This window comes from Rhinolophus ferrumequinum, chromosome 11, assembly GCF_004115265.2.
Source record: "Rhinolophus ferrumequinum isolate MPI-CBG mRhiFer1 chromosome 11, mRhiFer1_v1.p, whole genome shotgun sequence".
NCBI lineage: Eukaryota > Metazoa > Chordata > Mammalia > Chiroptera > Rhinolophidae > Rhinolophus > Rhinolophus ferrumequinum.
The window spans coordinates 59,992,256-60,280,613 of NC_046294.1; the positions used below are offsets into that span (position 1 = coordinate 59,992,256).

Genomic DNA, 288,358 nt, shown 5'->3' on the forward strand with positions numbered 1-288,358 from the left:
TGTTCTTGTGATTTGTAATTATTTGTTACATAAAATTTCTTGTACCATAACATGTTAAAAAAATAAGTGCTAAAATTCCTTTATAATACAAAAAGTACCTAAATGTAAACAAATAAAAATTTGAATTAAAAAATTAAAACAAATAATTTTTTCCCCCTGAAAGTTTGGGCCAAAAATGTGGGTATGCATTATACATAGGAGCGCATTATACACAGTAAAATACGGTACTTTTTAATACTGTTGGGTCTTCAGGTACAACATCTCTAAGTATGGCAACAGACTTGCAATGACATATCCCTCCCCCGCCCCTGTTTCCAGGATTCCAATGGGAACATCTAATAAAACAACAAATTGCTGCTCAGGTAGGATCAGTGGTAATTCCAAGTCTACACAGTTCTCAAGGGACAGAGTTGGAATTCCAACCCATTGTGGTCTGACATAAGTCTAAGCTCTTTTTACCACTCAGGGATGTATGGCATTGCTTTGCATTTCATATTCATCATCAATCAAATATGTGTGTTTGACTCTATTAACGTCTACATTTTCTGCCAAATCTGAAATTGATATTTGCTGAGCTGTCTTCCCTGAGAGCAGCAAGGCAGCGATTAAGGCAATGGGGTCTAAGAATTAGAGCTTCTGGGTTCCAATCTCAGATTTGCTACTTACTTCTTGTGTGGCCTGGGGCAGTCTCTTAACTGCTCTTTGTCTCCCTTTCCTCATCTGGAGAATGGGGGCTGGTAACAATACTCACTTCCAGGGGCCTTCAGGAGCAAGCCTGACACCCTGGTAGCACCGGTCCTGGCACACAGTGAAGCACTCAGTATGGGAGAGCTTTTACTTGTTGGCAGGGACAGTACTGAGCATTCTCCTGGGCCTTTACTTACCTCAGCAGACTATGGTTATTTATTTATTGAACACATGTTCCTTGAAAACTTCCCAGGCTGTTGCTGTGGTGCATTCATTGGTGATACAGAGAAGCACCTGACACAACACACATAGGAATGCCAGAACCAACATTTGGGTAGCTCTTCACGGTTTACAAACATGGGTCACATTTACCGTGCCAACTCAAGTCAAGGGGCTGCATGCTGCTTTAGACCTATCAGCGGGCTTGAAATGGTTAAATATCAAACCCTAAGGTGAGGATGTTGAGAAATTATGTAACACGAGGCAAACGAAATGGGTTGTTTGCTTTTTTGAGGAACTAGCTGCTGTGGAAGTTGCCCTCTGCCTCCCGGGGTGCTGTGATGTGCAACCCCATGGACTGGCATAGCAGAACACGGGGTCAGGGCAAAGAGAAGCAACAGAGAGAGGAAGAGGGAAGGCACACCGTAGCTGCCCAGGCATTTGACAGAAGGCATGTCGGGGCCAGGCCGTCTTCTGCTCTTCTCACAGGCACCCCTGATGCCGTAGGGCAGAGGGGCGCAGACTCTGGAATGTGTGCACACTGCACTATGAGCACATGTCCAGAACCACGTGTTTTGGGAGACTGTGTTTTGTGTATCATCACATCACAACGTGACCTACCTTTTCAGCTTTAAATAACTGATTTCTCTCTAATCTGAAGGACTTTTCCACATAGGAACATTTAATCACTTTCCAAGAGTTACTAGAGAAGACAGAGAAGAGCACATCAAAGTGTGTTGTCAATAAGTAACAAATAAATCACAACCAGGACATGATCTTAAAGAGTGCAATTTGGCTTTCAAATCTTCGCAAATGCCTACGCTCCTACTCTTGGGACCAAGTTCAGCCTGTGGTACAATTTCAGAGGGAACCTTTAGCAACAGTAACCATTAACACTAGCTAGCTATCATTTCTTGACGCCTGCGTGTCCTTCCTAATCCCTTATCTCATTCTGCACAATAGTAACGTTTTCATTCTCCTACATGAAGCATTGGAGGCTCATAGAATGAAATAACGACATACAGTCCCCAAACTCTTAAGGACACATTTCGGAGTCAGGCAGATCTCTGAGTCCAGCCTTGCTACATACTAGCAAAGTCATTTAAGCTTTCTGTACCTCAATTTCCTCCTCTGTAAAATGGGAATAACAGTGCTTGCTTAATGGGGCTATTGTAAAGATTCAAAGAAATGGTAGGTGTCAGTGGCTTGGCACACAGTGGGGCTCTGGACGTGGAAGCAAGCGAGGCCCTGCGAGCCTTACAGCGATACCTCACTTGCTCCTTTTCTAAGCAGATGCTGCGGCTCTGCTTTTGGGTGTGTGCACCAAACACACTTGTCTTTTTGGTCACACCCCTGCTGAGGTGATTGCTGTCAGTCAGAAAGGCAAGAGCGGTCCTCCTTTATTCCGTGCACCTGGATGAGCTGATTTGCCAGCTGCCTGCAGTTTGGGGAGTTTCCCCTTTTACAGCCAATTACTCTCGTAATTGTTCACTTCTCCATTACTGTGGGCCAGGAAACTGTGGTGGTGGAACCTCCTCCTGTCTGGTTATCTGTTCAGCTGAAGAGGCGCTTCTGCTTTCAGGTGTTTGGACATTCTCAGTACTGGCTACTTATCAGCACTAATGGAAAGGGTGAGTGACCAATATATGTCTGCGTTTCACAGCTCCGACTCAGTCGGGCCCAGAATTTGTGTTTTGAAAATCCTTTGTTCATTGATTTGGATGCACAGTCTGATTGAGAACCCCTGGGGTGAGGAATCCGGTCTAAGGGGAACTGAGTGTGTCTACCAGATATCCTCTTTCGTGGGACTATCAGATGGCCTTTTTTATTCCCACATGTCATTGCTGGAAAAAGTGGTCTGAACGGTGATTGAACCCCATGCCAGCCATGAGGTGATGCGCTTTCATCTATGTTAGACCACCGAATCGTCTCTACCACCTGTAAATTAGGCAATATTGTCTGCATTTGACAGGTGCAGAGGCCGCGAGAGCTACTGTAATTTGCACAACTATTCAGCAGAATAGGATTCTTCCACAGTTTCTCTAGCTTCACATCCAGGGCTCGCTCTTTTACGGTTCAGGGAGATGAATGAGGAGAATCCATTCATTTCACTGAGGTCCATGAATTAGGTTAAATTACTCCCAAAGTCATGCTTTAAAGCATCACAGTGAGGATGTTCTGATAGGTCCAGACAAATACTGGGTAAGTCTGGGCAGGCTTTATGGAGGAGGTGATTTCTGGAATGAGCTTTCAAGGGAGGACACCATTTCAATTGGAGTGAATGTATGCTGTACGAGAGGTGAGGAGAAATAGCATGAAAAAAGCCCTCAGCCCCCAAGACTCCTGCTTTTGAAAAGGGGAATGAAAGAATGCAGAGAACTCTTCAGAAGGTATCAGGGAACTAGCTTGCCTTTGGAAATCACTTAAAAACCCCTCTTGAAACAGGAAACCCTTAAAAGGTACTCAAGTAACTGCTCAGCATTCTCTAGTTGACAAGCTTGTGGAAATGACATCTCCCATAGCTGTTTGACTATTAGAGCACAAAAATGCTTAATTGAAAAGAATTATTGAATTGAATTACCTCTGTTGGTATGCAGAAGTTTTCTTCCCTAATATTCATTAAAATACTAGTTGAACGGCAGGCTATAATTAAAAGCTAATATTAAACTCTTTAAAGAATCAGCTCAATCACAAGAAAATTTAACCTATGATTTGAATATGTATATATTACAGTCTTTAGTGAAATGGGTGGGGGGAGGACAAGTTAGGAGATTTTCTAAAGCAAACGGGTACAATATAATTTCCAAGATGTCCAAATTGAAGTATCTCAGTGTATTCGTTCATTTATTCATTCAGCAAACATTTCTGATTACCTGCTGTGTTCCAGGGACTATGTGTTGGAAGAGGTCATCCAGAGGACATGACTGCTGGTTGACTCAGCAGCTGAACCCAGGTAATTGGAGGTTCCTCACGACCTCTGCACCCCAACCCCCGGTTTTGAAATACTATACATTTCACCCACCATTCCCACAGCTGGAGCCTTTTTAAGGGTACAGCCTTGAGAAAAAATAATGTGTTATGGGGACCATCTGGAGTGAACACATGACTGAACCCAGTTAAGGCCTCTATATAAACTCTTAAGGTGCTGGCCGGTGGTGTGGAGAGTTGTTTGTCTCTCAGCCACCAGGACAAGCCTTCCAGGTAAGTTCCCTGCTTATTAAATCTGCCACCTACTGATCTGGGGTGGCCAGTTACTCTTAAGACTATCCTTGTTCTCAGTGTCCTGGGACCAGTTTATGAACCAATAATGGTTGAGCCATTTGTTCCAGGAGACCAGAGAAATGGGCCTTGGGAAAGAGGCATTCTTGGGGGAAATCCTGGGCTGGCCATTGACTTCTGTGTGAAGAGGAGTGGCCCGTACGTTAGAGGCCTGTGGACCAGTGCCTGAGGGTGGCAATGCCCTGAAAGTGCCAGCAGGTGTATTGCACTTCTTTGAGAAAATGTGCATGGAGCACCATGGCAAAGAATGGAAGCCATGGCTGCCACACTAGGCTGGCCTCTTCTGTGGGCATTTTGGCGGGGCCACCGATGCCCAACTAGAGGCAAAAGCTTGAGTTAGAAAGTTGAAAGAAGAGCTGAGGTTAGAGAAGGACGTGTGGGTGTCCACTGTTCTGCTGGCTTCAGGCCTTGCTAGTGAGCGGGGAGAACAGGATAATAAATTGGAGACCTTAAAGTGCTATTTTGCAAAGCTGGGAGGGCAAAAACTGCTGTAGGTTCAAGTCCGAGAGCTCGTGACAGAGCCCTGTTGGGACACTAAGAGATGGAATCCCTGGGAAAGTGAGGAGAAAAAGAAGGCTGTCACCATTAGGAGATTAGGGAAACCAGTACTATGTATGGATATCCTTGAGTGAGTAAGGTGTTGTTGAGATGATCTGGACAGTGTATGAGACTGAATCCAGTTACGGCCTCGATGAACGTTTGAGATTCTGGCGGAGACGTGTGGAGATTTCACCTTGCAGTTGCGAAGGAAAAGCCTCCTAGGTAGGTTTCCTTGCTTATTAAAACTGCCACCTACCAGTCTGGTGTAATTTGCCTTTTTCTTCAGTCTCTCCTTGCCCTCCGTGTATGAAAGCCAGTTTATGAGCCAACACTGTTAGTTATGGAGAAGAAACAGTCCTTCCCTGCTTTTATTGAACATGAGAAGGCAAAATAAAGAGATTTACAAAGCAGTGTGTTTATTTTGCTGCAGTAGAGTGTGTTTAGAGGCTAAGGGTGTATAGAGAAGGGGCTTTGGTCAGGTAGGAGCTTTTTTAAGGACTGATACAATTGAGCTCAGCAGAAAAAGATGGCTGTGTGCAGCTCAGGGGTGTAGCGCCAAAGTGAAGGCATGCATCAGCAATGATGCAGTCTCTGCAGGAGCAACTGCAACAACAACAAAACACGGCCCAGTGTGAAGGCAGCTTTGAGCTTGGAGTGTGGAAAGGGGGCATGGTGAGATAAAACTGGAGATGGGAGACAGAAGTCATGCTGTAAAGGGCTGTTTGCCAGGTTTACAAACTTGAACGTCCCCCCCAAAGTAATGGGGGTTTAGTGAAGATCCAGGGATGGACACGGTTAGCCTTGTTGGTTTTTTTGTTTGTTTGTTTTTAAGCAGAAAAGTAATTTACCATGTTCTGTAGTTTATAAAAATATCAGATGTCTGTAAAGAATCAGATTAGGGTGAGAACCAAGGATTTGACGTTGCCAGTTCTCTCCATTGTGTAGCTGCTTGTCTCTCCTTTTTTTGGAATGTTGACCTTAGTCTCGCCTATTGCACACAGTCTTCCCCACAGGGCAGAGGACACGGGAAGGAATTTAATTTTTCAGCATATATGTCACAGTTCTAGGGAAGGACTCTGGTTAGCCTTGGGTGGATGAGTCACGCTTGCCAGCGATATGGGATACTTGATAGCATTGGGTATGAAAAAGCTCACTCCAGAGGACGGCTAGGAGGGCAGCAAGACAAAAGGTAGGGCGGAAGGAAGCTCTGAATCCTGAATTGAGAGAGCGACAGAGGGAATGGTGAGGAAGGGTGAGGGCAAAAATATGAAGGAGGCAGAATTCAGAAAGCATGGGGATTGCACGAAGGGAAAGGGAGAGAGAATGAGGAGTCAGGAATGTACGACATGGCCTCAGTTTCCCACTTGACTACTCGGGTGAAAGGTGGTGCTACTTAACTGGGGTATAGAAAATTCGTTTTTCACAGGAAAGAGGACATTTTACTTCCTAGGGTTATTTAAACCTTTACTCTAATTGTTTTCAAAGGCAATCATTGTCACCTTTGATTTAAAAACTCATTTAGTGAAAATTAAACTTCATTTATATTATCTGAAATGGGTGATATCTTATGTAGGTCTTCATTAACAGATTAACAGATGTAGTAACCTTTGAATAATTAGGCTGGGAAAGGTGATTCAAAGAATTCAAAGAAAGAAAGGGTGTGTAATCCCAATAAGAGCTTCCGGAAAGGTTGGGGTCTGTCCACTATTGTCAATAGGGTCAAAAATAGATTGCATTAAAACTCAACAGGTAGTTCTCTCAACACTTTGTGCGTGCGTGTGTGTGTGTGTGTGTGTGTGTGTGTGTGAGAGAGAGAGAGAGAGAGAGAGAGAGAGAGAGAGAGAGAGAGAGAGAGAGAGAGAGAGAATTTTGTGTTTGTAAGAATACTAAATGTAATACAACTGCATATAATTTTGTTTATAAATGAATATGGTTGAGACCTTTCACTCATTCAAACTGTCCCCTCCAGTGGTTTGTCAGTAGGATTCATTGGACTTTAACTTGAAAACTTGAACTACAGCATTTGTCACGCTTATCATCTTGGCACACATCTTTCCTCTGCCACAAGTGCCCTGTCCCATATTCCTTGCTGGGCAAATTCGAACTTATCCTTGAAGATTTCTCCTGGACAAAATTAATCACTGTTTTCCTGTGCTCTTCTACTCAGTGTAGCCTAGTGGTTAAGAGCCTGGCATTTGGCTGGACCTGTGTTCAAGTCTATTTCTGTGAATTATTAGGCAAGTCACTTAACCTCTTTGAGCCTCACTCTTCTTGCTGTGCAATGGAATTAATAATAGTGTTATAACAAGGTTATTGTGAAGACAAATATAATGCACATGAAGTGCTTAGCACCCTATAAGTTAGATATTCTTCTTCTTTTTAGATGTAAAAACCAGGCCCAGAGAGGTTACCTGTACAAGGATACACAACTATTAAGTAGTAAAGGTAGATTTCAAATTCAGGTCTGCCCAATTCTGAAACCCTTACTGTCTCGAGGGCTCTGTTGACACGTGGCTCTGATACCTGCTCATGGCCTTGATCTTCCTAAATGCCAGTCTTTGCTGATGCGGAGGTGCCGTCATTTTCCTGGGTGCCTTGTTACCTTGTCCTCACAGTATCAAGGATACTCCTCGATGCGCAGTGTTAAGATTGTTCCTTTGTAGATTCAGCTCCCACTTTGGTCTCATTCAAATTTGTAGACGTTTCTGTTTAAATTCTTTTTTACTCCCTTTAAAAGTAATTCAGGGACCGTGAAGAGCCTCCTCACCAGGCTGCCTCTGACCTATGCTGTGATGGGTCCATTAATCTCCCAGACTCTGAGGGAGGATGTGACAACCCAGATGGAACTTCTTAAAGAGACAGTACAGACAACCAGAAAGACACGACTGGAATCTAAGTGGCAGCAGCTGCCCAGGACAGGCAGGTTAGGTCTAGGAGGAAAAGCAAGGTAGAAGCTTGATTTAATTAGCTTGCTTGTTCATTATATCAAGAGCAAATATGGCCTTTAGTTTGATAATTGATGAGATAAGAGTGTCCATTGCCACCCATAAGAGAAATTCTAGGGGCAGAGAGGAAGGGATTGGAGGTATAGTGTGTAGATCTGCCTACATGTATGTTTTATATTACTGATGCTTCAAATTACTCTTAACTATGTTAGTACATTAATAACTGTACTCTTACTTACTATAACTATCTACTCTTTTCCATATTAAATACGATGAAATTATAGCATCCTTTAGGATTTTAACTGTTAGTTTTATTCATAAGATAGCTTTTCAAATTATTAAAAATGAGCTAGAATTCTATCCTCAATCTATGTCTTCAGGGATCCTGCATCTCTTTATACGTCCGCATTTTAAGGAGAGTATGAATTATCATTTTGAGTGAGGTCTCTGAACTAACTCCTACTCCACCTTGGTCTCATGTCCTTCAGGAAGTTTTCACTTCTCGGCACCAATATCTCTTACTGATGCTCAGCACACTTCACTTGCAATTTTTTGTTCAGTGTTGTCTTCCTGGCTAGGTTGCAAGCACTGCACACTGCCTAAAACAGGACCTTGCACATTAGTGTTTAACAAACCTTTGTTGAAAGAAGCAATGGGCTGTAATGTGTATCATGTCATCAGAATTACGTGGGTAGTTTTGGTTGCTTGGAAAGTGGGAAATGGGACGAAGGGGGACCTCCCATTTTGTCCATCCTGGTAAGCATCTCCCATGCCAGTTCTGCAGTGAGCCACTGCTTCTGTGGAAATTGATCTTATTCCTTAGGACTTTGGGGAAAGAAAGAAGATTGTGACCACTGGCTATCTGGACTTCTAGTACTCACGCTATTGTGTTAGGATTATGTATTTTAATATCTGCTTTCTCCATTGAGCTGTGAGCTACTAAAAGTCGGGGATAAAGTTGTATTCATTGCCTAGCACATGTATTAGCACTCTGTCATAACAGAAATGGCTAATAGTTGAGTGTGGACTATGCAGCACATATTGCACTAAGCATTTTACATACATTATTCCTCACAACATCCTATGTGGGGTAGACACTATTTTTCTATTTTAAAGATAAAAACATCGAGGGTAACAAAGATTTTAAGCAACTGCTAACCATACACACGACACTATAAATAACAAGGCAGGAATTCAAACGCAGGCCATACAGCTCCAAAGACCACACTCTTAACCAATACTATCTCTCAATATGTTTCAATTAAATTCAGTTTGAGATTTAACAAATAAGCCCTGTTTCAGGTCTTAGAAGAAAGACATCAGCCATTTTAGACAAGGTAAGGGCAATGGTTTAGTCACACCCCAGAGGCAGGTTAAGTCGGCATATATCATTATGTCTTAGAATGTGGGTATCTGGAAGGGAGGAGAGGAGGTACCGACTTCCTCCCTGAAGCAGGAGTTTAAACTCAATTGAGTGCTCTCATCTTGCAGAAGTGATGAGCACTGAATAGGGGGTAGTAATAGTGGGGTGACAGTCCTAGGTTGTGTGGGTCACTTTATCATTGTGGTTAAGAGCAAGCGTTGTACAGGCAGAAGACAGATTGGTGTAGCACAATACCTGACATACGGTAAATGCTCAATCCATGACAGCTCTCTGTTACCACTGTGTAAGAGTATTTCAAGTATTTAGAGCAAATGTCCACAAAGATCAGGACACTAGAGCTTATGTATTCTCTTGGAGCTGAAGTTCTGCAGAAGCAGGAACCCAAACAGAAGTGTCTGGTTCTGTCTCAGAGCTAACTGTTCCCTTCTTCTCGTAACCTGGGATGGAGAGCTGTTACACCTGTGGGAATATCTGGCCCCCCAGAGAAGCATAAGCTTTATCTGGCAGAGTGCTGAATCCCCCTACGTGGCTTGTGGCTATTTCTGTGAAGAAGTTATGTCTCTTTCCATTTCTCTTATCCATTAACCCACACAAGGCTCTCTCTGGCTAATTGAATTCTCTAGAAGGCTGCCTTCTGTTATTAGGCATGCTGCAGCCTGAGCTGAGAGGAAGAAGGGAACAGGCAGAGAGGCAAATGTCTTGGTGAGCGCAATTCACTTTGCTGCTAAATTTAATCAGTATGTTTCTGGTTTCTGTTCTCATTCAACCACCTGCAGTGATATGTTTAAAATGCTCCCAACACATCAGCAAGGTGGGCAGTGTGCCAAGACCACGGCTGCCGGTTTTTGCTTCATTTTTACACTAACCCTGGTGACTCTAAGGTAGTATTTTTCCTTTTCTCTCCATGTCTGCGATTCCAAATTGCTGAAGAAGAAAGGACTGCAGTGTCTGTTTCAAATGTGGTCTCCAAAATAGGTTTGAACAACATCAGCTCCCTGCCCCCGCCAGTTTCCAAATTTTCCTCTGTCCAGAAGAATTTGGTAGGCCCTGACACTCTTAATTTTGGAGCCCTCACATTATATCAAACACATTAATCCCTCTAAATCTTGCATGATATAAAATTTATTTAAAATTTCATGTAATACGTTGTAGGTAACTCTAAGATATGTTGACATACAATTTAGAGTGTATAAGGTTGAATTTTTGGTTTTATTTTTTATATCTTGCAGCCAATACATTTTCTTTTTATAAAATGTATTGGGGTGACATTGGTTAATGAAATTATATAGGTTTCCAGTGTACAATTCTATAATAAATCACCTATGTATTGCATTGTGTGTTCACCACCCAAAGAAAAATCTCCTTCCGTCACCATATATTTGACACAATTTTCCCTCTTCTACCTCCCTTCTACCTCCCCCGCTTACCCTCTTGAAATCACAAAACTGTTGTTGGTGTCTATGAGGTTTTGTTTGACTTGTTCATTTGTTGCTTTCAGTTGTACATCCCACATATGAGTGAAATCATATGGCTCTACTTTTTCTGTCTGACTCATTTCACTTAGCATGATAGTCTCAAGATCCATCCTTGTTGATACAAATGGCAGTATTTCATCATTTCTTATGGCCGAATAATATTCCATTGTTCATATGTACCACACCTTTTTTGTCAGGCACCTGAAAAGCTCATAGGTCCCAGGTCCTGTGCCCACGTGTGACAAAACTGGTGGCTAAAGAGATTGAGGTGTTTTATTGTCTGTCTACCTTTTTAAACTTTCCTGAAGCAGAAGCGAAGAATGCTGTGTGTGATGGCTCAAAGCACAGGTTTTGGCATCAAGTAGGTCCGGGACTGACTGCTCCGAGGATAATTTTCCGAGAACAGAGTCTCAGTTTCTGCCTTTGTTAAGTTTGGGATGATGATAGTGCCTACTCACTACTGTTGTTTGAATAGTATCTGTGGTGACTGAACGACACTTCCCAGAATTCCCTATCCTGTATGTTTCTGGTTAGAGTGGGCCTTGACAGAGATTCCAGTGGGAGATTTGCAAAATTGCGAGTAAAGCTGCAGAGTTTTGTAGTTCACACAAATTGTCGCTTATCTGCTGGCTCACCTGGTTGGCGGGAGGTAGTGACGGGGCGTGTACCAGCTCTACCCTCTTAAAGATCCTCCTCTGGCTTCTCTGACCCCTGGGCCAGGAGTGTCTGTTTAACTCTAGGACAAGGTCCTGCCTACTGTAGGAGACTCACCACCAAGATCAGAAACAAAATCCTGACGCGATTTCAGTCCATCCTCATGGGTTCCAGCTCATTCTTGCTCTCCCCCACTTTACACCCGTCTTCCCTTCCTGACCGCCTCCCCTAAGGATGTCCCACCCCATGTCTTCAGACATGAAGACAACCAGCTGCCACGATTGTGTGAGGTTAAATTCCTGTACAAAGCCCTTTGCAGAGGTTCCATTTTTCTGATTGAGTCCCACCTGAAACAGGACCTATTGTTGTTTAAATGGGCATGTACTATGCCTTGTATAGTGCGTAGTACAGAGCCAGGCCTAGCCTATCTTAAGTGCTTGATCAATATCTGCATTACAATCTCAAAGATGGACACTGCTTGACTAACACAAATCTAAGTCCAGCACCTAACAGAGCCTGGCACATGGCAGGTGCTGCATAGAAAGTTGTTGAATGCTTTCCATCACAAGAGAAAGAAACGGGAGCATATGTGGCAATACATGGTTGTTGAGGTGGAGGTGGTAGAATCAATTGAGTGATAGGACAGCTATATACAAAAACCCGATGTTCGAGAAATGAAATGTATCATTTCACATTGATGAAGTGATCACCTAGGGCAACATCGTGCATTCTAAATTGACACAGTTACTGGGTATGTTTCTTGGGACTAGCTTGCATGAACAGTTAGATTGGTACCTAATACGTATGTTCATATAAAAACAGATTTTTTCTATGGTACTTGACAATAAAACCATTCTTTTGTGGAGTTTACACACGCTGGTATTTCTCCTCTTCCCTTCTCTCTGAGCCGGTTTCTTGTGACCCAGCCTGGGAAGCCCCGATCGTCACTTCTACTACCTTCTACTGGTCAAGGTCATTACTATGCCCCGCCCAGAGTCAAGTGGAGGGAAATTAGACCCCCCCTCTCAGTGGGAGAACTAGCCAAGAATTTGTGGTCCTCTTCAATCTAGTACACCCTTTTTTGACTCCTTTGGCCCCCAGCTCCTTTCCTCTTATATGTCACTCTCTTCAATGTGCCTACTTGTTGACAACTCAGTTCCTTTGAATCCTTCATTTTCTTTCTCTCCTAGCTTCACAACCTCTACCTTCCAATTATCATTTCACCACTGTCAATGTCCTTGTCCCATTAGCTTTCTGTCACAGTCTCTTACGAAAGTCTCAACCATGGAGCTGTCCAACCCAGGGTCATCTCCACTCCTCCGCAGGCTGTTGAGAGCACCAAGAAAATTCACGTCAGTGCTCTGGGATCTAAGACTCTACCCACCTGCCCAGAACCACTCCTTAGCCGTGTACTCTCCACAGGAGCACCAGCAGACCTTCCACTCGCTCTTCTGTCACCAACCCTATGCGCGTCTCACCCTCTCACATCTTCATTGTCAGCAGATAACCTTGTTCTATACTTCGCAGAAAAATCTAGAGGCACTCTCACCTTTCCGTACCCTGCTTCCTTAAGACAAACACATCCAAAGCGGAACCCTCTTGTTGCTTTCCTCTGACTCTGTCAGTAGAAGTGAAGAGGGTGGTCCCTTCTCCTTTGGTGCTCTGTTCCATCTCTTTCTGCCTCCTCAGGAACTTTGTTCTGTTACTAATTCCTTATCTTTCCTGCATCTTCACTGTCCCATTATAATGGCTCTTTGCTATTGTCAAACATGAACACCAATAACAGAAGCAGCTAATATTCATTAGCTAATATTCATTAGCACCATGTGCCTTTTACTTGGTGCTTTTAAAATCCTAAGAAGTGGTGTTATTATCTACACTTACAGAAGAGGATGCCAAGACTTGAAAATGTTGGTTAACTAGCTCAAGATCCCATAGCTACCATGTTTCCCCAAAACTAAGACCTATCTGGACCATCAGCTCTAATGTGTCTTTTGGAGCAAAAATTGATATAAGACCTGGTATTATATTATATTATATTATATTATATTATATTATAATATTATATTAGACCTGGTCTTATATTATAGTAAAATAAGACCTGGTCTTGTATTAATTTTTGCTCCAAAAGACACATTAGAGCTGATTGTCCGGCTAGGTCTTATTTTCAGGGAAACACAGTAGTTAGGGGGGATGCTAGGATTTGAACCTGCAGCCACCTGACTCCAGGCCCTATGCTCCTAAGGAATGATAAGTCGTACTCTGAGAATGTGACAAGGGACCTGGCTTGATTGGAGTGAATATGGATGCAAGGCTTCCCAGAGGAGGTGACGTATGAGCTGAGAGTTGAAAGACAAGCTGAGGGACAAGAGTTTCAGGCAAAGAGAACACATTCTTTGGTTTACATGTATGTCCCTCCTCCTAGACTAGAACTGTGGTTCACTCATTTTTGTATCACCAGTATGATGTGCTGTGTGTGCATACAGAGGCACAGTACTGTGCGTGTCTATATGTATGTGTTGTGTGCATCTCCAGTACTATGGTAGTTAGCACATGAGAGATGCTCAAACAATGCTTGAAAATTACAAAAATACATTTGTGGCTTCAAAAAGCATATCTCATTTGATTCTGTACATGTACAACTGTAAAGTAGGTAGAATAAAGGTAATGAATTACTTTGAAAAGGTCAACAACAAAACAGAAGAAGTGATTTACTTCATATCCCCAGGCCACCAAGAGGTAGAACCTAAAATCAGGTCTCTGTGTTCAGTCCAACTCTGTGACACCTTTGTATAACAGTGGCTCACCTTCTGGTTACTTCCATTGTTCCTCTAGGATTCCAGAAACCACTGTGGTTACAAGAAGCTGAATCTGCATGTGGCCATGGAACCTCAAAGACATATGACATCTCACTAGCAAAGAACCTAGTCCATTAGGGAGACATTTGCACCACTAACAACAGGCAACTTTTTCCAAAATCTTGACATCTGGGTTTTCTCCACTGTAAACCAGCAGGTGTCACAATTTACCCAAAAGAGCACAATCAGGGCTGTACGGCAGCTGCTGACACACCCCAGGAATTCTACAGGAAGGACAATGTAGTCCATCTTGTCATCTTTCATTGTTCATCTGGTTAACCACCTGGTAATCCACCACCCTTTCTGTGCTGAGGGGTTGTCGCGGGAGATGAATTCTTCCAAAGGTTTGTCAGTTGTTTCCTCCTTTCTTTGGGACCTTGTGGAGCTTCTGGGCCCCCACCTGCGTTGTGCTTCTTCTCTTTTTATCCTGCATTCCTTAGGAGCCTCTTCTTGCCACCTCACTGGAAGCCCCTGGGTCACCTTGGCTCGATAGCTCTTTCATTTTCATGACTACCACAACCAAAGTCAAGCCCTGATGTCTCTTCTGCAGAGCTTTGTGTTTTGTTACTGATTATGAAAACTCTGTTTTCCTCCTTTCTAACGGCTTCCTTGAGGAGCCATATTTTCCTGCCCATTGCCCAATGTGGCAACCAGGTTTGTAGGACATGACTCACTTTTTTTTTTTTTTCCACATCATGAGAAATCTGGGATTCGATGGCTTCAGCATTGGTTCGATGTCTTGATGATGTCAGGGCTGAGGCCTATGAGATTCTCGTGGTCACAAAATGGCTCCTGCAGCTCCAGACGTCTTATTTTTGTTCAAGGCAGGAAGAAGGAAAGGGGAAAGAGTCAGCTTCATCTATCCCTTTTCTTAGTAAAGCAGAAACATTTCCAGAATATCCATCAGATTTCTGCTTATAGCCCACTCTCCAGAACTGTTACCTGGCCACCCTTCGCTGAAAGGGAGACTGGGCAAGTCAGTGTTAAGTTCTAGCCTCTAACACGGAAAGTGCCCAGCAATAAAAAAAAAAGGAGCATGACAGTCTATAGTGTCTGCCCAAATTACTGTATTTACTTTTTGCACTAATACTGGACAGATGTTGACGTCGTTTCCACATTACAAATGAGAAAGTTGAGGTTTCATAAGGAAAATGTATTGATCAAGGTGACACAGATAGTATCTGACAGAGTTAGAATTTACATACTGGTCATTCGGATTCCAAAGCTCTTGCCCTTCATGTGAGCTCTGGCAGGCTCAGTCTTGCTCTCAAATGTGTATATCTCTTGGCAGTCTGTGCAAAACTATCTCTGTTGGCCCTAAAAGCAGACTCCTAAAAAAATCCTATAAGCTGGAAGTGAGAGAGAGAAAATGTTGGGACCCCAGAAAATTACTTGACTCTCTTATGAGAGTGGGGTTTCTGTGGTGATGCTGGGTAGAGGCTGTACATAGAGGACATGTGACCAAGGAAAAGCAGGAGATTAAGCCCTTACTCTTTGTTCTAACTGGTACCTAAACACGGTTTGACATGCAGCTCCAGGAGGGGTATCTTTTTTGTGACTAGAATAAAGAGACCTGGGAATTTGATCTGTTAGGATGGAGGAATTGCTCTATGCAAAATACTGCAAGATACTCAGGCTCTCTGCTGTTTCAGGAATGGGCAGCCTATAGGCCCCAGTTCCTGGGGGAGCAAATATGGGAAACAAGGCTTAGTTAAGTTGGACTGAATGACATTTCCTGTGGAGCCATAAATAACAAGTAATGATTTCCTATCAGTCACACTTTGGGGTGACAATTTTAAAAGCATATCGTTCCTATTGACATTAAAAGAAAACAAAAAAAACAAAAACATTTCTGGGTGTGGGATTTTTCCAGTAATCTAACTGCAGGGGGCTTTTTGGAAGTCTTTAGAAGTGGAAATGTCAGGTCCTGGGCGGGATGTGGGCGGGGAGTCGGGGAGTTTGGCTCAAGTTCAGTTGGTGTTCCTGGGCTGGGGAGAGAAGTACGTGGATAATGGCAGTGACACAGAGCAGCTCTTGGACTTGGCTGGCACCCGAGCAATGACTCTGGACAAAGCAATCCCAGTCTGCTCAGGTGTTCAAGAGAAGGTTAAGGAATGATTCCTTTTGCCTGGAGCTGACAGATCTTGGGAAGCATTCAATTCTCCTTCCTGTCCGTGGCATTAGATGTTACCAGCTCAGGCCATCTGTGCCTATATTGTTTCAATAGTAGTGTGGAATGAGCACTTTTGTGCCAGGGCAATGGCAGGAAAAGTGAATTTTGGAGAAATGATGTTGAAGGGGAGCAGAATTTGCCTCCCCAAAATGTGCCTCTTTGGCATAAGGATTATTTTAGGCTGATTATTTTTTAAGAAACAGCAGACATAGGAGAAACTCTGAAAGCTGAGTAGAAGTTACCCTTCCATAAGAGACATTCACCTTTATAAGGGAAATCTCTATCTGTTAGGATGTTTTTCTGTACCAGGAAGAGAAGGATGACTAAATTTCTAGAAACTTATCAATGGAGAAGGCAGGAACTTAAATCTGCAAAACCACTACCCGTTTACTGAGCTTTGCCTGATCACCACCTCAAACTGCTGCCCCCCAACCAATCTTTGTTTTGTCATTTGCTGGAGATGTTATTGAGGTGGTGGTTTAGACCATTTTGGACAGTGACTCCGTTTTCCTGGGTATCTCCCATGTATAAAGAGGTATGCATGTTACTTATTATTTTTTTATTGGTTTCACGTGTACAAAGCAACATAATAGTTAGACATTTACACCCCTCACAAAGTGATAATCCCCAACCCCCAAGCTGCCACCCCTCTGACATCTTGTATAACTGTTACGATACCACTAACTATCTTCCTTATGTTGTACTCCGCCTCCCGTGACTAGAAAGAGCAAATTTGTAGACACAATATAGTCATGGGGATATGAAATACAGAGTGGGGAATATAATGAACAATGTTGTAAAGATCGTGTAAGGTGCCAGTTGGCCCTGGACTTATCAGGGGATCACCTCATAGACTGTGCAGAGGTATACATGTTTTTCTCCTGTGAATCTGTCTTTAATTACAGAGGAGGTATCAGCCAAGGACCTAGAAGGGGAGAGGGAAAAGGATTTTTCCTCCCCTATAATATAATATTAAAAGAAAATGCAAGTCAGAGAAAGACCCCTTGAGCCTTTTAGAGTTTTAAGTCTTGCATTCTTGGCCCGTTCCAGTCAGCTCCAGTCTCATAGCCTGCCATTGTTTCTACAAATGTTCAATGTTTCAATTAGATGGGTGTATTCTTTTTGGCCTCAGAGGCTGCCATGATTTTCATGCTTCTGGGCTTTTGCTTTTCCCTCTGCCTGGAGTCCTCCAATCCTCATTCTCTTTCTGGCAAACGCATTTGGGACTCAACTCAAATATTGCCCCTTTGAAGAATCCTTCTCCAACTCCTTTATGCAGGGAGTCACAGCATGGCCTCAAACGTGACACTTCTCATGAGGTGGAACAGTGGTTCTCCAACATTGCACTCATAGTATTGCTTGTTTAAAATACGGATTCCTGGGCTCCAACCCCATTGCTTCTGACTCAATATATCTAGAGTGAGGCCTAGGAATTTGCATTTTAAGGAAGAACCCATCCTATGGAGAATCATCTGATCATACATTGGAAAACCCTTGTGATAGCATAATTATTTGTTTTGACTAGTCTATTTCCCTTGCAATTATTCGTATGCTAGCTTCTCAGGGTACCTACAGTGTCTCCAGTGCTGAGCACAATGCCTGCCTCATACCCTGTTTCCCCGAAAATAAGTCCTAGCTGGACCATCAACTCTAATGCGTCTTTTGGAGCAACAATCAGCTCTAAGGCATCTTTTGGAGCAAAAATTAATCTACTTTGCTCCAAAAGATGCATTAGAGCTGATGGTCCGGTTAGGTCTTATTTTCGGAGAAACACAATAGCAGGCCGTCACTATTTTAGGGAGTCAGAGAAAAAGACTTTCTTTTTGTTATGTTGACTCACATTTTACTGATAAAGAAATGGAGGCCCATGGAACACACAGCTGGCACTCAAACCTTTGAGTCTAAGAGTTGTGGAATGAGACCTACATTTCACATACAAAGATAGTTTGTATAAAAGAGGAGAGAAGTCATAAAATAGAAACACTTGAGGGAGTACCGAAATCTTATTTTTTCTGTTCTGTGGATGCTTCTTTTGGATTTTAGGCTCAATTCTATCTAGGCTCTTTCCACCCCCATCCCCTCGTGTATGTGGTTGATATGTTTTGGGAGTCTGCTAAGGTCGTTCTCCTCTCTTTGGAAGTGCCTCCTCAAAACTCTGCAGCCACCCTGGAGTCCAGAAAGGATAGAACGATGTTTGTATGAGGGGACTTCATTTCTCAGTCATAACTGAGCCTGAACTGAGTAAGCGGATTCTCTCTTTGGAACTTGATGTATTGAGGTCCAGATGTCTTCAGATGGTAATGGACAGGGGAACTGTCAGGTCATGTTGGGACTCCAGTCAGACCAAGGCAAGCAGAACTCATGAGCAATGAGTGGCAGGGGAGAAAGGGAACACTGAAGGGAGGGGTACTATTTCCATATACATTAGTTAATTTCTCACAAAAATTCAATTAGAAGTTGTTTTATCACTACTTTATAGATCCAAAACAGGCTCAGCAAGTAGTTTGCTAACTTCACTTAAGGGATGGAGGTGGAATTTAAAATGCAGGCCTGTTTGACTTTAAACACTATGCCACACTGTTTGTCCCAGTTATTCTTGCTGCTAACAAACCAGTACAAAACTTAGTAGCTTAAAACATTCCTCATTCTCAGCTCTGATGAACCAATTGGTGGCTTATCAACCATTGTTGTCAATGGTGCTAATATAACCTATGTATTATCTTTCATCTGAAACCTAATTCATTTAATATAAAGAAAGATCAGCTGAAGGGAAGGCCTTTCCCAAAAGAGAACTAATTTTAAAAAAAGAATAAAGTTTTTCCTCATCCTGGCTGACTGCCAGGAGGGACTTTGGACAGTGTTGAAATCTGTATCATTCTTCTAATTAGAAGTCAGCTAAAGCCACTTTCCCATAGTCTCTACGAGACTCTAGTGCTTCTTAAATTTCAGTCTACATACGACTCACCTAGGGATCTTGTTAAAATGTAGATTTTGATTCAGTGGGTCTTGGGTTAAATCTGAGATCTTGCATTTCTGTTGAGTTTCCACGTGAGGTCTGTCTGCTGGTTCATCAACAGCACTTTATTATCCCCATGGATTCTGTGAGTCAGGAATTCCAGAAAGGCACAGTGGGAATGCCTTGTCTCACCCCCTTAACGGGTAGGGGTGACTTTATGGCTGAGGCTGGACTCCTGTGACGGCACCTCCATTTCCATGTCTGACAGCTGATACTGGCCTTCAGCTTGGCCCTTAGCTGATAGCGTTGATCAGAACACCTACAAGTGTCCTCTCCATGTGGCCTGGACGTTCCAACAGCCTGATAATCTCAAGGAAACTTGAGATTTTACATTATGTCTTGGGGCTCCAAAAGTGAGAATCCCAGTGAACGAGGCAGAGCTGTATCACCTTTACTGAATGAGCCACGGACTTCTCAAAGCCTCCACTGTACCACCTTCTATTGGTTGTAGGTAAGTCACAAACCTGCCCAGTTTCAAGGGGAGGGGACAAAGGTCTCACCTCTGATGACAGGATTATCAAAGGACCTGTAGCCATGAAAAAAAAATTCCCTATAGTTTGATGGGATACCCGTGGGATGTACTTTGATGGAAGATGGTAGGTTATTTGCATCAAGTTTTTTGCTTCCCACTGTTGACCAAGACCAATTTTGTTTAGTAGTAAAGAGGCAGGTGGGACCACAGGACAGACCACATCTGAAGGCGGACTTGTTGACCAAGTGGCTTGTCAACATCTTCCAGTTGTCTTTGTATGAATTGCCAAAGTATGTAATTCTTCTGAGCTCTGGTATGCCGCAGCAGGAGCTCACTGGAACCAAAGCCAAGCAAGGAGATCAGGCTAAGGAGTGAGCTGACCCATGAATGTGGAAGGTGAAAGGAGAATGGCACTCAAAGTCTGTGTCTGCCATGCAATTTTAACCTGAGTGAGCATTTTCCGAATTACAAAGGGTCTGAAATATTCTGACACAGCAGCCACGAGGAATCGTAGCTGAAGGACAATGATCTTCTGTCTGAAACAGCCTTGACTCGGACCCTAGGCTCTGGCAGGCTGCCTATCTCCCTCGGTGTTGGTGGAGATGATTTCCCTGCATACATTTGCTCTAGTCATCCAAGAAGCAGTGAGAAGGTACTGGGAACTTTGAAATGAGTGTGGAGCACGTGCTTGCTGAGATGATGAATCACAGCCTTAGATTTCAGGTTCATGACGATCCCGGCACAGATACAGGCAGCAGTGCTGTCCACAGTCTTAACTCAGGATGAAACTGGATGAGGTCCCAGACTCTATCCTGGATCCTTTTTATCACACCTTCTCTCTTCAGGATGTGAGGTATTGATTGGCCTGTTCTCTTCAAAACAAACACCACATTCATCCACATAATTGTTCTCAGAAACTTTTTTTTTTGGCATGGGGAAAGCAGGTTGAAAATCTGATGTGTTTCCAATTCTAATGTGTGTTTCTGTGGGTAAGACATTATAAGAGGCTCAGTGCTTCTCCTTCCTTGGACTCAGGTGCCCTCTTCTACTTTAGCTGGGACATATTAGAGGCCCTGGACTTTCTGACTGAGACTAGTGGACCCAGTGGGTTATTATAACAGGCTGAGAGAACGAGATGGTGTGGCATCCTTCGTCACAGCGTGCTGCCAGCCTCCTTGCCACAAGGGTATAAGGGAGAATGTGGATGGATGAACATAGATTCCTGCCCACTCACTACGGATTTTATTTCATTTCATTCAATTCAAGGTCATCAGATCTCTTCCTGTGCTTTTCCATCCCATCCCAACTCAGCCCATCTCCTTCCATTCCATCTGTCTTATTCTGTTCTGCAAGTTCCATTTCATTTATGTGAATATAAAATTTTATTCTGCTTACTGAGCTCCTATGTCCCCTATGGACAAAAGACCATGTTACTCAGTCCAGGGCACACAAATATTAGCGAGTCCCAAGCTGCCCCTTACAGAAGTGACAGGAGGTCTATGAAGCTATTCTCAATTTTACCAGCTCCAGATTCCTTCTATTGCTCCTGCTGATCTTCTTGGAAACATCCCTCTACTTCTCTTCCTCTGAGGCACTGAAGAGGAAGGGGCCCTGGGAGGAAGGCTGGCATCTTGGGCTTTGACTAGTTCTTATTTCTCTGAAGCTCCAGAGTGTTTCCAATACAACACATATCGTCACCACTCTACACATCTTTGTTAATTGACATCTGTGGTAATTGAACAACCATCTGTGTTGTTAAACATGACACTTTGCCTCTCTGGGTCTCAATTTCCTATTCCTGCAGAATAGGTGGTTTGATTAGGTGAGTGGTTTTCAGACTTTGATAGGGATTCCAGTTCAGGAGGGCAGTTCCAGTGGGATCAAACTCTGAGAGGCAGGATTGCACAGTGGTTGGCGGGCTTATGATGAGCCCTTGAGAGGAGAGCAAAATGGGGCAGGTAACTGACTATTTGGGGAGATTTTCTTGGAGAATATTGTTTATGAATAAATGCATTGTGTAAGAAGTAGAGGCCATATCAAATATTGGCTTTATAGTGCATTATTTTGAATAAATAAATAAAAAATTTTCTTGGTCAATGAGAATTACATACAAAAAAGTTTCATTTCCCAAGTATTATTGAATATTGTTAAGTAAGTAAGCGAAGGTTGTTGAGACTAAAATTGTTAGTTTTTTTTTTTTTTTTTAAATTTTCCCCATAGGCCTTAGGATGAATTAGATCTGCTGCTTTTGCTGCACAGGACGGGGGAGGCTTCTGGTGGGTGTGCTCATTAGGGCTGTTGTCAAGGAACTTCCATCTGCAGGGAGAGTGCCAGGACTAGAAAAAGATCATTTTCTAGCCCAAGGGTTACAGAAGAGACATAGGTAGTTTATGCATCTCCCTTCTTTGTTTTCTAGATCCAGAAGACCTCTTTCCCTTTGATTGCCAACCAGTAAATTCAATTGGGAATCTATGGTCCACGAAGTGCTGGTGAATAAGAAAGAGGGAGACTCTGTCTTCATTCATAATTAATATTTGTTACATGAGGGGCACTAAGTCCTTTGCATGTATCAACACACATACACCTCACAACCTTGGAAGGAAGCTATGATCATCAACTCCGTTTTAGAGATGTAAAAATGAAAACATTGAGAAATCATGTACTTGCCCAAACTTTCACAGCTATTAAACGGGTGGGTGCTGGGATTTGAATCTAGGATTTGTGGCTCCAGAGCCCAAGCTCTAAACACTTATGCTACACCACACCACACACACATAGTCTAGTGAGCCTCCTGAGAGCCTCTTGTTGAGTGTACAATTCAGTTAAAACACGTGGGTAGGTTAGAGAGAATTAAATAGGCTATGAAGCATCCAAATGGTAATTCATAAACCTCTTTGCAGTACTAATTTTTTTATCCCCTTCTGAGCTTTTGTAAAAGTTGTCTCATGGCCTGAAAAACCCTTCTATCTTCCCAAGATTGGAACTCTTAAAAAATACTTTTGAGGTATAATTTACATAAGATAATATGACTTCATCTGATGTGTACAGTTAAATGAATTGTGTGAAATGAATACATTGGTGTAGCCACCACCCCAATAAAAACCATGTTTATTATTTAGGAAAGTCCTCTGTGCACTCCACCACCCCACGTTGTACTCTCTGCCCTGCTGGTCATCTGATTTCTATTAACATAGCTTAGTTTTGCCTGTTCTAGAATTTCATATATCTGAAACCATACAGTATGTACTCTTTTGTGTCTGCCTTCTTTCACTCACCATAATGTTTTTAAGATTCATTCTTGATGATGTGAGTATTTTTTATTTTTGTTTTATTACCAAGTCCGTTGAATGAATTTACCATTCTTTAAAAGTTAATTTACTTGTCAGTGGCTATTTGGGGTATTTCTAATTTTGGACTATTTCGAGTTAAAGTTTCTTTTAACATTTTTGTACTCTTTGTGAACATATTTTCACTTTTGAGCAAATTTTTAGGAGTAGAATTGCTGGGTCGTATGGCAAGTATATGATTAACCAAACTATTTTCAAAAGTGGTTGCATCTTTTTGCATTTCCACCAGCAAGCAGTCATGAGAGTTCCAGTGACGCCATATCCTTACCAACATCTTGCATTTCTGGTCTTTTAAATTTAACTATTCTAGTGGCTGTGAAGTGGTATCTCACTGTGGTTTTAATTTGCAATTCCCTGATGACTAATGATGTTAAATATTTTTCGAATGTGCCTCTTGTACATTTATTTATCCTCTTTTCAGAAATTCCTGCTTGAGTCTTTTGCTTGCTATTTAATTTGAGTTAAAAAAAAAAAGCAACAAAAGAATAAGACAAACAAAAACTCGTAGGCACAGACAACAGTCTGGTGGTTGCCAGAGGGTAAGGCTGGAGGGGACGAGGTAGTAGAGGGGTTAGGGGGTCAAATACATGGTGACAGAAGGAGATTTGACCTTGGGTGGTGAACACACAATGCAATATATAGATGATATATTATAGAATTGTACACTTGAAACCTATATAATTTTATTAATCAATGTCTACCAATAAATTTAATAAAAAAGATATAAAAAATAAATAAATTATAGGACTTTACATATTCTGAATTCAAGTTTTTGTTAAATCTGTTAGGAATTTTTTCCTCCCTCAATCCGGCTTATCTTTCATTTTCTTAATAGAATATTTTGAAGAACAGAAGTTTTAATTAGGATGAAATCCAATTTATCAATCTTTCTTTTTATAGATGATGTTTTTTGTGTCCTAAGTAATCTTATCTATACTAATGTTATGGAGATATTTTTCTCTAGCAATTTTATAGCTTTAGCTTTTATGCTTAGGTCTGTAATCCATCTTGAATAAATTTGTGTATTGTGTGAGGTAGGAATCAAGGATAACTTTGTATTATATTGATATCAGGGTTTTCCAGTAGTATTTGTGAATAAGAATATAATTTCCCTATGACATTACCTTGGAAGCTTTCTTGAAAATAAATTAATTGTATATATGTAACTCTATCTTTGGTCTATCTTCTTTGATCTATCTGTGTGTTCTTTACATATACCGTACTGACTAGACTACTGTAGCTTTAAATCTTGAAATCAGGTAGTATAATTCCTCCAACTTTGTTCTTATTCAAGATTGTTTTGGCTATTCAAAGTCCTTTACATTTCCAAATACATCTTAGAATAAGCTTGCCATACCTACTGAGATTTTGACTAGATAAATTGGGCAGACTTTATAATATTGAATCTTCAATTCATGAATACGTTTTATTCTTTTGGAAGTTTGTCTTTTTAGTTTCTCTGTAATGTTTTATACTTTACAGTGTAGAGATCTTGCATATTTTTTGTTAAATACATTTCAAAATATTTTATGTTTTTGAATGCTATTGTAAGCATTACTGCTTTTTAATTTTTATTTTCCAATTATTTTTCTTATACATGAACACAATTAATTTTTGGACATTGAACTTATGTCCTGTATCTTTGCTAAATTTTATTATCAATAGTAGTAGTCTTTTTGGGTAGATTTCTTAGGAGTTTCTGTGTAAGCAATCATATTGTCTGTTATAAAGATAGTTTCTAACTCTAGTCTAATCTTTATGCCTTTTACTTTTTTTTATCTTGTACTGGCTAGAACCTCTGGTACAGTGTTGAATAGAAATGCTGCAAATAGATCAACATATCCTATTACCATTGGTAGAGGAACAGCATTTTTTATTTCATCATTAAGTATGGTTACTGTAGGATTTTTGTAGATACACTTCATCAGATTAAAAAAAAATATTCCTCTATTTTTTATTTGCTGAGAAATATCGTTTTTAAACATGAATGAGTGTTAAATTCTGACAAATGCTTTTTTTGCATCTATTATGTGATCATATTTTTTCCTTTTTTCTGTTTATGTAGTGTATTAAATTAATTGATTTATAAATGTTACACTAATCTTGCGTATCCAGGGTAAGCCTCACTTGGACATGATATATTATCCTTTTTATATGTTGATAGATTTAGTTTGTCTTTATGTTGCCTGTAATTTTTGTGCTATATTAATGAGGGATATTTGTCCGTAATTTTTTTTTTATCCTCTTAAGGATTTGTTATCAGGATTATGCTAATTTTATAAAATGAGTTGGGAAAGGCTATTTTCTGAAAGTGTTTGTATATTGTTAATAATGTAGTTATTAAGACAGTATTTCTTGTTTTAGTTTGGTAAGTTGTGTTTTTAAAGGAATTTGTCAATTTTATCTAAGCAGTCAAATTAGTTTCCATAAAGTTGTTCATAATATATTCTCATTATCTTAAAATTGTAGGATCTATAATAATTTATATAATTTGTCTTTTCTCTTTCCTCTGTCTTGATTAATCTAGCCCTGGACTTATTTATTTTATTAATCTTTCAAAAAGTGATTTTCTTTGTTGATTTCTTTAATTGTTATCAATTATATTGATGTCTCCTGTTATCTGTATTATTTCCATTATTTTAGTTATCATTTTTTCCTAGTGTCTTAAGATTAAAGTACATATCATTTATTTTGTGCCTTATCTACTACAAGCATTAAAGCTGTACATTTTCCTTTGAGGACTGGTTTAGTTGAATCTCATAAATTTTGATATGTTGTAATCATTCAGTTAAAAATGTTTTCTAATTTTCCTCATGATTTTCTCTTTGACCCCTGGGTATTAGATGTGTGTTGCTTTGTTTTCAAATATTTGTATATTTTGCTATATATATGTTATTATTACTGACTTCTTATTTAATGTTACGGTCAGAGACTATAATCTATGCTATTTCAATCCTTGAATTTATTGAAATCTTTTTTACGGTAGAACATATGGTCCATCTTTGTGAGTGTTTTACATGTACTTGAAAAGAAAATGCATTGTCTAGTTGTTGACAGTACAGTTCTATAAATGCTGATTTTGTCAAATTGATTGGTAGTGTTGTTCTAATCTTCTCTATTCTTACTTTTTTCTATTTATTTCATCAGTTACTAAGAGAGGAATGTTGTAATCTCTAACTATAATTATTGATTTGTCTCTTTCAATTCTGTCAGGTATTACTTCATGTAATTTAAAGCTATATTATTAATTGAATAAATCATTTGGAATTGTTATGTCTTCCAGGTGAATTGACCTTTTTATCATTATGAAATGTCCCTCTTTCCTTCTGGTAATACTTTTGAAGCAAACATTGTTTGATTTAATATCCTAGCTTTTAAAATTTTTAAACACCAGCTTTTTTATACTTAGTGTTTGCATTTTTCAAATCTTTTAGTTTCAATCTGATTGGATTTTTCTACTTAAAGTACAGTTCTTATAAATAGCGTGTAGTTGGGTCTCGCTTTTTTTGCTCAGTCAGTCTGATCATCACTGGATGTTTATAGTGATTTCATGTTGTTCGACAGAAGTGAAGGTCTTTCATATTTCGGCAGAGGCAGGACTCAGACTGGCTAGCTCTTAGTTTCTAAATGAAAAGTTAAATAAAAATTATCTTTATATGACACCATCCATGATCCTCTCAGATACGGTTAAGTCTCCCCCCTTCATGTTCCAATAGCATCCTGCATCTCTCCCAACAGAGCATTGTATATCATGTGCTCTGCATTATGTTAATAATAATCTGTTACATACTAGATTGTAAACATTTTGAGAAGCAACTGAATTTTGCTTATTGTTGTACCCTTGATACCTAACAAATGCCCTGGCCCAGAGTATGAGCTCAATTTATAATAGTTGAATAAATGGATGAATAAATGAATAATGAATGCCTTAAGAAAAGTAAACTACCGATGGGCATTTTGGTTGTTTCCATGTCTTAGCTATTGTGTATAATGCTGCAATAAACATAGGAGTGCATAGAGATTTTTGAATTGAAGTTCTGGATTTCTCCGGATAGATACCTAGGAGAGGAAAAACTGAGGGTTGCTAGATGGGCGGGGGGGGGGTGGGGGTTGGGGGGGAGGGTGAGGGGATTGGAGGGCAGCCGGTGACCACAGGATGGCCACGGGGTTTGAAAATTAATCTGGGGAACGTAATTTGGTGGTTACCAGAGCGTAAGGGTGTTGGGGGGTGGGGGATGAGGGTGAGGGGGATCAAATGTATGGTGATGGAAGGGGAGCTGACTCTGGGTGGTGAACACACAGTGTGATTTATGGATGATGTGATACAGAATTGCACAACTGAAATCTATGTAATTCTACTAACAATTGTCACCCCAATAAATTAAAAATAAATTTTAAAAAAAAAAAAAAAAAGAAAAGTAAACTAAACATGTAACATTGAGCATATATGCATGTATTTACAAGCATAAGTGTGTGTGTGTGTGTGTATGTGTGTGTGCATGCCAGTGCACGCATGTGTATGCACGTGTGTAATTTTTTGAGATTGGACCTAAGAGGAAGTATTAGGTAAGACATCAAAGAAGAAATATGATTTGAGCCATGCAACATGAATAAAATATTCAGTCACAGATGGAATAAGATGCTTTAAAGCATTCAAAAATTTTCCTTAGAATGCAGTAGTTTCTCTAAAACTATTCTAGATTCCATGAGGGCAGAAACCAAGCCTGTGTTGTTTATTGCCAAACAACAGAGGACACAGCCTGGCACAATGAGGGTTTTTTCTTTTTCGAAGTATATCTATCTCCTTAACACATGCATATGTGTACATATAAATATGAATATATATATATATATATATATATAATTTTTAACTGTATAAACGTTAGAGATAGGAGATCTGCAATCATATTATTCAGGAACAAACTGAAATTCATAGAGGTGAAGTCACCTGTCCAAGGCTAGACAGCTGGTCAGTAGCAGGAACAAGATTTGCAGTTTTCTAAGTCGGTACTTTATCTCACTTCACCATGACATGTCTCTTGTCATCAGTTTCACAGATGGAATTGAATTTTATTTCTGATGTCGACAGAGTATTAAGAGCTGGATTTGGCTTTCATGGTGCTGGGCATCCAAGAACCGTAATCCCTGAGAGATGAGAAACAAGTGAGATGAGCCCTACAAATGCCTCAGCTTACTTGAAAGGGCTTCTAGGTGATGGTGCAGAGAGGGAGAAATCAGGTGGAGGTACATGCAAGGACACACCAAGAGCTGAGGAGATGGAGTTGGTGATTATTGGGTGACCAAGGTGTCCAGAGTTCATAGGACAGAGCACTGACTAATGAGGAGAGAAATGCACGGAGAGAACTCCAAAGATCTGCAGAGGGCTGCATTTGACTCTTCAGCAGAGTTCTGATCATCATGTTTCTAATGAAACTACCTGAGGCAAGGAAAAACACTATTCAAAAGGATTAGAGGGAAAATCACAAAGTATGCACATAAGTACCAGGAAAAGTGTTTGTTCCCAGCAGACTGAAAAACATTGCAATCCATGGCCATTGGGTGGAGTACACAGAAGGGTCATGCCTCAGTAATGAGGAATAAGTAGCTCCAGACTGAGCGCTGCTATAGTCTTGCCAAATAAACCTTGAATGCAGACCCAAAAGGATCAAATTGACTCCAAGTAACTGAAGTGTATCCTAGATAAAGCTAATGAAAATTGATATCAATACGAAAATATCCAGTACTCAATGAGATAAAATTTATATCTAGGGTCGAGTGAAAAATTATCATGCTGTCAAAGAAGCAGGAGAATACAACCCATAAAAGAAAAAAATATCAATTAATTGAAAGTGACCCATAACTGATACAGATATTAGAATTGGCAAACAAGGATTTCAAAAGTTATTATAACTGTGTTCCATATATTCAAAAATTCAAAAGACATGGAAGATATGAAAAGTAATCAAATTCAACTTCTAGAGATGAAAACCGCAATGTGTATAATGAAAAGTACATAATATGGAAGCAATGGCAGATTAGATATTGAAAAATAAAAGTAAACTTGACATAGTGATAGAAATCATCCGTAAAGAAGTAGGACAAAGTATAAAAATATGGATAACACATCAATGAGCTGTGAAAAAAATACTTTTAAATTGCCTATTTATGTATAATTGCAGTACCTGAAGAAAAGAAGTGAGGGAAAGTAAGGAAAAGTTTGAAGAAATAATAGCTCCCCCCGCCCCAAACACCCAAATTGATGAAAACTATGAACTGGTCAACCTAGGAAGCTCAGAAAACTCTTAAGCATGAGAAGCATGATGATAACTGTGCAAAGGCAATTCATGATCAAATTGCTCAAAACCAGTGATAAAGAGAAAATCTTAAAAAAGCAGTCAAAGAAAAAAGAGAAATTACCAAGGGACAATGATAAGAAATACAGCAAATTTCTCATCAGAAACAATGCAAATGAGAAGATAGTAGTGTAAAATGTTCCTAGCAATGAAAGGGAAAAAAAACACAAGACTGTCAAACTAGAATTCTGCACTCAGAGAAAATATCTATTTTTTTATATGACATTTTTACTTGCTACTCAAGTATTATTTGGTCATATCCTCATTGTAAAAATGTTAATAAGGCAGAATTATACAAGAAATATAAAAGTTCCATTCCTTTGGCACCCACTGCTATCTCCATTGATCTCATTCTCGTCTCTTGAGTTCTCTAGAAAGAGCTTCTGTATATTAATTTACACATACATGTGTAGATACGTAAACATATACTTCTATTTTTTAATATTAATATTACTCTATAATATGATTTAGACTTCAATGTTTTTTCGTTTTGTTTTATTTATTTAATGTGTAAAAGTAACACATTTTTTAAAAATTATATTTTTCAGTTACAGTTGACATTTAATATTATTTTATGTTAGTTTGTGTACAGCAGACATATAATTCATGCAGTGTTCTCTCCGATTAGTCTAGTACCCACCTGGCACTATACATAGTTCTTGCAACATTATTGACTGTATTCTCTATGCTCTACTTTACATCTCCGTGACTATTTTGTAACTACCAATTTGTATATCTTAATCATTTCACCTTTTTATGCCATGCTCCCCAACCCCTCTCCTCTCTGGCAACCATCAGTTTGTTCTGTGTATCTATGAGTCTGTTCCTGTTTTGTTATTCATTAATTTAGTTCTTTAGATTCCACATATAAGTGAGATAATATGGTATTTTTCTTTATCAGTCTGACTTATTTCACTTAGCAGAGAAATTATCCATTAAAAAGAATGTGAGAGGACTTTTTCAGACACAAAAAACTGAAAGAATTTATCACCATCAGACTTGTACTATAAGAAACATTAAAGGAAGCATTTCAGGCAGAAAGTAAATGATTGATATTGGATGAAACTATACACAAAAGAATGAAGACTATCAAACATGAACATGATAACTACAGAGATAAATATAGATTGTTTTCTTTGAATCCCTTTAAAAGATAAATAATAGTTTGAACAAAAACGAAAACAACAGAGTATAGGGTTTATAACATGTCTAAACAAAATGTATGCCAACAATAGCACAAAAACCTGGAAGGGAGAAATGGAGTATACTATGGATGAAGTTGTGTAATATTACTTGAATGTAGATTGATAAATAAAAGATAGTAATTGTTTTAGTTTTAATATTTAAAAGAACTCCAAAAACAAAAAAAACAAGTAATCAAAATTATAGCTAATAAAAAGTAAAAAAAAAAATCCATTAAATGTAAACATTATCAGTTATTTTAGAACAGAAAGAAAGTAGACAGAAAGGAAGTAGAAAAGTATAGATGGAACAAATAGGAAGACAGTAAAATCATACTTAACCCTATTAATAATTACATTAAATATCAGTGATCTAAAATAACCAATTAAGAGGCAGAGATTGTCATATTGGATACAAAAAGCAAGACCAAACTCTATGTTGTCTACAAGAAATGTGCTTGAAATATCAAGAGACACAATTTGATTAAAAGTAAATGGCTGGGAAAAGATAATGCACAGAATAAAAAGCATAGAAAGACAGATAATAGGTCAACGGAATAGAAATAGGTTCACTGATATGAGCAACTGATTTTTGAAATGTGAGCAAAAGCAGTCCAGTGGAGAAAGGATAGTCTTTTCAATTAATAGTCCTGGAACAATTGCATATGAAGATGCAAAAGATGCAAAAGAACACATTTCAATTCATATATCATGCCATAAACAAAAATTAACTCAAAATGCATTATCGACATAAATGTAAAACTTAGAACGATAAAACTTTAAGATGAAAATTTTTATAACTTTGGAATGGGTGAAAATTTCTTAGGTATCATAGCAAAGGCACTATCCATAAAAGGAAAAATATTGATAAATTTTACTTCATTAATTTAAAAACTTATGCTTTTTGAAAGACACTGTTGAGAGAATACAAAAACAAGTCACAGACTGGGGAAATATATTTTCAAATCATATATCTGATAAAGAATTTGTATCCAGATTATGTAAAATACATTCAAAAGTCAATAATGAGAAACAAGTATCCCAACAACAACAAAAAAACAGGTAAAGGTTTTGAACTCTTTATCAAAGAAGATATACACATGGCAAATAAACACGTGAAAAGACCATCAATGCTATTGGTATTTAGAGAAAGGCAAATTAAAACTACAATGAGTTGATACTATGTATCCATTAGAATGGTTCAAATTAAAAAGGGGGGCCATATCAAGTATTGGCAAAGATGTGAAGGACTTGGAAATCTCATACATTGCTGGTGATGACGTAAAATGTTTAACTGGTTTGGAAAACAGGCTGGGACTTTCTAAAGAGTTATACATAAACCTATCAAATGATTCAGTCATTCTCCTCATGAGAAATGGAAGCATACATCCATATATAGATTTGTACATAAATATTAAAAGTACCTTTATTTGTATTTTTATGTGTATTACAATATGGATGAATCTCAAAAGTAATTATGTTGAGTGAAAGAAGTCAGATCATAAAGTATAATTTCATTTATGTAAAATTCTAGATAATGCAAATGAATCTAGAGCGACAGAAAGCAGATCAGGGGTAGCCTGAAATGGGGGATGGCGGGAGGTGAGATTACAGTGGTGCGTAATGAGTCCACCGTGGGTAATGCGTATGTTGTTTTGAGTGTAGTGATGATTTCACAGGTATGTTTCTAACAAAATATATCAAAGTCTAAATACGTGTTGTTTATGTTAGTTATGTCTGAATATAATTGTTAAAGAAGCTATTGATATTGTGCAACTTTCATGAGAAATTCATTATATCTCTGCTTAAGATGAGAGATATATGCTAGGCAAAACAGAAATTTAACCATGCCTAGAAATATTTTTATCATTTACATATCTAGATGGAAACAAAGCTAAGTTATACAGTGTGATTCCAGGCCCAAAGATGGAAAACAGAAAAATGTAGGTTCAAGAAGCTGAAAGCGTGGCTCCCACTGGCACTTAGCATGTATAGTTGGAACTGTGTATTTTCATAATGTTAGTGACAAACACAATTGCTGAGTTGAATTTTAAGTCTTGAGACTAAAATAGCTATCACTGGGTTCTATGGGGAGCTTTGTGGAGCCCAATTATAAATGAATTCTAATTGTAAATTGCTGAATATAGTAATTATTGTGACAGATGAGTAGTAGTTTGTAGCACCAAACCTTTTAATTTGTGACTTTTGTAATGCCTTCTAAAAGAGGAGAGGGAGCTGTGGACAGGCAGAATTGGGTTTGGAATCTGAAATGTTTTAGGATTTATTTTTCTGCAGCAAATATGGGCTTATATGTTGGCTAGCAATGCTGGTGACAGAAGATTTTGGCTCAGGAATCACGAAATAGCGTGTGTAGTGAACGAGCTAGATGATATAATAGGATAATGAAATGTATGATTTTTGAATGGGATGTCAATATGTAATGGAACACTACTACTGATTTTCCGGTAATAGCTGACTGGCAAGTTATTAGGACAATTAAGCAAAATTTTAAATCAAGTTCTCTCATGGTATTTATAGTCTCAAGATATAGAATATGAAATAGTACCAAGAAGAGGGATTTGGGAGTTAGGCAAACTTGGGTTGGAATCTCAGTTTCACCACATACCAGATACATAATCATTAGCAAGGTTTCCTTATCTATAAAATTGAAATACTACATACTTTTGTAAGGTTATAGCAATAGCAGTGATAACATATTTGACCTAGTACTCTAGGCCACTTACCCTAACATGGGAATTTCCTTAATGCTATGAACAGGTCCTGAAAGGTGAATGACAAATAACATTTTCACCCCAGTGTTCTTGTAAGAATTGGAGCTACTCTCTGTAAAGTGCAGAGTATAATGCCTAACACATAGCACAAAGGGGGCGCTCAATAAATGGTAGCTTCGAGGCATATGATTAAAGAAACTGGACTAAGAATCTGAAGTAGGAGTGAAAGGATCTGGTCCTAGGTTGTAGTTCTACCACCAAATAGCTGTGTGCCCTCAAGTAACTCACTTGTCACTTCTCTTTTTGAGCTAATTACCACTAATTTTCCTTCTGCCTTCGCAATTCTATAACTTTTTTTCCTGTTCTTTTCAATTATGGTAGAGAAAATAATACAAAGAATAAAAATGCAAACAAGGAGTGGAGAATGAAATGATATCTTTCATCCAGATTCTTAACTACTATCAACTATGTTTTGTGTATTCTTTTAAGAAAATTCTCTGCTATTTGTGTGTGTTTACTTTTGTACAATAAGTTACACCGTGTTCTAAACATGCTGTTCTATATCTTCATAGATTTTCCTCCAAGTACCAATTTACCTTGAAGATCTTTCCATGTCAGCACATACACCTTTACTATATTTTGGTCCATGATATAGTAACAGCTGCATTATATCACTAATAAATGTAGGTAATATCATTTATTTAATTGCTCCCCTATTAATGGACATATAAGTTATTTTTCCTTTGCTTTTAAGAACAATGCAGCAAACATTTTTCTGTGCACATTCTTTTTTTATGCATATGCATAAATTTATTTGTATGATAAAATTTCAGAAGTTGAATTGCTGGGTCAAGGGTATGTATAGTAAAACTGTGATAATATTCTCAAATTGTTCTCCAAAGAGGATGACCAAATTTATATGGCCACTAATTATGTATTTGTAGTTATTTCTTCACATACTTACCAACACTCTGATAACTTGTATTTTGTAGAGAGTAATTTTTTCATTGACAGAATTCAGTTCATCTCGTATTGGTCACATTTTTTTTTCCTGTAGAAATGCCTTGAATCAACAAATATTTAATCCTGTAAAACTTTATTGTGTGTGAAGTATGGGATTAGATGTTTGGAGAAATGAAAATTCATTAGATACAGTCTTTGCCTCTGTCCAGATGCTAACACTATTGAAAGAAGCAAACACTCTGGCCTTAGGTTACCTTTCGCACCCTTTGTATTTGTAATAATTTTTGTGACCACCATGGGACTGAAAAGGAGCAAGTTTCATGAATATTTTAAATGAGTACTAGAAGTTTCATGAATATGTTAAGTAGATGTGAGAATTTCTATGAATGTATTAAGCAGGAGAATGATTAGCATGAATAGTGCAGCCACAGCTCATCAACCTCTATCTCCTACCTGCTCATTTGCTACCTTCTGCATTTTTTCACTGTTGCGAACTAGTGCAGGAAATGTGATTGAGGATTTATGACTTACCATGTCTCTTTCATGGCTCTTGCAGGTTAGCTGACTCACTTAGCTATCCCATCTGTCTAGGACTAGGTTACATATAAGGGTTCCGCATCTCAATGGAAAAGAAATCCCTTCTGGAAAACAATGATGTTTTAATGAGCAGTAATACACATAATCAGGACAACAAGCAAAATAGATGACAATAAGCAAAACATACGAGTAGATGAGGCTTCTAGAAGAAATAGATGACAGGAGTAAAGAAGGGTGATGGGAGTTTGGGGAGATGAAACTACTCACAGGAGATATCCATGAGGGTAAGACAACAAAAATAGCAAAATGAAGACAAATAATGGACAAATAATGGCCACATTTAGGTTCTCTGTTAGGTTTTTAATACTCATTTTTGATGGAGGAATATTTTTCCTGTGAGTCCCCAAATGATGTAGATGATGTTGGATCTGCCGGCAGTTTCTGGGTGTAGGCCGGGATCGTGTCTCGTGAGACCGAAGAATGGAAACACAGATCCAGGAGAGGCAAAGAGTTTTAAAAAGAGTATAGTTTATTGAAAGCAAAGAGTCAGAGCTCCGAGTGGGAGGGAGTCCCGAATGGGGGTGGCCCTGTGACTGAGGCAAAAGCTCTTACTTTTATACCTTCCCTTGCCTGCTTGGGGAAGGGGAGCTGTTTGAAGAAGGGAACTTGTTTGAAGAAGGGAACTGGCGCCTTCTAATGAAATTCGTCTACCAGGTTTGTTCTGCTTGCCCATCCTAAAGGAATCAGCAAAGTAACCCACTCTTACCTATCAGATCTGTTCCATTTGTCAGGCCAAAAGGAATTTTATGATTAATCTCAAGTTCTTGTTACATTATGTCCTGGAGCAAAGGAATGATTTCAAAACCTGGAGTTTTAGGATATGGCTGTCTTTGTTTATTCCACCAGGGACCTCCCTGTCTACCTGGGGACGTGCTAACTCTCTTGTATCATCTTTATTAATTTTAAACTGAATGTGCACTGCTCTGTATCAAAGACACACTTGATATTAAATATCTCAGAGTAAATAAGTACTCTGGCCCCCTCTTTACCCCAGTTCTTGCCGTTGAGATGATGTGGTAAGAGCCCCGTCAACTGTCTTATGCCAGTAGCTGGGTTCCCCATAGGTGAGGAATGAGGGCAATGATTTTTGTCTGCATACAAAGGGGAAGGAGGCTGTGGTCTTCCATCTCTCCTAAAAAGGTTTCCTCCTGACTCTAGCCCTTTGGCATGCAAATAAACATCTCTGGAGGAGCTTGACAGTCTGGGAAGTTTTATTTCCCCACTCTTTGGTAAGGCTATCCTGGTATACAATGGCCTCTGAACAATCATGTCAATTCGAGTTGTCTCTGGTCTTTACTGAGATGCATTGTTTCGTGGACAGGCAGGGATTGGGAGATGACAAGCCCACCTGTACCTAGCACTAGTTATAATAGTCATTATATGCACTGGGAGTAAAGGAAGGGAGGTTTTGTTTGTTTGTTGTTGTTTTTTATAAACGGGAGGGATTTTGGACTGTTGTGTAGAGGAGCTGGCTCTTAATAATAGGCAGGAATTGTCACCCAGAAAGGGTTGGAAAACTTTCCACCTAGAGCAGTGCTTCTCGAAAATTTCCAGTATAGAACTCCAGAATACAAAAGGGAGTGACCACAAACCTCTGGGCCGTTGCTGCTGCTAATAGTGGTGGTGGAGAAAGTAGTTAGAAATAGGCTTATCATTTCCTTGAAGTTTCATTTGAATTTTGCATTCAAATTCAAATAATGTTTTACTCCCATATCTATCTTTGTGACCAAAGTTAAGCTGTGCTGTGGTTTCTCTGTCTTTCTCACTTCCTCAGGGAAAAATAGTAAACTGCAGTGTAGATGTATCATCACAAACAGAGCCAAGGACGTAGGACTTTGAGAAAAAGTTTAGAGAAATGTAAGTTGGTTGTTGCATTGGGATGGTTGAGGGGTGGTGCATCTAGTTGACAGTGATGTTGGAAAGATGGTGGATAAGGCAGCGCATTGTGTAGGTCCTTGAATGCTATCCTAAGGAATAGAATTTTCCACTGCAGTCCATGTAAATCTATTGATAGTCTCGGCAAGGGAAATGGGGAATCCCTTTAATTGCAAGAGGCAGAGGGTGACTTAAAAGCAAAAGATTCCTTAGAAAGTTACTGAATGTAAGAAAAATGTGGGCATGAATTAGGACCTTGAGTGTGGGGAGAGGAAAAGCAGGTGCAGATCTGAGTTGAGCTGAGAGATATAACCTGTGTTGCATATGAGAGATCAGGGTGAAATGAATAAAAGATAGTGGCAAGGCTTGTACAAGAGTAATTGAGAGGATAGTAACAGTTGGGGAGGGAGAAATTCCTCCCTCTACCCTTCTTGAATTCTTATGGCTGCAATAAAATAGACAGAAGATTAACAGGAGAAAAAAATACGTGGACATGATCATAAATGATGCTTACAGAAATGATGAGCCAGCCTGCTGTTTATACTTTGTAGACAAAGAAACAATAAATTTGTAAAGAATTGACAGGACAAAGAAACAGGTTTGAGTGCCCATTAGGAGGAATCTAAGCAAAGTTTGGGCTTTGGTAGTAAATTAGTAACAAGTAGCAAGGTTTGCATGTACAGGTTTTTCAGCCCTGGATTTCTTAACTCTAGCTGAAAGGGTGTCTCTCTCTCTCTCTCTCTCTCTCTCTCAGCTCTCCTGGAGCAAGGATTTCACCTTTCACAGGGGTAATTTATGTTCTGCATTCAAGGAGACAAGGGCAAGTCAACATGCCTTTCTTGTGCCACCTGTGTGTTAAGTAACTTTAATTCAAAGTAATCAATATGCTATTGGGTGATATTTTGGAGTGGCCTGCCCTGGGTCCTGACATAAGTGTTCATCAGAAGCGGGCAGTAGAGTAGGTTTAGAGAGATAAGGAGTTCTCTTCCGTATGTGTTAGGAGTAGGAGGGCAATAGAATATTATTCTCACTAGGGCATAATTGCAAAGGAATGTATGCACCTTGTAATAAAATCCAACTTGAAGTTTCCATCTTAAGAATTCCCCTCACTCTCCATCAACAAGTGCACTCTTTCTAGATTAAGACTGGTCATAGTAGTCTGGTGTTGATCTCTTCAGAACTTTCATATTTCTATGAATACTTAATTATATATATGATTAAAGGATTACAATATATTACGTTGTATATATATACAGGTATAGTACTACATATGTATAGTATTATATATCGCGGGGTGCCAAAAAAAATGTATACACATTTAAAGGGATTTTATCTATGCTCAAGCAGTAATTCACTGTAATCCGAAATGTCTAGACACTGATGGTAACTACTTTGAGTACCTCTTGTAATCGCAGAAGTCAAACATTACTTGTATTTGTCTTTTGTTATCGGTATATATTGAGTATTACAATTAATACAGTTTTTTCCTTTCTTAAAATGTGTACACATTTTTAGGCACACTCTGTATATATGTTTTATGTATATAGTAATACATATAGTTCAAAAAAAAGTATGTCCTTCAATCTTTTTATTGCTTATGTATTATCCTATAGTATAGAGGTACCATAATTTAGCTGTCTTCTTTTTGATAAACATTTAGGTTGTTGATAAGAAAGTCTGTATTTAAAATAAGCATCAGCTACTGGGATGCTAGTCATTGTGCATTGAAGTCAGCTGGTGAGTGAAAAATAAATCCATTTCAAATTTCTATTTTGAAAATGTTGCTTAAATTTGTTTAAAATATTTGTTCCCATGATCATACTAGCATTGACGGCAAAGATGAGAGTAAATGCTCTCAGATTCTGATAGTAAAAGTGGAAATTGAAACATCTTTGTTTAGAAGAAATTTGTTAATGTGTATCAAGAGTTGTTAAATGATTTATCTCCGTTGATCCAGTATTCCATTGCTAAAGATTAATTTCAAAGAAATACTCAACATTGTGGAAAAAGATTATGGATATGAATATTTAATAGTCTTATTTATAATGGGGAAAACATGGAAACAAATACTAACTAGTGATTAAATAAATTATGTCACATTAATATGACTGAATTGTGGTTTGCAACCAATTTAACCATTTTCAAAGATTTAGGTAAATGAAAAATGCTTACAATATAATGTTAGATGAAAAATGCTGGTTTTTCCTCTTGAAATGTTTTTTCTTTTTTTTTTTTGTATTTTTCAGTTTTTCATAAGAAACATATTTTTACATAAAGAATAAACATTACTATGATAATTTGTGCTGGAAGAGACGATGGGTGTTTATGAAAGAAGGGTATGTGTTTAGCTCCTTCTTGTTGACGTAGCTTATGGAAATTGACAAGGTATCTAGGGTGTCTAGATTGGGGAGCATCATTTTGTTTCAATTTTTGTGGTGAAAAACAGAATCTACTGGATGTACTCCCGGGGGGGAGGGAAGTCTCACTCTGGATAAGAGGATGAAGGACTCATTAGAGGACTGTAGTGCATAGATGAGGTTCGCAGAGTTGGGGTTTCTCATGCCGTTTCAAATACAAAGCATATCTTCCTTTTATCCCCTGACAGCATCCTTCCTAAAAGGGAGACAGATAGATCTACCAATCTGAAAACATTTTATAGATTTGTACTCTAGGTGAAAGCACATTTTGGAAAATTGCTGTTTAAACCACAGTGTTTTGAAACTTAAAGGCAAGTAGGAGAGAAGCTGTTTTACTCTTTGAAGTTGTAAAGTAAAAGTGGGCAGAAATGTCAGAATTCTAACAGTTAAGAAACAGTGAGGGAGCACAAAATTTTATGTAGGGGTTACTGTATTTGAAATATAAATTCTATCAGTTATCTATATCATAATTCTTGGTATTTAATTTTTGTTTTCAACTTAAAAAAGCTTAGAGAGAAAAGACTAATTCAAATGAAACTGCCCATAGGTTTACTCTATTCCTTTGGATGATGCAAGTAAGATCCCTACCATTACCTGATGGAAGCATTATCAGGGTTACCTTTGATGGCAATTAAAAAGGTCAAAATTGAATAAGAAAACCTCAAGTGTAAGATGGCTGACTGTAGCATTCTGCTTTCCCAATTTCCAACTATTTATCTCTGGTATTATGTGACCTAACCTCCTCTTCTCCCACCCCCTACATCTTTCTCTTCCTCTTCTCCTTTTCCTCTTCCCCCTCCTTCTTCTTTCTCTTCTTCTTCTTCTTCTTTTTTTTAATGTTGCTCCTTCCTCACCCAAACTATGTGATTTTAATGGAGGCTGAAAATCATAACATCTCAGTCTTGGGCTATAAGAATCAGAACCCTTTCCAAACATCTCTTGAATTGGAGGTGGACAGGAAGTGTTTTTGCTTTCTGGCCGTTAGCAGGAAGGGTATAAGTTTGGAGTTTCTTCTGACTATATATTCACAGTCTCATAGAAAAAAACAACCTATATGTAATAGGGAAGAATAGGCCCAAACACAGAGAAAAGCAGAGATGAGTAACCCAAACACACACACACACACACACACACACACACACACACACACACACACACACACAGGGGTTGGGGGGGAAGAAGGAGGAGCAGGAGGAGAAGGGAAAAGCTTGCCACTCCTTTCCTTTCTGCAGTTGTGTTCCTTTTCCCTTTCTACATAAGCTAATTTGGGTTGGATTGTTATCACTTGCAAAGAGTTCTGACTATTTCAATGACCATATTGAATCAGTAGTCAGAATTAGACACAGTGATAGGTATATGGAGTTTTTCTTGGACGTACTAACTTTACTATCTTTTTATTTAACCCCAAAGTAAATATGAGTATTTAAGGAGTAAACAGTAGGCATTTTGCAAAAGAAATGCCAAACTTCAATTTCTTTGAAACTTTTTAGCTTTGGGGGGAAGAGCTGGAGATTATTAGGACAGGGAGTTTGACTTATAAATAAGAAATGAGAAGGGAACGGCGGTACCTTTCTACAACACAGAGGCTGTGTCTTGAAAAGGAATAAAAGGAATTAATTTAGAATCCCAGGCATCCCACTTTTCGTCTGCTCTCAGAAATGGAAATGTGATTGAATACATTACCTAGTGATAATACAGAATTTGCCCTTTTCAGATTTCAAGAAAGATGAGCCTGTGAATAGATTTCTTGCTAATCAATTCAGATAAAGAAAATCCTCTTTCTGTCATAGTCCTCCTATCAGGGAGAGTCCATTGATGCTGTGGGATACCACTTTGTTTCTCTCTACAAAAATCTGTCAAGTTGTTTTGTTTTTAATCTTTCCCTCCACCACGTCACTATCCAAACAGACTATCATCATCTTGGTATCACTTAGGTAGAGTTCTGTATTTTAAAAACACATTGAACATATTTGAGATTACTATGTCCCACATCAAAATCTAAGTGCTGTCAGATTTAAAATTCAGTAATTTGTCTTTGGACAATCAAGGCAAAGGGGTGGTGCCGTGGGTACTCAATGGAATTCTGAATTCCTGCAATGATCAGCTTCTCAGTTTCTATTTTGAGAGCATGCCTCGTCTTCCTTTGACTGACATTGGGGGGAGGGGGTGCCAAAAAAATGTATACACATGACTTGTATTCATCTTTTGGTATCGGTATATATTGAATATTACAATTGTAATACATTTTTTATTCCTTTTTAAAATGTGTATACATTTTTTGCCACCCTCTGTATTCAGGTGATATTTTGACAACTGACTCATCACCTGGAGGTGCACCAAATATTGCCTCCTATGTGTGCCTGGTATAGAATGTGGGCAGTGAAATATTTATTGACTGAATGAATTTGTCAGATTTTACATAGAGGGAAGCACAGATATTATTTAAGAGCAAAGACATCTATAATCTTACCCTAATTCTTTAATTTATGCACGGTTCCTCTTCTTGTGTGAACATAGATGGGTGAAAAATGAATATGATGGGTTATATTTTGTTAAGATTTTTTTCTTTTAATTTTTGGCCAGTATGGATACTTCCTAAATGATCACATAGAGAAGAAGACTTTAAATAATCTAACAGTGTCAATTAGGCACTGGCAACCTTTCAAAGCCATGGGTAGATTTCCTTCACTCGGTGTCTGTCCATGTTTGGTGTTGGCAGAGAGAGTTGCCCTGAAAAGACGGTGGTGGGTCAGGATTTCTTTGTCCTACCACATTCCTGACATGCGGAGAACAGCAGCTGTAGGTGACATCACAGGAGGCAGAATGGTGTTCAGAACAAATACTCTCTCAGGCTCTGGGTCAGTGCGCGGGATCCCGAGTGCTGTGGGGCCACTGGGTCTGTGCCTCTCTGCAGACAAAGCACTTTTGGGGCCTCTCAAGCTGCCTTTGTCTGACCTTGACATAGACTGGTGATTCCCTCTTTGCATTTTTTAGACAGTGTTATTGAAGTATAATTGATATACGGTAAGCTACATGTAAAGTGTACCATTTGGTGAGCAATACTCCTGATGCCATCGCCACAGTCAAGATAATAAAAACATAACACCTACAAGTATCTTCATGCAGCTTTGAAGTTCCTTTCACTAGCTCCTCCCTGCTTTCCTCCACTTCCACCTCTAGCCAACCATTAATCTACTGTTTCTATAAGATTAGTTTTCATTTAATAAACTTTAATATAAATGGAATCATAGCATTTTTTGATCTTTCTTTCATTTAGCATAATTATTTTGAGATTCATCCATATTTTAGCATATATCAGTAGTTCATTCATTTTCAGTGCTGACTAGTATTCCACTGCATGTATATACCATAGTTTGTGTATTTATTCACCTATTGATGGACATTTAGGTTGTTTTCAATTTGGGGCTATTACAGCTACAGCTGCTGTGAATATTTGTGTACAAGACCTTGTATGGACATATACTTTCATTTTTCTTGGGTAAATACCTAGGCATGAAATGTTGGGTCAGATGGTAGGTCATGTTTAACTTTCTGAAAAACTGCCAAACTGCTTTTTAAAGTGGTTGTACCACTTTGCATTCCCACCAGCAGTGTATGAGAGTTCTAGTTTCTTTACATCCAGCTATTAGGATACTTTTCTTTATAATTTAAGCATTCTAATAGGTGTGAAGCAATATCTCATTGTAGTTTTAATTGCATTTCCTTAAATCTCTGACTATAATTGTTGATTTATTTCTCCTTTCAGTTCTATTAGTTTTTGCTTCATATATTTTGAAGCTCTGTTTTTGCATGCATAAATGTGTAGGATTGTTAGGTCCTCTTCATGAATTAACATGTTTATCATTATCAAATGTCCTTCTTTATCCTTGATAATATTCTTTATTGTGAAATCTCTTTTGTCTGATATAATACAGCCACTCCAGCTTTCCTTTAAATAGTGGTAGCATGATATATTTTCCCTTCTATGTATTTAGCCTATTATATTGTTGTTATATTTAAATTATGTTCCTTTTGGCAGCATATAGTTGGACTTTGCTTTTTTTTTAATCCAATCTAATCATATATGCCTTTTTAACTGAGGTATTCAGAGCATTTACATTTAATATATTAATATGTTATTAGTTGGTGCAAAGATAATTGAGGTTTTTGCAATTTTTAACCTTTTAAACCGCAATTACTTTTGCAGCAAACTAACAGCTATAAACCATCTTCTTCTTTGCTGTCTCATATATTTCCCTTTATCTTCTTTTTATGTCTTCCTTTGGGTTAAGTGAATATGATTCTACTTCATATCTTTTGTTGGCTTGTTAGTTATAACTCTTTGATTTATGAATTTAGTGGTTGCTTTTAGATTTATAGCATACATATTTAATTTATTACATCCTTCAAGTAATATTATACCATTTTGTATATAGCTAAGAATCTTTACAATAGTATCCTCCCATTTTTTTCCTCCTGACTTCTGTGCCATTTTACCGTACACTTTACTTTTGTATATATTATAAACACTATATTACATTGTTACTATTTTTGTTTAAGCCAGGGGTTGGCAAACTTTTTATATAAATACTCATAGTCAATATTTTAGGATTTGTGTGCCACATGGTCTCTGTTGCAACAATTCATCTCTACTGTTATAGCTCAAACCAGCTATGGAAAATACATAAATGAATGAACTTGGCTGTGTTCCAGTAGTACTTTATTTAAAAAAAACAAAGTCATCAGTAAAGATTTGGTCTGTCTTAGTTCATCTGAGCTCCTATAACAATTACCACAGACTAGGTAGCTTATAAACAACAGAAATTTATTTCTCACAGTTTTGGAGGCTGGAAGTCTGGGATCAGGGTGACAGCATGGTCAAATGAAAGGCCCTCTTCCAGGTCACAGACTTCTTGTTGTGTCCTCACATGGCAGAAGGGACAAGGGATCTTTCTGGAGCCTCCTTTCTAAGGCACTAATGCCATTCATAAAGGTTCCACCCTCATGTCCTAAGTACCTCCAAAAAACCTTCTAATACCATCACTTTTGGGCATTAGGATGTCAACATGTGAATTTGGGAGGGTATAAAAATTCAGACCTTCGCATGGTCTGTGGTCTGTAGTTTGCTGCTACTTGGTTTAAATAGTCAATTATCTTTTTAAAGATATTGCCACGTCTGGTGTTCTTCATTCCTTACATAGATTCATATTTTCCTCTGGTATTACTTCCCTTCTGTCTGAAAGACTTCCTTTAACATTTCTTGCAGTGCAGATCTGCTGGTGTTGAATATTTTTGGCTATTGTATGTCTGACATATTTTTTAAATTTCACCTTAATTTGTAAAATACATTTTTCTGGGTGTAGAAATCTAGGTTGACAATTATTTCCCTTTGCCTTTTAAAAATGTTGCTTCACTTTTTCTCACTTGTGTTGGCTTCCAGCAAAAAGATCTGTCATTCTTTTTTTTATTCCACTTTACATATAACTTGTATTTTGTCTGGCTGCTTTTAATATTTTTCTCTTTATCGCTGGTTTGGAACAATTTGATTATGATATACCTTGGTATAATTTTCTTCATGTTTCTTGTACCTAGGATCCATTGAACTTCTTGGCTCTATAGACTTATAGTTTTCATCAAATATAGGAAAACTGTGGTCATTATTCTTCAAATATCCCCCCCCCCCCATATTTCAGGGATCCACTTATTTGTATGTTAGGACTTTTGATGTTCTCCTCCTCTTCCTCCTTCTCCCCTTTCTTTTCCTCATCCTATCTCCTTCTCCTCTTGTTCTCCTCCTTCTCCTGCTACATATTTTCTTTCTGTGATTAATTTTGAAGAATTTCAATCACAATTTCTTCAAGTTCACTAGTCTTCTGCAATGTCTAATGGCATTTTTTCCTCAACCAGTACGTTTTTCGTTTTATCCATTTTAGTTTTTAATTCTAGGACAATTTGGGCTTCTACAATATCTTCCATGTCTCTACTTAACTTTAAACATCTGCAATACAGGTATAATGTCTATTTTAATTTTCTTTTCTGATAACTGACATTTATATCAGTTCTAGGTGTGTGTTGATTGAGTAACTTCTCATTATGGGTTGTATTTTCCTGCTTCATTGTACATGTGACTGAATGCCCAATATGTATTTTCACCTTGTTGGGTGCTGGATATCTTTGTATTGCTATAAATTTTCTTGAGATTTGTTCTGAATGTATGTTATTTGGAACTAATTTGATTCTTTTGAGTTTTGCCTTTAAAATTTTTTAGGTGGGTCTGAAGTAATGCTCAGTCTAGAACACTACCAAAGTGAGATTTTTGGGGTGTTCTACTCATCCCCCATTATTAATGAAGTTTTCCAATCTGACTACGTGCTGTCAGGCACTATTCCTTCTAATCCTTTTGGGTAGTAGTTTCCCCAATCTCAGGTGGTTTCCTCACAGGTATGTGTTGATCAGTACTTAGCTAAATAATCTAGAAAATTATTTTTAGAGCTCCACAGTGCTCTGTACTATTCTTTCTTTTCTGGTAGTCTGTTCTACAATCACCTTGGTCCCTCTGGACCAATCACCTTGGTCCTCTACTTTATTTCCTCAACTTTGGGAGTCCAGTGGGCTTTGCCTTGTTTCTTTCTCTGTGAATTGAACTCTCTCAATAGAGTGGGGACAATGTTAGCCCTTACCTTTATTTCCCTTCTTTCCGGGACTACTGTTCTTCTTTGCCTGATTACCACTATCTGGAAAACCATTGTTTCATGTAATTTGGCCATTTTTTGGTTGTTTCAGGAGGAGAGTAAATTAGTCCCTCTCTAGACATTTTCTGGAGGAGTGTCAGTCATCCAAGGTCATGAGTATCAGACAGGGTGGTAGTTAAAATTTTAAGTGTCTTATGGTTACCTAGTAAATAAATTTATTTTTTAATTTTTTTGCTCATATATAGAATGAATTAGAAGATAGTAGTTGAGTCGGAGAGATGAAAATTATTAGGTCAGCTCCTTTTGAGTAAAATAAAATTGTAGAAAGTAGCTAAGGTTTGCAATCAGCTCACTAACATTTCACCTTTATTTAGACAGACTTACCCAGTCACAGGTAGCCTGAACAAGTACAAGCCAACCCAAGGCCCAACCCAAATAATCCTGCAGCCTGAAAAGGTGATGAAAGGCTCCCCAAAGCAAGTGGAAACATGTCTTAAGTAAACGGTAGAAGGGGCTGGGTGGGGCTCCACCTTCCAAATTCTACAGATAAGCAACCCTTCCTCTCCTGCAGAAACCTAGTGTAGACTTTGAAAGAGGCTTTGAATGTCACTGTAGAGAAGGCCCTACCTGTGGAAAGCGGAGGATGGTGATGAATGGTCTCACAAATAGAGTGGATTCAACAGTAAATGGCGCCTGGCTCTCCCAAGTGAACTTGGACAAGTTAACCCCTAACCTTATTTCTTCCTCTTTGAAGCTGTCCCACAACCTGCAGTGAATTTGTGTTGTAATGCTACCCCTGCCCCTAGTTTTTCTTCCTGTCTTTCGCTCTGTCTTTCTGTTAGGCTAACACAAGCTTATAAGGCGTATGAGATTGTGGGTAGCCGCATTACTTCCCACTTCTTATGGAATCATAACCAGCCTTGTAGTTGTATGAATGAGAATTGCAATGATGGTAAATTTGCTTCTCCTCCCTGGAGAAGCAGTCCTATCCTATCTCAACATTTAGGTTCCCAAAGCTATTAAGTTCAGAGGCACATACAGAGATGTCACCAATGTGCGGTTTGAACTCAGGGCTCTCGTAATGCCTTTTCCTGGAGCTTTCCCCCCTAGGTCAGTGCAGTGGTTAGTAAGGCATTTGGAAAACACCCTGCCAGGCTGGGGTTCTACAGCCCTTGCTGTCTGTCTTCTAGCCATTGTTGATTCCAGATCCTAGGAGGATGAAATACACATTCCTCCTGCCAAATGCTTGTAATTCAATCCAAGCAGAAGATTTTAAAATGCTCAATAACAATAAAACCCCATTCATTTCATCTCTGTTAATTAGGAATCAGCCAGCAGGCTGACAAGGGCTAGGCTGAAATTTACCTTTGCTTTGAAAAGGCTTTTTTCATACACAGTGAAAATTAATTGGGTAAATAAAATCTCAGGTGAATGGTGAGGAAAAAAATAGCAGAAGGAGAAAGAGGCATTTAATTGCACTTCTGATAAAAACAGCCTTTTACAAACAAATCAGAAAAGTCTCATAGCTGTGTAAAGAGTGGAAAGAGCTGGATGTTTGAAGCCCTGAGTGCTTGTCCTGGCTCTTTCTTAACAACCGTGTCATGTCATCACACCGCTTTCCATCTCTGGGACTAAGTTGGTTTCTCCCTAAAAATCAGCAGTTGCTTTCCATGGCCTTTTATGACCTAATATAATAATAGCAAATTAATGTGCTCAATTTAAGATAAACCCTAGGTCTTCATTAAGCCAGGCAACCCACCTCATCACTGTGATAGAAAGGAATATTCCCTGCTAAGCTGTCTAAGTAAATCACTGTACCCCCAGAACGCTAGTCTTTCCCTGCTTGGTTCAGTCTGTTCTCACCGTTGCAAGTGATCTTTCCAAGAGTCAGTTCTGACCTTGTCCCTTTCATTTGGGTGGCTCTCAGGCCCACAGGATAGAGTTCAAACTCTGTTGCAAGGCACATAAGAGCTTCCACAGAATCTCCTGCCGTGGTTTTGCTCATCCTCCACATAGGGCTTGGATGCCAGCCTGCTGTCTTATGTACACTTCCCAGATTTCTCTCCAATCCTTCAGAATCAGTGTATTTGCATATTCTGTTCCTGGTTTGCTAGAGATCAGTTATAGATCCTCTAAATCTTAGCTTAAGCAACTGCTCCTTGGCAAATTCTCCTACAAGCTCCCAGACAGAGTTGGTGACATCCTAGTCAGTGTTTTCCTTGGCTGCAGTCACCAGGTGGCCTGTTTACCAACTATGACGTACTGTGGGTTCCTTAAGCACAGGATTTTTGTCCTATCCCATTTTTGTATTTCTGTAGGGCAGCATAGGAATACAAAGGGTTTATTGCATGGATGAATGAAAACAATATTTAAAAGTAATAAAGAGGCAATTTTATAGCGATGTCATAATTTTGAAATTTCCTTTTCGTGATTGCCTCTCCCCTGATAATCTGAATTAGCGAAACGTACTGACATTTCTGAGGATTCTCTAAGAACCATTAGTCAGGAATATTCTGCTTTCAAAATTGCATTTAAGATGAAGAAAAGGTTTAGTTAGTGAACTGAGACTGGATATTAAAGAAAAGTCATTTGAAAAATGTAACGGACAATTTTTTTTTAATAGTACTTTTATCAGCCCACAATAGTAGAGCCTAGTTTATTTCATGTTATGTTAAGTAGCATCATAGCCACAATCTGCATGCCCATTAGGCATTGTAATTGATGGTTCTAGAAATGGATAGGCTTCCCCAGAGTCTATACATTTTTGGTCCCTAGGGGTGAGGTGTTCAGGTACAGGCTTAAGACCGTCTGATGTGGTTGCTGAAAAGATAATTCATACATTGGATGGGGATACTATCAACACAAAGTTTTTTTTTGGGGGGGATACTATCAATTTCTACTTTTATAGATGAGAAGGGAGGCTCAGAGAGATGTTCCATATTTATTGAATGAATTCATGGTTTCTCAATCTTGGCACTACTGGTATTTGGACTGGAAAATTGTTTGTTACCAGAGGCTAGCCTGTGCATTGTAGTTGTGTAGCAGCTTCCTTGGCTTTGCCCGACTAGGTGCTAGTAGCATTTCCACCCATAGATGTAAAATAGGTCTCCATACATCAACAAATGTCCCCTGAGAGGAAAGTTGCCCCATTGAGAACCACAAAATTAATGAACCAATTAATAAACATTACCTGAGGAAACTGAAAGGTTGCATTAAGTCCATGGTTAAGATTTTATGTTTGATTTTGGTATTAACATTAATTAGATTTAATGAACATATATTGCATATCTGCCTCTGAACCAATAAACAAGACACTGAGCTAGGCACTGAAGAAGAAATCTACTGTGTCTTTAAAAACCTACAAATAACACTTACAGATATCTTTGGAAAGAAAAGCAGATTGGATAGAACTGATGTAGCATAGCAACAAAGAGTATAGCATTAAAAAATGGAATGTAGTAACTATGCTCACAGAGTCCAGAACGAGAATGCCTGGATTTCAAATACTAAACCCAAGGTGCTCCAACTGTTTAACTGGGGAGGGGAGGACAAGCTACTTAACAGTCTATGCCTCAGTCTTTTTATCTGTAGGATGAAAATGATAATACTAGACTACTTGTAGTCTACAATTGAGTTCACGAACTCATCCTAGATAAAGTGCTACATCCCTCATTGCTGAATATCACTACGGTCATCTTTGAAGTACTCCCCTTGGGAAGCTATGCACCAATGCCAGCACCTAGTCCACCATTCAAAGCAATTTTGGAACTCTTGTTCTGGCATGGCCATCAGAGCTGTCGTACTATCCTTGATGTCCTGAATGTCATCAAGATGTCTTCCTTTCAATATTTCCTTTATCTTTGGGTAAAGAAAGAAGTCATTGGGGGCCAGATCAGGTGAGTAGGGAGGGTGTTTCAATACAGTTATGTGTTTACTGGCTAAAAACTCCCTCACAGACAGTGCCGTGTGAGCTGGTGCATTGTTATGATGTAAGAACCACGAATTGTTGACGAAAAGTTCAGGTTGTCTAACTTTTTCATGCAGCCTTTTCAGCACTTCCAAATAGTAAACTCAGTTCACAATTTGTCCAGTTGGTACAAATTCATAATGAATAATCCCTCTGATATCAAAAAAAGGTTAGCAATAGCGTTGCAACAAGTTCGCAAACTTAATTGTCAGACCTCGTGTATCATGAGGTTGTGATGATTAAATGTGTTAACGGATTTAAGATGTTTGGAATATCACTGCTTAAAAAGTTATATTATTTTATTGAATCAAAGATATCCTTCACTGAGAAATGTATCATATTTTATGAACCACTAAGGAAAACAATGCTAATGTAATTTAATAAAAACTATCAATTATAAGACTCATCCTGATTTCAGAGATGTAAAAACATGAAAAAAGTACATCTTAGATTTGATGTAATATGGCTGTTTAATATTATCATGGCTTTGTAGTCAGACCTGTATTTGAATTTTTGAGCCACTATTTTCTGGTTTACCTTGAAGGAATTATTTATCTTCTTTGAGGTTGTATTCTCATCTGTGAAATGGAAATAATAATTGCCATCTTACAGGGTGGTAGGAGATATTAAAGAAGGTCATTTATGTAAACTGCCTTAGCAAAAATTAGGCGCTCAATACATAGTAGCTATTATGGATGTGAATGTGTGGAAAACTGGAAACCTTGAGCTTGGCACATAACATTTTGCCACGGGAAGGGGTTTAACAGAAGGTGCTATTAGATAAGACAATGGTGTCATCAAGGCAGGACATGAATGTCCTCTGTCAGTTCTAGATAATAGAATCGATTTTTCTTCCCTTGCCCCCTTATTTCTTGAGTTCCTAATATGTGTTTAGCCTTGAGTATGTGGGGTTAGGGCTATAGGGCCCATGTCAGCCACAATCCGCCGAGTCAGAGGCCCTACCCATTAGATGGGAAGATAAGGCGTATGTGAGTGAGGAAGAGGAGAGACCAACATTTATTCACTGCTTTTACATATCAGCATCATGCTATGTACAGTGTTTATTTCCCACAGTAAAACTGTGGTGTAAATCCTAGTATTCCCATTTGCCAATAAGAAAACTGAAGCTCATAGACGTTAAAAAATTTGTTTCAGGCCATCTACTTAAGAAGAGACAGAGCTGGATTTTCCACTAAAGTGTTTTTCTGGCCACTAATGGCAATAATTTGTTTATAGTGTGGGTAAAATATTTTCATAATAATAGAAGGCAGCAGCTGACTAAATGCTATGACATAGGAAGTTAGAAGGAAAGAGCACCCTGAGTTGAATTGTCAGAGAAAGCTTCACGGAAGAGGACACCTCTAAGGAAGGATAAGATTTGGTTAGGCAGAGGGAACAGTCCTAACTTTTACTCAAGTATTCCCGGTAGGAGAATGTTTTGAATGAAGGTCAAGGTAAACCTGACATTTGAAGGGGTAGTGGGGAGACTGGACTGACTGAGTTGTGAGAGTCTAAGGAAAGTCGATACGTGTTCTCCTCTCACTATACCTAATACAGCACTTAGCACATAGTAAGAGCTCAGTAGTGATTGGATAGAAAATACTAGTTTTATGGTAGTGGGAAATAAAACTCAAGATGCAGTTTAGGATCTCAGAAGGCCTGAGTGTTAAGCTGAGGGGTTTGGACCTAACCTATTGTTATTGAGAAGTGTGTTTTGTTAGCAAGGGTTTAGCAATAATAATTGTACTTATAAAGTGATTACTGTTTATCAGGCACTCTTCCAAGTACCTTAAGTACAATGCTTGACTTACTCTTCACAGAAAATCGATGAGCTAGATACTATTCCATCCCATTTTTTAGATGGTAAACTGAGGCATATGGAAGTTAGGAAACTTTTCCATAGCCATATAGCTATTAGGCAACAGAGCTGGGATTTGGTATCTGGAAGTGGCCTACTTCCATATTCAGACTCATTATACTACATTGCCTCTTAGTAAAAGTGGTTTAAAGATGTTTCTTACCAGGGGATGATTTTTCATGTCCCCTCCACAGCCTGTGAATCTATAAATCAGGGGCATGAATAAGCACTTAAGTAAAGACCTGGGGTTAAAAGTTGAAAGTTCTTATCTCTGATGCATTTTTCCCACTCCCACCCCTGCCCAAGTCCTTCTCTTAGCACCCGGCAAAAGCAAGAAGGGCAAAGAAGTAACTACCACGTTCTTCAACACAGTGGTGCCATTGGTCGCTACATAGTGATCACAGAGATGATTTAAACATAAGAAGAATCCACAAATGTGAAATTTGTTATCTCCTTTTATGGCTTTTAAATTTGCTAACTTTCTGGGTCCCAATGGAAACTGATTTCTGAGGCCACCTTGAAAGTAGAGGAGCTGGGCATTGAGTCTTCATCTGCATAAAATGATGCTGTCATGAAAATGAAAGCCCAGAGCTCCCAGAGCACATGTGGAAAGGAGAGCTGTGCCTGGCCCCTGGCAGGTCCTCTATATTTAATTGTTAGGTGAACAGGTAGGATCATAAAGGGAACAGAAACTCACACTCAGAAGATGTGCATTTAAAAGCTATCCCCTACATCCACAGGTCACGTGACCTTGGGCAAATCTCTTGATCCCTCTGAGTCTCGGTTTCCTCATCTGATTAATGGGGATAAGTATAACTACCTTACAGGGTGGTGGGGAAGATACAATGAGATCATTGTCTACAAGTCACTCAGTAAACTGGTATAGAAGCATCAGAACCATTTTTTTTTCCTTCACCCTCTGTCAGAGAAAACCTCAATACCTCTCTTTGCTTGTATAGCCAGTGCCCAAACAGTAGTTGTCAAACTATTATTGCACCTTAATAATCTAACGTTTGATATTCTATCTGCCATAGTAAACTTTGACTAGGTGTATAAGGGACATACACATAGTTATTACTACTTTTAGTTATTTTTTTTTTGAAAATATTTTGTTATATCAACAAATGAGAGAGGCATGAGAGAAGTGTTATTTTCATTGGTGCATAAAGAAAAGGAAGATTAAATTTCCAATCTGTGAAAAGTTTGATAAATCCTATTTTGATAAGACAAAGAGAAGAAGCCGAGTAGGAAAATGGGAATTGAACAGTGTTAGGGAGCAGATTCTGTCACTTCACCTTTCACTGGTAGAACTGAGGCAATCAGAAGGGACCTTCAGGTGTCACGTGAGTCAGGGGTTCACTTCCCAGCTCTGCTGCCCAATCACGAGGCCCAAGCTCAACCTCTCGCAGGGTGATTGTGAAAATTAAACAACTAATACATAGTATGTGGCACGTGGTACGCAATTCTAAGTGTTAGTTTATTTCCCTCTTAAACATTTAGTAACTAACTCATTCACTCAAAATGGAGATCATATAGACACTTGTCAATAGAGAGCCAACATGCTGTATTAGAAAGTGGGCTAAAAATGCAGGCAGAAGCCCGATTGTGGCGCTCTTTGCAGAACATGCTTTTTTTTTGTAGATGGGGGAGCCAATTGAAGGAGTTTTAGGAAGAGAGTGGTAGGAAGTAATCCATTTTCAACTCATTTACACAAAATAACTACCACTATTCCTCTTTTCCTTTCTCTCATAATCCTCTCTCTCCTTACTCTCTTCTTCTGGCATTTCTATAATCTATACTTTTTAGTAAGCTTTTGTTCCCATTAGGTAATTTAATCCCCCAAACAATATACTGGCATGTGCCTCATTACTGTCTGCATTTTACCAGTGATGAAATGGAGACTCAAAATTTGACTAAGATTACGCAGCTGTAAGAGGCAGAGCTTACACTTCAACCCAAATCTTAGTATTCCAACCCTTGTCCTGTTTCTTCTGTACTTCACTACCGTGATAGGAAAATAAAAGCCAACATGGGGCTTGTGTGTCATCTACCCACCTGGTGAAAATATGGAACAACCCTAAACACCTTGCTTTCAGGCTCTGAAAATAACCACTAGACTTGGAATGACCTTATCTTTGTATTCTAAGTCAGTACTACGTATTTATTTAGCGATTGTTCTCTAAGTGTCTTTCTGATGGCTGTCATTTCATTTACAGACCTGCTGAGAAAAGAAGTAATTTCAAACAGTTATTATTTCACAATTGGGTTTTATCTGTACCAGTTTTGTCCCTGGCCCAGTACTTGAAGAATGTGTTTTTCTGGACCCATATCTATTGCAGATAGCATTCAGAACACTTTAGTATCACAACTAAATCCTAGTGTAGTTGAGTCTTGCTACTAAATCCTGGTTAGTTTTTTATAGGATTCACGGCACGGAAATGGGTTGTATCTTGTTAACTATCGTTAATAGATTTCCGTTCCCCATCCATGCTTTTAGAACTCGATAAAAACCTCAGGACTTGTAGGGTCTAGTTGTCATATTTTACACATAAAGACACGGAGGACCAAACAGGGAAATGGAGTAATTCAGGATCTTAAGGGAGGTAGTGACCTAAGTGTAACTCTCACTTAGATGACCAAGTTCCTGATTACCACTGAGAGTGGCCCGGCATCAATGAAACCTGCCAGTTGCTAGAAATGCAGAATCTGGGACCTCCCACCCCAGACTTACTGAATTGTAGCAAGATACCCAGGTGATTTATATGCACATTAAGGTTTAAGAAGCACTGTTTTTACTGAGCGTTTGTTTTTGTAGGTATTTGTAGGTATGTGTGTATGCATGCATAGGCTATCCAGAAAGGAAGAGAAAAGGGGGACGGAGTGAGGGAGAAAGAAAGGGAGAGAGAGAAAATGACTGATTGAGTCTGGGGAAGTATGCGCTGGAGGTTATGAAGTGTCCACTGATGTCCTTTAAACACTTGACAATTCAGGAATGAGATCTGGGGAGGGATACTACCATGCAGGGCATCTCCAAATAGGTGGCAGATAAAGCATGGAGGGAACGAGATCATCCAGAGAGAGTAGGAAGAAAACACAAATATTTAGAAGCTGGCAGACCCAATTAAAAGAGCTGTCAAGGAGAGGCCAGGAGTTAGCATGAGGACCTCTGTGTCCTAGAAGCCAATGAGAAGTTTTTTTTTTTTTAATTCTTTGGGTGATATTGTCAGATAACAAAGAAATATTAAAAAGAAGAAAACTAAAATTATCCTTTAAGTATGATAGCTAGAAGGCCCCTGGTTATTTGGCCAGAGGCCCCAGCTAATAACCATGTCCTCTCAATTCCAGGACCTTTAGTTGGGCAGATGTTTCAAATGCTATCCTCAGGCCATTCCTGTCTTTGATGGTAGAACCCTGTGCCGGCAAATGCTTCATCTGCCACATTCTGCTGCTGTTGCTCCTGGTCTGTGTCCTGCCTCTCTGTCTCTGACTTCTTAGCTCACTCCTTACCTGTTGGTTGCTGGACTCAACTTCCCATCGGACCCTTTTCCTGATCTTTTATATGTGTCTTTTTTCAGACCACCAGTGCTTCCCTCCTAAGTTACGTGTGCGTGGACTGATCTCTACTACCAAATTATTTCTAGTCCCCTCAACCCCCAACATACATTCCTCAAGTTGAAATTTCCTGAGCTAAATCCCCACACAAAATAACTGGGGTACTAAACTCTGTTTAGGACACGTCAGTTTAATGTGATAGGAACATCTCTCCTCTTAGAGTAAGTAGATTATGTTGGGTTTTTTTTAAAAAAATTATTGGGGTAACATTGGTTAACAGCGTTATATAAGCTCCAAGTGTACAATTCTATAATACATCATCTATATATTGCATTGTGTGCTCACCACCCAGAGTCTAGTCTCCTTCCGTCACTATATATTTGACCCCCTTTGCCCTCTTCATCCTCTTCCCACCTCCATCCTGTCTGGTAATCACCATACTGTTGTCTGTGTCTATGAGCTTGTTTTATTGGTTTATTTGTTGCTTTCTGTTTTGTTTTTTTTTGTCCCTCATATGTATGAAATCATATGGTTCTTGTCCTTTTCTGTCTGACTTATTTCACTTACCGTGATACTCTTGAGATCCATCCATGTTGTTCCAAATGGCAGTATTTCATTCCCTCTTACGGCTGAGTGACACTCCATTGTAATGTACATGTACTATATCTTCTTCATCCAGTCATCTGTTGAAGGACAGTTTTTTCAATGTCTTGGCCACAGTGAACAGTGTGGTGATCATACGGGTACACATATCTTTACGAATGTTTTCAAATGTTTTGGGTAGATACCCGAAGAGGGATTGCTGGGTCATGTGGTAACTCTATTCTTAATTTTTTGAGACATCTTCATATTGTCCTCCATAGTGTCTATACCAGTATACATTCTCACCAGTAGTGTGTAAGTGTTCCCTTTTCTATATATCCTCTCCAACACTTGTTATTTTTTGACTTATTGATAATAGCCATTGTAGCAGGTATGAGGTGATATCTTACTGTGGTTTTGATTTGCATTTCCCTTACTGCTAGTGAAGTTGAGCACCTTTTCATATATCTGTTGACTACGAATATGACTTTTTGGGAAAAGTGTCTGTTCAGTGTCCTCTGCCCTTTTCTTTTAAATTGAACTTTTATTTTTTGTGGGTGGTTGAGTTGTATAAGTTCTTTATATGTTTGGGATATTAGCCCCTTATTGGAGGTGTCGTTTGCAAATATCTTCTCCCATTTGGTTGGTGGCCTTTTTTTTGTTGGTTTCTTTTGCTGTGCCTAAGCTTTTTAGTTTGATGTAATCTCATTCACTTATTTTTGCTTTTACTTCCCTTGCCTTTGGGATCAAGTTCACAAAAGGCTCTCCAAGACCAAGGTACATAAGTTTACTACCTATGTTTTCTTCTATGCATTTTATTGTTTCAGGTCTTATATTTAACTCTTTAATCCATTTTGAGTTAATGTTTGTGTATGGTGTCAAATAGCACTCTAGTTTCATTCTTTTACATGTGGCTTTCAAATTTTCCCAACACAATTTATTGAAGAGGCTTTCCTTTTTCCATTGTATGTTTTTGGCTTTGTCAAAAATTAGTAGTCCAGATACATGTGGATTTATTTAGCTTTGAGTATAATTTGAAGTCAGAGAATATGATACCTCTGGCTTATTTATTAATTAATTGTTTTTCAGGATTGCTTTGGCTATTCAGGGTCTTTTGTGGTTCCATATATATTTGATGATTTTGATGTTGTTCTATTTCTTTGAAAAATGCCGTTGGGATTTTGATGGGCATTGCATTAAGTCTGTATATTGTTTTAGGTAATATGAACATTTTAACTATGTTGATTCTTACAATCCATGAAATTGAATATTTTCCATTTCTTTGTGTCTTTTTCAATTTCTTTCAAAAATGTCTTGTAGTTTTCATTGTATTGGTCTTTCACATCTTTGTTAAGTTTATTCCTCAGTATTTTATGCTTTTTGTTGCAATTGCAGATGGAATTTTCCTTTCTTCTTTCTTTCTTTCTTTCTTTCTTTCTTTCTTTCTTTCTTTCTTTCTTTCTTTCTTTCTGATATTTTACTGTTACTATATAGGAATGCAAACGTTTTGTACATTGATTTTGTATCCTGCAACTTTACTATATTTGTTTATTGTTTCTACTAGTATTTTGGTGGAGTTTTCAGGGTTTTCTGTATATAGAACCATGTCATCTGATCATTTGACTTCTTCAGTCCCAATTTGAAAACATTTTATATCTTTTATATCTTTCTCTTGCCAGATTGCTCTGGCTAGGACTTTCTGTATTATGTTGAATAACAGTAGTGAGAGGGGGCATCCTTGTCTCATTCCTGATCTTAGAGGAAAAGCTTTCAGTTTTTTGCCATTGAGTATGATATTAGCTGAGGTTTTGTCATGTATGGCTTTTATTATTTTAAGGTATTCTTATTCTGTACTTATTTTATTGAGTGTTTTTTTATCATAAAGGGATATTGTATATTGCCAAATGCTTTTCCTGCATCTATTAATATGATCATATGGTTTTTATCTTTTTTTTTTTTTTTTTTTTTGCTGTATCTCATTGATCAATTTGTGTATGCTAAACCATCCTTTCACTCCTGGAATGAATCCCACTTGATCCTGATGTATTAACTTTTTAATGTATTGTTGTATTCTATTTGCTAGTATTTTGTTTAGGATTTCTGCATCTATTAATATATTCATCAGAGATATTGGTCTGTAATTTTCTTTTTTTGTGTTGGCCTTTCCAGGTTTAGGTATCAGGGTAATGTTGGCCTTATAAAATGAGTTAGGGAGTATTATTTCTTCTTCAATTTTTTGGAAGAGTTTGAGAAGGGTAGGTATTAAGTCTTTCAATGTTTGGTAGAATTCACTATTTCAGTCACCTGGTCCTGGACTTTTACTTCTGGGGAGGTGTTTGAAAACTATTTCAATTTTCTTACTGTTGATTGGTATTTAGATTTTTCAATTCTTCATAATTCATCCTAGGAGGGTTATATATTTCTAAGAACTCATGCATTTCTTCTAGGTTATTGAATTTGGTGGAGTATAGCCTCTCATAGTATACTTGTATAGCCTTTTGTATTTCTGTGGTGTCTGTTATAACTTCTCCTTCACTTCTGTTTCTTTCTTTTTATCCTTTTTTCTTTTTGTCGTTAGTGAGTCAAACCAGAGGTTTGCCAATTTTATTACTCTTTTCAAAGAACCATCTCTTGCATTAATTTTTTTCTATTGCCTTTTTGTCCTCTATTTAAATTAATTATGTTCTAATTTTTAGTATTTCCTTCCTTCTACTGACTCTCAGCTTCGTTTATTGTTCTTTTACTAGTTCTTTAAGCTGAAATATTAGGTTGTTTATTTAAGATTTTTCTTTCTTTTTTTTTGAGATTTTTTTTTTTTCAAATTAAGGTAGGCCTGTAATACTATAAAATTCCTTGTTACTGCTTTTGCTATATCCCCAACATTTTGATGTCATTTTGTCATTCTCATTTGTCTCTATGTATCTTTTGATCTTTTATTTCTTCTTTGACACAGTCATTGTTTAGTAGCATGTTGTTTAATCTTCACAATTTTTGGTTTTCCAGCTTTTTTTCTGTAATTGATTTCCAAGCTCAAAGCACTATGGTCAGAGAATATGTTTGGTATGATTTCAATCTTCTTAAATTTGTTGAGGCTAGTTTTGTGTCCTGACATATGGTCTATCCTTGAGAATGTTCCATGTGCTCTAGAGGAGAATGTATATTCTGGTGTTCTGGGATGAAAAGTTCTCTAAATATCGATTATGTCCATTTGACCTAATGTGTCATTTAAGGCTGATATTTTCTTATTGATTTTCTGTTTGGATGATCTATCCATTGCTGTCTGTAGAATATTTAGGTCCCCTATTATAATTGTGTTTTTGTCAATTTTCCCTTTAGTTCTGTAATAATTGCTTATATTCTTTTATATTTTAGTGCACCCAGGTTGGGTACATATATATTGATTAGTGTTATGTCTTCTTGATGTATTGTCCCCTTTATCATTATAAAATATATTTGTTTCTTGTTACCTTTTTAATCATGAAATCTATTTTGTCTGATATAAGTACAAGTATACCTGCTTTTCTCTGGTTGCCATTTGCTTGGAGTATCATCTTCTATGTTTTCACTTTGAGTCTATGTTTGTCTTCTGGCCGAGGTGAGTTTCCTCAAGGCAGAATATATTTGGGTCCTGTTTTTCAATCCATCCCATTACTCTGTGCCTTTTAATGGGTGAGTTCAGTCCATTTACATATAGAGTGATTATTGATATATGAGGACTTCCTGTAGCCATTTTATCATTTGTTTTCTAGTTACTCTGTATCTTCATTGTTTCCTTTCCCTTGTGTTTCTGCCTGATATTTTAGTTCTGTGGGATTCTAAAATTTTCCCCTTTTTGCTTATTGTTTTATGTGTCTCAGTTCTAGATTTTAATTTTGTGGTTACCATTATATTTATGCAAAAACGAGTTTCATATGTATAGTAGTCCTTTTTCTTCTAATTAAATCTTATCTCAATTCACCTGTGAAAGTTGAGTCCTTTCCCTCTCCCCTTTTATGCTTTTGTTGTCATAAATTATCCCTTTTTATGCTGTGCATTCATTTCAAAATTGCAGGGCTACTGTCTTCTTCTTTTCTTTTTTTAAATGTTTTATCCCCTTTAATCTTTATGTTATATTTAAGTGTTTAACACCCTATTCTGAACAAAAGTTGCAATTTCTGGCTTCTGTCTGGTTGTCATCTTACTCACAGTTTTGTTTGTTTGTTTGTTTGTTTTCCCTTTTGCCATTTTATTTCAGGTAGAAGAACTCCTTTCAGCATCTCTTGTAACGCAGATCTTGTGGTGATAATGTCCTCAGCTTCTGTTCATCTGGAAAAGCCTTTATTTCCTTATCATATCTAAAAGATAAATTTGCTGGATATATTATTCTTGGCTGGTGATTTCTCTCTTTCAATATTTACTTAAACTCTCTGAACTTGTTTGGTTTCTGCTGAAAAATTCCATGATAATTTAATAAGGTTTCCGTTATAGTTTACTGTCTTCTTTTCCCTGGCTATCTTGAGAATTATTTCCTTGTCATTAATTTTTGACAGCTTCAATATAATGTGCCTTAGACAAGGTCTTTTTGCATTGAGATAATTAGGTATTCTGTTAGTTTCTTGGATTTGAAGATCCAATTCTTTCCATACTTTTGGGAAGTTCTTGTCAATTATTTGTTTGAATAGGTTCTCTGTTCCTTTCTCTCTCTTTTCTCCCTCTGGTATACCCATTATTCTTATATTGCTCTTTCTAATGCATTCAGATACTTTTTGTAGAGTTCTTTCTTTTTGTTTTTTTTGCTGTTGAATTAAAGTTTATTAAACAGAACAAAAAATGTGCTTACTATAAAAAAGATTGACATAATACATTTTATTTCAATGTTCATCAACAGACATTATTAATACAGTAAAAAGATATTGACCTACAGTAAAAGAAAAATATTTCTTCCCAAAATACCACACACCTTTAAAAAAACACCTTTAAAAAAACTCATACACTTTACTAATTAAAAGGTAGACAACCATGACATTTGAATTGAAACTTAATAAAGGAAATATGCAATATCCAATAGACATACCATGTTTCTCCGAAAATAAGACCTAGCCGAAACATCAGCTCTAATGTGTCTTTTAGAGCAAAAATTAATATACGACCTGGTATTATATTATATTATATTATGTAATATTACATTACATTACATTATATTATATTATAAAATAAGACCGGGTCTTATATTAATTTTTGCTTTAAAAGGTGCATCAATACTGATAGTCTGGCTAGGTCTCATTTTCTGGGAAACACGGTACTGTATACCCATTGACAATATTACTTGCTAATGAAAATGTGGAGAAATGAGAACTTCCTAGGTGATGTTTTTTATTCTCAATTCTCTTTCTTCTTCCACCTGAGTCATTTCTAGATTTCTATCTTCAGTATCACCAATTCTTTCCTCCATCTAGTCTGCTCTATTTTAAGTTCTCTAATTCATTCTTCATCTCATTTATCGAGTTCTTCAGCTTCAGAGTTTCTGTTTGGTTCTTTTTTTATAGTTTCAATCTCTTTGATAAAGTACTTTTTAGTTTTTTGATTTTATTCCTGAGCTCATTGAACTTCCTTTCTGAATTTTCTTGTATCTTGCTGAGATTTTTTTCAGAAGTGCATCCTTGAATTCTGTCATTTAAATCACAGTGTTCCATGTCTTTAAGTTTGTTTCCTGGAGATTTTTCATTTTCTTTCTGAATTACCTTGTTATTTCAGTTATTCAAAGTATTTGTTTTTGATGGATTATTTCTCTGCCTGGACATCTTTTTTTTTTTTTTTTTTTTAAAGTTCTTGTCTCTTTTAACTATTTAGCAGGTAGATAAGTAGAGGTCTTTCTTTTATTTTCCAGTAGGTGGTGTTAAGCATAAGTTTTTCTTTTCTCTCACCTGCACTACTGGGATTTTGGGGTCTCTTTAGAGCCATGTCACCTCAGTCATGGAAAATACCTCGTATTCCCTGAGAAGGTGGGCATCCTCTTTATGACCTGGTTTCCTCAGTCTCGGGGCATCACTCCTGTGCTGGGATGTGGCAGGTGATGTGACTCCTGGCCTGTGTGTTCCCAGTGCCTCTTCCTGTAACCAGAAGCTGCCAGCCACACAGCTCTGTCTGAGGTGTCACGGCTGCCTCTACCAGGCTCCAGCAGGTGGGTGGGGGAGGTGTGAGTGGGAAAAGAGGATTTGCGTGTTTGTGGCTCTTTTCTTTCCAGTAAGTTCAACCACAATGTGTTCAGACCAGTTAGGCTAGAATGTTGCTTCTGCCTTTTTGAGATCTGCTGAGTGAGGGTTGTAATGATGAGCAAGCCACAGGAAAGTGTGAGGGGTGGATTCCCCCATCTGTGTCTTTGTTTGCCTGATGATGGCAGCTGGTCCACTATTGCCATCCTTTGTACTGCTTCTCTGCATCTGACCCTGCATTCTGCCTCATTGTGTAACAGCCCCTCAGGCTGGTTTGCTGCCTCTGCCCCTCTGGTCTGCCCAGTGTGGGGTTGTACACCAATCCTTCTTGTCTGAGGCTCCCATCTCTCTCCTTCCCCTAGCTCCATTACACTTACCTTCATATATCTCAATGTGCAGATCTCTTGGATGTATTTTTGTGTTGAGCAGGAAATCTTTTGTTGAATTATAGCTGTCCTACTTGTTATAACTTCAAGGGGAGAGACCTGGACGTCTTGTCCTGCTGCCATGACATTGACATCATTCTTATAATATGGTTTAAAATAAGCCTTATTAGGGTTCATAGCAGGCCTCCCCAAAATGTGCCACTTTGGCATGTGAATTATTTGGAGCTGCAGGCAGTCAAAACCCTGAAAGCTCGTGAGAAACTTTTACTTCTCCCTTAAAGAATTTAAAATAAGGGGCTTGCCCATAATAAGAGTTATCACCAGAAATAATTTTTATGACCTATATTTAGAGCAGGGCAAACTTCTAATTACTGAACATCTGCTCTTCTTATCATCCTGCAATGATCCTGTGAAGCCCCGTGGAACCTTACCATATCCTTAGTTCAGAATGCCATATATACCTTATTTTAACTTTCTGTCCCTGAGCCTCTCATGTATATGGGGCCTTGGACTCTCTCATGTATGTGGGACTCCCGTTTGGCTATTCTCTGTTGTTAATCTGTTTCATGTAGGTTTAATTATTAGACCAGCTGAAAGAAGCTTGAGAGTAGAGGAAAGTTTCTTCCTCCCCCAAGCCTTGGGGAAAAGATGGGCTTCTAGAAAGAAGTCCATATTTACCCTGGGTGCCAAGGGCTTAGTTCATGCCCAAGAGGGAAGTATTAAAAATTTAAGCCATTTACTCCAACACAAATGTCTATACATATTTTTTAATGTGTTTTTTGGGCATCAGCATGATTCTGGAGGGAAATAGAAAACATTTTACAACTTTTGAAAACAGCTGGTAGATTTTTAAATTTCTAGTTACTGCTTATAAACAGGATTATTGAAAGTCATTGCAGAAAGTCTCTAGTTGCTCACTGCCTTCTGTTTTTCAGGCTGGAATGGAGACACTAATGATTTCTTGATGTCAAAGACATTAGCAGAATCAGAATCATAAAAAGTCAAGAGGAGGATGAATGTATAGAATGGATGATACCAGTCAAATGCAGCCAAATTAATTGTATCAGCCAAAAACAATACTTTGTGTGTGTGTGTGTGTGTGTGTGTGTGTGTGTTTGTGTGTGTGTGCTGGGCACTAACATGTTGCCTTTACACGTTACCTCATTTAATCCTCACAGCAACCAGATGGAGTAGGTGTTATTATCTCCGTTTTGTAGACAAGTCTCAACAAAGTTACATTGCATATTAATGGCAAGAAACGATACACACTCAGTGTGTGGATCCTGTGTATGCTAGGGGTAATTTGAAAACTTGGGTCAGAGTCAGTGGATAAAAGTATATTTATAGAGTAAAGGAGTATTTTCTATATTTCCTTTATAAAATGTTACAAGTCTATTATATTTCAGCAGAGCTAAAATAGTTTTTTTATATCTGTCTTTCAAGGAAAGAGATGTGTGGTGATGGCTTAAAGCTAGATAGCTCCTGGTAACAAAAGAGAATTTCCCCACAAATTAGAGATCCTGGGTCAGCTGAGCCCTGTCTCAGCTCTGCATTTCCACTTATTTATCTGCCCTGCTCACTATTTCTCTACATCCAGTTACTATCTTCAATAAGTGCCCTTCTTTAAGTCATCTATGAGGCCACTTAGGTCTCTGTGAGGCCACAAGTCTCTGCTTTTCCACCAATAATTTGTCAATGATAGAACTAACCCATTTGGTGTTTGAATCATATAACGGTATATTACTTACGTGTTAATTTTGATAAACAGTAATGGAAAAATACGAAACATTGAGGGCAGCTACTGGCCCACTTGGAAACTAGCTGAACTTTTAAAAAGAAATGTTGGCTCATTGAATGAAAAAGTATCGGGGGTATTAAAAAAATGTATACAAGTGGACACTTTGGTCAACGTTGCTCAAGCAGTAGTTTGCTGTAATCAAAAGTGTCTGGATGCTGATGGTAACCATTTTGATGGTAACCTCTTGTAATTGCAGAAGTCAAACGTGACTTATATTCATCTTTTGTTATTGGTATACAGTGAATATTACAATTTTAATACAGTTTTCCTTTCTTAAAATGTGTATACATTTTTTTGGCACGCTGTGTATATAAATTTTAGGTGGATTCAATGACCAAAAATGGAAAAAAAAGTGCCTGAAACTAAAGGATAAACTGAAATTTGTAAAAGAAATGTAGAAAAACCCGTTTATGACTGTTTTAAAAAAATGGCTAACTAGCCTGCTGAGTTTCATAACTATTTGTCTCATTTGTGTAGAAACTGCTCTTTAAGTATAAATGAGGCAACTCAATAATCGGAGACATTTGAGGTTACCCTTAGATATTTCCATCAGTTCTTCTTATGCTCCCATGCCAATTATATTATGTTTCTTTTGAGTCAGTGATTAAAGTAAGCATTTTATCTGAATGTCTATGCCTGAGTCTTTCCATAATTATAATTCAATTTAATAAATACTAATTTAGTGCCTTATAAACATAGTCCATGGTATTAGGCAATGTGCAGATTCAGAAAATTTGTCTTCATGAGCTCCATTTCAAATGTAAATCTCGTGAAGGCAGACACTGTTATTTTTTTTTCCAGATTTTTGCATATGTAGCCAAGGCATGGAGTGATGGTTTAAGAGGCCAGAAATAATATAGGTAATTTTAAGTGGCTTAGAGACTCTGTATTAATTAAGACATAAATCAGGAATTAGGCGAGGGCTGGGACATTTATATGTTATTTGAATATAGTATTATGTTGCAAATGGAGAAAGCTGTTAGCACAGGTTGGATGGCGGATAGAGATTTAAGTTTTTCTCTGTAGTCATAGTAGAGTCTGGCTTTAATTGCTTCTAAAGTGGGTGAAAGATTTTGTAGCTTTCTCATTGTGTAGAATGAGAAGGGCCTTCTTTTCCTCTCACCTTTGCTAAAGGTCTGCCACTGGACCATAACAAGCAAGAAACAAAGAAAACCTTTGTAAAGTAAAGGCAACTAAAACAGAGCATTTAATGGAAAGGTGAAGGAGAAAGAGTTGGTGTTAGGAAACGACTTGGGGCAGTGCTACGTGGGGTGTTCCCTTGGTACATTGCGCAGCTTGGTTGTCAGGGTACTCTTGCTGAGCACCCTCCATGGGCAAGGTGGCAAAGAAGGTATTAAAAGTGAAAATATGTGCTATGCTGACCTGTCTCATATTTGGGTTGTTCCCCTCAACCGTGGTGGTGCCAATAGTGAGGAACCTGGGAAGGGCCTCGGGCTCTTTCTGGGTGCCTGGCAAAGCGAGGTGCATGGATTTTATGGAAGAAATCTAATGATAAACATCAGTTGCACGTGCGTTGGGTAGAGAATGGTCAGAAGTCAGAAGTGAGAAGACAAGATTAGAGGCCTGACTCCCTCAATAATGACCGATGTGATCTTGGGACAATAATGCTGAGCTCAGCTTCCTAGTTACTGAAATGTACCTAAGAATACCTTACCTACCTGACGTAAGGATCAAATGAGATGGTTTCTGTGAAGGTGCCCCATAAGCCACAAATTGTCTATAAAGTTTGCGATCTCTATTTGTGAACAGGCGGGTATCATTTTATTGGCAGGGTGAAGTAAGGGAGTTTCATTGCACATCGTATTTCTTTTAAATATGAAATTATGTCTACTGGTGAATATGTAATAAATCCTTTGTAACAGTTTTCTCTTAAATGACCTTGCACTTTGTCCTAAAATCTGGTCCAAATGTGGTCTCCGCAGAATTCTTTGTAAAATGCTTGGAGACTAATTTGTCAGAGCTGTGTCACCCTTTTATTTTGTTGGAGTATAATTTGTCTTTCTGTAATCCGACATCTTTCTTGGTTTTATTAAAGTTGCTTCACTATTAAAAATAGGCCTCCCTAATTTGCTCCTTAAAGACCTATCAGGAAAGAGCAAAAGAACATCACAGGGCAAGCATTAGACACTGAAGTAAGAGGACAATGAATTTTCTTGCCGAGATTTCTAGTTGTCTCTGGTGGGCCAATTAGAAGTTGATCACTGATGAGAAGAAAGAAACATGAAGGTACAATAGAGAGAGCTGAAGGACGGGGGTGTTTAGGTAACTCATAGTCAGAAACGGAACTAGAACAGTTTGTTTACTTTGGGGAGTGTTTTTTTGTTTGTTTGTTTTTTAGCAAGTTACTTTAAATGGACAGCTTGATAAAGTCACCGCAGAAAGCAGTTCATGGTAGTAATACAGGATGGAAACACCTGGCTCAGTAAAACGAGAACCTTCCATTGCATTGGGTAACTGAATGTGAAATCTTCAAGAAGCTATAAAGAGTGATTCTGTTGTGCCTCTAGTATTATGGAAATAACTTACTGATGAAGCAGGTTTTGTAACGAGCTGCTTCTACAAGTTGGTTCCAAAATGTTAGACACCGGACAAGAGTGTGAAAACTAATTAATAAACTGAACTTATCTCTAAAGTGTTGCTTGTGTTTTTGTGGGATTGTTATAAAAGTTTGGAAAATGTATGAAGTTATTGATTTACTGGTCATTAACATACCGAACATATTCTGTCCAAGTCAGCTTTGCAGTTGCAATCAGAAAGCCAAACAAATTGGAACAGGTTTTCTCTTCTTCATTTTGCTTCCTTTCCTTGTTCCTTGATTGGCAGAGGGACAAATGCGTGACTGTAAATGCAAACCATTCTGACAGCTGCTGTAAAGAAAGAGTTGCTTAGGATGACAAAGTATTTGTAGAAGTGAACTTCTACTGTGTGTGTATATAGCACGTGGCTATAGAATGCGCATAGTACAGCTGTTGTTTTCACTAACAAAAACCCTGTGCTCATACAACATGGACTGATAGGCAACTGATTTTTACATATTCTAATAGGAAATAGTTCCACAAGCTTCATTTGAGGATGCGCGTGGAAATATTCCTTAATAATTAATTGTAAAAGTCTTAGCTTTAATAAATCCAAACAAGTCAGGCCCTGAGATGGGGCAGAAGAAAGGCTCAGTCACTCACTGTTTGCAGCCTTGTCAGCTGCAGTACTCACCCTAGTCAGTAACAGGCCTGAATGAACTTGTACTCTATTGCATCTATTATGATTTTTTAATATGCGTTTTCAACTGATAGTAGCAACTCGGTGTCACGGCTGAGGCCCATGACACTGAAGCAAAGAGATGAGTATTTTTAACCTTATCTCACCATTTCATCCCCTTGTGCTCTCACCTGCAGGAGTACCCATTTGCTGCCCTTCTTCGTGAGCAGCCATGGAAGTAGCTTCTTAGGTTCCTGATCTCTGTGCAGGTACAGGGATTTTATTCACTACTGTGGCTTGTTCTGTAATGATATCAAATCTTTGTATGGGGTACAGTCTCCTGAACTTATTCCCTTTCCAAAGCCTCTCTTCTATAATATTACCCACCTAGAGTCAACCATAGCTCTTCATTTCATGAACATTTTTTTTTAAACTATTTCCCCCTTTGGCAATTTTATACCATAGTTTCATATACTTATGAGCAAGAAAAAAAATCAAGGAGGGGAATGCATTCGTGGATAACCAAGAGAATTGCTATGTAACATGCTATGATCCTTCACTTACTGTTTAAGTATCTATCTGAAAGTTTGGCATTTCAGGAGTCAACAAAAAAGGGAAGCAGGGGACCACCCAGGTGAAATGGTACAATTTCACCTTGCTGTCCTCTCTTAATTAATTTCAAGGTGAAACTCAAAAAGACCATGAAAAGGTGAAATGAAAATGAGACACTTCAAGCCTATTCTATTTTTGTTTCCCAAACTCAACATATTTTAAAATCGGAAAGCAGAATGTAGGTGTTAGCATGGTATTAGCCTGGGAAGAGGAAAGACTGGAGGTCACACAGTAAAAGGGCGCTAAAGTATGCATAATGCATGAGGGATTAATTGCCAGGAGCATGTGAAAAGAATTATGGCAGTTAATATCCAGAGGCTGAGCAAATACCAACATGGGAAAATTGTCACATAACTGCAAACAAAGGAGGGTCTCAGGCAAAGGATAAAAAGATTAGCTTCTCTCTTCATAAATGGTAGAAAATGCTTTTGGGGAATATCACCAAAGATGAGCCATATTGTTTAGCCTAAATATTTTCAAATTTAAATTCTGAACATTGCTCATGGTAATTGAGAGACTCTGTTAAAACAATAATAATAATAATAATAATAATAATAATAATAATAATAATGGAGAGGCACCTTGCAGTGTTTCCTGGCTTTGGGGTACACCTTCTGATCAAAGTCACTTGTTTTGTAAATCTGTAGCTATAGTGCTGTATAGTGAAGATTCAAGTTTAGCGTCCAGAGACCGAAGTACTATTAGATCCTAAGTACTAAATGGGAATTCAATTCTGTTCGCTCCATCCTATTTACTAAAGCAGAAAATTGGAATCATCAGTCTTAGAACAGCATTTCTCACTTGTGGGTGGGGAGGGGGCAGAGACACTTCTTCCCCCAGGAGAACACATCACACTCTCTCAGAGGGTGTATGAAAATATGAATTTAATATTATACAAATTTTAAAATTGAAATGTCACAGAGGCCATTATTTTTGTAATGTAAACTACATTAGAAAAGCTAAAGGAAACATCTTGGCTGATGAGTACACATAGAAAATAAACTTTCCTCTGCCTCTCCGTGATTCCATTATGAAGACAAAAGCAAGGCCCCTGGACACACCTAGTAGAACAGAGTCTTCAGGGGACAGGGGAGATTTGTATGTTCATCAGTAAAGAGCATAGTTAAAAAAGCATTGAGAAGCATGGTCCTACAACAGGGTCTCATAACAAGGGTGCTGTGCTTCCCCTTAACTGGAGAATTCAACCTAACAGAGATTTCCTGACCATTTTGATGAACAGAAGATCAGCTATTACCATCTAATTTTTTTCCTTTTTTTGCATTGACTACTTTTGGTGGGATATAGACCTGACCTTCATATAATGGTCTGTTTGAAACCAGAGGGGTTCTCTATGGTACTGCAGATTCTTCCATTGCTGGGGGAAGTTTCCTGGTATGGAAGAAAGAGGAATTACTGAGAACAGATGTCCCTTTTGATATGATTTTTAGCAAACTGGGGTAATAGAGCTCACTAATGCATGGAATCTGTTGCAAGCATTCTCGGCTTTGCTTGGAGGGAGCACACAAGTAGGAGATGTCTTTCTTTCATCATTTCATTTCTCACTCAGCTTGTTAGGAGAAGAAATGACATTAAGGAATTCTGTGTAAGTGTTACATGTGTCTCTGCTTCCAAATCTAGCACCGTTTAAGGCTACAAAACCATCAAACACCATGTGAGAAGAGGAAGACAGGATGCAAGCCGGTCATTATCAGATAGTTTGAAGAATAAGTGGTTTCAGCTATGATTTCCTTAAAACCCAAGAAGCCATGCCAAAATCAGAATGCAGGATCTCTAGTATATGGTTAATCATTCAAGAGTTTTCATCCGCCAAGTGTGCAGGCAAAATGTTACATTAGCTTTAAGAAGCATTTTTTTTTCTTTTCCTTTTGCCTTTTTAAATTTCAAGAGCTTGCTTTTAATAAAAATACATTCTAAATGTCCCTCTGATGATAATATCTGCTGCATTTGGCAGAATTGTGTCCTCTGATATGCACATAGAATCGTGGGGTAATCCTTCCATTAAATGCAGGAGGGCTCTGTGCTCATTCCAGGGTTTCTTAACTTAGAAAGGACGTGGAGAAATACAGAGGAATACTTTTATTCAACATTCATTGAATAATATCAATAAAAAAAATGACCTGAATTCAAATGCTGAGGCCAAAAAGTATATTGTGTATATACTCAAGAGAGAACAAGAGGCTAAAGTTGCTACATGAAGATCTAGACCAGTGTTCTGAGGGAGGCTAATAGCTCTTCTACGAAAAATGGCCACTTCTATGAGCAGTTATTGTTAACCATCCTGGCATAGGAATGGCTTCCAGGAATATTCCTAACACTTACTGTGCCAGGCATTGTGAGATGAAGATGCAGGGCTAGACGTCACATTACAGTGTGAGTGTGTCCTGTGCCTGACCCTGGAATTATGTGGACAAGACTTTCTGGACGTAGCTGGAAGCTTGTCTGTGGAATGTTTTTCCCATCATTGGACATGTAACATTGTAAGCAGAGGATGCAGTTCTCATTGATGCCCATTTAAAACCATCAGTAATATAAAACAATATTTGACCAATTATGCTAGTAAAAGGACCCTATTTTTTCTACAAAGAATGATACTACAAAATTGTCATATGAAGAGGCAATCAAAGAGTAAGCAGCTAAAACTTGCATAAAGGAAGTATTATAGAAGTGAATCAGGAAGTTAGTAAACATGTGATATTCTGGATTTGGATGTGCTATTTGTCAACTTTTTAAAATTTGCAATTTATTGGAATTTTTTTTTTTTTTAGTTGAAGTCCATATTAAATAGTACATCTAATTTCTTATTTATAGTTTTTGATTCTTTTTCTTCAAAATGGCCCCCTAAATTGTATAAGATTCAGGCCTCCCAAAACCTGAATTTATAACTATGAATATGCTATCCTGGCTTATAATGACAAATGCGACTTTTTGTCTCTCTTGATGTGTGTGCAAAGGTTTGAAACACACCTGAGGAGGACATTTCTAAAGCATCTCTGGACAGCTTATCTATTCTGTCAGCATCCTCATTGTTTGCACAATGTTCCATTAGTAAGTATGGTGTGGATTTGGGTTCTGACAGGGCTCATGATTAAGTAGCTCATTCAATATTTGGTCGTCAGTGCTGTCCAAAAGGATTAATTCAACATAATTTATCAAAGGAAAATAAATCTTGTTAATTCAAGTGAGCCTAAATAATGGTAAATCTTTCTTGTTCTTACAGACAATAACTGCAAATAAAATAAAATGGAAAAGGATGTAAGGACTATCCATCATTAATAAAAGAAGTAGTGTTGTTTCCATTGGTTACTGACGTGTTTCAGCTGTCTCATCGTGACTGTCATTTGAAATATATTTAACTACAACAACAACAAAACAGAGTACATGATTCATCATTCAGCTGCTGTTTGCCCTCAGAACATAATAGAACCATAGCACTTTGGTTCCCAATGAGTGATTTCTCTTTAGGGCTTGGTGAGAACTCAGATTCTCTTAGTACAAATATCAATCTTAATTGAATATACATGATGACAAAACACAGACAATAGAACAGAGAGGAAAGGGCAGCTAAATTGTTCTGCTTGAGTGAGTTTCAACTCAACACTTGCTGAAGGGGAAAAGCCAGTGAAGCAACAATGGTTCCTTGTCATGGATCCCAGGGGTGAAGGAGGTGCTGCTCCCCCACAAATGACAGGCTCTGGAAGTCACGACCTCAAATTAGAATTCCGAGTTTTCCCATACTGTGTACCCGAGGACTTGGAACACCAATGAGCCCTCCTGTGCTGTGAACACATTACTAGAGCTTCTGTCTCCTCTTCACCTTTATATCCAAAGCCTATTCAAAGCCTCCAGCCTTCCCCACTTTTCTCTCCACTAAACAACCTAACTCCATTTCTTTCAAACATTATTTTCTTGCCTGTGTTGTATTGGTTATCACACTGCCTGTCACTGAGTAGGTACTGAAACATTTGTTGAATTAATGATCACAGCCATTTTCATTAATGATAGAAAACGAAATTTGTTATTAATGATAATGATGGAAATTATACGAAAAAGGGCAGGAATAGCCTGTGCCATCTATGAAATGCCACTTTTCACGTATTGTTTTTTGAATTTTCACAGAATCTTTTAAAGTAGTTATAATCGTTTCTATTTAACATTTCAGAACAGCAAGACTCAGAGAAATTAAGAAATACATCCAAAATTATGCAGCTAAGATCTTTTTTAGGAGGAGGAAAATCTAGATCTAAGTAGCATATTACTTCTATATTTATCTTCTGTAGAATGAAATTGTTTTCTATATCATATAAGTATACTGTATATATCATTCATGTGTATGTATATATATATGAATCTGTTATGTTTCTCTTACCATAATATGAGCTCAGTGAAGGTAGAGACGGCTCCTATTTCATATTTCTATTATCAAATACTTATGGAATCTACTAGTCTAGCAAATTCATCAATGGACCTTTGTTTTCTCTTTAAAAAGCATCCTGAGCATTTCGTCTGGTGGGTGCTTGAGACTAGCAGAAAGTTCAGATGCCTTCATTTAAGGCAGATTAATTAAATTATATTTAAAGGACTTAATGTCAAGCATATGATGTCCAATACTGTGCAGAAAGATATCAAATTAGAAATGGTGAGACTCTTATTTCCAGTGCAAAAGTGGGCATCAATAAATTAACTTTGTAATTGGAAAGAGATGGACTCCTTAAATGGGTTATAGCTTTGCAGTGCACTGTCTATCTATGTTCTCAAGGGTTAGGTTCTTAAAAAGTATCTTTATCTTGACATAGGTTTCGCTGAAAACAGAGGCTGAAGGCAGGTCGTTTATATGGGAATATGATCCTGGGAGCAGAAGTGAGGGAGAAAGGGAATGAACACAGAGAGCAAGCCAACACAAAGCAGTCAGTACAACGGCTACTGTTTTGAGTGATTTATTGCTTAATCCTTTGAGGGAAAATATGTTTAAGAACCATCCACCTGGGGGAAGAAAGGAGAAACATCTATTAGCTTCTCTCTCCATTGGTCAAGGATGGCCTTCCATGATGTTAAATCCCCTGTTTCTGGACTGTGATATTGGGAAGCAGAGATTCCCAAATGATAAACAAAAAAACAAAAAAAAAAAACACGCCAGGTTGCTGCAGCAGTGTCTGTAATAAGAGGCGAAGCTGAGAGATTTTTCAGTGGTGTTTAAGAAGTGTCAGATATACTTGGGTAATGAAAAATGCTTTTATCAAGATTGATTTCCATTTAAGAAATGAAAAAGGGTATATTGAGCAGATTAAAATTGTTCTTTTTTATCATAACATTAACATAAACAAATCAGCTTATGGGGAAGACGTAAATATATACAATTATTATGGTACGAAAACGTTTCTAATAATGTCCAATTGATAATAGCATGTCTATTAGCTATGTTAGTGTTTAATCTTCTACATTACAATAAATTTTACATACAAAGTTTTTGTCATAAGCAATGACAATGACGTCCTGAAATAATTAATGCTCTTTTTTTTTTTTTTAAGATTTTATTGGGGAACAGTGTGTACTTCCAGGACTTTTTTCCAAGTCAAGTTGTTGTCTTTTCAATCTTAGTTGTGGAGGGTGCCGTTCAGCTTCAAGTTGTTGTCCTTTCAGTCTTAGTTGTGGAGGGCGCAGCTCAGCTCCAGGTCCAGTTGCTGTTGCTCGTTGCAGGGGGCACAGCCCACCATCCCTTGTGGGACTCGAGGAATCCAACTGGCAACCTTGTGGTTGAGAGCCCGCGCTCCAACCAACTGAGGCATCTGGGAGCTCAGCGGCAGCTCAGCTTAAGGTGCCAGGTTCAATCTTAGTTGCAGGAGGCGGAGCCCATCATCCCTTGCGGGAGTCGAGGAATCGAACTGGTTGTGGTTGAGAGCCCACTGGCCCATGTGGGAATCGAACCGGCAGCCTTCGGAGTTAGGAGCATGGAGCTCTAACCGCCTGAGCCACCAGGCCGGCCTAATGCTTTTCTTAATATCGGTGATATCATTGTCTAGTCTTGTTTCACCAGGGTGAGCCATTCACTTGGTGTATGTGACAACTCTTTTTTTTTTTTTTTAATTGAATTGAAAATTGACATGCTTTTACTGTTTCTTTATCCCTGGAATATTAACAAATGTTTTCCAGTCTAATATATTTGACTTAGCTAATATTTTAAAGTTTAAATTAAACTTTAATGTTAAAGTAAAGCACTAGGGACACGTCTAAATTCATAATCTCTATATACCTAAAAATGTCTTCAATATCACTCCCTCTGAATGATGCAGAGTAACATGAAAACTGGGGATGCCTTTGAAGGTGAGACAATCACGTTGGATCATGCTGTGGATGTGTTATATTATTTTTATTTCATGACCTAGAATATTTTTTTTAACAGCACTGCTTTCTAGTATAGTCTAGTGGCTGAAATAATCTGCCTGTAGCTTTGAGTACTGAATGTGAGATCTCTACAATGTCATTTTGGGTAGGAATCCTGATCTACCATTATAAGATCCTGTTTAAGCCTGGGCCCCTGGACCACTGTATAGAACCTACTATGAAACTGTTAGACTTGGAGAGGTTATCACAGAAGGAAAGGGAAAATATTGAAAAAGCAGCACACAGCCTTACAAGTGCATGGTGGAGAATATCTGAGGAAGGGAAACATAAAATTTCAGATCATAAAACACACCAGATATCAAGTAGAATCAGTAAAAATACATCAAATGCTAGCCGCAGCAGGGAAAATGAAAAATGCCAAGGATAAAGAGAGAACATTAAAAACTATCAGAGGGAAAGAAAGATTGCTTTCAAAGAAACAGCAATTATATTCATGGTAGTCTTCAATAAGGAAGAATGGATTTGGGAAGAAAATAGAGTAAATTGTCCACGTGCTGAGGGAAATTGATTCTTAGCCTGGTGTTTTATACCCAGTAAAATGATCATTTCAGGGGGAGTGAAATTGAAGACATTTGTAGGTATACAAAGATCCCACCCACAAACCCTTACTTAAGGAACTGTTAAAAGATAGATTTCACAAAGAAATAAGTTGTGATGACACAAATACTAATACAATTTAGTGACCATATAAATGTTAACCACTTAAAATTTTTATTACATTAAAAGATAATTTTAAAATTCAAAGCAACAGTAGACTAGGAGTGTGACAGCATACTAATATTATTGTAATTTGGAAGGAGAATAGAGATACTGAAGAACTTTATGTTTTATAAGAAAAGCTTGGGGATTCTAGACCAAGATGGCAACAACTAATGTCCCAACTTTTAAGGTTGCCACCCCAGGGATGATCCACTAAATCAACTATCGGAAAGCCAGTGGGGCTTGCATTCATGAGCTCCTCGAAAAGTAATACAGTGAGTGCCTGTCCCCCCAGAGTGCAGTGGAGAGGGAGCCGGCAAAAACACCCATCTCTTAGTCTTTCCCTGGAAGGGGTTTGACTACATACTACAAGCTACTGCATCTGATTAGCAGGCATCTACGTGCTGGCTGTGATCTCACCTGAAGCCTAAAAGAGCTGGTGGGCACTAACCCTGCCTTCTTCCTCTGGCTCACTCCTATAAAATTATCCCCAGCATCTCCATGGAAGGAGCTAGTCCACACATCTAGCACCCAGACTTTCATAGTTGGCGTCTGAGGGATGGATCCCCAAATCACCTAAATCTGGTAGCCAGTGAAGCCTGTCCTACACTGGTCTACGCTAGTTGCTGAATTGACCTGTATATTTAACTGTTATATATGCTGCGTTTAGACTTACTTATGGTAAAGAAGGCCTTTTTTAAAAGGAAATAAACAGCAAATCACAAAGATATATGAAAGCTACCTGTGCTTAAAAGGCCCTGAATTCAGGTCTCAGTTGCTGTCATATTAGAATGAATGGAACTTCCACCACCACTTATTTTTCTTCATATAATAAAAGTACCTTAGCCTGTGTTGCAGCTAAGGTAGGTAGATAGATAGATAGATAGATAGATAGATAGATAGATAGATAGATAGATAGATATCTTTGAATCAGTCCCCACTCATAGACCAGTCAGCTCTGTTCAGGTTCGTCACAGGAGCCGTAGTGGGGGTCAGGTTATTACATACATAGCCCACTGTCCACTCAGAAGTTGACTTACATGTCGGCATCTACGAACTGCCTTCTTGTATAAAACTACCTATTTTCTTTGTTTCTGAACCTTGGGTATGGTTTATATTGTACAAATTGAACTTGCACTGAAATCTTAAGCTATTCTGACTTTGGGAGTTTGGAATTATTTCTTATCTGGCTTTGAGTGATTCCTCATTTTGAGCTGTCAGATAAAAGTCTAAACACTTTAGTTAACAATAGGGCTTGCAATTTCATAGTAGCTACCCTTCATAAGTTTTCTTCCTTTCAGTGTGAATCAAGTAATAATCATAGTCATAATCATAATAAAAAAATTCGTCTCTCTAGGTGAAGTTTCAGAACCCTGTAGGTTTATCCACCATCTTGTCACTGCTACGTAAACTGGATTAGCATTTCCCATTATCTTTCTTAAGTTGCCAAAGTTCCTAGGGTTTTGAAAGAGGAAAACATTTCTCTGTGCGTGGAATAAAAGCAAAATTCACTTTTATCTTCTGCCTTATCGCCTTAGAATTCAATTTGGCAAAACCCCCAAGTTCCTAGAACCTGCTGAGCCCAATTGAGCAGGTACCTATAGTAGATAATGACTATTTTCTCAGTTCAGTTAAAGGTGTTATTATTTCACATCTCTGCTGAGAGCTACCAAGGAATGAACGAAGATTCTTGACTTTTTCCCTTTGTCTTCAAGCTCCAGTAAGTAGTTGCTGCCTGGGAGGTGAAGCAAATGAGAAACCAATAAATGGTTATTTATCATTAAGGAGGCAGGAGTAGCAGGTAGTTAGAAGGCAAAATCAGCATGGCTTTATATTGCCTTAAATCTATATACAGTGGAAAAAAATTTTTGTTTTTCATCGTATCAGTGATACAGTGCTCAGTCATTGGTGAAAACTCATTTACTCTTCTGAGTATTTTTCTCACCAGTGTTCCCACTCAAGGCCCGTGAGGGAAGGAAGGATCTTCCTTTGCCTGTTATGAAAGGAAATTAACAACTCTCCGTTTTTTTTAGCTTTTAGGGTGTTCATAAAGAAGTAGTGACTTATTCAGCAAACTTATGATTGATGCCATTGAAATTTCCTTGTCATAGTTCTCACTCACTTCTGTTTCCATTACGGGAAGATCTCTGACAAACAGGGATATTTGGTTGATGAGGGGAGCCTAGAGACCAGCATATTTGAGAGCCTAGCTGACCTCAGGGCACTTTTGTGAACCTAGAATCTGAGTCAGAAAGCCCCAACAAGAAAGCTTAAGCATCCAGCCCTTTAATGAAATTAACCTGACCTGCAGGAGTAATAAGTAGAGGAAAATTTATGCCATGGAATTCTAGGGAAGCCAAAGGAGGACAGACTGGCTTGTGACCTTCCCATTAAGAGAGAGGTAGTGGGAGAAGATGGACTGAAATTCATACTCCAGAAGCTGTGCGGGGCAGGCAGTGTGTTATCAAGAGCATGCCTTTAGGAAAGCAGAAGAGAGCACTGTTGAGATTACAGAAGGCTGGGCAATTATGTTATAATTCCTCTCCTATGACAACCCCAAATCTTCCACAAAGTTGCCACATTTATATTATGAAGGTTTAAGGCACGGGGTGGAACTAATATGGTAGACAAGGCAACGCAAGCATAGGCAGGGAGAGCATGGGGAAGAAAGGCTGAGCAGTTTTTAAAGGATGCAGGTAAGGCTTTTCCACAGATTGGCCATGTCTCTGAAGAACAGGAGAGCTCAGATTGATGTACGAGTTACGTGTAGGTTCCACCAGGATCTTTGAACTACATGTAAGTACTTCACAGCATTTGGAGTAGATTGCTACTCTAGGACCGAGCCAGGAGCGTACACTGTCACCATGTCTGCTGCACACTGGACACATAGCCCTGAGGCATGGAATCTGACTCAGGCTTGTCCTCAGAATAGTGCTCCAAAGTCAGAGGAAAGCTGTAGACACCAATCCGTGGCCAGCAGAAAGTCATTGAAGAGCTGATGTTTCAGCAGGAAAGCTGAATTTATTACTTTAATATGTGAGCTTACTCAGTTGTATCTAGAAACTGCCTCTTAAAATACCTCTTAAAATTCTTTTTCGGGGGTGACCGGTTAGCTCACTTGGTTAGAGCGTGTACTTTTAATGGCAGGATTGCTGAGTGAGCTGCACCCTCCACAACTAGATTGAAGAACAATGACTTGACTTGGAGCTGATGGGTCCTGGAAAAAACACACAGTTCCCCAATAAAAATTTAAAAAGTCTTTTTCACTGCCTTTCCTTTGGAACCATGTTTAGAAGAGAGTAGCTTGTTCTACACTGGTTTTTTAATTTACCATATCCCTGTTTTGTATAGGCTACATTTAGATTACTTGTGGCAAAGAAGGCATTTTTTTTTAAAGTATGCAAATTCTCAACAAATGTGAAGATATATAAAAGCTGCATAAGCTTAAAAAGCTCTAATTCAGGTTCCACATGCTGTCACAAAGAAGTGAATGAAACTCCCACCCACACCCCTTTTTATATAATAAAAGTGCCTTAGCATGTGTTGCAGCTGTCCCTACTACAATAAGCTGGTTTACAGATGTTTTCCACCGAACATCACAATGAAGAGTACCATGTGCTCTGGGAAAAAAAAAAAATAGTTGGTGTGTAACCCATTTCTGAGAAATCTTGCCCTGAGAAAAGATTTTTAGTCATGACTAGAAATGCTACAGAAAGGTACAGAGCAAAAGGAAGTATACTAGCTAAAATGAGCACGGAAGGAAGGCATTGAGAGTTCTGATCAGAGTCCTAAGCTTCCAGTATCATTGGTTGGGGAGTGGGAGAGAATTCCCCCTCTCTTACCCTTCCTTAGTACTTCTGGTGGGACTAGTTATCAAACAATAAAATTGACACAAGACTAGATGAAGAAGAAAAAACAAACAAACAAACAAACAAAAAACATCCGCATGGGAGAATCACAATAGAATGCTCAGATCATAAAATGACATTCAAAGAAGTTCTCAAACTAGGCACCTTTCTGCACTTTTTAGACAAAGAAACAATACATTTTTGAGAAGTTGACGGGACAAAGAAAGTTCGTGCTCGTTAGAAAGGAATCAAAGCACATTTGGATACTCCTCAGTGAGGAATCAAAACCAAGTTTTCGCTTAGGTAGTAAGTCGTAAAGGCTGTACAAGGTTTGTGTACACAAGTTTTTTTGACTGGATTTCTAACTCTTGCTGTAAGTTTGTCTCTCAGCTCTCAGGAACAGGCAGGGCACCTGCCATGGAGACTTATTTCCTGCATTTAGGAGGACAGAGGAGAGTCAGGGAGTTCTTCCTGCTTTTGCTTCTTCTAAGGTGATTTTAGTTGAAAATAATATGCCCTTGTGGGATATCTTAGGGCAGTCTGCCCTGGGCCCCAGCACATTTGAGAGGCAAAAGGGCATATTGATTAACTTTAGACTTTGTTAGAGTAACCACCAAAAGGAAGAGACATAGAAGGTTTAATTTCCAAACACAGAGAGGGGAGAAAGTAAACAGAAAAAAATAGTATTGATTGAACAAAATGCAGGAAAGCAGAGGACAGAGGCTTGGGAACAGTTTGTAGTGGTGCGCAGTTTGGCACACCTTGGCTGCCTGGATCAAATTCCCACCCTTTGCAACTTTTAGTAAAACTTCCTTGGAGGCATTTTGACTTTACCTGCAGTGGAGGATGCATCTGCATTTTCATGGTAACGTGGTAGATTCATGTGAGGAAGTATGGCGGGAACCGTTGTGTGTTCTCTTGGAACAGGACTGAGTATTGCGCCTGGTGATAGAGACAGGAATTAACTCAAGGAGATTGGGGGCAATGCAGATATGACACACATTTTGAAGTTAGAGGTCTGGACAAAAGGTCCCTTAGACAAGCTCTTATGCTCTGTTAAGAGGCTAGAATCACTGATTTGGGAAGAATACCCTGGATCTGTATTATTCGAGAATAAATCTTCCTTCATTCATTCTGGTAGGCCAAATCAAGAACATTTGGATTTAAAATTTGGACTTGATCCCTTTGATCTCAAATAATACAAGTGTGACCACCCAGACACCAAACCTGTGTGAGGCAGATTCCAGAGAAAACAAAGGGCTGCCCGGGACTCCGTGGAAAGTTACAAGTGTAAATGTTTGCCATCTTGTTTTAGTTGTTGTAAGGACAGGCATCTTGTCCAAACAGATTGATTCTCTAGAAAATAAGATCTAGAAAAGAGGAGGCAGAGACATGAGCTGTTCTGTACCTTGAGCAAAAAAAAACCCAAACCTTTATCTGACAGTACTATTTTCCTTTCTTTACAAAAGACAGAGATGCTGGAGGGAAGGTCCGGAGAAAACGGGGCATCTCCCAGGTGGTGAGAGAGCCAGTTACAGTGGTGAGCCTTCCATCTCGGGGCACAGGAAATAGCACCCCTTCTGGGAATCTGGCCCATCTCCTGATGACCCGTCAGCTCCAGTGCTGCTGTGTTGGATCCAATAACACCTAGAAATTCCCCAGCCTCACAAAGCCTTCTAGGGGATCCGCCAGCTTCAGGGGAAGTCCTTACTGACTGAGCTAGACCCAAAGATGAGGGCAAGGGATTTTTTTGCCTATAAGCCAGGAGGCAGCACACTAAGAGATGAACTCTATTTCATTGAGTGCTTCCCATTTTCCATGACTGTACTCAGTGCTTTAGGTATGTTGTCTTATTCAATCTCAATGATAATCCTGTGAGTTAGTAATGTTATAGTCTTTGTGTAGACAAGGGAATTCAGGAGGATCGGAGATATTTTATACCTTGGTTTTCATCTGCTCGTGGGATGGGCCAAGCCGGAATTTGCACCTGGGGCTTTCTGGCTCTAATGCTGGTACTAGTCACCACTATTCTTATCTCTTCAACCATGTGTCACTCACAGAAGGCAAAAGAGCTAGCATATTGAGGCCTCAGGGTTTGATCCTTTGCCTTAGTCTCTTCTCTGCCTGTGTATGTGTGTTTCCTAAATTATCACATTCTGTCTCATGGCTTATGCCTCTGGCATGGTCTCTCTCTAAGGTCTAGATTTAAAGGTTAAGTAACTTGGCCAAGTTGGTGCAACTATTTAGAGATGGAGCTAGAACTCAAATCCTGAATTTTCTGATATCCAGATCTGTGTTCTTTCTATTGCTCCAAGTTGCCTCTATGGGTCAATATCATATTTTTTAATTGTACACGGGATCAAGCACTAGACCAAAAGAGCCCAATTGGCAATTAAATAATAAAGGTTGAATTCATGAAGAAAGGAATGTAGAAAGAAATAGGTTGAAGCCTGAGGAAGTCCATCAGTCAAAGAGAGGGACACAGAAGAAAGAAAACTCTTACATAAGTTCCTTCTATCAATACATTTCCTGTATAGGGGTCATACATTCCAGTGCTTTGTCCACACAACAGCTGTATTTTATGGATGGACCCTTGTACATACTGAGAATAGCAGCTCTGTGCTTTTTGAGTTGAATTCGTTATTGCAAGCTCTGATCACATTGACTAGGGTCTAGTGTCATGCAGCTGGTTCTTGGTTGGCCCCCTTTATCTCAGTGCCCGGCCTGTGCAGTGTGTCCTAACTGAATTCTTCATCTTTCCTCTTAAGCCTTTGACAGTCACTGTCTTTCTCTAATGACTTCAGTCAACTGGTTTGAAGTCCCACTTTATTTTGGGATTTCTCCCTTTCCGGGCCCTTCACATCAGTCTCTTGCAAAGTCCTGCTGAGTCTTTTTTGAATGACGTATTCTTTCCATCATTCCATTCCTATTGTCTCTTCTTTCACTTAGGTTTTGTTACCTCTTACATGAACAACAACTTTCAACAATCTTTATTCGTTACAAAATACAGACCAAACGTGTAGCCTGGAATCCCAGGCCATTCACCATTTGACCCAAACCCGTTATTTACTGCAACTCTGTTGTACATCCTTTGCTTCAGAGCAGTGCTTCCTATAAACTGTATTCCAGAGAGCAATAGATCATCCCTCCTTGGCCGCCTACTCAGGGGCTGACCTCAGGAAGAGGAAGCTGAGTAGGTGGGCCCCTGGAACACCATCTCTATTTCAAACAGAACAGCTCTACTTTGCTTATTGGGGTTCCACATAGGATTTTATATAAAATAAAAGTCCTATAGATTTATAAAGTTTGAAAACAATTGCTCTTCCAGAAAAACTGAGTCCCCTGGTATTCCCACTCCATGCTCCAAGCCTTCCCATGTCTGGAGCCTGTGTTCTGCAGTATTGTCTTCACACGTGGAGATCGTGTTGTGATAAGTGCCAAGGAGATAGTCTTACTGAGGAGAAAGCTACCAAAGCAAGGAGGTGTGTGCACAGAAGACATCCGCCGAGAGAGCTTATTTCTCTTTCACTACATGTCCTTTGATCTCTCTTCCACGTATTTGCTAATGCTGTACCCTATTGCTGGAATACCCAGTCTTTCATCTCCATGTAGCCAAAGTGTACTCATCCTTCAGGGCCCAGCTCAAATTCCCCTCCCACAGAAAGTCTCCTGGTGTCACAACTGAACGTAATCTCTCTCCTTTTAGCCATACCTATGTTTTTCCTGTTATTTTACTTAGGTAACCTCAAGTAGGAAGTGCTACCTACTTACTTACATTCAAGGCTCATTCCCCCCCAAAACTGTGACATCTTCAAGGCATGATCTAATTTGGAGTTTGTATTTTTCGTTCCAATTATAGCCATCTTCAAATGGGCTAAATACAATTTGACCCTTTTAAAAAAATTTTATTACAGCTGAAATTGCTGGACTAACTACATCAATTGTGACACATGTGTGAATACAACAGCATATTTCAACATTCTAAGAACTCTTGGAGCAGCTAATTTAATTCCCTCTACTTTCGGGAGCAACCTTTCGCAGTGATACAACGAGGTCATTCGGAGACCATAAAACTCTCTCTCCCGCCAGCTATATGTACAGCATGGTCAGTGAGGAACATTCTTTCCCACTGGTGTTGAGAAGGTTTTAGGGCAGATATGGGCATTATTACTAAGCCTCTTCAGGATTTATGCCACCTCCCTCCTGGAGACAATGATTTGTACTTCATTCTAAGCATGCAGTTTCTTTCTTTTTATTTTTTATTTTTTTGGTAAGATTTATATCTAATTCTATCTACTAAATTATCTTTGTCAGGCAAGATTTTCTCACTCTGCAAAGGGCTTAAAAAATTTGTAACCTAACTCTTATTTTCTATCTTAAGAAAGAAACCCAATGGTCATGTTGGTGTTCTTGTTAGTATCTGTGAGACAGAGATTTGTTAGAAATTGTTTGGCCAAAATGAACACAAGGTTTTCGGTTGATGATAATTGAATAAAAATATTACCAGTGGAGTATGGATGCCCTCAACTCCTAATAATAACAACAATAATAAATTAACTCCCCAGATTAAGAAAAAAGTTAACTCAAATAACTAGGAGAACAAGTTTTCTACTTTGGAAATCTAATCATTCAAGAAATATTAAAGATCCACTGTTCCAATGATTGCTTTACTTATACAGGGAGGTGATTTAGTTGAGGAAGATCTAATATTTGTTGGGTTTTCACATCCGCCACACTTTAGAAGTCAGTCAGTGGATATTGACGGCATGTCTACTAAGTGCAGGGCAGTGTGCAAGCCTGGGTGGTTGACCTTCATATGAGCAACAAAATCAGTAGACTGTGAGTCCTTTAAGAGCAGTTGTTCTATGAAAAGTTGACATAAGTGGGGCCATTTTAAAATGGAGCCAGAACAGCCATTCCAGAATAACTGCCTTGAACATCTTGCTCTTTGAACATTTGGAATGTCTGAACTGGGCAAAATAAACTTTGAACAGGGCCATAGCAATATTGTCTTCCAAACGACGGTTTGCACAGCTAACAGGAAAGCAGGCATCCTGACCACAAGGACTGATGATTATAGACTCTCTTTCTGAAGACAGAACCAGTAACCAGCCATGTATAGCTAAAGAGTAACTCAGCTTGTTAGCACCAATAGAAATTTCTCTCTTCTATTCATGTAATTATTCCCTTCACTTTCTCATAAAAACTCCTTGCCCTTACCCTGTAATCGGGACACTGTTTGGGTTTCTGCCTGAATCTGTGCTCCCAGAATTGCAATTTTTTTTTTTTTTTGATCCCACATAAATGCTTGAGGCCTCTCCTTTTGGCTTTTCATTTTTAGGTTAACAGTTCATTTTGTCCACAAACATTTATTAAATGTCTTCAACATACCCAGTGTTGTCTAGGCTCTAGTTGGATGGTCTTTACAAAAGCAGATATTACTAGACTGTGTGCCTTTGGGGAAATATATTTTAAACTTTATTCAATACGCATTGACCCAGTGTTCATTGTGGGCTCGTTGAAGAGACGTGGGGGTGAGGGGGAGGCAGGTAACTGGATTCACAGTAACGCTGCAGTGTGTAAGTGCTTTGATGATCCCTGTAACTCGTCAGGCTCAAGTCTCTGGTCAGAGCTGGCCGGAGTAGTTAATCTGCCACTGCTTGTGGGATAAATGATGAATTAACAAACTGTTTAAAGATAATTTCCAAAAAAGAATAAATTCATTCTTGTCATGCAGATATAAAACTTAACACGTTAAAGATTTTTGTTGACTCATGAAGGAACCAGGCAGATATATTCAAAAGAAAGTCAAAAAAAGACCATATTCATAGATCAGCAACATCGAAATGAATATGTATATGGTGACAAAACTAATTTTTCATCAGGGTGGAAGACAATTGAATATCTACTGGACAGAACATAATTTGCATATCTAGACACAAAAATTATCTTGCACTGCTATTAGTTATCTACAATTTACACAGTTGCAAAATAGCTCAAAGGTAAGAAAAGGGTACAATTGGATAAACCAGAGGGGTGAGGTGTAGACAAATGCATAATATTTTTGGGAGACTACATTTTTTTTCCTACATAATAGAGTGATGGCTTGTGGCTTGCATAGCTTCACAAATGGAAGAGTACCCATGAGTCACGCATCATAAATGGTTAAACACCACACTGCTGTTCTTATGTAGAGCCCACCATATTGGAACTCATTTTCTGTTCTCTTTGTAAATAACAGACTTTACTTTTCTGTGAGATAATGTGGTGAGGTAATATTTAGATATGTTACAAAGCACCTTCACATATATTATTAATTAATTCCTATAACAACCCTGTGGAGCAGTTGGGGAGAAGACAATTATTTCTGTTTTTCAATGAGGATGATAAAGGCTCAGAGAAGCTCTCACTAAACTGTGGAGGAAAAGGTGGTCTTGGGATTTAAACCTTCAGTTTCTGATTCTAAAACTCTTGCTCTTTCCATCAGAAAGACCCAAGATTATCTCACCAATATACGTGACCAAATTTTATGTTTTTTATATTACAGACTTTGGCAGGATTTTAATTGAGAAAAGAAAGATATCACATCTCTTCATTTTATGCATAGACACAAAAGAAAGATGCATTTCTTAATCTTTTCACTCCATATCTGTTTCCTGGATAGAAAATGTTTGAATGTCATCACTCTCCCATGGTTGTTCCATATGATCATATGCTTTAGTGACAGTCAAAAGTCACTGAACACCTTCCAACAGCTAGTATGAGGAGGTGAAAATGCATGTTTTGTGTATTCTATCAGATCTCTCTCTAACCCTTAATATCTGGGTTTGTATCGTTCATTTTCATCATTATTATTATCAATAACATTTATTAAGAGGCTCTGTGGCATATTTTTTCCAGGTACTGCATTTTTACAATTTTTATAACCTAATTTATTTCCTACAATAATCTTAAGTGAAAGATAGTTTATGCCCATTTTAAGGATGATAAAACTAAACCTCAGAAAGGTTAATTAACTTGGTCAAGATCACATATACTGAGAGGTGTGAACCTCATGCTGACTCCAGAGTCTGCTCCCCTGATCGTTGCAATTTACAATGCAAATCATTAAGTTCTTTAGCGATTTGTCCAGTGATTTGTTATTACTGAGTGCATGATTATTGTTGAGAAGAATCATAAACATACATAAAATACTGACACAGTGAGAGACATCTGTTAAACTCAAATCTCCACAAAACAAAAACAAAAACAAAAAACAAACAAAAAAAAAACCATTGGAGGGAACGAGAAGGAGACTTTGAACTACACTTTAGACTCAGAGAAACATTAATGGTGAAGCTGGATCATTTTTTATCCAGAATAAACCGATGCTCCGGCAGAACTTTTTCCTTGTTCATGATTTTTCCTTGTTCATGAGAAAGCTCGGGATTCTCAAGTGGACCTTTCTATTCTTTCTCTATCACCTCAGGTATATTCCCTATAGTATGATATCTGTGTTTAATTACATAAGCAATGGAGTTCCTCTAATTTCCCTTGGCAGATAGTTTCCCAATCTAATTATCTTCTGTGCATTGCTATTTCGCTCAGTGGTCAGCCTGAATTCTCTTTGGCTTAATTTTGTTTCCATAGTGTGGCTCTTTTCCTCTCTGTTATAATTATCCCCACTTAAGCAATAGCATTTTCTGCTTGACTTTTTTTTTCCCCTCTGAAAACCATGGGGAGAGGTAATCAGTTCTCACTCTAGTCTTTGTCATTTGGCTGAGCAAGTGCTGTTCTCTTTAGGCCAATCTCACACTTTTTGTCAGTTCTTCCCGTGTTTTCCTACCTTAGCCTTTTCTCACTTTCCTTTTACCCACACAGGAAAGCAAAGAGAGCAAACCCTCAGGCAGTTACATTCAAGCCAATCAGAAATAACCAAGCACAAAATCAACAAAATCTCCAAGTGGCCATATGTTTTAGAGTCTAGATGACCAACTTATAAAATAAAACTGTTGCCTTCTTTCAGCCTCTCTTTTCCTCTGGGGACCCATTCAGAAGGCAGAATGATCTTATTTAAAACTCTTCTATATATTTTGCTTTTTTACCGTGTTCAATTTTAGGCCATTAAGATGAAAACTCAGAAAGATTGGGTCCTACTTCCTGTTTGACAAGAGACAGATCACTAAACCCCACTGTACTTCAGTTTCCTCATCTAATGGGTAGCAGTAGGTCCTTTAACTCAATATGAAAAAACCTTGTTATCTTTGGGTTATCCTTGGGTTATCTCCTGAACCCTGGGTAGCTTCCTGTCATCACTCAAGACAGATCTTCTTTAGTCACATGTCCACCTTGAGCTCAGACCTTTGGTTTCCTGATTACCCTGCACATAAACCTTTGCTCCATATTGATCTGAGGATGGATTTCTAAACATGTGACCCTACTCACACTGCTCTTCACATGGGTTCTCTTAACTTATTCCTCTGGCATCTGCTCCATTTGACCTGCCTCATCTCCTCTGGATGAATAACAATTGCACATGAATATATTTTTGTATTAATGTGGATTGCTTCTGGGGACACTGGGAAGTTCTCTCTACGTGGATTGGAAGATAGTGATTCAAACTCCAGCAGTGCTTAATGTCTTGAATTATAAAAGCAACTCTCTGCTTTCTGGGAAGCTCAATTTCTGCATCAATAAAATGGGAGTTATAACAATGCCTGGTTCGTTCATGTTCTCCAAGACAAAATGCTTTCTATGAAAGTGTTATAGTTATTCGAAGGTATATTTCTTGGGGACAAAAACGTTTAGCCCACTCAAGATGCCATATAAATAGTTCCTTATTATCTGGAACAAATCTGTGATTCTTAGAACTAGGGGTTCCACAGGACTTTAGGGCCAAAATCTCATCCTAGAGGCATAAAGTATCTATGTTCATTCTATTTTCATATGCCACTTGAGGACAAATGGAATTGATTATGACCTTGGTACTTTCTAGTTCAGAATTCTAGTTGTTTCTTCCTCAGATACTCTTCCAACAAAAATGTATTTTAATTATTTCATTTTGACTATTTCCTAGATATTTTGATTTTTCTTTTACATTGTTGCACATTCTGGGATAAGACATGAAAATTCTTGTACTGATTTTTTCTTGCCTCCATGAAGATACACAATGATAACTAGATGTTTTTGTTTGTTAATGACTATATTACCATACAGTAGCAAGTTTACTCTATTGCTTTTTCTCTTGAAGGATTGGCAGCTAATATGTTTTAAAGTAATTTATTTTTCTCAATAAATTTAAAGTGTGCAAACAGTTGGCATGCGATGCTGCAGTATTATTTATTATTGTATTATTTATTTTTTTTTGCTGTCATAATTTATTTGGTGTTTATCTCAGATGAATGTCTTCTTGTCTTTACATCTGATAAATATTTTCTTTAATCAATCTTTTAATGGATATTCTTTCTCAGATTTATTTCTGTTAGAAATATAAGACTCTACCCCAGAAGAGTTGGTATATTTGGTTTTAATTGCTTATGTTCTATCTGTTTTTGTTGCAATCACAGATGGAAAGAACTTTTGAAAGTCATTTAATCAGTTGCACTGCCTTTTGGCAAAAAGGAACAAAAACAAAATCATTTACAGAATCTATACAGAGAAATCTGCAAAAAAGACAATTTCACTTCCTTTTGGGGCAATCGTTTAAGATGAAATTTACAATCCTACTGCAGTTTTCCTTCTTTTGGGAAAAATTACGTTTTTCCTTCAATAAAATTAGACATGTTCATTGAATTACATTTATTATCATAACTGAGATTTGGCTGTCACCGAGTTTTATGCTCTAGAGGCGTTCTTAAAGTTTACTTTGATTTCTTTATTTTGATTGTTTTTATTCTGTGGTGATTTACAAAATATCTGTTCAAGTTTTATTTATACCTGTGTTCAGTTTTGCAGGCTTGAAATCAAGAACGAAATAGTAGTTTATGACTCTCCCCTATGAGCTAGATGGAATTTATCACATTTTTACCTTCCTCATCTTTTCCCAGAATTGATTTTCCTTGGTCCTTGTTAATTTGATCTGGGATTATAAACCAGTTCATTATCACATGTCACGATTGCTTCCTTGCTATCCTATGGATTCAGCATTCTCCGTATTTCCTCCCCACTGATAATTCTCCCCTCTGCGTATCCAACGCCTACTAAATTTACTCTCACTAAAGTCAATAGTTATATCTTAATAGATAAAGCCATGGAATTCTCTTAAACTGCAATTTTCTCTTCCTGAGAGAATCTGAACAGCCCTGGAGGCGCATTTTCTCTCACTTCCCTTAACAATTTGTCCTTTTATTGAGGCAATATTCTTCTGAAGCCTCTGCTGGATGAATCCTATCATCCACCGAGGTGTTTTCCCTTCGGTGGTGGGAACAAGAACTGTGCCTAGCCACGTATGGCCTTCCTAGTTGGTTCTGCCTGATACTGTTTGGTGTCTCCGCTTCCCCATCTTCGGGCATGTGCTGATTACTACTCAGCTGAAGTTTTAAGAGGTATTTTTTGCAGATATCCAGAGGTCTCTCTGTAGCTGTCCCCTCAACTTTCAGTGTATTGCAAATTCTTTCCACTATGGCCTCTCTGAATTCTGTCTTCTCAACTCCAGGAAAGTGCAGAACTCCATTCGGGTCACCCTCCCTGCTTTGCAGCCTAGAAACTCTCTCCAGGCAGTAAATTTATCATAAGTAAGATGATCAGTAAGTTTATTAACTCCAGGTAGTAAGTTATCATAGGGTTCACCCATAGGGTTTCCCCTCTCTCGGAGATCAATGTCCTGATCAATCTGTTGTTTCATGCCTGAAACTGTTTCATAAATTTTGTCTTTTTTTTTTTTTTAAGGTTAGAGGGTACTTTTTCATGGACAGTGAGCACATCTGAATTGTTAATACTGAACCTGCTATATGAGGCCTTGTGAGCAGAATAGTGGAGAATAAAGTAACGGTGTCTCTCCAACACCTCTTTCCTGTCTCCTACTTTTCACTGCCAACCTAGACATCTTTCTTTATTTGGAGAGCTTAAAGAAACCTCAAATAAATGCCCAAGCTTAACTTATTTCCAGACTTAAGTTGACTTCACTTTCTCTATTCAAGAAAAGTAGCACTGTATGTTGTCATCTTTAACTCCAGTTCTTTACTCTTCACATCAGTTAATTACCAATTCCGTTATTCATTCATAAACTGTTTATTGATCATTTATTATGTATCAAACACTCTTATGGGCACTGGAGATGTCCAATGAGCAAAAAAGACAATTCCTATAGGGAATATAGTCAATGACATACATTGTTATTACCATAGTGCCAGGTGGGTACTAGACTAGTCAGGGGGATCACTTCTTAAATTATGTATGTAAATGTTTAACCACTATGTTGTACACATGAAATTAATATAAAATAATATTGAATGTCAACTGTAATTGAAAAATTTAAACAATATGGGAAAAGATGAAGGGGAATAAGAGTCCAAATTTCCAGATATAAAACAAATAAGTCATGGGGAGGTAACATACAGCACAGGGAATATAGTCAATACTATTGTTATAGCATGGTACAGTGTCAGATGGTTGCTGGACTTATGGTAATTGCTTCTTTAGGTATATAAATGTTGAATAATTATGGTGTACCCCTGAAACTAATATAATATTGTATGTTAGCTATACTTTTAATAAAAATCTTAAAAAAAAGACAATTCCTGATCTTTTGTAATTTACCTTCTTATAGGGGAAGGCAGATCATGATGACAATAAATTACATAAAAAGTTGGAAGGTGGTAAGTGCTGTGAAGAAAAATAAAGCAAGGGAGGGAGTAAGGAATGAAAGGGGCGGGAATGTTCATTTTAAATAGTATGATGAGGGAATGTCTCATTAAAAAGATGACATTTGAGCATATTTAAAGTAGGTGAGGGAGAAAGCCATGGGAATATTTAAGGGGAGATTCAGGAGAGGGAACAACTTGAGCAAAGACCCTCAGATGGGAGGATGCCTGGAGTATTCCAAAAACATCAAGGGGACCAGCAAGGCTGGAGTGGAGGGAGTTAGGAGATATTCACAAGGAAATAATAATAGAGACTGTACTGTTTAGGGGCTTCCAGTTCTTGTAAGTTCTTGGACTTTGACTTTCAACTTTGACTTTCAGTCAGGAGCTTGTGAATCTTTTAAGCCATGGAGTGACAGTATTTGACTCATGTCTTGAAAGAATTACTCTGACTGCTGTGTTAAGACTAGCAGGTGGTGAAGTGTCACGTCCTGCACGACGAGGGTTGTGGGGAGCGAGGAGGACAGCACAAGATTAAGAGAAAGCAGTAGCCATGAATAGAGTTTAAGCGAGGCCAAGGGGCTGCAGCCTCAAGGACTGGACACGGGCCAACGCATTAGCTTTTATTAGTTAGGTGAGGAAGTAAAGGAAATAAAGCTTGTCAATCTCAAGATCTGTGAATTCCATGCACCATAATAGGAAACTGATTCAAGCCAGTCACCCTTGTCTGCAGTCTCAGGATGTATGTGCTTCCCCAAGGGACAAAACCTTTACGCATCCGAATAGATGGAGAGCACATCATTGAATCACTTCCCTTGCAGGTTGTGGGAAGGAATGCAGCCACAGAGGCAGAGGCTCTCCTTAGCCAGGGGAAGGTGGGGGGCTGTGGCCACCTCTATGAACCCCGTGGGTTCTCTTGTTGGTCCCCACTCGACTGAGCCTGGCATGACTTGTCCCCCCCCGCCCCGTGGGGAATCTTACTTGTCATTGGCTGACCAGCCATCTTTCTGGGACCAAACAGGGAGACATAAGGTGCAAACACAAAGGTGAAACAAAGTCTCTGAAAGGATCCGTCTCACAGACTCTTCTTTCTTTAGGGGCAGGTACAAGGAGACAGACGGGTGGGTTGCTGCATGGCCACAGTGAAGAGTGGAAACAGGGAGGTTATTGCAAATATTAAGGTGAGAAAGGACGGTGGCTTGGATTGGGATAATAGCTATGGAATTGGGAGAAGTAATTTTCTGGGATAATTTGAAGATAGAGCTGACAGTATTTTCTGACTGATTTGGATATGGATATGAGAGAAAGGGAGGAGTCAAGGATCACTCTGAGGTATATGTTTGAAGCAACTCAAAGAATAGAGTTGTGGTTAACTGAGGTGGGAAAACCTTGGGTGCAGCAGGTGTAGGGTAGGACATTAGGAGCTTGCTTGGGGGCATGCCAGGTCAGAGCTGTCTGTATGATACCCAAATGGGATGTAGGGAAGGAAATTGTATATACAAATCTGGAGTTCAAGGGAAACATCTGATATACAAATAAGAATTTAAGTTATCAAGAGCTAAGCATAATGCAAAGTTATATAACTGGTGGGAATACCAAAGGAATGAGTGTAGCTAGAGAAGGGATGAAGTCCAAATGCTTAGTCCTGGGAAGCCCAAGGTTAAGAGGACAGGAAGAAGAAAACAAACCAAAGAGAGCTACTGAGAAGGAGCTTCCAGGGAAGCAGGAAGAAAAATATAACAGCGTGATGTCTTGGAATCCAATAGAAGAATGTGTTTCAAAGAGGAAAGAGTGATCAACTCTATGTAAAAATGATACTGATAGATTAAATAAGATGTGGACTAAGAATTGGCCACATCCAACATTAACAACCTGATAAGTAGCTTTTGCTTTTACCCTCTCCTTTTCATCCCTAATGTCAGTTTCCTTTTCTCAAACTTTCATGATATTCGTATCCACCTAGAATTCTACATAAAAATTCCAAACAAGTCTTCTTGTGTTTGCCCACCAGCATATGTGTGTATACACACACACACACACACACACATATACATATATAGATTTCATGCTGTCACATCATATACTGGATATGTATTTCACACTGTCATCAGAGTGACCTTTCTCAGTAATGCTCCCATCACATATTTTGCAATACACTGTGTTTGCTTTCCTGTCTCCTCCACCAGATTTAGAACTCAAGGTGAAGTGATAGATTCTCTTGCTAGATGTTTAGCCAAACGAATAAAGGAATGAAGAAAAGCTCTTTCTGATTACTTCCGCCATCATTATCCTCTGACTCCCATGCGGTTCATGATCATTTAACCCTTGATGGTTATTCTCATTTCATCTGCCTTTGTTTTGTCAGATGATGTTTAATGTAAATGTTAAGATTTATTAGGCAGAACAGTAGTCCCCCGTTATCTGTGGAGGACACATTCCAAGGCCCCCAAAGCATGCCTGAAGCTGTGTAGAATACCTAACCCTTTACATATGATTTTTTTCCCCTGTACATACTTACCTATGATAAAATTTAATTTATAAATGAGGCACAGTAAGAAAAATAAGGGTTACCTGAATAAAAGCACTGTGATACCATGCCAGTTGATCTAATAACCGAGATGGCTATGAAGTGAGTAACAGGCGGGTAGTGTATACAGCGTGAATATGCTGGAAAAAGGGATGATTCATGTCCCCTGCACGATGGCACGAGATTTTTTTCTTGCGACTCAGAGTGACACACAATTTAAAATTTATGAATTGTTTATTTCTGGAATTTTCCACTTAGTATTTTTGGACTGCTGGGGAGTGCAGGTAACTGAAACTACAAAGCAAAACTGCAGATAAAGGGGGACTTCTGTATCTACAATGTTCCAAGCACTATTCTGAGCACCTTTATCTGCAATTCTTTTAAGCATAATTTCCCCCTCTCAACAATCCTATGAAGTAATTGCCATCTCTCTTTTATTCAGGCCAGGCATTCAAGCCTCAAAGAAGTTAAGTCAATTGTATAGGGTCACACAGGGCTGGTGAACGATAGAGCCATGATTTGAACACAAGCGTTCTGTTACTAAACTATATCTGAAAGCGTCATGTATGGGGCATTCCTTGAAGCTACTGGCCATATCCTATATATTTTTTCTGTTCTCCTCTGGCCTCTTTGCCATCCTCTGCATACTGAGAATAGAGCAAGGCAAGTGGTAGGATTTCAAGAAACATCAATGTGGCATGGTCAAGGTTGTTGTCAGGAATACCAGATCCCAGAGTGGCTATCTTCTCCTGCTTAGTCACTGCCCAGCATATGGAAAAAATTGGCAAAAAGCCCAGTGTGAGCAAAATCAATCTGCAGAAAATCTGTCATGCAGGAAAGGTACAGACTATATGTGAGAAAAATGTAAATGCCAGTCAAACTGAAAAGAGCTTTGTTAGGGAGAAAAAAACTTTGCAATAAAAAAAAAAAAAGGAAAAGGTTTCAACAATTTTTTGAGCAACATATGCCAAGCACTATGCAAACTCTTATATACATTCATTTATTTAACCTGTATATATATTGTGTAGCTATTGTGAACTAGGACATTTTCTAGGTAGTTGGGATATCTGGATAAAATAGATCAAATTTTCTGCCCTCATGAAAAGGGAAGGGATGAATAAGGAATGGATGAGCTATAAATATAATCACTAAATTATATGGTGTATTAAAAGATGATAAATGCTATGGAGAAAAAAATAGAGTTAGGGAAATTAGGACCGGGGGTGCCAGAATGAGGGCAACGGAAGATATAATTTTTTGATCATTGTTGGTTTCCTTCAAAGGTGATATTTGAGCAAAACTTGAAGGAGCTGAGAGAGTTATCCATGCATATGTGTGTGTGTTTGTGTGTGTTTGGGGGGGTCCACCATCACCAATGTGGCCAAACAACATGAAAGAGTGGTACAGGTGAGATCACTTAGGGCCATATCAGCCATTGTCACAATTTGGTCTCATTTGATTTCAATTGATCCCTAGACAAACTCTATCAGGTAGTATTGTTATCCTTGACTAAAAGATTCAGAAATTGTAGCCCAGAGAGAGGCTGATTCATTCAGTTACATGATGTGCAAGTCATGAAATTTAAATTCTAGTTTCAAGGTCAGTCTGAATCATCTCAAAAAGCAGGGTTTTGTTTTTTCAATCTCCAGTCATCTAAAATAGTACCTAACACATGGTAGTTGTTCAATGACTATTGATGAATGAATAAGTAAACCTTCTAATCATTCTCGTCAGGTGGCAATCTTCCATGTCTGTGTCCTTTTCTTAGATTTGTTCTATACGAATCTTATATTGAAACTGAATGTTGATACAGGGAAGAACAAAAATAGTAATTGCCAATTTAGATGTGGTAAGTAAGAAGGGCAGATTTGTATTTATTTTTTTTGGTCTTAATTCTGGTTGTAACATTTAGTAGCTACCTGACACTGGGGAACTTCTTTATCTGAAAAATGAAGATAATATAATATATGCATAAAATATTGTATCTGTACATACACATATGGACATATATAGGTGTGTAAATATGTATATATTATAGGGTTGTTGATTAATAACAAAAGACTTAGAACAGTCTGTGGTATGTAGTAAACACAATAAATGATGTTGGTGACGATGGTGATGTTATATGGTTGGAACAAAAATAGGAAAGTTTTTTTGCTAGTAACTCTAAAATAATCCATATAAAACTATTTCTTAAGGTCTGACTTTTTGGCAAGAGATTCAGCAAAGGAAGTGCTACCTTGAAGGAGGCTGTTTTAGCTCAGAGTCTACCTTGTAATGAATGAGAGTGTGTCTAGGAATCTAGCCTGGGGTCACAGTAAGGGTTTGCTATGGGATGGCTGCTTATTGTTTCTCATCGTTCTCCCTCTGGGGTTGTCAGTCTTGCCATTTGGTGAAGTTATGGACTCTATAAAGTAAAAGAAATGAAAAAGAAAGAATAAGAGCAGCTGAGATACAGAGCTGGTCTCAAAAACACAGACGTGACAAGTGTTTTGTTGGAAATTTCACTGAAGCATGAACTAAGACAGAAAGTAAATTTAGTAATATCCAGAAAATATTTATGGAGCTCTGAGCCTGTGTCAGTCGCTGTGCTGGGAGTAGTTATAGAGACTAATAAAATCAGGTTGATATCTTCAAGAAACTCATCCCGTGGGGGAGACAAACACATAAACAAATAATTACAGACTAGAGAGCTGGGATTGAACTATGAGCAGGAACACAGTCGGCATGTAGTAAGTCTTGGTCTATTTTGCTTGGTTGTAGTGGTCCTAGAGGCCTTCGAAAGCACTTCACAGCTGTAACTCTCAGGTACCACCCTTCTCACTGACGGTTTTAGTTCCAGGGAAAGAAATTCAAGCTGGAAATTTAAATAGTGAAATGTATTTGACACCTTCAGGCTTTTCAGAATTGATGCTTCAAGAAACTTCTGGTATCAAAATCTAGATTTGGGCAAGTCTCTTTCAGTTTACAGCTTCAATCTATGTATTTGAAAAATGGGACAAGAACAAAATCAGTTTCTGTGGTTGTAAATAAATCAACCTCTTAGAACTGTGATTGTTGGAGGAAATCACTTTCTTTTCCTGTGTTGTGTACTCATCTCACAGACAGAGAAAGCAACAATCTCTCAGAGTGACAGGAAAAGGAGCAACTCAGAGGCCCAACTCAGCTTTGAGTATCTTATTTCGAAATTCAGTAATTGATTCCACAAACATTTAAATGAATTTTTACATTTAATCGAATGATCCAGGCATAATGTTAGGTGGTCAGGACATAATTCTTATCTTGAAGGAAGTCCCCATCCATAAGGTGTCAAGACAGCCAGTTGTCTTGAGCTATTTATAGACAGACAGTTTGATTCTGCTTTGTGTGCTGCCTGCTTCACCCAAGATAAGCTTTCTTTACTGCAGACATTAGAAGCAGAAAATGCGACAACTGTTAATGTCATAAAATATAAAGTGGCAACAACTTCCCTTCACCCAGACCAACATTCTTGGTCCCAGGGCTGGAAACCTCATGATCTAGTTCTTTCCCTTGGAGGTTGCAGCTGGTGTCAGCCTCGGTCTTTTGGTTCCTGTCTAGGATGTATTGGTCCCCTGGCAGTGTTGAGTCTCAGGCATATGTACAAACTGGGAGCTGTTGTTTTCTTACCTGACAACCAATCAATGTTCCCTGTTGAATCGGGATTCCTGGCAATCCCAGGTTGTGAAGTAATGAATAAGAGAAAATATTTTATTAATTTAGTCTTGAACTGGTTGACATTTGCTGCTGATGTCAACCTACTTACTCAATTTCCGTTTTGGGAGAACATTCTTTATACATAACCATTTCTTTCAAGAAAACCTGTGGATCTGTGATATGGCAAGAATTTAGTTCCTTTCTAGTCTGTGCTGTAAGGGCTACCATCCTTCAACTTAAGTCCTAAAAGGTGGAAAAATCTACATTTTGACATGACCGTTATTCTGAGAAGAGTTGTACTCCTATTAAGCTACTTTTATTGAATGCTATCCTTGTGTTAACTTTACGTTAAATTGTATAAATATGTTATCAGTGGTTGTCTACAGTTTCAAGAATGAAGGCCTCTTTTTCATGTAAAAATATCACACTACTATATTATAACTAATGACAGGAAGCCACTAAGAATGCAATACCAATTTGAAATTAATTGATTAATTGAAAATTAATATTAATTGAAATTTGTTCATCACATGTATGTCAGACACGTGTGAGAAACTGAAGACGGCTACGACAATGGCTGGTGCACAGAGGACGGATTCTGTGGCCCCCTGAAATAACTCTGCAGCTCCCTGAAATCCATGGTCTTTAATTTGGGAGCTGCAGCACCATTGCCACTCTGCTTCCCAGCTTTGTTTGCATGGATTCCTTTCTAAGAACCAGCAGAATGAGATGTTAGAGCTATTAATTCTATTCCAAGGAAAGCATGCTTAGTCATTAAAGGAAATAAAAAAATCCAATAAAGCCAGAAGTGTAATTTGACCACTTTGGTACAAGCAAAGCAGTAACAATTTAATGGCCAATAAATTTAATTGTGGAGATGACTTTTTTTTTTTTATAGCAGTAAATGTGATTACACTTTGGTTCCATATTTCCATGGCCAGATTTAAAAGCCATTTGTCACCTGCCTGGCTGTCTGGGTCACCTGCTCTGTTCTTGCTGTCAGAGGCACTGTTAACCTGCCCAGAATCAAGCTTGTTAATTGACTCCAGTGTAGTTCTAACAGGTCACTTTCGCCAAAGCTGCTATTTGGGGAAGAGAAATATTAAGCTTATATAAGCTTTGAGTACTTAGGTTTCACTGGTGTTGAAGGTAGGTATTTGGCTTAATTTACTTTCAAATAATTTGAAGACTGACTACACAGGTTTTTATCAGGCTGGGGTGTGGGTGGCCTCAAAGTAGCTGAGTTAGTTAGGTCTTAATCCCTATTCCCATGCTTAAAATGCCAGAGCAAGAATTTTCTTTTAGACAGCTGGAGATTGAGCTTTGTCTAACTGAATATTCTCATTCTGGGTTGTGTAGCACTGAGGGTAACCATTCACGTCTATTTTAGTCTGAAGGAGTACGTATGCTGGGCTCTTTCTGAGTGAGAGCCAAGTTTAATTGGGAAAGGCAGCTTGAGCATAGTGCATATTGAGAGGTGCAAGATAAAGGACTAGGATTAACAAGGGGTAGACACAGCCAGTGACGACTGGGCACATGACATTTCTATGCGTACTGCTTCACTATTGCCAGGGAACGTAACTGTATCTCTGGACTTAGGAATCTTTGTTCCTTTTTGTAAAAAGCAGCAGGAATGTGATCTTTACAGACCTAAGTTTGATTATTGGCCCTGACACTTTATATCTGTGTGAGATGCCACATGTGTAAAATGGTGATAACGCTATTTCATGGGGGCATCATTTTCTGAGAATTGACACTTTCTAAGTGTGGCATGATAGAATTTTCTGTTGCCCTCACCCCCCGTTTTTCCTTCTTCTCCTTACTCCTGATAGAGAGAATCTCCTTTCATAGGCAGATTGCATTTTTCACTATAACCAAGATAAAAGTTTGCTTAGTGATAGATGCTCCACTCTCAAAATTTTACAAGAACTGAGCCTACCAGGGCAGAAATTGTGGTAATTAAAGAAGTGGATTGTAGTGCCAGGCTACCTGAGGTTAATTTCCTGGCTTTGTCACTTCTAGTATGAGACTTTGGGTCAGTTACTCTCTCTGGACCTCGGTTTCTGTAAAATGAAGATAACAATAGCACATCCGTCTCCTTGGTTAAGCCTGCAGCTATCTGGAACTGGTCTGTGTGAAGAGAGTGGACATAGAAAAGATGAGGGGAAAAAGGAAGAAGGAGGAACACCAGACAGAAAAGGGACTCTGGATGGCCAGCTGTGGCTAACTTGAAGGAAATACAAATAAATGTGTGTACCATCTTCTGGAGTCTGTGGGACCACAACTGGGACTTTGGATGTATTTTGGGTAGATGTTTATGTTGCTGGTTGAGTGATTGTGGATTCAGAGGCTCTCACCTGTCATTATGCTCCGATGATGCCTTCTTTTGCCTCTTTGAATACAGAATAACTCCTTTCAGGTGTCTGCACTATTCTCTCAAGTACATTTTTCCTTGGACTCTTCAAAATAACTTTTCTCTCATCATTTATATCCTGTCTCAAATGTTAGTCCCTCTCAGAGGCCCTTGTCTGAATAACTGTGTTAGGGCAAAAACTAAGTTAGTTGATGTAATAATGAGATTTCAGAATACAATGTTCTCTCACAGGTAGTAGTCCAGATCTACGGGGCATTTTGGCTCCCTGAGGTCACACAGGGACCTGGCTTCCATCCATCTTGTTTCTCTGCCATCTCTAGGGTGCCATCCTCTCCCACTTGACAAGCAACTTTAAGCAATTGAAGCACAATTTGCCTACATCTTATGCACTCCCATGTCACTGGCAAGGACTTAATCACATATTTACACATAGTTCTAAAGGAAGCTGGCAATAAAATCTCCAGTTGGGCAACAATGTACTTATATTCAGATGTCATTATTTGAGCCACAGCAGGCCATTCTCCACATCAAGAGAGATTGCTATGTTGTCAGAATGAACTTTCTCTGGAAACTTATTTCTTTTTTTTTTTTTTTAATTTATTGGGGTGACAATTGTTAGTAAAATTACATAGATTTCAGGTGTGCAATTCTGTATCACATCATCTATAAATTACATTGTGTGTTCACCACCCAGAGTCAGTTCTCCTTCCATCACCATATATTTGATCCCCCTCACCCTCATCTCCCACCCCCCAACCCCCTTACCCTCTGGTAACCACTAAATTACGTTCCCCAGATTAATTTTCAAACCCCGTGGCCATCCTGTGGTCACCGACTGCCCTCCAATCCCCTCACCCTCCCCCCCACCCGCCCATCTAGCAACCCTCAGTTTTTCCTCTTTGTCTCCGTTTCCCCAGGATTATGCGTTCTTTGGCTTCTATATTATCTGGACTCATTAAATTTTAATTAATACTGACAGCAATGGTTCTGGTTTAGTTTTTCAAGAATACCCATTGACACACTAGAACTTCAAATCAAATTACCTGCATATCTTTAAAGTGGAAATCTGGTCAGGTCTTGAAAATCCAGAAAGCCACTCACTTGCCTTTTGTCTTCTGGATTCCTGGATCTTTTGTTAATCCTATCTATAACTCAATATTGCAATTTTACTGCCTGTGTGTCACTCTTCTGTTTTCCCTCCTGTAAGGGAGAAAAGACGAGGCCACACAGTCCATCTTACACTGCTACTCCCAGCAGCTTTTACAAAAAACTGATCTGCGTTGGCTATTTGCCCTTTGCTTCTAACAACTTCAGTTTTTGTTGACTTTCCACCAAGAATATGCCTTTTTGGACAGGAAGATGCTTTCTTCATTCAGAAGGATTTCAACACCGGAGTTTATAAGCCTATTTTAGTATTTGCAGTGTTTGAGGTCCGCTTCAGTTATTTTAATCACACTATAAATAATGACATAAATCCTGGCTCAGCACCTCATATATTACTTGGCATATAATAGGAGTGCAATAAATGTTTGTTGAATGAATTAATATATGAACACACTTTACAGACAGTCTTTTCAATGACGTTTTTGATAAATGTTATCTGTATTTTACAATTGCCTTGGCCACAGTGATAAGAAAGCAAGATAGCAGTCACCTGCATAACCTACTGGCCTGGAAAAAAATCACCAAGCAACGTTCAGGGCTATTTGGAACCATTAAATATTGTCCTTGCCGTCTGTGCAGCAAGGCAAACAGGTCTCCTTACAAGAGGATACTGTAATTTATCTCCTCCTCTGCTCTATTTCATTCACATTTAACGTTTTAAAAACTGACTATCTCCCAGGGCATTCTAAAGTTCTTGGTATTTTGTGTGATTTCTTTGTTCAGAGCACAGATAATTTCGTAGCATAAATGGCTTGACTACTCTTTCAAATATAGTGGCATTTTGTTAGAGTTTGAATGAACTTTCAAAAATGTTTTGTCTATTTTTGGGTGGGAACAATTAGCTTACGTGCATCTGATTTTGAAATAAAACTAGAACTGATACATCTAAACATGGAGGGCATCTGAAGTCATGATTCAGGAAAGAATTACTGAGCACCTGTGAAGGGTCACACACAAGCTACAGAGTGTTAGAATGCTTTCACATCACTATCTAGTCTAATTACGTCAAAGACAACCTCAGTGTCTTCCCTCTTCTATAAATGATACAATGTTTGGACAAACTTTTATGGAATTTACCTTTTATTTTGATGTTGTGTGAATGCGTTTAAGGACATACTTGTACTTTCAGCAATCGCTTAATTGCTTATTGTACAATTGATTGGTTCTATTCTATAAAGAGCTTGCTGAAAATGGGCTGTCTCATCCAGGTCATTTATTGCTTAGGGCCTTACACAGGCCCCAACTCAAAATGTGTCTGTTGGCATTGACTTAAAATGTGTCTGTTGAAAGAATGAATGAGTAATTGATATAAGAAAACAGTTACATCCTATACTTCATGATTTCTCTTTATTCTAGTAAATTTAAGAAATACCATGTGCTCTAGTATGATGTCATCTGTTAGGATTTTACTCTACTTAAATAAGTTTGACATTACAGAAAAGATAGTACAGAAAAGAGAAGGATAACTGCACAAGCTAATAAGCTGGATTTACATAGTTGCTTGGGGGCTGATAGAACACACAAGACTCCTGGGTCAGAGACAAAGGGCTTTATTATTCACTATAAAATCAGTGGCAGGAATTGCACCCAATCCACAACCCCTAAATTCCACATAGCAGCAAAGAGAGCCAGGCAGAGCCTTCATGCTCAGTGGGGTACACCACAAGAGAGGAACTCTGAGATTAGGTATCTACTGCTTTTATAGCAAGCAGTAAGCAAGTGTGATATTTGACCAGAAGGAGAGTACATCTTAGCAAAGGTCCAAGTAGTGCATATTTCACTTTTCAGAATTGTCAATTGTACAAAAAATTCTGATAAGTAGCACAATGGCCTTTTCACAGAGGGAAATAATGGGCAGGACCTTGTAATAGTGGCCTATGCAGCAAGACATGTAGGAGCACAAAATGCCTACTGCAAATTGAATCCAACACCAAGGAGCTGGAAGATAACTTCATGTAACAGTCACTTTGCTGAGAAGACTGAGGCTCTGAGTGGTGAAATTACTTAATTAAGGTTATATACCTGAGATGTTTCCAGGATAGAAACCCATTTCTTCAGACTCTAAATTTAACACTCTTTCCATGACAACACCCTTGCCTCTTTCTCTATTATATTTGTCACTAAAAGTCTTTATAGCTGTATCACAATTTTTAGCTGCTAAGTAGGATCTCTTACTTGTTTCTCTGCTTTATATCCCCAAAAGTTAGTGTTACGATCCAAGCATAGTGTGTTAGACACCAGGTCAGCAAAAAGGCTGTATTAAAAACTTGTTTAATCTTCAAATGTTTAGGAAATAGTGAATACACTGCCCCATAGCTAGTGATTGACAGTGCAGACAGAATATAGCATTAAGTTTAAGGGCATGGATGCTAACGTCAGGGAGGTTTGGGGTCAAGATCTGCTCATTGGGTTTAGGCTCCTGAGCCTGGTGTTACAATTTTATGATCCTTAGTTTCACCCTCAGAAAAATGTAGATGAAAATATCTATTTCACAAATATGATGAAAAGGTTAAATAAGGTAACATATTTAAAGTGCTTGGCACATTGTCTGACATAGAGCTTTCTGTGGCTCAGTGAAGTAGCCATAATGAATGAAGAATAAAGGCTCTGAGAACTCCTGTACTCAAGAAGCCCACCAAACATTAAATCAGAGTTTCTCAAATGTTTGAACCATGAAACAGTAAATGTATTTATTTATTATGTTACTCATCTAACATCACATGGGTCTATTACTCTGAAAGATCCACTTAAGGGAAATTTATTAGGGAAACAAAGGACTCTGCCTCATTTAGAGATGGTTAGATCAAGGAATTAAACTCTAGACTGAGGAGCTAAATCTTATAAATATCTCTCCTAATATCCTTGAATTGCTATATAAAACATGTAAAGTTTTGCTTTTGTGGCATTCTTAAACTCGGGTCAGGCATCTTAGCAATTTCTGAGATGTGTTAAAACATCACTGCTTAGTGATTTAACTGTATTCCACCGGAGACGTTGATTTCATTCTGCCACCACAGGAGAAACCCTTCTGACAGCAGGTTCACTGAATCTTTATTCTGAGGGTATGCAGCTGATGATCTGAGCAAACATACCACTCTAGAATGGGAAATGCTCTTCCCAGACACAGGTAAACAGGGGTGGAACTGTGGGGACAGAGCCAGGAGTGCAGTTTCCAGGCTCTTAGCCTCACATGGAAAGGTGCTGGCTCAGGTAGTAAATGGCCATCAACTGTGATTGGATGGCCATCAGCTGTGGCTGGTTGGCCGTCAGCTGTAACCAGTGAGCCATTGGCCACTAATATAACTGATGCAGCTATGTCGGGGAGGAGAGTCAAGGAGAGTCGAGGAGAGTCGGTCAGTTGGCAGAAAAGCGGACAGCAGGTCACACGTCGTGTGAATCCAGCCTCCAGTGAGACTGTGGTGGTATGAGTCCCCTACCTATGGCTCCGTGGGTGTTCCTTTTTGGCCTCATCACATCCTGCATTCTTATGTGGGGAGCGGGACCAGAGACCCCGCAGGCCGCCCCGCACGACAAATGGCGCAGCGAGCAGGGTACCCCGCACGACAGGAACCCAGCAGTCAGGCCTCTCTGCCCTCAACACCAAAAGAGCTCTCTGAGCTTATGTTGGTCCAGGCTCCCAGACTCGAATTTAATAAATATTGTGCATCCTGAACTCCCCAGCTTCTTGGGAGACTCTTTCTGTTAAAAAGCTTAGTTGAAAGGTCGAACACACCAGAAAGCCTTTGTCCATGGTCATGAGCGTTTGCCCTTTACCGCCAGGGTGTACTGGCTCATAAGAGCTAATTACGCATCCCTCTTCCCAACTCTGTGTTCAATGATGTCTTCTTGAAGGCTTGAAATAGCCCTTGGTGGGAGTTTTTCTGCCACAGAAATCAGCAAATGCTATAAATCAGAGCTTCTTCCACCCCCAGAGTCCATTTATTGGTACCTTGCCACCTCACTCCCTCAAAGGTGCTTGGGTGCTTTCATAGTATTTTCACTACCTTATCAGTCCACTGGCGTCACATTGGTTGTTTGTCTTGCCCACTAGACTCGTTTTCATTTCTCCCATATGTTTAACATCTAGCACATTGATAGGCATTCAATAAAGGTGATTGAGTCCATAAATGAATTAAAGATTCTGTGAATCAGTCATTTATATGTGATTGAGTTTTCTACGAGAAATGGAAAGGATTGTGTAGGTATATGCTCTACATTATTAAACAATGTTGTCAGCTCAGATGGAGTATTTATTCTTGGATTGCATTACAGTGTTTGGAGCTACTCCAAGTATAATTAGTATGTGTCTTTATCCCCAGAGCAGGATTCACCGGATTGCTACGCCATCACCTTGTGGTCATTTGGTGGGAGGAAATCTGAGCCAAGTCTAATTGCTTTCCCAGGCTTCTAACCCCTCTCTTTCCCTCAGGATCTGGGTGGAAATTCTTCCTCCTCAGAAAGAAACTGAGGTTGCAGTTTTTGGTAGAATCACAAATTGTTCATTAGGGCAGAATATCCTTTGTCGGTACGATTGAGGACTTCGTCATTAAGAATCACTGTTCTTAAGGTTTAAAGAGGGTGCTGTTGACATTCGCTATGAGTAGAACTGGCTTTTTAAAGTCAGACTTGGACACAGAAACCATTGCTTAACCCATAATAATATTCTATCACATATTAAAAATGGAAAGCCCAAAGAAGGAAATGACTTATCCAATTGTACAATTAGGATGGACGAGTGGCTTTATAACTACCTGATTCATAGTCCTTTACATGCTGAGATCAATGATTTTGGCCATGCTTTCTGTGATTATATTGAAAGAAGCTCAATTAATTCTGTTGACAATGGAAGAGTTTTATTAGAAGTCATAAAAGCAATCTTTTTTCTATGCTCACTATGGTGCCGGGGCTGTGCTAAGTGGTTTACATATATTATTTAATCAGCACACCCTAAGAGGGAGGAATAATTACCCTTATTTTACCAATGAGAAAATTGAGACCCCTAGTGGTTGAATTACATGTCCATGATCACATAATTACTGAGAGGCAGACTGGAGCTTACATCCAAGTATGTCCCCGCCAAAGTCATAGCTGTTAACCAATACAGTACATGGCATTCCATTTCACCACAAGGTCAAAGAATGACAAATTACCTCTCTCTCTCTCTCTCTCTCTCTCTCTCTCTCTCTCTCTCTATATATATATATATATATATATATATATATATATATATATATAAATATAAAATGAAGATATATATATGTATGTGTGTGTGTGTGTGTGTATATATATATATATATATATATATATATATATATATATATATTCTATATCTTCATTTTTGAGGAAGGTGAAGTTCAAGTTCAAATATCAGTAACATTCTATTCTGGGCTACAGATATTAGATGTAATCATTTGAATGTGTCTCTTGGGCCAGAAATACCAAAAGTGGGCATGAGTGGAGACATAAAAGATAGATGTTTTGCACATAGTAGCCATCCAGTAATTACATGTTTAATCAAATTTATTTGCAGCAGTCCTGACATATCTTCCTGGGATATTAGAATGTGATGATATTGCAACAATGGTGAAATTAGTTTCACCTCCTTGTTAAAAAAAACAAAAACAAAATGGATATATATATATATATCAGTAACATTTGAAAGAAGTTCTTTTGGAAATTATCATTTTCTTCCAGAATATCTCTTCCTCTTTGTGTTAAATATCCTGAGAGTGTACATAGTATGCATTTTGGAGGCTATGTAGGCAATAAGGGAAACCATAAGATCACTAGAATTAAAGTTGAGAGACTAATGTTCTAGATCTTTCTCTGTGTGTGACTTTGGTCTTGTCACAGAAAATACAGAACAATTTGTATGGATTTAGTGTGCATGATGAGGTCAAGGCTGCTTGGAGTCAGACCTAAGTTTAAAGCCCAGCTCTGGTATTTACTTTCTGTGTGACCTTAAGCAAATTACATCTCTGATCTATAGTTTCTTCATTTACAATATAGACAGCGTAGTATCTACCTTATCTACCTATCTATCTTATTCATTGTATGGATAAGATGGGGTACTTTATATGAAACCCAAAGGTAACAAAATAGTGTCAATTTAAATGAACGTTCTATAAAAAAAATACAATTTAAATAATTCAAAATTTTCCTATGCCTCTCAAAAATCACCTCTAAGTTTTTGGAGGGTGATGTATTATATTCTTAGAACACAGGAAAATACCTTTACAATTCTCTTTGCATTTCTGATACTCTCAAAATCCTCCACCTAAGAAACAGCTGTTCCTCTAAATTCTTCTGGGTTTTCGCTCTCTTGAAATGAAGAAATACTCTCCCAAACCAACACAGAGGGTTGGTAACCGCTATTCTCCCACAATTATTATTTTTCTCTTCTGAGTGCTTCTTGTCTCTTTTTCAGAGTAGCTCTTCTTCCTTAACCTCCCCCATGCTTTTTACTGACTCCTCATAACAAAGTTCATTCTCCCTTTATCTACGTCAGCATAACAAGGCAGCATGGAGAGGAGTGCCGTGCTTGGACGCTGCACCTGTTAAATCCATAATTCCTCAATTTAATTCCCAGCCCTGTAAGTTACCAGTTATGCCTTGATTCCCCTTCTATAAAATAGATAATCATAGTACCTATCTTATAGGTTATGATAAAGATTCATATATGTAAAGTGGCAGAGACCCTGCGCGGCGTATAGTAAGCACCATAAAAGTATGAGGTATTCTTTTATTTTCAAAAGCACCTGCTGTTAATGCATGACAAGAAAAAATGTGTAAAACATTCTCTGCCATTACAAGACAATATGAAATATAGAGCGACCAGATGTGATCTTTTTTTTATACATAAATTGCCACGGAGATAAACGTTAATCTTTTGTCATGATTCTCTTCCAGCAGGCATGGTATTTCAATTGTCTGCCCAACAATTTGGCACTATCTTAGATCCTTCCCTCATTCACTTCAGTAAGTTAATTTACCCCCCGAATGGATCCTGAAGCAATTAGTAGACACTAACCTGTCCTATAAAATAAAGTCCGGGAAAATTCTTAAATTTCAACCTAGATATTGCCAAGCTCTACAATCACAGCATAAGAATAGTAGAAAATTATACTTCAGCCCTTTGACAAGTTAGTTCATTCATTCATTCATTCATTCATTCATTCATTCAACATAAATATATTGAGTACTTACCATGGGACAGACACTAAAGATGCACGAAAGAGCAAAGTCAACACTTCTTACTTTCATAATAATAGTTTATACTATAGTTTATACTCTGTGGAAGTAGATAAGACATTTATCAAATCATCTGCCAGAAAAATGTAAAATTACAAATTGGAATACAATTACAAATGGGAAGGAAAAGTATATGATGAATGCGTGCCAATATCAGGATCTGATGCCACAGGCATAACAGTGGAGTCTGACCTTTGACTTGAGCTCTGAGGAATGAGGGATGCTAGGTGCTTCATCCTCAACTATGTTGGGGTTTTCTGCTGTGGGAGTTGTACTTACAAGGAACAGAAGACAAAGGCAGAAGGAAGTACCAGTTCTTCTGGCCAAAGGGCACGTGTGTAGTCCTCCCCAGTGCAGAGCTTGTCTGGCGCAGGGTGCTGGGGCACAAGGCTTATGATGGGAAATCTGAGCAAGGCTTCCTTGTCTTTCCCTGGTGTGATAGGGGAGTTTGTGGAAAAGACTGTCTCTACTACCCAAGGTAGACACATGTATGAGCTGCCAGCACTGGCAGTACAGAAGCGGCAGGAACAGCCCTTGGAAGGCAGGCCTTGCCCATAAGTGCTTATGCCATGTAGCTTGGTAGCACAAATGGAAGTAGAAAGGGGTCAGCGACACTTGATGTGGTAGGTATAGGAGGCCTCTGCTTATAAATAATAGCCTCTGCTTCAGTCAAATGAAGGGGGTGAAGTGGAAGACAGTGTGCTCACATCATCGGTGTTTGCTGCCCCTTGTATCCTGTGGAGATATCTAGGTGAGAGAATGATTACATCCCTTTCCAGCACACAGAAGTTAACATAGTGTGTGTGTGTGTGTGTGGGGGGGGGCACTCCAGGCTGCTAGGCAGAAGAAAGAACACATGCAAAAGACTGAGATGGAGAATGCATGGACATCAAGGAACTGAGAGAAAACCTGTGCATCTGGAGTCCCGAAGATGAGAGTGAGCATGACAGCGGTGCACATGAGCTGGAGAACAGCCAGGGCTAAAGGATGTTGGGCCTCGAGGCCCATTCTAAGGAGTGTGGTGTTCTCCCAACAATGGGAGACCCTGGATGGATTTGCCTCCATGTCCCCATCTTATACTGACAGAGGATAATTTCTAAAATCCATTTGTGCTCTTAAAGATTATTATAAAGGCAGTAGAGCTAGGATGCCCATATGTCCTGGCTTGCCTGGGAATGCTCTGGAATTCGGCCTGTTTTCCTAGCTCAGAGGTGTTCTGGGTTGGATGGTAAATTATATGGCCACCTCTATATTGCTATAAAACGTGTAGTCTGTGGAACCACACCGCCTGAGTTAATATTTTGGCTCTGACATTTCCCAGTGGTGCGACCTTGGGCATCCAATTTGTTCCTCAGTTGCATCATCTCTAAGATAGGTTAATATGAAATCTGCATTTAGGGTTGTATAAGGATTCACTTATTAATACACATAACATATATGAGGGTGCACGGATTACCATAGATGCTTCATAAATGTTAACTATCATTATTATTATTGTATATTTTTCTCTTTTACTTGATTTGTTTTTGGAATAAACACCTAGAAACTCCTTCTTGCATTCTGTTGAATTTACATTTTATAATAGGACTGGCAGGGTAGGTCCCAGAGTTATTATGTGGGAGGATGTCAACTAATATACACCGTCGTCACTTCAGTGCATACTATGTGTTAGCCCTCTGCTAAGTGGTTTATAGAAAGTTTTTCATTTCCTTTCCTCCAACACCTTCTGAGGAGCATGTGTCATTGGTCTAATTTATAGATGAGGAGACAGGCTCAGGAAGGTTAAGAATTCATTTAGCGTAACAAAGCAGCAGAGTGGAGATTTGATCCATGATCTAAACCATCACAGTCCACGTCCCTTGGAGTCCAACCTTAGAGTCAAGGGAGTGCTGAATAGTTCTTAGGAGGCAGTCAATGCTCCTAATCCATTTGTCTAAATGTCCCCCCTTTCAGACATATTTTCCATCTGTATCATTCTGGGGCAAGAGGAGAGAAACACATTCTTTAAGTCCTGCCATCCACTAGGCACAGTAGCAAGGGTCTAATTTCATTGGCCCTCAACCTCTTTTTCTTATTCTCCTAACAGGCTTTCTTGTCCTTTGCTGTTAGAACTGGGTGAACCAGTTGGGATTCTGCTTAAACAGGATGGCAACGATGTTAGAGTTTCCGAGCATGTCCTCTCTCGATCTTCCCCTTTCTTTACTGGAGAGCCATACCTTTTGCTCTGTCCTCATATATCTGTCCCAGCTTCTCAACCTCATCTGTGTCCATGTTGGAAGTGTAAAGGTTGTAGATTATAAAGTTCAAGACTGAATAATGCTCTTTTGGTTTCGCATTTGAAAAGTTATGTACAGGAGACTATTAAAAGGTTATATCATATGTACTCAACTTGAGAATCACAAAACTTCATTTCTTTGCCCTGACTATAATTTTTGTGGAATAAAGGTGTTATCGTCTTGAAAGTCAAGCAGATCTAGGGTGAAGCCTTGGTCCTATCACTTACTGTGTGTCCTCCAGCAAGTCATTTCACTCTCTGCGCCCTGGTTTCCCCATCTGGACACCCACACAAGGTACCTGAATGCCTTGTACCTGTCATAGTTTAAAGGCATTTCATAGACACGCTCTCATGAACACTTCTCAGTAGTGCAGAGCCATCAGATAGCTTGGGAACAGAGCTGGGAAGCCAACTCAGAGCTTCCATTTCCATGTCTACAAGCAGCTGGTACAAAAGATATGGAGTTTACAAGACCAATCTGTACTTGGAACCCGTGTTTCACATTTTTAGCTTTTTGAAACTCCTCCAAGACGCAGTTCCTTACTGTAGAATTCTCTTACAAATATTTCACATTTCACTCTTGGGAGATGTGGGAGACAGAATAATGGCCCCTCAAAGTGTCTGCATCCTAGTTCCCAGAACCTATGGAGATGTTACATTACATGGCACAAAAACCAAACCAAAAAACAAACAAAACCCTGCCCCCCAAAAAAACCAAAAACCAAAAACAAACAAAACACCCAAAAACAAAACAAAACAAAACAAAACGAACAAAGAAATCCAAAAAAACCCTTTGCAGATACGATTGAGTAAAGGATCTTGAGATGGGAAGACCATTCTGGATTACTCTGTTGGGCCTGATGAGATCACTGGAGTCCTTATGAGAGTGGCTGTGGGGGGTCAGAGGCGTCAGAGAAGGAGATGTGATGATGGACACAGGCTAGAGTGATGCAAGGGAGGGCCATGAGCCAGGGGATGCAGGTGACCTCTGGAAGCTGGAAAAGGCAAGGAAACAGTTTCCTGTGGATCCTCCTGAAGGAACCCCGCTCAGCTGACACCTTGACTTTAGGACTTCTGACCTCTAGAACTGTAAGATAATAAGTCCGCGTTGTTTTAAACCACTAAGTTTGTGGTAATTTGTTACAGCAGCAGTAGGAAACGAATAGAGGAGATTTATAGTAATAATGATAACGATGATAATGATTTATAATGATAATGACAAGAATGACAATAATAAATAATATTTCATGTGGTACGTCTATCCCAGGCATTTGTCTAAGTTTTACAGATTTATATAGTTTTATATACTATGTAGTGTATAATTTGCATATTTACTTATATTTTATATATTGACATTTTATATGAATTTATATGTTATGTATTTATATAATTCCAAAACAATGCTCACAAAAACAACATTTCCCAGATGAGGTAACAGGCACAGAGTGGCTAAGTAACATTCTCAAGGCCACACAGCCAGGAATGGGCAAAGCTGGCATTTGTATCTAGTCAATTTATAAGGCATTACAGAGAGCCTTGCACCTCGACACCCCCAGCAAACAGAGGGCATTCTTACTATTATTTCTACTATATCACATCGCTTCTAAATCTCTACATCTGTAAGAGTGCTTGCACTGAAGTGATGACTGGCCCTGATGAAGCTTTCTTCTCCTGACTCCAGAAATAGCCTCCAAAGCAGTGGGTTCTCCCGATCCCAGGATCAGATAGAACCAGTACGGCCCTTCTGTGGGGGCCCAGCCAGGAGAGAGGACAAGTGGCAGAAGGTTATCCTCAGGCTGTGCTAGCGATTGCATTGTACTTGCATTCCTACCCCAGCATCTTTCCTCCTTTGGAAACCACAAATTACCCAGCCGAATCCTGGTGACAGAATGATGGAGCTGGGCTGGTGTCTGCAGCTGCGCTAAGTCAATAAAGGTGATAATGAACACTAAGCAGAATTTGAAGAATGACTGGAAAAATTGCTGCTATTGATATTTTTGGCAGCCATCTGCTGCAAAAGCAGGCTGAAGTGGGTTGTTTCACATGGCAAATCCCTTTGAGACAAATGATGGCAGCAATGATGAGCGTGTTTGTGCAGCTTCCATAAGCATTTCAATATATATTATCTAATTTTATTTCTAGAAAAACCCTATGAAGTAGGTCTCATTTTACAGATGAGAAAAAAAACAAAACAAAAACAGAGGGGTTGAGTTCATTGCCTGACCTCCTGGCCTGGTTGTGGCTTCAGAAACACAGAGTGACTTTGGAAGTTAAGTAAGGACAAGCTTTGAGTAAGTTTTGCCGGCTTGCTTGGCTCAGGGCTGTGTGGTCAGGGGGAGTTTCCCCAGGCCCCTCACCGGGACCAGGATTCGGGTTGAGTAGCTCTTGATCCACTGCTGACAAGCCCAGACAAGTGGAGCTTTGCTCATAAATATTCACGTCATAAATATCCATTTCATAAATATCACAGTCCTTCATCCAACGCTGTATCTTTAACCTCCCGTCAGTGCTGAGCCTGCTGGTCGGATCAATCCTCAAGTCCTCTGCAGTGGCACCTATAGCAGTGGTGTGTAAACTCCAAGTTTAACCACGCGTAAGCTTGCCCCGGAGGTTTTTCTAGCTTCTAGAACTGTGTTCTGCACAGTAGGTGTGTTTCAAACATTTTTGAATGGTCAATAGGTCTACAGGAAAAAGATTCATGAGACACAATTTTCCATTTATGATCCTGTATAATAGTTTCATGGAGAGCCATTTTCAGATAAACTCACTGTTGTTTTCTTTTTTCTTTTTAGTCTTTTAAGTTTTATTTCAGTTACATTACATAAGAAGTCCGAACTATTTATCAGCCTGTGACAGAACCACAATGGTCATTATTTAAAAATCATAGCATGTTAGAACAGAAGGAAGTCCTAGCATCCAGGTGAGAAAACAAGGGCTTAGAAAAGATGAGCCCAAGGTCACATAGTGAATTATTGGTAGAACCAGGACAAAAAATAACAATGCACATTTCTTATACAAAAAGCAGCACTATTGTAGTTTATATACACATATGAACTACATTCCTTCAACAAACCTACGAGGCTTAGGAAGATTGAATAACTTGCCATACACAGTTTGTAAAAAAAAATAAAAAATAAAATAAAAAGGATAAAAAGGGGAATTAAGCTCAGGTCTTCCCGAGTCCCGAGACCCAGGCTTTAGGGACCCAGCTTTCCTGACTGTTCCTCATATCTTGCATTATTTATAATAGGTCGTAGTTTATTCTTACATCTTCAGGAATTGCTCTTTAACTTATACATCTTGTTGGCACAGAATCACTGTCTTACCGTTTTGTTAAAATCAATATATTTTCTAGCCAGTAGAACTGATCCCCCACCCCGGCCCCTGCCGTGGATAGTCATCACTTTAAAACATAAATTGCTGAAGTATTTGTCTCAGGTAACAAATAGAAAGAGTGACTTTTATAACCCTGTACATCAGAGCTTTGTTATGCCCGTTATCAGTTGTTAGTTTGTTTTGTACTTTACTTTGTGCAAAATGCTTTCATATACATTATTCCATTGGATCATTGTAACAACTCTCAGAAGCAGGTGTTAGTTTTGCTATTGTCCACATAATAACACTGAAGCCTGTAGAGCATCCCTGTCCAAGGTCACAGGGCCGACGCTCCATCCTCCCCTGTGAGGCCTGTGTTTCTGTACTGGCTCTTGATATAGGTGTGCCGGGGGGGACCAGGTGCACATCTAGGGATGAGGAGGAGGATGTGCACGCCTGGAATATGCATCTCGGTGCCTTGCTTCACGTTGACACTGACAAAAGAGGTGTTGTAGTACTCTGTCCAAGCCCATTGGAAACGTCACAGTAATCCTCAAAGGGGACTGGGTAGGTGGGTACATTAGTCAGCCCAGGGCGTCATAGCAAAATATCACAGCCTGGGTGGCTTAAACAACAGCAATTCATTTTCATGTTGTTATGGGGCCTGGAAGTCTAAAATCAAGGTGTTGGCAGGTTTGGTTTCTCCTGAGCCTCTCTCCTTGGCTGACAAATGGCTGTCTTCTCACTGTCCTCGCTTACATGGCCTTTGGGTATCTCCCGTGGGTGTCTCTTCCTCTGCAAATAAAGACACCAGTCCAACCCTTATGACCTCATTGACCCTAAGGACCTATATCCAAATATGGTTACATGAGGGGTTAGAGCTTCAGCACATGCACTTTGGGAGGACACATGGTTAAAAGGCATCATGTTCAGAAGTGTGCCCTTCTTTCTTGATGGCTGTTCTAACGTCTTCTGCAGCTGCCATATTTATAGGCTTGGATAAGTTGTTCTGGAAGCTACTAAGTTACATTGCTTTTCCTCCCTAAATATTGTGCTTCAAGATATCCTATTTACAAATTGAAATGAGGAACACAAGAAGAAAGAAAGGTTGACATAAACCTTCCCACAAAAGGGAAAAAAGAGAAGACAGGAGAAATGGAAATAAATAAACTGATAATTCACTCGGAACTGGGAAAAATCAATTGTTACCACATCAACCCTGACAGTGATCTAGTTGAGATCAATTCGGTTAGAGTTAATAACTCCTGCATGAGTTCCACTGTAGCAGATTGTCAATTTTATTACCAGTACCATGAGCTATGGGTGCCAGCTTCCAAAATGAATACAAATGAATGCTGGGATTTCAACCATTGCAAGAGGATTTGTTAAAAAAATAATTTTTGTGGGTTTGTTTTTTTTTAAACTGTCTGAGACAGCAGTCAGCTTAGCAGCAAGTCGAATCACTCCAAGGAGGCAGCTTATTACAGCCCACACCAGATGTACTGCTCGCCCCAGAGGTTTGATAAGTGGTACCAAGAGGAGGCTGTGCCTGCCAGGACTGTCTGACTTTGATGAAAGCCTCCAGCGTGGTGTCACTGCCTTCTTGCTATTTTGTTTTTGTAATCTACTGAGGACTTGTTCCAAGCGGCAGAACTTTTGCAAAGCCTGTTTTGGCAGGTGTTTGAGTTGTGCTCTGTACCCAAAGTTCAAGGTCAGGGTTCCAGGTTAGCCTCCTGCACACACACTGAATTGGAAACCATAACTCTCCCTATTGTGATGCTAAGCCTAAGGCGTGAGCTCTACCACAGTCTGCTTCATTTGAAACTGGGATGAGTTCTCTAATATTTTTCATGTACATATGTCTCAGTTCCCAAGAGCTCAAAGTGTGTTCCTTCCATTGCCTGAAATAGAGCAACCTGGAGTACTGGTTAAAAAGGAAGATTCTGAGTCCCAAGATATGAAAGGATTTGGAATGGCTGAGGCTGGGGCAAGAAAACTGACTTTATAAACTAGCATTCCAGAAGATTCTAATGCCTGCCAAAACTCAAGAACCACTATTTTCTATTACTTCTGTAGGGCCTGTTGAATACCTGTAGTGTGGAGAAAAGAAGGGACCTAAATTTTGTTCATTTCTTACCACAGTATAGACCTCTAGTTGCTGCACAAAATCCACACTCTCTTCTAGGGACACAGCTAAACTACGTTTCCCAGCCGCCTTTGTAGTTACATGTGGTCCTGTGATTGAGTTCCAACCAACGGAAGGTGTCCCTAGGATTGCTAGATAAAATACAGGATGCCTGGTTATATTTGAATTTTAGATAAATAACATCATTTTTTAGAATAAATATGTCCCAAATACCACAGGGAACATACTACTGATAAAAAATAGTTATTTATCTAAAATTTAAATATAACTGGATAAAATACAGGATGCTGATCCTGTATTTTTATTTGCTAAATCTGGCAATCCTAAATATGAGAGAAAGCGACAGGCCCCACTCCCACGCACTGCTCACAGAAACCCCCCCAAACGTGCTGCTCTGCGTCCTTCCCCATTTGAGCCGGATGGATACAGATGATACCTGGGAGGACTGTGTAAGCCACGTATTGAAGGTGGCAGATCCACAATCAGCCTGGGGTCTTGAGTGACTGCAGAAAGGAGAGCCACCTGTTAACTCGTTCAACATCTCTGTTCTATTGTGTAAGTGAGAAAGAGGCATCTATGGTGTCTGAGTTACGATAAACGTTGGGCTCTATTTTCTTCAGCCGTTGGCCTGCCCAGCTAGCACACTTAATAGGCAACAGGAACCACACATACGAAGTAACAATGAATCCTACCCACGATTGCCTCAAACTGCTGTGGTCCCACATTACTCATGGGGCCAGAGAAGCTCAGAGCTGTTAAGCAACTCAGTACTTTATCACTGATTTACTCCAAATATAATAATGACCAAACTGGTTGCTTTTAGATGCTCTTTGTGGTCATTTGTGAATTTCAATGAAAAATAAATTCTCCTAATAATCTGTAAGACTTCCTATTTTAGTGAGCTTCACTTTAACCTATTATTATTAAATTAATTCATTGATTTGGTGGAGGTGGGGCATTCAAAAGATTCAAAAGGAAACACACTGAAAATTCAGTTCACTTTTATCACTATCCCCCAGCCTACCAATCCCCTATCTGAAAAGCAACACCATTTCTCTCTGTGTGTGTGTGTGTGTGTGTGTGCGTGTATAATATAACCTTTAGTTATAGTCTATACATATACAAACACACACACACTCTTCTATTTTAAACCAAATGATAGCATACCATTGTGGAAATAAATGACAACTACCCATACAAGGAAAAAAGACACTTTATCCAGAGCTTACTATGGCAAGATAGTCAGTCATCATCATTATATTTGACAGACTGAAAGGCAGTCAGGAGAGGGGAAAAACTTTATAGTGAAGAAAAGGAAAGTCCCCAGATGTGCCTTGATTGGAGGCTGGAGTAGCTGGAGGTAGGCTAAGTAAAAGCAGGGCATCCTATGTAATTGGTTGGTCCTGAGTTGGAAGTGGGGACAAAAGGTAGGGAGAGTGGCAGTCATGGACCCAGCTGTGACCATTCTGAGCCACTTACTTGCAGAGGTGGTGGTTTGGCTTCCCAGGCTGGTTGCTGCAAGGGTTATAGGTCAGAGTTTTATTGTCATATATGATCTGACCGTTGTCTGTTTGTGTATTCAGTCTCTCACTACATACGCTTTCTGCATGTTGATTTTTTTCTGTTTCTATTAGACTACGGTAATAATGACTTTTATGTTGTACAGTTCTCTGAATTTTAATGTAAGTGTGCCCTCATGTAACTGTTATCTTTGTCAGGATACGGAATAGTTCTACCGTGTTTCCCGGAAAACAAGACCTAACCGGAAAATAAGTCCTAGCATGATTTTTCAGTATGACATCCCCTGAACATAAGCCCTAATGCGTCTTTTGGAGGAAAAATTAACTTAAGACCCGGTCTTATTTTGGGGGAAACACGGTAGCACCCCCAAAGTGCTCCCTCTTGCTAGGATAAACAAGCCATCCCTGACTTTTCTACAGTAGCTACCTACCGAATCTATTACACCATACAATTCCACCATCAATTCATTTCAATTCAACAAACATGGAACATATTTCGAACACCAAACACCTCCTTGACTACTACATAGTTGTAATAAATAGAAAACGGACGTTAAGAAATAGTACCAAATAGAGAGAGAAATAATGAGTTGTGATTCCAGAAGCTTGCGAGGAGCGGAGGCTCTCATGGTCACCATGAAGTGTGAGGAGGAATGAATAGGTATAATTTGAAGAGGATCAAGTGCCTCCAGAAACACATTTCATTGCATGAGCATAAACAGATCTGTGCAAATCTGTTGATTGCAAATTCATTTTGCAATTACATCAACTATTCTGGGTCATCCTTTGTGCTAAATAACAGGGTATGGAAATTAAGGTCACATTTTTACCCCCTAGGATTTATGTTAGTAAGGAAGCCTGCCAATCAAACAAAATGAAAAACAGTGTACTCAGTGCTGTGACAGACATATGAAAGCAGTGCAGCTAATCCAAAATATAGGGCAAGAGGTGTCAGGAAAAAATTCACATCTAAATCGAATCCTGAAGTACACATATAAGTAGAATTTAGTCAAAGAGGTAAGTGATATGCATGCCGCGTTTCCCCAAAAATAACACCTAGCCGGACCATCAGCTCTAACGTGTCTTTTGGAGCAAAAATTAATATAAGACCCAGTGTTATGTTATGTTATGTTATGTTATGTTATGTTATGTTATGTTATGTTATGTTATGTTATGTTATGTTATGTTATATTATAGACCTGGTCTTACATTATAGTAAAATAAGACCAGGTCTTATATTAATTTTTGCTCCAAAAGATGCATGAGAGCTGATTGTCCGGCTAGGTCTTATTTTCGGGGAAACACAGTAGAAGGAAGTGGAGAGGTCAGATAAGAAAAGGTGATGTGTTCAGTGCAAAATATGGAGTGAACAAGGGCTCTCAGGAAACGCCTTGTGTGTCATGCTAATATTCTGGATTTTTTTCCCCTCTGAAGGCCATGATGATTTCAAACAGAGAGTTTGCATGACTATTGTCAGGCTGTCTCTGATTCACCCAGGAAGAGTTAGGGGTGGCTTTTTCTGTGCCCTCACTAAATGTTCTATAAACCTCTTCTTTAGCAGTTATCCTACTGAATTCCCTTTCTTTGTAACTGAAAGGCAGAAATGCACATAGAGATTAAGTCAGGCAGATAAGAGTTCAAATGCCCATTCCAGCATTTATTTTTTTCTTTCCATTATTTATTTCCTTTGTTTCCTGGGGCAAGCCACTTAACATCTCTGAATATCAAGTTCTAATCTGTAGAATGGGCTCATGCCCACATCATAAAGTCAGAGTGAATATTAAATGCCACAAGCAATGCAAAGTCCTTTTTACTTAGAAGGGTTTCAATAAACAGTCACTATGATCGTTTGCAATCTCATCTCTCCAGTTGACTAAATTCCAGAGAGCAGTTACGTTTGCATGTTGGCTGCCCACATGTATAAAGTTTCTGCCACGAAGGATGTGCTCAGTAAACATTTGTGGAATGACTACATAAATCAGATTCAGAGTTCAGAAAGGTCAATTTGGGCTTTGGAGAGGGATTGGTGGGATATAAGCTTGTAGATTAGTTTACTCAGCAAAAATGCCATCTTCCATTTTAAACAAACTGGCTAATCTATGAGGCTGAAGGAAGCAGCAATTCGTATTAAATACTAAAATAAAGTTTACCTTGGCATTATAACTCAACATATCATTGATTATAAGACATTTAAAATTATCGCTAATAGCATAATAATTGTAAAAGGAAATATTGTTTGGAAACTTACTGTGTGTCAGGCACTAGGCTTTGTTTATTTAGATTGCCTTGTTAATTCTCACCACAACCATAAGAAGTAAGTCATCTTACCTGCACTTTACAGATGAGAAAACTGAGGTTTAGAGACACAGAGTAACCTGCCCAAGTTAATCCAATTCAGATACATTAACTAATGTGATCCGAAGACATCCTTGGTGTAGGTAAAAGGATAGTGTGATGGTTAATTTTATGTGTCAATTTGGCTAGGTTATGTGACTCAGATGTTTGGTCAAAAGCAAATCTAGATTTTGCTATGAATGTGTTTTTTAAATGATTAACATTTAATTCAGTAGATTTAGAATAAATTATGTTACCCTCCATAAGGTTGGTGGGCCTCATCCAATCAGTGGAAGGTCTCTAGAGAAAAAGACTGAGGTTCCCAAGGAGGAAGGGATTCTGCTTCTAGACTGCTTTCAGACTTGAACTGCAATATTGATTCTTTCCTGGATCTCTAGCCTGCCCTACATATTTCAGATTTGCCAGCTCCCACAATCACATGAACCAATTTCTTAAACTAAATCTCTCTCTCTCTAAATATCAAGTATATATGATAACATATAATACCGAGGGTGCCAAAAAAATGTACACATTTTAAGAGATGTTATCTATATATTACTTTTCGAAGTTGAATTGAATTACAGTAGCAATGTGTAGTATGACGTTCACTCAAAGATGGCATTAATCAAATGAATGCTAGCGTCATTCATTGTATTACACTTTAATAGTTTTTACTTTTCTTGATGTGTGTGCATTTTTTTGGCATCCTCTGTATATATAATAGGCTATGTAAACATTTGTGTATATGCACATATGTGTGTATACATATCCTATATACCGGGGGTGCCAAAAAAATGTATACAAGTAGACACTTTGGTCAGCGTTGCTCAAGTAGTAGTTTGCCATAATCAGAAGTGTCTGGAAGCTGATGGTAACCACTTTGAGCACCTCTTGTAATTGCAGAAGTCAATGTGACTTGTATTCATCTTTTGTTATCGGTATATATTGAGTATTACAACTTTAACAGTTCTCCTTTCTTAAAATATGTACACATTTTTTTGGCACCCTCTGTATTATACACACATACTACATAAACACACTTATCCTGTTGGGTTTTTTTCTCTGGAGGTCTTGGACTACTACAGATATTATTACTCCATTTTACAAGTGAGGGCACTGAAACTTCAGGTCCTACAGCTAATAAAGATTGAAACTTACAACTCAAAAGTATTTCTTTCAGATTTCAGGTCTGGGACATCACAGACCTGTTTTCTATGTGATGCTCCCTTCCCTCTGCCATTTATTTTTGGAAGAGAAGAATAGGTGATGTTAATACACATTAATAGAAAAGGGGAAGGACTCATGAGGAGAAAGAGGCTGGGAAGTATAGATAGCTGCAAAGCAAGCAGCCTTAGTCTTCTGAAGATACCAATTCATCTGCCTGGCCTGTAGGGTGGCTATAAGTTTGCATGTTCATTCCCAAAGAGCCACATTGTATGCTGATCAATAGGTCCTCTTTAATCATAGCAGAGATAGCTCTTTTCAGCCCACATTCTCGTTATTCTCCATCATGTCATCTTGGTGACGTCCTTTGCAGCTCTTCTAGTGATATCTCATTATGTTATTTCATTACTAGATTTACTTGCTTATTGTCTTCCTCCTCACCTGTAATGTATATTCCATGCAGGCAGATATTTTCTATTTTCATTTACTGCTTATCTTTAGTATCAAGCACGTTGTAGCAGCTGAATGAATGAATGAATGGCACGTTCATCCTCATCCTCTGTTCTCTCCATGGCCTTCCTAATAGTACTTATCCCTCAAATTCCAGTGTAAGCTCCCACGTGTGCCAAAGCCTTTCCTGATCTTATGTCGCAGCCACACCTACCTTTTTGCAGTGCCCAAAGCATACATTGCTCTTTTGTGCTTCTGAATGCTCTTCCCTTTGCCCAGAATGCTCTCTAACTTTCCTCTTCCCTTTGCTCAACAAAATCAGCTTGAACACCCCTTCTCTAGGAAGTCTTCCCTGATGGTCAATATTAAGTTGATTGCCAGTTATATATTGTTGTACAGTAGGTCCTTGACTAATGCTGTTTCATTCAATGTTGTTCATTATAACGTTGATAAGAAAGAGAAAAATGATTCTTGAAGGGGGCCACTACCTGTGTGGAGTTTGCATATTCTCTCCGTGGCTGAGTGGGTTTTTTCCAGGGACTCTGGTTTCCTCCACATCCCAAAGATGAGCACATGAAGTGAATTGCAGTGTCCAAATTGTCCAGTGTGAGTGAGTGTGGGTGTGGGTGTGGGTGTGAGTGAGCCCTGTGATGGAAGGGTGTCCTGTCCAGGGCGGGTTCCTGCAGGGACAGGCTCTGGCCACCCTTGACCCTGAACTGGAATAAGTGGGCTCGAAAATTATTATCTTACTCGTTTTTTAAAATCTTTCTTAAATTATGTATAGCTCATATGTATTTCAATGTTTAATATTTGAGGTGTTTTGGGTTTCTGTGATCAGAAATATGATGTAGGAACTTACCTCTTGTTTATATCTATTAGTCTAGGAGAAAATCGGTTTCATTATATGTCATTTCACTTAAAGTCCCAGTTTCCAAGAACCTATTGAAGACGCTAAGTGAGGACTTATGTAGTTACCGAATTACTCTCTTTCTGTGTCTTTATGATTCATTTTTCTTTGTAATGGTCAATACATTTAAAATAACTTCCTACTCATCATTTTTAAAAGAACTTGTTCAGTGTACACTTCGCCCACTATATTTTAAATAATACCAGAGCAGCCCTGTTTCTCTCCTTTTGCTGCTATATCTACAGGAATATATTCTTTAATAGAAATTAAAGAATTTAATTTCTACAATCGTGTCTACAATAGAAATTATGTTTATAAAATATCTATTGGTTGAATAACTGGAGAGTACTCAATGATTTGTCAATTTGCAGAACCATAGGAACAACTGTGTGGTCAGGGATGGAATATAAAAATAAAAGCTATACGTTATTAAGTGGTTACTATGTGCCAGGCGCTTATCTACATACTTTCCATGTCCTAACTCGTTTAATTCTTCCAAAACTCTAAGAAACAGGTACGATTGTTATCATCCCTCTTTCACAGATGAGGAAACTGAGGGACAAAGAGGTTGTGAAACTCGCCTAAAGTTACAGTCAAGATTCCAACCCAGACAATTTGCCCCAGAACTTAACCTTAACCCAGTGCTCTAGTGCTTGTAGTCTTATTGGGTGGCAGCCAAGAGTTTAAGGAGATAATTGACAGCCTGAATTTTATCATTTTAGTTCATTTGTTATTAGTCATTTATTCATTCAAGACATTTTTGTTGAATGCCAGGTTCTGTGTTAGGCACTGGAGAGAGTAGTATAGTAGACCAGGCAACATGGCCCCTTCCTTCACCAGGAAACTGGAGTACCGGGTTGTGGTTCTCCAAGTTGGCTCACATTAGAACGACTTTGGATGCTCTAATTGACTGCTCTTAATTAGCTGGCCTAGGAGCGGAGTCTCTACATTTTTTAAACTCTGCAGTTGATTTTAATATTCAGCCAGGGCTGAGACCACCTCATTAGTGCTTGGGGTCAAACCAGTTCAATGTTACAATCACCTGATAAAATTACTTAAATCCAGAGTCCTGACCTGGCTCTTACCTCTTCCTACCTACTCGGACTTAATGACTCACAGTCTCTGAGAGGAAAACCCAGGAATCTGTGTTTTTCAAAGTTCCCTTTGTGATTCTGATGCAGTTAGCTAGCAGACAAACATTTTAGGATCACCAGCACAGTTGCCAACAGTAAGACTTAACAGATGTTAAGAAGGAAAAGTTTACAGAGGGCTGTGATAGTCTGAACTGCACTGATAAACCGTATTTTTTTGAAGTGGTCTTGAAGGGAGGGTAGGAGTTAGGTCTGTGGAAAGGAATAGAAGCTTTCAGTCATGGTATATGTCATGCACATACTTTATTATATAGTATTTTGTTTTAAACATGTTTATTCTATAGTCTTTCTACTCAAAATCCGGTCTGGGTGTGTGTAAGAAACGCAGCATCTTAGATTCCACTCCAGAACCTGCATTTTTAACAAAATCTTCAGGCGGTTTGTACGTATGTTTATTAAAGTTTGAGAATCACAGTTCTCTTTGTCAGCCTTAGCCCTTCCCACTCACCCAAAATACTGTAAGGTCCTTGAGGGAATAGGGCATGACTTGTTAGATCACAGAAATACTTTAGGCACACACTACTATTTTGTTTAATTCACTTTACAACCCTGTGAGGTACATTGTTGTTATACCCATTTTTTCAGAACTGTAAACTGAGGTTTAGGGAAGTTAAATGTTACTTGTTATAATACTTCAAGTCTAGTGCTCTTTCTACTATAAAACCAGGATTTCTTTTATGCTTCAGTCTCCTCCCCAACATCCAAAACCATGATAAACACAGATTTCAGAAAATTCCTTAAAAAAATCATAGATTCTTATAATAAGTTGGAAGTAACTTTAGAAGTAATATTATCCAACTCTGTCACTTAAAGTTGAAGAAGTTCTGGACCAGAAGCTTAAGGACCCTGCTCAAGGTCACAGAGCTAGTTTGTGAATGATACAACGAAAGTAGCGTTCAGGTCTCCTGCTCTGGGCCTGGGACTCTTTCTTCTACACCGTGGTGCCTACATTCTCATCATTCTTATTCCTGCTAAGGCCTTGTATTGCCTGTTACAAGATAGCTTTTAAGAAAAGCCTGATTTTTAAGCTCATTCTAAGACAGAGCCAAATAAGCACTTTGGATGGCAAACAGGTTTTAAATGACCCTGGGTGGAAAATTACCTACAATGAGCTGTACTTAGTCACTATATGGTTTCCATTTATTCCGCAGATACAAGAGTACGGGGGTCACCCTTTATTAGTATGTCCGATTCTGAGTCCCCAGCTCCGCCAAGCTGTTTGATGAGCTCAGCCACCTGGATTCTTGCTGGCGTTTTCATTTCCCGTCACAATGTCTCCCAGCCCTGAGCAAATGGTGAGTTTTTATCTCTTCCTAGAATGTAGAAAATTGTGGTGATACTTGTTTTGTTGTTGCTGTTGTTTTGTTTTGTTTTATTTTTAAAGGAAGAGACAGTGCTGTCAGTTTTGTTCACCTTGGATTAACCTGACCTGTCATTAACATCACGTATGCATTGGAGGTGGGGACAGTAGCAGGGGCTTGTAATTGCCTGAAATGGCCTGAAATAACAAAGGCTGCTGTGGCTGGCTGTACAAAGCCAAGTGTTAGACCAAATCTTCAAAATCTTTCAAGAAGTGGCCCTCCAAATCAGAGCCTGATTCTGGCTTGTAAAAATTTCTTTTATTCCTTTTTTTTTTTTCTCCTTCATCTTCCTTGCTTTTCCTTAATTCATTTTTTTAAAACATGCAATCAACTTGAAAGGGCCAAGTGCTCAAATTCAAGATCGAAATGAAAGCTGTCACTCTCTCATTTTCTCTGTACTTGTGAAATTCTCTGTGCTAGTCTCTTAATTTGCCTTGGTGTCCGCCCGCAGCCAGCAAAACCATTCCCAAGTTTATAATGAGCAGTTTGACACCCCACTGCTTTTCTTTAACCTAAGATGGAAGTAATTAATATTATTCTAATTGGATAGAAAGAAAAGAGGGGTCTTTGTGACTAAGCGGGTCACAAAGGTTATTGTCACCAATACCCAGGCGTGATTTGTGTGCTTAAACTGTCACGTGCTTCAAACATCTACTTGATGTCTTGGTATCAGTCTTTTCAGAGTAAAACCCCATTATCCAAGGAAAACTCCTCCAATTCTCAGCTTCTGCATGAGACTGGGGGAGAGGTGTATTACTGACCACCTAAAAACAGTAGAGAGCAACAAGGGCATTGAAACCCTGAAGGTCTACCACATTGGTGGGGTTTCTACTCGATGGAGGGTTGCAGGGGAGAAAACTTCCTGTTAGCTGCGAAGTCCATAGATGGCCAATATTGGCAAACAAAAGATATGAAAGAAAAGAAAAATGAGAGAGCCAAATAAAGAAACAAGGAAAGCAATTGTGCAGAAATAGGATGAGGGTGGCTGGTCTTAGATATGCAAAAGTACTGGAGGTTATTGGCTCTAGTTTCGATGAATGCTCTGGGACTCATTTGGCATGTATCGACCTGACCACACTCAATCCAGCCAGCTTGGTTTTCTGGTTTCCTCGTCCACAGGAGATTCAAAGCAACAAGTTAGAAAGCATAAAAGAGGCTGTGAGAGGCAGGCAGCTGACAGTAGCCAGAAAGAACACTGCCATCCCTGAAAGCAAAGAGAGGAGATCTGTGATATGTAGGCTGAGGAATCGGAAAAGCACAGACGTCAAAAGCCAGCCCATGTTAAAAGAAAGTCCAATAATTACGGTTCTTAATAAAGACTCAGAGTCTTCAATAAATATGGAGTTATTTCCAGTGTACTCTGTCTTCTTAGGTGGAAGAAAAAGAATATAATATTTTAAGAAGTGCTTTAGAATGAAGTATCTTGATGTGTAATGGAAGCCTTTTTATTTCTCTGGAGCCGTCGTTGCCATATTTTTTTCCTCCTGGCAGTTTGTTCCTATCCTTAACAAATAAAGTTTGAGTTCATCGTCCATGCCAGGTACTATGATATGAGCTGAGGATACACTGATGAACCAAATAAGACATGGTGCATGTCCTCGTGTTGCTAACAGTTTAAACTTGAGGACACATAATTGATGTTTAATAAATAAATTTACTGAGTAATGATTATTCCATGAGCATAGAGACCACGTTGCCATGAAAGAAAGAAATTCCACGGGAGAGTCCTGGGGTGACACTGGGGAGGCAAAAGTCAAACCGCATCGGTAATGGTGGGCCTTGTGAATGGGTTCCTGTCTGTAATTTGAAATGAAAGGAAAGCCACTGAAGGTTAAGCTGATCAGATCTTCATCTGCCAAAGATCACTTTGGCTGCCTTATAAAGGTTGAATTGGTGGAAAGAGGGTGGTAGGCAAGTGGGTGTGGAGAGAGGCATTGTCGTTCAGCTGAGTGATGGCAGTGGTTTGTTTTAGATCATGGGTGAGACTGAGTGAGCTAGACAGAGTCTAAGGCCATTTTAGGAGGTAAGCATGAAAATTACTGTTTGATATCACATGGGCAGTGAGGGAGAGGGGATCCTATGGATGATTCCTGTGTTTCTGGCCTGTGCAAGTGGGTGGTGATACTTGTGCACTGAGACAGAGAGATCTTAGGAGAGGACTAAGTTTGGGGATTTGAGCTTGTTGAGTTTGCAGGAACTTAAGATACCTTTCCTAGCTCTCAGGTCTTATATCTGTTATCATCACTTCTTGAATCCTTTCTCTAAGTGCTCACTGTCTCCAACTTGGGCGAGACCTGCAGGTTCCCTTTCAGAGCACGGGGTATCTCTGTTATCTACCTGTTCCGTTCAGAATGTGGATTCTCTGGGGGAAGACATGATGGAATTGTTTTCTTTTGTGCAGCGCCTTTGGGGTACGTGATGGGGGCTTAACAATATGTCTAGAATGCGTGACAAGGAACGAATAACTCCTGCTAAGCTCTCCGAGTGGAATTTCAGAGGTGAGGATCTGAGCCTCTGAGATGCAGATATCTTTCTCAGGCCACAGAGCTGATATACTGGTATTCACACTCAGGTCTAGTTAGCTCTAACCATTTTTATTCACGTTCACAGGGGAGCCGTATCAGTCAGTGTCCACAACTAAGAGCACATTTAAATTAGGGTTTTAGTAGCGACCATTTACAAAGATGTGGGTGGAGAACAGGAAAACACAAGGGTTAGTGTGCAATAAACTGGCATGTGGCAGTAGGGCTGTTCCAGCTCTTGGGTCTGAAAGGTGGTACAATGTCTAGTAGAGATGGTCCCCTCGAGAGGAACCCTGGACTTTGGTGGTGGGGACAATTGGCCTGAGGTGACCTCTCTGCGGGGAAATCTGGGAGCCCCAAAGTCATTTTTCTCTTTCTCTCTGCTTTATTGTTGGAGCTCCCCACTTAGATGAATCCAACGTCAAGCCAGAGAGACCCCTTGGTATAGTCCATAGCTGGCCTGCAGGGCGATGTGCAGGATGGAGAAGTGTGGGAAGGGTAGACAGTGGCTCTGGAAGGCAAAGGGAGGATTCTCGTCTAGCACAGAAGGTAATATTTGAGCTTGGCATCAAGGGCTGAATATAAGGTTTGCCCAAAGGGTCTAGACATGAAATAGACTTTAATAAGCTTATACAAAAATGCTGGAGAGTTTTGGTGAAGAATTCCTAGATGAAAAACAACAACCTGTTAAGCGTATAGCACTAGAATCAGAAAATATTTCTTTGGTCACTTGCTGGCTGTGGACTTCAGTGTCTTGTTGTTGCAAATGAGAATATGGTTCACCAACTTCACAGGACTAGGGAAGGGACCAAAGTGGAAACTATATATGAAAATCCTTTCTAAAATATAAAGCACTGTGTACAATTCATTGTGGTAAAGGAGAAAAGATACTAGAAATGCTAGTTGCTACCTGATTGTACAAGCTAATCTTTGTCTCAGTTTCCTTCTCTGTAAAATAGGAGTGACAATCTATCCATCATAAAGTTTTTTATGAGGATTCAATATGATGATACATATAATATGTTTAAAATGTATTCAAAGGATTAAATGCGATGATACATATAATGGACTTCAACATGTAATAGTCACCCAATGAAAGTTATTATTTTACACCATTTCTCATTCCCAACCCTTTAGTCACTAAGTTCCCTGAAAATAACTATACTTGAAAAACCTCTGTATTTCTCCTAGAATTCATGGTAAGACTCCTCCTAATCTATCATAGCTTTCAAGAGGGAAAGTGACCTTACTTGGCACTTAACACAATGTTAGTGCCTAGAGGACATTTGGACTGTACTTCTAAGTACTCTGGAAGTTGTGGGACTGTTTTGTAGGGAACCTCTAGATAAGCCGGAACCTTCTGCTGTTCGAACCAATTAGGGCAGGACCATTAAGGTTTGGGGTATTTCTCTGAAAGTGGTCTTGTTTGTAAAAATATGTAGTATTTTTGTACTAATATGTTTGTAATAATATGTAATAAATGTGTTCATGTTATATAGTTAGGGGCACGGTGGTGAGAATTCTTCATGCTAACTAGAGAAGACAAAAGAAGAGTTTAGGGGAAGGATAGAGAGAGCACGTGGATTTTCTCACTGAGATTGAAAATAGCAAGTAAAATTACTAAATAATAAACTACTAAGAAGTGGTACTTAGGAGACCAGAGCATGGAGTAGGGTTAGTTGAGTGAGGAATTCACCTCAGGAACAAAATTTATGGCAGCTTCCAAAAAACTCAGTAATCAATATACAATTTCAATGCAATATTTAAAAAAAAAAATCAAATCAACAAACTACAGCCCAGTGCTGGCTTCTAATTTTGTAAATAAAGTTGTAATGGAAACAAGGCTGGGATTTATGGTGTTTCCCTGAAAATAAGACAGAGCCGGACATCAGTTCTAATGCATCTTTTGGAGCAAAAATTAATATAAGACCTGATCTTATTTTACTATAATATAAGGCCTGGTCTTATATAATATAATGTAATATAATGTAATATAATGTAGTATAATGTAATATAATATAATATAATACAATGTATAATCCTGGCCCTAATAATATAATATAATACCCAGTCTTATTTTAATTTTTGCTCCAAAAGATGCATTAGAGCTGATGGTCTGGCTGGGTCTTATTTTTGGGGAAACATAGTGGGTGAGGCAAGTAAGACAAGGTTGTAAAGTACAACATCAGAATCTCTGTTTAAAATTTAGGTATTGTGTCCATTGTAAGTTTCGTTGCATTAATTTTAATTTTTAAAATATTGTTTTAAAATAAATATTAACTGCAAATATATACTTTGTATAATGTACTCACAAGCATGTTGTTTCTATCGAATTTTAGTGAAGAAAGCCAACATGCTGTTAAGGAGTATTTTGTGATCGATGAAGGGAAAAGCCACTACCATTGTTTGTTGTTTTAGCATTGATTTGGTTGCACTCGGTAATTCCCTGCAAGACGTTTTGACACTACTTGAGAAATCCATCCCTTTGATTCTCTAGATTAGTGATAATCTGAAAATATAACCTCAGTATGTAGACAACGGTAGTTGTGCTGTTTTCTGTGTTCACTTTGCTGAACTTCACTTTAGTATGTTTGTTTAAATTATGGGAACTATCTTATATTCTACAAAACTGCTCTTACATGTCTCAAAATAGAAGTTCTAAGATATGTCTATGTCAGTGGATATGGGAAAATGATTTTTTGGCACTATTATAAATGTCATTTCAAATGCCATTGTAATTGCAAAAAAATTGTAGATTTAATTGTACGTTAGCCCACAGAAATATCCATTGAATCACATTTCAAATTGAAATAGTGTATGTATTTCTGTTCATTTCAGAAAATAGTTTTGTATATATGATATTTAGTCAACTTGGGAGTTCTGATATTACCTAGGCCTCTCTCAACTTCTCTGCCATTTTAGACTCTGATAAACTTAGTAAACTTGAACTTTACATGGACTAGGTTACTGAGTTTTATCTTGGTTACTGAGTTTTTTGTTGCCTCTTACATTTGTGCCATGGAGAGTACCTCACTTGCTTTACCTTCATCCTGGCCCTAAGCAGAACTACCTTTTTGGGGGGCATATTTTTACATGCCAGCAATTTAACATGTACTATCTTATCTTATTCAGTCCTTATATTATCCCTGTGAAATAACTATTGTTATCTTCATTTTTTTTTTTTTTTATTTATTGGGGAAGGGGAACAAGAATTTATTGGGGAACAGTGTGTACTTCTGGGACTTTTCCAAGTCAAGTAGTTCTTTCAATGTTAGTTGTGGAGGATGCAGCTCAGCTTCAGGTCCAGTTGCTGTTGTTAGTTGCAGGGGTCACAGCCCACCATCCCTTGTGGGAGTCGAGGAGTCCAACCAGCAACCTTGTGGTTGAGAGCCTGCGCTCCAACCAACTGAGCCATCTGGCCACCCAGGAGCTGAGCGGCAGCTCACTGACTTCATTCTAGTTGCGGAGGGCGCAGCTCACTGGCCCATGTGGGAATCGAACCAACTGAGCCACCACCGGTCTGCCCCCTCTTCATTCTTTACATGACAAACCAGCTGCTAGAGAAGAGTAACTTGTTGAAATGGCATGTCTGATTCCAGAGCTCATTCTTTCCCACTCCAAAGGCATGACTAACGCTGAATACTTTCCTTGTGCCTAAGCCACCCATCCTAGAGCTGGGTTCTCTGCATAGGTGGTATCTGCAACTGGTAACTTTCAGTCTCTCCCTGCCCACCCCTGCCCGACCACACTCCATGAGCCAGAGAAAAATTATATGCCTTGCACGGCTTCCTAATTTGTAGCAGCTCGAAGGAAAATAGCAGATCCTTTCAGCTGTACCATCCTGGCTGCCGAAGGAGGGAAAGAGAGGCAGCTGTTCCTGCAGGTACACACTGTGCTCATTATCCGAATGGGCACCAGCAGGGTCCTGGCTGAAGCTCCAGAGACCTGTCGGTTTGATGGCTTGAAACTAGATTCCATTCTGAGGAGCCTGGCCTTAGAGTTGACCCTTTAGCTATTTCTGAGTTCAGTGGTGTATGGCTGCCCTCTTTAGGGCCCCAACAGTTAGAATAAGGCTGAGGGATCTGCATTGCCTAGGGGTATGCCAGACTCCTGACCCGGGGATACTCAAAGCACCATGAATGGCTTCAAGGTTAAAATTTGACTATTCCCTTCAAAAACAAAGGTACTGGGAAAACAAAGTCTGGGAGATGTCCTGTGACAAGAATCTAGGGGCAGTTCTAATTTCTACTACTTCTAAGACTTAGGAAGGTGGACTGATAACAGTAATTCGTTTCAGAATCATGTGTCACCTCATGAAAGAGAGTAGTGTCACTGGCCTGGAGGAGGTAGGGGCACTCTTCTTATTTTCTGTTTCCTTTTGTATCAGAGAAGCAAGGCTTTATCAACCTCAAAATTATGTCCCTGCTTGTTATGGGGTGCATGTTTGTGGCCCTCTCCCACCCATCCCACAAATTCATATGTTGAAATCTTAACCCCTAATATGATATTGGGAAAGGGGGCCTTTGTGTTGTAATTAGGTCATGAGAATGGAGCCCTCGTGAATGGATTAGTGCTTTTATAAGAGCACTTGAAACACGAGATTGTTCTCTCTCTCTCTCTCTCTATCTCTCTCTCTCTCTCTCTCTCTGCTATGTGAGGATACAAAGAGAACACAGCCATCTGCAAACGAGGAGCAGGGCCTTCACTAGAAACGGGACCTGTTGGCACTTCGATCTTGGACTTACCAGCCTCCCAAACTGTGTGAAACATGTTTGTTGTTTACGCCACCCAGTCTATGTGTTATAGCAGCCTGCATTAACTCAGTCATCACTTCTCTTCTACATGGGTACTATTTTGAGGTAGTGCAAATAGTGTCTCCTCCTGCTCTCATCTTTGGACCATTATTTTTAGACTAGTAAGACGAGAAAGAGGGTGGAATCAGGGCTTTTCAAACATAGGGTGTTCAGTCAATATTTGTTGAATGAATGAATAAATGGTGACAAGAGATGTTGGCCCCCTAGTGAAGTGTTGTAGATGGGGCTTGAGGCGGGGTAATTAGCAAATTAGCAAAATAACCCACACTCGCGGTAACACATGTTGAGATGTGAGTATAGAAGGCGTATACATATGATCCCATCTTCGTCCAGCAGAAGAACACTAGAATAAAGCAGGCCACACAGGAGAGATGGTGATTGGATCTGTGTTCCTGATAATGTTATGAGAACTGGATGTGAATGAAGCCATGCACCGCCTGCATCCTGTCAAAGGCAAATGTGAGCCTATGCAGGAAAAACAAAAACAGAAACCTAAACAAGCAACAAATTAGCAAAACAACCCCCACTTATAAAAAACAGGGAAAGAGGCAATTAACCTAAAGACTCAGAGAAAGAGTGTACCTCTGTAAATGACTAATTATGGAAATCCACCCGCCCCCAAATATTTGGAAAACTCTTGAAAAGATCTGTGAAGTCTAGCAAGATAAGACATCTCTGAAACAGGAGCCGAAAGCTAGAAGACAGAATCTGTTAAGATGCCCCATAAGATGAGGATGATTTGTAATGACATGGGAGAGAGATGAAAAAGATGAGGAAGCAAACAACAAAAGCAAAATTAGGTAGTAAAATTAAAATGCACAGTGAAGGAGTGTGTTTTCCTTAATGAAAGAAATAATAAGGATATAAGCAAAACTTAAGGAATTACATAACATAATAGAGTCCAAGAGTTATTTTTTGGGGGACAATGAGAATAATTTAAAGTCAAACTTTTGAAAGTCTTAAAAAATAGAAACCTAAATGAACAAAAGCTGGAATAAGAAAGTGTTTATAATAACAAAGACAGAGTTTAAATTTTGAAAAACACGTTATATAAAACTCCATGGTAATAAATAGGAAAATTGGTGACATAGATTAATTTTGCCTAAGAAAAATGTCTTATCAAATTGATTCAGAAACAAGTAAAAACTGGAAAAGATCAATAACCAAAGATTAAGTGGACAAGAATTATCAAAAATTACCTCTCAAAAGGCTTAGGTCATTTAAAACTTTGAGGAAACAAATAGTTCTGTTGTAATATATGTTTATTTTGTAAAGTATATAAAAGTTTAGAAAAATATGAAAAGATACTCAAATTATTTTATATAGTTAACATGCTTATCCACCAGTCTGACAAACATAGCCAATGCAGATAAAAAAAATTAAGGATTTAAATAATAACTAGCAGAATTGAACTTGAAAGCATGTTTAACAAGTCATCTACTGTCTGTACCATTTATCACAAGAATGCAAGATTATTTAACAGCAGGGCATTTGTAAGTAAATGCTTCAGATTGACAGTTGCTAAAACAAAGTATGTGACAATCTCAAATTAAGAGATGGCATTGATAAATATTAATATCCAAAACTTTTTTTTAAAAAGAGGATGTCAAGAAACTCCTTATCAGCAATAAAAAAAAATACTTCCCTTAAACCAAAAACAGGTATTATCCTTTGAGTGATTTATTAAACAAATCTTTATGGAGTGTCTACTATGTGCCAGGGAATTTTTAAGTCCCGAGGGTACACCAGTGAAAGAAACAGACAGTAACTCTGTCCTCCTGGAACTTAAATTGGAATGAAGTGATGTTTAATACAAAAGACAAATAAGTTATATATATATATATATATATATATATATATATATATATATATCATGCTGATATTTATAAGTGCTAAGAGGGAAAGTAGAGCATGATAGGGGAATAAGATACGTCGTGAGTGGGAGGTACTACAATTTTAGATTTGGTGGCCACAGAAGGCCCCACTGAGAGGTGACATTGGAGTAAGAACCTGATGGAGCTGAGCAACCTGGGGTGAAAATAGTATGAAATGAGATCAGAAAACAATGTGTAATGAGGGCGGCAGGGAGATGGTAGTAAGAAGACAAATCATGGTGGAATTTGTCAGCCGTTGGTATGATTTTTAACTCCTAATTCCAGTTCAGTGAGCCCTTGGAGGAGGCTGAGATAAAATCATTTGCCTTCTTTATTGAGACTAGGCTAAAGCGGATGTGGGCAGAAACAGGGAAACTAGAAGAGGGTTTTGCAAAAATCCAAGCAATCTATGATAGGGTGATGCTGAAAAGCCATGCAATTCTAGATTTATTTTGAAAATAAGACAAACAAGAATTTCTGAAGGATGGGGTGTAGGATAGGAAAAGAAGAGTTGAGGATGATTCTAAAGTTTGCACAACCGAAAGGGTGGAATTGCTGTTTCCTGAGCTGGGGAAGTCTATGGGTGGAGCTCGGTTAGTAGAAATACCAGCAACTCCATTTTGGAAACATTTGTGTTGCTTTGTTTGTTAGACCTCAAATGGAGATGTTTGTGGAATCTGTTGGTTATACAGTCTGGAGTTCAGAGGAGAGGTCCAGGCTAAATATATAGATTTGTGAATTTTTGCATATCGGTGGCACTAAGTGACAGTCACACTAATGACACAGTCAAGGAAGGATGAAACTCTGGAGAAATTCTCATTAAAATCAGGCACAAAGTGTGTGCCCTGTAAACATTATTAGTTAATAAGATTCTGGAAATAGTCTTGCAAGATATTAAATGTATAATTATTGGTTAGCAATAAAAAAAATTAAGTAATATAATTTGGTTCCATGACAGCCTATACTGTTGAATTTTCTTTCACCTCTCTATATCTTTTCAATCTCCTTTGGGGTCCATGTCATTGGTGGATTGAATGTATAGGTGATGATTCCACAGGATATTCTTTGAATTTCCTTTGTTTCTACCTATATATAGGAGGGTGGCACAGAGGCAGTGATCACTATTGTTTGCATGTCAAGGAATATGAGCTTTAAAATCAGGCATTTCCAGATCCAGGGTCCAGCTCTGCAATTTGTGAGTTTTGACCTTAATTATTATCTTAGCCCCATTTCTATGATCCGAACTATAATACAAAGTGTGACAATTTTAACTTGTTGCAACAATGTTGCTAACTTTTTTGATATCGGAGGGATTATTCATTATGAATTTGTACCAACTAGCCACACAGTTAACCAAATTTACTATTTGGAAGTGCTGAAAAGGCTTGGTGAAAAAGTTAGATGAAAACGACCTGAACTTTTTGCCAACAATTCATGGCTCTTGCATCACAACAATGCACCAGCTCACACAGCACTGTCTGTGAGGGAGTTTTTGGCCAGTAAACAAATAACTGTATTTGAACACTCTCCTTACTCACCTGATCTGGCCCCTGATGTCTTCTTTCTTTACCCAAAGATAAAGGAAATATTGAAAGGAAGAGATTTTGATGACATTCAGGACATCCAGGGTAATACGACAACAGCTCTGATGGCCATTCCAGAAAAAGAGTTCCAAAATTGCTTTGAAGGGTGGAGTAGGAGCTGGTATTGGTGCATAGCTTCCCAAGGGGAATACTTGGAAGGTGACCATAGTGATATTCAGCAATGAGGTATGTAGCACTTTTTCTAGGATGAGTTTGCAAACTTAATTGTCCAACCTCGTACATCTGTAGTGACAGCAATGCTGCCTACCTCTTAGGGATGTGTTGAAGAGTAAATGAGACAGTATATGTAAATAGGTATGTTCTTGGAAACTAACAAAAGATCTATAAATGTTTTTTTAAGTAGATATAAAAGTGAATAAACTGTCCCAGAACTTGAAGGATACAATCCTATTGACATATACTGATGTGTTCTCAAGGTGATAACAGAGTATATTACTTAAAATAAGACATAATGTGGAACTCTCCAGCTGTACTCTGTCTGCAATAGGTTCTGTTGCTTTCTCCCAGAGCAGCTGTGCCTTTTTTGAAATTTAGAGCTTATGTCCTTAAGTGAGGGGTTCCCGGGCATCCCACTCTACTGGGACAGCAGATGGTCTGTGGAGAAAAGGAGCAATTGAGCCTGCTGCCTGAGGGAAATTTTCCCTTTTCCTTGGAATTTTATGGCTAACAATGCCTGCAAGTCTCATTTCAGATTGTCAGTCTCCTGAGCAGACGGAATGTTTTCCCAGAGTCTTTCAGGATTTAAATTAGGCTGTCTACCTCACACAATTTATACATGAGACCATGGTTTCTAACAGAAAGACAATTGGAACTGGATTTGAGTCTTCTTGGTGGGCTGTTTGCCCAGGATCCTTCAGTGTCCAAGATGAAGGGAATTAGCAAAATCTGCTGATAAGGGAGGCTGCCCATTCATTTATTCATTCAACAAACACTTACTGAGCACCATCTGGCCAAGGGCAGGTTACCAAACTATTGCTGTGTCAATAGCCTACTTCTTCAAGGATTTTAGGAGACAGATGTTCCTTTGACATATCCAACCTGAGCCTCATGGAGGGGGATAACAGAGTGTTTGCTATTCTCCAGCACTGCTGCCCCACTCCTGCCTGAGAACTAACAGTAGCACAGCCTGACCTGCTTACCTCCTACTCCTCGCCCTCATTCCTGCTACTCTAAGTAGAGACACTACTACTAGCACGTTTACCAGTCCATGGGATATCTGTTACCCAACTCAACTGGATAGCTCAACAATATACAAACTCTACAGTGGTGTCTCTATGTTTCAGTTCTCATTTCATGTTCTAATACTAGTAACTTGAGTGTGGAGCCGTGATGAATTTGCTAAAGAAAAATGGGCATTTGGTTCCATACGTATGTGTGTGTGTGTGTGTGTGTGTGTGTGTGTATGAATCTTGAATGACTGCGTCATTTTGCTTGTTTCTTTTTAAATTTTCACACATGGATGTCTTTGTAATTCCCACCAGAATGATGCTCTTCGTGAACTCGGGTTACATTATAACCTCAGAATGTTTGGTACCTCCTACAAGTACCTACTGTGTTAGTACATTCAGCTGCACGATTCATACACGGTAGGTAGATGCACCCATTTAATGAACAGATCAAAGATTGATTCGATTTTAAAAAGAGGAAAAAGGAAAGAGAGAGAAGGGACTACGATGAGTATAGTGGATGAGTAGATAAGATGGGAGGAAGTGATGGCAGGAGCTGTCAACTAGAGGGTGAGGGGTCAGGGAAGGAGAAAGATTTTCCTAGTGTTTCCAAGTCATATCGCAGATTGCTAAGGTTGTGAAACTCAGACTTATGGAAGAGAAGTATATTCTCAAGGATCGGGGGTTTTCATATGTCAATCATTTCCAAAGTCTGGGATTCTAGGCATCTTTGATCTTAAGAGGCCATGTTACATAATTTTAAGATGCAGCTTTCAATAGGACATTGCCTGTCCATATTAATGGACCAAGTGTGGAGTCCTGAGCAGCTGGTGGAAACCTGCAAGTCTGCAGCTTCCAGTTCATGATTGTTGTTCAGTCAGTTCTTTTTCGGATGGATGGATTACGGGTTCTGAAGGGGTGGAGGTGGATATGAAAGTGCTTTGAAAGCAACTGTCCATGTTACCTTGAACAAGTTGACTTGGGCAATTACCGGTACTTGATGGGAGTCCACTGCTGTTTACTAAGCATCACCACTATGTGCCAAGTACTGTTTATCACATACCTGTCCTAACTCGTGCTACAAGAACCTGGTCAATTAGAAAGTTTTTTAGATGAGGGAAATGAGTACATTGAGTGGCCAAAGTCACACATGTGGTAAATTGTAGAGCTAACACTCTTTCTTCTATACCGCACTGCCTCTTGCATTTGCTTAGTCTGGGAATCACACTGGGTTTCCAGACACTCTGTGTCTATTAATCAGAATGGAATGTAGGTTAGGGGCAGATTTGAAGAAGTGTCTAGGCACACTCCATTGTCATTCTGTTGCATTGAACTAACTATCACTAAGATACTCTACAGTGCTAAGCAGTTAATATGGATTACTGCATTTTGTCTTAATATAATAATATAAGTGCTATATATATTATATAGAACCCAACAAACAGGCAGACAAACCCACAACCAACACTCAGAGGGCAGTAAAATTTGATTCTAAATCCTATCCAGTCAGTGATAGAACTTACTGGGAAACAATCCATGGGCCTTTCATGTTTCTGTTTCTATTAGGAGCAGAGGCACTGATTACCTTTTTTCTGAACTATCTTTTCAAGGATGTTTGTCAAAGGGAAAGTTCTGGAAGATAAGGATAGTACCCTCCCTCTGTGTCGTCCACCCCCCTGGAGCAAAGGTCAGGCAGGCTTAATGTCTAGTATAGTAAATACAGTAAGATAGCGTCTCCCTTTGGAGCATAGAGCAGGCATGCTTATTACCCATTATAAAAGATTTGGGTTCTTCAAGCTCAGAGTTCCTCTCCTGTAACATAATGCACTGTATGTACAGGTGTTAACTGGCCCTCTTTGCATCACCCCATGGGATTTGGGGCTTGGAGAACCGTCCAAAATGTCTGCTACTCTATCTACTGCTATTGCTGTGAGTAATAAACTGTCCTTTGTCTCTAATCCAGGAGTCTTATGTTTTATACCAGTACCCGTGAAATTGTGGCAAGCTAACTTGTTAGCTTGCAAGTAGGGTAAAAATCTCAACCCCTGCATAGCTCTCAAGAGAACCTTGATTCAAATGCAAGTCAGTCTGACTCCAAAACCCATATTCTTTCCCATTGCACTCTTGTGCTAGAAGTTGTGTTTAGAGATAAGCAATGTAAATGGAATAAAATTATCTTGCTTCCTTCCTTACTGGGCCATCTTTTCATTCAAAGTGTTTCTGGGGTAAATGGCAGTTTCTGCTTTCCTGTTCTTATGCCATTTTTAAAAGAAATTTTTGGACTCTGACAGTGAATCTCTCTTTAGTCACTAGGTCGAGTGTAGAGGAAGGCATCTGTGTGTCTGCTGGTTCTGTGAGGATAAGATAGTAGACTTTATCTGGGGCCAGGACAGGAAAAATAACAAGCAATCTGTCACCTTGTTGTCCATCTTAATTTTCCTCACAACATAGGGGGAGGGATAGGTCTAAATTACACAATCATTGCCTTCTTATGCCCAGTGGTTTAGTCTGCTGGCCTATCTGAACTTGTCCCGTTAGTTGAATTTATCAATAATACTCCGTATATGTATAGTTTAGAAATTACAGTTTAGAAATTACAAAAAGACAAGCATTAGTTGTCTATTTGATCACAGTAATCATTTTGAAAGATAGAAAATTAAAAGCTCAGAGAAGTTAAGTGACTTTCCTAGAGTCACACAGTTCCAGAATTAGAACTTGAATCCAGATCTACTGATTTCCTGCTCAGTGTCTTCTCTGCAAAAATCTCTCTCATTGAGGTTTTTTTTTTTTTTTTTTCAATGAGGAATAGCCCTCATACCCTTTATAAGGTTGTCCATGCTTTAACAACAAATGAGCTCTGAGGTAACCTTAAACGAGCAGCAATCAAGATAATTCCAGCCAAGAGGGGAGTGATTGAGACCTTGCCCCTCCAATGTCCCAAACTAAAAGGCAGCATGGAGGTGCAAATTTGGAGGTCAGGGAGCACACAGTAAGCATCTGATATATATTGACAGAGCTACAAATTAGTGAAATCTCTCTCTATAGAATAATGTATATCATCTCTGTCTCCCATTTTCTTATTATCAGATAAGCACATATTTCATTACCAATTTTGGTCCTATCACATAGGAATGTGGTCAGATAATTTTCAGAGCAAAATTTCTCCAGATGTACCAGTGTCTTAAGAAGTTTTCTCTTGTTCCTTCTTAATTTCCTTAAAAGTTTTATGCGGAAAGTGCTCTCTTCATGATTGAGGGGACAAAAAAGATGACTAACAAGTAAACCCACTCCTTGAGTATTTTGCATTCCAAATGTGATTTCAAATACATACAAAATCAACTCCAACTCGAAAAAGAATGAAATGGTACTGGTGCGGAGAAAGAAGGAAAGCGCTGTATCTGAGCAAAGAGATGTGAAAGGATGTCCAGGTAGTGCTATTGGTAACAAGTTTATTAAGCCAGTGTATTTGGATGGACTGAGTCTTCCTGGATGAGTAGAATTTTGGTAGAGAAAGAGAGGAGACCACTCCTGGCAGAAGGAAGAACATGGACGTAGGGATAGACAAGAAAAGTGAATGTTATATTTGAGAAAAAGGCGGTATTATAGGGTTCAGGGAAAAATAATGAACAGTGAAGACGGGGAAGTAGGGTAGGGTTACAGTAAAGAGCTCTGACTGTCATTGAACGACCCTGTGACTGTGCATGCAGTTATAGGCTATGAGGTATCATAGAAGTTGTAGCATGATTCATGCCCTTTATTTCACATCTTTCTCTCAACACGGTGACACTATTACTTCCATGTATTGGACTCATTTTGCAGAAGCAGAAATGGAAACTTAGGAAAACATCAGTAACTTTCCCCAGGTCGTAATGCTGACGACAGAGCAAAGCTTCCAGCTCAAGTCTTTCTCTTACATCGCAGCCACCCAACATGGAAAATGACTACCTTACCAGTATTTTTGATGACCACTAAGGAAGAAGTAAAAACAGAATGCTGAAGGTAAATGGCTTGGTGTAATTGCAGTAGGAATAATTGGCAGTATACTCTCATTTGCTAATTCCAGAATTCTCAGATTTTAGGGTGCATACCAAGGACTTGGCATTCTGATCCAGTACGTCCGGGAAAGCACCTGAGACTCTGAGTATCTAATAAGCTTTCCAGTGGTCCTGAGGCCTTTGATCCTTTAACCAAATTTTGCACAGCAAGGCTTGTTAACCTGCCTCTTGCCCCCAGCCCTATGTGGAGGACACACATGCACTTCAAGTGTATCATACCTGCCCCCAAGTATGCTCAATAACATTTTCCTTTTGTGTGTTATTGCACCTGGGTTGTGTCTCTGAGTTGTGAAGGAGAATCGAAATTGAATATGCAGAAGCACCTAAGAGTGTCTGACCCATTCTAGGGGCCCCAAAAAGTTGGCTAACTCTGTTTTCATTGATGATCACTCTTTCCTCTCTAACCTCTACACCCCACTCTCTTCTCTGACTCCTCCTAAAATAAAATGGGAGTTAAGTATTTTAGGAATAAAACTGGTGAAACATGAAGATTTTCTTGAAAGAAAGTTAACATTTAGAGAACTTTATGAATTACCATTTCTAAGCTAAGCTCATTGGTGGCTTGGCAGTTCAGACATTAAGCTGTGGTGCTTTAGGCACTTTCTGCCTTGGAAGATCTGAGCCCTGCTCAAAGCAGCCCCCAGCACCTACAGGTTTCTCCCCTCCCTGTATCGGCTCTAAATTCTGATGAGCAGAGTTCTCAGCTGACAGGGCCAACAGCATCTCCGCTCGGAGCCTTATTTGCTGTTTACCGTTAGCTTCTACTTCTTTTCCATTCCCATCGTTTCTCTCCCTTCTCTCTGTGCTTTGAGGCCTGTCTCATTATTTTTCTTTGATCTCTTATTTCCCTCCCTTCTTTCTACTGCCTTTTTGTGAGTTGCCACAGGGAATGGTATTAGCTGGGAGAAATGAGATATGAGACTGTAGGCGGAGCTAATCTGTATTCACAGACCCATGGAATGTTTATTGCACCTGGAGATAACTGAGTGATGCCTGATCAAGTCCCCATGAGAGAAAGAACAAAAAACCCCGAGACTCAGAGACCGACAGTGACTTTTCCAGAGCTCCACATCTCCTGACCCTATTAGATACATGACGCTTTCCATACAGAAGCCTTTTTATTCAGTGATATGGAGAAAGGAAAGAACGGACAGCCACCAGACACCATACTAGGTAATTGACGTTTATAACTCATGTAAGCCTCACCAAAGCTATATAAGAAGTGAAAATTACTGTTCTTGTGTTATAGGTGAAAAAACCAAGTTTCAGAGAGGATAAGCAAATTTCTTAAGCTGGCAGAGCAAATCAGTGGCAGAACCAAAATGAAAATTCAAGGCTAGGTCATAGCAAATCCATGGAAATGGTAAAGATTAGAATGGAGATTAATGAAGGAGAAAATGAACAAATAGTAGAAAATATCTACAGAAGTAAATGTTTGTCCATTAAAAAAATCAATAAAGTTGTTATGCACCTACACCAGTGCCTAGTCCACACCTCAAAGCAATTTTGGAACTCTTTTCTGGAATGGCCATCAGAGCTGTCATCGTATTACCCTTGATGTCCTGAATGTCATCAAAATGTCTACCTTTCAATATTTCCTTTATCTTCAGGTAAAGAAAGAAGTCATTAGGGGCCAGGTCAGGTGCGTAGGGAGGGTGTCCCAATACAGTTATTTGTTTACTGGCTAAAAATTCCCTCACAGACACTGTTGTGTGAGCTGGTGCATTGTCGGGATGCAAGAGCCATGAATTGTTGACGAAAAGCTCAGGTTGTCTAACTTCTTCATGCAGCCTTTTAAGCACTTCCAAATAATAAACGTGGTTAACTGTGTGTCCAATTAGTACAAATTCATAATGAATAATCCCTCTGATATCAAAAAGTTAGCAATATTGTTGCAAGAAGTTGGCGAATTTAATTGTCATACCTATATATATACTATGTGCATGGTGATTACACTGCATATAAAAATTAACCAAAATGAGGTGGATAGAAAGTGCTGGGACAGGAGCAAGGAACTTTTTATGCAAGGTGGTCAGGATGCCTTTTCTGAACATATTTCCATAGAGAAGAGTCCTTAAGTAAATGAGAGCGTGTATGACGAGACACTTGGTGGGGAGGCAAGTGCACAAGCCCTGAGGTGTGAGCAAGTCTGGAGGTGTGGGGAATACCAAGGAGATTGGCACGGCTGGAGAAGACTCAATGAGAGAAAGAATGGTAGAAGGTGAGGTCAGAGGAGTAGCTGGCAGATCACGTAGGGTCTAGGCCATTGGAAAGACTTCGGCTTTAACAGAATGAAATGGGGAGCCTTTGTTTCATTTTGTTTTTCACCAGCTAAGATGTGACTTGCGTTTTAATAGGATAACTCTGACTGCTGTGTGGGTAACAGATTATGTGGAGCAAGGACAGACTTCAGGGAGTCCAGTGAGGAGACTTCTGCTCCTGCTGGCAGGACCTAATGATGGCTTAGGTGGGGTTGGTGCTTGTGCACGTGCAGGATGTCCGGATAGATTTATCTATGTGCTGGGTCTTGGTCTATTGAGCTCCTTATCCAGAATCATTTAGCCTCCAATGATTTCCCTTCTTAAAGCAATCCTTCTATCCCATGGCTTAAAGTCTCGCAAGGGACCATTTCCATTGTTGGTGAGGTCTCGCTTGGCTGCTCCAGAGGGTCCACGATGTAATGGGCATGCACCTCACAAGGACGATCCAGGGTCTAGGAGAGGCAGCCAGATGTCAGGGCACATGCCTCCCCTAATCTAGTCCTCCTCCCACTAGCCTGCCTGGGTTTCTGTTTTATTACTGGATGCATTCACACTGTTCAAACAGTTTTATTTTTCTCCAAAATAAATTTATGAGCTCTCTTTATGATAGTTCAGCCCCATTTCCCAAAGGAGGATGGTTTGAGTGAGAAAAGTAAAAGTATCCACTAAAGATTGATTCCTCGTCTGGAACGTAATAGATGGTCAGTTCCTGAAGGAGAAATATAATCTGGATGTTAAGCAGTGTGAACTTGGTGATATCCAGAAAATGGCTTTATATTATATTCATTGCTGTCTTAAACACACTCTGTCTGATCTTCTCAAACCTCTTGACACGATCTTGAGAGCTTCTGAAGTTTCTTGATCACATTCAACTATAAAAATCAGTCCACTTTGCTTATTAAGCCTCACTTTCAGTTATAAAGAAATCCTGTCTAATTTAAATAAAAACTTCAATCTCATACCCAGTTCAAATTTCCCTCTACTCCCACCCCCAACCCTTCCCATTCCAGCTCAGGCCTGCTCTTTGGCTCAGCTGTAACAGTCTGCTGAAGATCTCAGCAAAAGCCCGCTGTTAGCGTCTCTTCCCATCTCCAAGTTCAGGGATGTCATGTTGATGGATTAAAATCAGCCATGGTAGGAACATTTGCCCCATGGAAATTGGGAATTGCTACAAATCAAGGTTTTCCACTCCAGGACAGCTGGCAGCAGACCACTTTTCAGAGACATATAATTGGGGAAAGAACAATTTTTTCAACCTCCCCCTCCTCTTTCCCCTCTTTTCTGTCTCGTTCTTGTTCTAAGTCAGGGGTTGAGACTTAGAAGATAAAGGGAGAGGGTACCGTTTAACTGGTGCTGTTGCAGTCTGGTTGCTGATGTTCTCCGCATGGCTGACATCCATTGCTGTTTTTTAATGATAATGTGATGTTCAAGTACAAGGCTTTGATGTATTCATTTTCATTGCTGTTGTTGTTCTAGGGGGTTGTGTTGAGGGAGGGCAGAAACTGGAAGGCCCTTCTGAAAGATAAAGGCTTTATCAGCACTGGCAAGATAGGAAAACGTCCAGGGAGGCTGTCCGGAATAAGAAAGGCGGGTATGATAGATGACAAGCTCCTGAGCCTTTGCCAAACGCTACTGAGAGGTCAGGGCAAGGTGAGTTCCCCAAGCCACCCACGTCTCTGCTCAGTCAGTATCTGTCAGGCCACAGCAAGAGCGAGAGAAATGCTGCAAGGAGGTCAGACTTCTCAAGGTTCCCTCAATTCTGCAGGCGGAGCTCATAGTGGCAGAGATGCCTTTTACAAGGACTCCTGAATGTCATAGGATGGGCAGCAGGCAGAATTATGACTGCTTTCTGATTCCACAGTGAGATTTAGTGGAGAGAAACGGAAAAAAAAAAATGTCCAGGATATTTATCTCTCCTAGCAGCAAGTGTGTCGACTGGATAGGGTTTGGGGTGAGGACGAGGAGATTCATGTCTGCCATGAGGATGTCTCTCAGTCACAGGGATTCTCAGACAGCGGAGGGGGCTTCTCATGGCACAAAGGAACACATCCCCTCACTGTCTGAGTAGCCAAGGTCACACAGGAGAAAAATGAGTCCTCTGCTACCTGCCTACCCTCCTTGCACTATTTCTCTCCTCTCCTGGTGCTTCTCCCAGCCCAGGCCTTCTCAACAGTCATGCCAGTTGCTTCTGCATAGTCCTGAGCATTCCCCAAAGTCGTCTCCATGTCTGCAACAGTGATAAGTGAAGGAGGAGAGAAAGGAGTGAAGGGGGCGCAAAGATGATGACCACCTATCACTTAACAGAGAAGTTCCTTTTGTTGTTGTTGCTTTACTTTTTACAGGTTTTGGTCTAAAGTTTTATTTCAAAACAGAATTTTATTCCCCAACACCCCTCTCCCAGCAAATACCCATCACGTAGGGGTTTTTGCACGCTCCCTAGTGGGTCCTGGGTAAACAGTAGCCATTGTGAATAATGCTACTAGCTACATGGCCCCTGCCCTCACACATGTTCGGGGGCACAAAGGTGTTCCTCTTCCTATTTCGTGAGAAGCTGGACTAGGATGTGTCACTCCTCACACTCCTTACTCTCCTTCTAGAAGCAGTTGTGCAGCCCTGCTTGCCCTCTGGAATCAGGTTTCCAAATGGAGCCTCTCTTATCCAAGGAGCAAATAGCCTATGACAGAGATGAGACCATGATGTCAAAGTGCTTTATGAACTGCAAAAGCTATAAAAATATGTGCTGTTGTTACCCGTACTGTATTTTTAGAAGGACATAGAGTTACAATGAACACGACCAGTGGGAATTGGGAAGAATTCCCTGGAGCAGACTGACTCTAGTTCTCAAAAGCATGAACCCTGGAGCACTGATGGAGACTCTCAGAAGCCTGTGTGATGGGGTCTTCACCTAAAAAGCACCAAATATAAAGCCTTAGTTCACCAGCCTCTAACTGACTGTGGCTCCAATGAAATAGAATGACATCATTTTCCCCTATTACATGTTTATGAGAAAGGTAAATGGCAAGAAGACAATATAACATTAAATATATGTGTGTGTGTGTGTGTGTGTGTGTGTGTATGTATACATTCAAATGCTCGCAAAAATTTTAAAAAAGTAGATTTAGGGAATGCCTTGGGGTAGTTCATTCAGTACACACTCAGGAGACTGACCGTAACCATTGTCCAGGCCATGGGGCAGGGCCTGGAGGTAGAGGGAAGGGGAAGGAGTGACCTCACACCCAGATGCTGTCCTCGAAACAACACAAACATACAGGAAGATGACTCAAGAGCAGAGTGATGACGAGTGACTGCAGAAAGTACAGAGCAACCAAGAAACTTAAGGGAGCAGTTTCCTCCTACCTGGGGAATGTCAGAGCATGACAGCCCTGCATTTATAGGTCTCCTGACTAAAACCTGTTTCCAGTGGTCCCATTTGCAGCTCTGGGCAAAATTGGGAAATGAGAAAACTTTTTATATTTTTAAAATCCTTTTTCCTGTCTGTCTTTTTTATTGCTCAAGAATACCAGGACCCTTGTGCTTTCTTTCCACTCTCCTCTAATTCAAAGAGACTCCTAGGTACTTTGGAAATTTGCCATAAATTAATTAATCAATGAAACAAATTGCTAGCAAGTACCTCTGCTGTGCCAAGTACCAGGGGCTGTTTTTAACCCTTGGGGAGCAACAGAGAATGAGACAGACTAGTTTCCCTGCCATCTCAGAACTTATCTTCCAGAGTAAAAGATGGAAAATAAACTAGTAAAAAGCAAATTATATGTTAAAAATTTTAAGTAGGACTAAGAGCTATACAGAGAGTGACTTCAGGATGTTGTAATAGGAAAAGTCAAAATGGCTACTTTAGATAGGTGGGTCAGGAAAGGCCTCTATGAAAAGGGAACATTTGAGCAAAGACCTGAATACAAGAATCTAGGATGCAGTGTTCCAGAAACAGGGAATGTATAAAAACACTGAGGCAGAAGTGTTTGAAGAATAGAAAGAAAGACAGTGTGTTACAGAAGAGTGAATGAGAGAAAGCATTAAGGGACGAATCTAGAAAGGCAGAAAGGGATTTGAATTTTAATCTAAGTGTGATTGAAATATATATTTCCTACTTCCAAAATAAAGTATGCTTGAGTCTTCTTTGAATCTTACCTCAGATCCCAGCATTGTGCCAGGTACATAGTAAGTGCTCAATAAATAGGTGTTCATTGATTGAACAAGGATCAAATTGTAAACTAAAGCCACAAAATCCTATGGTAGAAAATCAGGCATTTCAGCCAGGAGGTGGGAGAAGACTTGAGAGGTGTTCCAGAGCTCCTGGAAAGCACGCTGTGAAATGGCCCCGGTTACAAAGACCTTCTTTCTGGTTCTTCTTTCCTTTTTCAGAGGTCTTAGGCATTCCACCTTCTCTTTCTCTTTAAAACTGCTCCATCACTTGGGGGTCTCCCCACCAAAGCCTGGATGCATGGTCTCCCCTGCTCCTTTATTTCAGCTGGTCCTGTAGAAGTGCACAGGCTCACTTAGTTGAAGAGCAGCATTGTTAAACACTCGAGGGAAAGTAACATAAACAACAAGGATGGGAACATGGGGACATTGTTGGGAGTCTTTCTGAAGCTTTACCTCTCATTACTCTCTAGATTTGGGAGCCTGGCTTCATGCCTTTTTTTTTTTTTTTTTTTCCTTCTGCAATTGCCCTGGCCACGCAAGCAGGAAATTTTCATCTTCCTAATTCAAAGGAAGAATTTTCTCATTTTTCATTCAAATGTCACCGAGAGAGATTGACAAAGGACTCAGGCTGTTCTTGGCCCTGTGTTCTGAGAGCTTGGCTACCCACGATGCCGAAACTTGCCTCCCATGTAATTATATGGGAACATTTCACTTTCACTCCTCAACCCTGGAGAAATTCAACTTTCTGTCTGGACTCCAAATAGTTGTCATAAAGTTCACCCTTTAATTCTCCTCTTCCTGGAAAAATAGTGGGGAGTGTTGAGGAAATATAATAGAAACAAAGTCTGCTCCCAGCCCAGAAAACCATTTTATTATTGAATAAGCATCAAAGCAGAAAGTGATGCATTTTTCAAGAGAAATTTTCTCCTATGTTTCTGATTGGAGGTAGGTTTTGGAATTTGGAGTCAAGTGATAGCTGAAGTTAGGCCCATCTCCTTCTCAGAAATGGGAGATTGGACACTTTTATCTTCCTAGATGATTCCATTTCAGAGATGGGTCTCGGCTCCTGGAAGCAACATTTCTGAGTTGTGAGACCGGCAAGAGGCTTACTTAGCCCTTGTGCTTACACTGGGCATTTGGGATGCTATGAGCTCAGCAAGTTCAAGTGTAGCTCCCTTAGACCCATACTCTGTATGTGAGCGTTGGTTCAGATATATACTCTTCCCATTTTGCCAGACGTTGAAAGCTGCAGTGCTCTCTGCGTTCTTCCTGCACAGGTACCAGCTAGTAATACGCAATTCCTTCTTGGAACTACTTCTAGGAAACATTAAATAGGTGTTATCTGCTTTATTTGCTAAAATGAAGTTGACTAAGCCTCTTCCCTCTTCTAGCCTCTCATTCTCAAACTGGACCCTGGACACGGAGGGCAAAGAGAGAGGGAAGAAAAGAGGCAGGCCCGTGCAGATTGGCAGGTGGCAGGTTTAATAAGCAAGGGAGCTTACGTAAGAGGCTTTTCTCGGGTGGCCACAAAGGGAGTATGTCTCCACACTCACTCACCAGAATCTTTAAAAGTTTACATAGAAGCCTTAACCTGGGTTCAGTCATATACACAGTCCAGATGGTCTCAGTGACACATTGCTCTCTCCAGGCTGCGTCCCACGGTGGCTCCCATTGTGGGGACACAGGGCAGAATGAACATTCCAAGGTCAGGGAAGGTGGTGAGGAGCCTCCACTGCCCGGGTCCAGCTCGTGCATCAACCAGCTGTCAAGTCCTCTTGATAATCTCTTTCAACATCCTCTCCTCCAACTGAGGAGAAAAATCTGGGGACAGTTTTTCCCAGGCAGTTCCCTTTTTCCATGTACACAGGACTAAACAGATAAACCACGTCCCGAGTCTCAGGTGGGAATCTTAGTACCTGGACTTTGGAGGATAAAGATATGGATCCTGTCCCTTTCACTAGCACAGCAGTTCATCGGCTGAGGCTTCACTTGTATCATCTGTCGAAGGGGGATGACAGTCACCTTCCCCATCTAGGTAATTCCTTTTCATTGTACACAGCTTGGCTAAGTGTTCTGTCTTCTAACACTTCTAACACTTTTCTTTTTAAGCTCATTGCACCTATGAGCTTATCTTGCCATTCTGTAAGTACAGAAGACGTGAACTATCTGTTGTATTCACTACTCATCATTAGGAACTGCTTATAACAGGGATTTAAAGAATCTGTGGATTGTTTGAGTGAACCTGCCCGTTTGGGTGGTTGTAAAGATGGAATGCTGTCACAGCAGTAGAGTTTCTTACACACAAGTTCCATCCTGTTGGTGCTTCTTTGGAGGCTAAGGCCCAGTGACTTAGGCATCCTTCCCCCGTAGCAACAGCCTCTGAGCATTTCCTTACCCTCAGCTATTTCCGTTATTCCTTATCTGACGACTATGCTAAGACATGGTAAGTTTTTCCAAAACCTTCAACACTGATTCAAACCCTGTATGCACCCAGGAAATTGGACTGTCCTTTTGGGGAATAATTTTTTTTCAGCCAGAAGCTTGAAAAAAAAGGGATTTCTGCCTAATCGTTCGTTAACGAAACAAAGAAATTGGCATCCGATTCCACGACATTTTATTGAGTCCAAATGTTATTCTGTGTTGGAAGGGAGAGGGAAGAGCACCATGGAAGAGTTTGGGTAGGTTCTTTTCCCTGGGTGAAATTGTTCTGATCCACCCACTTGCCGGGGCAGTGAGGGAAAGTCTCAGTGGAGTGAATCTGACACTTGCACTGGCCCAGGAGAACCACACTTTCCCTATGAGATTTACTGTTTAGAAGCAGTTTCCGATCATTCTGATATTAAAACCGGTTGACTAGCTTCCTTCTGAGGTATGTAAGTGCACACTCACTTGAAAATTTAGTAGGAATGTGAATTCTGGCAACAAGGCTGTTGTTCCCACAGGATGTTCAAGGCTTCAATGACACAGATGACCATTTGCATAATCTTCTATGTGAAGACAGCATCCAGTGCTAATTTTTAATGTATTCCCTCCACCCCCTGCCAGAGTAAATATCTCTTGGTAACTCTTGATCAGTCAGACAATGAACGTTCAGTAAAATCATTTAGGAGTCTGGAGGGAAAAAAAAAATCCAAAGGTTCTGAAGGTGAAGGAAAAGTAAGCATCCAAGAAAGAACTTTTCCATCCAATCTTAGGTGAGTAAATGTTATAGAAATAAAAGGTTTGCATTGTACGCTTTATCGAATGACATTAGCATATTTGAATTTGCCGGGTTGTCTCTATGTGGTATAGGACTCTTTGTTGTGGACTGAATGTTTATGTTTAATCCAAATTCATATTTTGAAAATGTAATCCCCAATGTGATGATGGTCTTTAGAGGTGGGGCCGGCCTTTGGAAGGTGGCTAGGTCAGGAAAGTAGCTAGGAATAGGATTAGTGCCCTTATAAGAAAAGACCAGCTTACTTTCCTTCCACTGTGTGAGGATACAATGACAAGTCAGCAGTCTGCAACCTGAAAGAGGCCTCTCACCAGAACCCAAGCATGCCGGCACCCTAATATCAGAATTGTAGCCTCCAGAACTGTGAGAAATAAGTTTCTGTTGTTTATAAGCCATCCAGTCTATGATACTTTTTATAGTAGCCCAAACTAAGACACTACTCCACTGCCCATTTAATTCAAAAAACAAAACTGTAATAATTGTTCTTTAATTATTTGAGTGGATACTGCTAGAGCGCTTTCCTATATCTTATTAGGGAAATTATTTCAGATTTTTAGAATAGAATAATTAATCGTAAGACTATTCCACCATTTTGACTGCTGCGTCTGTGCAAATGACTTTCTTTGGAGAGCAGGGATATTACACTCTAGGCTTGATTCTGGAAATTTTCCATCTGCTATCTCACTGTCAACAGAGGAATAAGCGCCTTATCAGGATCATGCAAATATTAATGATCAATATTTGCATAGCGTTTTATTTCGGGTATGTATTTGTTAACTGCATTTAACTCTTTCAGCAATACTGTAAGAAAAGTATTAGTACATACCACGTTTCCCTGAACATAAGACCGGGTCTCATATTAAGATTTGTGTCTGAAAGACACATTCGGGCTTATGTTCAGGGGATGTCATCCTGAAAAATCATGCTAGGACTTATTTTCCAGTTAGGTCTCATTTTCGGGGCAACACAGTATTGAGGAAATAATAATTAATAGCAACAATAATAACACAACAACAACAACAACAACAACTGCAGCAACACAAAGAAGATACAAAGGTAATGACTTGCCCAAGATCATTCACCTGAGGGCACAGCTAGGATATAAACCCCTTTCTTCTTTTCCCAAATTTAATGCTCTTGCCATTGTGTTTACTTTTTTAGAGTTGAGGGTAAATGGGCGAGACTGACTCCAGGTGAGAGGACTTTCAGAACTCTGAATTGCAGAGTTGCAAGGAAACTTAGGGCTCACTGAGCCACAGGTCCCTAGAAAAATGAAGGTAAAAAGAATTGCTACTTGTGCCCAGACGTTTAGTGGGAGAGCCGAGTCCTGAAGCAAATCTTTGGACATCTGGTTTAGTCGTGTTATTTCAGTGCCTTTCCTGCTCCCAATTCATAGCACATACTATGTAGATATGTGTTTATTATTTATTTTTATTCTTGCTTATTTGTTTATTATTGCTTGCTTCTCAGTTGGTTATCTTCTAGAAAGCCAAGATGGCATTTTCCAGAGGAAGAGAAGGCCTAAAGTCACCTTATATATTTAGAATGCTACTAACTTACGTTTTATTCTGGGACAGGCATCATTTTCCAATTTTGGCTAAAAAAAAAAAAAAATGAAGTGCCAGATTTCTTCATAAATTATGCACCTTATTCTTGTCCCTTTGTTTTTCCTGCATCTTTTCTCAACTTTGAAACTTTTATTCTGCTGAGGTTTCCAGTATTTTCACGTAACTTGTACAGAGTGCCAGATGTGGGTCAGAAAATGTTACAGTAAAAATAAGAAAAAAAGAAATATATATATATATATAAAATTGACCAATTTGTAGGGTTAGCAAGCAATGAAATGCTTTATTTAATTAATTAATTTATTTTTGGTGTTTGTATCAACTTGAATCTACTCCAAGGCTGGCTGTGACCTTCTTTTCCTAGACAAATGAGTCAATAAGTTAGCGAAGGGAGGAGCATTGATTTATTGGAGTGGACATATTTCAACATCAGTTTGGATTTAGAAAGTGTTGCCGCCCCATGCTGTCACCAGACACGCTGTGGAAGTTATTAAGCTGTGGGTCCTGCAGAGATTTTTATAAAGAGGTAGAAGATGAGGGAGTGGTTTTTACCAGAGGCCAGGGGCCCTTGGGGCTGAAGAGTTTCTGTAAATCCTTAACCATTTCTACAGACTGAAAAAATAGTAGCCACGCACCAATATGACGGGCTCGCAATATACTCTGGCAGCTTAGTCATAACCCTAGCTTTCTTGGGTAAGAATTCTTGTGTTTCAGGGGTTACTAACCCTGACTCTTCCTGGTTCTGCTCAGGGACTTGAGTAAAGCTACAGCCTGGAAAGGGGCCATTTAGAGAATGGGTTGGGGAGGGAGAGAGAGGCAGCTGGTGAGACTGAGAAACAAGGGCAGAGGCAGAATCAGCACGGAAGGCTCAGTTTGGAGTAAGTTTGGCAGCACTTAGACAATAAGACTGGAGAGTGAAGGCAGTAGCAGGATATGAAGGGTGTGAGGGGGGAAAAATGAGGAAAAGAGGATTTTAAGACAGTTTGTTGTGTGTCAATGGCTCTCTTTGACTCCTCTCGTGGAGACTTTAGATATGATGTAAAATTTTAAAGATATAAATCTTGTATTTTGAATCTGACATTGTCCTTGAATGGGCCACTAAATATACAGGTAATGATATGCCCAGCCACTTTTCAAAAGTACTCTTGTGATTAACAAAATAAAATCAGTTTGAAAATGATATTAAAATTATAATAGTTTTATATCATTATGTATTTGCTAAATCAATGTATACTATACTTCTATCATGGGGAGGGCAGTGTGTGTGTGTGTGTGTGTGTGTGTGTGTGTGTGTGTGTGTGTGTTTGAAAAGAGTCTAACTCAAAAAAAGGTTAAAAGCAGCTATGATAAGGACCATGGCAAAATGTCTATAAATCTGCAAAACCTTATGTAAATGGAAAGCCTTCTTATTATCAGTATTGGTAACATGCGACTTTCTTAGAGTCAATTCAGGGGACAGGATCCATATTTAAAAAAAGTTGTCTCATTAATCCTAAACAGCAAATGAGCACTATGAAATGAGCATAGAGTACTGTGGAAAGCAAGAGTCTTTCTGTCAGAGCTGCTCAGGGCTGACTCGAGAGACAAGGAGACGAGAGTGGAGTTTGGTCTTCAAGGACGTAGTGGATTGAGAAAGCAGCCAGGATGGAGTGGACAGTCTAGGAAGAAACGTGTAAGAAAAGTGGAGACATTTACCTAGTAGGAATGCCATGTTTGCCGTGTGGGCTACTTGGATAAAATGGAACATCCTCAACAGAAAACACTGTCTTGATGAAACCACTCCTGAGAAGTTGCTTCTGTCAAAAGTGTAGCCTGGCATTTTGGTGAAGGTTGGAGCAATTAGAACTCTCATCACTTTTGGGAGTGGGAACAGGGGAGGTATAAGTTGACGGAACCACTGTAAACAGCTCATTTGGATATATTTAGTGAAGTCTCAAATATTCAGACTCTGTGCTATGCAATTCCACCTCATTTTCCAAAGGATGGGGTACAAGAATGTTTACTGCTGTATTGATGCTAATACTGAAAAACTAGAAACAACTCAAGTACTCTTCAAAAGGAGGACAGTTGTCTCATTTCATCTGAATAGATACAGCAGTTAAAGCGATCTAAAACTACACTTCAGCATGCTTAAACCTCAGGAACACAGTATGCAATAACAGAGCAAATTGCAAAATAATGTGTACAATATGATGCTATTTCTATAAAGTTTGAAAGCCTGGAAACAATGAAACATTGTGTTGTAGAGATAAACCTGTGTAACAATGGTTTAAAAAACATGCAAAGGCCTAAAACACAGCAACTTCTCTGGGGGTGCAGAGAGCGGGAATAGGACTGGGGGCGGGTACCCAAACAAACCTTCAACAATATATTTTAAGAAAATCTGCCACAAGTATGTGAATTTGATATGTGAATTCTCTATACTTGTATTAGAAAAATCAAGTAATGCAAAATGATTTTTAAAATAAGCAGTCCTTTGTTTCTTCTTCATGCCATACCTCCTATTGCTCTTCCCCAGAGGAAACTGCTCTGAAATTCTTGTGGTATTTATGACCATATATTTAAATAACATGCTTTTACTGATATATTTTCTTTATAAAATTTAGGCATTATCTATTATCGTCCTAGTTGTGGTTGCAGTTGAGCGTCCCTCACCTCTTGTCCACTCCTTCCCCATCCTTTAAAGATTAATACATATCTCACAGTTTGGGATTAAATCAGTGGTCAATGTTTACTTTATTATGACCATATAAATATTGTTCAGGACTCGGCCCAGTAGCGTCACGTTATGGATTACTTTCCCTGTGGTTACTCACTAAGTTATGTTTTCATTTACTGTTTTTATATATACCTATTGGTAATTTTCTTAATAGGTTTATAGAGTGCCTGTTCATAAATTTCCACATATCTGACAGACAAAATAATCAGTTTCTTTATTTCCCTGGAGACTCCCTCCTGTAAGTCTGTGTCCTCCTGCTCCAGTAAAAAACTAATGCCTCTTTAAGCCTAGCTCACATGTGCTTTAAAGGGACCTCCTCATGCCAAAACCTAGTGTTAGAACGCTTCTTTCCTAGATCCTCTGTTTTTCTTCTTCCAGATTTATTCTTCTAATTTGGTGGAACAAACCTTTAAGAGCTTCCTGAGAAAAGATCCTTGGGAAGTAAAATTTTTGAGTTGGCTGGATAAAGAATTCTACTGGAAAATCATTTTCCTCAGAGTATTGAAGATGTTGCTCAATAATCATGGTTTGTATGTATGTTCATTGCTGAAATATCCTTGGTAATTTTGCTTTCTTACTTCTATGTGCGAGAGCTGTTTTTCGTTGCTACAAGTTTTTAGAATCAACTCCTTACTCCTGGTGCTCTAAACTTTATGGTGATGTAACTTGATATGGACACCATTCATTTATGTGTCAGTCACTTGTTGTGTGGGGGAGGGATGGGGAAGGGAAATGGGGGAGGGGTTTTCAGTGGCAGACAAAGGAAACATTTTGTTTTATAATTTTCTCTTTCTTTCTGGAACTCCTGTTAATTGGATATATTTTCTTAACATTTTTTGTCTCTTTTGTATATTATTTTATAAGTTGGTTCCTCTTTCTGAAGATTCTCTCAATTTCAACGTCATCATTTTTGTTTTATTTTTACCTATCCTATTTATGGTACTATTATTATTTCTAAGAGCTACCTTTTGTTCTCTGATGATTTTTTGTGGTATCTTTTATTTGTTTTATGGTGTAATATTTTATTTTCCCTCTGAGGAAAATAATCTTTCTTGTTCTTCTTATATTATCTTTTTTTCCTGAGTTCAGTTTTTTTTCCCTTAATTTTTTCTTGTTAATGAGTGGTGATATCAAATGTTTCTATTTAAGAAGGAGGCACTCAAAAGCTATTGGAAAGTCTCTGTGTGGGGGAAAGACTTATTGCCAGGAGGGCTCTACAGTGCACCAGCTGGAAAGTATGTCAGCCTGTGCAGTTGGAGGCCCCTGAATGTCTGCATCTAGAGACCCTTTCCTTGGGGTTGATTCGTTTCTCCAATCTCTTGCCTAGAGGATATGGTCTGGCAACAAACCCTCTGGGATCAGCATGTGGGAGTGAGTCGGTGTCCTCTTTCAGTCCAGTACCGCAGCACTGCTTTTTACTTGTGTGCCCAAGTCAAGTCACTATGGCCCAGTTTGTCCAGACCATAAAACTCAACTCTTCTCCGTGGCCTGGGAGACTTATTCATGAAGCTGATAAAGGGTGGCACGGAGTCTTGGTGTCTTGTCTTCAGGCTCATGCCTCACCGCAAGCCTTCACTGATCCCTGGAAGCTCCAATTCCTGAGCCACCCTGGGTTTTGCTGGGGGTTTTGACTTCTTTCTGCATTTCGCTTAGGATTCCACATTCTCTGCATATCAGTCACCAGTCCTACCCCAGCTTTCTGTTGTCTAAAAAAAAAAAAAAAAAAAAAGAATTGACATCTCTATTATCTGTTCTCCCTTTATTTTGTCCTTAGAGGTTTATACGTTTTTTTCCTTTTCATTTCAGTGGAGTTTCTGAAGGCAATGGGGATAAATTCACCTATTTAATAATAGATGTGAGTCGAGCAAGGTACTAACTTCTCTGTTCCTCAGTTGTCTCATCTATAGGATGGGAATAATAATGGTACCTACCTCAGAGAATTGTTGTGAGAGTTAAATGAGTTATTGAATGTCAAATGCTTAGAACAGTGTTAGCACATGGAAAATTCCCAGTAAGCGTTTTTCATTAAACATAAGTAATGAACATAACTTAATAAACATAAGTAATGTTACTTATTAACATTATAATTAAATACACCATATTCAGCTAATGATTTCCTAATTGGCTGTTTGTACTCTAGTAGCACATAGGATTAAAAAACAAACACACACACAAAAACAACAATGTACCTTGAATTAGGACATTGGGTAACAAACTAGAACACTAGAGGGCACATGGTAGGTTCTCAATAAATGTTTGCTAACTCTGAATCTGTGTCTTTATTTTCTATTCCCAATTAGACTTCCTGTACCTCTGTATATCCTATAGGGCCCAATGCAGTACTTATACACGCTAGCTGTTTCCAAAGGTGTATCAAATTGAACCAAACTGAATGTGTATTAGTACCTATTTTTGGAAACAGAGATACACTACAAACTTGATTTAGATATCAATATATTGACTTAGCTACAGATTATTTTTTTCACCAAAATTTTACTGATGCTGCCTCAAAATGAAAATGTTTTGAGGAAATATTTTTATTACTGTATTTCCACTCCATGAATGTCATACAAGACTTCAGCCCACAAAACATTGCATCGTGCATGCTGCAGCTCTTTGTGAATTTGTTTCAGTACCGCCTGCTCATCAGGATGTTGAATGTTCTCTCTTCTATTAATTCTTAGCAAATGTGAATCTGTGACATTGTTGAAATGTTTACTTCTAAGCTTTCCGGATTTGGGGCATTAAATCAAGGTTCCTTCTTTACTTATTCTTAGGAAATAGATACGGTTTTAAATCCCAGCTCAATACCCGAGAAGAATGTTACTTTGTGATGAATGTTCAGCAAAGCAAGTCATGCAGATACACGTCTAGCATTAAGGATGGGGTGCTGTTGCAGTCCAGGACCATACTGCGCAGACTCTCACCAGGAGCTCTGTGATCTTATATCAGACAACCTAAGGACATGACTTAAAAACATTTTTTTTTCAATTTCAGTTGACATTGAATATTACATTTGTTTCAGGAGTAGAGCAAATTGATTAGACATATACAAAACTTATGAAGTGATGCCCCCGATAAGTCAAGCACCCAACTGACACCGTACATACTTATTACAATATTATCGACTATATTCCCGATGCTGTGTTTTACATCCCCATAACTATTTTGTAACTACCGATATGTACTTCTTAATCCCTTCATCCTTTTCACTCAGACCCACAACCCTTCTCTCATCTGGCAACTATCAATTTCCAAGGCTGTGGCTTTGTGGTCTCAAGAGTCCACAAAGGAAAGGAACCTAAGGCTGTGTACTAATATACACAGAGGTCACCATAGTGAACTCAGGGGAAGATCCTGGACTGCGGGGTCTGACAATTAAGTACACGAACTTGTTGCAATGATGTTGCTAAACTTTTTTTTATTCGGAGAGATTATTATGAATTTGTACCAATTGGACAAACAGTTAACCAACTGTACTATTTGAAAGTGCTGAAAATGCGGCATGAAAAAGTTAGACGACCTGAAATTTTCGCCAATAATTCATGGCTCTTGCATGACGACAATGCACCACCTCACACGGCAGTGTCTGTGAAGGAGTTTTTAGCCAGTAAACAAATAACTGTATTGGGGCACCCTCCCTACTCACCTGATCTGACCCCCAATGACTTCTTTCTTTACCAAAAGATAAAGGAACTATTGAAAGAAAGATATTTCGATGACATTCAGGACATCAAGGGTAATAGGATGACAGCTCTGATGGCCATTCCAGAAAAAGAATTCCAAAATTGCTTTGAAGGGTGGACTAGGCGCTGGCATCAGTGCATAGCTTCCCAAGGGGAGTACTTGGAAGGTGACCATAGTGATATTCAGCAATGAGGTATGTAGCACTTTTTCTAGGATGAGTTCAGGAACTTTATTGTCCGACCTCATAGCCTCTACTCCTCTGACTGAATACACTGTATGCCTTTTGCTTCTGCTTTCCAATGTATGCAAAACACAAACCACAGTGAATCTCAAAATGATTGAACAACACTGTACAATTCCCCTGTACCCCCACCATTTTTCTGTGAAACTATATTTGAAAGCTGTTTTAAATTGCTTGATGACATAGTTCTCTTGTCTTGACTGCTTTTCAAGTCAAGTCACGTTTGGGGTAACTGATGCTGCAGAAGCTCATATCTGGGAGAGCATTAAATAAGATTCTAGAAGCTCAATTCTGCAATTTGTTAAAATAGCCTTTCACCACTAAAGCTTGAAAATTTTACCGAACTATGTGAGTTTGTCTGCACAGATCTTTTTGTTTCTGGGCTCAATTCTGCTCGAGTAAACTGTCTGCATGAAATTGGAGGCCAAGCTGTTCTAGAAACTCTTGGAACAGACATAGCTTCATGTGAATCCTTCTTTCTTCTGCTGTGAGTGTACCTTTGGGCTGGAGGAAATAAAGCCTGAAATTATATAATGGGAACACTGGTTGTGAGACTCTTTGATCTAGCCAAATCCATACTGAATCTAATGAAACAACTCAGGCTGAATTTAAATTAGAGAAGCCTACTTTTTCTCATGGAGTCTAGAATTCTCACCTACCTAAATAATAGTAGGATACTAGAAACACTTCCACTTTGGAGTTTCTGGAACCAATCCTGACTTTAGGGCGAGGTATCAGCAGTGAGGGAGCTGGCAAAAAACTGAGTGTGTTGGTAACTTCCTGGATCTTTCCCTGAAGACTAGGTTGGCAATTTTAAGAGAGCAAACTAAAAAAACCCTGAGCAACAAGACAAAGTAGGATGCACTCCCAAACCTATAAATATTCACTTATAGGCCTGGGTAGTTATACAAATACTGACATTTATCCTTTCCCTACAACAGACATCAAAAATAAGTTATAGCACTTCTCAAAACAGTGCATCCAGCAGACACCATCAGTGGGGGCAACAATGGCACACAGGAGGCAACTGCTGCCCATCATGGAGTCAGCTGGCCATAACTAACAGAGCTTGTGTGCTCAGAGGGAAGGTGATTTATGGCTCAGACAAAAAAGAGAGTTACCTCTTTCAGATTTATGGTTTAAAGGGACCTAAAGGGAGTGACAGACCTAGGCATGGAAGCAGAGGAAAGATTCCACAACCCCACTCAAGAATAGAGCCAAACGTACCCTTGTTTCTTTTCTGACTGCTTTTTCCAGAGATTGGATGTCCTCAAAATTATAAATTATATTAATATTCCTGAACAAACATAACAATGATTGGTGTGTGGGACTTGCACATATTTTCTTATGATCTAAACAAGTTGAACACTCCACGTTAGGTACAAACTACTAAAAAATAAGGGAGAAATCCCCAAACGATATGTCTAATGAAAATTATCCATTGTGTTTTCCGTAGAAATGAGTGTCTATGCAACCAGTTTGGAGGCCTGTAATATTTTAGAACCCCTTTATTTGCTAAGCAAGTCACCATTCTCTAGAATAGCTGGAGTTTCTTCTGTTTACCATACTTTCAAGAAATACTTCATTCTTCATGTCTCAAATAACCATTGATGGTTGCGAAAAAGACATTCTCTGGATTCCAGTTGATGAGAAGTTTACTCTATAACTCAAGGAAAGGCCAGCAGCAACATCTTTCTTCCTCTGAAGAGGTGTGTTTTTTTTCTATGCCAATATAGCCGAAGATTACTCAGCCATTCCATGGGTTCTCCAAGTACTGGGAGCATATGCACGTATACTTAATATTCCTATTCAATGTGACACTTGAATTAAGCTAATTTATTCAGTGCAAACATGACCTTGAATTACAGAGTAATATTTTAATGTTGTGCTAAGGAACTTTACCTACTGAGAAGCATTTTAATTAGAGTATGAGAAGAAAAGGCACTTAATCTGGCTCATTGACTTGTCGCTGTTCGGAAAATAATTGGCATTGTTTGGAAGGCTCGTGGAGGATTTCACATTAAGAATTATTTGGACAAATGGATAACCAGGTATACTTTGGAATGGGAGTCAGTGAGGCCTGAGGTTCCTAGTTCTCTTGCTCATCCATGAATGAAATTAAACAATGCTCCATGTTTTAAAAACCCCTCTACTTGAACATGTATCTTTGGTAGAGATCCAAGCTCTCACCTATTTTTTTTTTCCTCCATCATCTTCAGGGCATTCATATGCAATAAGCTATTTAAAAAGTTCAAATATATCACTATTATTGTCAGCCTATCCATTTGTTCAAAAATATTTATTTAGGGTTTACCAGGTACTATTAGTATTGGTAGGGTTTTGGTTTGGAGTACAGTCGTTAATAAAGCACACCCCTGTGATCCCTTTGGGAGAGACTGACATAGAAGCAGGCATTAAAATGTAGTGTCATAACTTCATAACAGGCAGGTTAGATTGCTGTGGTCATCTCAACTCATTTGGGAATGAGGTCAAGTAGTGTATCCCAGGTTATTTCAAATATCCCGCTTAATAATTATAAAAAACTAAGCTTATCATATATATAATGTAAATCTGAAACAAACAAAAAAAACCCACCAAAAACACAGCTGCATCATAAAAGTAGATGACATATAATTTCAACCATTCCTTTTTAACATCCTTTATAGTTCTCACAGATATTTTCTTTGACTTCTAATCTACAGCGAGGGGAAAAATAAATCTCTTTGAAGGGCTTCACAACACTAAGAAGTCTCTCCTTCACTGTTTTTGTGAATGGAGATAGTTTTACACTAGTCTGTGAAATTATTTGATTAATGTCTACTCCTCGTTATATTATAAATTCCATCAGGGCAGGGACCCAGACTCTTTTTAGTTTAGACTCTTTTGTATCCAGTGTGCCTTGCAAAGTGCTTGTTCCACACTACATACTCAATATTTGTTGATGGATGGATGGATGGATGGATGGATGGATGGATGGATGGATGGATAAATGAAACAGGAATACGAGGTAGACTCAGGTGCAGAAATGATGGTGATCTGGACTACGGAAGTGACATTGGGACTGCAGAAAAGTGGATGGATTTAAGAGGTAGCAAAATGATGCAGGACTTGGTTATTGATTAAATGTATGAAGAGAGGGAGAAGTGACAAGAACAACATCCAGATATCTGGTTTGAGTAATGGGTAGGATGTTTTTGAGACACATAAATTATATCCCAGTGCACTAAAAGGACTTGCAGATGTAATCAAAGAACAGTTGTCAGTAACCAGTGAGAAATGAAAGAAAATGAGAGAGGTATTAAAACATGGGGGATCAGATATGTTCTGAAGCATCTTCAGGAAAATTACTAAGAAACTCTGCATCTTGATTTAGTGAAACATTTTATAAATCCATTTGTGTTAATTTCTTAGGGCTGTCATAACAAATTACTACAGCCTTACCTTAATAGCTTCAAACAACAGAAATTTATTCTCCCATAGTTCTGGAGGCTAGAAATCTGAAATCAAGGTATCAGCAAGCCATGCTCTCTCTGAAGGCTCTAGGGAAGACTCCTTCTTTGCCTTTTCCAACTCTGGTGGCTCCTGGTGTACCTTGGCTTGTGGCAGCCTAACTTCAATCTCTGCCTCCATCTTCACATGCATTTCCCTTTCTCTGTTTAAGTGTCTTCTTATAAAGACACCAGTCATTGGGTTTAGGATACACCCTATTCCAATATAACCTCATCTTAACCTAAGTACATCTGGAAAGACCCTATTTCCAAATAAGGTCACATTCTGAGGTTCTGGGTGGACATACGTTTGGGGCATATACTATTAAATCCACTATATTATTCAACATAGTCCTGTGAACAAGATGGAAAAATATAACTGAATGAAAAACTTTCAAAAAATTGCTGACTGATGGCTATGTTTCAATTGTTTTTTATTAATATTTTGAAGAGCCCTGGGACCACCGGGGTATATTATTCTACCTATGACTTTGATGTGGAAAAAGAATAAGTGTGGTAGAATGTAAGAAACCCTCTTTAAATGCACTAGCTCGGCTACTTATTGGCTATATGACTTGGGCAAGATAGACATCCACATTTTAGACTAGGTAACTATAAATCTTTGGGTTCGATATCTCGAAATTCTGAATTAAATATAACAAATATCATTTGAACCACATAGCCAAATTCATAAATTGAAGAGATTGCAAGGGGCCAAAAATAAGGAGAAAAGTCCAAAGAGGTTAAGGATGTGAACCCAGAAGCCTAGAATATCTCTGTCTGGAGATTAGGTGAAGAAAGTATCTGGCTTGGCAACTGAAGGGCTTGGAGACAGAAAATGAGGCTTTCAGGATGTGATATTGTGATTTATAATAAGAAGTATGTATTTGGTCTTCATCCCTGCTTCTGGTGCAGAGCTCCTAAAACCCTTGGAATTTCCTAAGTGATGAGAACTACAAAGGTGTCTTTTGTTATGTTAATAAGGTGACTTTTGGACTGCACCTAAGGATGGGGGCTGGTTTCCAGAAGAACCAATCCTATGATTAGAGAGTTGGAACTTTCAGTCCCACCCCCCTGACCTTCCAGGAAGAGGGTCTGGAGGTTGAATCAATCACCAATAGCCAATGATTTAATCAATCATGCTCAAGTAATAAAACCACCATAAAAAAACCCAAAGGATGGGGTTAGGAGAGCATCTTTGTTGGTGAACATGTGGAGATTTGGGAAGAGTGGTGCACTAGGAGGGAGCATGGAAGTTCTGTACCCGGTCCCTAGGCCTTGCCCTATGCATTCTCTTCCGTCTGGCTGTTCCTGAGGGATAGCCTTCTACAATAAACCAGTGATCTAGTGTTGGGACGGTTTTTTTCCTGCGAGCACAGCCGCTAGGAGCTTTTCCATCCCTCTCCCTCCTCTGATATCTTATCGGAGCAGTTTCCCTGCAAGCACAACCTTAGGAGCTTTCCGTCCCCCTCCCTCCTCCGATATCTTATTGGAGCAGTTTTCCTGCAAGCACAGCAGTTAGAGGCTTTCCCGTCAAAACAGTATTGAGCGATCACAGCTGTTAGGGACGGACCTCCCCAGCACCCCGGCCAGATTTAACCAATCCCTAGCGCCACAATAGCAATGGCGTGAATCCCCCCAAACCCGGAGGCCTAACCCTATAAAACAAAGTGCCTGACCCCAGTAAGTGCTCAGTCATTGGGAACAATCCCGCTGAGCCTGCCGGCGTAATAAAGCTGTGTTCTCCCTGATCTCTGTGGGCCGCTTGAGTCTCTCGGTCTCCGCCGTTTTCCACAACACTAGGAAGTCAAATGTTTTTGTGAGCCACTTTAAAAAACTAATCAAACCTAAGGAAGGGGTCCTTGGATTCTCCAATCTATAGCCAGTCAGTCAGAAGTACAGGTGGCAACATCTGAAGTGGGTGGGGGGTAGTCTTGTAGGACAGAGTCCTCAACCTGTGGAATCTGATACTATTCCTGGACAGTGTCAAAACTGAGTTGAATTGTAAGACACCCAGTTGGTTTCTGGAGAATTTCTTGGTGGTGTGGGGAAACACTCCACCCATATACACACACAAACTTGTGAGCAAAATTATTTTACAAACATAGGAGGCAGAGTGTTGAAACTCAGACTTCTTCCCCCAGATACATCCCAACCCATCCACTGTAAGTGAAAAGGTGGATCACAAGAAAATTTCCCAAGGAAACCAGTCTCTGGCTAGATTCTGGATAGGAAAAAAATCTCCCTGAGAATTCATAATGACTCTCAATCTTTGTGTGTATGAAATGTCTCATATAGATATAGAATTGGTCTGTGATCCCCCTCAGGTACCTGCAAGAAGCAATGTTAAAACTGTTGTGGAGAGACACTATTTCAATGTAGGCTCTAAAGAAGATCCTAGGATAAAGTCTAAAAAATATATACGCAAGGTTTTTATAAAGAAAAGTATAGAGTTATAGAAAGAAATAAAAATAAACTACATTAATTTTAGAGATCATACTCTTGGGTAGAAATACAATATTATAAATCAAGCGATTATCCTTAAAATTAAATTGGAACATTAAATGCAATTCCAATAACAATACACAAAGGGATTGATTTACTTGAAGCTAAGCAATTGTAAGGAAGAACACATGAAAGGTCAGTTAGGGCTGTTGCCACGCAGCCTACCCGTCTGTCTCCTTGTACCTGCCTCTAAAGAAAGGAGAGTGTGAGATGAATCCTTTCAGGGACTTTGCCTCACCTTATGTCTCTGTCATGCGGGGTGTCAGGCAGGGTCTCTGGTCCCGCTCCCCACACAAGAACGCAGGACATGGTGAGGTCAAAAAGGAACACCCACGGAGCCATAGGTAGGGGAGTCACACCACTATAGTCTCACTGGCGGCTGGGTTGGAGACACAGGAACTAGGAGCAACACAATTCTCAACCCTCACTGTGCCGCTTGCAGACTCAGCCACCACCTTCTTGCTAGCTTCCCCCTTTTTTCTTTTTGCTACTAGCCTAGCCACGGCAGTTATATTCATGGCTAATGGCTCACTGGTTACAGCTGACGGCCAACTACCCACAGCTGCTGGCCATTTGATCACAGTTGATAGCCATTTACTACCTGAGCCAGCACCTTTCTATGTGAGGCTGAGAGCCTGGAAACTGATTTTGGGGCTCTGTCCCCACAGTCTCCCTGTTTGGCCCCAGAAAGATGGCTGGTCAGCCAATGAGGAGTAAGATTCCCCACGGGGCGGGGGGGGGACAACTCATGCCAGGCTCAGTCGAGTGGGGACCAACAAGAGAACCCACGGGGTTCATAGAGGTGGGCACAGCCCCCCACCTTCTCCCGGCTAAGGAGAGCCTCTGCCTCTGTGGCTGCATTCCTTCCCACAACCTGCAGGGGAAGAGATTCAATGATGTGCTCTCCATCTACTCATATGCATAAAGGTTTTGTCCCTTGGGGAAGTACCTACATCCTGAGACTCATGGTTCAGCTGCCTGCAGGCAAGGGTGATGGGCTTGACTCAGTTTCCTATTATAATGTGTAGGATTCTCAGATCTTGAGATTGACAAGCTTTATCTCCTTTACTTCCCCACCTAACTAATAAAAGCTAATGCATTGGCTGGTGTCCAGTCCTTGAGGCTGCAGCCCCTTGACCCCACTTCGCTCTATTCATGGCTACTGTCTTTTCTTTACCCTGCGCCGCCCTCCACGCCGCCCCCCTCCCCCACAACCCTCGTTGCGCGGGACTTGACAAGGGCAAATGTGACAAGTCTTGCTAACATAATTTAGTCAGTAAGACAGTTGCAAGAAAAAATAAATAGATGACTTTATGGGATTACAAAGCACAGAAACAGATCCACTATATATGAAAACTTGGTTTATAACATAGGTTACATAATAAGCAGTGGGGAGAGAATAGATTATTTAATAAATGGCCCTGGAAAAACTGCAAAAGAAGTAAACAAACTGGAGAGAAATAAAATTCAATCTCTACTTCTTGCTCTGTGTACAAATGACTTCCAAATGTATTTTGACATACCTGGGAAAAGCAAAATCTGAGTACAGAATTTATAGGACACTGTGAGTAAAAGGAATCATTTCTTCACAAACGAATGGAACCGAACATAAAAAATCTGATATATTTAGTTGCATTAAAATTTAAATCTTCTATGTGACCAAGACCAATCAATAAAGTGGAAGATAAACCACAAACTTGGAGAAGATATTTATAATACATATAGCAAAGAATTAATATTGAGACTATATATGTACTATGAGTGAAAGATTTTAAAAGGCCAACAATCAAAAGGAAATTGGAAAAGGGGTAGAAAAGAAAAAAACAATATCTGATGAATATACTAAAAAACTGTTCAACTTCATTAATAATTAATAATCAGGGAAAGACAAAGCAATGAAGATATACCATATCACTCTAACAGATAGGCAAATATTAAAGGCTGAAAGTACAAAATGTTCACAAGGGGAGGAGACATAGAGCTCTCATACTTTGCTGGTGGGGGTGTAGCTATGATAACCCCTTTGGAGAGTGATTTGGCAATAACTAGAAGTTAATAGAAGTGCATACTCTTCAACAAAGTCATTCCTCTAGGGCTATAGTTTAGATTGGAACCATTTGCACGTGTGTACTTGGGTACCTGTATGAGAATATTCATTGCAGCATCATTTGTAAGAAACAAAATTTGGAAGTAATTTAGGTATCCACTAAAAGAAAAACGGGAAAACAAATTAAGGTATTGCATAAAATGCAATATTATTAAAAATTAAAAAAAATATATGAGGGGTGGCTGGTTGGCTCAATTGATTAGAACACAGTGCTCATAACACCAAAGTAGGCATTTCTATTCCCACATGGGACAGTGAGCTGCGCCCTCCACAACTAGATTGAAAACAACAACTTGACTCGGAGCTGATGGGTCCTGGAAAAACACACTGTTCCCCATTATTCCCCAGTTAAAAAAGAAATATGTGTGTGTGTGTGTGTGTGTGTGTGTATACATATACATATATATATACACACACACACATATACATATATATATACACATATACATATATATATACACACACACACACACACACACAGACACACATATACATATATATATATATGTATATACCAAATTTATGTGTATTAACATGGACATATTTATTTCAGAGATCCAATGTCTAATAAAAAAAAAAGTTGCAGAATGGCATGATTTATGTATCGTTTGGATATGTGAAAAACTCATTCTATATTGTCCATTATGCATGCTTATATAGTAGTAAATTTATATAAACATGTCTGGCAATAATAAACACCAAATTGAGAATATTAACTCTTGCTGGGATAGGCAGGAAGAAGAGAGGATTTAGAGGGGCCTTAAAAATCTGTTTTTTTTTTTTTTAATAAAACTATCTCACGCAAAGCTATCAATCATATATAATTTAACACATACTTTCTTCAATAAAGAGATACTTTATAAAAAGGTCAAAAGTATTTGTTGAAATATTTCACAGTAAAATTTTAAGTTAAGGAAACACGATTTATTAAGTGAGTATAACAATGAATAATACAGGTTGTAAGCATGGATGGTATTTTAACAGGAGGAAGGAGGAAAGAATTCTAGAGAGAATTTGGACAAGGACAGAAGCCCCGAGACAGTGACGTGTAGGGTACGTTGAGGAATCGGGGAGAAAGCCACGTGATCTGAAAGAGGCCGTGTGGAGCAGTGGTGAGGAGATCAGGAGCAGGCTTGGTCCTAGGCCCAGCTCTCGTGTCTACCTCACAGGGTTGTTTCATTAGGAGCACAGGAGCAGTCTGAGCACAGACCTCATCCCCTAGTGCTTCCTCTACAAGCAGCTGCTGAAACCATGGTGACCCTGAGAAGCTAGAGGGAGTATGGAGAAGGGAGGCAAAGGCTCTTGGTACAGATTCTCACAGACCTTGAAAGTCTTCAGACTTGATCCTGAAGACAGTGAAAAGCCAGTGGTACTACTTTAGTAAGAAAAGAAGTTAAAGAGTCCCACTGTGGAACTGCAGGAGCTAGGGGATAGGGGTGAATGTGAGAGCTTCTTAAAGGGGGCCCGTCAGTGTTTGATGACATAGAGGGAGGGAAGGGAGGCTAGCAGATGACATTGGCGTGTGAAGTCTGAGGGAATTAAATGGGAAGGTGCTACTAGCATAAATAGAAAAGGGAGCATACAGAGTTATTCTGGAGATAAAATTAGTTTCACGAGAAGCTTTAAAAATGGTATCGTTGGTCCAAGGCCCCTCTCTCCCCACCACACCCTAATCCAGCAACATTGTCGGAATCTTCAGTAAAGCCTCCAGAGCACTCTTGCCATCTTTCCGTGTTAGGCAGGATAACCTTGTGAGCAGCAAGTCATTTGTGTCTGAAATCCTGGGGTTTAAATCCTGGCTCTGATCACACACTACCAGTCTCAGTTTGCTCATCTGTTGAATGGAGGTAATACTACCTACGCTGTAGTTTCCTGGGAATATAAAGTGCAGTTTGTTCCAGGTCCATGATCCTACTTGGAAATGTGCGTTGGGCCTTTAATTAGAGAGGAGGATAAATTGTTGCCAAAAACTCTAATATGAATGGGCCTCCAGTTGATTGCAGGTTTACAGAAAAATGATGAAAAATTCTGGCTTAGACAGTAATGAAGAGGTTCAAAACAGCAATTCTTCTTTCACACAGAGCAGTAATTTAGCTTGAGTAAGTTAAAGCACTGGTGAATAATTGATGGCAAAATATGCATTATGATGTGCATAATTTAGTCAAATAAAAACTCATAGAAAGTCAGCTTCAAGAAGAAACACATTAATTCAAGCTATTGGCACAGTGTTTCTGCCTAGAGCATCCCTTGAAACTTTAAAACATAAGCAGATTCAGGGAAATTTCCAATTACTTATTTGAGGAGAAACAGTTTTATGTACATGTGAAAATATGATCCTATATAATTAAATACTATTACATATTCTATAAGCGTGGCCACTGTATGTCCAAAATATTTCAAATAGTAGGGTCTTTATGAGTCATGTTTTTGGTTAATACTGTATGTGATATAGACACATATATGTACCTAACATATGTAGGCACTATATACATTACATAACCTCATACAAATCTTAGTATACTTATGCGCAGCCTACATAGTATGTAGGCTATATATCTATATAGATACCATATATCTACAGTATCTGCCTTGTATACAGCAGCCAATAAATAAGTGTATGTGAAAGCATTTTGCACACCTTAAGACACTACATCCATCGTACTGTGCATATTATATGTATACATACCACATCTGACAAAAGACCAAAAAATACGTAGAAGGACTACTAGTAGGAATTTTTAAATCATTTCTAATGTAAAAGTGGTCTATTCCCCTCTTCACAATTGATCATTTGTCAGGGTTCAAAGTCTCCTGTGAACGCTATCTATATGGATCATAAGTATTCTGATTGAAACCAAATAAAAGTTTAAAAAATGTGAACCAGTACATACTCACACCAAACCTTTGTATTTTCTAAAATATCTAAGCCAAAAATGCCTCCTCAGATTGCACAAAGGCATGACTTATTGCATGTTGCAAATACCCCTGGGTTGTCATAAAATACTAAGTATATCAAGGTCCCTTTAGTGGAGGCTTCATTTTACCTCCTTCCAAGTTTTGCCTGGGCTTTGGATCCACTGTAGACACAGCCTGGCTTTCTGATGGGTCAAGAGTTCATTGCAGTGTAGGGGTCTGGTGTTCCCAGGCTTTAATCCCATATTACTCTGAATAAGAGGTGATTGCAGCCCTGCCTGATGAATGGATAGGTAGCAGAACAACCCAGCTCTGGAAGGCTGGCACCAGACTGGCACATCTACGGCAGCCTGCAGTCTCTTTTCTAGACCTTGGATTGTCAAGAACCTCAAATGATCTTAATTCTCATGAATTGATGGCTGGCCAGAGTCTGCAGCACTTCCCTGGTTTATCACCATTGACTAAATGTCACAGTACCAACGTCTGTTTCAAATTTTTTTTTTTTCATTCTCCTCTGGGCATGTGACTGCTTGAATTTTCAGCACTCCAGTACCTGAAAAACGACACATTTGTGTGTGCAACTAACAATTAGTGAGCACTTGCTTTGTCCCATCCCAGAGGCATGGTGTTCGACACTGGGAATACAAAGATTAATATCATATAGAGACTGTCTTTAAAAAAAAACTTGAAGAGAGCGAGTTAATACAGAGCGAACTGCAATATAAATATGACATGTATAATACTAATGTAAGCAAGGACAGTGGGAGTGCTGAGGAGCGGAACCAATTCATCTGGAAGAGCGTTTCAGTGGCCCAGAGGATAGGCAGGGTTTTACGAGTGAAGAAGAAGGAAGAAGTTATTCAAGGCAGCATAAGCGAAGTATCCGGCAGAATGACGGGGCTGGTCTACGGCAGGCAAGGAGAAATAGCCAAAGGTAAGCTGGAATTGGATGCAAGAGACAGAAAGAGTCCAGTGTGACTTTTGTCCTGTGCACAGTGAGAGGACGAGGTGGCATTTTTGTGAGGGAGAGTGGCAGAAACTGAACTCTAGTTTTGCCCGGTGCCGTTTTGGGCTGGCGAGCAAGCTGTGCTTTATCCAGACTGACGCCAAAACACAGACAGGCCTGCACACTCCACTACATGGATCAGTAACTCCAAATAAATGAATCTATAGAAAGGAGCAGCCTGCAACCGAAGTCTTCCATAAAGCTGTGGGCTCTTGTGGAGACATGGAACATAATCACTTTGATGTTAATTGATGCCAATTAGAGAACATTACACCGATTTGGAAGATCAAAGAAAATACTTGAAAAGTAATTTTCAAGCTCAGACCACATGGCAGTTTTAAGTGGGGAAGAAACCGGTGGCACTGGCTTCAGTACCAATCACTCTCAGTTCTTACTGCAGGGGACCTCTGGTCACTGAGGTCGTCTGCACTCTGGACACTCCATCAGCAGGCTTACGCGGCTCAAATGTCCTGTCAAGGGCACACAGAACCCCTGCTTCCCAAGCCTGTCATAGAAAGTCAGGGAATCAAAGAAGGCTGGTGCTGAAAAGCACTCAGAATCCCTCCTGTCTCCCTGTTTCTGACAAATAGAGGACCAGAGCCACGGGCTGCAAAGCAGAGAAGCCTTCATCACGTTGCCTGGGAGCCAATGCTAACAGCTGCAGGCTGGAAGGGACAGAGAATCACAGCCACAGGCTCTCCACCCTGTCACCATATATCCAAATAAAAAACCAGGGCATGCATGTACTCTGACAAAAGACGTATTCCAGCTTGTGATTAATGTTCACAGAAAGACAAAGGGAGAAAACATTTGCAGCATGAACTGTCCTGGAAAATCCATATGGAAAAGGAATGCAGTCTGGGGGGCATGCAACAGGCGACAGCAGTTTGAGAGGAAGCTGTTCCAACTTGCAGTGCCATTGTTGAAGGGATAGGAGTGCCAGCCACAGCGGGACAAAAAGAGAGTGTGGCATTGCCTGAACAATGTAGTGAATACATATTTATTACCGAATAATGAATAAATACATTAATCACGACAGAGTGGAAGGGAAGATCAGCAGTAGCAGGGAGGGGCAGATAAGCAATCACATCCTCAGGCTGTAGGAAGAATTGCAGTCCTGTCTCAGGCTTCCAACTGGAAACTTGGGCTCCAAGCAGCCGCAATGGCTTCATCTGGGGACTTGTTAGAAATTGAATCTCGGGCTCCACCCTAGACTGTGTTATCGGCATTTTAATTCGCTCCCCAGGGACCTACGTTGATCTGAAGCTAACCAATTATTGTCTATAGGCTATGAGGACAGGTGGTCCAAAATGACAGGTTTCCTAGAAAGACAAACACACACAGTAGGGACAGACAGAAACAATCACAGGTGGAGAGAGATGCTAGTTGTCACAGATTACATGAGAGATAGGTCAGGCACAGGAACAGAATGAGAGCAGATACAAATCTGAAAAAAACAAAATTGAATTTAAAATTTCACCCGGTGCTAATATGGAAACGTCCCCTCCTTTTACTGTTAGCACTCCTTTAGAAAACTTAACGTTGGAAATGGTTCCTCTGTCTGCTTGAGATGTATGTAAATTTTTTAAAAGCTAAATAAGCCTCTGACCAGTTTTGCCTAGGCGAGAATGTCTTTTGTGGAAGCCTGCTGGCATCTCTTTGAAATGTGAGCAATTGGCAGCCTGGTGTCCTGGGCTCCCTGTCTCTGTGGGAGTTTAGCTTAGGCACCTGGCTCCAAATTGTCACTAGGTGCTTGTCATAAAGTTCCAGTTTTATTTTTCCTTTGAATAAGACAACGAACATGTATGCACTGGATTGTATCTGACTAGGTATATCAAGGACAAGATTTCTTTCTGTCTTTGCAATGTTTTTCATGGATCGCCTGTGATCTTCATTGTAGTCTGACTTAATTTTTAATCACCGATATAACTCTTTCATTCTTTTCTATATTTTGCAGAGGATTCTTTCGGGTTGGCAGGAGATTTTATTTTTTAATAATTTCCCCAACACCAATCACAGAAGGCATGAAGATCTGGGTGTCTTCTGCGAACTGTATGTCGGTAAAATGACTTCCATCATGACTATAGGAAAAGGCAGGGGCAGAATCTAAAGTGGGTTGTCATTTGATGTGTATTTGACAGTTCATGATGTACAGTAGTAGGTGTTCATTACATATCTTAAAATGGAATGAAAGCTACGTGACAGTGAGAAGCAAGAACTGGTTTTTTTTTGTGTTTTTTTTTAGGCAGAAGGACAAAAGTTTGAGAGCATAAATCTCTTAGAACCCTTTTTCTTAAACTAGAAAAGTGGTCCGTCTAGTTCGAAATGATGGTAATGTGGCAGGACAACCTGAGCAGCCTGCCCTCCCCACCGCTGAGACCCTGCCCTTGAGGAGCTGGACTGGGAGGCCTCAGGGTCACTGATTTTGCACAGGGGGTTGGAACCCAGAGTGCTGTGATAGGCTACACAGATGGTATATCCCTTCTAGAAGATTCCCACAAGTATTGGTTGGTTCATTTATTTATTCATATATCTAAGCATCGATTAAACATCCCAGGGACCAGTTTCAGCACTAGTGCTGGACTATAAGCTGATTAAAGCTCAGGTCTTGATCTCAAAGAGCTCACAGTTTATTAAGGAGGAAAGACCCATAAATGATTGTAGCAGAAAGTGTTAAGTGCCGTGAATTGAATCCATACAGGAAGTGATGAAAATTCACAGGACAACTGATAGCCTGGGACAGCGGCAAGGAAGTCTTCTGGAAGATATGGCAACTCAGCCCTGTCTTAAAGCTGGGCATCCAACCTCTGTAGTCCTCACTCTCACGTTGCTTCCTTTTGTCCTAGCTAATTCCTAAAGCCTAGATCCTCCAGGTCTCAGCTTATGTCACCTCCACCAGGAAGCCCTCAGTGGCCCTACCTGGGATAGGTGCCACTCTGTATTCCCATCACAGTACAAGCACTGTCGGTGCTTGTTTACCTGTCAGCCCACAATGCACTGTGCGCTCCTGTAGGACAACAGCTTTGTAGTAGTCACCTCTATCTCAGTACCTAGCACACAGGTAATACTTCATAACTATCTGTGAAATGACTGACTGTTAGGTGAAGAGCAGTTATGGAGGTATGTGAGGGAGGGGTTGGGAAGGGAAGAGGAATTATTGATATTCTCAGTAGAAGGAACAGCATGAGCAAAAGGCAAAAAAAAAAAGTTAAGTATTTTGTGTGTAAGGAATGACAAATATTTGAATTGCTGGACCATACATTGCAAGGGAGAGAGTGGCAGGAGACAAAATTGGTACACTAAGCAGAGACCCTGCTCAGTCTCATGGTAAATGGACTTAAGAGCTCTCCTCCTTTGACCTCTATTTCCCTTTGGCAGGAGCTGAGGATAGCCCGTTGAAGTCAACAGCTGTCTAATGTGAACATGGTATAGACAGTTCTCCCATGTGACCCAAGAGATGCAATCTTTCTAGCAGTAAAATTCCAAAACAAATATGGTAGTCCTAACTGCAGCTCATTGTGAACCTTCCACAGAAAGAGAATTATCCACCTCAGAGGGGAACTCAGACAAACTGGATCCAGGAATTGGGCACACCATGTAACCACAAATATCTAATATGTGCCAAGTTGCAGAATGACTGACAAGACCCTGCTTGGCTACTAATTGTTTTAACATAAGCTTGTTGATGGGCTAGGTCCATGGTGGTGGAAAATAAGAAGCCAGCTGTGGCTTAGTGTCTTTGTGTCCAGTCTTACCTAGTTTTGAGGCTTAGCACAGTATAATCCTTACTGGGACAAAAGTTGACCTCAGCGATGGTTTTGGGAGGAACCATGGAAATCAGGCAGCGTGGTGCTGTAAGATGGGGTCTGGATGATAGGTTGGAGGACCTGTGTTCTCTTTCTTGCTCTGTTTCAAATGAGTTCTGGGTTCACTGGCAAGTCATATAACTCTGTTTTTGAGAATGCAAGGAGATCTTGACTGCAGAAGTCTAAAATAGTAAGTCACAGTATTTTATTACTTATAAAAATCAGTGCTGAAACTGATCAAGCAGTCACTGTAAGCCCAGCCAAATGCCAAGGACAGTAGGGGAAGCAGGGAAGTAAAACTTTCTATTCCTATCCTCAAGGTTCTTTTTACTTTGACAGTGAAAACAAAATCAACACACACGTAATAGAGAACAATTAATCACTGACTCTGAATGCGATCTGAGTTCAGGTAAAAGAGAAATCATGGAGAGATGGAATTGCTGATGAAGGCTGCAAAATGAAAGACACAAAATGAACTTACCTTTCCTTTTTTCCTCTCCGTTCTACACCTGTTTTCAGGAAAAAACAAAATCAAAAACAAAAACCTATACTTATTTGTCATAAAAATTGTCATCAAACTAAGATTAGAAGGGAAGTACTTTAATTTGACAAAAATAATTTATAAAAAACCTACAGCCAACATCATATTTTTTGGTTAAATTCAAAGTTGCCATCAGAGCTGTCGTATTACCTTTGATGTCCTGAAGGTCATTAAAATGTCTTGCTTTCGGTATTTCCTTTATCTTTGGGTAAAGAAAGAAGTCACTGGAGGCCAGATCAGGTAAGTAGGCAGGATGTTCCAATACAGTTATTTGTTTACTGGCTAAAAACTCCCTCACAGACAGTGCCGTGTGACACTGGTACATTGTTGTGACGTAAGAACCATGAATTGTTCAGGCAAAAATTTCAGGTAATTTTCATTTAACTTTTTCATGCAGCCTTTTCAGCACTTCCAAATATTAAACTTCGTTTAACTGTTCGTCCAGTTGGTACAAATTCATAATGAAGAATCCCTCTGATATCAAAAAAGGTTAACAGCATCGTTTTGACTCTTGATTTGGAGGTGGAATATTTTTGGTCATGGAGAATTGGCTGACTTCCATTGTGCACTTTGACTCTTTGCTTCATGGTTGTACTGACACACCCATGTTTCATTAGCAGTGATAACATGGCCCAAAACATCATCTTGCCTCTCCAAAAGGTCTTGGCAAACTTTGACTATCCTTTGCTTTTATTCACCAGTGAGCTCCTTTGGGACCATTTTTGTACACACCTTTCTCATGCCAAGATTTTCAGTTAAGATTTTTCCTAACTGTTTCTCTATTGATGTTTACTTGGTCTGCTATACTTCTCACAGACAACCGACAATTTTGATGCAAAATTCGACAAATGTTTGCAATGTTTTCTTCAGTTCTGCTCATTACTGACCACCCTGACCTCTCTTCATCAGTGACATGCTCTCTCCCCTCAAAAAAACGTTTAATCCACTTGTACACTGCCGTTTTCTTCATGGCATTATCCCCATAAACGTGGACTAACATGTCCCTGATCACTTTCACTCTTGCCAAGTTTAACAAGAAATTTAATGTTTGTTCATTGCTCTAACTCAAGCTCAGGCATTCTCTCGATGGCACAAAAACACGCAACAACAATAATGAACACCACTCAGCAATACACCTTTTGTGTCACAGGTTGACACAAACACAACTGTGAGACACTGATATACCAAGGTTATGAAACTTTACCGAGCTGTTTGTACAGTGCTGCCAATGTAAGCATATGGTGGCAAATTCATGAACATGATTGTCAGACCTCGTATTAGCAGCAAACTTTTGGAAAAGGAAATAATACTCATAGTATAACTTCAAAAGAGGAATGTAAACTACTTAGATATAAATTTAACAAAATATATCCAATACTTATAAACTGAAAAGTACTAAACATTTCTAAAAGAAATTAAGAAGACCTAAATAAAACAAGATAAACAATTTTGAAAGATTGGAAGACTCAGTAGACAAGTATCTTCAAATTATTTAAAATTCTAGAATAGGCAAAACTAGAATTGAAAAACTTCAGAACACTCTAGAGTGTGTTGCTCTCAAGGAGCTCACAGTTTATTGAGGAAGAAAGATCCATAAATGAGGATAGCAGAAAGTGATAAGGGCTGTGAATTGAATCCATAAAAGAAGTTATCTGGAAGTCTTCAGGAAGATATGACACCTCAGCCCTGTCTTAAAGCTGGGCATCCAACCTCTGTAGTCCTCACTCTCACATTACTTCCCTTTGTCCTAGCTAATTCCTAAAGCTTAGATCCTCTAGTTCTCAGCTTATGTAACCTCCACCAGGAAGACTTCTGTGGCCCTGCAAAACTGTAATAGAGACAGGTGTAAGAGCGTCTGATTGACTGGGAAAAGACATGAGGAAATTTTCTGAATTTATGGAAATATTTCATGTTATTAATAGGAGTGTGAATCATAGATATATGCATTTGTCAAAACTCATGAAATTTCATATCTAAAATTTTTGTGTACAGTGAATGTAAATTTAATTTAATAATGTAAATCATAATGAACTCTAGTTAGTAGGTTTCCTTTTTATTATGCTATGGGATAGCAATTCTGAAACTACTTTTTGTGTATTCCAAGCTGGAGCAAATGAATATATGTATTGAGAAAATAGGAACAAGTTTTCTTAGTACTGTGAGTGTTTGTGTGTGTGTGTGTGTTTAAATACCAGAGATGCCAAAAAAATGTATACACATGACTTGTATTCATCTTTTGTTATGGGTATTATGATTTTAATACAGTCTTTTTCTTTCTTTAGATGTCTATGCATTTTTTTGGCACCATCTGTGTACATGTATTCCCTGGATAAGTCCATTGAGATAGTCTAAAAGCCATGACACATCAACAGCAATGAGTACACCTTGAGCCCAGATCTTGATTTCTAAATATCGTTTTCTATTGAAAGAAACCAGACTACTCAGAGAAATGGATGACTCCAGGTCTGAGACAGGAAAATTATGAGTTGATTCTGGAATATCTTATTCATGGAATATGAGGATATTATAAAAGGACACCAGACACAAGTTGAAACAGCTGCACTGGCCAGATGGGCAATTTAGGCATCAAAATTAATAATAATAATATTTTTAACCCATTGAATAAAATAAAAATCCATGAGTTTATACAAATATAAAACATGAATAAATAAATAAATGAGAGAAAAGGGAAAACTTTCAGCAGAATTTCAATATAGAAGAAAGATAGATAGATAGATAGACAGACAGACAGACAGATAGATAGATAGATAGATAGATGTCTAAAAGAAGGTCCGTGTTTGATCGGTAATGTATTTACTTAGCTTCAAATTATTTCCCCACAAAATACTTGTTAGTTCCAAAAGGAAAATGGCACATTCATATTGGAGAATCCTGGTAGACATTACGTAAATCACATGATAATATTAATATCACCAGTATTAAGATAAACTGCCATTATGTGTCTCCCTATGAGGGACATCATCTCACTTTTCTGGAATTCTAACAAAATGCATAACTTTAATCATAAGCAAACATAAGATAAAATAAAAATTGAAAGATATTACACCAAATACTTGCTCTGCTCCCTTGAGAATTCTCAAGGTCAAGAAGGATGTAAAAGGGCTGAGAAATGATTCTAGACGAAAGGAAACTACTAAAGAGATGTGATAAATAAATCAAATCTGTGATCCTGGATTGGTTCCTGGACTGGATTAAACACTTATAGAATGTTATTGGGGGAGTTGATGAAATTTAAAAATAAATTGTGGGTTAGAAAACAGATTATGACAGTGTTAAATTTCTCAGTTTTGGATAACTATATGTGATTATGTAAGAGAGTATCTTTGTTCTTAGGCAATACACACTGATTTTGTTCTTAAAAAAGGTCACATTTAAGGGTAAATGAGAAAAACGCCTCCAACTTATTCTCAAGTAGTTCATAAAAGAAAAAAATGTATTACACATATATCTATCTATAGATACATATTTGTATATAGGTAGACATAGGTGTATGTGTATCTACCTCTATAAAATGATAAACAAATGTGCAAAATTATGTATAAAATGATAAACAAATGGCAAACCTAGGCAAAGTATACACTGGATTTCATTGTAGTATTCTTGCAATTTTTCTATAAATTTGAAATTATATAAAAACAAAAATTACCAGAAATGTGGCAGGATGACTAAAACAAAAGTCAGGTTAATGGTTCTGTCTTAAGGGAAAGGGAAGGTATGGAGATGTTATTGCAAAAAGGCATATAGGGGCAAATGGAGACTTGTCACAGGCTTGGAATCTCTGTTTCTTACTGTGAGTATTAGGTACATGGCTGTTTATCTTCTTCTTATTATTGAAACTCTCAATATATGTTTTCTATCTGTAAGTATGACTCATGTAATAATAGAGCATGAGGCATTGAGAGGATAGATAACCATTGAAAATGATGCTACTTATTTATGCTGAAGTGAGCGCTAAACCCAAATCTTTGGATTCTCGTCAAATCTGTTTCTCGGCCAGGTGCTAATGCTGGTAATCATGATGAGGTGAATATGCACTTGGCCAGAGAGCCCCTACATCCTGACCTCAACCAGTCATCCCTCTCTATATATTCCTAAAGGCAAATATATGCACAGAAAAATGCCCTGTTGACCGACAAAGCGAACCTTCCGTATTGACTAGGTCTTTGATCCCTACACCGCGTGCAATCTCTGGTGAGTGAGCTGGACCAGGTAGAGAACTCTTTTCTAGGCTAGAGATGGCCAGGCACTCTAATCATAGCAAGCTGAAAGGCCTTCTCCACTCCATTCTCCCTAACTACGCCCAAGTCTTAGATTGCGTATGATCCTAATGGTGACAAATGTTTCCACCAGGGCAGCCCAGCCAGCAAGCAGAAGGGAAAAAAATCTCCCTGTGCATATGCTTAGTCATATCCTGCTAAGGCCCCATGTCTTAGTAAAAGCTGCCCAATCAGGACCCTTGTCCTCAACCATATAAAAATGATACCCTTGGGAACAGGGTGGAAAGTGAGTTGTGAGCTTGTTCTGGCTAACAGACACCACTGTGTGTTCTTATTTGTAAGTTATCCTCTAGGCTAACGAGAACACAGAGGCAGGTACGTAACTGAGACTCAACCAGTCTTGTGAATATAGACAACTTGACACATTTGAGCCAGTGGTAGCTTGTGTGCAAGTCCAATTATAACTTTTCTTTGTCTGCTTTCTTATTATGGGACTATAAAAATTATCAAGAGTGTATTTAAATTTTCCTGCAGAGAAGAAATACGCAGATCATAATCAAAGTAAGAATATGCTTATAACCATATGCTTATAACAAAATGTGCCAGTATAAGAAATGTTCCATTTTGAAGTTCTCAAAACCATGTGATGGTGGTGGGTTGAAACTTCCATGGTGGGCTCTTTTGTTTTTTCTTCCCCTCATATTATATCTTTACATTGTTCAATCTAAAGATTTCTATACTACCACCTCCTTCCTCACTTCCTTCCTGCTCCCTCCCACCTTGCTCTTTTGTATTAAGGCACCGCCTGAAAACACATTCCAAACAATGTCATATTCTATATACTTAGAGAGAAAGGAAATGGTTGCTTAGCAACTAACCCCGGTAAAAATTTTGAGCATCCTTTTACTTTTACTTTCCATTTTAGGGCAATGCTCAGGAAGCTGTTTGCAAAGAGATCTAGGACTGGGAGAAGAACTCTGTTTAAAACAGGGAGATGGGAGACATAGGGAAGGAGAAGGAGGGGGTGGAGGGGGAGGAGTAGAGGAAGGAGGAGGAAGAAAGATTAAGATTCTTTTGTCACAATCTAAGGATCATTCTCAGTGGCAATAGGAATAGAGAGAACTGGCCATAGATGGGGTGGAACACTTCACTTTTCTATTTGCCTTCTGGTTCCCCCAAAGTTTCTGAAACTTAACATGGAATTCCAGTCTATTAGCTGAGACTGAAAGGCCCGAAGGGAAGCCCACCAGCACTTTGTCAGCCATTCAAGCTCTCTTGTCTTGAAGGCTTTAGGCAAAACCCAGGAGTAGCAGCAGTTGAAAGTTTACTTTGCCTATTAGGCCTCGTTAAAATATCCATCTGGCCTCTGCCGGATAACTGTTGTTATATTTCAATAGATTTTCTGTCAGGGACATTTTCCTACATTATTAAATATTGCATGAAAATATGGTTGTTCAGAAACTTGTGCTGTAGGTATCACATGATTAACCTATCCATCCTTTATTGTACATTTAGTTTATTTTGAGCAATTTGTTTCTGTTATGTTGTTTCTATGAATTTCCTCTTATATAACTCTGTATATCAGAAAAATTCTGTAGGACAGGTTGATAAATTTGAAAATATCTCAATTTTTTTTTAAATTTTAAACTTTTAAAATATTCTTTATATTTATAAACTGTTTCCAGAAAACTTGTACTAATATACCAGTAAATATGAGGTGTGACAATTAAGTTCACGAACTCATCCTAGAAAATGTACTACATACCTCATTGCTGAATATCACTATGGTCACCTTCCAAGTATTCCCCTTGGGAAGCTATGTACCAATGCCAGCACCTAGTCCACCCTTCAGAGCAATTTTGGAACACTTTCTGGAATGGCCATCAGAGCAGTCATTGTATTACCCTTGATGTCCTGAATGTCATAAAAATGTCTTTCTTTCAATATTTCCTTTATCTTTGGGTGAAATAGAAGTCATTGGGGACCAGATCAGGTGAGTAGGGAGGGTGTTCCAATACAGTTATTTGTTTCATGGCTAAAATCTCCCTCCCAAACAGTGCTGTATGAGCTGGTGCATTGTTGTGATGCAAGAAGCACGAATTGGTGGTGAAAAGTTTAGGTAGTTTTTGTCTAACTTTTTCCCGCAGCCTTTTCAGCACTTCCAAATAGTAAACTTGGTTAACTATTTGTCCAGTTGGTACAAATTCATAATGAATAATCCCTTTGATATCAAAAAAAGTTAGTAACATCATTGCAACAAGTTTGTGAACTTAATTGTCAGACCCCAAATGTTCTGATTTGATGGAAAGATAACATGTGAAGGTTTATTTAGCTATCATTTGATTATTAGGTTAAATATATATTTTTCATTTACAGTCCATTTCTAAGTCTGTCTTTACAGTGATGAAAAACAGAGGCTTTGATATCTGATTCCCTGGGTTGACTCTTGGCTCTGCCATCCCTACTGTGTGATCTCGGTCAAATTAATATCACTGTGTTTTATATTTCTCCTTTATAAAATGAGCCTCTTAATTGCACCTAGCTCATGGTGGGTGGTGAAATTTCATCAAATTAATACATATGTAAAGCATATAGAATGATGCCTGGGACATATTAAGCACTCAATAAGTTGCACTAGCAACTATCACATAACAAATGCACTATTGCTTTGTGATTTCTCCCAGGGCTTTAAGCTCAGGAAGTCTACATCCATAGAAAAACTATAAAGTGTTCATTTATATCTTGTTTTATTTTCCTCATGAATTATTCATTTTTTATGTTTTATCTTTAACTCATTAGAATTTATTTTGATATATGGTAAGAGCTTGATTCCCTTCCCCCCCAAATATTTAATGTTCCCTTTTGTCAATTAATCCACTTCTTCTCATTGGTTTGTATAATTCATTGATCACTTACCACATTTTTGTATACACTTGGATCTGTTTTTAGATTATCTGTTCTGTTGTTCTGTCCTTTGATTTCTATCCTAGTGCCATGTTGAAAAAAATCAGTATAGGTTTAATATTTACTAGGTCAATTCTGATCTCATTATTTTCAAAATTCTTTTAGCTATTTTTAACTGTGAAGTAGTCCAGATGATTAGCTGAACTATTTCAATGTTAAAATTATCACTGGGATTTTTAATGGGATTATACTGATCTATAAATTGATTTAGGGGAAACTGACACTTTTGAACTATTTAGTTTCTTCCTTTAAAAAAATCTTTTATATCTCTCAATAGATTTTTTTTAGTGTTTTCACAAAGCTTTCCACACATTTCTTAATGTTATTAGCAATTAAACTTCTTTTTATTTTTTAGCTGATTGCAAAAAGAATTTTCTCCTCTAGTTCAATTAGATGTAGGAGGAAACAAGTTATGATCCTAGTTCTCAATTTAACCTGAATTTTTTCATGTACAGAGTCTTTGTGTGTTCTTTTCGTAAGTTGCTTGGATTCTGAATTAGGGACTACTTGCCAAACTCGTTTAAACTTGAAACGGGGAAACTATGTATCTAAAAAAGTTATTTTTCCTAATTAATTTAACAAATTTTTACTGTGTCCCAGCCACATGTAAGGCTTACTTGCAGAAGTAGAAATGGTTCCTGCCACTGAGCTGATATTAGAGAATTGATTTAACGACAGCTGTGAAAAGTATTAGGGAGAATGGCTGAGGTACATGAGGGGAGTCTAATTTGTGGCCTGACCTCATGTGAGGCCACAATAACATTTGAGCTGAACTCCGAGAGACGAGTAGGAACTAACTAGCAACGTGGAGATGCCCCTGACGGAGATGCAGGATAGGCCAGAATGCAGGCTGTTCAAGGAATGACAATAGGGTATACGTATATGGCTATAAAGCAGAAATGGGGGATGAGGTGGCAAGTGACATTAGATAAGTCACTGGGGTAGGGTCATAGTAAGCTTTTAACCTTAAGAGGAAAACAAAATTTCCTTTCAAAAAGTTGAAAACTATCAAAGTATCTAAATATATATACTGCCACAGTCCTTGAGGAAATAATTCTGTGACAGTTACCATTCTTTAGCCCGAAGGGAGGAAAATCTAGCTTTTCCTCCAGATTTCCTGACAGAGTTTGTTGCCCTAGTCAAACACTCACCAGGCCAGTGTCTGCCGTGCAATGGAAAACTACAGAAGGCCTTATTGATATACAGTCCTGTTTGCCGTTCTCTTGTTAGTACGGCTACTGTCTGGAGCAAGCCTCAACCTGTTTTGTAAAAGCTGTTGTCTATGGAACAATCACACAATCCTTTCTGTGAGTTTCAAGACTTATAAATGCCAGACAGGCTTATGGAATGTCAAATTAAGCAGAACCTGAAAGACATCCCGTCTTCTAATTGAGGGTAAAATATTAGTTAGGGTAAGGTTTCTCAATTTCGGCACTATTGAAATGTTGGGCTCTTTGTTGTGGGCGCTGTCCTGCCCCCTGTAGGGTGTGTAGCAGCAGCCCTGGTCCGTACCCGCTAGGTGCCAATAGCACCCTCCTCCAGTTTTGACAACCAGAAGTCCTCTGAGGGGCAACATTGCCCAGGTTAAAGAAGACTGAGTTCTAGAAATTATAAAAATCCTTGTTCTTCCCAATTAAAAGTGTCATGCCCATTTTTGTTTTGCTATGAATTCAGTCACACACTGTCACATTTAACAAATGAGATTCAGAATTATTACTCTCTTATAGTGAACAAACATTGCCATACACACACACACACACACACACACACACACACACACATGTTTATTTTAGCAAGCCTTTATTAAATACCTGCTTTGTAGGCACTAGGCTGATTGTCAGAGCCACGAGGTCAAATGTACAACCTTGCAAGAGGCCTAGACTATAGGAGAAGACAACATATAAATGCCTGATAGAAATGTGACAGAAATCTACTGAGAGACGGCAAGAGGAAGAATGGTTAGAAACCCAGGTGAGGGGTAGAGCTACCAGGAAATGACAAGTAGAAGTGAAGAAGTGAAACCCTCTGCTGAAACCTAAATTTTGGTATTTTTCAGGCTGATGGATTGGGGGAATAGTTGGGCAGCTGTAAGATTCATTTAACAGCAATATCCTAGGGCAAGCATTGTGATCATCTGTTTTAAGGATGAGAAAACCGAAAGGTTAAACATTTAGTTTAGGGCCACTTAACTAGATAGCAACAGAATTAACCTGTAAATTTAACTATTTCCTGGATTAACACTGTTTGCCTTTTCCAGCCGAATACAACAGAATAAGAGACATTCAGAAAATATTCTTGACAAACAGTTCTCTCAAAAACAACAACAACAACAACAAAAACACAAGACAAAAAAACTGCAATGACAAACATAATGCTCCCTTATATTAATATATTTCACAAGGGATATTCATAGATATTATCTCTTATGATCCTTCCAGCAACCCTGTCCGGCAGATTGTAGGCATGTGTTATCATCTCTGCTTTGTAGAGGGAGAGGAGACACTCAGGGAGTGGAGTGCTCACAAAGTGTGCAGCCCTTCTTAGCGTGGATATATACAGTTCCTATAGGCCAATGGATGGAGTGGTTCTCTGTTTTTTAGCATGTCATTGTATTTCAGCACCAGGATGCTGCCATCATTTTGCTATTGTTGAAAGCAGTTCGATTTCGGCACTTAGAGCTGAAATTAAAGTGTCTCAAAGCTCAATTTAAAAGAGCACTTTGCTGCTGTCCCCAAGAAGAAACAGAACCAATCAGTGTAATTAAAAAAGCTTAAGATCATTCTGTGCTTTGTACAGTTGCTATTACAGTCTCATGACTCATAGGGAGCAGCAAACTGCCGAACATTATGGAATGTTTAGAAAGCGGAACCGTGCTTGACCTCACGTAGGTACTCAAGAAATGTATGTTAGAAGGATGGATGGATGAAAAAGTGAATGGATGGATACGAAGGTGGGTGGGAGGACGGCTACTTCCAGCAATGAGAAACCGTGACCTGTTCCTCAGCGTCATGGCCTTTATTGGCTACTTCCATTTTCTGTTAGAACAATCTGTCATTGGCATCCACAGGGTTTCGAATCCCAGTTCTTATCTGAAAGAAGGACCAGAATAAGTGCATTTTGAAACCATCCCTTCATTTCCATTTCTGTTCTTATCACTTTAGCTCAGACCCTTGTCACCTCATTTCTGGGCTGTTAGCCGAATGTATCAATTGGTCTTTCTTCTTCATGTTTTCCATTCTATCTTGAGCACCATATTCAAACTAAAATTTTGTCATCCAAAACTTTCGGTGGCTGAACAATAAATTCAAATTTCTTATTCTGTCAGAGTAGGCCTCCTAGAATGAGGCCCTTCCTATTTTCTTTCTGCATAAACCTACTCAACCTGAATGGTCTCTTCATTTTAGCCTGAATATGTTTTACACATCACCTCCCACCCTTCATTCTTTTGTCCAACATTTACCAGGAATCTTCTATGCAAGATGTGTGTTAGATCATGAGTACTCAGAAAAAGACAGAATTGGAAAAAACAAAGCTCCTGCCCTCAAGGATCTCAGTTGCCTGGTGTGTGCCGATAAGCTATTTTATTAGAGAGTGAATATGCTGCAACAGACTAAAAATAAGGTCCTGGAGGGGCTCAGGGAAGGATGCCCCCCAGGCTAAATTTAGTGCTTCCTTCTTTGGGGCAAGTATAGATCTGTAGCTCAACACTTCCTGTATTATATTTTTACATCTGCCCTATTTTGTAATTATTCATAACCTTTGAAGTCAGAGATGAAATCTTATCCTCCTCTGGCTCCTAAAAACCCAGTTCAGTGCCAGATCACCGCATATCAACACGTATGACACTGAGCAGTCACTGGTTACTTATTCTAGGAGAGATGTCATGCCCAATGTTTTATAGACATATTTCCAATTGATTTTGACAATTCAGTCAGTAGGCATGATTAATATACAAGTAGTATCTCAGTTTTACATAATGATATCACGTGACTTGCCCAACAACCATTAAGTGGAGGAGCCATAACTAGAACCCTGCCAGTGTGATGCCAAAGCACCTGCTTTTAATCACTTCCAAATATTGATGTATAAACGACTTACTAATGGATGAATAAATGTTCCTGTTTGTGGGTGGTTCCTTTCTTCCCCTGGGAATTCCAAAGCCTTGGAAGAGGTCAGACACATTCAAAATGATTGTTTTTTAAATGAGAGTTGTTGAAGTTGAGTTGATAAAAATGAAATTCGTCATTCCAGAGAAGTCACAAGCCCTAGGCACATGCAAAGTGTTGGGACAGATAAGTGTGATGAGTGCTGAATGTTGCTATTGAAAGGGCTGGGGATGGAGCTCGTGCAGGGATCTAGAGGGGAATCAATTATGTTATTCATGTGACCAATAAAATAATAAGACTGGGGTGACAATTTCAGGGGAGAGAGATGGTTTCTTTCTGTAGGGCTCCACCAAGTTCCCCTCCTCCCCTAGCTAAATGAGCTGCCTTACTTTGCCCCTCTGCTAAAAGACGACTTCTCATTCTTCTCTAAATGCAAGGCATTAAAGTTGCGAAATTACAGGGGAGGAAGCTTGCCTGTGCAAAGGAAAAATGAGCTGCGCTGGGTTTGGCAGGATTTGGCAGCTGTTCCACATCAGCCACTGTAATAAGATAAAGGAATGGGGATTATGCTAATAAAAAAATACTGGTCAATTGGCTTATCCTGCTCCCCTTATCTGAACATGTCTTTGGGCTCTGGAGAGATTTTAAAATCCTCTAATGATGCTGGTTGAGCTGAAGCTGACCTTGAGGATACACTCTAGATCAGAGGAAGGGAATATGATAAAGTGGAAAGAACATGGAAGCTGGCTTCCGGAAATGTGGCTTGGCCTTTTACCGACTATGTGAACCTTTCTGAGCTTCAGCTTATTGTCTGTAAATGGAGATAAAATGCTTGCAAGAGGGTTCTTTTGATGATTACAAATAATTTTACTTATGAAAGAGTCTAAAACATGAGAGACCCCCATATTTTTTCTTGTCTTTAAATGTCCAGTTGAAGACCCCTCCTGCCCTTACCCCTACCCCAGTGGATTTTAATGGTGACTGGTCTTTGCAGACTGATAGAAACAAATGATTTGGACTGAGACCCCAAAGCAAGAAATTGTGTAATAGGGCCCCAAACTATAAATGTGTAAATATGTCCAGCCTCTTTCTTTGGCTACTAATGACAAATCTGGCAGATTTTTGCTCTCCCAGGATATTGTGGGTCTTCTCTCTCTTATAGGTCCAAAGATCTCCTGGAATTAACCAAATAATTAACAACTTTCTTCTTTCCTTTATAACTCTGTGATCTATTATACTTAAGTAGGTAGGTTCTTATACTAAGAACTGAGATCTCATCTCAAATTAATGATATAGAGAGCAGGAAGACGTGAGGATATATAATGATTTCAAAATACTGTGAGAATTGTCTCCATCCAAAAGCTCTAGTTGCTTTTTGTTTGAAAAATTGAAAGGGACTCACTCATAGAATCCGTCTCAAATCAGCAAGGGTTTTACAATCTGATCTTAGCACAGCCTACCATTTGACCCTAGTGGATATAATAAAAGACTGAACTGAACCCGCCCATAGGAGGCCTTAGTCTAAGGGACTCGCCCTGGGTGGAAGCAGTCTGTCCACTTGATGAGCAGAGTGCAGGTTCTATTCCAGGCCTTCCCAGGTCAGTGCTCTTGTGAAAAACCTGGACCATTGTTCCTGGTGGCCATGATTGATAGGATTATGGCCTCCCTCCTCCTTTAAAGCCTTTGTCTGCTGGTGTCAACAGAGAGTGATTGTGGGTTGCATGCAAACCTCTATATAACTTCCTCTAACATCAATTAAGTATGAGCCAAGGATTGCTCAGGATTATAAAGAAACACTCATTAAAGTATTAATACAAATTTATTGACTGCCTACCATGTGCTAATTGTTGAGATAGGTGCTTTCAAAAATACTGTTTCATTTGATCCCATAGTGGACCTGGAGGAAGTTATCATTGTCTCTATTTTAGAGCTGAAGGAATTGTGGTTCAAAGGTGAAATAAGATCACACAGGAAACAAATATCAGAGCCAAATTTTGACTTGAAGTCTTTTTATAGAATTATACTGCCTTAAAACTTGCTCTGTGTGATGTTGTCAAATTCCCTTCATCCCAAGGCTTCCCCCACATGACAGTGTGGGTTGGAATATAGATTATTCCTCCAGGGTAAAACCATGGCAGATAGCCTGATAACAAACTGTACAACATGGTTTTAATTTGGATCACTTCTTTTTCTCTTCTCCTGATGATTGCATCTTTACTTGTCAGTGAAGTGAGCTAGTCAGAGGGAAAAACAATGATTCCTTTGACCTACCTACTCGCATCTAGCAGGCAATGTGCCTAATAAGAAATCTACTCATTAATTATGTTATTCATTCAACACATTACATGCATTGATATCTTTGTTCTAGACTTAGCTGGGTGTCATTCAGGGTTATAAAGATAAGAAATGGGACTGAAATAAAGGATTTTACTCAAGTAGGGAATACAATCATGTAGACAAATAATTATGATACTCACCCTTTAAAACTCTGCTGAGGTGTTGTCATCTCTAGAAGCCCCTCTGAATTATATTAAGTATTTATCATTTGTGTTATTGTGACATACCATGCATAATGGTTTATTAGCAGTTAGCCATATAATACTGAATTTTCTGGTTATATTTTTCTATCCCAAATGGATGGTATGCTAATCAATGGCTGGACTTTGTCTTATCTGTATATATTCCATGTATTTGTGACCTTGAATATTTGTGTAATTAAGTCATATAGTACTAAAACAGAATAATGTACCAGCTTCCATAGAAGCATAATAGATTAAGATCTGTTTAAAGAGTTGGGATGAATTGTGAGGAAATTACCCTTTGAGAAAAAAAGAAAAAAAGGATAGTTAACAAGTGCCATAAGGGAAAGTTGAGAGCAACTATGAAGGAGTAGAAAAGGATCAAGGATACGTCGTCAGAGTGTATAGCATAAATAAAGAGAGCCACGGCGGGGGGAGGGTATGAGGAGCCTAGTGCGCTACGGGATCAGTGGATAAGAGGTAGGAGTGAGGGGTAGTTAATTAAGCATGGATAGTTACCATGGTTACGTACAGCGAGGACAGGTTTTTGAAAAGGGTTGTATAGAAGGATTAGAATTTGAACCATGTTGTGTGGGCAATGAGGGGCCATAGAAGGTTTTCTAGACAGTGGGCTGACATCTAGGATAGGAATTTTTCAAATATCATCCAGGTTTCAATTCACCACTTTTACATGAATTTTTCTGTTTGGATTTTTTTTTTTTTTGGAAAATGTAGGGATGATGCTAGGGAAGCACAACGGCAGTCATGGTAACAATATCAGAAGGATTATCACCTAAACTTATACTTTTATTCTTTTAGGTTACAGCGAATGATAAAAGGAATTGGGTGTGGAACTATGCGTTGAGGGTGGGACTGAACTTCTATTCTTCTCAATAATGTCTACCAAATAAGCAATATGTGGGTCTTGATTAAATTTTCCAGAATATTAGTTGGTTGTCTTTAAGACTTGAAAGTGCTGCAAACTCTTGAGTTTTTCGAACGTTGCACCGTTCCTGTGACTACCTGAATATTTTTTGGAAAAATAATAACCGAAACAGAAAAAATTTCTTCATTGTACTCTCAGTGACCTGGCTTAGGTCATATTCCCCTCTCCACTTCCTCCTGTTTCTGGACCCGACTCACTTTGCACAATTATTCGGTTCATTTTCTATGGGTTTGTTTGCTTGTTTGTGTCTCATGTGGTCCAACTATTGTATAATTCTTGGGTCATGTCAACTTCTTGACAGCATTACATAATGAAAATAGCATAGGGTTGGCTCATCTGCACAATGTGTAGCTTTATGAAATTGTGCATATTTAACTGGAGCTGGTGATTGCTACCATGAGAGCTTAGCATTAGCTACAGCGGGGTAAAGCAATGCAGCGAGTCTTGATTAAAGTCAGAAAACCCGTGTTTGAATCCCAGCTTTACCAGCTAATTCATAAAATGGCAGTTATACTAAAATGGAAATTTTCTATTTCTTTTCAGTTTTCTATCTCAGAGTGTGAAACACATGAACAGATTTTAAAAACCTTTTAATTTGCAATGCAGTATAGCACATGAGGTATACACTTGGTAATAAAGTACAGGGGTTTTAGACTCAGAAAATGGATTCAAATCCCAGTTCTGCTACCTACTATTTAAGTAATCCCAGGCAGGTTCCTTAATGTCTCTGTGCATTACTTTCCACATATGTGAAAATTCTTTAGGCCGCATCTCAGGATGGTGAAGATTAAATATAATAATGTGTGGTAATTGTCAACATGTCTGTCAACATGATGGTATTTGCAAATGCTTTCATATACTCTCCACTGAGATATGAGGTCTGTGTCTTTGACCTTGAATCTGAGTAGGCTTATGACCAGTGGTAGAAGTGAGCTAAGTGACTTCCAAAGTTAGGTCATAGAATATCTTATACCTTCCTTGTTCCTACTGAGCCACCATGTAAGAATACTAAGGCTGCATGCTGGAGAGATTACATGAAGGCGTTCCATCAACAAGGTGACAGATGTGTGAGTGAGAAATCCTCTTGGAAGTGGATCTTCCAGCCTCAACTTTTCTAGTTCCCAGACATTCAACTTAACCACCAGCCATTCAGCTTTGTCTCTGAGGCCACAGGCATGGTGAAGCAGGGACAAGCCTGTGCCCTATCCAAATTCTTGACTCACAGAATTCATGAGCATAATTACATGGTTGTTTTATTGTGATAAGTTTTGGGTGGTTTATTACACAGTGATAGATAACCAGAACATTATGCATATAAAATATTAGCACAGTCTCTTGCACATAATCAATGCTAAATAAAAGGTGATTTTCTACTTTGTTTTGCTGGTGTTGCAAACATTTATTAGTTACTGCCACAGTTACTTGTCCTCAAATATTACTTGTCCCCTTATACATATAAAATATATATATACATATAATAAATATGTTATGTATATAATATACATATGCATTACATATACATAATAAATATATATGTTATGTATATAATATATACACACACTCATTTTTTAAAATTTTATTTATTTTTTTTGTCTACTTACCTCTCATTGTTAGCAGCTGCTATGAACTGAATGTTTCCTTAATCCTCAGTGTGGTGGTATTTGTAGGTGGGGCCTTTGGGAGATAATTAGATTTAGATCAGGCCATCGGAGTTAAGCCCTTGTGATGGATTAGTGTCCTTAAAAGATAAGGAGACCAGAGCTCTCTTTTTTGGCAATGTGAAGATGTAGCAGAAGGCAGCAGTCTGAAAACCAGGAAGAGGGTCCTCACCAGGCACTAAATCCCCTGGCCCTTTGATCTAGGACTCCCCAGCCTCCAGAACTGTGATAAATAAATGCTTATCGATTAATAAATGCTTATAGATTAAGCCACCCAGTCTATGGTATTTTGTTATAGTAACCTGTCTTAATCCTTTTGGGCTGTTAAAACAGAATATTATAGACTGGGAAATAACCAAAGAAACTTCTCACAGTTCTCAAGGCTGGGAAGTTCCACGATCTAGGTAGGTGCCAGAAGATTCGTTCCCTGGTGAGGGCCCACTTTCTGGTTCATAGGTGGCCATCTTTTCACTATGTCCTCATATGGAGGAAGGGACAAAGGATACCTCTGGGGCCTCTTTCATAAGGGCACTAATCCCATTCATGAGGGCTCCAGTCTCATGACCTCATCACCTCCCAGTGGCCCCACTTCCAAGTACCATCACATTGGATATTAAGATTTCAACACAGAAATGTTAGGAGGACAAAAATATTCAGTCTATACATAGAATAGCCCGCACTGATTAAGACAACAGCCACACAAATTTAGTGGGTAAGATCCTGCCCCCACTTCTGAAGGGAAGGAGATTTGAATGGTTTAAGCCAATCACTATGTTCTAGCTCCCTGGCAAGATGGATTGGTTCTGAGACAGGCCCGAGATCTAATTAACTTCTATCAAAGAGAATAAGTTTCACAAGAACACGTTAAGGTCAATGAGGGGCGATAAATTCCAGGCCATGTAAAAAGTTGCTGGAATTTTTTTTTTTCATTCTTATTTTGACAAGAAGAAAGTGAGGTCTTTCGTATTAATAAAGAAGAAAGGTTAACGCTGCTGGATGAGTTAGGGATGTCAAGGGTGGGTGGTATTAGAATGAAGTTGACAGCGTGGAAGACAGAGTACAGAGGAGAGAATTTGGGTTTTTGTAGACATTTTGACCACTGCATCAAGCCTTATTTAGAGCCTGTTTTCTAAACTAAGTTATAGGAGCCAATACATTTTATCTTTTGATTTAAGCCCTTTACAGTAGATTTTTTTCATCACTTGTACCTCAAAGAGTCCTACTAATTTTGGTAAAGCTGATTAGATAAATTACCTTCACTGCTGCTTTTTAGGCTATGGGTTCTCAGCAAAGATAACTTGGAAATTTGGCTGTTATGTTGTTTATGGATCACTCCATTGGCAGTCCAAGTAGGTAATGCAGAAGAGCATATCCCTTTCAAATGGCCACGAAATAACTGGATTCATTATTTTTCAAGTTTTGAAATGCTTTCCCCATCACACAATCAGACACTAAAATTTCTGAAGCAGTGTTAGTATAGAAATAAACATGGAGACTAGTTATTGGAGTTATTTCTTACAATCTTTTAAATATCTCTGAGAAATACCTGGAGCTATTTTTTAGATATAATTGTGTATATATATGTATGTATACACACATATTTTTATACACACAGATACATATATACAACCATTCACGCAGATATATGGAAAGATACACATACAACAACTTTTCGTGTGTCATTTTACAATTTTTGGAGCACTTACATATCAATTATTTTGTCTTTACAATAGATCTATATTGGTGTCTAGTCTTAATGTTAGTGTTAATAGTAGACTAGTACAAGCTTCTAAACTCGTATAAGTGAGAAAAGTCGTTTTAGAGAGGTTATGTGACTACCAATGACACCGAAGTTAAGAAGCAGTCTTTCTGCATCCAGAAAGATTGAGTAGACTTACTTTTCTCTGTTTCTTCTGCCAAGAACACACACGAAAGCCCTGGTTATTATATATAAAACGTAAGACTTTGAGAGGTACAGAGAAGGCAGACAGGCTAGGCTTTTGAGAATACAAGGAACCTCATTGTGGCAAATTCCTTAGTTGTGTTTTTTGTTTGTTTGTTTTTTTGCCTTATATATCCTAGAGTGGGTGATAGAGAAATAAGAAACACCAATGGATGTTGATTAAAAAAATGCTCCAAGTAAAACCCACTCTGTTTCACCATAGGATTAGGAAAGGAGCAGCCTAGTAAGACAGAAAACTTTTAAATGATAACCACGTTTCTCTGGCCACACACCACAGAAAAACACATAGGTGCCTTCTCCAACCTCAGCTAGCAAAGACCAACTGGAAAGCCTAGACTTCCACCACTGACAGGCTGTAATGTGCTCCAACCCCACTGGCAAGGTGGCATCAGTGAAGACCTTCTGGAGACCTGGTACTTTTGTCCCTGGTTGGTGATAATGAGCCTTCCTGCACTATGGTCAGCGGAGATCATATAGGGGGCTGGGCTTCCAAGAGGAGGCCTAGTGGCAAGTCAAGATTTTACCACTTTACCAGTACCAACAGGAATGAGGCCATGTCCCTGCAGTTTCAGTGAGGACACGTGGACAATAACAAGGTACCACTACTCCGCCTAGCCACAAAGCATCAGCAGAGTTCTACTGTGTTTCCCCGAAAATAAGACCTAGCTGGACCATCAGCTCTAATGCATCTTTTCGAGCAATAATTAATATAAGGCCTCGTATTATATTATATTATATTATATTATATTATATTATATTATATTATATTATATTATATTAAAGACCTGGTCTTATATAAGACCCCTGTATTATATTATATTATATTATAGACCTGGTATTATATTATATTATATTATATTATATTATATTATATTATATTACATTACATTATATTATATAAGACCTGGTCTTATAGTAAAATAAGACCAAGTCTCATATTAATTTTTGCTCCAAAAGACACATTAGAGCTGATGGTCTGGCTAGGTCTTATTTTCGGGGAAACATGGTTGTGGAGAGCATGGACTCTTGTCCATGTCAAGCAGTAGTGAGGTGCCTCTTCCTTCTGGGAGTAGCCACAGAAACTAAGTAGGGAACCTGGACTTGCACCTCAATTTGGTAGTAACAAGGCAGTGAGCCCTTCCCCTGCTGGTGCAGTGTCAATGGAGGCCTACTAAAACAAGATTTAAATAAGATCCAGAGTCTCATAATACCTAAAATGTCTAGATTTCCAAAGAAAATCACATACCACACAGAGAACAAGGAAAATCTCAACATGAATGAGAAAAGACATTAATAGACACTAAGTCTGAGGTAACATAGATGCCAGAATCACCTAACAAAGATTTTAAAGCAGCCATTATAAAAATTCTTCAGTAAACAATGTATATGTTTGAAACAAATGAACAAAATAGAAAGTTTCAAAAGAAATGGGTGATATAAAGAATATAACCAAATGGAAATTTTAGAACTAAAAAATATAATAACTGAAATAGAAAACTTAGTAGATAGACACAACAGCAGAATGGAGAAGGCTGAGGAAAGTATCAGTGACAAGGCACAACATTTTTTTCAATGCTGAAAGAAAACAACATTCAACTTATAATTTTACATCCAGCAAAAATATATTCTTCAGAAATGAAGGTGGAAAATCAAGACAGTTTTAAATGAAGAAAAATTAGGAAAATGTCACCAGTAGTCCTACCATAAAAGAATGGCTAAAGGACATTCTCTACAGAGAAAAGAAATTATGACAGAAGAAATCCTAGAACATCAAGAAGCAAGAAAAAACACTGTAAAGAGTAAAAATTTATGAATAAATACAATAGACTTTTCTTCTCCTGTTTTCTAAATTATGCTTGATAGTTGATGCAAAAATTATAATACAGGTTGATGTGGGTATTGATGTTTGTAGAGGGAATATTTAAGACAATTTAGTTAAAATGGGGAAGCATAAAGAGGCACAAAGGGAAGTAAGGTTTCTATATGCTTCTTAACTGATCAAATGTGAACACCAGCAGATTGTGATAAGTTAGAGATATATATATATATAATACTTAGAACCAGTAAAAAAAGCTATGTGAGGAGATATACTCCAAAACACTATAGATAAATCAAAATAGAACTCCAGAACTTGTTAAATATTCCACAGGATGGCAGGACAAAGAAAACAGATATGAACAAACAGGAAACAAAACAAAAACAAAACAGATTCCATGTAAATCGTATTCTTAAAATTACAACATTTTAGAACTGGAGAACAAATTAGTGGCTGCCAGGGCTTAGGCTGGTGAGAGAGAGTGACTACAAAGGAGCAGCATGAGGGAAGTCTTAGTGACGATGAAATAATTCTGTATCTTGTTTGAAGTGATAATTACACAAAACTGCACATGTGAAAAAATGTTACAGAACTATATACCACTGGGGGAAACTGTGGGAAGGGTGCATGAGACCTCTTGGAACAATCTTGCAATTTCCTGTGAATCACTATATATTTAAAAAAAATAATAATAATATAACAAATATTAGAACTAAAGCAACACATTGTGTCTCTTGAGTTCTACCTCAGATCGCCTTCCCTGGTATTACTTGGCTATTGAAACAGCCAAGAGTAAAACACTATGGATATATGGAAAGTCTATATAGCTTAAATGCTACGTCAATTTTGAAAACTCTCTGACAACTCTGTGAACACTTCTTTCCTGGAGTTGCAGTCTCAGAGGTCACCTGGTCTCAGCTATTCCTTGCAGACATTCCTAACACTGCCAGCCTCACATTGACATTCAAAATTTCTATAAACTCTCAAATTTCCCCCACATCATTTAACAGGATCGTATGCAGACAGCGCTAAAGGCTGATGGAATGATGGTCAGATGCTTTCATTAGAAAGTTGCTTGTAAAATTTCCAAAAGCAAACCTTTGTCAAAATTGATTTAAATGGCACTCTAGAGACAAACTTTCTAAGGAATTCAAATGTTTTCCCAAACAGTATCTATTTTTTACTACCAAAATATTAGCGACAGCCTTTAGCACATCTGTTTATGTTGCAATGAAATAAAATCCAGTTCAAATTGGCTTGAATAATGAGGGGAATTAATTGGTGAATGTAACTGAAAATTTAGGGGTGATTCAGTCAAAGCCTGATCTAGAGGCCAATGATGCCAACAAGGACCTGACTTTCTGATCTCTGCAATCTTGGGTTCTGCCACAGAATTTGCAGCACTCTGGTTGCTCCAGGGTCTCCTAATTTTTGCAGAATGGCTGCTCCAGTTCCACTCCTGACACTTGTACACCACACTCTCCAGAGAAAGTGTTTTCAAAGAAGAAAGAGGAATCTACTCTTTCTCAGGTTACCCAACAAAAGTCACTTTGCATTTCTTTGACCTTGACAATACTGTGCTTATTCTCCAAATCTGTCATTACAGCCAAGGGGATTAAATACATGAATTAGTTTTAGCAAATCATGAACCACTCCTGGATCTGAAGGTGGGAATCAATACTACCGAAACTAAGAGTCTGAGAATGTGTGGTTAATGGTCCCACCAATGTAAACCTTGGGTACTGTTCTGAGAATGTAACCAACAATGTTCACCACAAAAATATTGAGAGAAAGCAGAGACTGTGACCGGGGGGCTCCAGAATCTCTTTCCTTTGCTGCTGGGTCACGAGTCAGTAGATAACGATTTGAGGCCTGACGTTGCATTTTGTTGCATTGGTCAAATCGATTAATTTCTGTGAGTTTCAGCTTTAAAAATGTTTACAGGTGGAGATGCTGGTGCTTTACTAAATGACTGTGAAGATTAAATAATGATGGCAGAAGTGCTTTAACATCTGTATTTAGTGTTAAATAATGATAAGGTGACGGTGTACTTTCCACGTATATTCCCTGCATGGTGGTCTATTTATGTATGTTTTTATCCTATTTGTTGTTTTCTGTTTCTAGAGTCCTAGTTATTAAAATTTATGTCTAAGAAAACCCCCCCAGGAAATAATGTTTATGGAAAAAAATGTACCACTTTCTCTTCAGCTATAAATGTAGAACAATTTTATTATTTCTCAGTAAAGGAAGGTGTTTGTAGGGAGCGGATATTTGTGGAATATTTTACATGTGCTACCTCATTAAATTCTCTCCCCAATTCCATGAGGCAAGGACTATTGACCCTACCTTTACAGATGTGGAAACTGAGTTGAAGTATCTTATCACACGTTAGTAAATAGCAGATCTAGATTCAAACCCAAGTCAGCCTGACACCAAGTCTCTGCTCTTTTGACAACAGAATGTATTTGTTACAAGGAAAATCTAAGTTCCCCCTGAGCAGAAAAAATACTTGAGTTTTAAACAAATATCCCCCTAAAATGCAGGCAGTCTAAAGAAGTATTTTCAGTGTCTTTAGCTTTTCTATAGTCGTTCATATGTCTAGTACTTAAGATTTCAGAGTTTAGCCTAATCATTTTGCCATCTGTGCTGAAATGATGAGCACATCTGTCTAGATATTCAAGACAGTATCAGATTCCATTTATTCTAGGAGAAGACAATGACTTTTGAAATACCAAATTTGAATACGTCTGATTACAACATTGTATTATGCTCAAGAAATTGCAAAGCTATTTCTATATGGTTGAATGATAGCTGAAATCTCAGCATTGATAAGGTGATGATGAGGCAACCAAATTGGAAAAATCCAGACTGCCAACAGCTGATTTGGGGATTTTGGATCTGCTTTGATGGCCACTGTCTTAATTATTCCTCTATGTTTAATAATATACATTCTCTAGAAGTTTTAGAAGTAATATACTTATATAGCATTTTACAAAGTGTTTTCAATTTCACGACTCATATAATTTTTATTTATTATTATCCTTACCTTTATTCTATTCTATGTATTTTTTTTCTATTTGTTTTAGAAATAACCAAGCCATTTTCTAAGTGGAGTTGCCAATCACAGACTTCTAAAAAGGAAACATATGGGCCATGGGAGTGTCCTGCCTGAGGACCAAACATGAAATATTACAAAAACAAAACAAAAAACAAAACAGGTGATACCATTACATGATTCTTTATTATTTTAAGTCAAATGAGTTTAAACACAGAGACCCTTGGGTTTTAACATGAGTTGACTCATGAGTGATACATCTCATCTGTTAGAGCTCAGTGTAAACACTGTGTCTCAGAGAGACCTTCCTTGGCCACTGTACTTAATATAATAATCCTATATAAAGGAATTAAATAATTTTATCATTAGAGCTTACCAGGCCGTCAAGTATTTCTTGAATAAATCAAGTAAAATTTCTTCCTGAGATTCTTCTAATTTCTCCCTGAAGTATTTGCTAACCACTAGATGGAATCCATTTTTCCACTGCATCCTGATGGCATGTTGTATATATGTTAGTGTGTTGAATTTAATTGTTTATATGACTGTCCATCCACCAGTCTCTGACATTCCTCACACAGATGTCTCACTCATATTTGTTTGTCCGGGACTTGAAAAATACTAAGTTCTCAGTAAGTGCTCACTGAATAGAGTGAACTATTGAATCCCACAGGCAAAGTTTGACTTTGAGTAACTTAGGATCTCAGGGCACCAAATATGTGTCAGTGTACAGGTTCATGCTCAAAGTACAGGGCCATGTTACGGGGTGTAGTTTAGCAGACAAGTCTGACAGTTGTATGTTTACCTTTCTTCTTTTCCTATCCAACTCCGGCAAAGACATTTCAGGCCAGAAAACCCTTTCCTTTGCCCCTCCATGCTGAGGGAATAAGTCCTTTCTGAACAATCCCAGGTAGATTCACTGTGCCCTGCATACCCAGACAGACTGTGCTGTCTGTATTAGAAGCCTTATCTCAGCTCCATCCCTGTGCAGTGCCAGTATTTCAGTTACCTCAGCCCTTGCCTCCCTCTTTAGTATTGCCTGCCAGTTCTTGCTGAAAGGAAGCAACTTAAACTGATGTATGTGTATCAGTATTTGTTTAGCCTCTGGCTAAAGATGATTGGACTAATGTGAAGACTGACCCATGCTCAGCCAAAAAGTTTCATTCATCCAAAGGCAGAAGATACTGACCTGGACCTAAACCACACCGCTGTTCAGATAGGCTTCATAGTCCTATATCCCTCTCCCCTCCTTCTTTTACCTCTTTCACAAGAGAAATTAACTTGCTGGGGAGGGAACGCAAATTATAATCCGAAAAACTGTTACTAATGGTGCTTAGGCATGGGAAGGAGAGTTGTTTCTGAGCTCAGAATGCTTCTAGAAGAAAACTAAATTCCAGTCCTGGTACTTTGTAGCTGAGCCATAAAACAGTGGGAGCAAGACAGGGCGCTGTTGTGACCATGAAACTTCTCTAAGCACCTGATGAGGGGGCCTGGAATCCAGAGCCTGCGTCATTCACTCATGGATGGGTGACCTGCGCGTCCACAGGCAACACCTGCGGGCACAACTGACCAAGTCCGCGGTTGTTGGGATGTCCTAGTTTAAGTCCTTGTATTTGCTGTGTAATATTGGGCAAAGTCACTTCCTGGAATTTTCAGTTGCATTTCCTTTTAAGTACTCGTACATGGCATAGTATCTGTATCTCTTTCCGGATGAAGTTCTTTGTGAACATCAACAGAACTAATGCAAAGTAAATCAAACTTAATTGGTAGAACAATATAAACATCTGGTTTATTATCTGTAAGAAACAAAACCACCGAGTGTACGGCAAGGGGACAATACGTGAGACTGCCACAGAACATAGGAAAATCTCACAGGAAGACAAAAATTTTAAATATCCCTCCGTGCTTTGTACCACGCAGCACTGCAGAGGCTGTTAGAAGCCCCAAGTAATGTCTGTTAAATAACTAGAGGCCATTCTTCTTTGCTTTATAGAGCTAGTCCCTCCTGTTATTCTTCAATAAGAAAGACAGACATGGGTAACAAAAGAATATTATGATTTTACCTAGAGTGGTTCTACAGTAAATTAAAGTCTTTGGTATTTTATGCTTAAAAATGCTGATTCTTTTGGGTAATTGTTCTTCAAAGAGGAAAAAAAAAGTAGGAAGAAGGGTGGAAAGCAGGTGGGAAGAGGAGGGCAGGAGAAAGAAGAGGTGAGGTGAGGAGAGGACCAGTCTTATCCAAAAACTTAAATCTTCCTTATTCCTCCAGCACCTGGTCCACAGGGAAGTATTCTTTTAAGTTTAACATCCTAAATTCTTTCCCATGAGCTCAAGTACTTCTTCACAGATTCACTCTCTAAAGGAGATGAATACTATACTTCTGGATCTGATTTTAAAAAACTCTAGTTTGCATTTTGGATTTTCTCAAGTTTCACATTAAGGATAAGAATCTTTGCCAACTACACACAAGTACATCCTTTTTTATTTCACATTGAAAGAGTAAAAGTTTGAAAAACTTGGTATGACTTTTTTTTTTTTTTGGTAACTCTGAAGTTGGGAAAAACAGTTTTAGTGAATTCTTCGTGTTAACACCTTCCCATCCCCACATCTGACGATTTCCATTTTCGCACTAGGTCAGAGTCTCATATAAATGCTTTCCTACTGTGGGCCACGTACTTGATAAGTATGACCCCACGGAAGCCTAAGAAAAAAATTATGATGTAGATAATTGTTCTCCTCATATAAAGATCAGGAAGCTAAGGATCTAAGGAGTTAAGAATTATACTGAAAATACCAGGTAGTAAAAGGCAGAGTTAGGATTTGAACGCAGGTATCTTTTCCCTTCAAAGCTCTTTATATTGCAATATTCTGCCTTCACATGGTAATAAAAATAAGGGAGAGTTATTTATATCTTAGCTGGAGAGAGAGTGCTAACAGTGCAAAGATAAACACTTCAGAGTCCCTTCCCTCAAGGCATTTATACTCTAATAGTGGAGACAGACGCAGTTGCAAAAATCTTTAATTAAAAATAATAATATATCACCTAATATTCAGCACATTCCATTTGCAAAGCAGTGTTCTGATCACATGTGTTTACACATATGTATAATGATAGAGGAATGCATGAAGGGCGTGGTGGCCAAAGGAAGGAATAAAATCTGTTGAGGGGATCCGTTTCTTCATCATAGGAGGGGGATACATTAGTGCAGGGACTGGAGGATGGGTAAGAATCCCTATAAGTATGTTTGTGTGGAAATACTGCAGATAACGTGCAAAGCCAAAAACATGTGGAAAAGCTTGGCCTTATGCCTTGCTCAAGTGGAGAGAGTATGCAAGAGAGAGCGGGATGGATCAGTCTGAACAGGTAGAGAGCTTGGAACTGGAAAGGCCATGCATGTCATGTCATAGAGTTTGGATTTTAGCCTATTGGCAGTGGAAGGCCATTAAAGGGTTTTAAGTTGGTGAATGACATGGGATTCTAGCTCCCTGATCACACCAAAGATGGGTGTCTTTTCCAGCCATAAATGCTGAGATCATGGAACAGGGCTGGAGGCCATTGTTCTGTCATGTCATAGTAACCACAAGGCTTGGACCCGCCCTTGATGGTACCAGTGTAGGTGCTTCCCCAATCATGCAGCTTAAGCGTCCCAATGCCCAAAGACTATGATCCGTTTCCTAGAGTTCAATGACAGGCCAGCTGGATCCCTGTGTGCTGCCCTCAAATGTGATAGGCCAGCAGAGAATCCACACATTTGCTACTTCTGTCTTCAGAATTTGCCTCAAATAAATGAAGACAAAAGCTTGGCACATAGGCTTCTTAGAATTCACTCTTGTTTGCTTGTCAGGTAAATACTCGCATAAATCAGTTCCTCGAAGGTTTGGTGGAGCTCCTTTGCTACCAGTAAGGAGAGCTTCACTCCTACCTGTGTTGGCTTAGGTGCCATTCTTCCTGGGGGCAGAATAGAACAACGGCTTTTGAGAATCCCTCTTGACTCTGTTTCTACAATCGGCCCCTCTCTATTCTGAGGTACACTCATCACTTAATTCAGAGAAAACTAGTTTATTTGGCTCCAATTTACTCTGACCATTTTTCCAGCTTCAATCAGTGGTCTCTTCAGAGCTTGCAGTCTCAGGCAGATGTTGGGATCCTGATGTCATGCACAGAAGTAGCTTGATTATAATCACGTTCCTTTAATGAGCTCATTCTGACTCGGCAGCAGCTTGAGCCCATTATTCCCTTCACAGATCCGCCTTGGGAGCTCCGTTCTAACTTTCCGCCTGGCTCTCTCTCCTTCCATTTCTGCTTCCTTGCTATTTGATAGAGCTATGATTTCCTAGTTATTATGTGCCCACTGTTTATGAAGCATCCAACCTTCCAAGTGAAAAAGTAAGGACTACTTTTCTTCCTTCTAGGGACAATTAGTAATTTAGTTCTTCTTGCCCCCATCCCAGTTTGTTACTGAGCTCAATGAAGCACACCAGCTCCAAGGATTCTTTCTGCCGGCGACTCTCTTTTCTCAGCACATGAATGACACTGAAATTCACCTCCTTCATTTCTTCTGAAGCCCATTTCATGTCATTATTCCTCCAGCCTCATTTTCCAAGCCAATTATGATCCCATTATTTCTGCTAACTTGCTACATTATATACACGTAGATTACTGAAGACAAAGATATTATGATCTTAATATTTAATTGCTTTTCATTATGTGGTATTTATTTCAAAATGAAACTTTGCTGTGGTTGCACTTCTCTATTTATACCATTGAATGACAGTCAATTAAATGCAAAAGGAAGCAAAACAAAACATTAGTTATGGTTTTCAGGAAGAAAGGGTCTTTCTGCGTAAGCCTAGATTACTGACATTCAATTATTTAAAATGAAAATGGAAGACGGGAGCCTTAAAAAGAAACATTAGCTCAGAGATGTAGAAAGCATTCCTTCTCTGATGAAAACAGTGTGACTCTGATGGAGGAAAACTTTTTCCCCCATCAATACATTCTAGTTATGTAGCTCAGGATCATATATCCAGGCTATTCATTCATTCATTGATATTTATCTCATTCAAGGGTAAATTGATTTACTCATACAGTCATTCACTCACATATTTATTGAGCACCAATTGTATGCTATGCACTGTAAGTTCAGGTTTGATAAACATAACTGACCTCTGCCTTCAAGGACCTCATGTTGTAACAGAGGTGACAGAAAAGTGGAAAAGGGCCACATTAGGAGAGGACTGATATAAAATGAAGGGGCCTGCCATCGGAGGAAGTGATCGAGTTGAGTATTGGAGATTTAGTTGGAGCGAATGAGACAAAGTAGAAGGGGATGGAGACGCTGACACACGAAACGGCAGGTACAGAAACATCAAGAGTTACAATCTGGGGACCTGCAGTTGGAATAATGCTTCAGAACAGTTCCGTTTCATCTCAGCATAGTATTTTTAATTTGACGTCCAGTGCTTTTATGCACACATGCCATAATTTCCACTGCTCCTTATTACCTTACACCGAGGCTGTTTTATGCACTTGTGTTACCTACTTGGTCTCTAAATAGATTTGAGTTTTCAAACCTTGGCATAGAGAAAGCAAACAGAATGAGGCATTAGAGAAGATTCAAGTAGGTCGGTATGGGCAGAATAACAGGTGAATGCAAGGAAGGAGGAAGAAAGGAACCTGCAGAAATGCATGAGAATTCGGACGTGAAGAGCCTTGCAGGCAATGATGAAGAATCTGAATTTCATCCATAAAATGAGAGGAAGCAATTGAAGTAGCTCAAGCAGGAAGTGTCAGGGTCAAATCTCACTTCTGGAAAGACCATGAGGCAGCAGTATGCTTGATGCGCTGGAGAAGATACAAATTCGAATGTTATTGATTAAACCAGCCTGGATGTCATTAAGGCCTATACAGTGACAATCATAATAAAGAGGCAGGACATATCTTTTGAGATATTGAAGAGGTTGAAAGAGTAAAACTTGGCAGATGCTTGTTAATGGAAAATGATTAAAAGGGAAATGTCTTGGATGAACTCTATTTTTCTGTCTTAGCTGGATCCGCGGTAGTGGTGTGTGGGGAGCCATGATTTCTTGTTATTCTAAACAAGCCTTGCAGACTGGCTCAGTTTATGATTAACTTGTTTCGGCTTCTAAGGCATTATCTCTGCCTGCGCCTGGAGGGTGCTTGCGAGCGTACTGTAAAGCTGGTCAGGGTGACCGGTTCTCGGACACTGAGGACTGAAGACTAGCAGGATAATTGGTGGGCTTTGTCATGAGATAATGACTTTGGGAAAGTTTCAAGGATTTTGTATCTTGTATGTGAAAGTTATGAATTTACTCTTAATGAGATAATAGCATTGAGGCTTGTTTAGTAGTTTCTGCTTTTCTGTGTTTTAGGTGAAAGATAACTTTTTGTGATGTAATGCATTCCTTTATCTGCTGACTGTTAAAACTGCACGTATTCTTAGGGTATAAAAACGGTGGTAGAAAATAAACTCGGTGCTTCAGCATCACTGGAGACCGGCCGCATCATCATCATTTGTGAGTGTCTTTGTTCATTCCCACTCCCCCTTTCAGGTTCCTCGTTGACTCGTGGCTGCTGGTCGGCCACAATTGGCGCCCAACGTGGGGCCTGAACACGGGGGAATCAGTGAGGAACACCGTACAGGTTGGGCCCAGCTCGGTTATAGAGTGTTGAAGGTACGGTGAGTAGGACACTATCCCCTCGGTCGAATGAGTGTGTGAGTGAGTGATAGCTCCACGACCTCGTGTTACGGAGCTTGAATGGGCTTGTAACTGCGTTTCCGGCACTGTCTTACGGCTAAACGGCGATCAAAACTTCGGTTTTGCCTGGTCGGGGTTCTATACCGTCACGCCTATTGCCACGGCAGTCTTGGTCCCGCGAGGGGCACGGCCAGCCAAGCATCTGTGTGTTTTACTAGTGTGAAAGAAGGGCCGAGGGAAAAAGGAAATAGGTCACGCTATCAGCAAGGACCGTTTAAGGAGAAGTAGGTCTCGCTATCAGCTAGGACCGTTAGAGAAAATGGGTCACGCCAGCAGCAAGGACCTGTATGTTAGAGGACTTAAGAGATTACTTGCCGCCCGTGGCAGCAGGGTGAGCAAAGAGCAATTAGATAAATTTTTAGAATTTGTAAAGGAAGTTTGCCCATGGTTTCCAGATGAAGGCACCGTCAGCTTGGAGACTTGGGAAAAGGTTGGAGAACAATTACAAGGCTATTATAGTGTCCAAGGACCTCTGCGGGTCCCTGTAGAAACATTTGGATTGTGGACTTTAATTAGAGATTGCTTAGACCTTAAAAGGGAAGGCTGTAAGTTAGAAAGAGTAAAACAGGCAGGGAATGAAGAAACCCTTCCGTTTGCCGCTTCACTGGAAGAGCTGGGAGAAAGGGAGGGGGCTGATTATGCTGAGAAAACTTTTTCATCTGCCGCCTCTCCGGAGGAGAAAGAGGAGGGGAAAGGAGTCAGATATACAGAGAAACTTGCTAAACATAATAAAGAGCCTGTTAGCCAAAAACCTCCAGATAAACACTGGAAAGACTTAGACCCCAGAGATAAAGAGGAAGCTGCAGCTAGATATGAAAGGGGGAGATGCTCTCCAGTAGTTGCTGTGGCTCGGGAGGAGAGGCCTCTCCTAGATACAGTTCACAAACTGGCGGAACAAATGAAAACTCTCCAAGGCCAGTTAGCTGAACTAAGAGTTAAAAAAGAAGAGGGAGTTAAAAAAGAAGAGGAGCGCCTTGGACCTCCTCGGATACCTTATTATGGAGAAAGACTTACTAGACCTTTTGAGGTTGCGAGCCCTACTCCTTGGGATCCTCGGGGTAAAGACCCCCCCGCCAAGTTATGTTAAACCAGGATCAGATTCTGTTGTGCGCTCCCCTCTTCAATTGGCTTACAAAGAGACTCATAAGCAAGGAGTCTTTAAAACAATTTGGAGTATATCCTGTCTTTAACAGGCTTGACCAGACAAAAAATGTGTTTAAAAAATGGAGGCCTTTTCAATAAAAACAAATAAAAAAAAAATTAAAAGAAGCTTGCGCACAGTACGGTCCTATCGCCCCTTTTACAATGACAATTTTAGATGTTTTGTCTAGTAAAGCATTGGTTGCTCAGTGATAAAATTCTCGCCTGCCACGCAGGAGCCCTGGGTTTGATTCCCAGCCTCCCCGTTAACCTTTTAGTACAGAAGCAGCTTGATAAAGGCCATATAATTAAATCTACTTCACCTTAAAATTCACCCATTTTTGTAAAAAAAAAAAAAAAAAAAAAAAAAAAAAAACAAAAACAAAAACAAAAAAATAGAGATTGTTACAAGATTTTAAAAAAGTAAGTAAAACCAAGCCATACTGTTTTTGAGCCAATTAAGAAAATTGCCATTTTTAAAGTGTAGTATTTCAGGATGGTTAAACACACATGAAATGACTCAATATTCTCTGGATTACTAAAAGAAAACCACCTTAAAGATTGTGTTGAAAGTTTTAGTGTTGCCTAAAAAGCAAGAGGGCAGAGGAAAGGCAGTTGACTGGTAATAAGTAAGGAAAAAAAAAAAAATAAAAAAATAAAAAAGGGGGAAAGAGAGTAGTTTTGTCTTAAAGTAAAAACGTCTGGTTGTGCCAGAACATGAAAGGAGATAGTAAAAGCTAAACTTCAGAGTATGTAGTAAGTTGTAGAAGGTTTGGGGGAAGTAAACTTTATTTGTCTTGGTTTATAATACCTGCAAATAATGGGTTTGATAAGAAATAATGAGGTATGTTGAAAATTTAACAATATTATATCAATTTTGGTGGATTTATTCATAATAGGGAAAAATATATGAATTTTTTACTGTAAAGTATTTCTGTTCACATGAAATTATAGTCTCTCAGGGGGCAGAATAAAAGCCCTCTGTCAAGACAGATTTAAAATGACAATCACTTCAAGTAAATGTTAACTGTTACATGAACTATATTTGGCCAATGAAATGATCCACTCGATAATCAGTGGCACGGGCCAGACCCAGTCCTAATATGGGGCCGAGGGCATATTTGTGTTTTTCCACAGGATACAGATAGTCCTCGGTGGCTGCCAGAACGATTGGTGCGACATGTGGACCCTCTACCTGCTGATGACATTGATGACCCTCAGCAATGCAGAAGAAGACCAGACGTATTGGGCCTACGTACCTGATCCACCTATTCTCCACCCTGCTGTATGGGATGGTCCTGAGATTCCAGTCTATGTCAATGACACTCACGCCCTAGGATTGCCTTCTGATGGACACATAAAACAACATTTGGAAAGTTTTGTAAATCAGGCACTCCCTGCAGTCAGGTGACTGATTTACCAGATGGGACTAGAGATTAGACCACTGTTGTTAAAACTGTTAATATATCTGCTTGTGTTCCTTCCCCTTATATACTTTTGATTAAAAATATTAATGTACACTTTGTAGAAAATCAATTTAATGTTTCCTGTAATAATTGTTCTTTAACAAATTGTATTTCTTGGGTGCCGTTACAAACTAATGTTATGATACTTAAACAACCATCTTTTGTTATGCTTCCTGTTAATATCTCTGGACCTTGGTATACTAAAAGAAATTTGGCATGATGTTAATGTGTCTTTAGATATGTTTCAGCTTCATGAGAAAATTCAAAATATGAGAGAGGCTGAACCCTTGAAATTTGATGCAGCTCAGGCTGCTTCTGAGTTTATTGATGCTCTTAGAAATGCTATGCCATCTATGCCTCATATTACCCATTCTGTTATGATTTTTCTTATATTGGACATCTGTGTCTGTTTGGTTCTGTGCCTACTCCCCATCCTCATTAAATGTTTCATCAGCAGGATGTTAGACTTGCAAGCTGACATCCATCAGCTTGAGCTTAAGACAAGGCCTTAAGTCTCTCTCTCCCCCTTGTATGTATTGGGACGGGTTAGCCAATGACGGGTAAATCCTGGGAGGTCCTTCAACACCTAAGACAGGGCTTGTATTAAAAAATACAAGTTCCAAAGACGGGTTAATTGATGAGACGGTCCCGGGGTGCCTAAGACAGGCACCGTCACCTTATATCTCCTGTAATGTGGATTTTGCTTCTATAAAATAAAAAAGGGGGAGATGTGGGGAGCCATGATTTCTTGTTATTCTAAACAAGCCTTGCAGACTGGCTCAGTTTATGATTAACTTGTTTCGGCTTCTAAGGCATTATCTCTGCCTGCGCCTGGAGGGTGCTTGCGAGCGTACTGTAAAGCTGGTCAGGGTGACCGGTTCTCGGACACTGAGGACTGAAGACTAGCAGGATAATTGGTGGGCTTTGTCATGAGATAATGACTTTGGGAAAGTTTCAAGGATTTTGTATCTTGTATGTGAAAGTTATGAATTTACTCTTAATGAGATAATAGCATTGAGGCTTGTTTAGTAGTTTCTGCTTTTCTGTGTTTTAGGTGAAAGATAACTTTTTGTGATGTAATGCATTCCTTTATCTGCTGACTGTTAAAACTGCACGTATTCTTAGGGTATAAAAACGGTGGTAGAAAATAAACTCGGTGCTTCAGCATCACTGGAGACCGGCCGCATCATCATCATTTGTGAGTGTCTTTGTTCATTCCCACTCCCCCTTTCAGGTTCCTCGTTGACTCGTGGCTGCTGGTCGGCCACAGTGGTGTTTGCCAAAACAGGGAAGGAAGATTAAACTGTAGGCATTTCCTTTTCTTGTACTCACTTATCATCCCCTCTCCTAAAGATGAGTGCTCTGTTTATATCTATGATACTGCCCTTCAAACAAGGTAGAAAGGAGAGAGATCATGGTTTTGTGAAGAGAACGTTAGACTGGTCATCAGGAGACCCAGTTTTGCACTCTTTATGCAATCTTGGACAAATGGCTTTCACTGTGAGTCAAGTATCTCATCTTTAAAGTGGATATACTAAAACTTTCTGCTTACCTCAAGGCTCGTTTGGAAATAAAAATGTGCCTAAAATGGTGAATTTTCTTTGGGAAGTGCAAAGTGTAAGGAAATAGCTAAGTGGTTAATTAAGTCTCTTGGGTACATCCATGTCAAGAAAGTAAACATTGACCTAGAGAATGTTATATGGGTAGATTCAACAGCAGAGAGAGACAACAAGCCTGCTTTTCCAAAACCAGGAGCAAATGAAGCTAAAATAAGCAAATTGCAAACTGGTGAGATGGAATGAAAGCTTGAAAATCAGGTCAGACTAACAGGGAAATAATCTCTCTGGGAGTCAGGGCAAATAACTCTGAGGAAGGATGCTGGATTTGTGCCACTGGAGAAACAGACTGAGAGGTTCACTATTAAGGCCCATCTGCTGGCGACATAAATCCTCAGCAGCTGGGATGTACGTTTATGAGGAAGCTTGTGAGCCACGCAGTATAGCTGGGGATGTGGTCTACCCTGTGTTTCTCTGAGACGTTGCCTCATTTGGGGCTGGCATTTGTAAATGCTGAGGATCCAATGTAAGCAACGATGACCCCTCAGATCTACTGGACCCTTCTGCAATCTGCAAGCAGATGATAGTGGATTCCTGAAGCGTCGATCTTAAGGAGGTTGCCTAAGGCTACGATGGTTATATTAATTGGGATACAGATTAGGAGGCTATAGCAAAAAGACTCCCCAAATAGAGTAACATAAACAAGAGAGAAGTTCATTTCTTTCTCCTTTAGAAGTCTTGGTAGGTGGTCCAGGGCTGTGTTGGTGGTTTGACAGGGTGAGAACCCAAATTCCTTTGATATTAATTCTCATTGCCTTATCCACATGTTTGAAACTGGCTCCACATATCTGCTGAGAGTACATTTTGGCCAGCAGAGAAGCGTAAAGGGGAAGAAAAAGCACACACTCCCTTTTATGGACATAACCCAGAAGTTGCTATATTGCTTATACTCAGTTAGGCAGAACCTAATTATATTTCTTCATCTAGCTTCAGTAAAGGCTTGGGAGTGTGGTCTTTAGCTGGCAATTCATCCTAGCTAAACTTGGGAATTACAGGAAGAGAAGGGGTGATTGGATACTGGGGTGGGGGTGGGGGTAATTACCAGTCTGCTATAGTGGTGAAAGCACTTGGGTCTGGAACTTGGTCTTTATGGATAGACATCCTTAAGAATAATCTTCAATCTGAAGAGATCAAGTGAAATACTAGTCTAATGAAAATCTAATTATGGCTCCCTCTGTGTTTTCTTTTCATCAAGGTGTAATTTATATACAGTGCAATGTATAGAGCTTAACTATTTACAGTTCAGTGAGTTTTGATGTATCTCCCATCTAACCCACACTCATATTAAAATAGTGAGCATTTTCATTACCTAAGAACATTCTTTTGTGCCCCTTATAAGTTAAATCCCAACACCCAGGCAACCACTGTTCTAAGTATCATCATCATAATTTTGCCTCTTCTAGAACCTTAATGGGAATAAAAATCATAGAGTATATACTATTAGGTTGGTGCAAAAGTAATTGTGGCTTAAAAGGTTAAAAATAGTTACAAAAACCGCAATTACCTTTGCACCAACCTAATACTTTACTTCTTTCACTCAGAAAAATGAGTTTTAAGATTGTATTGTGAGTAGTAATCCATTATATGAACTTACCACAGCTTATTTGCCCACTCTTCTTTAATGAACATTTGGGCTGTTCAAATTTAGATGGCTATGAATAAAGTGACTGAATATTCATATGTAAGTATTTTTCTGGACATTTGTTCTCTTGGATAAATACTTAGAAGTGGAATTACTGAGTCACAGGGTTGATGTATGTTATGTTCATAAAAAAATCGCTGGTTTTCCAACCAGCAATTTATAAAAGTTTCAGATGGTTTAAATCCTCGCCAATATATGCCATTGACAGAATTTTCAACAGAAGCTCTTCTAATGGGCCTATTGGATTTTGAAAGGGGAAAATTAAAATTTGGTCTCTGATGTTATCAACAATTCCTTTCCATAGGGCAGCAAAAAAAACACAGATGTGCGTAAAATACTTTGAAATACACAAAATCCCATATAGAAAAATGATCCCATGATAAATGTTTTTATAAAAAGGACTTTTTAAAAAAAGTTTATTGGGGTGAGAATTGTTAGTAAAGTTACATAGATTTCAGGAGTACAATTCTGTATCACATCACCTATATATCACATTGTGTGTTCACCACCCAGAGTCAGTTCTCCTTCCATCACCATATATTTGATTCCCTTTACCCTCATCTACCAACCCCTGTCCCCTTACCCTCTGGTAACCAATAAACTATTGTCTGTGTCTGAGTTTTTGTTTCTTCATTTGTCTTGTTCTTTTATTGTTTTCTGTTTTATATACCACATATCAGTGAAATCATATGGTTCTGGACTTTTTCTGTCTGACGTAATTATTTCGCTTAGCATTATAATCTCAAGATCCATCCATGTTGTCGCAAATGGTGCTATTTCATCTTTTCTTATGGCAGAATAGTATTCCATTGTGTATCTATACCACAACTTCTTGATCTAATCATCTATCGAAGGACACTTTGTTTCCGTGTCTTGGCCACCGTAAATAAAGCTTCAGTGAACATTGGAGTACACGTGTCTTTGTAATAAGACTTTATAGTGTAATGGCATGCGTGGAGTCAGAGGACCTGGGGCTTCTCGCTCAGCCTCAATTTTTTTCATCTACAAAATGGAGATAGAAATCCTTTTTTCAGATTTTTGTGAGACCTAAATGAGGTAATTTGCCTAGCATGGTGCCCAATACAGAGTAAGGGATCAGTACGTTTTAATAGAATCTAAGATGAGCTAGTCTTATCCAAATAATCATCAGCACCATCATTATCATTAACTGAAACATTACCCTATTCCAGGAACTTGTAAGCACTTACATATTCTAATTAAATTCTTAAAACAATCCTACAGCATCGGTATTTTAATTTGTTGTACAACTGCTAATCCTTCTATCCACAGATTCCAGCTTGCACCAAATACAGCAGGTCCTCAAATGTTTCGTTCAACATCATTTCATTATAACACTGATGAGACACTGTAGGAACTTAACTCTAGTTTATATCAATTAGCCTGTGGTAAAATTGATTTCCTTATATGTCGTTTCACTTAAAGTTGCAAAATCTGTCAACGACCTTAAGTGAGGACTTACTGTAATGTTTGCTGCTCTGTGCCCTTTGTTAGAGGAGCTATTGTGGTACCAGGAGCTTGTGTGCACACAGAGGCATCAGTCAATGTAGACTAGAACTCATAGGCAGAAGTGTCAGCCGTGGCACAGATACTCCATTTCCTTGTCACTTGTGGAGAGGGCATCCTCTCCTGGACCATAATTCCATGGTATGTCTAGCTGTAGCTCATCCCAAGCATGCTCTCTGAAGTGATCTAAGGGAATTGGGGACTTTTGAATCTGCTCATTCTTCTGACTTCTGACAGGTTTCAGCCTGTACCAGTACCAAGAAAAACCATAATGGTGTGTGTGAACACATTGCACACACCATATATTAGGCTATGAGCCTGGACTCAAAAAAGGTACATGATTTGCTCAAGCTTGCAAAGTTAGCAAGTGGGAGAAACAAAATTCAAATCCAGGCTGTGTGACTCAAAGCCTCTATTTTAAACTGCTATGAAATACAGACTCCTTAATTGGAGTTTTATTGATTAATTTGTTTTTAAACTTAACTGAAACTTGGTTTCTTTTTAGTATATCATCCAAAATTTCCCCATGTTCTGTGCGTGAAAAGAATAAATGGGAAATCAAACACTTGTAATAAATTTGCACATGCAATGACATGACAATAGAAAACAACATTGATCCAATGATGACCATTTGGGTATCTAGGTGATTTCAATGCAAACCTCTAGGCCACAATTCTGTTTCAAAGACTAAGAGAAACAAACTTTGGGCAAACAGATCTGGGTCAGAATCAGAGTACTTTCACTTACTGCTTATGTAATCTGAGACATGGCATCTGACTTTTTTAAGACTACTATCTGTAAAATATATTGGGACTTCCTCATAGGTTGTCATCAGGATTAAATATAATTTATGCTGTCGTATTTTGTTGATACCAAGAAATCATTGATCATAAGGAGCATGCATTATTTTATTTACAATTAAGAAAAAGCACCAATTTTAAGTTGACATTTATTATAAAGACAAAAAATTATGTGTCTTAAACATCAATAAAATGCTAAGTGCTTAGTACATAGGCGCCCACTAAATTATATCTACCATTGGGATTGCTGCTATTATCATTTTCATCACCATGTAAGCCCATAAAATTGGTACGGAGAAGAGTTCCAGTAATAAGATGACTTAAAACATTTAAAGCAAATGGTTTTCTTGATGCTTTCAAGTTCTTACAACTCTATCCATCGGTATCTCAACTACTGTGATGTCAGGACCTCACACATCTGTTGACTATGTTTTATTTCATTTTATTTTTCATATATCAGTATTAAACCATTATTGGTGAGAGGGTTTTCCAGAGGGAATTCTGAAAAGGACAGAAGCAAACTTCTCCTTTTCCTAGTGATAGAAATGAAACTATTATTAGTCTCTTATGGTTATATATCTTGAGCAATACAGGTGTCACTTTCAAGGTTAAAAGTTACGTTCATCCATTATCATTCATAGAGATGGAGAAAATAAATTCCTGAGAATAGAAAAAGATTTCTTTCTTTTTGAAAGTAAAGTACTGATGATGGATAAAAAGATCTTCTGTTATGCAATTGCTGAAGAAAAGAATTCACTAGTGAAAAGAAAATGTTTTTTGGGTTCAAGTCTGGAGAGTTAGTATTTACTGGTGTGTGACCTTAAATGAGTTACTCATTCACTCTGGGCCTCACTGTTCTTAGATATACAATGGCATAACAATACCTGCCTTTTAGAGTTGTTAAATAGCTTTCCCACTTTTAATTTCTTCAGTTCCTCTTCTTGCTTTTCCTTCTGACCTCTACTTTTACTTACAACTTAATTCAAATATCTTCTCCAGATGGAATTATAGAGAAGCCCTAAGAATTGCCTTTATAAAAATGTGTTTAACATTTGTCTTCTCCACTAGATTATAGGCTCTGTGATATTAGGGACCATGTGTGTTATTGTTTTATGTTAAACCCCTACCATAGCACCTAGCACACTGTAGCTGCTTTATCATTTCCCCAAATGACTGAATGAATGGATGGATGAATGAACAAATGAGGTAAAATGCCAAGCTCAACTCCTGGCACATAACACGTCTTCAAACGGTAGCTATTGTTATTTCTATAATAGCTCAATGCCATTTTTATGAAAACAGTAAATTCTATTTTATCTTTTTCCTGTCTTGCTATGGGGCAGTCATTTTAGCTCCATCAAGCTTGCTGTCTGGGACCTAGCTGTGTTTTCAGGGATCATTTGGACCCATATGGTTGAAGGAAGGTTTCTGAGCATGTTTGTCATTACATAGTGGACTGTCACAATCTATATCCCTTTGGTTGGACTTTAGTGAAGATTTGTTTCTTCAGAAATGGAAACTAAGGCACTTTCTCCTGTTGTGAATGAGAGGGGGAGTCAAGTACAGCTGCTGTAGAAGTGCCAACACTCACAGATACCTTCTAATTATCCATGAAGCTTAGGTGACAGGAGAGAGCAAAAGACTGCTTGAGGAGTGGCCTGGGAGAAAAGCACAGACATTTTCAAGTGCACTGAACAAGTGGATTTGACAGAATTAGTGAGAGGATCTGAATTCATGGTGGACTGTTCCAGTGTCAGGCAGAGCGGCTTTCGTTATGGTAACCTCAGACAAGTCCAGTCTATTATTCTCAGGGCACAAAGAGGCCTATTTCTACATGGCAAAGGATGTATAGAATACGCTGGAAACAGTCTCAGAGATTTCTGAAGAACAACACAGCTTATTTCCATGTAAATGGGTTGAGCATGCAGAGACCATAGCCCAAAGCTGTGGCACCACCCTGCTTTTGATCTGACAACAGAGCTTTCCCTATTTAGCCTGGATTCCTAAGTCAGACCACGTGGGTTTGAATCAGTTACATCACTGATTTGGTGTGTTCTCTTAAAAAGCTTCCTTAATCCCGTGGTATCAGAACTTCTGTCTTCAATGGAGGAATAATAATAGTACTTATAGATTTGTTGTGAAAATTAAACCCGTTATTATATTTCACGTGGTGAGTTACCATCGTCATTAACAGTTATTCATATCTTAGACTTCCTGTCTCTGGCACCGCAGTTGACAATTGTATATGGTGTCCTTTCTGTCATGGTCATAATCTCTGTCACACATACGTGTGATGCTTTCTAGTTTTTAAGACACTTGCTTATTCTTTACCTTAACTATTCCTTAACTTGCTTATTCCTCAAATTAGTTAATCTTTATAACACTCATCTGAGACAAAAAAAACTGTGACTCATCTCATAAAATATGTAACCTAACAACCATTTGTCAGATGCATCAGGCCCTGGATTAATACACAGTGTTACCTCGGTTTTCTAACGTAATCCATGAATTCTGAAATGTTCAAAAACAGCCGACAGCTAGTCCTCAGGATCTTGCACTCAGTGGAAGCTGTGTGACTTGTTTGACTTCTGAGTCTTGTTCGAAAACTGAAGTGTTTACTACCAGGTTTACGGCATTCATAAACCAAAATGTTCGTCAACGGAGACATTCGAAAACCGAGGTACCACTGTATTAGAAGAAATGCAAAGACATTCAAAGGAGCTTTTAGACTAGGAAGAATAGACAGAAATTTAGAAACTAACATTTTGAGTAACTTCAATGTGGCAGACCAGAGTTATTTGAGTAATTATTATCACCATGTAACGCAAGTCCAGTTTAAAATAGAGGTTTCATGGGTAGCAATGATCAGAACAGAATTTTAATCCAGTTATATCTGACTGGATAGCCCATGTTCTTTCCATTATGCAATAATATTTGTTCAAATAATAGTAACTACAGTGTGCGTAAGTGACACCCATTGCAAGCAAAATGGCATGAGGTATTGTGACGGACACTGTTACATCTAGTGTCTGAATGAGGATAAGTGGGAGCATCAGGGACTAGGATCAGAGACCAGGTCCTAATCAATCATCAGAGACCAGGTCCTAATCAATCATTTTTATTTTCCCAGTGCCTCTCGCAGGGCATGGAAGATAATGGGGAGTGAGAATACAGTGGGGTAATGATGGTGACCAAACAGGACATGAGAAGTCAGGAAGAGGAGCTGGCTGGATAGGAAACTGGTCCACTGATCGATATCCCTAGATGCTTTGATTGGACTTTTGACGTGTTTTCCAAGTCGCTAAGTATTTTGCTTGTCTCGCTTTTGTGTGCACTGTTTTGTCAACATTCCAGATGTGAACACACTTTCCAGGTGTTACATGCTGATTGATACATGATTGATGCTGCCTGTAAAAGGATTATGGTTTCCGTTAAGTCATTAAACTTCTGTTAATGCAACCAAAGACTAAGAGAGGTTTTTGGCAATTGCATCACATTTACCCAGGTCTATTCTAAGCTTATTGTTAACTAAAATCTGCGAACAGTGTGACTGAAACCCCAACACCCTGCACATGTATGATGGATCTTTTGAATGGAAACTCAGCACTTGGCAATTAGTCCTGTTGGGCTGTTCATGGAGACATGGCTTTTGGAAAGAAGTGGAGTTTTCAGAATTGTTTCGATGATGGAAGTGGGTAGGGGTAGGTTGAATTTAAATGCAGGTAAAAAGGGTTCATCAGGCTGAGGCTAAGTCCAGGGATGGCTGACAAGTTTGAAAAGTAGCTTTAGGTCCAGGGGATTGGCCTGGTGGAGGAAGGGAGACTGCTTGAGAGAACACCCTGCAGAGGAGGACGAGGGGCTTAGAAATAATATGTGCTCTGATGAGAAATGGCTGTGAGGCATGGTGAGGGCTGGGAGAAAGTGAGCTCTGGGAGAATGTGAAGTCTCTTGTCTTCCTATCTCTTCAAACCCCCTTTGGAAAGACATCCTGTGCTGTACTCAGAATTCCCAAAGAAAGGCTAAAACAAGTTTTCTGCATCCAGTAAAATGGAATGTCTATGTTTTCCAGTTAAAATTAGGATAAAAATACCTTGAACAAGGCAAGCTTGATTCAAAGGCAAGATTTATAAGTTCCATATATCGAGGATGATTCATAATTACAGTGGATGCTAGAAATAGGAATCCCATTGTGGCACTGCCGTGTGTTAGTGCATTCAGTTACTGCCTTTTGCATACTATGCCTGATGAGTCCCAGCAGTTAATATCTAATATAAGAAGAATAAAGCCATTTGTCACATTTTAAAAATACCCCATTTCCTTCTGGCTGCTTTTGCAGCTTTCTATTCTAAAAGCCGTGATTTAGCCTCACCACCCTTTCATTCCCTTGTTTTTCACCCATTCTAAAGAACTAATTTTCTTAGTGCCCTGACATCATTTCTGGCTCAATATTTTTCTGGAGAGAGTTTAACAAAGTATTTGTTTCATAACCTTATGATTTAGGTAGAGACATTGTGACAAGTAAAGTCAGGAGCACAACTTAAAATATATTTAAAAGAATAATTATTGAGTCCACCTGGCTTCATTTATAATAAGCAGGAGCTAGTCTTGCTTTCAATTGCTTAGAATATTATCACTAAAATATTATAGCAAAAATGAAGTATTTAGTAAGTTCAGAAACATTAAATGGAGTTCCTAGCATGCTTCTGTTAACAGGTCTTTTGAGAAGAGAGTACCTTTATTAAAGCTACCCTACACAACATAAACAGTGAAGGTACTTGGATCTGCTCAGTCATTAGTCTTCGAAGCAATGGGCAGGAGGAGAACACTGGCATACTCACAAACTGAGACCCCTACGGGAGCTGCAGCTTGCCACTGGCTGACTGTCGGTTGCCCTGGAGAGTTTTAGAATTGCCCCATCTCTTGAAAGGAGCCTAAGGTGCTCATCTCAAAGATAAAGTATCCAGGAGTAACATCTTGGAAGCCGTAGCTTACTCTTTCAACACAGACACCAATTTGTTTATGTATTATTTCCTCTTCTTTCCCTGGCTCCTCCATCTCCCAGAACCCCTGTCAACCAGGTTGCCTGTCATTCAGAATGGGTTTTCATTTTGCTGTCCCATAACAGGATCTCCTGGACAGGGTGGAATTAAAATCTTAGGAAGCTGAAAATTAGCCTACTCAATTCCACTGGGTATGTCTGTATCTGTGATGGAGAAAGCATGTTTATACCTTATTGTTTCATCCAGGAGTATGAGAGAACACATAGTATTGACAGGGTGCTATGAGGCTGAGTCCTGGGATGTCTGTAATATTCTAGCTAGAATCCTGCAGCCAGAACTCAACAAAGGCTGGGGAAAGTTGAGGATTGTCACGGGCACCCAGTAGTTATAGAAGGCCTATTTGGGGATCCAACATGAGACACCATCTTGAGAGACTAGATGGCTCCCTAAGAATGTTGGGTCTGGAGAGGAATAGGTAACATTTTATTTATACATAAGCATAACTCTTAGTTCTGCCTCTATCAAAACATATTTTGAAAAAAAAAAAAGAACAATGTGTGCATTGGAGCATATTATTTTCATTAGTAGAGCCATAGATGTAGAGAGAAAAGCTAAAGAGTAAACTCCATAAATCTCAAACAAAAGCAGAGTTTTACATATGAATAGGGGGAGTTATTGTCCAGGATATCTGGGATGAGGTGAAAAAAGGAATCAATTTATATCTACGCAAAGAAGTTTCAGTTCAACTTGAGAAAGCAAGTTCTTTTCTGGAATGATAATGTGATATTTGAAAATTTCAGACGTTGTGGAATTTTTGATGCTATGTCCAGTCAGGTCCATGTGTGCTCCTGATTCTTTGAAGTCTACTTGAACTAGAGAAGTGACTTGTTTTATCTTGATTTGTTTTGAGACTGAAAAACGAAACTTCAGTCAAGAAGTTAGGACTGTAGTTTATTTCTGGCTTGTACGTGGGATTAGACAGAAAATCATTTCTATTCCTATTCTTCTCAAAATCTTTTCGTGTTCCCTATGAACCTACTGCCCCTGTCTGAGCAAGTCAAGGATAGTGAATATTGGTGAAACTCCACTGTCAATTCCCTATTCTACAGTGACTTACTGACCACCATTTTCACTGTAGTCAACTGAGGACTCACAAATGGGCCTGGTGACATACTAATAAGTGAGGTGGGTGGCAAGATATTATAAAGACTCAGACAGACCCTGCTCTCAGAGTGTTTGTAATTTTTTTTTTTCCAATTTACTGAAAATTTTGTGGGAAGAGATAATGCTCAAACGAAGGAAAAGTGACCTCATGTTTCAGGTGAGGATCTCATGTTCAAAGACAGATGACATTTGTGATTTAACAGTAAGTTTCAGGATCTAGTTCTAGAAATGAAATTTTACTACCACTAACCCAAGGACAATAGTAGGAGTTGCTTTTTCAGTAGGTCCTTCATTATCTTGTTTTTCTGTTTCAAAATGAGAATAAGAGAAAGAAAGAAATATAGGAAACTGCCTATTCTTCTTGAGTATATACTTCTATGGTAAAAGTGCCTGTCATTTAAATTTTCAACTTATATCTGAATACCAATGATGAGACAATTTAGCATATTTTATTTTTCTCAATTTCTCAACTTTTAAGCTTTTTCTTTTAACTCTTTGCATACCCTGCTCCTTTTTTCCTGTGAGAGAGCTTCAGTGTTAGAGTAACTGCTCACATAAATGTAAGAATGACGAATCAAGGTGACTGCTTGGAAAATTAATTCTCTTTGAGGCAAATTTTCATAAGGTTAAATGCGTATCCAACACCGCTTGTCAGTTTATTTCCTAAGGTTATATGTGGGAAGTACTGTGTCAGTCTGACATGATTCATTAGAGTAACTCACAGGAGCAGTTTCATGAGGTGTTGCCTTCATGGCTGGTCCCTGAAGGGCTTGTGGAATGACTGTTCTGCTCAGGTTACCACGAAGCCGCGTTGGAGACTCGGCTTCAGAAAAGGAGGTGCTGGCTTTCATTCTTTGTTTCTAGGTGGGTTCCTTTCTTTTCACCTTTCTCATATTTAGAGGACAACACGTAAATGGATACTGGCTAAATAAATTCAACTAAGAAAAACCAGAATGAGTCCAGTGCTGCTTATGTCATTGAAGGAGGAATATGTCTCTGTGAGTCCCCAAATGAAGTTGGGGACTTTTGAGTGAGTGAGTGAAGCCCTAGCTGCTGGTCTCTCCCTACTACACCCCTCCTCAGACTGAAGTAGCCAGAGCGGTCTTCGCCCCTATCCCCTGACAGCAGTTAGGGGTTCGTCTTCAGAGCGGGGATAGAGACAGGTTAGCTGGCATGTCCCTAGGTAGACACGGAGGTCCCTCGTGGAATAAACAAAGACAGCCATATCCTGAAACTGCAAGTTTTGAAATCACTTCTTCGCTCCAGGACATAATGTAACAAGGCCTTGAGATTAATCATAAAATTCCTTTTGGCCTGACAAATGGAGCAGATCTGATAGGTAAGAGTGGGTTACTTTGCTAATTCCTTTAGGATGGGCAAGCAGAGCAAACCTGGTAGACGAATTTCATTAGAAGGCGCCAGTTCCCTTCTTCAAACAAGTTCCCTTCTTCAAACAGCTCCCCTTCCCCAAAAAGGCAAGGGAAGGTATAAAAGTAAGAGCTTTTGCCTCAGTCACTGGGCACCCCCATTCGGGACACCCGCCTGCTCAGGATCTCTTACCCTTTGCTTTTAATAAACTATCCTCTTTTTAAAGGTCTTTGCTTCTCCTGGGTCTGTGTTTCCATTCTTCAGTATCACGAGACACAATCCTGACACTCACTCACTCACTCACTCAAAAGTCCCCTACATCATTTGGGGACTCACAGAGACATATTCCTCCTTCATTACGACCCTTGTAACTCCTGGACTGGAAGGAGGCAGAAGTGGAAGCTAAACACATATATTGACATGTCATAAATCAACTCCTCTTCCTCATCCTCCTTCAGTCCCGACACATCTATCATCTCCACTCTGCCCATATCGGAGACATGTTCTGATCCTGAGTGGAGATAATGTAGGGAATTCTGGTTCTCAAAACTTTTGACTCCACATCAGACTTCGTCCTGTGGCTCCTGCCCATGATCTATTACCAGAACACAAAAATGTCTCCTACAAAGTCTGAGAGTTTTATCTTAGATATCTTCAATGCACAGACAATCTTATATTAAAGCACTCATCCTACTGCATTAAAGCCTTTTGATTATATTGCTTTCTTTTCTACCATATTGTGGGCTACTTGATGGAAAGGAACATGTCTGATTCATATTTGTATTCCCAGTGACTCGCAGAAGATCTAAATAGAGTAGGTTCTCATTAATTACAAATGAAGACTGAATGCATTGATAATTGCAAGGATGGATGAATAGATGGGTGAATATCTAAATTCTGACCTCTTTTTCCCCCCCAGGAACTTAATATTTCTCCTCTGAAAAATGAAGTTTTGATGAATACCTGTAAGATCTTTCCTAGAATTCTGAAATTCTGTGACTCATTGACTAGGGTTCCTGTTCCAAAACATGCTTCTGACTTCCAGGCCTTTTTGTTTTCTCTTCCAGCCAGGGTTCCTGATCCCTACTGCCTAGGCCACCTGGAATCTGAATCCTATCCAGCTTACTGCATTTTTCTGCTCTTTCCTGGCTTTGCTGACTGGTTTGGGTTTGGGGCCTCATCTATTTAACTCATACTTTCTCTGCTTCTTCCTGTCCCTCTCCCATTAAAATCAGAAAATGGTACCGTTCTATGAAATGCTACCCTCGACCTGATTTAATATCTAACAATGGCCTGAATGCACATGCTGTGTGAAGGCACGGCATCATGCTTCCATTCATTTATCCATCTTTTCCATACTACAGATGGTGCCAAACAATGTATACACATTTTAAGAAAGGAAAACAACTATTAAAACTTTAATACTCAATGTGTACTGATAACAAAAGATGAATACAAATCATGCGTGACTTCTGCAATTACAAGAGGTGCTCAAAGAGGTACCATCAGCATCCAGGCATTTCTGATTATGGAGAACTACTGCTTGAGTGACGTTGACCAAAGTGTCCACTTCTATACATATTTTTGGCACCCTGGTATTTTTGGGGGGAGTATCATGTGCCAAATACATTATCTGTATTTGTGTGCTTAGGATAAATGATGAATAAGTTGAGTGCTAGTTTTCAAGAAGCTTGGTGTCTACTAGAAATAGGCATATAAATCAGTAAGTGTAATAAATGATGAATAAGCTGAGTGCTCCCATGTTTCCCTGAAAATAAGATCTAGCTAGTCCATCAGCTCTAATGTATCTTTTGGAGCAAAAATGAATATAAGACCATAATATTATATTATATTATTATATTATATATTATATTATATCACATTAAAGACCCAGTCTTATATAAGACCCGGTATTTATTATAATATAATATAATATAATATAATATAATATAATATAATATAATATCATATCATATAATATAATATCATATCATATCATATAATATAAGGGTCTTATATTTATTTTTGCTCCAAAAGATGCATTAGAGCTGATGGTCCAGCTAGGTCTTATTTTCGGGGAAACACGGTAGTTTTCAAGAAGCTTGGTGTCTATAGAGATAGGCATGTAAATCAATAAGTGTAATAAAGTGCTACAGTTGAGTACTGTGGGAGATCAGAAGAGAGAATGATAAATATTATCTACAGGAGATGGCAAGAAAGCTGAGCTGAGCTAATGAAGAACTGCAAGTAGGTCAATATGGTTGGAGGATAGAGCATTAGGGAAAGGAAATGAGCAGAGGCTGCTTCTGGGCCCACATCACAGCTGGACCTTTTCCTCTGCCCAGTTCCTTCTCCTCTCCTGCTGCTTCGTTCTCCTCCCTTCAATGGATGTTGACTTCAAAGGCATAAACACCCTGTATGCTTCACATCCTGTCAGAGTCTGCTTTACTGAGAACACAACCTACTACCTAAAGAGCCCTTCTGTAGGTAATGAAGAGACATGAAGCAGGATAGTAACATGATGACAACTGTTTTAGGGAGATCACTTTAGTAACAGTTTGGAGATAATATTTAATAGATCTGTTATTAGATTGTCATAGTCCACACAAGATAAGGTCCTGAAATGATGAAGAAAGAGTGGGAATGGAGATGGAAGAAAAGAAGAAATTCTACAGAAATAGAATAGAAATTGGTCATTGAAGTGATATGGAGAAAGAGGGAAAAGAAGTTGAAAAAGAGCATTCACTGAGATAGAGAACTCAGGAAGAAGAGGTTTGGGATGGGTGGGGGAGGTACACATGAAAAATGGAGTAAAGGATTTGTCCATGTTGAGTGTGAGTGCCTGTAGGGTATCTGAGTGATGATAGCCAGGGTAGGCAGAGTCTGGGTTGCAACAGTGAGGTCTAAGCAGGGAAAAGGAATGTGGACATCGCCATCCTGTGTGTGCAGGCAACTTGAGAGAAGGACATGAGCACACTCGGGGAGGTGTCGTCAGAAGAGAACAGGATTGTAGATTGAACTCTGGAAAACATCCATGCTTAAGACACAGGCAGAAAAAAAGCCAATGGAAAGAACTAAGGAGGATTCCTCAGAGCTGTAGACAGTGTGGGGGTGTAAAAATGTTTTTCCTCCCACCTTCTAAGTTCTTCTAGCTGGGCTGCTAATCAAATGAATAGACAGTTTAACAGGAGAAAATCAAAATTTAATGTGCGCACTTAGGGAATTCACATAAGCATGGAAATTCCCAAGGCAGTGAGGCAAAAGGAGGTTTACACGTCATTTTGGACAAGGGAGAGAGTGGCAGGGTAAAGGGTCTGGAATTTCAAAGGGGAAGTAAGCAATTCACAGGTAGCCAAAAAAGTGACAAATTCTTGCTAGGCAACTCAGAAACAATGGGACAGCGGGAAACGTAGTGAGCAGATTTTTGCCTGGATCCTTCCTGTCTACCACACTTAATTCACATGTGTTAAAGTGAATGTGCTAAGGTTATTATGCTATGGTTCCCTTCCTGAAGCAGGTTTTTCTATCTGAATCTCTTTAAGGAGGAAAGGGGGAAGGGAAGTAAAAACAATCAAAGAAAGAAACCTATTCCTGAGTTTGTTGAACTTGGATTTCAGCTCAAAATAATCTGCACACCAGGGTGACATGTTCGAGGGAGACTCGTTCTCGACCTCCACAATGGAGGACAGAATTTTGCAAAGAGATGGCAGGCAACTGTGTTAAGTAAGATAAAGACTAACATCTTACTTGGATTTGACATGTGAGGATCAACAATTCATCCTTTTCTATCATGTTTGAAGCACTCTGGGAGGCACAGGATATTTACGACAGAATAATTCTAGATCCTGCCTCACGTAACCACAGTCCACTAAGTAATAAATACAAACAAACAGTATATTTCTGGGCATGATAACAGCTTTGATCAAGATGCATACACAGTGTTGGAAAAACTGAGTTGGGGGCGGGGGAGCCAATCCAGTTTTCGTGGAGTTACTAATAGATGAAAAGGACCTTGGGAGGTGAATAGATTTTTATCAGTAGAAAAGCTGAATGAAATGTATTTGGGGAAGGATGAGAGGTATGAAAGGGCCTATTTCAAAATCAATGACTTATTATTTATGTAATGAACCAAAGTTTCTTGTGAAAAAATGGCATTGAATATTCAAAACACATTCTACAGCTTCAGCAAGCTAGACACAACTCTGCAGCTTCCCTTCCCTCTTCTCTGCCAGGTAACTTTCAGTTCCATTTTTCTCTTAAATCCAATCACTAATGTAGCCTTTAGTTTTCTATAGCCCAGGGACCAGAATTTTGAGCTTAGAAAATAACGTGCTTTCCAAAATTGCATTTTCAACACTGTTTGCTCACCTTCTTTGAAAAACATAACATTTTCTTTATACTTTGATAGTCATAACTTTTGTTTTCTGAAATGAAAAAAAAACTGTGTACAGATAGGGAAGACAATCTAAATTACCCATAGTCCCAGCACCCGGAAAGACCAGTTTTAACAATGTGAAGAATGTCTTCCATGGTTTATTCTATGTGTATGTTCCCGCTTATTGAAATTGTATTCACAGACACTTTTATGTCTGGCTTTTTTCACTTAACATCTTTACAGAAGCATTCTCCTATCGTATCTTCTGACTTCTGAATGAAGACCTTATTTTTGTCCATGAATTGATGCCTCCAGGTAGCATATACCACGGGACCTTTTCGTAGACAGCTTCCCTGAGTGCCCTTCTTTCCCCGTGGGATTGAAGGTTGCCTCCTTGTGGTTTCGCCTAGATTCTTCACCTGCTCCATAGGACCCGAGAGACTTTAGGCCACCTCGTGGTGTATGTTTCTTGGTGATATGCTCCAGGGCAAAAGCCACGTCTGTTTAATCATTGTTTCCCCATAGATTAGCCTGACGTACTCTAGACTTTGATTTACCAATGACATCAAAATAAGGAGCACTTTTGAAAGCCTGGGGAACAGGCAGTGTGACAGGGTTTTTACCCATTTTATTGCTTATCTGCTTCACAGTTCTCAGCTTTTCAAGGTGGGCCTCACTATCCCATTTTTCTGACAAGGAACTCGGAGTTTAATTTCATTGAGTCCAAGTTATAAATTAAAAGTCCTTATTAAGCAGAGTGACCTGAACTAGGTAAATCACGATGATGAGGCCCCAGACCCCTGTCCCTTACCTAAGCATAAGGACAATGTCAGTCTGTACAAGGGACCACAGAATTGAACAAGATACAAAGGTTGCCCTTTAAAAGTTAACAATGGGACGGGAAAGAAGACACACTCCTATAAGATGATGGATGATTCAAGGAGGAGAAAAGAGAAAGCTTTCTACTGAGTGGGGAGGAGCATTTTATCACCGACATTGTTTAGAATTACCAGCGCATAGTGATAATAAAAAGCAGATAGCCTTTAGTTGGTTTTATTGTCTTTTAATTCTCCACACACAATACATCCACTTATTACCTGTACGGACTGCTCCTGCCTGTCACACACCTTACTTAGGATGCTCTGAACATATAAAAAAAATTATTATGATATTGTGAATGAAAGGGAGCTATGCAATAAACCTGACAAGCTCAAGGGGGGGTGTCGTGCGGGGTATCAGGCGGGGTCTCTGGTCCCACTCCCCACATAAGAACGCAGGACATGGTGAGGCCAAAAAGGAACACCCACGGAGCCATAGGTAGGGGAGTCACACCACTATACTCTCACTGGCGGCTGGGTTGGAGACACAGGAACCAGGAGCAACACAATTCTCAACCCTCACTGCGCCGCTTGCAGACTCAGCCACCATCTTCTTGCTAGCTCCCCCTTTTTCCTTTTCTGCTAGCCTAGCCACGGCAGTTATATTAGTGGCCAATGGCTCACTGGTTACAGCTGACGGCCAACGAGCCACAGCTGATGGCCATTTGATCCCAGTCGATGGCCATTTACTACCTGAGCCAGCACCTTTCTCTGTGAGGCCGAGAGCCTGGAAACTGCTTTTTGGGGCTCTGTCCCCACAGGGGGTTACGTGGCATGCCTAACAAACTCAGAGATGGAAAGGAGCCACACAGCATCACAAATTCCTAACTGGGCAGGTCACAGTGGTTAGTCACAGTCACAGCCCAGGCCTACAGCTTCCTTAGCAAAGGTTAATCTGTACCTTAAGTGAGCCCTGCCCATTGTTCTTCTGCATCTCGGATAACACACCTTTGAAACATCTGAGTAATTTTCTCTTCCTACTCCTCCAAACCACAACCGCAGGCAGCAGAGCACAAGACCACCAGAGCACCAGGCCACAGAACCCTCATGATTATCTTGCTCCCCAATACCATCTCTATGTGCTGTGAATGTTAACTATTAGCTCCTGTACCCACCGATGTAAAAGAAGTGTGTGTTTCTCCATTTTGCCTTTTATCCAACCCCAGAGATTGTCCCTCCATGCTTTCTCACGGTGCCTTAATCTACCACCAAAGGACGTCATGCAATCTTCTTTTGATTCTAATGTATAAAATAAATTGCAGAACTGCCATTCTCTGGAACATTTTCTTAATCCATTGAGATTTTGATTTCCAGTATGCCATCAGTTTGGCTCAAATAAACTCATAAAAATTCTCTATAGGTTTGGACGTTTCTTATGTCGACCATAGGCTTCTGTTTTACCAGTATCAAAGGAATAGAGTGTGAGTAAACAATAACATCTGATTTTAATCAAACTTCACAATTTACTTCCTCTATTCCATTATTTGAACATTGTATCTTTGGGCCAAAGTTAATGAAAAGAGGAGGCCAGCACTGCAGTGAGGACACAGCAATAGGCAATTCCAAGATCAGTTTAGTTTAGCGACATTTGCAATCAGTTATCCGGAAACATGCACATATCCCTGGGCTGCTCCCTGATTGTCTCTCAGTTGTGTCCTGTTTGGGGCATTCAGGGTTCTCCAGTAACATGTCATTATATGTTTGCATTCTTGTCCCCAAATACCCTAAACACATTCATTCCTTGGTAATAGAGACAATTTATTAAGTATTCACTTTGAGCTAGACACTAATTTTTACGAATTACTTCATTTACCCTGAGAGCTACCCTCTGAGGAATGCAAAATAATCTCCACATAATAACTACCAAGTAGGGGATCTCAGATTTTAACTCCAGGTCATTCAAATGCCAAAATCGTTGCTCTTTCCATTAGGAAAGAGCCTCTTTGTGATTTCCTGAGACCTTGCTTGGGGTGAACGTTCTGCTTGTTGAACATCTATTCTCATTTCTTCTACTAAAAGCATCTGATTTGTCCATTGGGGAACTATCTTTCCTATTAGATACATTCATAGTGTGCAAGTTAATCAAAATGTTTCCTCTCCCAGCTGTCCTGACACAGGGGTGACTCAAGCTCAGACAATCCAATGCTCTTTCCCTAGATTTTGCGTTTTGAATAGTGCTGAATATTATGGTCATTGAAGGAATTTATTCATCTCTGTGGTAAAGCTCTAAGGAGGCTCTTCATTAGTTTCTGCTGTGTAAATTACAGATATGACCTAGTTCTGGTCCTTTCTGAGCCTTGGTAATCAGATTTTTCTTTAATTCTATAAGCTATCTGACAGCTTTCCAATAAATTACTTTTTGGCATAAACTAGTGAAAGTTGATACTTGGGTATCTATTGCCTGCAACCAAAGAATTCCAACAAACATTGCCAAGTACTATGCTTTATCCATCAACAACAAAACAAATCAAGACAAACACAAAAATAGCAATCCCTATGGGAACACTTGTTTTGTCTTACGTGGTATTCTTATTCTGATCTCTTTTTGTTTTAGAACATGCCACCCATCAGGGTTGGCTGTTTCAATAGATTCACATAGAGCTATAAAGAGAGAAGAGGGTCCTGGGGGCTCTATGCGATGTTACAGACTTGCAGTTCCCCATTGCACAGAGGTAGAAACTGAGAAATAGGTCAGTAAAAGATGTACTCAATCTGTTAGAGGGAGTTAATGGACAACCCAGAACTGGGCATTAGTCATACACGAAAGGTTGAACTTTTATATAGCGCTTTGGTCATTTGATTACATCATTTTAAACATTTCTTTACAATATAGATTCTTTATAGATTCAAACTTTAAAGAAAGTTTGCTTTATTTCCCTCAGAAAATAGTTTTACAATAAAATATTGATTGAAAATAATCCTAAAATGATATGGAGTCACAAAAGACTACAAATAGCCAAAGTAATCTTGAGAAAAAAGAACAAAGTAGGAGGTATCGTGCTCCCTGGTTTTAAACTGTACTACAAAGATATGGCAATTAAAACGGTATGTTTTCTGGCACAAAAACAGAAACATAGACCAATGGAACAGAATAGAGAGCACAGAAATAAACCCTCACGTATACGAGCATATGGTTAATTAATGTATGACAAAGGGGACAGAATATACAATGGCGAGATGAGTCTATTCAACAAGTGGGACAACTGGAAAGATAATGCAAAAAAATGAAACTAGACCACTCTCTTGTAGCATATACAGAAACAAACTCAAAATGGAATAAGTTTAAATGTAAGACCTGAAACCATAAAGCTCCTAGAAGAAAACATAGGCAGTAAACTATTTGACATCAGTATTGATAATATCTTTTTGGATATGTCCTCTCCAGCAAGGGAAACACAAACAAAACTAAACAAATGGGAATTCATCAAACTAAAAAGCTTCTGTACAGTAAAGGAAACCATAAGCAAAACAAAAAGACAACCTACTAAATGGTATAGTCACAAATGACATATCTGATAAGGGGTTGATATCTAAAATATATAAGGAACTCATACAACTCAGTAACAAATAAACAATCCAATTAAAAAGTAGACAGAGGATATGAAGAGACATTTCTCCAAAGAAGACATACAGATGGCCAACAGACATATGTAAAGATGCTTAACATCATTAATCATCAGGGAAATGCAAATTAAAACCACAATGAGATATCACCTCACACCCATCAGAACGGCTCTTATCAAAAAGTCAATATATAACGTGTTGGTGAGGATGTGGAGAAAAGGGAATCCTTGTCCATTGTTGGTGGGACTGCAAATTGGTGCAGCCTCTATGAAAAACAGTATAGAGATCCCTTAAATTACAAACACATTTACCATATGATCCAGGAATTCCAGTTTTAGGTATTTATGTGAAGAAAGCAAAACACTAATTTGAAAAGATATGTGCACCCCTGTGTTTATTGCAGCATTATTTACAATAGTCAAGATATGGAAGCAACCTAGATGTCCATCAACAGATGAATGGATAAAGAAGATGTGGCATATACACACAATGGAATATTTCTCTGCAATCAGAAGGAAGTCTTGCCATTTGCAACAACACAGATAGACCTAAAGGGTATTAAGTGAAATAAGTCAGACTGAGAAAGACAGATACTATATGGTTTTACTTACCTGTGAAATTCAGAACAAGCAAAACAAATGAAAAAAAAACAGGACCAAAAAAAAACCAGACACATAAAAACAAAGATCAAACTGATGGTTGCCAGAGCGGAGGGTATGGGGGCATGGGTGAAAAGGTGAAGCGGAATATGGTCGATAATATTGTGGTAAGTTTGCATGGTGACAGATAACTACTGGACTTAGTAAGGTGATCACATTGTAAGGTATATAAATGTTGAACCACTGTATTGTACACCTGAAACTAATATAATATTGTGTACCAACTATACTTAAATAAAAATTTGAAAACATTGATTTAAAGTAATTCATAAAACTGGTATAATAGATTTTCTGAGGAAGTGAAAGAATCTCTTCATTTTTAAATTATAGAACATCGAGAAATTGGTTAATAGAGGCTCCATCTCTTTTTTGAAGATACCTTGAACATTAAATGACCCAGATACCCGGTTCTAAGGAGTATCTTATGATTCTAGTCTATGTGCTAAAGGTAATTTTTTTCTTTGGCCAGAGCCCCAGTACTTGTTAAGAAATTAGTTTGTCTTAGGAGTATTTCAGTTATCACTCCACAGAGCATTTTCTTTCTAATGAAAATAAAATATGGCTGAGGATAATTAATTTTTTCACCCATTCATACATTTGTACATTTATTCAATCAGGACATAATTATTGAGTATTTTCCAGGAGGGATGAAAGATGACAAAGGTAAGTAGTGTTTATCAACTCAAGGAACTAATATAAAGAGAAAATACATGACACAATTTCCCAAAGTAATACATGCTGCCAATAGTTGAAGAATATATAAAAATCCTCCCCCTAAATAGCTATTTAATATCATGATTTATTTTTCTTAATGCACTCTTCACTATTGGAAATTACATATTGATGTATTTAATTACTGTTTTTACTAAATGACCTGTACTAGAATGTAAGATGAATGAAGGAAAGATCTTTGCTTCATCTCTGTATTCCCAGTGGTGAGATCAGTGCCTGGTACGAGGAAGACACTTAATAGATATTGACTAAATGAATGAATGAATGAACAATGAACCTTACCTAGAAGTCTGTGAGCAGGTTTCAAAGATAGATAATTAGGCTACGTCTTAAAACCTCAATGTAAGAATAAAGTCAGAAGGGGTAGAAAGGGTTGGAAGGTTTCTTGCAACTGGTTCATGAACTTTCAATTTTAACCTATCAAAAATGGATTGTCCCATAAGTGTTTTATGAAAGGAGAGTGACAGGATGCTATCTGTTGGGGAATCATTCCTGTAGGACTGCAAAAGTTGACTGGGAAAACATTTGAGTTGGATCAGGGAGACCAGTTAGGAAGCTACTGCAAAGTCCAGGCAAGACATCATAATGTTCCCTTTGAAAGTGAGGAAGAAAAAATGAAAATTAATGAGATTTCTCATTCACTGGAGCTCAGTTTATATGGGCCATCTCATTTACAGCATTTTATCCTCTGAAGGCATTAAACGCAACCAGGCACACCTGCTTCTTAACTTGAGCGTCACTCAAGAATAGAACTGAAGCCAAGTAAAATGCAATTTTCTCAGTATGGGACTTCAGCTAAAAACAAGTGAGCACAGCAGTGCCTAATTGCTAGACTGGTGACTTTTTACCAAGGTGAGGAGATCAATTTGAAATAACTACAACAAAACAGGATGTATTCTGTGGCAAACATCTCTCCAAAGGCAATCTGACCAAGGGGAGGTCTGCAAAATCCAAATCTGCTACCAATAGAAAGTTAATGAAAACGAAAACAAAAAACAATAACAAGCTTCCAAGTTCTTGGGAATGGAACAAAAACGCAGTGTAAATGCCCTTACATTTCCAATGTTTTTAACATAGTATGCTTTGGGGATGCGGTAGGATGGTAAATGCTGGCTTTTACCATGGTTCCAAAATATATAACTGATCATGTGACACCATTACTATGGACCCCTCTCCAATCATATACTCCCAGAGCCACAGTACAACCGCGATGTTAGGACACAACAGTTTAGGGATTGGAGGAAGATAAGTGTTGTCACAAATCATTGTTATCACAAAGAGTTCAAGTATGGAAGCTGGAGGATTCTTTTCTTTATTACAGCCAATTAGAGATTATTATTAATATGAGGCCACACGCACCCGTGGCATTATGCTTTCCAGAATGTAAAGGAAGGGGTTGGAATACTAGGTCACTGGGGATTTTCATCCCCCTGGCTATACCCATGGGAGGAGGTGAAAATATAATGAGTGCAGTTAGAAGAAACAAAACGAGAAATGGTTGATAACCACAGACCACAAGAAGATTATTTTGAGCTTCTCTAATGATAATAAAAATCTTTAGGACCTGGCTCCTACCTCCTCGTCTTCCTCTAAGAACTCGGTACGCAGGACACACTTGATAGTGTGGGAACATGTTGCATTTCTTCACCTCTGTTTCTGTTGCCTAGAATGTCCTTTTTCTCGTTCCACTCTCTAGTCTCTTTTAAGTGGACTCTCCTACTGGGAGCCAGGCCCCACGGCTTCCTTACACACCGCTAATGGCAGCACCTACCTGGTTTTACAAGATTTATCAGTTAGGCAGCTATCTCCTTAAAAGACTGGCAAGGCCCTTAACGGGAGCGACTCTGTCTTACACACGTTTGCAACATGCCTGACTCACAACACTGCTCAGGCAATGTTTAAAGAACGTTTAGTAAACATTGAAGCAGTAACATCAGGAAATGTTTAATTTGTGATCACCTTTTTTTATGTCACAAGCCTAATGAAAAAAAAAAACAAATCTTTTTTGACATGTGTTTTTTCTTCTGCTGGAAAGAGAATTACTTCATGTCTTGGCCATGTTAATTTAGCAAATGTTTTTTGAACATTTCTGGGGCTAAACCTTGTGGTGATGTTGTGATCAAAGATTAATAAAACAGTGTTCTTACTCTCAAGTGGCTCACAGGGACACACATACTTAACCCTGTATGTGTGGGGGCTTCCTATCAAATATGTGTGTGTGCACATATACACACGTCACAATGAGCTGCACAGTTACAGTTCATTAGGCTATGCTAAAATGGGGTCCTGGTGTCAACCCTGCACTCAAAGAGCAGAGCTGAGAAAAGTAGAAATCTAACGTTAATTATGATTAGAGACTGGGGTTCGGGGGTGTCCCGATTTAGGTAGATAGTAGCTAAAACTTCTCCTCAGATTTGAGTCATATTCTGTTACAGGCTTGGAAAGATCCCTAAGTCCCCTGAGAAATGGAATAATGGAAATCCTTGATTCTGCATATAATCTTCTCTTCTCTTCCCAACTAAATTGAAACACTTGACAGCCCAACCTTCAGAAGATTGCTTAAAGGACAGGGTTTTCTCATCCGGAATCTGTGGCTCAATACTTAGTATTTAGTCAGCAGTAGGAGATGGACTCTTAAAGCGAGGGAATGTTATCTACTGATTGCTCTGTGAGAGCGAAATATGTGATGTAAAGGAGAAATAAATGGCACAGACAAGAACATCATTTAGTGTCTCAAAGCCTTTGTCTGAGATGCTTGTCCTAAGTGAAGCTAGTTTCCAAGTGCACTGACCTGGATAGCAGGAGGAAGATCTGTGTCTGATGCCATAGCAAGAGACAAAATTTCCAAATACTGGCGTGGCAGACATGCAGAAGCTATGGGTGCATTAATCAGGATATTTCAAACATCCATGCTTAGGCGTATTTGGAGGGTTGCTGGAGATTGTTCTTTGACCCTGGTCTTCCCCAGAAGACCTACCATAGATTCAAAACGAGAGACTGTATGGAATAATGGAAAAAGCATAGGCTTTGGAGTCTGACAGACCTGTGCTGATTTCTAATTCTACCACTGTGTGCCTTTGAACAAGACCCTTCACTTCCCTGAGGCTCAATTTTCTTATCCATACAATAGATATAGTAATAATAAACTATACTTTTGCCTAAATGCTAGTTACGGTAAGCTCAATGAATGGTGGTAGTTATTAATATCATACTGGTAGAAGTTAAGACCAGGCTCTGAACCAGATATATCTAGATCCAAATCCTGGTCTCTAGCATTTAAAAGATTTGTCATCTTGGAGAAATGATTTCACCCCTTCAGTTTCATAAACTTATAAATTGGTGTAATAATAATGAAAAGAATGCCAGCCTCACAGGTTTGTGGTAAGGATCAAATAAGATGATACATTTCACCCTCTCAGTATAATGCCTGCCTTGTAGTAAGTGTTCAATAAAAGTTAACAATCCCCCTCATCATCACCAACCCCAGTGTAACCTTCAGATATCTGATTCTTTCACCAGTGACATGATCCAGGCAGAGGGTAGGTTCTTTTAGGATGAATTTTCATCTACTTACAATAGCCTTAAAGCAGGCATTGACCTACCCAGCACTGCCAGTTTTGTAGCAGATTATGCTTTCCTACCTCCCCAGCCTGACACTAAGTGTACCCCAAAATGCTGTTTTCCCTAACTGGTATCTCATATAGGTAAATAAAGTTCTTTCTCAGAAATTATGTTATCTCATTGAGCCGACAACTCTAAGAGTCTGGATTGCCTGGTATAATAAAGGAGTTAAATTGGGCAGAGGTAGGATTTGTATCAGTAGCCCCATCATAATGACAGTCACCATTTACTGACCAGTGTCTATATTCCAGAGACTGTGTACTTCATGTTCATAATCTGATGCTTTTCATCTGCACTCTTGCAGAGCATGGCAGAAGGGAAATGAGCAGGAAAATGGCAGCGAGTTGTAAGACCTGTCAAGAAGGCCTTGATCTTGGAATATGTTCTGCATTTTCTCAGTGCCATGCTTTTCTCAAATGGTTTCCTCTCTCAGGAATTCCTTCTTCACCTGGAAATATCCCATCTGTGCTTTAAGGCCCTACCTCCATGGCACCTTATCCATGTGGTGGCGCCTTATCCATCCTCGGTGAGTTAGCTGCCACGCCTCTGTGTTCCCACACCGGCCCATAATGTTTTTACAATTACTAGCTGTGCTATAATTGTTTGGTAAGTTGTTTACCTCCACCATCAGCGATCACTTCATGAGAAGAAAGAATCATATTCATGTTTCTATCCTCAGTATCCAGCACAGGGCTTAAGATACAGTAAATGCAAAGCATATATTGGTTTTTGAAGTACAGTTGATCCTTGAGCAATGTGGGGGTTGGGGTGCCAAACCCCGCCATAGCTGTAAATCCACATATAACTTTTTACTCCCCGCAAAACTTAACTTTTATAGCCTATTGTTGACTGGAAGCTTTACTGATAACACAAATGGTGATTAACACATATTTTGTAATTTATATGTATTATACACTGTATTCATACAATAAAGCTAGAGAAAAGAAATTGTTAACAAAATCATAAGCTACATTTACAGTATTTATTGAAAAAAATAAGCAGGTAACTGGACATGTGCATTTCAAACCCATGTTGTTCAAGGGTCAGCTGTACATAAGTTTGCCTTTGAGAAACTTCTACCTGCTTTGAGTGCCCCTTCCTCTCCTGGCATAAGCACCCAGCATCAACATGGGTCTGTCTTAAATTCTGCTTGCAAAGAACAAACTATTATTAATAAGCTGTAAAAATCCTCCCTGTATATGTAAACAAATGCTAAGCGCTATTGATGTTTATGAAAGAGTGTTTTATTGAATTATTTAAAATAATAACTGGACATGTGAATGGGAATGAAGTTTGGGTGCCCTGGAATCTCCAATACACAATTATTTCCTATATGAAGCTAAATTCGTCTCCATGCCCATGGGAGTCCAGTGCCCAGCCAGGGAAGACCACCACAGAGCTCCCTAGGAGAGATGTCTCTTGGCCGTGGGACTAGAGAAAAGCTGATTCCTCTTTTAAGAAACTGGCAGCTTCTTCCCTCTTCTAAGGCCTCCCTTAGGTCAGGCTGCTCCCCATTTGATTAGCTCCATGTTTGTATCCTCAGGAAACTAGACTGTGGAGCAGACCAAAGACCCAGGATCCGAGATAAGCAATTCCATGATGCCCGCTGTGCCATGGCCTTGCTCCCGCCAATATTGCCAAAAGAAATAAAACAGAACAGCCTCAAAATAAAGGGCATCAATAAAAGCAAAGGCTAACTCCATCTCCTGAGTGCTGCAGTGTTTGTTAAACAGATAAAGGTAAGGAGTGAACACTGAAAGGCTGCTCCCTTGGGCTGTGTCACCTTCAGAAAGCCCTCTAAATGCTGTAGCCAGCACAACAAAACCTGCTGTATAATCCCGGGCATTTAGAAGTTAGCATTAGAAACCAAGGTAGCCATGGGACCGTGGTTTATTGAACAGTTACTGTAATCCAGTGCTTATCATTATTTATCTCATTAATTCTCGAGACTGTCCAGTTAGGTAAACACTATGATTGTGACTCTTTCACAGATGTGAATAAAATTCAGCCTTTCTCTCAGATATGATCTAGTATTGAGTTCTCTGGGTTTCAGAATTTCACAGAGCAGTAAAACTTCCTAATCTGAGGTTGTTAATTTTAGTAAAAGTGGATACTTTTGAAAAAGCAGCAACTGCCATCTATAATTTAATAGCATCATTTAATAAAACATGGCATTTGCTGCCACAAAAGAGCACAGTCTAAGAGGGAGGCCTTTAAATTGAATACATCTGTCTGTATGGAAAACTTGCATACTCTGCTATCCAGCAAGTCTACCTCCATGCATTTCTCTGAGAATGACTTTTGTCAATATGCACTAGGAAATCTTGTACAAAAGTGTTCACAGCTGCCCTGTTCATATTGGAAGTCACCGGGAAACAATCCAAATAGCCATCTACAGGAGAATGGACAAATATGTAGTGTGCTTATGTAATTAAATAATATATAGTAGTCACACTAGGGGAACAACAGCCTCACGTACAAATACGTGGATCCTAATAAGAGACTGAGTGATAAAAATTCCTAGAAGATTATGTACAACAAGATACACTGTTTATAAAGTAAAAAAACTTTATGATACACTTTTTTAGGATTATATGTAAATGTCTATGTGCATATATGTGTATTTATTTATATTATTGTTTAAAGAACGAGAATAAGATATCTCAAATGACGGGAAACAGGAGAATGAGATGCAGGAGAATTACATGTGTAGGTGTACACGTACGTAATGCTTAAGGTTCTAGTTCCTACGTTGGATAGGAAATATGCCTATATTTATTGGATTCTGTTGTTTCAAACACACATGGGTTATGCAGGACGTCTGATGGGACTGTGTCACAAAGCAGTAACTATAATAATAATATTATTAAATAACATTTAATTATTAAATATTATCATTAATATTTCATGCTAGTAATTATTATTAATCCATTTATGTCACCTAAGATTTAAAGGCAAAAACAGCACAACACAACAAAACAACAAATCCTTTAGTGTATTTTTCCCCCCTCCATTTTCCTAAGGATCATTTAAAAATTTTTGTCATGGAACAGCATTAGGTAGTGTGTGAATCCACTTTTAGGGCAGTGATCTAGTCTAATCAACTCAATTTTCCAAGAGGTTAAGAGTTGTAAAGCTAGCTCTGGAGTTGGGATGGTACAAAAACCTCTATGAGGGAGTTTGGATGAGAGACAGAGAAAAGATCAGCTAAATATACGAAGGCCAGGTGACAGGTGTGGGTTGAGAAATGTGTTGACAGAGTGTAGAAGAGACAGCAGGAGACACTGGGTAGGAAACAGATGCAGGAGAACTTGGAAGGAACGTAATCATCTGTGAAAAGTGCTGCCACTGTTATTGCTTATTAATTTACATCTCCTTCCTGTCTGAAATAATAGGAAATTTGCTCTGACGTAGAGGGAAGAGTTAATAGGGAGCGACAGTTCTCACGCACTTCCCTTCAATTCTACAGTCAGGAAAGTTTCCACTTACTCTCCTTACTAGCAGGACTTGTATGGAGAGACCTATAGAAGTTACAATCCTTCTTACAAAAATGCTGCAATGATAAATCTATCTAACTGCCTGTTCAGTGTTTGATCTCAACACATCATTACCCTATTTAAAACCCTTCTGTCACTCTCCAGAGATTTCAGATAATGCTTAAGCTTGTATGGGACATCCTAAGACTTGGCCTTGCCTCCCTGCCTAGTCTCACCAACCACACCTCCCTTAGAGGCACCTTATACTAGTCTTCCTGAGCAGGTTGCTGGTTTTCGACTGTATTATGCACACTCCACCTTTGCATGTGAAGCTTTGTCTAGAAGACTGTGTCCCCCTTTGTTATCTAGGTACTATCTAGTGCTCTTCAGGTATTCCATCTCCAGGAAGCCTTCCTTGACCACCTGGGTAGATAGGCTCTCCCTCTACCCACCTCTATCATAATATTTATAGCAATCATTGGTTTACATTTTGGTCTCTGCTCCATACTGAGAGTTTTTGGAGGGAGAGATTTATGTTTTTAGTTCCATAAGCTCAAATACCTTTTAGAATAAGGCAAGATATACATAAACATGTAGTTATCTTTATATCGCCATTATCTAACATGAACCCAGTGTATATTGTATTCAATAAATATTATTTGAATGGATTGAATATCAAAGATAATTTTATAGCCAAAAGTAATTTCATCAAGTAAATGGAGGTCAACTTTAATCTGGACAGCAGCAGATTCAGTATTTAATTCAGTTAGTGGGTGGATTCAGAGAGAGCCTAGTTATCTGTCAGGGATGCCGTGGAAGAAATTCAAGCATCATTATTTTTTTAATTTTAAATTGTTTAGTATTATACACACACACACACACACACACACACACACACACATACACACACGCTGCCAATGTTTTCTAGCTGTCCTGACTCAGAGTTTCCAGGACATTTTGACAATGGGTTCTGTTACTAAGCTCTGAGCCACACACTGGCAGAGAGAACAAGATAAGCTTCTAGACCCTGAGGCACAGAAATGCCCATTGCAGTTCGGTCATGGAAGGGCAGTTTGGCTACGTATACCAGCTTGCCAGAATGCCATTCCTTATCAGCCCTTTTACACACAAAGGGACTCCTCACTAGGTAAGTGATGTATTTTCAAGACACAGCAATTTAAAGCATTCTCTTTCATTTCTTCTGGGGAACAGTTCCAACAGTGCCTTTAAAAATGCTAGTGAATCATCTCTAACTAGAGCCTAAAATTATATGAAGAAGCAATCTATATTGCACCAGGAAAATGTATGACATAATTAATTCATTGGATGTGATGATTACTTAAAATCATATTGGTATAATGACTAGCCATTATGATTCCCTTAATAAGACACAAGGACAGAAATTAGAACAAAAGATCAAAGTCCACTCAAACCCCTTCCTATTTGCCTACAAGATACTGTAAAAACTCAGGACACTGGAAATACGATTGCCTGGCACTCAAGAAGACAGACTAAAGGAAGAGTCAAAAGACTTTTCCCAACAAAGTGGAATTTTTTAAAAGATTATTGAGATAAAAAGTAAAGAAAATATTGATAGGAATGGAAAAGAAAACAGAGAAGAGTCACAGGACTCATTCCAGCAAGATAGATATCTTTAGTTATTAATAAATAGGATAACTAAACAGACATTGATGGGGTTAAAACACAGATTTTAATATAGTATCACTTAAGGTTGGGTGAATCAAAGAAACCATCTGCAGATTCTCCAAAATTAAATGGCCCTAAATAAGTCTGCATCTTTTTTTTAACTCAAATTTGGAGAAACTAAGAAGAAAAAATATTCAAAAGCAGAAATTACAATAAGAAATTTCTGACAAGAAATACAATAAGAAATATCCTTTGACAAGATAATTTTAAAGGATTTAATATTTTTTCATCAGAAAATTTGCAAAATCAGAAGTTGATTTTTCCATCTGAGAAGAACTTTTTCAAATGTCCTAAGCCCTCCAGCAGGTTAATCAGGAATGTAAACACAGCCCACAACTGCCTGAGACTGAACAAACCAAAAAAACAATCTTGCGTAACTGTGATCTCTGTTTTTATTATCTGTTTGTGTTTGTATGTTTTATGTCAAATATGGTATTTACTACCACCAAATGGCATTATTAATTTGTAATTTTTAATTGACTTGAGGGAATTAGCACTTATATAAATTAGGAAACATAACAGAAACTAACCCAAATGTTTTTAAGAATCATATGATATGGAAAATATTTGATATTAAACTGGTTTGAGTTTGATTTGATTAAATAGACTTTTTGTTTTTAGTTAGAATATTTTTGTTTTACCTGGGTATATAGAATAAATTCATGTAATCTCTCTTATAAAATTTGTCAGCAGGAAAATAACTTGGGATAATTAACTTTGTCATGTCTCATGAAGTTTTTATGGGTAACCTAAATATAATTATTTGTAATTAATAAATTAAATAGAAGTAGAATAAAACGTTTTTTTAGGTGAAATTTTTAGCAACGATTATATGGTATCTGTGCTTAAAAATCTTTTCCCAAAAATCTCTTGGCAATTTGAAACTTTAAAGTTTAACTAAGTTAAAAGATGGAAGTTGCTGAATATCTAGATTATTTCCAAATAATGTAAAATACTGAAACATTGGTTGTTAAATTAGTCTGTTTACCTGATTTTGGCTTATTACTGTAGAACTATAAGATCAATTTGGATCTGTTAATAAATGTGTTGTGCTTTGTTGAGGAAATATATATTTCTAAAAATTATGAAATATATTGGTCAGTAAAACAGCCTATGTTTCTAGAGGTTATAAAATGTATTCATAAATTTACCAATCTAAAGATTATTGGATAAAGAAGATATGGTATATATACACAATGGAATACTATTCTGCCATAAGAAAAGATGAAATAGTGCCATTTGCGACAACATGGATGGATCTTGAGATTATTAAGCTAAGCAAAATAAATCAGACAGAAAAAGTCCAGACCATATGATTTCATTGATATGTGGGATATAAAACTGAAAGCAACAAAGGAACAAGACAAACAAAGAAACAAACTCATAGACATAGACAACAGTTTAGTGGTTACCAGAGGGTAAGGCGGGAGGGGGAATGGTAGATGAGGGTAAACAGGATCAAATATATGGTGATGGAAGGAGAACTGACTCTGGGTGGTGAACACACAATGTGATATATAGATGATGTATTAAAGAATTGTACACTTGAATGTAACTTTGCCAACTATTATCACCCCAATAAACTAATTAAAAATAAATAAATGAAAAAAAAAGAATGCTAATTGCTTACTTCTTAATTATTACCAGAAATTAAGGCTTCTAAGGGTTAAGAATTCTAACGACTATGCAAGGAATTAATATATGTTTTCAGCAAAAGCTATGGTGATACATTTTGAGGGAATTAAAGGAAAGTGGTTTGTCCTAAGCTGGTTATTTCTGAATGAGTAAAAAAAGACAAACTAAAAGGGATGAGAAAAGTTATAGAAAGTTAATGTAAAGAAATTTGAGAAAATTTATGTATGGTCAAATTGAATAAAATTGAAATAAATTTAATTAAGTTAATTTAAATATCGAATATAAGCTGATATAGAATTAGTTCAGTCTTTTTCAGGTTTCAAAGGGAAACTTTTTCTTGACCTATAATATCTCAAAAGTATTGCTCTCTTTTTACAAAAGAGAAATTTTAGATTCCTGGTCCAAGATGGCAGAATAGGTAAATGCTATGCCTGCTGCCTCACAGGATCACATTAAAATTACAACTAAATTATTGAACAATCAACCTGAAGAATCATCTGATTGCTAGCTGAACAGAACCCTTATAATTAAGGATATAAAGCAGCAGCTACATCGAGACTGGTAGGAGAGGCAGAAATACAAACCAGGCACAAACACATAGGTGGTGGCTAAACACTGGGAGGGACACCTTGGTGGCAGAAGTCCCCCTTGAAGAGGGAGGGATCCCAGCCACAACAGGTCTCTCCAGCCCCAGGGTCCTGTGCTGGGAAGAGGAGACCCCAAAACATCTGGCAGTGAAATTCAGCCAGGACTCTGTTCATCAGTCCCAGTGAGATGGACGGTAGCTAGAAACCTAGAAGTCCTCTTAAAGGGTCCACACACAGATTTATCCAGGCTCTGGTGGAGAGGCGGCAACTTGAGAGGAGCCAGAGATATACAGGGAAGAGTGAGTTGTGTGGGTGTGGGACAAGGGCTGGAGGGGCAGCTGTCATTGTCCCTGTGGGGAACCCCTCCTTATGTGTAGCCTACAGGAGTGCACCATCTTTCCTATGTTGAACCCTCCCTCAAAGGGCCAACTTGAGATTATATCTACTGACATTTAGAACCGCAAACCCTTCATGCAAATTTCACAAATACTTATTGAATATTGCCTATGTATCTGGTACAGGCACTAGAGGTAATAAAGGAAAAAAAAATCCTTCCAACTGCTATCTTCATGGATCTAACATTTTAGTGATGTAGATAGACATTGATTAAATACTAACAAGATGAATACAAGTTTGCAATTGCAGTTAAATGCTATGAAAGACAAATACATGGTGATTTGAGGGTTTGAAATAAGAATTCGGCCTAAACAGTGAGTCAAACAAAGCAATGGACAAAATACCTGATATGTAGAGGATAAGACATAACTAAGTGAAAAAGGAAGAACATCCCAGGCAAAAAGGAGGTCATTACAGATGACCTACTGCAAAAAGTCAGCATTGGGAGCCTGAGAGGCTAAAAGAGGACAATGTGGTTCAAAGAGAGCTATGATGGATCAAGATGTGAAAGGATGCTAGAGGTAGTAATGGTCAGATTATGCCAGGCTTTCTATACCATTTAAATGACTTTTTATCTTAGGTCAATGACCAGTCACTGAAGGTTTTTAAGAAGGGGCAGGGAGTGACTTGATCAGATTTGCATTTCAGTAAGTTTAATTTGGCTACAGTTTTGAGTGGATCAAATAAGAGCAGATTTCAGTACTGTGCTTCCCTGAAAATAAGACCTAGCCGGACTATCAGCTCTAACGCGTCTTTTGGAGCAAAAATTAATATAAGACCCGGTCTTATATTATAATAAAATAAGACCGGGTCTTATATTAATTTTTGCTCCAAAAGACGCATTAGAGCTGATTGTCCGGCAAGGTCTTATTTTCGGGCAAACAGGGTAGATAAGTCAGCAGGCCATTGCAGCAGGCCAGTGATGGATATGCTAACAAAGCTGGTGGTGAGGATGAAGAGTAGTAGGTCAGAATTGTTCTTTAAAGGAATAAGGTATACAGGACTATGACTTGCATAACAAGGTTAATTATGCCATTAACCAAAGGAGGGAACTCTACAAGATAACCATGTTTTGTAGGAAAGATCATTAGCTTAGTTTTAAAAATATTGTTTGGGGCAAATATTTAATCCTTAAGATATTTAATCGTTAAGAGGGAGATAACTAGTAAAGATATAAACTTGGAAATCACCTTTATAAAAACATAGTGATTGAAGTCTTGGTTGTGAATTAGGTTGCTTATGGAGAGAGTATGGTGTAAGAGAATGAGAGGGTCTTGGACTGAGCCTTAAGAAACTCAAATATTTAATAATCAAGGGAAAGGATTATCTTACAAAGAAGACTGACAAAAAAAAAAAAAAAAAAAGAAAGAAAGAAAGAAAAGAAAAAAAAGGGTGAAAGTAAAAGGATAGAAAAGATATTCCTAACTATGGAGATACAGAATATTGAAGAAAAAAATCGACAGAATTGAAAACAAAAATAGGTAATTCAACAAAAAATGTGACAGATGTGAATATCCTACTATGGATAATTGATAAAATAACTAGACATAAAATCAACAAGGATACAGAAAACACTACCAACCACTTGATGTAATTGACTTCACAGGAAACTCCCTCCAGACAAAACAGAATACACATTCCTTTTTTTAAGTGAACAAGGAATAGTCTCCAGGGTGTTCATAAAATAGGCCACAAAACAAGGTCTCACTGAATTTTAGAACACTGAATTCATACCAAGTATGTGCTGCCATCAAACACACTTAAATTAGACTTAATAAGACATTTGAGAAATCCCCAAATATTTGTAAATTGATCAATATATGACTAAATGACCCATGGGTCAAAGAAAAAAATCACATGGTAACCTATAAAATATTTTGAACTGAATGAAAACAAAAACACACTAATATCAGGAAAATGTAAGAATGTTGGTTCTCAACACTTCTGTTTAACATTGTATTGTGTGTTCTAATCTGTATAACATCCCTTCCCCTCCCCCCAAAAAAGAAGGGGGAGTAAGGGAAGAAGAGGAAGAGAATTTCTGGTATTAGATTTGAAAGGAAGAAGTGAAACTGTTTTTATTCTCAGACAATATTATCCTGTACGTAGAGAATAAAATATAAGCAATCAACAATAAAAAAATCCCGCTAGAACTAACAAGCAAGTTTAGCAAGGTTATAGAGTAACAGATCTACATACAGAAATCAACTGCATTTCTATATACTAGCTATGAATAATCCAAAAGTGGAATTAAGGCAGTAATTCCATTCAAAATAACTTCAAAAAAAGTAAAATGCTCAGAAATATTTTTAACAAAGGGAATGTAAGGTTTGTACACTGCAAGTTATACAACATTTCTGAGAGAAATTAAAAATCTAAATGAGGGATATAACTAAAACTCAAGAGAATCAACTGAAAGATAATTAGAAAAAAATAACAGAATTCGATAATGGATAAATATCAAAATAAAAATACACAAAAAAGTGCCATTTTCATAGTACAGAAATAGTTAGTTCAAAAATACAAGAGTTGTCACCCCAATAAATTTAAAAAAAAATACAAGAGAAAAAAATTGTTTATCATAGCATAATAAAACAAAGTAATAGTGTTTTCCTATGAAATGTAAACAATACCACGCGTAAAATTTGAATAGCTGGAGAAACAATCCTTTTTTAAACTACTAAAATGTATTAATTTTTCTGAAATTAATTTTGATACAAGGCAATAAACATTTGAAGAATTTTGGATGAGATTGTCAAAGTGATTTTCAAATTCACCTAGAAGAACAAATTAATGAAAATTACCAAAAATTTCTAAAAGGGGTGGGGGGTATTGCTTTATCAGATGTAAATGTTTCCTATGAAGTCACAATAATTAAAATAAAATGATAAACAAGAGTCAACAGACAGATCAATGGAGCAGAAAAGGTAGTTCCAAAAACAGATTATGAATGTATAATATTTAATATCATTAAGTTGCTTGAAATCATTTAAGCTATGGCTATGATACCCATGATTGTTCACTTAGCAAACAATAATTTTAGATACTCTATAGAAAAAAAAGTCAGCTTCTTATAAAGAATTGAATACAAAGTAAACTCACATAAAACCATACAAATAAAAGGAATATGGGTGAATATTTATGTGCTTATGAATGTGAAACAACTTTAAAACTTAATAGTGAAAGATCTCTTAAAGAAAAATGGAAACAAAGTTCCCTAGTTAATAATAAAGCCATGTATACATCAAAAATCAAAAACAAAAATAAAAGGCGACTAACATAGTACATATTTGCTTGCTACAAGCACTTGAAATCAATTAGAAAAAAATAAACAGAATTTCCCATCCTCCAGGAAGGAAAATACATAAACAGCAGCATAAGAAATATTTCTTAAAACACAACAAAAATGGTTACAATAACATGCTAACTAAAATTAAATTTTAGCTTTCCTTGTGAAAATGGCCCCAAATCAGATTTTTAAATGTTAATATATTGATATTGACCAGGAGGTGGTAAAGGAATAAATTGGCAGAATATTCTGGCAGATAATTTGGCAGCACATAACAAAAAGCCTAAAATAAAATTTGTATCTTTTGACTAGATTTTTTTTCCTTGAACACTGAATCAAGACAGATGTGCCAAATTCTATGGCATTCCTCCAGTTCCAAGGGCCCATTATCTCTGATTCCTGCTTTTCATCATTTTGTGCGGCCTGTTGAAAACTGGTGTGGACTTGGACTTACTGATATCAAATCAAGACATAGATTCACATCAACCTGGGCAAACTTTCCATTTTCGGAAGATGAATGACTACTTTTTAAAAGAATTATCAGAAAAATAGAAATTGTTTACAGTGACAGCTCTGCGGGGGGGGGGAACACAAACATTAAAATTAAAAATTTTCTTTTAACTAAATACAAAACCTTCCCTGTCACCTTTGATGAACTTATGGTTTGCCATTGGGGTGACTTCACCGCCCCATCAACAACATTAAATCACCTGTTTTCCTGTGTATTGAGCGTTGGTCTGACACCATTTTGTCTCATTTCCTCTGCTTCACAAATATATGAAAACTCAGGCTATCAAAAAAGGAAGACAAAGTTTCAATTTCTAAGACTGAAGGAACATTTATGCGTATTTTTGTTAGGGAAATACTCTATGGACACCTATTACTTATATTCAGTTAGAATAAGAATAACATGAAGGAGGGTCTTTCAGGATTTCTCAGTTAACGGGGCTCTGTGTGCATGACTCTAAGGGGTAGTTTATGTCTTGCGGGGGTCTCAGGCTTCTCATCATGCATTTTTCCACAGTATTCATCTGACCAGCAGAATAGACTTCTTGGCTTTTGTGCAAAATGTTGAAAGATTGACATGAAGATTCAATAATTTCTGGTTGCTTGGAAACAATACTCGTTTTGCCACTGTGAAGGAATTAGGTCAGCAGTGAATTAATCCCTTATAAATTAGAGAAATACAGCCAATCATGGATTCTAAATTGTCCTTTTGAATATAGGGACTATAATACTGTGTCTCTTTCTCCCCTTCCCCATGGATGAGAAACAAATTTAAAGACTATGTTCCAAAGAAATTGTGATAATGAGCAATGTTGTTTCATAGCAAGAAACGCCTGCTTTCATCAGAAGACCCAGTTCTTTTTAACACCCACAGCCAAAGCCATAGTTATTTTTCTGCCTCACATTAGTGACATGTAGCAGTGAGATATAAAAATCATGTGTCTATGAGGTACCCTCATTCAATGAGAATTCAGATGGTACTTTATATCCTTTAGTATGATAAGAACAACAAAACTGATTATTTGAACATCGCAATAATTTATTTCAAACGATGAATTTTGGCAGGATATGAGGAAAAAGATTTCCAAGCTCTTTCCAAATCTATGCAGGCATTCAGGTAGCACCATATGTTGATGAAGAACTGTGCCAGTCCCAAGGTGAAATCAATTTGGCATGTTCAAAGCATCTTCCCTTTCCAGGAAGTAAGCAACCAAGAGTCGAAAAGTGGGGCAAAAAACTCAGATCAAGATCCTCACCTGCTCTGACAGAGGAAATGAAGGGATTTGGGGTAGGTGAGAGCCAGGATGTGTTTGTGCCCCCAAAAAGAAGCCTCCTGAGATTTTGAGATAAGGGCATACTGCTGCCAAAGGCCACTCTCCACTTCCAGGATTGGGGCATTGTGTGGTCGAATAATATCTAATGTTTGCATCCAGGAATATTATAATTGAAGAAAATTGTCCTCTCAAGAAGCCACATACTATATATTAATAGTTATCCCTTCTTCTGTCACTGCTATGTTCTTTCTTCAAGTGAACTAGTTTGTCTAAAACCAAACAAACCCTCATTGGAAACTCTTGAAAATGTAGCGTAGCCAGTGTGGGTGCTCTATCTTGGGTATCCATTTTAGCTGACTCCTGAGTACCTGTTCTCTTCATTCTCAGTTTTCCTGGTTCCTCCAGTTTCCTGGTTTGGGCTGGGACCTTGACTACTCTTCTTACCTCCTTTGATGGAAGTACATGTTTGGATTTCTTCTACCTCATCTCCCTCCCTTTCAGGAAATGTTTGCTGTTCTCTCCATTTTTCTCCACAGTACTTGCAAATACTACTGATCGTCACCTAGCCCCTTGTCCCTCCTAGGGGCCTGTGAGACCTATGACATTGATCCCCCATTGTCTAGTTGTCTCCAATGTTAGGGAAAGGAGGCAAAACGATACTTTCTAGAATCCCCTGGGAGTACATGATGTCAGATAGGGCTCTTGAAACATCAAACATATGCAATCTCTTATAACTCTCATCTCAACAATGATTAATATTAATTAACAAAACAGCAGAGACTTATTAAGCACTCATGCATACAAGATTAGATATTTTACATGCATTCATTCATTCAACCTCAAATCCATTTACACAAGAAGAAACAGTCCTAGAGAGTAACTTATCCAAAGTCACACTGTTTATCAGTGACAGGGGAGCCAGGATCTCAACATATTGCATCCATGTGATTCATTTAGTGAGTTTTAATAGTCTCTGGAGCCTTATCAAAAAGAGTATGCCCTCTTCCCTCTGCTCTTATGCCTCTTGCTCTGGTTTGGCAAACCTCATTTCTTTCCCATCACCTCAGACCTCCATTGGTTAGACACCTTGGTTCTGACTATTTCAATTTCAATTTCAGGATTTCAATTTAGATTTTAACCTTGGGTACTTCCTGTCAGACATATTTGGCTTCAAGCTCCACAGCTCACAGTCCAGTCTTGCTCTTTGCCCATACTAAATCTAGGCCACAAAAATCTCACGTCCTGAAGCTTTCCTGGATACTTCCGCTTATCCACAAGGAGTTGGGGCTGTGCTAGTTTAAAAGATAATTGAGGAGGCGGTTCCAAGGTGGCAGTGTAGGAGGACGCTGAGCTTGGCTCCCCCCAAGAACACATTGAATTTACACCTATATTTAGAGCAATTCCTTCTGTGAGCCAACTGAACAGCTTCTACACAACAAACAAAAGAGAGACCATATAAAGAAGGTTCCAAATTGCGAGAGCTTACTGTGAGCTGAGGGAACTATCTGGGACCAGAAGAAGCAGTGAGCACCATTTTTAACATTTCCCTGAACTTGGATAGTGGACAGAAGTTCTATCCAGGTTCTTGGGAAAACATGCAGGGCCACTGTAGCACGTCCTCAGCCACCACCTTCTGGAAATAGATCCAGTAGAAACAGGAGGGTGACACAGAACATGTACATCCGGACCCTCTGCCTAGAGATTGATCTAGTGGGTACAGCAGGGCATTGCTGTGTGCATCCACTGGGCTGCAGGTACACAAGGCTCCCCTACCTGGAGAGACTGTGGAACTAGAAAAAACTGGGGTACCTGCACACAGAGCTGCCCCAGTCACAGAAAGTGCAGAGATAGTGGAATGCTGCTGCACATGCATGCGGGGCTGCCCTGCCTGGAGAACGTGTAGAACTAGCAAAGTCTTGCAGTACTTGCATGCAGAGTGCTACTGTCCACACACATGGGGCTGCCCACCCCAGAGAGGGTGTAGAACAAACAAAGTGCAGTGGAGTATGCACAGAAGGATGCCCCATCTGGAGAAAGAGTGGATCTAATAGGGTGCGACCATGTACACATTCAGAGCAGCCCCATGTTGACCTGGTTAGGGCAGCAGATAAATAGAGCAACAGAGTACACTGTGTGCATACTGGGCAGCACCACCCAGAGGAGAAGGGCCAGGAAGCATACACATACCAGGATGCCACACCTGGAACGCACTCATTCTGGCCAGGGGCACACAGGCATCACACTTGCCTGCCCAAACTACTACCGGCCTTCCCAAACCATGTGGCACAGTTTACACAAAGGACTTTTTTTTTTTTTTAAGTTTGGGAGAGATAGCTATTTTATCTAACTCACAGGAACAAGCACAGAAAGTCAAATAAAATGGTGACACAGAAGAATATGCCCCAAATGAAGGAACAAGAAACAAACAAACAAACAAAAAAACTCTAATGAAATGGAGATAAGTAATTTGCCAGGTAAAGAATTCAAAGAAATTCATAAGGATGCTCAACAAACTTGAGAGAACAGAGGAACTTAGAGCACTTTAACAAAAATTGTAAAAGATAATAAAGAACCAATCAGAGGAAGAATATAACTTAAATGAAGAATACATTAGAACAAATGAACAGCAGATTCGTTGATACAGAAGAAGAGATTAGCAACCTGGGAGACAGAATAGTGGAAATTACCCACAGAACAGTAAGATGAAAATAATAATTTTAAAAAATAAGGGGATCTCTAGGACAACATAAAAGGCTCTAACCTTTCCATTATAGGGATTCCAGAGGAAGAAGAGAGCAAGAAAAGAGCAGAATGTATATTTGAAGAAATAATGGCTGAAAACTTTCCTAATCTGGGGAAGAAAACAGACATCCAGCTCCAGGTAGCACAGAGAGTTCCATATAAAATGAATCCAAAGAGCCCACACCAAGACATATTGTAATTAAAATGGAAAAAGCCAAGGATGTAGAGACAATGTTGAAGGCAGCAAGAAGGAAACAAGTCATTTACAAGGGAAACTCCATAAGGCTATCAGCGTATTTGTCAACAGTAACTTTACAAACCAGAAAGGTGTGGCAGGAAATATTTAAAGTACTGAAAGAAAGGAACCTACAACCAAGAATATTATATCCGACAAAGGTTATCATTCAGAATTGAAGGAGAGAAAGTTTCCCAGACGAAAAAAACTAAAGGAGTTCACTACCATTAAACTAGCTTTACAAGAATTACTACAGGGTCTTCTTTATGCAGAAAAGACCATAACCAGAAATAAGAAAATAAAGGGGGGAAAAATTTCACTGGTAAAGGAAAACATATAATAAACACAGTGAAACAATAACTTAAAAGGTTAATGTGAAGGTTAAGAGAAAAGTAGCAAAATTAACAACTATAATACATAGTCAGAGGATATACAAAACAGAAAGGTATAAATAGGATGTCAAAAACAGAGAGTGGAGGGGGGAGTAGAAATATAGTGATTTTAGAATGTGTTTGAACTTAAACACAGGTACAGATGGATATATGTGAACCTCATGGTAACCACAAACACAAAACCTACAAAAAATAATCAAAAAATAAAGAGAAAGGAATCCAATCAAAACACAAAAGAACACCAGCAAATCAAAAAGAAAGCTATCAAAAGAAGAAGAAAGGAACAGAGAACAAAAACAAACAAATATACAAAAAACACACAATTAACAAAACGGCAATAAGCACATACCATCCATAATTACTTTAAATGTAAATGGATTAAATGATCCAATGGAGAGACAGGGTGGCAGAATGAATAAAAAAGAAGACCCATCTATATGCTGTCTACAAGAGACTAACTTTATATCAAAAGACACACAAAGACTGAAAGTGAACGGGTGGAAAAGACATTTTATGCAAATTAACATGAAAAGAAAACTAGGGTAGCAATACTCATATCAGACAAAATAGACTTTCAAACAAAGAATATAAAAATAGACAGAGAAATACATAATGTTAAAGGGGTCATTCCAAGAAGAGGATATACAATTTTAAATATCTACACACCCAACATAGGATCCCTGAAGTATATAAAGCAAATATTAGTGAACATAAAAGCAGAAATTAACAGTAATACAATAGTAGTTGGGGACTATTACCTCAATGGATAAATCACCCAGACAGAAAACTAATAAGGAAATAATGGCCTTAACTGTCACATTAGACCAGATCAACATGATAAACACTTAAATAACTTCTCATCCAAAAAGTGCAGATTATGCATTTTTCTCTAGTGCACATGGAACATTTTCCAGGACAGACTATATATTAGGTCACAAAACAAGCCTCAATAAATTCAAGAAGATTGAAATTATATCAAGAATATTTTATGACTATAATGACATGAAATCAGAAATCAACACCAGGAAGAAAACTGGAGAAAACACAACTGTGGAGATTAAAGAACATGCTACTAAACAATTGCCAGATGAAAGAGGACAGCAAGCAGAAAAATAAAAAAATTACCTTAAGACACATGAAAATGAAAACACAATTTACAAAATTTATGGAATGCAGCAAAAGCAATTTGAATTGGGAAGTTCATAGCTATATGGGTGTACCTCAAGAAACAGGAAAAATCCCAAATAAACAATTTAACTTTACATCTAAAGGAACAGAAAAAAGAAGCATGCATAACCCCAAGTAAGTAGAAGGAAGGAAATAAACAGAATGGAAATAAGAGTCTAAAAAGCAATTGGAAAGAGCAATGAAACCAAGAGGTGGTTCTTTGAAAAGATAAACAAAATTGATGAGACTTTAGCCAGACTCAAATGGCATGAATCTATATATAGAAATCTCTAAAGAATCCAGCAAAAAATGGAATAAATAAATTCAGTAAAGTAGCATGATACAAATTAATATACAGAAATCCACTGTTTCCATACACTAATGATGAATGATCAGAAGGAGAAATTAATAAAAGAATCCCAATTACAATTCATTAAAAAGAAATTTAACCTAGGGGGTGAAATAGCTGCACTCTGAAAACTCTAAGACAGTGAAGAAAGAAATTGAAGATATATTGTAATCTGATTGGAAGGATAGTATCTTTAGAAGGACCATACTACCCAAAGCAATCTACAGATTCAGTGCAATCCCAGCAAAATACCAACAGCATTCTTCTCAAAACTAGAATAATCCTAAAACTTATATGGAATCACATAAGACCACAAATAGTCAAGCAATCTTAAGAAAAAAGTTGGCGGCATCGCACTCCCTGATTTCAAACTATACTACAGAGCTATAATCAAAACAGATTGGTACTGGCACAAAAAGAGACACATAGATCAATGGAACAGAATAGAGAGTCAACAAATAAACTGTTGTGTATATGGTCAATTAATCTCTGACAAAGAGGGCAAGAACATACAATGGGAAGGTGAAAGTCCCTTCAACAAGTATTGTTGGGAAAGATCCATGCAACTGGAAAGAAGCATGCAAAAAAATGAAACTGAACAACTCTCTTACACCATCTACAAAAATAAACTCAAATTAAAGATGTAAATAACCATAACACTCCTAGAGAAAAATATAGGTAATAAACTATCTGACATCAATATTAGTACTATCTTTTTGGATATATCCCCTTGAGCAGGGGAAACAAAAGCAAAAATAAACAAATGGGACTACATCAAACTAAAAAGCTTCTGTACAGAGAAGGAAACTGTCAATAAAATGAAAAGACAACCAACTTCCAGTCAAGATGTCAGAGTAGGTAAATGTTGTATTTGCCTCCACCCACAACCACATAAAAATTAAAAGTAGATTATAGAGCATCCATCATTGAGAACATCCTGAAGACTAGCTGAATGGAAGTTCTAGAACTGAAGCTATATGGAAACTGCTAGGAGGGGCAGAGACATGGAAAAGGAAAGTCCCACACCCATGGTATGTCAGTTAAGAATTGGGAGCAATATCTCAGCTGCGGAGGGCCTCCTGAGGAGAGAGGGTTCACAGCCCCACACCCATCTCTCTAGCCTGTGGCACCAGTGACAGGAAGAGGAATCTCCATGTACACAATGATAGTAATTAATCCTTATTGAGCACTTACGTGGCACTGAGTAGGCCCTGTGCAATAGGTCACTTAATTCTCCCAAGAATCCTCCTAGTACATTCATTACCTCCATATACAGATGGGAAAACTGGAGATATGAGAGGTTAAGTATGTGATCTGAAGTCACATAGATGATAAAAGATGGAACTGACTTTTAGGCCTAGGTGGTCTACCTCTAGAGTACACTGCTGACCTTTAATCTGTGTATACATCTCTCAAAGAGAAACTTTTATATAGTAACAAAAGAACAAGGTTTAAGGTTAGACTTGCAGTGAAACCTAAACTTCACATCATGTTTACAAACTATAACTGACAGGCAAATTAATATGTTTTCATTCTAGTGGCCTTATGGGTCAAAAGGGGACAATATTTATCTTTGTAGGAATGTTAAAAAAAATGTATTAGAACGCTTAAAGTTCTAGCATGTGTGAGGGTCAACAAATGGTAGTCATCTGCTCACATCAACTGTCACTCTAGACACATCAAGAATTAACTTCCCAGTTCTATCATCTACCCACCATCCAATTGTCTTATGTTAAAAAATTGTGAAACACACGCTGAGATGTTTTCTAAGAGCTATAGATCTAAGAGCTATAGATCGACAAATCAGTAGTATTCTATAAACACCAATGACCTGCACTCATATGGAGACCAGGCAACTGTGATGGCTAGAGGCGGCGTTTCCCAGTTCAGATTTGAGATTTTCTCCTGGAGCTGTCCTCATAGCATCCTATTTTGCCTACCTATTTCAAGGGCTAGCTCAACACTTATGTATTCAATCTCTCAGGACAAATGCCTTTTTGAATTTGGGCATTGCCGAGAAACAGGCAATGAGGCCTATTTAACCCTAGTTGCCTCAACTCTTGAGGTGTTGGATCCATTTGTGGAAAGAGTTTTTACTTGTCTCTGTTGGTTGCAGTAAATTCACCATATGGTACACTGCAGCACTGCAGATGTTGTGCTACCCACTATCTGATTCACGTCTGCAGATAGTATGGGGAGATTTCCATAGCAACAAGCCACCAAAAATGAGACGATGAAAAGTCAATGTTATATAACAGAATTTTGTTTTGTTTTATTTTTGATCTTCTGGTGTGAGGGCATCTGGCTTGTATTATGGATTTTAATAATACACTGAATTTAATAATTACGTCAATAGTAAATTTCTCCTGTAGGTTATGCCACAAATAAAGAAACACAAAAACTCAAAAGTACCTAAACTTTCTAGCACCAGTTAATCAAATTTCAAATTGGATCTCTTTATCTTGTCCTAACTAGAAGTCGAGAAATGTGCTCATAAGAAATCAATAAAGAATAAGAAAATGTGATTTGATGCTGAAGTTACTAATATTTGTTTATTCAATATATATTGAGTCCTTATTATAAGCCAGGCACTGAGATGAACAACAGTCTTTTTCTCTGAGGGGCTGTAAGTCTAGCAGGGAAGAAACACAAGCAAGTACATTCAACACATTATTATTGATAATACTATTCTCTGAGCAGCATCAGGACTGTTCTTAATGACAATACAGGAAGTCAGTTTCCTGGATAAACACTTCCTGCTGAAACATCCTAAAAATCCTGGATACAATATTAAAAATAAATTTGAGACATTAATAAGCTCTCAGAAAAGTAAGAAATTCTCAGGTTAGGTACCATTAAAGAATGGCAAAATGGATGAAATTTATCTGACTTTAAATTACCACGCTACCTTAGTTGAAGAAATGGTACAAATGAAAGGATTTAAGTAGATGTTTTGGTACAACTTACAGTAGAGATAAAGGTAACCCCAACATGCATGCACTGCCTTGGTGACCAGAGAAGTCACCCTGTGGCTATGGGAAGCCAGCCTAAGTCTTAGTTTTCATTATCTGTGTCCTAGACTGTGCTTGTCAATAAGATGCTGTCATTCCAGATTCTGGGGGTCCCCCATGTTTGCACAAGTTGGTTACATTGTCATCCAATTCTTTGATGAATTTCACCTGCCCATTCAACTAATAAGTCTCAATGAAGTCACATAAGTGGGTGTTATTTTTGTCAGTGGCAAGGTTGTACAGTTTCAGTAGTGTCTGGTCCATGCTTTTTCCCAAGGGTAGTGCACACTCCATTGTATTCAGCCCATTCTCTGAGTTGTCACAGACTGGATTCTTGATAACTCGAAAGAAGATTCAGCCACCTCATTGGTTTTGCAGCTTTATCAGTTTCTTAGCATGTTACCTCTCCTTATGAGACTGGTGAAGAAATTATTAGGCAAAGTTCTTTAAAGCTACAGCATCCCAATCAAAATTGTAAGACATAGATAGGTAGACATAGGATGCCTAGAGCTCTAGGCTGACCTGATGGTTGATGGTGGCCTCGGAGTCCCGGTGGTAGTTCTGGCACACCTTTGAGGGGATGCGGTTGTCATGGTGAGTGGCTGAAGAGATATAGTGGCAGCAACTGTGCAGCACTGGAGCTGCAATAGGGGCCTTGGGGTGGTCCAAGAGTGCTGTAATGAGGTGGCAGAGGGCTGGCTTTGAGCAGTGGCCAGTGTAGGGGATGAGTTCCAGGTTCAGTCCAGATGATTCACAGTGAAGACTAATACACTAATTCAGTAAACTTTGCAAAATCAATATGCAGAATATTGTAGTATTTCTTTACACTAATAATAAACTATCAGAAAGAGAAATTAAGAAAACAATCCCATTTACCAAAAGAGAATAAATCAAAAATAATAAAATATCTAGGAATCAATTTAACCAAGGAGGTAAAAGACCAGTACTTGAAAACTATAAGACATTGATGAAAGAAATTGAAGACACAAAATATCCATGTTACCCAAAGCACCCAAAGAAATCTAAAGAGTCAATGCAACCCCTATCAAAATTCTAATGGTATTTTTCACAGAAATACAACAATCAATCATAAAATTTGTATGGAACCAAAAAAAAAAAAACCCCAAGTAGCCAAAGCAATCTTGAGGAAGAACAAAGCAGGAAGCATCACATTCCCTAATTTCAGGCTATATTCCAAAGCCGTAGTAATTAAAACAGTATGGTGTTCACATAGAAACAGACACATAGGTAAATGGAACAGAATAGAGAGCCTAGAAATAAACCCACGCATATATGGGCAATTAATTTACTATAAAGAAGTCAAGAATATACAATGGGGAAAGGACAGTCTCCTCAATAAATGGTGTTGGAAAAATTGGACAGCCACATGTAAAAGAATGAAATTGGACCACTGTTTTACACCATACACAAAGATTAACTCAAATGGATTAAAGACTTGAATGTAAGACCTGAAACCATAAAACTCCTAGAAGCATAGTCAGTAAGCTCCTTGACATAAGTCTTGGTGATGACTTCTTTTGAATATGACACCAAAAGCAAAAGGAACAAAAGCAAAAGCAAACAAGTGGGACTACATCAAGAAAAAATGTTTTTGCTGAGCAAAGAAAACCAACAAAAATGAAAAGGCAACCCAGTGAATGAGAGAAAATAATTGCAAATTATATATCTGAAAATGAGCTAAAATACAAAATATACAAAGAACACATACAACTCAATATAAAAGAAATCTAATTAATAAAGGGGCAGAAGATCTGAATAGACTTTTTTCCTATGACATACTGATGGCCACCAGGTATATGGAAAGATACTCAATATCATTAATCATCAGGAAAATGTAAATCAAAACCATAATGAGATATCACTCCTGTTAAAACAGCTGTTATCAAAAAGACAAGAAATAACAAGTATTGGTGAAAACGTGGAGAAAAGGGAACCCTTGCGCATTGTTGGTAGGAATGTAAATTGGTGCAACCACTATGGAAAACAGTTCAGAGATGCCTCAAAAAATTAAAAATAGAACTTCCATATGATCCATCAATTCTACTTCTGGATATTTATCCAAGAAAACAAAGATATATACACCCTCATGTTCATTGCAGCATTATCTATAATAGCCAAGACATAGAAAAAACTTAAGTGTACATGGATGGATGAATGGATAAAGAAATTTTAGTATCGCCTTTTTGTTGTAGGCCCGTGTGGCTGCTGTCAAAATGGGCAAGTTTATGCAACCCTGGAAGGTGGTGCTGGCCTTGGCCGGACACTACTCCAGCCGCAAAGCAGTCATTGTGAAGAATATTGATGATGGCACCTCACCCACCCCTACAGCCATGCTCTGTTTGCTGGAATTGACTGCTGTCCCTGAAATGTGACAGGTGGCATGGGCAGAAGAAAATTGCTAAGAGATCACAGATCAAATCTTTTGTGAAAATTTATAACTACAATTACTTCATGCCCACAAGGTACTTTATGGATATCCTCTTGGACAAAACTGTCATCAATAAAGATGTCTTCAGAGACCCTGTTCTGAAATGCAAGGAAGGCCAAGGTCAAGTTTGAAGGGGGGTATAAGACTGGCAAGAACTAATGGTTCTTCCAGAAGCTGCAGTTTTAGATCTTTTTTGCTTCAGTTATTAAAAGTCAAAAAAAAAAAAAAATCCCTGTGTCTGCCTGTTGCATGTATTATTAATCTGGGAAAGGAAAACAGTCATAAGATGAGTGACAGTGGTGGATGAGGGGCTGTGGGAAAAATACAAAAATGTAAAATAAAATCTAAACTGCCTTTGGAAGAAAATAAATTGTAGTACAGATATACAATGGAATATTATTTAGCCATAAAAAGAATGAAATCTTGCCATTTGTGACAGCATGGATGGACCTCGAAAGCATTATGCTAAATGAAATAATTCAGACAAAGGAAGACAAATATTGTATGAGCTCTGTTAGATATAGAATATAACAAAAACTCCAAGCTCATAAATATAGAGAACAGATTGGTGATTGCAAGAAATGGGGGTAGAGGTGGAAAAAGTGTGTAAACTGTTTTTTTTAAAAAATAAATTTAATAAAAATTTAAAACAAACAAACAAATAAATAGAGTTGAAGCATTGATAAGCTCTCACGAAAGTAAGAAATTCTCAAGTCAGGCACAGATAAAGAATGTCAATTCAAAAAAACTAAGTAGAGCTCTGCAGCTGGTCTTCACTTTAAAGACAATTGCCAAACCACATGAACTTGAATTTAAGTTTTCATGGACTCATGGAAGGAAAGACAGAAAATACAGCCCCGGGTCTGCTAAAAGCAGGGAGTCAAATAGATTTCTCTGCTGAAGCAAGGACTTGCAGATTGTAAAAACCCTTTTAGTGTAACAATGATTTAGAATCCAAAACAAAACCAATAAAATCTTTTCCAGTGGATTCAACAATTAATTGTCTTGAACCTTCATAATGAGTCCTAAATAAAAAATGACCAGTGAGAACTGATAAATATTACAGCCCTTCCACAGCCCTTCCAAGCTTTCAATCTATAATCTCACCGTGATTCAACATAAACTTCATCACATATTTAAATTAGAGTGGCCCTGTATTTACAGCACTTGGTAAAGTCAAAGGCAAATTGCTTCTGTAGTATTCACCTTTATGCCAAATTGCAGGTAATTCCCATGAATAAAACTCCAAGGAAAACAAGATCATAGAAAAAACAAAACAAAACAAAACAAAAAAACAACCAACAAACTAAATTCACAAGGAAATAAGGTACCATGAATAAAAACCAGTATTAAACAACAGAGAGTGGACACAATATTACAAAATCATCAAATCAAATAATCAGATAAAGATTACAATAACTATTTAATATGCTTAAAGAAATAAAACACAAACTTGAAAATATGTATAGAAAAAAAGGAACTATAATCAATGACCAGACTGAAAATATTGCAAATAGAACAGCTGAGTTTAATAGCATATTAGAGAGAGAAGAAAAGGGAATTAGTAAAGTATAAGATGGATTTGAAGAAATCATCTTGAACCGTACAGAGAAATGATCTGGAACACTTAAAAGAGAAGCAAAGAGGCACAGATATTGAAGAAAATCTAGCATACATCTCAGAGTTCCTAGAGAAAAGAGAGGGACAGAAGCAATATTGGAATGAATTTTGGCTGAGAATTTTCCAGTACAAAGAAGAAATCAAACCACATTTTTAAGAATCCCACCAAACTACAAGCATGAAAAATAAAAATAACTTAGATACATTATAACGAAACCACAGGACAATAAAGAAAAAGAGCACATTTTAAAAGCAGGCAAGCAGAAATAATAGAACATTTTCAAAACAGTTATGCAAACTGATTTCTCAGGAGTAACAATACAAATCAGAATGATATAGTCAACATATTGAGAGACAATTACTGCAGCCTAGAATTCTAAACCCATTAACAGTATCTCTGAAAAACAAGAGTGGAACAACGACATTTTCAGACAAATGAAAATTGAGAGTTTATTAGTAGTAGCCCTGCACAAAAACATTCTTAAGGGTATGTTTAAGGCAGAAGGAAATTCCTCTCACATATAACTGCAAGAAACAATTAAAAGCAAAGAAAGTAGTAAATATGTAGCTAAATTCAAACAAACATTGAAAATAATACACAAAATGTTGTGGACTCACAAAATAAAGGTGAAATACACTATAATGATATTATTAGGACACACACTAAGGACCTCTTTTAACTTAATCATCTGTTTAAAGGCCCTATCTCCAAATAGTGTCCCATTCTGAGGTACTGGGGATTAGGACTTAAACATACGAATTTTAGAATTTTAGGGAGATGCAATTCAGTACATAACAGAGGCCTAGAAAAGAAACAGTCATGAATAAGCCTGGAGGAAAAAGTGTCAGGGAAAGATTTCTCCAAGAAAAAGAGACTATTGCCATTCAGAGGTAATTAACTCTTTCATGGGAGAGTTTGGGAAAATGCAATAATAGGTGCATAAACTTTAAACAAACAAATCATGAAACAGTTATTAATTCTAGGGAATCAAAATGTACAAAATAAACATAATAAATCACACACTTCAGCTATGGATTATATTTACACAGTCATAATAACAATGCAGTATAATGATTTAATGAAATATCCTGTGCTAGGACTATATTGGGAAGATGGAGAAAAATACTGAGAAATTGGGTAATGATGCAAGAGAGAAACTTTTATTTTCCATGGTAGAAAGCCAATAGATGTTTAAAATGGTAAATTTGGGGATTAACATATGCATGCTATTTAGAAATATGATGGTATATAATGAAAGAAACAATGAAAAGATTTGAAAATGATATCCTTTGGGGAACAGGATTCAGTAGGTAGGGAATGGCAGGAAAGGGGACTAGGCATATATTACTTTGATAAAATAAGTTTAACATAGTTAGAACAGTATAATATTGTTTTATTTCAGATTATAAAATTAATGCATGTTTGTGGTAGAAATTTTGAAAGATACAGAGGTTCCCCTCCAAAAAAAATATTTCACTCTTATGGTTATCTCACATACACACACTAAATTTGCTGTTTTATGAACTTATTGCCTAAAAACATATGATTTTTCCATGGTAATCCTTTTAATATACACTTAAAAAAATGCAAGGAAACCCAAAGAAAAAGATCACTAATTCTTCATGGAAATGAAAAGAACACTCCACAAAAAAGTGACACTTGAACTGGACCTTAAAATATAAGAAATAATAAAATAATTGAGCTCTTACTATGGGTCAGACAGTTAGCTAACTGCTTTGCATGCATCATATCATTTAATTCTCATTAAAAAATCTGAAAGAGAGAGACTACTATCAATCTCAATTTTACTAGTTGGAAGTTAAAGCTTAGTGAGGTTTTGGCTCAAGGTCATTTGGCTGATGTATGGCAGTTCTATAATTTTGAATATCATGACGACATGGTAAAGAGTTTTCTATATGTTGGTAGAACATACCCAGATGCCCAGTCTCCCTGACCAACACCTTTGTGATTAGCCTCTTTACCACATGCAAGAGTTGGTTAAGTGAGAAAGCAGGCGGGATATTGAAGATAGAAGGAACCATACATATAGTTATTAGTCCAGAAACATGAAGACTTAAGGCTTAACCTTGAGACATTTTTTTTTCCCTGTGTGGTGGAAATCACGATATTTATAGAATGAGATTTGGTTAAAGAGGTTAATTGAGGCCACAATAAAACAAACAAAAAAACAAGACAAAAAAACACACAAACACCTTGACGAGCATGGACTTCCATTAATGGGCTCTGCTTCTCAAACAGGGACATCCATTAGTGGGAAAGAAAGTTTATGAAAACAGGATAAATAAGACTCAGTTTTGACTGCCTAGTAAATAATTTAAAACATTAATGTTTTATGAAAACAAATGTAAATATATCATAGAGTAGAATGCAAAACATATCAATTTTTAAGTTAAAGCTGAAGACTTTGAAGATTTTTTTTTTTTTTTTTGGCAGGCTCTTATGAAAAGCTCCCAAATCTCAAGGGTCTGAGTTAGATATTCTCTCTCATCAGGAGTCTTGAGTGGAAAGACTGTAAGGAATACTCTATGGAAAAATACGTAATTGAGAATGACACGATTGATCAGATTTTTTTAAATGTTATTTACCCCTAAAGGAAATATCATAACAATTAACCATACTAATGGTAACAAAAAAATGTAGTCATATTTTTTTTTCTTACTGACCCTAGACTGAAAATATATTAATCTGCACCAATGGCAGTGTTGATTTAGGAAGAATGTCAATGAGTGAGAAGCCACAGTCTAAACTGGGAAATAAAAATCCTTACGTCTACTAAACTGTCTCACGAAGTTTCCTGACACTTAGTCTGTCTTCCCACTACCAAAATAATCGGTTCACTTGCAGTCTTGAAGTTATTTGGAGAACTTCAGACAAAACCCACCAGCAGATTGAATATATCTCTTTTCAAACAGAAATTCTGGCAACATGTAGAAACTGCTGTAAATTGTACCAGACCAAATGGAGAAATAGGTTGCCCGCTATAGTTAGTTTGCTGTAGTTAACTTTCCAGAGTGAAAAAAGACAAGATTAAAACCTAGTGCCTTCTAAATGCAATGTGGTATCCTTGATTGGATATTGAGATAGAAAAAGGATATTAGTAGAAAAACTGGTGAAAATCAAATGCAGCCTGGAGTTTAGGTAATAGTAACTTACCAATGTTGGTTTCTTAGTTTTGACAAAGGAACCATGATAATATACAATTAACTTAAGGGGAAGTGGGTGAAGGATAAGTGGGAACTCCCTGTGCTATCTTTACAACATTTCTATAAATCGAAATTATTCCAAAATAAAACATTAAAAATTTTAAAACCACTGACTTCAATGTTAAGGAAACAGAAATATTTATTGATTTGATGCCAAGTCCCCAAAGAATTCTAAAAACTGTTATAAGGCATACTTAGGATTTCAAACATTTTCCCCTGTTGCTTAAACTCGATATTCAGAATGCCTCATTTATTCATCATTACTAAGTTTGTTACATTTATTAGATATTTGATATAGTTCTAGCTGGATATTTTAAGTGAGATATCCATTTTTAAATCCTCACTTAGCTATGCTTGGTGATTAAAAATGTTGAAGATTCATGACGATCACTTGTCTGTGATACACACAGTGGATTTGCATCCCTCCTTGCTGGCATAAAACGTGATTATGACAGGAAAGTAAAGGTGGGGAGAGGTGTTCTCCTCCTTGTGACTCTTTGCTGAGAATCAATAGCTCTAGTTGTAGATCACGCAAGGTCTGGACCACAGAATGTTCTCAGAGAATTCAGCTTGGCTAGTTTCAAGACTAGACACTCCTTGGACATACAAAAGCAAGTCTCTTTCAGGACTGGGTGATGCTAAGTCGGTCACCCTGAGTAATCCCTCTGAAGAGCACTACATTTAAAGTCATTTCCCTACCTTGTCCCCCTTATCTTAGCTCTCTGGCTGTTTCAAATAACCCTTCTTCCAAGATGTCCGCAGATTTCTAGATTTGGACAAAACTTCCCTTTGGAGAATCGACTGCTTAATTATCACTTCTTTATCATATCTTTCAGTGCTCCTTGTACTCAGGTCTTCTAAGTTCTATGGTGATTAAACTCTCTGACTGCCTGTTCTAATGCATTTGACGGGGAATTGCAGTTTCGCCAAACATATGTACGCCCTCCACCCAATTACATGTGGGAAAAGCGAGGGCATTCATGGTGTTCCCTCAAATACCAAAAGTCATTAATGGGTAAGAGGGGTCCAGACCCTGTAAAGAGCAAGAAAGACAATTAACCAAAGCAGGCGGAAAATTAACATCTTTGCCAGAAAGAAGCCAATGATCCTTTCTAATTAGAAGCCTTTGAAAAGAGCATATTATCTTATGAAGCCTCAGATTACTCATCAGTAAAACAATATAAATATTACTTATGTCACAGGGCTATTTTAAAGATTAAAAAAACTAGCATTTAATGGTACTGCTATCACAGGGATATAACAAGTACTCAGCAAATTGTAGTTATTTTTCTTGTTTTTATTTGTATAATTATGTCAGACTGTTAAAATATCAACTGATTTATTTGTCAGTTAAACTTGTTGCCCTGTAACTTATTCATTACTTGCTCATGTGGACCATTTCATCCATTGCATCAGGGAAGTTCTAATAAACTTAGAGAAAAGTACTTTGAGTTCTGAAGTCTGAGTCCTGTATAAATGTGGGACGCAGAAAACACAAGAAGTCTCACCGCTCTGCATCCCACTGTGGAAACTAGATAGCATCCCGATATAAGAAGAGAGAGGAAACATTGGAAAAGCTAGAGTAAAAGTGGGGCCCTCAATAAGGGGGAATTTTATGCTGCCTCTGGACAGAGTCCAAGTGAGAGAGAACGCTAGAAATTCCAGACAGGTGCAGACCAATTTTCCAATGAGTGGTCCACAAACAGCAATTTAAGGTCAGAACTGAAAAAAAAAAGGAGAGACAGTTAAGATAGGTTGTAGAGAGTGGACAGGATAGTGGAGGAAACATCTCAGGCAGAGAATTCTGGATGGGCCAAAACAGGGGTGAGAAAACATTGGTATATCTAAGGGACTACAAAAAAGTCACTGTGATTGTAGCCTGGTGAGAATGGGGTAGGTGGGGTGAGGCAAAAAGAAGCTAGGGACGACAAAGGACATCAGAGCCCAGAAGTAACTGTGGTCAGAATGAGGAACTTAGATGTTAGCATAATGAAAACTCTAGGGTGACATGACGTGACTAATAAATTTTAGAGGATCATTCTGCTGTGTTGGAAGGGATTGGACGAGGGCAAGAACTAAAGCAGGAAAACGAATTAGAAGTCCATGGTAACCATCCAAATAATAGACTGATTCAGAGCAATGGAGATAAAGATAAATGAACATATTTGAGACACACTGGAGGTGCCAAAAAAAAAAAGTATCCAAGTGCACACTCTGGTCAACGTTGCTCAAGCAGTAGTTCGCCATAATCAGAAGTGCTGGGACACTGATGGTAACCACTTTGAGCACCTCTTGTGACTGCAGAAGTCAAACGTGACTTGTATTCATCTTTTGTTATCGGTATATATTGACTATTACGATTTTAATAGTTTTTTTTTCCTTTCTTAAAATGTGTATACATTTTTTTGGCACCCGCTGTATTTTGGAGGCCGAATAATCCACCTTATTCACTAAAGACATCCATACCCTAATCTTTAGAATTTGTGACTATGTTTGTTAATGGTAAAAGGGATTTCGCAGATATGATTAAGGTTATGTACCTTAAAATGGAGTGATTATCTTGGATTATCCAGGGGCATCCAATCTAATCACATGAGCCCTTAAAGGGGGAACTCTTAAAACTCTCCAGCTGGAAGCAAAAGAGGGCTTTAGAGAGATGTGGTATAAGGAGAAGTCAGATATTCAAAGGCTATTGCTGGCTCTTAAGCATAGCACAGGCTGTACCTAAACTGAGGGGTCTAACACAGCTCACAGAGTTCCCAGGTACTCCAATGAGTAGAAAGTTTCCTGTGTGCCCAATAGTGTCTTGGAAATAGTAAGGGGTCAGACGTAGCCCCAGCAAGTTCTTTTGTTCCCAGATGGCTCAGGAGTGTCAAAAGGATCCTGTGATCTACAGAGAGGAATAAAAGTTTGGTTGAAAGAATGGTGAATCCCAAACACCATGGTGCCTACACCCCATTGCCTTGTCCCTGTGTGACTACATGGAGACAGCCTTGGGGAAAGAGTTTGGGGAGATTTCAAATTGCCCCGGAGGAACTGAAACTTGAAATACAAATTCAGTAATTCACTTTGGAAGTAGAATAAAATAAAGGGACATTTCTGGCCGGTGTGAATTTCTGGACCGCCATTCATAGTCGTGTAGTTAAACCACTGTCATCATCACCACAATCATCAACAGAGCCATCGTTTTCATCATCACAGAAGATGAAGAGGCAAATCGGCAGTCCAGAGAGTGAAACAGGGCAAGAAGAGGTGAAGATGTGTGGTAGAAAATGAAAGCTATAGAAGTCCATTTTATTTTACATCTGGTGTATGTCGCCAGTGGATAAGGGGGTTGGGAAACATGAGTAGGTTGTTTTCGCTCCGAGGATAAGTGCTGGACAATGACACTGCAGAAGCTCACCCGGCACACACAGGCGTGGCTTCTATGCTCTACTTCCTAACCCACCTTTTCATTTTATGTTCTCCCATAACTGCTTATTCATTGACTTTTTCTGTAATGTTTTTTCAATTTGTTCATCAGCTTTTCTGATTACCAAACAATGTGCTTTGAATTTGGCAAGATGACTGACTGATGAATAATTATAAATGCACATATTTATTTGCTTCACAACTGTTTTTAAAAGCTAATTCTTCTACAACTACCTGTTTGAACAATGCAATCATTTAAATGGATTTACGAAAGGGCATACTCTATAATGGTCTTTAGTTAATGATTCATTTGAGACTTAATACCTTCATGAAAATTAATCTCTGATTCACCTAGAAAGTACTGACAAATCTCTGCTCTTTTGCCTCTATGCCTACAAAATTATGTCCTCATATTAACTTGCAATAAAATATTGTACATTAATAAATTTTGGGGACACTCCTATAAGGAGTTAGTATTAGACTCATTTAGGGAAGACCAGATAAGAACCTTTTTATAGTAGGTACCTCTAAGCAATTGGGATACTGAGGGGTGAGGATATGGGTGATATTATCTCCCTTCTCTATTGCTGGAATTTCATTTCTATTAAGCACACATTAATTTAACTTTTTCAAAAAAAATGTTACCTAATGATTATGACTTCCTTGTTCCTTGTTTAATTTAGTTTAATTTATATACAATGGAATAATTTGTGGCTATCTTCATTTCCCAAGTTATTTCCTGGTTTCTGTCAAATGAATGCTCAGTTCAGACCACACTCTTTTGAACCCCTTTTCTGGTTTTTCTCTACTAGATTAGCCATCTAATGTAGCTTATTTTTCAATAATTATTCATCCAAGGACATTTATCTAATGTCAGCATTGTACTAGATATTGTGGAAGGTACAGAAGAGGCAAAGTTAGTAATGAAAAATAACAATGAACAATGTTACATGGTTAGAGAGTATTTTAAGAGCTTTACATGAATTACCTCCTTTTATTTCCCACAACATTCATTGACGTATACTATCATTCTCTCCATTTTATAGATGAGGAAATTAAGTTTTAGAGAAATTAAGGAAAATGCCCAAGGTCAAACAGGTGTAAATAGTAACAAGGATTTGAATGCAGCCTGTGTGACTCCAGCACCTGACTACTCAGACTCTTAGGTGGCTGTGAGGGGGTTACCGTAGAGTGGGAAGACTTACGCACGCACACACTCACACACAACCACATACAACCAACTGAAAGCCGTCCAAACAGTATTGGGCAAAGGTCATAGTTCATGCCAGTACCATGTCTGTCACATCAAAAACATGCAGTTTAGAATGGTGGAATCAACTAAAAAAACAAATGCAAAGGAGTGTGGATCAGAGTTCAGTGCTATAGGAATTTATAGATCAACAACAGATAATATAGTAAAGACACTGTAAGAAAGAGGTGGGCTTTTAGGCTGAGGCCTGAGCAATATTTAGGAAGGGAAGCCAGAAAAGGCATAAACCAAGACTTAGGGTAACAGTGAATCATGGATGTTGCGCCAACAGAAAGGAGATGGTTTGGCTGGCACAAAGAGGGATGGTGAGAGATAAATCCGAGAGCACAGGGGAAGTAGCTGTGAGACTGGCACCTTGGAAGCTTGGCTCAGCAGTCTAGATTTAATGTGATGTGAAAATGGGAGTGATGGTAATAATAGTAACAATACATAGGCATTCCAGATGGCTCTGTTCTTTCAAAGACATTATCTCACTTAATATGTTTGTGGAATATTAATCTGGCAGGAGATAGATTGGAAGAGAGAATACTTAGAGTCAGCGAGGCCCATTAAGACATCACAATTAGCCAGAGTGCAACGAGGAAAATCTGAGCTGGGGTCAGGACCATTAAGGGGAATGGAGGATATAATAGCTACCAAATGCCTACTATGTGTCAGAGACTTTATAGATGCTCTCTTAATGTTCAAAATAATTACATTATATGTGGTATTCTGGCATGCGGTCAAGGCCTAGTTTAAACCCTTACTGTGTGACATTAAAGCAAGTTATATAAACCTCCATTGCTTCATCTTTGCAACAAAATACTTGTTGAGCAGCTACCACATGCCAGGCATTGGGGTAGATATCAGAGAGTGGGGGACTAAACAGCCAAAGTCCTTATATTTGCAAAAGTCACAGTCTATGACGGAGACTGACATTAAAGTGTAAATGCATTCATTTCTCCCATTGCTGCCAGAACAAATCACCGTACATTTAATGACTTAAAAAAATAAATACATAAATAAATCTAAAACAATCCACACAACGGGTTTTTTGTTTTCCTCACTATTCTGTAGTTGAGACACCCAGGCTGGCTCAGCTGGTGTCTCTGCTCCTGGCTTCACAAGGCCAAAATCAAGGCATCAGCTAGCTGGGCTCTCCTGGAAGGATTTGGAAAGAATCTGCTTTCAAGCTCTTTCAGATTGTTGGCAGAATTAGTTGCTTGTGGAAGTAGGGGTGAGGCCCGTTTCTTTGCTGGCTCTCAACTATGGGCCTCCCTTAACTTCTCTTACGGTCTCTCTCTCAGTCCTTAGCACACAGCCCCTACATGGCAGAGCCATACCCGTCTCATGCTTAGAACCAGACCTCCTTACACCTGCTCTCTCTGAAGTCCTGTCTATTTCCAGCCGGAGAGAGTGCATTCCTTTTATGGGCTCATGTGATTGAATTGGCCCCACCTGGATACTTCAGGCACTCTCCTTATTTTAAGATTAGTAACCTTAATCACACCTGCAAAGTCTCTTTTGCCTTGTAATATAACAAATTCACAAGTTCAAGAGATTAGGTCATGGACATCTTGGGGGTGAGCTTTATTCAGCTTACCACAACCTCCAGAATACATCTTAAGTGTATTGAATTTTCTTTATTTCCATTGCCCCACACCAGTCTTTCATGTGGACTGTTCCCATGAACTTCTAACCAGTTATTCTGCTTTTCTCCTTTTATCTTTTCAGTCTCTTCCCACATAGCAGTCAGAGTGACCCTCTAAAATGTGGTACTCAAGTCATGCCACTCTATAGCTTCTGTTGTTCAATTCTAAGCTTAAAGAGATTTGTGTTAACTGCTCATTAGAAAAATTTGTCCCCCACCTGTTTCTTATAGCTTTTTCCTTCATAATAAATATAATCTGTAATTATAATAGATAAGATTAAGCATTGTACTTACTATGTACTAGGCATTGTTCTAAAAACTTGAAATATAGTAAAACATTTAATTTTCTCAAGTATCCTATGATGGAAGTACTATTTTTTCCCATTATTATTATTATTATTTATTTTTTATTCAGGTTTATTGGGGTGACAATGGTTAGTAAAATTACATAGGTTTCAATTGTAAAAATCATCAGATTTGTATGGAATCACAATATTATTATTATTATTTTTATTATTATATGCCACTTTTAATTAATTAATTAATTTTTATTTATTTATTTATTTTTATTAGTTTCAGGTGCACAAGACAAAGTAATACTTAGACATTTATCATTTATATCCCTCACACTATGTGAGCCTCTCTCCCCCATCCATTATTCCTCTGACATCGCACAGAGCCATTGCATTTCCACTGTCTCTATTCCTAATGCTGTACTCCGCTTCTTGTAAGTATATACATACATATATCTATACATATAAAATTATAGTTAGCATTCATTATTGTTCAGCTTCAGCTTCAGGTGTACAGTGCAGTGATCAGGCGTCTACATCATCTCTGAGGTGGTCTCCCAAATGGGACAAGTGTCCATCGGATACCCTACAAAATCTTTACAACATTATTGATTACATTCCCCAAATTAATTTTCAAAACCCCGTGGCCACCTTGTGGTTACTGATTGTTTTCCAATCCCCTCATCTTCCCCCTTATCCCCACCACCCCTCTCATATAGCAACCCTCAGTTTTTCCTCTATGTCTCCAAAACTGTTTCTGATTAGTTCATTCACTTATTCTTTTCTTTAGATTCCACATATAAGTGAGATCATATGGTATTTGTCTTTCTCTGTTTGACTTATTTCACTTAACATAATGTTCTCTAGGTCCATCCATGTTGTTGCCAATGGTAAGATTTCTTTCTTCTTTATGGCTGCGTAATACTCCATTGTATAAATGTACCACAGTTTCTTACTCCAGTCATCTACCGATGGGCATTTCAGTTGTTTCCATGTCTTGGCTATTGTGTATAGTGCTGCAATAAACACAGGGGTGCATAAAGTTTTGTGAATTAAAGTTTTGGATTTCTCCGGATAGATACCTAGGAGTGGAATTGCTGGATCGTAAGGTAGTTACATTTTCAGATTTTTGAGATACCTCCATACTGTTTTCCATAGTGGCTGCACCAATCTGCAATCCCACCAACAGTGCACAAGCATTCCCTTTTCTCCACATCCACGCCAGTATTTATTGTTTGTTGATTTATTGATGATACCCATTTTGACTGGGGTGAGGTGGTATCTCATTGTGGTTTTTATTTGCATTTCTCTGATGGTTGGTGAGGTTGAGCATTTCTTCATATGTCTGTTTGCCATCTGTATGTCCTTTTTAGAAAAATGTCTCTTCATGTCCTCTGCCCATTTTCCAATTGAGTTTTTTGTTTTTTTGGAGTTGAGTGAGTTTTGAAATAAATTTGTGATTATTAACCCCTTATCAGATATAGCATTGGCAAATATCTTTTCCCATTCAGTAGGATCCCTTTTTGTTTTATTGATGGTTTTCTTTGCTGTGAAAAATCTTTTTAGTTTGATGCAATCCCACATGTTTATTTTTTCTCTTACTTCCCTTGCGCGAGGGGATATATCAGTAAAAATCTTACTCCGGGTAATATCTGTGAAGTTTCTTCCTATATTTTCTTCTAGGAATTTTATGGTTTCAGATCTTACATTTAAGTCTTTAAGCCATTTTGAATTTATTTTTGTATATGGTGTAAGGAGGTGGTCCAGCTTCATTTTTTTGCATGTGTCTGTCCAGGTTTCCCAGCACCATTTATTGAATAGACTGTCTTTACCCCACCGTACATTCTTGCTTCCATTGTGGTAGATTAAATGGCCATATAGGCATGGATTTATTTCTGGACTCTCTATTCTGTTCCATTGATCTATGTGTCTGTTTTTATGCCAGTACCATGCTGTTTTGATTACTGTAGACTTGTAGTATAATTTGATGTCAGGTATCATTATACCTCCCACTTTGTTCTTATTTCTCACGATTGCTAAGGTTATCTGGGGTGTTTTATGGTCCCATATAAATTTGAGGATTATATGTTCTATTTCTGTGAAAAACGTCGTTGGTAGTTTGATAGGAATTGCGTTGAATATGTATATTGCCTTAGGCAGTATGGACATTTTAACTATATTAATTCTTCCTATCCATGAACATGGTATGTGTTTCCATCTATTTGTATCTTCTTTCATTTCTTTCTTCAGTGTCTTACAATTTTCTGAGTACAGATCTTTTACTTCTTTGGTTAAATTTATTCCCAGGTATTTTATAGTCTTTGGAGCAATTGGAAATGGGACTGTCTTTTTAATTTCTCCTTCTGATGTTTTATTATTGGTATATACAAATGCAACTGATTTATGAATATTAATTTTGTATCCTGCTACTTTACTAAATTCATCTATTAGCTCTAATAATTTCTTGGTGGAGTCTTTAGGGTTCTCTATATATAGTATCATGTCATCTGCATATAATGACAATTTTACTTTCTCCTTTACCAATTTGGATGCCTTTTATTTCTTTTTCTTGTTTGATTGCTGTGGCTAGAACTTCCAGCACTATGTTAAGTAGAAGTGGAGAAAGTGGGCAACCTTGCCTTGTTCCTGATCTTAAGGGGAATGGTTTTAGCTTTTCCCCATTGAGTATGATGTTAGCTGTGGGTTTATCATATATGGTCCTTATTATGTTGAGATATGATCCCTCTAGTCCCACTGTCTTAAGAGTTTTTATCATAAATGGCTGCTGGATTTTATCAAACGCTTTTTCTGCATCTATTAATATGATCATGTGATTTTTATTTTTCATTTTGTTAATGTGGTGTATCACATTAATTGATTTGCGGATGTTGAACCACCCCTGCATACCAGGGATGAATCCCACTTGATCATGGTGTATGATCTTTTTAATGTATTGCTGAATTCTGTTCGCTAATATTTTGTTGAGGATTTTTGCGTCTATGTTCATTAGAGATATTGGCCTGTAGTTTTCTTTTTTTATGGTATCTTTGTCTGATTTTGGGATCAGGGTGATAGTGGCTTTGTAAAAAGTGTTTGGGAGCCTTCCCTCCTTCTGGATTTTTTGGAAGAGCTTGAGGAGAATAGGTGATAATTCTTTTTTGAACATTTTGTAAAATTCACCTGTAAAGCCATCTGGTCCAGGGCTTTTGTTTGTTGGGAGATTGTTGATTACTGATTCAATTTCTCTGGTGATGATCAGTCTATTCAGGTTTTCTGTTTCTTCTTGAGTTAGCCTTGGAAGGTTGTACGCCTCTAGAAAATTGTCCATTTCTTCCAGATTGTCAAATTTGTTGGCATATAGTTGCTCATAGTAATTTCTTAAATATTTTTGTATTTCTGCAGTGTCTGTTGTCACTTCTCCTCTTTCATTTCTGATTTTATTAATTTGCGTCCTCTCTCTCTTTTTTTTAATGGTCTGGCTAAAGGTTTGTCTATTTTGTTTATCTTCTCTAAGAACCCACTCTTGGATTCATTGATCTTTTTTATTGTTTTTCTGGTTTCCATTTCATTTATTTCCATTCTGATCTTTATTATCTCCTTCCTTGTACTCCCTTTGGGCTTATTTTGATGTTCTTTTTCCAGATCCCTTAAGTGTGAAGATAAACTGTTGATTAGTGATTTTTCTTGTTTCTTTAGGTAGGCCTGCAATGCTATGAATTTCCCTCTTAGGACTGTTCTCGCGGCATCCCATAGATTTTGGGTCGTCGTGTTTTCATTTTTGTTTGTCTCGAGATATCTTTGGATTTCTTCCTTGATCTCCTGGTTGACCCATTCATTGTTTAGTAACATGTTATTGAACCTCCATGAATTGGTGTGTCTTCCAGTTATTTTCCTGTAGTTCATTTCTAATTTCATAGCACTGTGGTCAGAGAAGACAATTGGTATGATTCAAATTTTCTTAAATTTATTAAGTCTTGTTTTGTGGCCTAACATATGGTCTATCTTGGAAAATGTTCCATGTGTGCTTGAGAAGAATGTGTATTCTGCAGCTTTGGGTGAAATGCTCTGAAAATATCGATTAAATCCAAGTGGTTCAATGTGTCATTTAAGCCTGCTGTTTCCATTTTGATTTTATGTCTGGAAGACCAGTCCCTTGTTATCAGAGGTGTGTTGAAGTCCCCTACTATGATAGTGTTACTGTTGATCTCTGTCTTTATGTCAGTCAATATCTGTTTTATATATTTAGGTGCTCCTATGTTGGGTGCATAGATGTTTACTAGGGTTATGTCCTCTTGTCGGATCGATCCCTTTATTATTATATAGTGCCCATCTTTGTCTTTTAATATGTTCTTCATTTTAAAGTCTATTTTGTCAGATATAAGTATTGCAATGCCAGCTTTTTTCTCATTTCCATTTTCATGAAATATCTTACTCCAACCCTTCACTTTCAGCCTGTGTGTGTCTTTTGATCTGAGATGAGTCTCTTTTATACAGCATATACAAGGGTCTTGCTTTCTTATCCACTCAGCCACCCTATGTCTCTTGATTGGAGCATTTAATCCATTTATATTTAAAGTGATTATTGATAGGTACATAGTTATTGCCATTTTTAAATTTGTAGTTAGATTGTTTTCATCTTTCCTCTATTTACAGAAGTCCTTTTAGTATTTCTTGCAATGCTGGCATGGTGGTAATAAATTCCTTTAGCTTATTCTTTTCTGGGAAGCTCTTTATCTCTCCATCAACTTTAAATGATAGCCTTGCTGGATAAAGCAATCTCGGTTGTAGGCTTTTGTTTTCCATCACTTTGAGTATCTCCTGCCACTCCCTCCTAGCCTTCAATGTTTCTGTAGAAAAGTCATTTGATAGTCTTATGGGAGTTCCCTTGTAGGTAACCCTCTGTCTTTCTCTTGCTGCTTTTAGGATTCTCTCTTTGTCTTTCACCTTTGCCATTTTAACTATAATGTGTCTTGGTGTGGACCTGTTTGGGTTTATCCTGGTTAGAACTCTCTGCACTTCCTGGGCTTGTATGTTGGTTTCCTTCATCAGGTTAGGGAAGTTTTCGGACATTATTACTTCAAATATGTTCTCAACCCTTGCTTCCTCTGTTCACCTTCTGGTATTCCTATGATGCGCATGTTGTTGCACTTGATGTTATCCCAGAGGTCTCTTAAACCATCTTCATTGTTTTTTATTCTTTTTTCTTTCTGTTGTTCTGTTTGGGTGATCTCTGCTAACTTGTCTTCTAAGTCGCTGATTCGATCCTCTGCTTCATCTAACCTGCTGTTAATTCCTTCAAGTGAGTTCTTTATTTCAGTAATTGTGTTCTTTAGTTCTAACTGGTTGCTCATTATGATTTCTATATCCTTCTTTATGTCATCTCTAAGCTCCTTAAACATTCTTATCATCAGTGTTCTGAACTCTGTCTCTGATAGGTTGGTTACCTCTGTTTCGTTTGGCTCCATTTCTGGAGGTTTCTTGTGTTCTTTTATTTGGGATGTGTTTCTTTGTTTCCCCATTCTGGCTGACTCTCTGTGTTTGCTTCGATGTATTAGGTAGATCCCCTAGAGTTCTTAGTTCTTGCTGGGTTATCTTATGTAGTGTGTGTCCTTTATATTTGACTTGCACTACTTCATTCTTCTCCTCTGCATTTGCTTCAAAGGTGACTCTTGCGTCGTGTATATTGTCCTGTTAAAGAAGATCTTTAATTGCTTTTCACTTGTGAGTAGGTGGGGTTAACTCCTAGGCTGACCAGTTGTGAGACTTGGCTCTGCCCACCGTAGGGTGTTCTGCTGCATGAGGGTTGACCCCTTAAATGTGGTTTGGCCTCTATGGGCTCTTGTGCCTGTAGAGAATTCCCTCTGGGTGTGTCACATGTAGGTCAAACCTGGTAGTACTCTGGTTTGGTCTGGAGTTGGCCCCTGGGTGTGTTGAATCTTGTGCCTCTTAGGCTGGGCCTTGGTAGGGCAATTTCAGAACAAGGCAAATCAGCAAGCACAACAACAACAACAACAAAGAAAAAATCAACTACATTCACATGTAAAAACAACCGACAACCCATACTTAACACAGGCAAAGATATCAAAGATATAAAGACAAAACAAAACAAAACAAAAAAAGCAGCGCCAGTATTGGCTTAAGCCCACCAAGTAATCTCCAGGTTGTCCTCTGCTGTACCAAAGAGTCCTCTGTGTATTGTGCAGGCAGAGCTGGTCACCTGGTGACCAGAGTGACGTTGGGACTGCAGATTTAGATGCCTGGGGCTGAGGGTTCCGGATGGTAGTTTCTACAAAGTCAGTGCAGTTTCTGCTCTTGCCTGCACATATGTGCACTGAGAGTAGCACCACCAGCCGTGTCCAGTTCTCCTGAGTCTTAGGGCACTTCTTCTGTGTGTGTGTGTGTGTGTGTGTGTGTGTGTGTGTGAGTGTGTGTGTGGCAGGCGGGAGATTTCTGGGCTGCTGAAAGCCCAGAGCTGCATCTGCTGCTTACTGCTGATCCCTGGGAGTGCCTCCGCATTGTAATTGCCCTGCCCTAGGCAGGCCAGAAAGGGTGGGGCTGGGGATGGAGGGGTCTTCTCTCTCCCAGCCCAGCCGTGTCATACTCTTCCCGCAGACCAGAAAAGTTGGTGGCTGGGGTGGAGGAGTCTCTTCTCTCCTAGCCCAGCAAAAATCACACTCTTCCCAGCCTCTTCCCTGGGTCAGAGCTGCATGCCAGTCTTCCCAGAGCCTGAACACTAAGGCTTTTCTGTAATCTGACACTACTCCTCAGTTCAGGGGCCAGTTTAAGTCTCTGGAAGGGCGGGTTGAGGGGTAGGATTGGGAGAGTGGGGGGAGGGGCCCAGGTATGGAGTTTGTGTCCTTTGTCTGATCTAGGGCCTAACTGGAGGTCTCAGCTGAGGTTATTGCCTCAAATGCTGGATATGCTGCCCCCTTGGCGGGAGAGATCAGCTGTGGGATGCAGGGAAAGAGCCCACCTCCTGTTTTTTGTATTCTGTGTTCCGTCCTGGGATCCCCTGCGTCTCCACCACAGCAGATGCAGGCCGCGTCTCCACTCCGCTCCCTTCCCTCTTCCCCTGCTCGCCCAATTTGCCCACCTTCAAGTAATCCTTGCACGAGTCTCTTAGCTGTTCTGTGTGATGAGCAGAGAGTCCTTTGATGGGTTATAGATGTCCCGTTTGTTATAAGATCCGGAGGAGAACTCAAAAAGTGCGCCCTGCTGCTGCCATTCCTATGACATCACTCAATATTATTATTTTTAATTGAAGAGTTTATTTTGTATTCTGAGACAATCAACTGTAACTTTTTGATGTAAGTACTATTATTACTTTCTTTTCACAGGTGAAGAAAACAAACACAGAAAGGTGAAGTGACTTGTCCAAAGTGTGAGCCAACAAGTGGAAGAATCCAAGGAGTCCAGCTCCATAGTCTACACTCTTAACCAATATGTAACATTGCTATTATTTGTGTGTAATGAGGTTTTGGTGTGTTTGCTTACTGTAGTAGGCACAATAATGTCCCCCAAAGAAGTCCATACCCTGATCCTGAAATTTGTGAATATGTTACATTACCTAGCAGAAATGGATTTTGCAGATGCAATTACAATTATTCCTCAGCTGGTTATATTAAGAATATTCTGGATTACCCAGGTGGGCTCAATCTAATTACATAAGCCTTTCAAAGCAGAGAACAGTCTCCAGCTAGATGCAGAGGGACGCAGTGAACGGGTAAGTCAGAATGAGTCCAAACGTGAGAGGAACTGGAGCCACTCTAGATGGCGGGACCCCATGGAAAGCATGAAAAGGGATGCTGTCAATCTTTGGGATCAAATAACAGTCCCTAAACTGACAACCAGCAAGGAAATTGGAACCTCAGTTCTATAACCACAAGGAGCAGAAGTCAGTCAATGATCTTAATGAGCCTGGAAAAGACTTCATCCCCCGAGTCTCCAGAAGGAAACATATCTGTGCCAACATCGTGATTTTAGCCTTGTGAAACACTAGGCTGAGACCAGCTGAGTCGTGCGTACCCAGACTTCTGACCTTCAGAAGGTCAGAAGGTAAAAGCAAAGATGTTTTAAACTGCTACAATTGTAATAATTTGTTACAATACCATCCCAGAAAATAACCATATTTGAAGATAGGGTCGTCACAATAATAATTAAGTTAAAATGAGATCATTAGGGTCATTAGGGTCAGCCCTAATACAACATAACTGCATCCTTTTAAGAAAGGAAAGCTGATAAGAGGCATGAACAGAGAGAAGACAATGTGAAGACATTGGGAAAAGATGTCTAACAAGCCAAGTGGAGAGGCCTGGAACAGATCCTTCCCTCATGACCCTCAGAAGGAACGAACTTTGCCAACACCTTGGTCTCCGAATTCCAGCCTCCTGAACTGTGAGAAAGTCATTACTGTTGTTTAAACCATCCAGTGTATGGTACTTTGGTATGGCAGCCCTAGCAAACTGATACAGATAGGAAAGGGGTCCAGCTAATAATCAACTGCTTGGTCTGTCTGATGCTTCAGTTTCCCCCGATGTCATCAGGGCATCTGTTTTTCACATTAGAATCAGGCCCAAGGTACCAAATACAGCTTTTAATCCTCACTTTTCCTTCAACAAGTCTCAAAATGTCCACATCATATACAGCCATGATACTGTGGGGGACACGTCTATAATAATGCAATTTCCTCTATAAAAGGAATGATTAATGAGCAGAATCTCCACGTTGACGTTTTATGAAAGACTTGAACCCTTCATACAAATTCATCTCTGAAAGCCCCACTTAAAACCAGCTTTGGGTGTTGCGCACATAATTTACAATTAGATAACCAAATTCAATTTATTTCTCTTTAATCTGTCCTTTCTCTGGCATTCCCTTGTCCAACAAATGAAAATTCTATCCACCTGGTTCCTTAGACCAGAAACCGGTGAAACATTTTTGACTACTTTCTCATTCAACTTCATTTGATTAATCACCATCTGCTGTTGACTCAACTACCTAAAATAGTTGTGTACTCCATCCACTTCTCTCATTTTTTTTCTGCTGCTAACTTAGTCCCCAAAATTAGCACCATAAAATCCTAAATGTTCTCCTTTACTCCAGGCTCCATTTCTCCAATCTTTTCTCTGGATTCTGGCCAGAGCCTAGATTACTCAGTTCTTGAGTTTCTGGTCTTTGCCTCACTCTGTGGGTTTACCTCTTCTTTTCCCACCAATCCCACTCATTGCTCCTGCCACATCAACATTTAGTGTCTCTTTTTGTGCTCTCTTTCTCTCTCAGCATTTGTATTTGGAATTCCTTCTGCCTGGAAGCCTTCACCCCTCTTTCTTCCCAGAATTTCCCTTTTAACTAATTAAAGTTTCTGTTTAGATATCAGATCTCAGTGCCTCATTTACTAGGTGTATCATTATAATAATTAACCTCTGTACCTCTGCTCCTTCATCACTAAAAAGGGGGATAAAATGGAAACCTCTTCACCAAGATATTTTGTACAATAACAGAGTTGTTTTATCGAATGCTTATAATAGCTGAGTGACCATTGCCAGCACTCAATAAATGGTAGCCATTACTATTCTTATTGTTATTCTCTTTTAGCAAGATTTCCTTGATCACCCCACTCCTGAACTGATCTGAGCAATGAACACACAATGTAACACATAGATGTTGTATTATAGAAATGTACACTTGAAATCTATATAATTTTACTAACAAATGTCACCCCAATACATTTAATAAAATTTATTTAAAAATGAATTTGGAATGCCTCTTATATATGAGTACTTCCATTGTACCCTATTTTTCCCCATATTAACACATTACTGCATGCTTGTGGGTAAGCTCCATGAGGGCACATTTGTATCCCTAATGCCCAGCAGAATGTGGGTACCTGATACATTTTTCTTAAATGAATGAGATTCTTCTATTATCAATTCTTCCTGCAGAGGCATCAAGTTTGATTTAGAATTTGCTTTGGGAGCCATCACCAAAAAAGCTCTGGAATGCCCTTCTGAGCTTCTACACCCGTATCAGTCATCAGTATTAAGCAAAGATTAGAGATGTGCAGCAGTGGTAAGGTATAAGTGCCATGGAAGATGGTAAAACTGAAGAGGAGCCAATTTAAAGTAATGTTTACTAAGGGTCAAATTGGTGCTAGCCAATGGTTATGACTCAATCTTCACAACTCTATGAGTCAGGCATTGTTTCCCCATTTTATAGATCAGATAACTGAGGACCCAGTAAACTAACATTTTTGCTCCAGATCACACAGCTAGTGTTAGCACTTACCTTGAAAGTAATTTTTGACTAAAGCCTGTACTTTCCATTTTATCAGGTCATATAGTCACTCCTCACAGGTGGAAGCAGTAATGAAAATATAAAATATTAAGCACATATACAAAGATATTTGAAAATCGTCTTGACATATAAGATTACAAAATAATAGTTTTTTGCTTTCTTTTGAATTGACCTGTCTGCAAATTACCTGCTCTTGAGCAACTAGACTTTGGCACTGAGCACATTCTCAATAAATGCTTGTTGAATATTCCACGTGTAAGTGTTGCTCAATACCTTGTGATATGAGTCCAGTACTTCCCCATGAACAAAATAAAGCAAGAAATGCTTGTACTCATTTTATGCAACAGCCAGACTCAGCAATCATAGCTACTTATAAACAGAAATCATGCCTCACTCATAAATTTTAATCCATGGTATATCTTTCTCCAGTTGGTAGTGATATGGCTCTGTAAGATCTGACTACTACTTCAGGAGGGGGGAAAATACCTAAGAGGAATTGAGTCATCCCAAGGAAGCTTGGTGTTCTTGCTGCCTTCATCAAGCAGAAGCAGCCTGTCTAGCACAGACCTTTTATGGGATGAAGAAAACGCCAATGATGTAGTGTATCTGAACCTCATGGTAGGTATTTGTCATTTCATATTTTTGTTTTAACTCGAATCCTACACTATGGAAACAACATATGACATCCTGAAATAATTCTGCTAGCTCATCCTCTGTTAACTTTAAAAATAGCTAACATTTACTGAGTGCTTACTATGTGCTGACACTGGAAAACTCATTACTGTCATCATTTTGCTAAATTCTCATAACAATGCTGGTAAATTTTAATATTTTCTCCATTTCACAGGCAACTTTTCAAAATCCATCAGCCAACAAGAAACATAGCCAAAAGCCCATGTTCCTAATCACTATGCTATGATGATTTAGTAAAGAGTACTACTATCCACAGATGCTAGATGCTAGAGAGATGTTAGACTGGAATAATTTTATTCCAGTTAGCAGCCTAGTGACAGATCCTCTATTTAATGGTTGTCATAAAATTGCTATCAGAAAATGAATTCCTGGTGTTTTTGTCTCTATCTTTTGTTTTTAAATTTGTTTAGTAGATTTCTATCCTGTCTTTTAATTTAAAAAACCATGTCTTATCTTTCATTGGTATCTCCAACTATGTAATCCAGTTCTGTGGAGTTGAAGACACACGATAAATACCATGTTAATTAAACTAAATGACCAAAGATGCTGCAGAAAACTCATGATTCAGGCAGATGGGGATTCCCATGTCTGGGCTTTGACCTGTGGTTATCAAGCATAGGAAAGCATACTTGGCTGCTTTCTAATTATAGACTGCCTGGCTTTCAGTTATTGTATTTCAGTGAAAAATAATTACCAAACTAGCCAAGCTATGATTCCTCAATTACATCTTACCAAGCCCATCTTGAGCAGAATGAGTAAAATTACATGATTTAGTTACTTTATACACACAAAGATAAAACTTGTAAAGTTTCTAAGTGATGTGTCTTATATCAGCAACAGAATTTTTATGTGCTTGAGATATATTTGAACAAACCCTCTTAATACGATGTACTGGACAGGCAATTAAAAAGAGGGAGGGGATGCACCTGATTGCACAGTAATAAATTTGGGACAAGTTTCTCCAGCATTGTCCATTCATAATAACTTATTGGTAACTGAGTTGATGCTAGAGGGTGGACCAAACTCTACGTATAACAAGAATGAATTTTCATCTGATCAGGAAAGAGAAATCTTTCCATCATTCTTCTTCCTCAAATGGCTTCTGTCAGGGTGACGTGTGGTGATGTATATAATAATGGGTTGCAAAGTAAAGAGAATGAAAACAAAACAACAACAACAACAACAACAAAAAACCCAAGAATATCCTCCATTATGTAGTCCAGTGAATCTATATAATGTCATTGGTCAGATCCGGCCCCATGCAATAGAAAAATGGCTTGTAGATTTCTTTGCTCAAAGAAGCCTCTATTGGAGACAAGAAAAAACTCTTAGCTGTGTGGAAAGAGGGAGAGGGAAAGGAGATGTGAAAAGAGATGAAAGGGCAAAGATGTGATAAATAAAAATAAGGAAGAGTTACAGAGATGTTGACATTACAAATGAAAATGAACGGTAATTGCTGGAGGGATTACTAAATGTATTGGGGTTTGAACTCGAGACAATAATGAAGTGCGCTCTTCCTTGGTGAAACTGAGAAATGTGGGAAGTCAGCAACAACCTTGGGTTCCAGAGTAAGAAAATAGAAAGCACACAGCCAAGGCGCCTAAGTGTGGACTAATTGGCCACTGGTTTTCTGAATGTCTGGGAGTGAGATACTGCTGAGGGATCATTAGAACAATGTCCTTTCTACCCAGTCCAGTGGAAGGACTTCCCAAGTGCTCATCCACTACAGCCTAGAGCCTACACACATAGAATCTATAGCCCAGCATCCTGGGAGGAAAGTATATTGGCAATATTTTATACTGACCCTAAATTAGGGTAGCATTAGTTACAGTTTAACCCAGTGATAGAAGTCTATTTTAAGAGTTCCTGTCTCATATAAATACACTTTCAGGAGTTCCAAAAGAGAGAAATGAGCTTCGATGGCATCACCATCGAAGGTAACATAAAATGTACTTATGTATGTGAATGTTTCTTATGTGTAAGACACACGCAAGTGTGACTTATAGCTTTTTAGACATCTCTATATAGGGTAGTTCAAATTAAAGTACTATCATTTGTGTGTATGTTTCATTTTATTACAATTAGTTATCTTCTTTTTTTTGCCCATGTGAATAGCATGTTGCTTGCTTGCAAGGGAAAAGCTGTAGAGAATAGTAACTAAGGTCAGCTTAACACCTCTACCAAGAACAGCTCTAAAACAAGCCTGTCTGGGTCAAACCCAGATTCCATAATTCTTGGCCCCTTAGTCACTCTGAGTCTCAGGTTCATCATCAGTAAAACGCTAATGATAACAGAATGTCATCTCCTTAGAGTTCTTTTAAGAATTAAATGAATTAATATGAAGTTCTTAGACTAGTGTGGTATGTAGTAAGCATTTTAAAAATACCAGCTATCACTACTATTCTGTTCAAGTCATTATACTGTGTATTTACTCATTATAACTCATGTCCATTTTATTAGCCAAATTTTATAGATGAGGAAACTAAGGTTGGCAGGTTACATTATAGCCAAAAAGCAGCAGAAGTGGGTAGAAGTTGCACCGGATTCCAAGGTCCTCCTTTCCATTGAACTCCATTAACTTCATTGACATCCAAATCCCCACTCAACTCACCCATCCATCCTCAAACACACACATCTTTCTAAATAGAAATGTCTTAATCTCTTCTTTGGGCTTGGTTTTGTTCCTAAATTCTAGCTGTCGGAAAAGTCCTCTGGAAACCAGGACGAGATGCCTTCCAGGACACGAGTGAGTGTTCTCTGTTTAGAACCCATTTTCTTGATAAATGTTTCTGAGCTTGGATGTTTGTCTAGACACCAGGCTTCCCAAAGACCAGAAACAGTCTTGCATTTCAGGTATTCTGTACCTATTTCTCAGAATGTGCAATTTGATTTGGACATGAAAAAACTCATTCATATTTTCTATGGGTGAAAAAATCTAGATACTTCGGAGAATAAAAGGTGGTGCTAACTGGACTGGATATGAGGACAATAGTATAAACCAGGGCATCTTGAGCAATATGAGGTGTATGATCACCTCACCTGTAAGTTCTGCGTTCTGTTAGGGGACATTAGAAGATGAATTATATGAGTAGTTCCCTATTCTCTGAGGTTCATCTGGCTGTTTATCGTTTCCTCCTTTCCTCCCTTCCTTCCATCCTTCCATCTTCCCATCCTTCTTTTTGTTGTTCTTCAAAACATTTTGTCACAGAAAGGTAAGCAGATAGGATCCAGAGGCTGAAGGATGCAATTATTTTTGTATAACCTGACATTTGTTGCTGTCCTATTAAAGTGAGATCTGAGAAGTGCTATGGATAAATAAAGAACATGTCAGTGAGCCTGTTCATAAAAAGAAAAAGGAATTTCACCTTACTAGACTAGAGTGAATGATGTGAAGAGAGAAGATAACATGGAAACGTGCAGACCTAATGAAGGTCAAGAATTTCCCCAGAGAAAAGACAATGAAACATCACTAAGCTGTGTTAATGAGAGAGAAAAGGAGAGAGAAGAAACAATAAAATTTTAAATTGTTTGTGTTAAATTTTGGGGAAAGATAACATGAGTTGAAATTCTGGAGTCCAAGTAAAGTTGTGGAAAGAGGCTCCTAGGTCCCCTCATTTAATCACATCCAAATCCCAAAGGAGCCTTTTGGGCACTTGGGGAGGGCCTTCCATTCTCACTGAGCAGCTCAGAAAGCATTCCTGGTTGGTATCTGGAAAATTAATTTGTGCCATGAATATCTTTAAAAGTATGCTCATCCAAAACTATAATGAACTGTAAGCTATACAAATAAATGTGCTCTCTAATAGTCTGTTAACAAAAATGATCTTGTTCTTTATTTTCTGCTTTACTTTGGCATGTTGTCTCTCCTTATCCTAATTCTGCAGGAAATGACTCTACTACATAATACGAAAATCTTCCACACTTGTAAAATAGTTTTCTCTCATCAGTAGCCACACACACACTCCTTTACACACACACACACACACACACACACACGCACACACACACACACACAATCACCTACCACTTGAAAGGCATTTTTCATAAAATGTATGAGATTTTTCTCAATGTGAAGTTTTTATTTGGCCAGACTGGGCTTTGCAGCCATGGAAACAAGCTATAGGAGAGTGTTGGCTGAAAGAGGCAGAGTGGGAGTTGCATCCATTTGTGTCTTCCTCTTCGGTCCCATGCTGGTGAGATGTGAGTGGGGCATCTTTTCGTAGAAACCTAGTCCACATATGTTCCAAACAGTCACAATGTGTAACTTCTCTCCTTATGTAAAGTTGTACTGGCTAGTCTCCAAGTAGAATCATCTTAATTCCTTTTTTTCTTCAGTTTTCATTCTTTGGAGATTGTGGTGGGTAGTGAAGATACTAAGAGATCCCATGTATCTACCAGATAAGTTGGAACCATGTATCAGTGTTGCTGCATAGACAGCTATCAGTGACTCAGAGCTGCACATTCAGTTAGTCTCTGCTACTGCACCAAGGCCAGGGTGCTATGCCTGTAGCTGTGTTTGAAAGCGTGATGGACTGACATGTGCATCCATGGTGAGGAAGAAGGAGCGTGACTCTTGGAGTCAAAAGACCTATGTTGAACTCTCAGCTCAAGGATTATTTCTGAGATAATTTTCTGCATATTATTTAAATTTTTAAACTTCAATTTGCTCACACAAAGTGAAATTCATATCTGTACTGCCTTACAAGTCTCTTGTAAAACCCAAATGAGAAAATAAATAAAGAAATATTAGAAACAACAAAACATAATATGAAAATAAAGTATGGTCCTTCTAGACGCCTAAAAAGAACAGTTATAGTATGGGCTCTGGGTAACGTATGTTTCTGTTCTTTCTCTCTTGACATGCTCAATTTGTTAAAAATATCTCCTTCATTACACTCATTATTACCTTTTAATTTTAAAGGCACATGGTATTATAGACATTATCATATTATTGATTGATCTAGGCTTTTAATAACATCTTTCCTCTTTTTTCAGTTTTAGTCTAGTCAAGATGCTTTAACTAATTGTGTTTTGTATTTTCTGCTCATGACACTTTACACAATGTCCCATCAAATTAAAAGTTTCCAGTACTCCTGTGCATTTTGTATGGTGTTCTGTAGTTCTCAAAACATTTTCCCACAGATGATTGCATTTGATCCTCTCAATAATCCTTTGAACAGAGCAGGGATTACTCTTTCAAATTGATTTATATAGAAACTAGTAAGTTGGTGCAAAAGTAATTGTGGTTGGAAAGGTTAAAAACAATTTTAAAAACCACAATTACTTTTCCACCAACCTAATAAAACATACAGAGCTAGCTACTCATTTTGAATTCAAAGTTTGTCTAACTCGTAACACTGCCATTACTTCCACTTGTTCCAAGTGTGAATATTTTCTTACCATATATTGAAACCTCAATGTGCGTGAGGCCCTCTGCTAAGCAGTTTGCACAATTACAGGGAATTCTCATGAGAACATTATGCGAGAGGACTCATTCTTCTCACTGCAGTTGAGTAAACTGAGGCTCAGTCATCCTAAATAATTTCCCTAAATTTACAGAGCTAGATACCGTGTTTCCCCAAAAATAAGACCTAACCGGAAAATAAGCCCTGAACATAAACCCTAATGCATCTTTTGGAGCAAATCTTAATATAAGACCCAGTCTTATTTTTGGGGAAACACGGTAGCAGCAGATCAGAGATTTGATTCCCATTTGGTCAGATTCTAAGGCCTATTCTCCTAGCCACCATGCTATGTACTCCCTCTCAGATTTATTCCATGTTCATTACTTTTCTCAAAATACGGCTTATTAATTTTCTTTGGCCATTCTTACATTTTCATCACTGAGCCCTCTACGACTCTGCATCCATACTAATTTAAAACTAAATCTAAAGCAGAATGTCAGTTACAACCTAATCAGTCTGCCTGTGTATATGGGGAACCATAAAGTTAATTGGCAAGTCTTAGCCTAAACTCTGAACAAACATGCCTGGGACAGACCCAAACCAACATAGCACAGACATGGATAACTGAACTGAGATTTGAACCACTAACACAAAACTGAGCCTAACCTCTGAAATACACACTCAAACCAGCATAGCAAAAGTTTTGAAAACTAAACTGAGATGTGAATCGTCTCTACAAGTCTCAGCATAATTTTCAAATCATGCATACCTATAATAGCCATAGACAAGCATAGCAATGATTTACAGAACTGAACTAAAATTTGAACCATCACCCAAAGGAGGCAAAATAGAACTTAGGTTCCAAATCTCACTTGTCAATTGCCTGCTAATACAAAAATATCAACATTCTGTAGAAGATTATAACAGTCTGCAGAGTCTAAGATACAATTCATAATTATTTAACATATGAAGAACCAGGAAAATGTAACCCATCTCCAAAAAAAAAATAAAGCAAAGAAAGCAACACCAAAATGGATGTTAGGATTTTCATACATTAAAGCAATACTATGCTCCATGAGGTTAAACACACACACATACACACACACACACACACACACACACACACAATGAATCAGAAGATAAGAAATCTCAACAGGAAATAAAAACAATAAAAAAGAACCAAATGGGCATTTTAGAACTAAAATTTTAAAACCTCAAATAAATTCCTGGATGGACTCAAAAGCAAAGTGGATATAACAGTGGAAATAAGAAAGAAAAAAAACAATTGAAGAATTGGAGAGCGCTTCAGGGACCTATGGGATCTCAAAGGTCTAATATACGTACGAGTATATTTTGAGTTCTTGACAAAAAGAAGTGATGGATATTGAAGCAGAAAAATTACTTCATGATATAATAGCTGAACACTTCCCAACTTTCATTAGGGGCATACATTGAAAAGTTCAAAACATTTGGTGACCTCCATCCAAAAGGATCAACTCAAAGAAATACTAGACACCTTAAAGACAAAAAGCTAAAAGTCAAACATCAAGTTTTGAAAATACTAAGAGAAAAGTTGCATGTTACTTACAGAGGACAATGATTTGAATGATTCATTCCTGATGATTTTTCATCAGGAAACATCAAGGCCAGACAACAACATCTTTGAAGTGATAAAAGAAAGGGGAAAAAAGAAATCAAACCATAATTCTATCCAGTGAAGATATCGTTCAGAAATAAAGGTGAGGCAAAAAAATTTTTCCGATGAAATAAAACTAAGAGCTTGTGTCACTACCAGATCTTTTCTGTAGGGAACGCTAAGCAAAATTCTAAGTAGACTGTGAAAGGTTAGGTATGTGTATTATAACCCCCAAAGGAACGACTAAAAATAAAACAAACAACACACACACACACACCAAAAAAAAAACAAGCAATAAATTAAAATGGAATACTAAAAATATTTCAAAAATAGAGACTAGAGAAACAAAAAATAGAGGAGATAAACAAATAAAGAAATAGTAAGACTAACTCCAAGTATATCAATAATTACAAAAACAATTATTGGTTTAAATACTCCAGTTGACAGAGAGTTACAAATGAGTAAAAACAAAACTGAACCATATAGTGCTATAAGAGCCACACTTAAAATATAAAGACACTGGATAAGTTTATAGTACGTGGATGCAATAAGTATAAAAGACAAAAAGTAAGCATAAGAAGTCTGCAGTGGCTTATCGGTATCAGATACAATAGATCTTAATAAAAGAATATTACCTCAGATTACATTTCATAACGATGATAAGAAAAATAAGTAGGAAAAAAACAATTATCAATGTCTGTGTACTTAGTTACAGAGCCTCAATATACATAAAACAAAAATTAAGAGAGTTAAAGACAATTTTTTGATCATAGATTTTAACAACTCTCGAAGATCTCGATAGCACCATGAACACTTTAATCTAATTGTATTTTAGAGCACTCCATCTATTAACTGAAAAATACACACTCTTCTCAAGTACCCATGATAGATTCAGTGAGATAAGCCCCATTCTGGAGTATAAACAAAGCTATTAACTTTTTAAAAGTCTGAGTTATAAAGGGTGTATTATCTCACATCAATAGAACTAAATTAGAGCTACATAACAATAAATATTGAGTTAAACCCTATTTATCTGAAAATTAAACTACATCTTTTAAATACTTCATGGGTCAAAGACCAAGTACAAAGAAATTTACAAAATATTTTGAACTGATAAGAAAATAAAAATACAACATATCAAAATTTGTAGAATGCAGCTAAAGCACTGGTAAGTGAAAAATTTTGCATGCATAACTTAAGAAAGAAGGAAGATCTACAATCAATAATTTAAGTTTCTATCTGAGAAAACTAAAAAAAAGCAATAACAAAGTAAGTGGAAGAAAGTTATTAATCAAGAGCAGAAATCAATTATATTGAAAAAAGAAAGATAACAGAGAAAATTATCTGGTTCTTTGAGGAAAATCAACAAAACTGACAACCCTCTAGGTAGAATTTTCATGAGCAAAGAAGAGAGAACATAAATCAACATCAATAATGAGTG

At 38.7% G+C, this 288,358-nt stretch overlaps 1 long non-coding RNA gene and 1 pseudogene across 1 annotated transcript; both read left to right on the top strand.

Annotated features, from left to right (window-relative positions):
- The first annotated feature begins 2,415 nt into the window (after positions 1–2,415).
- Positions 2,416–124,320, top strand: LOC117030350 (uncharacterized). The gene is made up of 3 exons (XR_004424370.1): positions 2,416–2,537; positions 3,794–3,859; positions 124,173–124,320. It is a non-coding gene; the product is annotated as an uncharacterized LOC117030350 (long non-coding RNA).
- Positions 124,321–257,226: 132,906 nt separating this feature from the next.
- Positions 257,227–257,627, top strand: LOC117030932 (60S ribosomal protein L27-like; annotated as a pseudogene).
- The last annotated feature ends 30,731 nt before the right edge of the window (positions 257,628–288,358 follow it).